At 41.9% G+C, this 270000-nt stretch overlaps 10 protein-coding genes, 1 long non-coding RNA gene and 2 pseudogenes across 28 annotated transcripts in view; 6 read left to right on the forward strand and 7 right to left on the reverse strand.

Annotated features, from left to right (window-relative positions):
* Positions 1–168, reverse strand: part of zmpste24 (zinc metallopeptidase, STE24 homolog) — an 8216-nt gene extending 8048 nt beyond the window's left edge. The window contains exon 1 of the mRNA XM_076978073.1: positions 1–168. This exon is cut by the window's left edge and continues 238 nt beyond it. The gene's annotated coding sequence lies outside the window, so the exon portion shown is untranslated.
* Positions 169–1714: 1546 nt separating this feature from the next.
* On the forward strand, positions 1715–15919 carry kif11 (kinesin family member 11). Its single transcript, XM_076978047.1, has 23 exons — positions 1715–1856; positions 3307–3433; positions 3520–3652; positions 3780–3877; positions 3989–4067; positions 4144–4329; positions 5206–5330; positions 8074–8164; positions 8388–8630; positions 8860–8955; positions 9052–9140; positions 9369–9456; positions 9587–9775; positions 9889–10096; positions 10423–10595; positions 12657–12782; positions 12890–13048; positions 13233–13372; positions 13463–13742; positions 14125–14347; positions 14461–14624; positions 14804–14914; positions 15628–15919. The coding sequence occupies exons 2-23, from the start codon at positions 3354–3356 to the stop codon at positions 15727–15729; spliced, it is 3183 nt and encodes a 1060-aa protein (XP_076834162.1). The 5' UTR covers positions 1715–1856; positions 3307–3353; the 3' UTR covers positions 15730–15919.
* A 6081-nt stretch (positions 15920–22000) lies between these two features.
* On the forward strand, positions 22001–25144 carry LOC143480288 (uncharacterized; annotated as a pseudogene).
* A 1080-nt stretch (positions 25145–26224) lies between these two features.
* On the reverse strand, positions 26225–50206 carry LOC143480393 (uncharacterized; annotated as a pseudogene).
* A 3878-nt stretch (positions 50207–54084) lies between these two features.
* LOC143480403 (uncharacterized) lies at positions 54085–58060 on the reverse strand. The gene is made up of 6 exons (XM_076978087.1): positions 57860–58060; positions 56601–56725; positions 55801–56022; positions 55500–55647; positions 55298–55404; positions 54085–54800 (listed from the first exon to the last, which is right to left on the reverse strand). The coding sequence occupies exons 1-6, from the start codon at positions 57897–57899 to the stop codon at positions 54492–54494; spliced, it is 951 nt and encodes a 316-aa protein (XP_076834202.1). The 5' UTR covers positions 57900–58060; the 3' UTR covers positions 54085–54491.
* A 9308-nt stretch (positions 58061–67368) lies between these two features.
* Positions 67369–72496, reverse strand: LOC143480397 (uncharacterized). Its single transcript, XM_076978074.1, has 3 exons — positions 72059–72496; positions 70560–70619; positions 67369–69648 (listed from the first exon to the last, which is right to left on the reverse strand). The coding sequence occupies exon 3, from the start codon at positions 69551–69553 to the stop codon at positions 68153–68155; it is 1401 nt and encodes a 466-aa protein (XP_076834189.1). The 5' UTR covers positions 69554–69648; positions 70560–70619; positions 72059–72496; the 3' UTR covers positions 67369–68152.
* A 2558-nt stretch (positions 72497–75054) lies between these two features.
* On the reverse strand, positions 75055–79152 carry LOC143480399 (uncharacterized). Its single transcript, XM_076978076.1, has 3 exons — positions 79004–79152; positions 78024–78083; positions 75055–77019 (listed from the first exon to the last, which is right to left on the reverse strand). The coding sequence occupies exon 3, from the start codon at positions 76951–76953 to the stop codon at positions 75769–75771; it is 1185 nt and encodes a 394-aa protein (XP_076834191.1). The 5' UTR covers positions 76954–77019; positions 78024–78083; positions 79004–79152; the 3' UTR covers positions 75055–75768.
* Positions 79153–85448: 6296 nt separating this feature from the next.
* Positions 85449–96701, forward strand: LOC143480388 (uncharacterized). Its single transcript, XM_076978055.1, is given in 3 exon segments — positions 85449–85629; positions 92026–92077; positions 92669–96701. A coding segment is annotated over 1 exon segment (2373 nt). The 5' UTR covers positions 85449–85629; positions 92026–92077; positions 92669–92734; the 3' UTR covers positions 95108–96701.
* A 12861-nt stretch (positions 96702–109562) lies between these two features.
* Positions 109563–194867, forward strand: LOC143480391 (cytidine monophosphate-N-acetylneuraminic acid hydroxylase-like). 14 transcript variants are annotated; one of them, XM_076978059.1, is made up of 20 exons: positions 109563–109813; positions 119307–119404; positions 121433–121508; positions 121882–121960; positions 124916–124975; positions 168863–169147; positions 170013–170235; positions 179045–179136; positions 179870–179979; positions 181076–181266; positions 181854–181934; positions 182223–182289; positions 183112–183193; positions 183457–183594; positions 188498–188633; positions 190070–190213; positions 190540–190714; positions 191943–192059; positions 192491–192606; positions 193961–194867. In XM_076978059.1, the coding sequence occupies exons 7-20, from the start codon at positions 170036–170038 to the stop codon at positions 194037–194039; spliced, it is 1728 nt and encodes a 575-aa protein (XP_076834174.1). In that variant the 5' UTR covers positions 109563–109813; positions 119307–119404; positions 121433–121508; positions 121882–121960; positions 124916–124975; positions 168863–169147; positions 170013–170035; the 3' UTR covers positions 194040–194867. The 14 variants fall into 14 exon arrangements, with proteins under 14 accessions (XP_076834174.1, XP_076834179.1, XP_076834175.1 ...); XM_076978064.1 differs by lacking the exons at positions 109563–109813; positions 119307–119404; positions 168863–169147 and adding an exon at positions 166658–166683 and having other exon boundaries at positions 121357–121508; XM_076978060.1 differs by lacking the exons at positions 109563–109813; positions 119307–119404; positions 168863–169147 and having other exon boundaries at positions 121357–121508.
* Positions 173837–175664, reverse strand: LOC143480408 (uncharacterized). Its single transcript, XR_013121825.1, has 2 exons — positions 174113–175664; positions 173837–173942 (listed from the first exon to the last, which is right to left on the reverse strand). It is a non-coding gene; the product is annotated as an uncharacterized LOC143480408 (long non-coding RNA).
* Positions 194868–199850: 4983 nt separating the features above from the next.
* LOC143480931 (cytidine monophosphate-N-acetylneuraminic acid hydroxylase-like) lies at positions 199851–237038 on the forward strand. Of its 4 annotated transcripts, none has more exons than XM_076978799.1 (15): positions 199851–199983; positions 220875–221098; positions 221773–221864; positions 222960–223069; positions 224375–224565; positions 225094–225174; positions 225463–225529; positions 225895–225976; positions 226257–226394; positions 227200–227335; positions 228910–229053; positions 229415–229589; positions 234232–234348; positions 235883–235998; positions 236542–237038. In XM_076978799.1, the coding sequence occupies exons 1-15, from the start codon at positions 199939–199941 to the stop codon at positions 236618–236620; spliced, it is 1797 nt and encodes a 598-aa protein (XP_076834914.1). In that variant the 5' UTR covers positions 199851–199938; the 3' UTR covers positions 236621–237038. The 4 variants fall into 4 exon arrangements, with proteins under 4 accessions (XP_076834914.1, XP_076834915.1, XP_076834917.1 ...); XM_076978800.1 differs by lacking the exon at positions 199851–199983 and adding an exon at positions 209207–209275; XM_076978801.1 differs by lacking the exons at positions 199851–199983; positions 220875–221098 and adding an exon at positions 222022–222677.
* Positions 237039–250634: 13596 nt separating this feature from the next.
* slc22a15 (solute carrier family 22 member 15) lies at positions 250635–261723 on the forward strand. Of its 2 annotated transcripts, none has more exons than XM_076978593.1 (12): positions 250635–250933; positions 251812–251955; positions 252586–252718; positions 253117–253281; positions 254727–254856; positions 256437–256658; positions 256967–257107; positions 259271–259356; positions 259452–259560; positions 259693–259822; positions 259919–260077; positions 260586–261723. In XM_076978593.1, the coding sequence occupies exons 1-12, from the start codon at positions 250850–250852 to the stop codon at positions 260640–260642; spliced, it is 1560 nt and encodes a 519-aa protein (XP_076834708.1). In that variant the 5' UTR covers positions 250635–250849; the 3' UTR covers positions 260643–261723. The 2 variants fall into 2 exon arrangements, with proteins under 2 accessions (XP_076834708.1, XP_076834709.1); XM_076978594.1 differs by having other exon boundaries at positions 250638–250933; positions 259750–259822; positions 260586–261722.
* Positions 261724–268833: 7110 nt separating this feature from the next.
* The window catches only part of cyp26c1 (cytochrome P450, family 26, subfamily C, polypeptide 1), a 5627-nt gene continuing 4460 nt past the window's right edge, over positions 268834–270000 (reverse strand). The window contains 1 exon segment of the mRNA XM_076978866.1: positions 268834–270000. This exon segment is cut by the window's right edge and continues 132 nt beyond it. Coding sequence (XP_076834981.1) covers positions 269758–270000 — 243 coding nt within the window. The 3' untranslated portion in view covers positions 268834–269757.

A 270000-nucleotide genomic window follows, 5' to 3' on the forward strand; every position in this document is an offset into this window, starting at 1 on the left:
GTCTTAAGAAATTATCAAATGGAAACGTCGACAGAATTTATCAAAAAACTAATTAGAGTTAATAAAAAAGGTGCTAATAATGTCAGGTCATCTTCTAGCAACATTAGCTAGCTACTTCTCATTCATGTGCAACTGAGTGCAACTGCAGACTGTCCTCGGGCGGAAACCAGAGCGAATTAAGGTCATATCCTAGCATACATGTCGGTGACGCACAAATTATGTAAAGATTGCTGATTAAATTATACAACAAATAAACACAGTTCGAGGAACAATACAAAAGACACTAGAGTAATGAATCATTTTATATAGGCAAAGAAGCACAGCATTGCACATACATGGACACATTACACTAGACAGTCCATGAAGTACATGAGAAAACAACGCTACTTGTAAACCGTTACACACAACTAATGCACTTATGAGAAACTAGCTTCTTTTATCTATTGAATTTACAAGTCCAGACGCAGACACAATAATTTGCGATGTGAAGAATTTTGTATTATTATGAGTAGTGTCCACAAAAATAAGGATAATCGTAACAGCCTGCCTGTTCCACACCATTTTCTGCCTGTAGACGAATGTCTTGTGTAATTCCCCCCTTTCTAGTAAGACTAATTGATTGATTCTACCTTCAATTACCTATTGGTTAAATAATACACATGGCTGATTAAAAATATAGCCACATTGTGTTCGTTAAGAAATAAATTTAACCAGCAGTATTCAGCTACTCAGTTAAAAAATAGTTACAAGCTATTTAATGTCCGAAGTTGTGACGTTAATCTGTCGTTATTGCAAAACAGGTTTATGGCTTTGCTACCCCTAAATACGCTACTACCCTTAACTCCTCTACTAACCAACTGCATGCAGGCTGTAATTCTTTGAGCTTGGAACAGATCTCAGTTTAAAATAATCTCATTTAAAATAAATGTATATAATTCAGGTATTAATAATTGTTCAGCACAGTCGTATTTGATCCATCATTATAGATGCAACATAGGAGAGAACATTAAAAAATATAAATGTTTGAGAGTTCATGGCAGTCTGCAAATAATTTCAGCAACTACTGATCAGAGTTTGAGGATTCTGAAATTTTTTTCTTTTAACTACTTTCCAGGATATCAGGCGTTTTTAATATTCCTCCAGATGGGTGTGGGAACATGCAGTGATATCAGAGAGAGAACTTCTGAGATTTGAATATATTATGCAAGCTGTTTTTTTTTTGGGATGACGATAAACACAGCCAAAATAATAACAAATAAAAATTATTACTACTAATAAATATCCAGAAGGCGTCTGTTTGGATTTTACGAACCGTCCGGGCTCTTTACTATACAGGCTATGACTGCAAGTTCCCCTCGGGGATCAATAAAGTATTCTGATCTGATTCTGATTGGTTTTTGAGTTCCGTTTATTCTAAGAAATTAAATTTTTGCACATCGGATCTGAAGGACGCTGCAATACAAAATAGGTTTAAAAGATAAATTTCTAACAAGATAAGCCTTTTAGTGACAATTAAAGATCAAATACTAAATACAATATAGCGAAAATTAACATGCACAAAATAACTACGAAACCCACGTACGAAAACACTACACACCAAATCAAACAAACATAAGCTCCCGTGATGCCACACTGCCCCTCCCTTTTCCGCCACGGCGACCAATGGAATTGCAGATGTAACAACGTCCCTCTGCCGATTGGCTACGTTGTGCTTGTGCGCAAAATTCATATTTCGCTAATCGGCGGCCGTTTCTCTCCAGTTCAATTTCGTTGAGTCTCCAGTTGTTCCGCTACAGTCTTTTTAAAAAAATTAAGCGCTTCTTTGGAGACCTCCGCTCTCGCTACTCGACCCGCAGGTAGACTATGATTTAATTGTGCTGCGATTGCTGTTTTTATTGCGATTGTGTTTGTTGAACAAGTAATGCGACGTCTAGTCAAGCTGAACAGAACTAGCCTAGTTAACGTTAACGGGGCGCGAGCGGTTAGCTAGCTGGCTAATTATTATATATTTAAAGTTTCACTTTGATTTGTGTGTGTGAACAATCTTATTAATCTATATTAACTATTTTTGAAGTGATTTTTACTATATATCTCTACGCTAAGCTACCAAGTTATCTCTCTTGAAGGATAACGGTATATTGTGATATTCCAGTGGAGGCATGGAAATGTTTATTTGGGAGAGACTTCAGTAGCCGCTTTAAGTCGTGCTGGTATTAAAAAATATTTTGTAGGAATTAAAAAGGTATTAAATTCAACTTAAGTATCTCTGTATATACCCTGGGTAGAGATCTGTGAGCAGCAGTATGGTTTCATGCAGATACTATGCTTTGAGTGTTAATGGAGAAGTATAGGGAAGGACAGAAGGAGTTACATTGTGTGTTTGTTGACTTAGAGAAAGCTTATGATAGAGTACCAAGACAGGAGCTGTGGTATTGTAGGAGGAAGTCAGGAGTAGCAGAAAAGTATGTGAGGGTGGTGCAGGATATGTATGAGAACAGTGTGACCACAGTGAGATGTGCGGTAGGAATGACAGATAGGTTTAAAGTGGGGGTAGGACTACATCAGGGATCAGCCCTGAGTCCCTTCCTGTTCGCAATTGTCATGGACAGACTGACGGACGAGGTTAGGCAGGAGTCCCCTTGGACTATGATGTTTGCTGATGACATTGTGATCTGTAGTGAGAGTAGGGAGCAGGTGGAGGTGAGCTTGAAAAGATGGAGATATGCTTTGGAGAGCAGGGGAATGAAAGTGAGCAGGAGTAAAACAGAGTACATGTGTGTGAATGAGAGGGCAGACAGTTGACAGGTCCAGTTACAAGGAGTTGATTTGGTGAAGGTTGACGAGTTTACCTACTTAGGGTTGAGGGTACAGAGTAATGGAGGAAGTGAAAGAGAGGTAAAGAGAAGAGTGCATGCAGGGTGGTGTGGATGGCATAAAGTGTCTGGGGTGATCTGTGATAGAAGGGTGTCGGCTAGAATGAAAGGAAAGATCTATAGGACGGTAGTGAGACCTGCTATGTTGTAAGGACTGGAGACAGTGACACTGACAAAGAGACAGGTGAGGGAGATGGAGGTGTCTGAGATGAAGATGTTGAGATTCTCATTTGGAGTGATGAGGAAGGATAGGATCAGAAATGAGTTTATTAGAGGATCAGCGCATGTAGCACTCAAGACAGGGCCAGATGGAGGAGTTTGATCCGCTGTGGCGTCCCCTAAACGGGAATTGCCGAAAGAAAAAGGATAACGGTATAGTTAGCAGCCTAACTTGAGTGGAAATTTAACTCGTGGCTCCTTTAAACTTTGACAGTCGGACGTTTGTCAGAGTTCTGCCAACTGGACCCGACTCAAAGGAAGATGTCTTCATCCAACTGCATCTTCCCGGCTGCCAAAAAGGAAGAGAAGGGGCGAAACATCCAGGTCGTCGTGCGCTGCAGGTATGTTTACTCTCCGCACAACACGCACCTAACGGGCTGGGTCATGACCCGTCCGTGTCAGATGAACCGTGTGAAATGTTTTGCAGACCTTTTAACTGCGTGGAGCGTAAATCCGGTTCGCACGGCGTCGTCGCGTGCGATCAGAGCAGAAAAGAGGTGGCCGTACGCACCGGAGGTGTCAATGACAAGACGGCCAGAAAAACGTACACCTTTGACATGGTGGGTGTTTTGGACTGTTATCTAGCGTGTGCAAGTTGTTACATACATGATGTCCTATTGTGAGTGATGTTTGATGAGCTAGCACGATTCAACCCAGCCACCCACACTTTTGAAATGAAATTTGTAGGTGTTCGGTCCGACTGCCAAGCAAATCGACGTGTACAGAAGCGTGGTGTGTCCCATTTTAGACGAGGTTATTATGGGATACAACTGCACAATTTTTGCGTGAGTGGGTTTTGAGCCATCATCTCAAGTCAAAAAACAATTATGTACCTTTCCCATATTTGTGCATTAACGGCTGTTTTTTTCTTTTCTTTTTTTTAACCCCATTTAAAGTTATGGGCAGACAGGAACAGGGAAGACCTTCACAATGGAGGGGGAACGGACCCCCAATGAAGGATTTACCTGGGAGGAGGTAAAATGGAAGTGCACACCTGGCAGTGGGAGGTGTTGTTGTGGGATTTTATACTGACTCATTCTCCCACCCACAGGATCCCCTGGCTGGAATCATCCCTCGTACACTCCACCAGATCTTCGAGAAGCTCACCAGTAATGGCACAGAGTTCTCGGTGAAGGTGTCCCTGCTGGAGATCTACAACGAAGAACTGTTTGACCTCCTCAGCCCCTCACCTGATGTCACAGAACGCCTGCAGCTGTTTGATGACCCCAGAAACAAGGTCTGTGATCTGTTAACCCGGTCCACTTGGTGGTCATTTGCATAAACGAGAAGTGAGATGAGTGAAAGTGTGTGATTGATTGGTCCTGGCTAGGGATGCATAAATAAGTAGTAGATGAATCGCACATCTGCACTGACGGTTGTATTTTGATTGACATTCACGGTAGCCAATCTGCAATCCACTCAACAAATTACGTTCGCCGCCACCCCGGTAGATCTTTCTGACTTGGTCACCTTATAAGTAGCTCGCAAGCTGAAAACTGTGGGCACCCCTGCTCTAACACATCAAGAAGGTGCCGAAATCCCTGATTCTCAATGACCGAAAATGGTTGATCATCAAGAACAATAAACTTGCTAAGAGCTTCTGTTATCTTCACAGATCTAGGGTGGTGTGTAGACATTTTCTCTCGTCTACTTAGCGTTTGCTGCAGTGTTGGTTGATGCAGTGGTTTGATAGCAGTGAACTCGTCGTGCTGAGTTTTGTGTTTCATTTTAAGATGTTTTATCAGGTTACTCGTGTTGTAGGAAGACGCAGAAGTACCTCCTCTTGATATTTTAATAGAACACAGTTTGCAGTCTGCTTTGCTTGGGTTGTCATCACTAATTGTGAAGTACTTCCAGATCGCCGACATGTTGAATTGTCTGCTCATTAGCATAATGTGGTTTACGTCCACTAGAAAAAAGGTATCGGATGTTGGTATCGGAGCCTCGTTTGCGAGTACGAGTACGGGTAAATGGACATGGTATCGGGCAAATACCCGATACCAGTATCGGTACTCATGCATCTCTAGTCCTGGCTTATTGAATTTTGCTACGAGTACTAAACTGTGTGTTTCAGACGCGAGACAATTTACTGTTCTTTTATTTTTGGGTCAAGAGGGCTGTAATCGTGAGGGGGCTGGAGGAGATCACCGTGCATAACAAGAACGAGGTGTACCAGATCCTGGAAAGAGGTGCTGCCAAGAGGAAGACCGCCTCCACGCTGATGAACGCCTACTCCAGGTAGGAACGCAAGTCCCGTGGACCTCGCTGCCATGTTACAGCACTGGTGTGGTAGTCTGTGGGTGCAACTCCTACTTGGGCCATGTGGATGAAGGAATAGATCAGAATCTGACTTTACTGGCCAAGTATGCTCACACATGCAAGGAATTTGTGTTTGGTTACAGTAGCTCCCAGTGCACAATAACAAACCGTAACATCACCGACGTAAATCATTTACTGACACATAAACACACACAAAACATACATTGTAAACCATGTGCAGAGTTGTATATCTACAGTAAAGTGCTGAGTGCAGCAGTAAAAAGTTAGAGTTAAATTAAACTTTTATTTAAAAAATAAAATAGATAAATTAAACTGAATTAAATGAGGCATATAAATAAGAGAACAGGAAATTGCTGGCAGAGACAATAGGTACAGTGGTTCTTGGGCACCATCACCAGATTAATAAAGTGCAGTACAGGAGGTGAACAGGATGAGAGGGACGAGCTGGATGGATTGTGAGTAACAGTCTTGTGTGTATGTGACTGACTGTATCCTGGATGTTGTGTTGTAGTGTTCAGCTGTTCATAAGAGTGATGGCATGTGGGAAGAAGCTTCCCTTTAGTCTGGTGGTCTTAATCTTCAGTTGTCTAAAACGCCGTCCTGAGGGAAGACGATGGAACAGGTGGTGTCCAGGGTGTGAAGCATCAGACACAATGTTCTCTGAACACTTCCTGGTTCTGGAGGTGTGTAGATCTGGCAGGGTGGGTAGTACCACACCGATGGTCCTCTCTGCAGACCTGATGATGCGCTGCAGTCGGTGGGTGTCATGTTTGGTAGCTGAGCTGCCCCACACTGTGATGGATGCAGTGAGGACAGACTCAATGGTGGCGGTGTAGAACTGCACCATCAGCTCCTGGGGCAGGTTGAACTTCCTCAGCTGACGCAGGAAGTACAGTCTCTGCTGAGCTTTCTTGATGATGGTGCTGATTAAGGCTGGACGATATGGAGCAAAAATAATATCTTGATATTTTTTAGCTGAATGGCGATATACGAGATATATATATATATATATATATATATATAATATTAGGGATGCACCGAAAATTCGGCCACCGAAAATACTTTCATCACCGAAACAACACGGCCGAAACAATGTGCTGTGATGACGCAAGCAAAAATCGCCACCTGCACGCGCTTATTTGGATAAAGCTAGCAAAACCGTTTTCCAGTGATGGCGCCGAGGCAAAGGACATTACACCAAAGATTATGGAACTCGTTGCCTTAGACGATCAGCCGTTCTCTGTCGTAGGGATTTCGTAGGCTAATAGAGCACATTGAGCCCCGCTATGTTTTGCCAAGCAGACGACATTTCTCAGAAGTGTGTTTACCTGAGCTGTTTAATGTTGTTGCAACTCACGTCACGTTTTTATGAGATAATTTATATTTATCTTTCAGGCCAGTCAGTTATAATTAAATTTAACTCGTATAAAATACATATATTTATCCTCTCAGATAAAAACGGTCTGCAAGCGAGTTAAATTTAATTAGTGGTCGTCCGTTGTCAGCGTTATCGCCGTTAACGGCCCACCACTAATTTTATTTTATAATATGCATTACTGTAATGTCAGTGCTAAATAAATATTTTCAAATCAAATTTTGTAGTTGATTTATTCTTTGAATAGCAATGCCTTGATTTTAGTGAGGTTAGCCATAAATCCAATGTTACTAATAATTGGCATATTGTATTTCGGTGTTTCGGTTTTCGGCTTTCGGCCTTGGCACTTATTTATTATTATTTATAACAAAACATGTAAACAGAACGATTTAAACCAATAAAGTGCAACTTTTGTGCAAATCTCAAATAACACAAAAGGTATAATGAGAATTGCGCGAGGAAGAGAGGTGGGGCAGGGCGGAAGTCCTCGTATACTCTTTAGCGTACTATTCAGTGTTGTGCGTTAACGAGTTCAAAAGAACACATTCACTGAACACGCTCATTTTTTCGTGAATGTTGAACTGAACGCAACAAATTTTTAAATAAAGAACTTGGACGTGAATTAGTTCACATATGTGTCATGAACGACAGGACATCATTGTAAATGAACGTTTGAATTTGTTTTCCATTGAAAACTGAGTGACATCTGTTTTCTTTTTTGAAACGCAACGATAAAGTTCCTCCCTCCTGTGTTCTCGCTGGTGCCGCTTAAATCATGTATCACCAGACGGAAATGGTTTTGACGTTGTGTGCGCAAAGCATTGCGGGCAACGTAGTGTCCGGCTGAGAATAGTTAACATACTGGCTTCCGCACAACGTTACCCGTGATGAATTGCAGCAGAGCGGGGTAGGCATAGCACGTATAAGAACGTATAGTGATTTCTAGTGATTTCTAGCTATTAGTTTGAACTAATTCAGAATTAAAATTGTGAACTTTGAACGTGAACTGTTCGCTTTGAGCATGTATGAACTGAACTTGAACTAGTTCAGAAAAGCTGTGAACTGGCACAACACTCACTATTCAGTATGGAAGTATGCGGTTTCGGACGCAACCCATAACATGTGTAACTAACGCGACATAGACTATCATCTTGGGAAAACAAATTCATCAGTATTATTGTGAATTACTGGTGTTTTTGTAAACCAAGAAATGAACTGGAGTGCTAAGAGACCAACAGTCTTGAGGACAGGGTTTGCAAGGCTTCAACACTTGTGGTGTAACTGTCGATCCGCTTGTGTTCTTCCTGAACCTCTGTCTGATTTTAGCCGCTCCCACTCGGTCTTCTCGGTCACCATTCACATGAAGGAGATCACAATGGACGGAGAAGAGCTGGTGAAGATTGGCAAACTTAACCTGGTGAGGTTTCCTGCTTTCCTCCAGTGGCATATTCACGTACATCACCATTACACATGCACAGGTGCTGGATACAGGTTTTGGTTTCAATAATAAATTTATACTGTGGAGCCATTTAGGAATATAGGATCACTCAGGTGATGTACGTGAACATTTTGGTCTCTGTAAGCGTGCATATCTTTCCTGGCTCCTTAATTGGTCTGTTGTCCCCGCCCCCTCTGTGCAGGTGGACCTGGCAGGCAGTGAGAACATTGGCCGTTCAGGAGCAGTGGATAAGCGTGCGCGTGAGGCTGGCAACATCAACCAGTCCCTGCTCACCCTGGGCCGGGTCATCAATGCGCTGGTGGAACGTCGACCCCATGTGCCCTACAGGGAGTCCAAGCTCACCCGCATCCTGCAGGACTCCCTGGGCGGACACACCAAGACCTCCATCATCGCCACCGTCTCCCCGGCCTCCATCAACATGGAGGTGTGTTCCAGCTGACTGGACTTCACTCTCACACACACTCAGCTTGTGAGCGGTTCTGAGGAATGGATGCCTCAAAGCTTGAGTTTACACATTTATCTTATCTCGTATGTATTTTTCAAGGAGGTGTTGTTCAAATTGTCTCTGAACTTTCTGTCTTGGGTGAGAAGGTTTATTAAAAATGACATCTGGTCTCGTCCCCATGCTGTGGCTAACTGTTGACCAACCGCAGGAGACCCTTAGCACGCTGGATTATGCGAACAGGGCAAAGAACATCATGAACAAGCCCGAGGTGAACCAGAAACTCACCAAGAGGACTCTGATCAAGGCAGGTTCCCCCTCCCCACACGCTCCTAGTGTGCTTGTGCAGATTTCACTAATTTAGATTCTTTTATAATGAACAATTTCTTCTTTTTTTGTCCAGGAATACACAGAGGAGATCGAACGTCTGAAGCGCGACTTGGCTGCCACTCGTGATAAACATGGCGTGTTTCTCTCTCCGGAGAACTACGAGTACGTTGAGACGGGAGGCCTTCAGAAGCCCCGTGTGCCTTTGTGATACTTTGAGAAGAGCACATGAACTGTGATGATGGTGTTTTTATGAGAGAAACGGCCTCCATCAGTTCTCCTAAAAATAGACGATTAGTCTGATTAAAGAATTTATTCTTTAAAATGGGGAAGTGTTTTATAGTCTTTAATGTCATCCTAAAACTCCTCAGTTGAAGGTTTGTGTTTGTGTAGGAGTATTAACACCAAGCTGGTGAGTCAGGAGGAGCAGATTGCACAGTACACAGAACGCATCACTGCCGTGGAGGAGGAGTTAAAACGGGTAAGCCACTCCCACTCACTCATCTGCTCATCGCGTGTGTGCATGCGTCATTGAGTTCACTGGTTTAATGTTTTGATTTAAAATGTACGTAAACTTCATTGGAACTTATTTCATTGTGTGTGTGTCCTAGATGTTGGAGTTGTTCTCGGACAGCAAGCAGAAGCTGGAACAGTGTAGTGAGGACCTGCAGGAGAAGAACCAGCTCCTGGAAGATGCTCACAAGGACCTGAAGGAGACCAGGCAGAGGCTGACCCAGGAGGAGTTCATCACCACTCAGCTGCAGACCACAGAGGGCAAACTGTACAGCACGGCTGACCAGGTCGGTCACTGTGGTTGCCAAACGTACACAAACTACTCCGTTTAGAAAGGAAGAGGCTTTGTGCTACGGGGCGTTTGGGTCGGGCTGATGACCCGTTTGCTGTCCCGTTGCAGCTGCTGAGCACGGCGGAGGCCAGCACCACCGACGTGGGCGGCCTGCACGCCAAACTGCAGCGTGTGCGGGTGGTGGAGGAGCACAACAGCGCCGCCCAGTGGAGCTTCGCCCGGCGCATGGAGCGGAACTGCAGCAGCATGCACACGGCACTGCAGGAGCAGAGCGCACGGCACGCCGCCATGATGGACCAGTACCGCCACAGCGTGGGTCAGTCGCACACCCGCACAGTGCCGTCGTAGGCGGGGCGTGGAGCCAACATGGCTGCTGAAAATGAAGCCTTGAGTTGACCGGGGGTCAGATTTACGACGATATGTAGCTGTAGGTCTGAGCTCCACGTTCTCACCGGCGACACCGCTGTTTTCAATGCAGCTGTTTGCCAGTTAAGAGCAGAGAGACCGTTTTGTTCAGGTTCTAATGTGCAAGTTGGTTATTGCTTCCACGCCTACTCTCAAAAGCAGGATGGTGCTACTGGTAGATGTTGGTCCTTTATGTGCCCGCTAACCCCCTCTCCCTCCCTCCCTCTCCCCCTCTAGCGGAGATGCTGGAGGGGACTGGCGGTGTGTGTGAGGAGGCCCTGGCCTCCATGCTGAGCTCCTGCGGTGCTCTCCGGGAGGTGGTTGGGGAAGGGCTGGATGGCTGTAAGAGCATGCTGCTGCAGCACGAGGCCCTCACGGAGGACAACCGGGACGCCATCTTCCATTTGCTGGTCAGTGGGTCCGCCCCTCCCTTCTCTGTTCTGGCCTGTGGGCCCGCCCCTCGTCTGTCTGATCCTAATTCAGTTGTGGGCAGTCAGGACTATTTACTCACCCCACAATGGATGAACAAGAAATAGATTTGGTGGCAAATTTTCAATTTAATTTTCAAGACAGACTTATCAAGAATAGCTAGACATTAAGAAAGCTAGTTGAACTCCAAAGGTAGCTAGCCTGTCACAACCAGGAAGAGGATTTTTCCGCTACGTTCAGGTTACAAACTAGTAGTAGTTAGTAGTTTTCTATCAGTAGCTTCGATGGCGGTAGAAGGACGACTTGGTGGAACTGAAATGAACGGATAATCTGTACGACGGAGTAATTGAACTGAGGAAGTAGAGGAGGGTGGATTTTGTTTTTGAAGAGTAAAATATTTGCTATTTCTAAATATTGCAAGTTTGAGGTTATTATTGGTGTGTTGCTGTGTCTGCAGTAGAAGGAGACTTGTTCACCCCTGGTTTGTTTATTCAGGAGTTGATTATCTGCGATGTAATGGCTCTCTTATACTGTATTTCTGCAGGGTCATTCCATGTCAAATCAACCAAAATTTAGATTGACCATCTCAGAATCCCTTCAAACTTTCCCCATTTGTAGGCAGATATGTTTCATGGAAAAATCCAAAGTATTTCTGTTCCATGTTCAATATTTCAAGAGTTACAGCCGTTTTTGTAACCCCACCCTCAGACGCATCTTTTACGAAAGTGGCTAATTAGCAATATTTGAATGTGAATATCTCAAATACTATTACAGCTAGAAGGCTGAAAATTTTTTGTATGTTTAGAAACTCGTATACTTGTAATTTATGTACTTTCTGGTGCTGTAAGTTGTGTTGTGTCAATAAAAAAAATTCCCCAAAGTTGGAAAAAAAATCAACTAAGTCATTTTCACCTGTCATTATCTCATGGATGGAGTAGAAGAAGGCTGATCTATGTTTTATGTTTCAAAGTACTTCCAGTGGCAATGTTGAAGTAATAATTAAGTTGCCTGTATGTGGTCCAGTTTTTGCGCAATTTGCTGTCAAATATCCGATTTCACACGTACGGTACCCTTGTTTGGACACTGATTCCCAAAATACCTATATTTATTTTTTCCATTTTTTTTGTTTTGTTATATACTTTGATATGTGCTGATTATATGGTAGAAAAATTGGAATGGCCTTTTTTGATATTGTAGTTTATTCACCACTGAAAATCACCAATATCATGGAAAAATAACATTTAAAAAAAGAGAAGCAAAACAAAATGTATGTTGTGCTAAAATGCAGTATTTACACACAACATTCATTTACACAACTTCTTGGTTGATTTGACATGGAATGACCCAATAAATATAAAACCTGACGCTGTTAGCGGATTCAAAAAAGAGAAGCTGAAAAACTGATTGCTCCACCAGATGGCGCCAGTTGACTATCAAGTACTTGAACATCTGCTAACTCAGCCTCAGGTTTTATATTTATTGGGTCAATTATTACTTCAACATTGCCACTGGAAGTACTTTGAAATATTCAAATATTGCTATTTAGCCACTTTCGCAAAAGATGCGTCTGAGGGGGGGGGGGGGGGGGTTTACAAAAATGGCTGTAACTCTTGAAATATTGAACATGGAACAGAAATACTTTGGATTTTTCCATGAAACATATCTGCCTACAAATGGGGAAAGTTTGAAGAGATGGTCAATCTAAATATTGGTTGATTTGACATGGAATGACCCTGCATATAAAGATGGTTTTTGTAACCATAAATTAGTTTGAGGGGTAGATTGTTTCAGACGTTACTGGAAGCCTAGGTGTGAAATGTACGGTCCACCACTGTCTAAATTAAACTTGTGACTTTTAGAAATGTGTCCAAATGTTGGTCAGGATGTGTGTCCTAGTCATAACTGACCTGTTGGACTGGTGTTCAGAGATGGTGCTGGACTGTAGCTGATCTGGTTTGGCCTGTGGGTTGTTACACATGTGGTGAGTTGTGTTGGGACCTCTGTGGTATTAAGCGTGTGTTACGTGCTTCTTTGCCCAACAGGACCAACATAAGCGTCAGCTGCAAGATGTTCTCCTGGCTCAGGCTCTTCCTGGCATGAGGGCGGTCATGGCCCTCAACGACACTCTGAAACAGACGCTCCTCAGATATGATGTTCTGGCCCAAAAGGTGCGTTGACGACCCATGTGTGTGTGAAGACCATCTAGGTGGTGATGGAACACTGTTATTGGTGAAAAGGTGAGTCACTCTTGTTTACTCTCTTCCCCGCTGTTTAGATGGAGGGTATGAAGGTGGAGATGGCAGAGTTCTTCACTGGCCACATGGAGGCGCTGGAGAGCATGAGGGAGACAGCTGTGCAGGGCTTCAGTGCCCTCCAAGCCCAACATGATGCCCTCAAACAGCAGATCGGACAGGCCAGCCACAAACACCAGACGGTGCGTCTCTTTCACTTACATATACTACAAATTTAAAATATCAGATTAAACTGGAACGGTCTCCCTCTACATAGATTAACAGAGTCTATTGGCATGGCCTGATGTGAGTTTGTTGGACTGTGCTTGTGTAATGCTGCTGTTTGCCACTAGAGGCAAAGTTAACGGTTATCGCCCTGTCTTGCAGCGGGTCGGTCACCTCCTCCAGTGCGTTCAGGACCAGATGAAGCTCCTGGCTCTCGACACCCAGACCGACTTTGAAGGACTTGGAGAGGCGTCAGAAGCACAGAGACCTGCGATGGAGGATCTAAAGAACACAATAGAGGGGTGAGGAGAGCTGGAGTATTGGTCTTCCATCCAACCATTCTCCCCCACCCCTTTCCCAAACATAACATTGTGTGTGTTGCTCCCTCTCAGTAAATGCGAGGCAGCTCAGACCAAGGTGTCGGTGGTCAGTGCCGGTCTGGGCTCAGGGGCGGACAGCGTGGCAGCGGAAATGGCGGCTGCCACTGCAGAGGGCCAGACTGCACTGGAGGGGTGTGGTCATTCCTGTAGCCTCCTGCACGCCTCTCTGGACTCGCTGGCTAACTCGGGCCTCCAGTGGTGCCACACGGCCAGGGACTCGACTGAGAAGCACTCCCAGGAACAGCTTGGCCTCGTCGGGGAGATCAAGACTGCCCAGCAAGCCTTACTGGAGGTAATTATGATGCAGGATGGTTTTAGTTCTACTCCTGGGAGCTCTTCAGAGAAACAAAACAACGCCTTTGTCCCACAGAGACCGTGTCTATTGAGTTGTACTAGTGTTGTATGTTTATCGCCGTGTTCTTGCTTTGGGTCTATAACTCGTAGTCTCAGAGGGTGGGCTTTGCGGACCCTGAGATGTACAACTTCACTAATCCCCACCCCCTTAGTTTAGGTGTTGCTTCTGTCAACCCCACAATCACCATGTTAACAACGTTTTCATTACTGTGAGAAGTATTCCATGTAGAATGCCCTATGTAGGTGTTTCTCTGCCTCATGTGGTACACATGTAGATGCATATCTAAGTATAATTAAATATTGTGTGTATGTGTGCTCAGCGTGTGAAGGAGCGCACACAGGCCGAAACGGAAGCCAGCCAAGCTCGCCTCGCTCCTCTGCGGCAGGACCTTGACAGGGTCCTGAAGGGTGTGGAATTACAGACGGGCAGGAACCGGGACACCCTGCAGCAGGACAGAGAGGAGATGTCCGCCCTCGCCACTCAGACGCTGGAAGCAGTCACAAGCTTCCTCAGCACTGAACTGCAGCAGGACCTGCCCACAGGTGAGGGGTGTGGCCATGCCTCAGAGGGCCAGCCTGCTGGGCAAGGGGTGTGGCTACATCTAATGGGTGTGGCCAATGGCCAAACTCACAATGCCAACAATGTCCGTGTTCAGGCACCACACCAAAGCGCAAGGAGTACGTGTTCCCGCGTGCACTGGACCCGCTACGGAGCAGGGCGGAGCTGGAGGCGGAGTTTAGAGTCCAGCAGGAGCAGCTAATGAGCGCGCTCAGTCAGTGCGAACCTGTCGCAGAGGAAGAAGAGAAACCCGTTGATCAGGTACAGCACAAGCTGGTCGCACACAATACGGGTGTCTCATCGTAATCTGGAGACATCTCCCACAATGCAGTATAACGGTTGTGCCCTGCCCTATGTTGCATACACAATGTATTTTACCGGGAGGCTATTTGCGGGGTATTTACCGGGTCATTGGTCATTTTCCTCCTTTGTATTTGTAGGACTCCCTGGAGGATGAGGGCAACGGCTCCAGCGACAGTAACTCCACACAACAGTCCATAACAGATGAGAACCTGACGTGCTACGAGGAAGGACGCATCCCCTTCTTTAAGGTACCCTCGTTACTGCTGCCTAGTGCGGCCGCTCCCTGGAGGGGAGGGGCCCTGGTGCTGCTGTGTGTTTGAATTGTGGGTTTTGTGAGGTTTGCCAGTGCCGCACCACCACTTTGCTGTCTGCTCATTGGACGATATAGTTCTACATTTTAATAAATGCCATCGCTGACCACAATACAAATTTTACTGAACGAGCTATGCGGAGCGACAAAATAGTTGATAAAGGGATAAAGACTCTGTGGTGTGGAAGTGGTTCAGATATTGAAGATATTAATACTGAGACAGCCCACGGGTTTGTTTATTTGATGGTCGTGTTTCATGTTCATGTATGAAGGCTGAATACAAATTGCAGGTTGACATTTTTACTATTTTTATTTCTAAAGTAAATAGTTTTATAGGAAGTTTCATATACTTAACATTTCATTTCATTCAGACATTTGTAGGTACACACATCTCTTGTGAGCATTCTTGGCAGATTTCTGTGGCTTTTATATTCATATCAATATCAGAATTATATTGACTGAAATGAATAATATCGTGATATAAATTTTGCCCATATTGTCCAGCCCTAGCATGGGTCTTATTTGTACTTCCTGTTTCTATTTCTACTAACCAGAGCATGCTTATTTGAAATCGGCCTGTGGTAAATTCAACTAACGGATGAAATCATTAATGGATGGCTCTTGTTCACTACAATCACCATCTCCTTGCAGAAAAAGACCAGGAAGGAGAACCTGAACCTTTCCAAGCTGGGGGAAAACGAGAGTGCGACACCCCCTCGATCCGGATTACCACTGCAAGCTCATAACCAATGAGCACTGCAAGACCACCTTTTGACTTTTTAATGAGTACAATTATTAATAAGAGTTTAAATATATTTGTATGTCACCATTTTATTGTTTTAGGTTTTATTTACTAGTTTTGTTTCCTCTTGTTGGGTTTAAGATTGATGAAATATCACTTACTCACTGTATTTCAAACTAATAAAGGCTTGATCTGAAACTGGTGATGCATCCTTTATTCTTGATCCCTTTTCTGACACCTGAACGGTCACTGGGCTGTGATTATAAACAGGGGCGGATCTAGAAATATATTTATGGGGTGGTGAGACGACAGGCAGGGATACTCTCTGTCTCTAAGAAGGAGTCTATCATATTGTCCTACAATCGCACAAGGGATTGCAATGATTTAACTATGACGCTGCATGTGAACAACTAGCAAAACTACAACAGGCCTACCCTGTTCAAAGTTATTGTACAGTGCGGAATCAGATAGCGTGCGTGCTATCTGTTTTGAGGTTGAAATATATGATCCTCTCACTGGATCATCAGTGCTGGATGGATGACGGTGGTGTCGTTTGATTGACTTGCGGGTCATCCCGCCTTCTGATTTTCGGACATTACGTAAAAAAAGCTACCTCCCTCCAGCATTAAGTCCAGTTTGTTTTGGTCAGTTTATGTTTTCAACTTGTTTGGTCATGCTGAAGACATTAATGCTCAGATTAAATCAACATAAACATCATACAGGCGGCCCCCGGGTTACGATGTTTCGTGGTTCAACACATCTCCCATTTACTGTATAATCCTTGTTTGGACCCAAGTGGTTCTGCATTGTAAACAAACTTTTAAACGGTGTTTGGTGTGCGCCGCAGAAGAGTACATGGTTACGCGGCTCGAGACCGAGGAGGAAGGCGTCAGGATAGGCCTTTATAGATATTTTATCTTTATTCTGATGAAGTTTAATTTTTATCAGAAATCTAAGAAATTGTTTTTTTTTTTTTTTTAAGACGATCTGGTTCATCATGGCCGCCTGTATCTTACGGCGTAAGTAAGGCATAATACATGAACAAAAGCACAAAATGTATGTCCTAATAAACCAACACAAAATATTTATTAAATATTTTATATATTAAAACTAACTATAATCATAATACTTGTAATTCTTTTTAACTTTATTTGAAAAGTTAAAAAAAAATTTTTTAGTTGTCTTGTATCCTATAATTTTAATAACAGTAATGAATAAATAATCATGCCTGTTTTTTTTACATATTGTGTCTAATTGTGTTAACAGAATCTTTAGGTTACAGCATTGTTCTGCTTATTGGATGATGTAATATGCAATATGATGTAAAATGTACTTGGGAAGAGCACATTACCACTAGGGATGCACCGAAATGAAAATTCTTAGCCGAAACCGAAAACCGAAAATGAGGAAACCAAGGCCGAAAGCCGAAAACCGAAACACCGAAATACATTATGCCAATTATTAGTAACATTGGATTTATGGCTAACCTCACTAAAATCAAGGCATTGCTATTCAAAGAATAAATCAACTACAAATTTTGATTTGAAAATATTTATTTAGCACTGACATTACAGTAATGCATATTATAAAATAAAATTAGTGGTGGGCCGTTAACGGCGATACCGCTGACAACGGACGACCACTAATTAAATTTAACTCGCTTGCAGACCGTTTTTATCTGAGAGGATAAATATATGTATTTTATACGAGTTAAATTTAATTATAACTGACTGGCCTGAAAGATAAATATAAATTATCTCATAAAAACGTGACGTGAGTTGCAACAACATTAAACAGCTCAGGTAAACACACTTCTGAGAAATGTCGTCTGCTCGGCAAAACATAACGGGGCTCAATGTGCTCTATTAGCCTACGAAATCCCTACAACAGAGAACGGCTGATCGTCTAAGGCAACGAGTTCCATAATTTTTGGTGTAATGTCCTTTGCCTCGGCGCCATCACTGGAAAACGTTTTTGCTAGCTTTATCCAAATAAACACGTGCAGGTGGCGATTTTTGCTTGCGTCATCACAGCACATTGTTTCGGCTGTGTTGTTTCGGTGATGAAAGTATTTCGGCCGAAAACCGAAAATGCAAATTTAAGCCATTTCGGCCGAAAATTTCCGGTGGCCGAATTTTCGGTGCATCCCTAATTACCACCCTTCGTAAAAGTGTTTGGCCAGCTCAAATAAGCTGGGCTTACTTTAATCTGGCCAAGTGTGTGTTTGCACACTTTCTTGTATGCAGGTAGGATATGGTCAATCATGATCTATTGCGGCAAATGTTACAGCTATGCTGAAGTTTCCAACTCCCAAAACATGGCACAGTTTATGAAGGTTTTTGAGTATGGTTGGGTATTATAGGCAGTGGCGGAGCTAGACTTTTTTTCAAGGGGTGACCAAAGCTTTATCCGAGGGGTCCACAGGGTTTGTCCACGGGGGTGGTGAGTGTAAGTTGTCGGGGGGGGGGGGGGGGGGGGGGGTTGCGAGTGTTAGTTGTCGACAGGGGTGGCGAGTGTAAAATGGACACAAATTAAATATAATGTCGCGATCGACCGGTCGCCAGTGGTTAAAGTTACCATTTCCAGTGGGGTGGCACTAGGGGTGGCACAGGCTCTGTTGGGGCCCCCTTTGGCTCCGCCACTGATTATAGGATATTTTGTTATAATTTCTCTGATGTGTTATCACCTCTAACTCAGATTTACTGCAATAGTCGCTGATTCGACTATAGTCGACTATACCCCCTAGTCGACTATGAACGTCATAGTCGAATGTACCATTCTAACTGCATGGAGGTGCCCAAGGATGCTGCTAAGCATTAGTTGTTACATGACATTTGTTTTCGTTATATATAGCCTTTTGTCAAATAAAATCATCCTAATTTCTGTTAATAAATATTTAAAAATTATGCTTGCGCATTAACAATAGGCATCTTCCTTACTACACATTAATAAATCACACCCTGCAGTTGCACAATCCAAATGAGCGGAGCTGAACACGCTACAGAATACACAGCATCTGCCGAGATTATAATGGCTACTAAAAAACTTCAAAAGTATTTTGAAAAAGACAAAGATGAATCAAACAAAGTAAAGTGCAAGTTATGTCATCAACGTCTTTCATCGCACGACAACAACCAACATGGCATACCATTTAAAACGCATAAGGCAACAAAAAACAGTTCAGTCGTTTCGGTCGTGTCGTGTCGTCTCGTCGCGGTACGTCTCGGCAAGTAGGCCTATAGACATTTTTTTGTTGTTTGCTTTTAAACCCCGTTACTTGAACATTTCCTTATATATTTTTGCTGTTGTGTGTCATTTTTTAATATTTTCAGGCAGGCATATTTTATTTAAAATATTTTTGACATTTTGCAGAGTGCCTGTCTGACAGTTCGATATGCGCAATGCGCATTGACGGTTAATGTTCTCTAACGTTTCATAAAAAATAATTAAGTAAATAAATAAAAGCTGAATAAAGCCAACCTACCGTGTTTATTTATTTATCTGAGTGTTTTAGGTTTTTACTTTGAAGAGGAAAAAAGTCCTGAATGAGAAGGGGATCCAGTTTAAGGTGCTCAAAAAAAAAAAAAAAAACCGATTCAACTATTAGTCGACTAAAGGGAAAAGCTGACGAATCAGATTCGACTATGAAAATCCTTAGTTGAATACACCCCTAGAACACACTGCTTGTAAACATGCTTTTTAAAAAAGGTATTACTGAAGCTCCTGTACTTGCTGCTCTATTTCATTTTTTAAATTCTATTTCCTATTGCATCAAGAGGGGAAGGGGGGTTGTAATCCAATTTTGTTGCGCAATGTACAAGTACAATGTGTAATGACAATAAAGGTTCATTTCATTAATCTTGCTCAGCCTGTTATAGTTGAAGTGCATGCTAGTGTTTCTGGTTCTGCTGTTCTTCAGAAAGACCAGGATCAAATCTATCATGCATTTTGTTATTATTCTCACAAGTTGAATAAATGTCATCAGAATTACTATAGAGAAGGAGGATTTGGCATTGTTATTAGCAGTTTAACACTTCAATGTCTTTGTTGGTTCCTCTCCCCATCCTTTTGTTGTGTATACTGATGTCATTTGCTCTGCACCAAGCCCCGAACCTTCAGAAAACACAGAAAAAACCTTCAGAAAAAAAGTTTAAAATGTTCTTGTAACGTGGGGCGCAAGGCGATGGATGAGACAGAATCCTTTGCACTTTCCAAATCGTTACGTTTATTACATTTACCGACAGCAGACAGCACACATAAAACACGTTTACATAGAACGTGTGACACAAACAATGACGAGCACAGGATGCTGCGCGAATGCACATTAAGTAGACAAACCACACAAACCCCGCGTGATGACGAGACGAGCCACAGGTGAGAAGGATCCGCACCCACGGAGATCCACAGACGCAGACGATTAGACGCAGACGATGTAAACACCCGCCCAAAAAGGAGGGGTCGAGACCGTAACGTGACAGTTCTGTTCTTATATTCGCATTTTAAAGAAAAATACACGTTCACATTTTATACTTTCTATTTATTAAGTGTGAGCAAAATAAAAATGTATTTGGTAGCAAGAGCTTTTGGGTGAATTCTTAATTATTTCAATCATAATAATAATGTACTGGTTAGTGTCCCAGTAGGAGTCCACTGTTGCAGATATAGACACCTCAAAATGCCCTCTGTTTATTGTCCTGGATTACCTTTCTTGAAGGTAGATTTATGTTTACCCTTTTTACCAGTCTTCCAGCTATCAGTAACTACCAACTACCAGTAACTATTTGCTGATTAATATCGATATAATACTAGTTTTAACATTTTACTTCTGTACACAGTCAGGAAACAGCTCAAATACATTTTTAATAACACTAAACCCTGAATTGGATCGAATCGATTAAATCGGATTAAATCGAAATAAATCGATTCTCAATCTTCAGAATCGGATCGATTCTTGGAATTTGAATCAATACCCAGCCCTATAGAGATGCCATGTGTAGAAAAGTTCTGCGAGCTTTTTACAAAATATGACCATTACACGGCAAAATGAAGCACCAAATAAAACAGTCGTACATTTAGGCTGTATCCGACACTAATTAAGTGCAGTTTAGCTGTAGGGTTACCACCTTGGTCTGACAAAATACAAGGACACTGTAGCGACTACCACTCTTCGCAACGAATTCCCTAACAGACAGGCACTTGGCCACTCAGGGAGTTTTAGCCCTTTAAGTGACACTGGGGGAGCGGCGCCTGCATGCGCCAGGGGAGGAGGAGAAAACAGTGCTATTGTTTGAGTTGCATGAAAAATAAAGTTTCCCTCCTCTGGATTTTCTGGATTAAGCGGTTTCTGCCTCGTTTCCCGAACTCGCTTCAGTGGTGACCCAGATGCCTATTCGGACGATTCCGAAGTATTAGCGTCATGTCGGCGAACGCAGTAGCGCTTAAATTACCAGAGTTTTGGGAGCAGCATGCCGCCGTTTGGTTTGCTCAAGCCGAGGCTCAGTTCGCCATCCGGAAAATCACGGAGGACGACACGATTGAAATGTGTTGAAATGTGCCATATTTTGTCAATTGTGATTTTTACACCCCAATCGAAATTTGTCCTCCGCTTTTAACCCATCTGTGCAGTCAGAACACACACACATTAGTGATTACTAGGGGGCTGTGGATCACACGTGCCCAGAGCGGTGGGCAGCCCTAGCCCGGCGCCCGGGGAGCAGTTGGGGTTAGGTGCCTTGCTCAAGGGCACCTCAGTCATGGCCTGTCTGGGAATCGAACCCACGACCCTCCGGTCACAAGACCAGTTCCCTAACCGCCAGGCCATGACTGCCCCATGTATTATTATGTCGTCGTGGCACTGAACAACGGCACCGCCTCCAGAGTGGTGAGATTTCTTTAAGACCCTCCGGAGGACGATAAGTATGAAGCCCTTAAGTCGCTGCTCCTACAAATTTTCGAGCTGTCGGAGTCGGAGCGTGCCCGCAGGCTTCTTTCGCTGTCTGGTTTAGGCGATTCCAAACCTTCGGAGCTGATGGATCACATGCTGTCCCTACTGGGCGACCACCCGCTGTGTTTTCTGTTCAGGGAGATTTTCCTTCAGCAGTTACCCAGTGACGTTCACGCAACCTTGGCGGGTTCTACCCTCAGGGATTATCGTGCGTTAGCTAGGGAGGCCGACAAGATTTTCTTGGCCAAGCAGTGTATTGCAGCCACGCAGGTCTGTACACCTCCGCTCACCTCTGGCGCTGCCGTCTACACGTCCATGCCTTCACCCTCCCCGGCTCTATGATTTTACCACGCGCGTTTCGGAGCCAAGGCCAGAAGCTGCCGGCCGCCATGCGGTTTCAGGAAGCTGGGAAAAGTGAGGGCCAATGCCTGCTAGCGGCTACAGGCGTCGGCCGTTCCAGTAGCCTGCTTTTCCTGATGGACGCAGTCTTGGGGCGTCGTTTCCTCTGTGACACAGGCGCTCAGTTGAGCGTTCTGCCCGCCTCCGAGATGAACATGAGGTCAGGCCACGCTGGCCCCGCCCTTGAGGCCGCCAACGGGAGCTCTATTCCCACGTACGGCCAACGGTCAATGCCACTGTGCTTCGGTGGGCAGCGGTTCACATGGCCTTTTGTGCTGGCGAAGGTTTCCACTCCCCTCTTAGGTGCCGATTTCCTGTGTGCCAACAGCTTGCTGGTTGATATTAGGAACAGACTCGCTCAGTCGTTTAAGCTCCTCCGACCTGTCGGGTGCGTTCTCTGTCTCGGATGATTTCTCATGTCTCCTCGCGGAGTTTCCTGGTCTGACAGAACCCACGTTTTCTTTGGACAGCAGCAGGCATGGGGTTGAGCGTCACATCGCGACCTCGGGCCCACCTGTTCACGCTCGCGCTAGACGTTTGGACCCCGCCAAGCTCGCAATAGCAAGAACTGAGTTTAGGACGATGGTGCGCCTGGATATTGTGCGTAGGTCCGACAGCCCCTGGGCCTCGCCGCTGCACATTGTCAAGAAACCAGGCGGCAGCTGGCGCCCTTGCGGTGACTATCGCCGGCTTAATGACGCCACCACTCCTGATCGCTATCCTGTTCCTCATGGGCAAGATTTTTCTACCTGTCTGGCCGGAAAAGTCATATTTTCAAAGGTGGACTTAGTCCGTGGCTACCACCAGGTCCCCATGCATCCCGCGGACATTCCGAAGACGGCAGTGATCACTCCTTTCGGCCTGTTCGAGTTCCTCCACATGCCTTTTGGCCTCAAAAATGCTGCTCAGACATTCCAGCGTCTCATGGACAGTTTCCTGCGTGATTTGCCTTACCTTTTTGTCTACCTGGATGACATTTTAGTGGCCAGCGCCTCAAGGTCGGAGCACCTGTGGCACTTTAGGATCCTGTTCGAGTATCTCAGCCAGCACGGCCTGATCATCAACCCGTCGAAGTGCCAGTTCGGACTTCACCTTATTGATTTTCTCGGCCACCGCATCTCCAGGTCCGGTGTTGTTCCACTCCCTACTAAGGTGGAAGCTATCCAGCATATCGCCCGTCCGCTTACAATTAAAGCCCTGCTGGATTCGTTTCCTGTGCCGGAGCGGCGTTTCGACCACGTGCATGTGGATTTAGTGGGGCCGCTGCCACCTTCCCGTGGTTTCTCTCACCTCCTTACCGTCGTCGACAGGACCACGAGGTGGCTGGAAGCCATACCGTTGTCCTCCACTACGGCCTTGGAAGTGGCCCGGGCGTTTATTGGCGTGTGGGTCGCATGGTTTGGCGTCCCGTCGGATATGTCCTCGGACCGCTGGCCTCAGTTCACTTCTGCCCTCTGGAACGGTGTGGCTGAGGGCCTCGGAGTACACTTGCACCGCACACGACGGGCTACCATCCCCAGGCCAACGGGCTTTGTGAGCGTTTCCATCGCTCTATGAAAGCTGCGCTCCGGGCCAGCCTCCGGGATGGCAACTGGGTGGATAGGCTCCCCTGGGTCATGCTGGGCCTCAGGTCGCCCCCCAAAGAGGATCTCCAGGCTTCGTCGGCCGAACTAGTCTATGGCCAGCCCTTGCGGGTCCCCGGGGATTTTCTCCCTTGTCCTACTGCTCCGTGGTCCGCCGGCCACCAGCGGCAGGCCCTTCATGAGTTCTCAGGTGCTTTTGTCCCCGTGCCCACCTCTCAGCATGGCCTACAGCGATCCCGTTTTCCACCTTCCTTGCGTGCTGTTAAGTTTGTGTTCATACGGCATGATGTGCACCGCAGTCCCCTCCACCCGGTCTACGATGGCCCTTTCCGAGTGCTGGAGCCAGGGGACAAGTTCTTCAAGGTGGACATCAGAGGCGTCCCCGAGAGCATTTCGGTGGACCGTCTGAAGCCGGCCCACTTGGATTTGGATGGTGCTGTGGTGACGGCACGTCCAGCGAGCCGTGGGCGGCCCCCGGTCATTGGTCCTGCCCGTCCTGCTGGTCAACCGGCCTGTGCATCTGCCCCACCGGCGGGTGGTGTGAGCCGGTCTGGCCGGTTGATTCGTCCCCCTCGCCGCATGAACATGTCTGTTTTTGTGAATTCTGGGGGGGCGTGTGTAGCGACTACCACTCCTCGCAGTGAATTCCCTAACAGACAGGCACTTGGCCACTCAGGGAGTTTTAGCCCTTTAAGTGACACTGGGGGAGCGGCACCTGCGCGCACCAGGGGAGGAGGAGAAAACAGTGCTATTGTTTGAGTTGCGTGGAAAATAAAGTTTCCCTCCTCGGGATTTTCTGGATTAAGCGGTTTCTGCCTCGTCTCCCGAACCTGCTTCAACACTGTCATATGCGAACGTAAATTGTTGATGGGGGGGGGGGGGGGGGGGGGGGAGAGAACGTAAATTGTTATGGGGGGGATGTAAAATGGACACAGCGAGAAAAAAAAGACGGATTTAAAGTGTGCAGAACTAACCTAGGGAAAACCGCGACATTAAATTAATTATTTTTTTTTGCTGGGACCGAATAATAAAAAGAAGGAAAACCGGGACAAACCAGGACAGCCCGGGAAAACCGGGACAGCGACATGAAAACCGGGACAGTCCCGGTAAAACCGGGACAGGTGGCAACCCTATTTAGCTGATATGTCTGTGCAAAAAGTGTTAGTTCCTAATCCCGAAGAAACACTGAGCGAATTCATTTCCGTATTAAGGGCCGTTTTATTCAAAATCCGCGGTACACCTAAAGGGGAAATGACTTACATTTTGAGGAAGTTTCTTATTTTTGGGAAGTCCCACACGCACAATCGTTTCAGACAATGTTAGCATCGTAATGCCCAGATGGTGTTTGGGCTTGAATGAGGGACCTCTATTAATGTTGGACTTAAAAGTGAATACAGTTAGGGTAATTGGGTTGAAGGACATTAGAGACATCTAGCATTTAACATCTCTTACGCAGGCCTCAATTTTTCCTAAACTGTGTTTGTCACCAGGTTTGGCTGATATATAAAGTTGAGTGTCATCTGCATAGCAGCAAAAGTTGACACCATGTTTTATAACTATGCCCAATGGTAGCATATATAATGTAAATAATAGTATTCCTAAGATGGAGCCTTGCGGGACCCCATATTTCACTTTTGTACGTTTGGAGGGAATATATTTGAGCTCTACAAACTGATAGTGATTAGTTAAGTAAGGGTAAAACCATGAAAGGGCTGTACCTGAGATTCCAACACAGCTTTCTAACCGTTCTAGCAGGATCCTGTGATCTATTGTGTTGAAAGCTGCACTAAGATCAAGAAGCACTAACAGAGATACATAGCCTTGATTTGAGGTAAGGAGGAGATAAATTGTTACTTTGACTAGGGCTGTTTCAGTACTGTGGTGTGGCCTAAATCCATATTGGAACTTTTCAAATGTGTGATTCCTATGCAGATATAGGCATAATCGCTGGGCTACAGCTTTTTCTATGATCTTGGATATAAATTATGTGTTTGAAATGGGTCTATATAAATAAATAGTACAGTCGGATCAAGATTTGGTTTTCTTGATCAGAGGTTTAATAATGTAAAATTAAAATCAATATCGACCAAACCAGATGACATACCAGTTGGATTACCAATAAAAGGTTTTATATTTTGTCTAATATTCTCTATTTTATTTTCAAAGAAATCAATAAATACATTACTAGTGAGGTTTACTGGAATCTGAGGTTCTGCGCCTGCTGTTGGAGTCCCTTAGGTGGTCGTGTTCTGGCAACTTCAGCTAACATTGGCAACATCAAGGGGATTTACGATGGCATCAAACAAACACACAGATGGAGAGACTTAAGAGGCAAGGCCCAATATCAGGGTGATCTACCAGACACTGACTACATCTGCTTGCAGTGTGGAAGAGATTATCATTCTAGGATTGGCCTGTTCAGTCATACTTGAAGCTGCACCAAACCATCTACCCAAAGTGTGACTCCATAGTGTCTCAAGACTGACGGATGCCAACAACAATCTGGACTGATTTTTTTATTCAAAATAACATTCAAGATGGTTACTTGGCATTTAATGATTACTAAAGGGATTACTAAAGACCTGTTGGTTTTTGGTCTGATTCATCCAAAGTATTTGGCAGATACCCATAATATACATAATACCCATAATATACAGTGTATATATATGAGGCATAGAACTTAGTATTAGTTTTCAGAATTTGTTTTTCAAATGCTTTTATTTATCACATAGAGAGAAGAGAGAACATATCATAGCTTATTCCAGTCTCATTATGGAATCATTTGGGATTACTCAAGGCTCACAATGATCACTAACAAATTAACATTCAACATAAAATATCCTAAAAGAACTTAAAAGCCCCAAGATCCTGTGGGTAGACTCCCACTCCATGACATTCCCCAAACACGGCAGTCCTTCGGTTTTAATCACCTACATACTGATGCACAACACCTGCACTCAATCAAGCCACTGCCCCACTTATAGACATCGTCGTTCAGTGTTGCACATACCTCACAGTCACCAGACCATAACTTTATATAATAAACATTTACATTGTGCGTTAACCTAATGTCCTGAGCTCATCTTTGTCAAGTCAACTCATGTTCTACAGTATGTGTTGCGTGTGTGCTCCAACCCGAATAAATGCAACTGTGTTCACGTTAAATTAATCTCGTCATCCTGCCTAACCTCGAACATCACAAATATTTCTTCATTTGTATTTTGCATTGATTTATCCATCTTTTTCAGAACCTTTTGATTCTAAATGTTTCTGAAATTAAAATCTTTCAAATATTGTGAAACTCTTCCCACACTGAGCAGTGATGGCTTCTCTCCTGTGTGAATGCGCTGGTGCAGTTGAAGATTTCCCTGTTGAGTAAAACTCTTCCCACACTCTGAGCAGTGATGTGGCTTCTCTCCTGTGTGAATGTGCTGGTGTTTGTTGAGAGAACTCTGTTGAGTAAAACTCTTCCCACACTGAGCAGTGATGGCTTCTCTCCTGTGTGAATGCGCTGGTGTATGTTGAGATGACTCCGTTTAATAAAACTCTTCCCACATTCTGAGCAGTGATATGGCTTCTCTCCTGTGTGAATGCGCTGATGTAGTTTAAGATTTCCCTGTTGAGTAAAACTCTTCCCACACTCTGAGCAGTAATATGGCTTCTCTCCTGTGTGAATGCGCTGGTGCAGTTGAAGACTACTCTGTTGAGTAAAATTCTTCCCACACTCTGAGCAGTGATATGGCTTCTCTCCTGTGTGAATGCGCTGGTGTCGTTGAAGATTACTCAGTGTAGTAAAACTCTTCACACACTCTGAGCAGTGATATAGCTTCTCTCCTGTGTGAATGTGCTGGTGTTCTTTGAGAGAAGTCTGTCTACTAAAACTCTTCCCACACTCTGAGCAGTGATATGGCTTCTCTCCTGTGTGAATGTGCTGGTGTCGTTGAAGATTACTCAGTGTAGTAAAACTCTTCCCACACTCTGAGCAGTGATATGGCTTCTCTCCTGTGTGAATGCGCTGGTGTTCGTTGAGAGAACTCTGTCTACTAAAACTCTTCCCACACTCTGAGCAGTGATATGGCTTCTCTCCTGTGTGAATGCGCTGGTGTCGTTGAAGATGACTCTGTGTAGTAAAACTCTTTCCACACTCTAAGCAGTTGTAGCTTTTCTCCTTTTCCATGTTTACTGGTTTTAGCAGTCTGGCATACTCCTCACAGATAAATGTGTTTATGTAGGTAAAGTGTACAGCATTCATTCCTAGAGAAAAAAAGACATTGCAAATTCATTGCGAGATGAAGATGAAACAATCATGACAAAGAAGCATTTGGGTTCTGCATAATGCTAAAGACATTCATTCTAAAGATATTCATGCTAAAGACCATCAGGAGACAGTGCTAGGCTTCCTTACTTCACTAAAATGAAAACATTTGTCTATGTTGTGATACGTGTCTCTCTCTGTTTGATTCAGTGCCACTCCATGTGCCAGTCTATAAGGACTTTTATTTTGTAGGATTCATCAACTTTATTTTCAAAGTTGTTCTTTTCCTTCCTTTCTCTCTCATGGTGCTGCAGAGCTGCTTTGGTCTGTTGAAGCTCCTTAAGACTTCCAGCAGTGTGATTTGATCTTTTAAATTATTGTGAATCAGAGAATTAATCTATAGGCAGCACCAACATATCACAGAAAATTCACCTGTGCACACGATTACTCAATGTGCCATGTTTCCAGGTAGATTGAAGGTAAAAATGATGTTGGCCTCTTTAGAAAGCGCTCCTGCTAAAAGTGTGCAAAAAGTCACACGATCCACAAAGGACATTTTTGTACTTACGTATTTGTACGTGTAGTGTGATGTATTAGAAAGTTGCTGTGCATTTGCTTGAAAGTCACATATGCCACATATGAATTTACAACTATCACATTTTGTATTTGTAAGTTGTGGTTTTGTTTGCTAGCAAATAGTATATTTGCGGAATATGTTCTGTTTGTTTACAATGTTTTGGCAGCATTATAACTACATAGCAGAGTTACTGTCCTGTTCAGAAGGGTCTATAACTCAGCCTGTGTGTGTATAATGAGATTGGGAGATACTGTGTTAATACTGTGTTAAAGGATGTATAATCCAGCCTGTGTGTGTAATGAGATTTGGAGATACTGTGTTAATTTATCTGGATTACACTGAGAAATGTATCAGTCACAGGTTTAAAATATAACTCACCTCTTCAGAAGATCTCAAATATCTCACTGTTAGGACAACTTCTTCAACATTTCTGTTGGACTGAAAATGATTAGAATAAAATAATTTTAAATTTCCACTTCACATTTATTAAAATTACATAAAAATTAAAATATGCACACATGGTGTAGATATAACACATCTACTTTATTCAATGTTTCTCAACATAGATTTCCGTGCCATTTCTTATTAAATGGCATGTCATTTTTACAGCGTATCTGTAAAAGCTGTTCGAGATCTACAGTATAGGCGAGATCTACTGCCATCTTCTGGTGAAATATAAAATTGGAAAAAGACTAAGGATCCTGCAGGGTGACAAGACTAGTTTCCTTTAGAGATATTTTTCTATCGTGCGATGGATATTTACAAATAGAGAAACCGATTAACAATGGGGAAATAATCAGAAGGGAGTAAATTACATTTCAATGCGGAGGTGGGGAGACAATACACAGTAAACATTTTCTAAAGGAGTTCCTGAGGGGGCGTCAAAGCTTCTCCCAAATGTTGTTATTGTGCTTGGGAAAAGTACACCCGTATATATCTATCTATATGATTTCACCTAAACGTAAAATTACTTCAATGAATAACCAAACTAAATCAAATGTATGTAACATTTCAATACATCCAATATAACAGCATAAAATCAATTAAATCGCACATTGAATCTACTGTAATAAAACCGTACAATATAACTAGCATATAAGCTTTTATCTTTGTAACAGGAACCACTGAGCTACTAAATTTTCCACCAACTTAGCCATGACACGAGATTCAACCGTGAGGTAACGGAGCGAACAAAATAGTATGGTTAAGATTTGTTTAAAAGGTGTTAGTGGTACGTATTACTAAGTTAAGTACTTACAGGTCAACCAGTAGTCCAACACTTCCAAACACCAACACGACAATAGGCGCAACTCCACTAAACGCCCGATGCTGATATTGAGAATAAGGAAACCTGTGGTCGATTAGCCTCTCGCTGCAGCCTGCAGGAAGGCGGAGTTGGACATCCAACCCCGCCCACATCCAACTCCACCCTCTTCTCAAGTCCGAAGCCACGCCCATGTTACGTTCGAAACTCGGACTGTTTTTGCTCCCAGTAAACAGAACTTCCAGATTTTAATTAGTTTAACAGATGCCAAGAAAAACTCACATGTTATTGACCAAAATGTATGTTTTTCTTTATTATCCCACATGAATAATTTAAGTCTTAGTACAATCTTTTTAGATTTTTCTTGAATAGTTTAATTGTCAGTTCTGAATATGTACAGGACATACAAATGATTTAAATTACATTACTCTCTTACCCAAAGGTACAGCAATAAAATAAATATTAATGTAGCAGCAGTGGTTGTAAAGTTCCTTTACAACTTTACTAAAACAAGGCACAGGGAAAGGTACATGATAAGACAGTGAGCCGTCGTCAGTGTCCCTGGGGTGCGTGGTGGCAACATCATAATGTGCTTAGCCATTAGTCAGAATAGTGTTCATCATGCCACTCTTGGTCTCTACAACACTGCCATATCACTAGAGTTGCTCAGGTGTTTCACCATTTGCGAAAGTGGGCTGGGCTGCTTGAGTACACTAAACACCAACATTACTATTACACCCAGTGCTTAATTTGTAAATCAAACGATGGCGGAACGCAAACAGCGGCATGAGACACAGGGTCACTGAGGCCAACAATGTCACCGGATCGCACACAAAACGCAAATATACTTTCGCGAGCGACCGTAGCGCGCGACTCCGCCCACCTCGCGCGACCCTGCGCGAGCGGTGTAGGCTGGTTTATTCACCGTATTTCGCCACGCCCACTTTCAAGTGTGCGTTTCTTCCGCCTTTGTGTTAGAACGTCCGGTCAGCTATTTCCGCATTAGTGTACACTACTACATTTTAATGATTTTTTTCATAAAATAGGCATTCTTGTCTATTTACTTCTTTACTTAATTACTTAAAATTACAAAATGAATGCAAGGAAAAGATGTGGCCACTGATAAAATAGTTACTTATCTGATAGCCTCACAAGCACCCAACGCGTTTGCTTCATCGGAGCTTCATAACCGAGCCATTTCTCGGGATAAGGATGATCTGGTGTTGGTTTCCCCTCCACAAAATGATAAGAGCAGACGTATGGACGTTTGGGTGGATGTTTTAAATTTAGCGCCTTCAGCCTTAGACGCAGGTCCTCTTCTTTGGAAGGCGGTGGATATAAGTTATAAGATGCCCCGCAACACTCAGATTTTTTCGAGTTGTGTTCGTAACACTGTTGGTCAAGCACTGCTACATCTTCGTGGTGCGCGGTTTGTTTACAAGCCCAGCGAGCCGCTAATACTTTTAAAACCGGCGTAGTGGAAAACTGGAGACTAGCGGTATGAAGTATCTGTGATATTGTGATTGTGATTTGAGTCTCGTTGGTGAGACGCGGTTTTTCTGTCACACGTTTGGAATAAACCACATACGAGGTTCAGCAAAGGCACCGCACACGACAGAGGGAGGTTTAAAAACTACTGACACTGTCTGTTATTTTCTTCCTAAAAGTGAGCGCAGGTCTGGCGTTGTAACGAGTGTTGATAACGGAGTTTATCCACTTTTTACCTAGAAAACAACAGTTGTGTACATAACAGAGCTCGTAGTGTGCTCCAAACGTGACTTCAGCGCTTCAGCGCGACCGACAAAGTCATGTTTGCAGGGTTCATACACCTAAACAAGGTGGAATTAAAGCACTTGTACGGCACTTTCAAGGTCCATTTAAATATTTTCCAGCACGATAAACATAATTAAACTAAATATTAATATATATACTCGAAATAATTCGAAATAATTCGCTTTTTATCACATTATTTAATGGTAGTTTATTTTCAAAACGCCTGCATGGGGATGCTCCAATCGATCAGAGAAAGGAGCAAAAATGTATGGTTTCCCCACTGAGAGGAGATACTGATACTGAGAGGAGAAAAAAATGGTTGTCTCAACTCAGCAGGAGCAATCTTACCCTCACTAAAGATTACAACAGCAAAAAATAAATGTGTGAGGTAATCATCAAACACTGCATTTGCACTTTTCACAAAAAGCACACTATTGGAAAGCTTAATGCCTGATTTATTAAAATACAGAATAGTGAACAAAAAAAATCAAAGACTCCAGACAGACTCGGGTGCAGGGTGAGGGTGCTATCTAGTTGCAGGCTCCATTGAATCCCCTATGGTTCTTTGGCTTAAAGAGAGAGAGGAGAAAAAGACAGTAGAAAATGATTATTATGAGTATTGATGTGATATGAATTTGAACTTGTTGCCCATCCTTGGTTGTTTTTTATACGTGTAGCCTAATGAGTGTATACGTATCCAGTAAGTGTTCTCTAATACTGTGTATTCACCCACTATGGGATATGTATATGGGTAGACAAAACTGAGTTGTCATGTGTGAGGAGTAAACTTATATCACTCTGCAGGCACATTTTGAGGCAGACCAGTTCATCAAAACCAAACAGGGCAAGACTAGGCTGAGAGCAGATGCTGTTCCCACCATTTTTGTGCATCGCCCCGCACTCAGAAAGAGGAAGCCCCCTGCACTACGATGCACCACTGGACCTGTAAAGACAGGGCCCATAGCTAAAGCAGCAGAAACGTGGTTGACTGACAAGTGTTGACCAAAAAGCTGTTTTAAGTTTAACTAGTAGGTAAAAGTGTGTCTGTGTGATTAAAAATGGCCAACACTGATGGTCACCTGTGTGATGAACTCCCTCTTTCACTGAAGTGAATATCTTATCACTGAAGTATGTAAAATAATTTTTTTAGCAATTGTTAGACTGTCTAGAACATGTAATTACAAAATTATTGTTGAATGCACCAACTTATATTTTCAGCTTGTTATGTCTTTGTTGTATTTTTACAACGTTGGGTAATGATGGTAGTCAAAATGGCATATGCACCTTGCACAATACACGGGACACAGCATTTCTGAAATGTTCACATATTGTGGAATAGTTACTTGTTACTACTTGAAATATGTATTTGATTAATTGCAATTTCTAAATGTTTCTAATTTCTAAATTTTAATCTGCTTTGATGTATGTGCCTATTGTTAAGAGCCAACCTGTGACCACGCGGACAGTGAGGAGATGGTCAGAGGAGACTCATGAGGTACTGCATGATTGCTTCAAGACTACAGACTGGCCGGCACTCTCTGAGCCGCATGGAGAGGACATCGACGGGCTTAGTGAGTGCATAACGGACTACATTAACTTCTGGGTGGACTCCATTGTCCCAACCAGGACTGTAAAGTGTTACCCAAACAATAAACCATGGGTAACCAAGGACATTAAGTCCCTCCTTAACGACAAGAAGAGGGCATTCAGAGCTGGAGTCAAAGAGGGGGTGAGGACGATCCAGGGGAAGATAAAGACCACAATCACAAGACAATTACAGGAGAAAGCTGGAGTGTGAACTCCAGCAGAACAACATGAGGGAGGTTTGGAGTGGAATGAGGACCATCACCGGCTTCAGGTCCAATGACAACAGAGTAGTGGAGGGCAGTGAAGACAGGGCCCATGAACTAAACCAGTTCTTTAACAGGTTTGACACTACAGGCTCTGCCCTCCCTCATCCTGACTACCCCTGTGTCCATCAGTGGGGTCACTGTGGACACTGTCGAGGACTACAAATACCTGGGAGTGTACATAGACAATAAACTGGACTGGGGTAAAAACACCAAAACTCTCTATAGGAAGGGCCACAGTCGTCTCTACTTTTTGAGCTGGACTCGCTGACCGCAGTGACTGAGAGGAGGATGTTGTCTAAACTAAAGTCCATCATTCTCTAACATGTGGTGTGTCAGGAACTGAGCTCCATCTCCTAGAGAGAGCTTGACAGATCCATCAAGGCCCTTCGACCTCCAGTGTTTGTTTCTGAAGTATAGCCAGTGCACAGGCTACATTGCCCTGGCACTGAAAGTTCACTCTATAAACATCAGTGTCTGTGTGTGTGACCATGGGAAAGTCTCCTTGCTGTTCCTCTACGTCTCTAAGGTCCTCCTTCTCAACTGTGTCCTTCAAGGTATCTGCTGTTTTGGGAGCGTGTACTGTACCGGGTGAGCGTTAATCTTTCTTGACAGCCACTGTGCTTGGAGTGCGGCCACGCCCCATCTGCACTCCTCTCACTTTAGCTGAGGCGCCCAGATCACCCTCCTTTTATGCTAATTTCAACCATGTTCGATTTGTAAATCTGAATGTTGTTGTGCATGATGCTGCACAGACACCCGTGTTCCCTAAACTCAGGTTAACAAAATCAGGTTCCCCTTTGTCTAAAAGCACTGATACATGTGCTATCATATACTGAGAAAAAAAATGTAAAAAAATATCTGTATATCTAACAGAGATAAACAGTAAAATTGTGACAGGAAATATCCCGAGTAAACTATAAAAAATTTTAACTGTTTATTTCTTGTGAATTTACCATAAATAAATAAATCTGTGAAAACAATAATTTGTAATTTTTTTTCTCAGAAATAAATACTTTCTGACACTACCGTAAAGCACTGTTTTTTATGAGAATTTTTTAACAGTCAAACACTATAATTTTTACATTAATTTGTTGAAAAAAAAAATTCTACAGGTTTTTAGGTTGTGCTGGTAATGAATCTATGCTGTAATATAAACATTGTGAGTTCTGAAATATTTTCTCAGAAAAACTATTTAAGAAACTGAAAGCACTTTACATTTAATCCATTCTTGATTCACAATTTTAAAATTTTCATGTCTCAGTTTCCTTTTGTTTTTTTATTTTTAATACAGCCTATTCTTCTTCTTTCTACTTGAAACTGTTTTGGATTAATTTTTTGTAAAGAACGCAACGCATATCTTTTAAATATTGTGACGTTTGGACAGAAGCAGCAGGAGACAGAGGCTGAGGGTGACCTGTTTTATTCTCCATAGAAACTTAGGAACTCAGGCACCAAGGCAGTAGAAACAGATAAGCAAAAGAAAAGTAGAATACAAGTGATAAACGAGGACTAAGGCACACAGGCGAGTAACACTCTTCTCTCCCACGGAGCGAGACGGGGTAGCCAGGTAATCTGTACCGCTGGCGTGTAGGAGCAAGGAGGAAACACAATGAGCGTCTTGTGTTGCACACAGAACATTTATTGATGACAAAAACGCAAAGCCCAGCACATACGGTGCAAGCACGCAAATGCGGAGGCTTACACAGGCATGAACTTTAGACAAAGACGAGCACAAGACACTGCGCGAACGCACATTAAATAGGTGAATTACACGGACCCACGTGACCTCGAGACAAGGCACAGGTGTAACAAACGAACACGCTCACAGACGACCCAAGCCCACGGAAGTACAAACATGGACATAACGACACGCAGACAACGTAGCGGCACGCCCACAGAGAAGGGTCCGGAGCTGTTCTGTGACAAATATACATTCAGTTTACCTCATAAATCCATTAGGTTTCAATTAACTTGATGCATCAACAGCTAATGAACGATTTTAAGTGTCTCATCTAAAAAACACTGTTTCCCCATCTGGAGAGAAGGGGTAGCAGCATTTTGTGGACTGGCATGTGACGTTTTTATGCCACTGGCATAAAAGGAAATGACGTTTCATGTGCCACTGGCACTTTCTGGTGTCCTGTGGTATATACCACTGTCTAAGAGGAATATACTCGAATTTTAGTGGACTTTCCCACTTTATAAAGTTTCCGAAAGAAAAAACATTAGGCTAAAAGGCTAAGCTAACGTTACCTGAGGTAGCAGTGTACCTTTAGAAAACGTACAGCTAACTGCGATATACCTGAGTGGAATATGCCACTACCGAGTGGAATATGACACTGCCGAGTGGGATATGACACTGTTAATAGGAATATGCCACTACTGAGCGCAATATGCCAAATTATTTTTATGTAATACCTGCTCCAAAATGCAACATTGGTCTCTTTGCATACACCTGCTCTTTAATAAAAAACACACTGTGCATGAATACATATTTTAATTTGCATTTCAGTGAAATAAAATCATATGAGTAAATTGTCAATAAAAAAATATAACCGCTGGAACGCAATCAGGACAATTTTTAATTTATTTATGTGACGGGCAGGGAGTGCGAAATACAATTGAAACGATCACGCCAAGTCTCAGGTAAAAGGAGGTTTTAATGTAGAAAGTGAGCAAACCAAAAACCCATGACAACTTCCAAATCAAGAATACAATGACCAGCAGTCAACTGGTACAAGATGGAGGACCAACTGCAGCAGAACAACGTCAGTGGAGTCTGGAATAGTCTCAACACTACTTCAGGTCACAAGAAGTCTGACTCACAGTGGAGTCTGGAATAGTCTCAACACTACTTCAGGTCACAAGAAGTCTGACTCACAGTGGAGTCTGGAATAGTCTCAACACTACTTCAGGTCACAAGAAGTCTGACTCACAGTGGAGTCTGGAATAGTCTCAACACTACTTCAGGTCACAAGAAGTCTGACTCACAGTGGAGTCTGGAATAGTCTCAACACTACTTCAGGTCACAAGAAGTCTGACTCACAGTGGAGTCTGGAATAGTCTCAACACTACTTCAGGTCACAAGAAGTCTGACTCACAGTGGAGTCTGGAATAGTCTCAACACTACTTCAGGTCACAAGAAGTCTGACTCACAGTGGAGTCTGGAATAGTCTCAACACTACTTCAGGTCACAAGAAGTCTGACTCACAGTGGGGGACCAGAAGTGGATGAATGATCTCAATCTCTTCTTCAATAGGTTTGGTCATTCTCCTGCTGCCCTCATTACACAAACACCACTGCTGGATTCTCCCTGTCTGGCAGTACCAGCACACTGCCCCCCCCCACTCCCACACCCACCCTGCTCTCTCCCAACTCCCACACCCACCCTGCCCCCCCCCACTCCCACACCCACCCTGCTCTCTCTCAACTCCCACACCCACCCTGCCCCCCCCCACTCCCACACCCACCCTGCTCTCTCCCCACTCCCACACCCACCCTGCTCTCTCCCCACTCCCACACCCACACTGCCCTCCCCCCCACTCCCACACCCACCCTGCTCTCCCCCCACTCCCACACCCACCCTGCTCTCTCCCCACTCCCACACCCACCCTGCCCTCTCCCCACTCCCACACCCACCCTGCTCTCTCCCCACTCCCACACCCACCCTGCTCTCTCCCCACTCCCACACCCACCCTGCCCTCTCCCCACTCCCACACCCACCCTGCTCTCTCCCCACTCCCACACCCACCCTGCTCTCTCCCCACTCCCACACCCACCCTGCCCTCTCCCCACTCCCACACCCACCCTGCTCTCTCCTAACTCCCACACCCACCCTGCCCTCCCCCCACTCCCACACCCACCCTGCTCTCTCCCAACTCCCACACCCACCCTGCCCTCTCCCCACTCCCACACCCACCCTGCTCTCTCCTAACTCCCACACCCACCCTGCCCTCCCCCCACTCCCACACCCACCCTGCTCTCTCCCCACTCCCACACCCACCCTGCTCTCTCCCCACTCCCACACCCACCCTGCTCTCTCCCCACTCCCACACCCACCCTGCCCTCCCCCCACACCCACACCCACCCTGCCCTCTCCCAACTCCCACACCCACCCTGCCCTCTCCCCACTCCCACCCTGCTCTCTCCCAACTCCCACACCCACCCTGCTCTCTCCCCACTCCCACACCCACCCTGCCCTCTCCCCACTCCCACACCCACCCTGCTCTCTCCCCACTCCCACACCCACCCTGCTCTCTCCCCACTCCCACACCCACCCTGCCCTCTCCCCACTCCCACACCCACCCTGCTCTCTCCCCACTCCATGGGTTAAAGCAAGAAATGTTCATTTGACTGAAAATTTTTTCTGACAAAATACAATGCCAGCAATTAATGCCAGCAGGCGGTTTTGGCGCATCAGAATCCTGAGTTCATTCTTAATACGAGCTAGTTTGGAGAATGAACACTCCCCTTCACAATGTGTGATAGTCAAAACAAAGTCTAAGTGCTATGTAGACATTTGGAAAAGTTGACATGTTACTTGCATTATCATATGACTGGCCCCTACAGTTGGATAAGTCTAGGCCCAGATTCTCCACCATAGCAATGACACACTCTGCCAAACTGTCCCCACTATGGTTTTCAATAGGCTCAAAAGCTAGAAAACGCTCAACTACATGTCCGTCATTATTAACAAACCTGAAAATAAAAGTAAGTTGGTCCACATGAGCAAGGTTTAGAGTGGAGTCAACTATAACAGAGAAGTATTTAGAATCTTTGATCTCATTAACAATTGCCTGCTTTGTTCTCTGTCCCATCAAATGAATCAATTCTTCACACACTGTTGATGATAAGTAGGACACAGAACCTTTTCCCTTACCTCCAAACCTTTGGAGGTGCTCAGCTAGGAATGGGTTAAATTTGGCTAAGAGTTCTATGATGCCCAAAAAATTACCATTTTGGGCTGATCATAATAGCTCATCATCTCCCCTGAAAGCAAGTCCCCTCTCCCCCAAAAACTGGATGACTGCAACAACTCTTTTCAAAACTTCCCGCCAGTATTGTCTTTCTGTGTCAATTTGTTTGACAATATCAGAATCAATTGTTGCTGTGCCTCTGGAGCGATTATATAATGCTACAATCACAAAATTGTAGAACCAGATACAATATGTAATAAAAAAAGGCTGACCTATAACTATTTAGCTATAAATTGTTGTTATTGTAAATGTATTGTATGTATGTACTATTATAAAGCTTACACTTCTACTATTATCAATAATGTAATATGCAAATAACAATAAGCTTTTAAAAAAGCTGTGAGTTGCTAGTTAGCAACGTTACACTAGCCTTGAAAAAGGCTGTGAACCTTTCAAAGTTTAATATAGTAAATATAGTAATGTAATATTATATCATGTAATATAATATAATATATAAGCCTTTAAAAAGACTATGAAAAGAATGTAACAGAATATATGCAATATAGTATAATATAATATACTATACTATTATAAAATAATATAATGCAGTATAAAGGGCAATGAGCCTTTAAAAAGGCTGTTGGTTGCTGATCTGGTAATAGCAAGAAATAGTTGTTTTCACATAAGTGAAATCACACCCTTGGCCAAATTCACTAAATGTAATCGGTGTCAAAGATAGCATTCATCAGACAAATTGCTTGTCTTAAATTTAAATAATTGCAAAATTGCTAAATTAATTTGTGTCTCTGCGCTTAAGAGAAATCGAACATAATAATTTTGAGACAATACAAATTCAGAAACATTAAGTAAGGGCCTGAATTTTAGGTCCCTAGAAAGTCAAGGAGCCATGGTAAACGACTTCTATGGAAGTCAAGGGCCCCATAGCAGGGGCCCTCATGATCAAGGGCCCTCTAATGGTATGCCCTGCTCTTTCCTAGGACCCCTAATAGCCAGAAGTCGAAGTCAGAGCAGTGCCACAACGCCTCATCCATTTTCCTAAGGGGCCCAAAAGCATGGCTAGGGCCCCAAAGCACGGCTAGGGCCCCCAAAAGCATGGCTAGGGCCCCCAAGAGGCCCTGGGGTCAAAGTCCCTAATAGTCAGAGGATCCTTAAAATGGAGGGGCCCTCGGAAATAAAAATATATTGTACCATAAATGTTGATAGGCATCGCAAAAAGTTTTCGGCCAGGGCCCCCCTGACCTCAAGGGCCCCTGGACGCTGGCCCCACTGGCCCGGTCAGTAATCCAGCCATGCTCATATGCGTGCTACCCAAGTAATGACTAAAAGTCAGTTTTTGAGATAGGGTTTCTTAATACAGAGGGTGCATTAGACCAGGGGCTCATCTCCTGTTTCCAAAATGCATCAATGACTGCTTGAGAAAGCTGTTCTACTTTGATACTTGAAGAAAAAAAACACACTAAATAAAATGTAGGCTACTCGTGTTCAACGGTTTATTCAGGTAAACATGAATTTGTAAGCCTACATACTGTACATAAAAAAATGTTGATTTAAAAATTACATTCAGCTAAACATGATATTTGATATGGAAGCCAACATTTAGTACATTTAACCTCACGGACGTAATTTGGGGGGGGGAAGTTTTTCAAAAGCCGGTTTTGGTCCTCTGCAGTTTTAACGGTTAAAAATAAATATTTAAATAGCGAGGAATCTAGCGCTAGGACCATGCAGAAAACGACCGCTCCGAGCTCCGGTAACACTAAGTTACTAAAAATGAATTTTCCATGAAGCAAACCTGGCGACTTCGTGGCTGCATCCATTTAAACACACGTACGATTTGTAATTCACAGGTTTGAAAACTCGTTCTCGCCCCTACTGTGCAATTTGGTTAGGAATACAGCCGAGCTAAACTATCAAGTTGAAAGTCATCATAGTTTGCTTACCCATTTTGACCCAGTTCCCAACCCAACTTTAAGAATAGATTAACGGCGAGAATTTTTATATCGCCCGATAAGAGTATCAAATTAACGAACGCCGTTAATGGCCCACCACTACAATAAACACATAAAAGTATATACTGTAGTATATTTATCTAAACTGCCTGTGTAAAGAGAGAATCTATGAAGTGACAAAATGCAACACCTGAGCAATAAATGTACATTAATGTTTATATAATGGAGTTATTTGGGGGTCCTCCAGAAAATTATTTAAACAAGTCAAATTTAGTGAATCCTGGTGAGTTTTAAAAGGTATGAAGCTCTCTTGTTTTTATCAGATTCACTATCGCAAAAACATAAGCAGTAAGATTACCTGCTTCAAGTAAGTCCAAAAATGGCAAATTAAATCATACCACTGGATACAGAATTTAAATACAAACAGAACAATGGAAGAAAAATGCCCCTTTTTTCTCCGACTGTATTAAAGCTAAATGAAGAAAAATCTGTTATCGGAGAGATTCTTCAATATAAATAACCATAACTTCTATATTTCACTACAAATTCAAATAAAATTTGAAATGTAGTCAGTTTATAGTATGGACATGACATTATAATATTGAAAATAAATGAACTAATTAATATTTAATGATTCATCTTTAAATTAATTAATAAATAAGTCAGGTAATCATTATGGTGAAATAAAAAAACAAAAAACTTAATATTCTGAGAAAATGCTGTAACCTAAAGATTCTGTTAACACAATTAGACACAATATGTTAAAAACAGGCATGTAGGCATGATTAATTCATTAATTACACAGAGGCGGGTCTACATGCTGTCCCAAACCACGTTCTCCAGAATCTCCACTTCCTGACAGCCCTCCTCCACCCAACAGACCTTCCTGCTCAGCGCTGAACGCTTTGAGCATTCATCACTCTTCCACAGTGCCTGCTGTCAGCTTGCAGATCAGAACCAACATGACCGAACCTTGACCCCTGACAACAACTGGGTCTGGGTTCACTTAATCACTCAATGCTTTTTAAAACTTCCAGGTGATGAACTGAAGCATTAAGCACATTTCTGTTGTGTTGATATTAGCAACAATATAAATGTACGATGGAAATTAAAAAATCCCCTTTCCCTACTACATTTCCCAGAATGCCCTACTCACCTCCTTGTGCTCTTTTCTGCACTTGAGTGCAGTGACAGTGTCCTGGTAAGGCTCTGTGGGGATGGTCACTGATTTGATGACTTTTGGTGGAGGAGGCGGGGCTTTAAACACACTTTCATCTCTACAGGAAGTTGCATCTTTGCCTCCACTAGGCTTCTAAGACAATATAGCACATAAACACCAAGACAAACCACCCGTTAAAATTCCAGACATCACTTTATAAATATGATGGTTTATCAGATTATAAATATTAAATCTAATATTTTGCTCCATTTATACATAAAGGACTAAAGGAGGCTGATTTAATGACATTAGACATTACTGACTGCCCCCCTTCGTGAGCCTCTAATCCTCAGCAAAGATTAGCAACATTTTCTGCAAACCAGACATACACACAAAGCACTATGACTCCAGAACTCATAGCAGAGGTGTCTATGGAGTCTCCTGTCTCCTGTCTATGGAGTCCTGGATGGTGACGTTACACTCTGCTGTGTAGTCCCTCACTCTGCTGCGACCCGCAGCCTTGACCTCCGACCCCCCAGTACCAGCGCCCTTCACGGGAGCCGTGGCCGGTTTACTCGTTTCAGCTCCCGGCGTCTCTCTGTCAGAGCTCTCTGCTTCCTGGGTGCGACCGGGCCGGAGGTACACCCTGTCCCTGGCAGGCTTGAGAAGTGGCAGTGGTTCAAAGTGGATGGGCTCCTCTGGGCGGGGGTCTCCCAGGGGCTGCTCGGAGGGTTTCAGCCCATCAAACAAGTGGCTAGCCTGGACTGGGGCACCACCCCCAGCAGCGAGTGTACAGTCCTGGCCCGCTGGGTCCCAGTCGTACAAGGAGTCTCCAGTGGGGGCTTTGGACGCGGAGGACTGTGATCCAGGTCTGCTCACGGTGCCGGCCGCCTTGTACCAGGCTGACCCAGAGCTAGCGGCTGATATGGTCTGCAACGGCTCGGCTGGGCAGACAGAGAAAAATTCCAAATACCTCAATTTCAGATTTTTTAAAAATTGTTATACTAGTCAAATACACACTGCACAATTCTTTACGACTAAACAGCTAACAGAGACTTTAAATGGAATTATTAAAGCCATCCATGATCTAAAACAGATGTCAAACTCATTTTCACCACGGGCCACATCAGCGTAATCGTTCCCCACACAGGGCCATAAGTAACTTATAAATGTAACTACTCCTTAATGTTAAATAACTCTTTATATATATTTGCATATGTTTGCTTGTTGCTCTTATTATAACATAAATCCTTTAAATTTTTTAGGTTATGAAACCCACATTACTCCATCAATCAATGATCAAACTATCCAAGTGAAAAAAGAAAAATAATATCAAAGATATCACATTTCAAAAATATCAAATAACTGAAAACAGCAATTGTGCTTCGTAAATGCTCCCTCTGAAAAAGACTGAAGCGCGGGCGATTTCTTCAGCCACAACAAAACCAGCTTTTACTGCCGCTTCGTTTGTGGTTGTGAACACATTCTGTAGTGATCACAGTTTAACTTTTAATTCTTTGGCAATTTGTTGTTTTCTTGATGCCTACTTTTGGCATACTTAGCTCCGTGTTTGGTCGCAAAATGTCGACGTAGACGGTACTTTTTGACATCCGCCACGGCATCATATTTCGGCCTCAAAACAGATTGCACGCACGCGTGTTGTTTATTATAATGATTTGACGAATCCCCCCCCCCCCCCAAAAAAAAAATCAAATGACAGAAATCCGTCATGGTGACGGAGAACTATAACCCATGCCTAACTCTCAGCCACCTCCTGCTGACACAGACACCAGCACTCAGTCCTCCCACTCCAGTCTGACGCTGACAACATCCCAGGTGAGATGTGCACTGAGGAAAATAAAGGTCAGGAAAGCTGCAGGTCCAGATGGCATCAGCTCAAGGCTCCTGAAGACCTGTGCAGATGAGCTGTGCGGTGTGACCCGATACATTTTTAATCTCAGCCTGAGGTTAGGGAGAGTCCCACAGCTGTGGAAAACATCCTGCGTGGTACCGGTGCCAAAGACTCCACACCCCAAAGACCTCAACAGCTACAAGCCAGTAGCACTAACATCTCACCTGATGAAGACCCTGGAGAGACTACTCCTTGTCCACCTCCGCCCACTTGTGAGTTCATCAATGGACCCACTTCAGTTTGCCTATCAACATGGCATAGGGGTGGAGGATGCCATCATTCACCTGCTAAACAGATCTCTGTCCCACCTGGAGACCACTGGGAGCACTGTGAGAATCATGTTCTTTGATTTCTCCAGTGCTTTCAATACCATCCAACCCATGCTCCTGAAGGACAAGCTGGAGCGCACTGGACTGGACTGCCACTTCACCACATGGATTCTGGACTACCTCACTAACCGACCGCAGTACGTGAGGACAAAGGGCTGTCAGTGTGACACTGTTGTCTGCAGCACGGGGGCTCCACAGGGAACAGTTCTTGCCAGAGGTGGGACCAAGTCAGTGTTTTGCAAGTCTCAAGTAAGTCCAAGTCTTTATCCTCAAGTCCCGAGTCAAGTCTCAAGCAAAGACAGTCAACTCAAGTCAAGTCTCGAGTCAAGACAAGCAACCGTCAAGTCAAGTCCCAAGTCCGAAACTTGGAATTTCAAGTCCTTTTGAGTCTTTTTTTTTTTTTACAGGCACCAACGCTTTACGAATGCTACGCTGATGCGTTTCTTTACTCGTTTTGTTGGTGTCCGCCAGCCAAAAGATGACAGATCATTTACATTTTATCTTCTCTTAATTACATAAATGTACTTAAACAAGAATGTTTCGTTACATAATTTTACACGAAAATAGCAAGCTTCATCGTAAGCAAGATGCTGTCATTATGAATGGTTATTCTAAACATTTGGATAAAATGTTTAAATATAGACTAATAAAAGGTTAGGGTTATTTTTTCATTGTTTTCTGTTATTGTGGGGTCACGGTGTAGGCTACTATTGTTACCTGGAGATTCAGTGGGGTCACATATTCTGATGGCTGCCGTCAGAATTGGTGACCCCAGTTAAAAAGGCTCACCTGTACATCCCATTCATGATTTCTTTGTTGGCTGCAATGGTGAGGGGATGGTAAATCTTGTTTAAGTACATTTATGTAATTAAGAGACGATAAATGTAAATATAAACATCTGTCATATTTTGGCTCGTGGACACCAAAAAAACGAGTAAAGAAAGTGCATCAGCGTAGTTTATGTAGCATTCGTAAAGCGTTTGTGCCTCTGAACAGAAACTGTGAAATGGCGCCCCCTGTGGTCACAAAACTCGACGGTCACAGAATCTAGTGTAACGCCGGTCTGCGTCAGAAGGACGGAAATGAAATTAATGGGCCGCATTTTATAAATATTAATATGCGATTTAAAATTTAGATTTGGGGTAAAAAAAAATCAAGTCTTGGCAAGTAAACAGGTTCAAGTCCAATTCAAGTCCCAAGTTATTGGTGTAAAAGTCCAAGTCAAGTCAAAAGTCTTAATATTAATGACTCGAGTCTGACTCGAGTCCAAGTCATGTGACTCGAGTCCCCACCTCTGGTTCTTGCTCCCTTCTTGTTCACCCTCTACACTGCAGATTTACAGTACAGTTCTGCCAGCTATGTGGTGGGAGACAGGAGAATGAGGACTAAGCTAAAACACATACTGAAGAACCTGTCTCACCCCATTCACCACTCTCTGACCGCACTGAGCAGATCCTTCAGTGTCCGGCTGCTGCACCCGCGGTGTGTGAAGGAGAGATACCGCAGGTCCTTCTTTCCACACGCTGTTCAACACGCTCTGCACTCAATAGACTGTAGTTCATGTTTAACATTGCTAGCACATGCCGGACAAATTGTGCAATTTTTTTCAATACGGCAAATGTGCAATATGTGCCGGATCCTGCCGGAACATAATATACAGTATATAATATACTTCAGAACTTTCAAATGCTTTTATTTATCACATAGAGAGAAGAGAGAACATATCATAGCTTATTCCAGTCTCATTATGGAATCATTTGGGATTACTCAATGCCATGGACGTAATTTTGATTTCAAAAGTGGGGGGGACATGGATTCGTCGCTATTTAAATATTTGGTTTTAACCGTAAAAACTGGGGGGGACCAAAGCCGGCTTTTGAAAAAGTGGGCCCCCCCCCCCCCCCCCCCCAAAATTACGTCCGTGCTCAATGCTCATAATGATCACTAACAAATTAACATTCAACATAAAAGATCCTAAAAGATCTTAAAAGCCCCAAGATCCTGTGGGTAGACTCCCACTCCACGACATTCCCCAAACACGACAGTCCTTCGGTTTTAATCACCTACATATTGATGCACAACACCTGCACTCAATCAAGCCACTGCCCCACTTATAGACATCGTCATTCAGTGTTACACATTCCTCACAGTCACCAGACCAGAACATACATAATAAACATAAACTTTATATAATAAAACAGCAACAAAAAAGTCCATATGTGTACGTTCTAGGGCAGGGGTAATTAATTAAATCTTTCCGCGGTCCAATTTTGGCAGATAGCTCAGACCTTGGGTCCGGGTCCGCGGTGGCGAACGAAAGTAGTTGAGCGGGGGGGGGGGGGGGGGTGTCGAACGAAAGTTGTTGGGGGGGGGGGGGGGTGGCAAATGTAACACTCAAATGGGTGGTGAACGTAACACTCGTCTGAAAATAAATTCTCCGGTTTAAAATATAGTCTCCCGTTAAAATTTTTTTGGCATTTGGGTCCGTAGTGTGTGTGTGTGTGTGTTCATCCGTTTCACCTGTGGGTCGTCCTGTCTTCACTTGGGTCTTGTTTCAGCCCGTATAATGTGCGTTAACCTAATGTCCTGAGCAGTAGCGAACCGTGACCATTAAACCTAGGCCCGCTACAACGCCCCCCCCCCCCGAAAAAAACTTTTTTTTCCTTTCCTAATAAACTGCAATAAAGAATGAAGAAAAACCGAGACGACCGTATAGCTTTAAAAACGCAATAAACAATAACATCTGTACTAGATAACTTGTTAAGCAAAATAAGTTTCCAAACAAAATAAAGTTCACAGCTCCGTGGTTCTCGGAAGCGGAATATGTAAATGAGGACGTCAAAGGGCCGAATCGAAACTAGCTAGCGGTGGCATGCTAACGACAGCTAGCGTCGCCACAGCGGGCGGAAATTATCATACAGTTAAGCCCGCCCACTAAGAGGGAAGATATGATTGGTCAATTTTGCTGTCATTTGAAACTGGCATTGCTGAATTATAACTGCCAGGCCCTCTGTAAACGAACAGCGGGGATCACAGTCCTGATAGGGGGAGACACAGGCTCACAGGCTTCCACTTAACCCCTCACCTTCCAACACAGATTGAATAGACACGGTTGAATAATTTATTTATATAATTTATATATATATATATATTATATATATGTTTTATATATATATAATAATTTATAAAACAACATTGCACAATTACAACAGTGAAGTGAAATCAGCAAGGAAAAACTATTTCTCTACCTTAATCAATTCATCACATAATAACTCGGTTGTCCTGTTCAGAAGTATTGATCAGCTAGTAAACCCCACCTCCTGTGCCTTCCCTGAGACTGTTTCAGTTGAAAAATGTGATGAGTTTGCAATATTTTTTAGGGACAAGATTACTAGTATAAGGCAGAACATAGCAACAAGCACTAATAGACTATCAAACCTTATATCAGTTACTCAGCCTAACTTTAATATGTCTTATTTCCAAGAAGTTGACATGGTAACTACTTGATGTGATTTCATCACTAAAATCCTCTACTTGTGAACTGGACACTTTACCTACATGCTTTTTCAAGCAGGTTCTGAGCTCATTAGCAAATGAAGTTCTAACGATTGTTAATCAGTCTCTGCAATTGGGTGAATTCCCTAACTTTTTTAAAACAGCAATGGTTAAACCACTATTAAAGAACAGAAATCTTGATCCCACAATTCTCAATAATTATCTACCTATATCTAACCTTTCCTTTCTTAGCAAAATCATTGAAAAAGTTGTGTCAATCCAGTTGAATGATTATGTAAAAGTAAATCAAATAAATGACACTTTTCAATCTGGTTTCAGAGCTCTCCACAGCACTGAAACAGCCCTAGTTAAGGTAGTAAATGACTTGAGATTGAATAAGGATGCAGGCAAACTCTCAGTCCTTTTTCTGCTGGATTTAAGCGCCGCTTTTGACACGGTTGATCATGAAATTCTTCTTGATCGACTACAGAGTTGGGTAGGCCTTAGTGGCTTAGTCTTAGACTGGTTTAGATTGTACCTAACTGGGCGTGATTACTATGTAGCATTAGGTACCTCTTCCTCCACACGTCAAAAAATAACTTGTGGCGTCCCCCAAGGATCAATTCTTGGGCCGTTACTATTCAACCTATATATGCTTCCGTTACCACATATCATTAATAAACATGGTATTAGTTATCATCAATATGCAGATGACACTCAACTTTGATTTTAGGGCCTTAGGTTCTAGAGAAATGTAATTTGCTCACTGTTTGACTGCATAGATGATATACAGACATAGATGTCTGACAATTTTCTGCAATTAAATAAACAGAAGACAGAGGTTCTTGTTCTTGGCAGTGATTCACAAAGGAATGATGTCCAGACCTATTTAAATCAAATGAATCTGAATGCCAGACAATGTGTTAAGAACCTGGGCGTCACCTTTGATAATGAGCTCAGCTTCAAATCACACATCATGACTACATGCAAGACAGCTTATTTTCACCTTCGAAACATTGCTAAGGTCCGAGATATGCTCACTCCTGCTGACAGTGAAAAAATGGAAAAAATGTCCATGCATTTATCACATCAAGGCTAGATTATTGTAACGCTGTTCTATCTGCTCTTCCAAAGAGCTCTATTTCGCACCTGCTGCAAGGGTTCTGACCCGCAGGAGAAAGAGATCATATTACACCTGCACTCCACTCACTGCACTGGTTACCTGTCAGCTTTAGGATAGATTTTAAGGTTCTAGTCATGGTTTTTAAATGTCTTCATGGTCTTGCCCCTCTTTACCTCAGTGAAATGATGGTTAGATATGTTCCAGTCAGGTCTCTGAGGTCTTCAAACAGTAATCTACTGGTGATTCCTAGATGCCGATTAAAGATTGGCGAGGGTGCTTTTAGCCACTATGGCCCAAAGCTCTGGAATTCTCTTCCTGAAGAGCTCAGAGGCATTTCATCCCTGAAAAGTTTCAAGAACAGTCTCAAAACTTTCCTGTTTAGATCTGCTTTTAGTTAAGAAACTCTAGTCTATTATTTTACAATTTGTCACTTTATTTAATTATTTCTTTTTATCTTAAATTTTAATATTTTATTTTTATCTTCTTATATTTACTTATCTTATTTAGTTTTACTTACTTTACTTTTTTATTATATTGTTTACTTTACTTTTTTACATTTTATGTTATTTTACTTTAATTTCTTCTAACATTTTCTTTTTGTCTTCTCCTTTTTATGTTTCTTTTATTTATACTGTAAAGCACTTTGAGTTGCATGTATGTATGAAAGTTGCTATACAAATAAAGATTATTATTATTATTATTAGCTTATATTTTTGTAATTGTTTAGATGTCGATTGTAAAACTGTAAGTAGATAAAATAAAATTGGATAATTATATATATAATGTTTTAAGAATATTTTAGGCCCTCTGAGAGGGCGTAGAGGGCCCTGACGGTTCCCCACTGGTCCTGAGCTCATCTTTGTCAAGTCAACTCGTGTTCTACAGTATGTGTTGAGTGTGTGTGCTCCAACCTGAATAAATGCATGTGTTCACGTTAAATTAATCTCGTCATCCTGCCTAACCTTGCACATCACATTTCTTCATTTGTATTTTCCATTGATTTATCCATCTTTTTCAGAACCTTTTGATTCTAAATGTTTCTGAAATTAAAATCTTTCAAATATTGTGAAACTCTTCCCACACTGAGCAGTGATATGGCTTCTCTCATGTGTGAATGCGCTGGTGTGTTTTGAGACTATTCTGTTGAGTAAAACTCTTCCCACACTCTGAGCAGTGATATGGCTTCTCTCCTGTGTGAATGCGCTGGTGTTCGTTGAGAGAACTCTGTCTACTAAAACTCTTCCCACACTCTGGGCAGTGATATGGCTTCTCTCCTGTGTGAATGCGCTGGTGCAGTTGAAGATTACTCTGTTGAGTAAAACTCTTCCCACACTCTGAGCAGTGATATGGCTTCTCTCCTGTGTGAATGCGCTGGTGCAGTTGAAGATTACTCGGTGTAGTAAAACTCTTCCCACACTCTGAGCAGTGATATGGCTTCTCTCCTGTGTGAATGCGCTGGTGTATGTTGAGAGAACTCTGTTGAGTAAAACTCTTCCCACACTCTGAGCAGTGACGTGGCTTCTCTCCTGTGTGAATGCGCTGGTGTATGTTGAGAGAACTCTGTTGAGTAAAACTCTTCCCACACTCTGAGCAGTGATATGGCTTCTCTCCTGTGTGAATGCGTTGGTGTTCGTTGAGAGAACTCTGTCTACTAAAACTCTTCCCACACTCTGAGCAGTGATATGGCTTCTCTCCTGTGTGAATGCGCTGGTGTCGTTGAAGATGACTCAGTGTAGTAAAACTCTTCCCACACTCTGAGCAGTGATATGGCTTCTCTCCTGTGTGAATGCGCTGGTGCAGTAGAAGATGTCACAGTGTAGTAAAACTCTTTCCACACTCTAAGCAGTTGTAGCTTTTCTCCTTTTCCATGTTTACTGATTTCAGCAGTCTGACATACTCCTCCCAGATAAATTTGTTTATGTAGGTAAAGTTTACATGTTGAGGAAAGTGGACAGCATTAATTCCTAGAGAAAAAAGACATTGCAAATTCATTGCAACTCATAGGGAGTTTTTCCTCGCCACTGTCGCCTTTGGCTTGCTCATTAGGGTTCTGGACCCATAGTATTGTTAACCTTTTAAATCCTGTAAAGCGCTTTGTGACAACATGTGTTGTGAAAAGCACTATACAAATAAACTTTGATTTGATTTGATTTGATTGCAAGATGAAGATGACAGAATCATGACAAAGAAGCATTTGGGCTCTGCATAATGCTAAAAACATTCATTCTAAAGATATGCTAAAGACCACCAGGAGACAGTGCTAGGCTTCCTTACTTCACTAAAATGAAAACATTTGTCTATGTTGTGATATGTGTCTCTCTCTGTTTGGTTCAGTGCCACTCTATGTGCCAGTCTATAGGGACTTTTATTTTGTAGGATTCATCAACTTTATTTTCAAAGTTGTTCTTTTCCTTCCTTTCTCTCTCATGGTGCTGCAGAGCTGCTTTGGTCTGTTGAAGCTCCTTGTGAGTTCCAGCAGTGTGATTTGATCTTTTAAATTATTGTGAATCAGAGAATTAATCTATAGGCAGCGCCAACATATCACAGAAAATTCACCTGTGCACACAATTACTCAATGTGCCATGTTTCCAGGTAGATTGAAGGTAAAAATGATGTTGGCCTCTTTAGAAAGCACTCCTGCTAAAAGTGTGCAAAAAGTCACACGATCCACAAAGGACATTTTTTTGTACTTACGTATTTGTACGTGTAGTGTGATGTATTAGAAAGTTGCTGTGCATTTGCTTGAAAGTCACATATGCCACATATGAATTTACAAATACAAAATGTGATAGTTGTAAGTCGTGGTTTTCATTTGAAAGTCACGTTTTGTTTGCTAGCAAATAGTATATTTGCGGAATATGTTCTGTTTGTTTACAATGTTTTGGCAGCATTATAACTCCATAGCAGAGTCACTGTCCTGTTCAGAAGGGTCTATAACTCAGCCTGTGTGTGTATAATGAGATTTGGAGATGCTGTGTTAATTTATCTGGATTATACTGAGAAATGTATCAGTCACAGGTTTAAAATATAACTCACCTCTTCAGAAGATCTCAAATCTCTCACTGTTAAGACAACTTCTTCAACATTTCTGTTGGACTGAAAATGATTAGAATAAAATAATTTTAAATTTCCACTTCACATTTATTAAAATGACATAAAAATTAAAACATGCACACATGGTGTAGATCAAACATATACTTTATTCACTGTTTCTCAACATAGATTTCCGTGCCATTTCTTATTAAATGGCATGTCATTTTTACAACGTATCTGTAAAAGCTGTTCGAGATCTACAGTATAGACGAGATCTACTGCCATATTCTGGCAAAATATAAAATAGTTTTTTTTTGTACAAGGGAATTTTATACTGTGCTGGCAGACCGCATATTGTCCCCCGGCATGGGCGTGGTAGTGGGGGAAAAAGTGGACCTGACTACCGAGGGCCAGAGTAGGAAGAGGGGCCCATTTTGCTCATGTGCCTCGTTTACTGGCATTTATAAGGGTCCACTGACATTGAGAGTGTAGAGGGCCCAGAATTTGCTGCAACGATCCTGTTCCCCGGTCCCAACTTTGGACAAGACTGCACTAAAGCATAACTTCCTATAAACACGAACATAACGTTTTAGTGAAATGTATATTTGATCTCATATTGTCTTTCACTAATAAATAACAATGTATAAACAACTGGAGAAGATGACAGATGGGTTGAAAACTCAAATGTCGATCCCACAGATCACGACGACCTTTACCAAGACTACATGCACTCAGGGTGACAACATTAACATGCAAGCTTCAAATATAATACATGTTATTCCAGTCATTTATTTTGTTTGCTCTGAAACAGATACTGATTTAAAAAAGACTAAGGATCTTGCAGGGTGACAAGACTAGTTTCCTTTAGAGATAATTTTCCATCGTGCGATGGATATTTACCAATAGAGAAACCGATTAACAATGGGGAAATAATCAGAAGGGAGTAAATTACATTTCAATGCGGGGGTGGGGAGACAATACACAGTAAAACACAGTAAACATTTTCTAAAGGAGTTCCTGAGGGGGCGTCAAAGCTTCTCCCAAATGTTGTTAGGAAAAGTACACCCGTATATATCTATCTATATGATTTCACCTAAACGTAAAATTACTTCAATTAATAACCAAACTAAATCAAATGTATGTAACATTACAATACATCCAGTATAACAGCATAAAATCAATTAAATCGCACATTAAACCTACTGTAATAAAACCGTACAATATAACCGTCATATAAGCTTTTATCTTTGTAACAGGAACCACTGAGCTACTAAACAAAAGAACCAAACAGAATTATATTTGTATAGTATCAAATAAGTAGCCACGTTATCTGGCTGGGTTAGTTAGCGCTACAACATCCGTTATAAAAACACTTTAACACATTGAATTTTCCACCAACTTAGCCAAGACACGAGATTCAACCATGAGGTAACGGAACGAACAAAATAGTGTGGTTAAGATGTGGTTAAAAGGTGTTAGTGGTACGTATTACTAAGTAATTACTAAGTAAGTACTTATGGGTCAACCAGTAGTCCAACACTTCTGTTGTATTTGTAGGTAAGGAATGTAATAAGAGACCAAATAAGCACGAAACACACTGTAATATCGTCGCGGTTCTTTTCTTTTACTTTTCTTCTTCTCTCTTGAACATTGGCTCTTTTTACTCACACAGCGACACCTGCAGGCAGGAGTATACTACACAACATATTTCCCCTTTTGTAGAAAAGCATATTGTTACCACACAAGAACTGTATGCTAGAAATTCCAATAACATGAATGTAAAGCATAAACAACATGTACAAACAGAATGAGCCATTTTTCTCAAACAAGCATTTTTTTCTTAAGGATTTTTTTTCTCTTTCATTCCTCACTATGAAGTAACATAGTCCTTAGCCCAGAATGGAGCACGACGAACCCTACGCCATTGGTTTGTGGCAGAATGTTCAGATGGCACCGCACAAGGTGTATGCACCCCATGTGGCACGTAGGTCCAGCTGCAGGTCCAGATGGCATCAGCTCAAGGCTCCTGAAGACCTGTGCAGATGAGCTGTGCGGTGTGACCCGGTACCTTTTTAATCTCAGCCTGAGGTTAGGGAGAGTCCCACAGCTGTGGAAAACATCCTGCGTGGTACCGGTGCCAAAGACCCCACACCCCAAAGACCTCAACAGCTACAAGCCAGTAGCACTAACATCTCACCTGATAAAGACCCTGGAGAGACTATGCTTTGTACACCTCCGCCCACTTGTGAGTTCATCAATGGACCCACTTCAGTTTGCCTATCAACCTGGCATCGGGGTGGAGGATGCCATCATTCACCTGCTAAACAGATCTCTGTCCCACCTGCACTGCAAAAACAGCACTACTTGAAATAAGCTAAATATTCCTAAATATGACAATTTATTCTTGTTTTGAGAAAAAAAATCTGCCAATGGGGTAAGCAAAAGTTGCTTGTCTAGAATTCTTAAAACTAGCAAATGAATCTAACTTGTGTATTTTTAAATTAAAGAAAATTGTGCTTCTTACAAGCAAAAATTGCTTTTCTTAAGAAATATTTTTTTAAAATGAGTGTGACAAAATCTTGATTAAGCTGATTTCAAGATTTTCTATGCTTAATTTAAGAAAATGTGACTCATAACAAGAGTTTTGTAGAAAATCTTTCCTGAAATAAATTATGCTTTCTTGATGTCTTGCTGATTTAAAGAATTATTTGCTTACTTTAGGATTTTACACCTTAATTTAAATTATTCATGTAACAAAAAAAGCTTACTACAGGACAAGTTTTCTTAAAACTAATTGTTTTTTTCAAGACAAACAAGACAATTTGTTTTATTTTAAAATCAAGGCACTAGAAGCATTCTTGATTTTTGCATTTTTATTAACACAGCAATAGGTCAGCAATTGTATTTTGACAGTCTTTATATGTCCATCCAAACAGCACGCCTAACATTACCTAAATTTTTAGCCGGGTACTGTGTAGCATTGCCACTAAGTGCTTAATCCAGATACTCAAATGGGGAATACTAACTACTAAGATCAAAAATACATTTCCCTGCAGCATAAAAACCAATATTCTAACATATGGTTTCCATTATCTCAGAAGAACATCTTTAAAGATCTCAGAAACAAACATGTGTTGAACCACTTTTCTGAAAAAAACAAACACAGGGAAGTAGACTCTAAGAGAGACTCACTCAATGAATGACTTCCACTCACCAAGCGCCTTCTTGTAAGAGGGGGTTGAATCACTGTCATGGATGGAATCTTTGAGTATTTCAGTTTGCAAGATAGACAGCAACGTGGAAATGTACTTTGGGTATGTGAGGTGTAGGGCATAGTAATATGCCATGAGGTAGAGCAGTCCCTCATAAAGATACTTTCGGTCAAAGGTGGTCACTGGTGTGGTTCCAACAGCAATCATGCAGTTGCCTTCAGAGACGAGCAGAACTGGGCAAGCCAGGGGTCGCCGACGAAGGTAGCCTTCATGGTCTTCTGAAGTCTACATGCCAGAAAAGAATGAGGATGATTAGAGCAGAACCTCAACAAACACACACCCAACTAAAACACCTAATAGTCAAATGATAATAGTAAAAACTGTAACTATATATTAAGCAGATTGTGTGAATGTACATTACAAGTACCAGACGTACTACAGCAATTTTAAATAAAAAGGTACAGAAACAAGCCCTTAATGATATGGGGGAAAATATCCTTGTGATTTTTCTGCATATTATGTGATTGTGATTTAATCTTAGGTGCCAAGAACTTCACGTACATCACAAAGACACAGCTGAATCTACCATCATTGGAGAACTTGGAGCCACATTACAGCCTAAAATTGACTCATTATTCTTTGTAGGTTTTATTAACCTCAGGATATCATAGACCTGAACCTTAAGAATATTTAGAGCATCTCCACTCAGTAAATTTCATAAAGTGAAAGCATGATTAAGTGCAAAGTAAACAATAATTGCACATATAATATTGCATTCTCACCTTTAGGACATAGAAAAAAGCCTCACAGATGCTCAGCTTCTTAGGTGGTAGTGTGCTGGAAGGGAAGAGCAGTGGAAGGGCTCTGAACACAGCTGTTGCATCTTCCACTGGTTTGACAAAAGACAAATAAAACGATCAATCACAGCGAATAATGCAATATACAAAACATAAACTTAGACAAATCAAGGTACTGTAGAATTACCTCCATCCAAAGTTTTTGGAGGCTTCATTACTTTCTTCATGACACCATAGAACTGCACCTTTGAGTAGAAGATTTCCCATCTATCCTTCATCTCAGATATGTATCTGGAATTGGATGGTTGAATAATCCTCTGCAGCTCATCCAGGACCTGAAAAATACAGACAGAAAAGACTGGCTCTATATCTGGTCTTGACAATAACCACTTAAACACGAGGGCTATAGTATTTAAAGAATTGGAAAATTATATAAAAGTTTCCCTAAAGGAATGCTGGGATGGCTAAAAGAAGTGAGTACTGCTTACATGGTCCAGTTCTCTGAAACAAGGGTATGCCTCTAGAACCCTCACTGGTCTGTCTTGCTCCTTTATTGCATCAGAGTTAATTAATTGTCTTCTACTCTCGTACTCCAGGTTAAGCAGTTGGGTTACAGCAGCTTTGTTTGGTTTCTTAGTCTTGTATATTTCTTGGAGTCTTGTAGTGTCTTTCCTGGGTTTTCGGACTGTCAAAGAAGTCAGCTGAACCAGCTAAGCACAGAGCAGATGTGTACAATTCATTTGCAGTGTCTATTAATAATATTCACCCCTTGGATGTTTTACCCATTTATTACTTTTCTAAATCAATCATGGTCAACAAAATTTGGCTTTTTGAAAGAGAAAAAGGTACAAAAAACCCTTTGTAAAGTGAAAACTAAATCCTACAAACCGATTAAATTAAAATATGTGATTGCATAATGTTGACAACCTTTAAAGTGGCTGACCAAATAACACACGTTACTACAGGGTAGAGTTGGACAGAAAGATTAAATACAGATATAGACAGTGTATTTACACAGGGCTAATTTCACATAAAATTGCATAAGCACTTTAGGTCTCTAGAGATGCAAGAATGTATAGCAAAAATATCAGTAAATTGTTGTAAAATTTAAAATGTGTGCATTTGATAAATTTGTAGGCCATTTGTTTAAAGCCAAAATGAAAGAAAACCACCAACAGCCCTTCTACTGGGTATCTGGTAAGTGTGTGTTGGTAAAATTAATTTTAACTGCATAAAAGAAACTGGTGTGTCCTCAGTTTTTTTCAATAAGCAATAAAGCAGAACTTACTTCTTCACATTTGTGCACTGCAAGCCATAGAGCTCGACGCCTCAGGAAATGTTCAGGACCAGGAAAGAGATCTTTGATGTCATCTCGGGACAGTGAAGACAGCAGGTCTTCTCCAACATTTGCTTCTGCAATAGAAGTTTCCAATTATCACTAGATTACATAATCCATAATTCGTGTTATAAATAGGTACAACATTGATGCATATCATTATCATTTTAAATTGTCTGGACACTGTAACGAACAATGTGCTCTCAGAGAACGCAGCTGACGTCACGCCTGAAAGACCGCCAACGAACCCTAGCCGAGTGGAAGCGGACGTGTGCGTGTATTGATGGGACTCCTTTAAAGCCATTTTTTAAAGTGCATTTTTCCTTTAAAATTGTTTAATTCAATCAAGTCTAACATAAAAAACAAGGTTATTTCTCAATTATTTGTCTATATGCTACTACTGCTTAATTTCTGTATGGTTTTTTTTATATGGAGTTATGAGAGTTATGAGTCTCTCTCTCGCTCACTCTATGTGTGTGAAAATACGGAGTTTTTGTTTTTATAATCTAATAACAGTCTCACACTATGACTGATTCCCTGTACTGATGCGAAGGTGAATGTGCAGATTAATATATAAAACGACTCCGATAGCCGCGTATCGATTAATTTAATTAATTTCACCGAGCTGTTCAAGAACCGGATCTTTTGGAAACGACTCATCACTATTATGTACTGGAAGAGGTTTTTCGGGCATAAAGCACGTTATACAACAGCCGTACACATTAACATTACCTAAAATTAACAGCCTCCAAACATTACCTTTCAGGGGTGGGTTTCCCGAAACGTTCGTAGCGCCAAGTACTTCGTAACCTCGTATGAAACGTATGAGGTTAAGAAGTACTTAGCACTACGAACGTTTCGGGAAACCCACCCCTGACCTGCTCTAAATAGAATTTCAACTAGATACACAACCGCTTAGCGCCATTAGATCACGACAGATATTGGATAGTCCTGCCCTGTCCGGGACCATGCTAATATGGCCAAACCTGGTGGAAACTTTTAAAGACGAATTTTGAAAATGCCACAATTTTAATTGCCATTAAATCATGACGTTTTGCACACTACTGTTGAAAGAATTCACAGAGACTGAAACTGAGAACGGCACAGGAATGCTTTAATAACTCCCTGCATCAAGATGTGCCTAGCCTAGCATGCTAGCGACATAACACAAAATAGATTAACACTAAACAAAGAAAAAAACTGTTACATACCTTTCAGAGTGGAAATTGTTATTTCGTCCAGTTTCTCCATAACTTGCCTTCAATTCTTCACTAGTTGTACCATGAAATCACATCCAAACTTGAACCTCAGTAGCACTAACCCTACAGTCTAACCGTCGTCTTTAACCGTCGGCGCGAAAGTTGTAACGATACCATCTCCAGGAGTGTGGGGGAGGGGATGGAGATAGTTTAGTTCACGTTTTATTTATAAGCATATATATATATATATATATATATATATATATATATATATATATATATATATATATATATATATATAAATATATATATATAATATAATTTTTTTTTTAAATAAACGAGTGAATGTGTACTATTATTTATTCCAGCTTTTGTAAGGCGACTTATGATAAACCGTATACCTCTTAATAGACTAATCCAGGTTTTCTTAGGTTCATGGGTAAATGAGTTCACAGACCAGCAAAGCAAAATGATTTGGCGCTGTGTTATATGCTTCGTTTTTGTGGGTCTGACCCTCAAATCCTACTCAGTCATATTAGTTCTGCACATAGCCATAGTCCAGATTTCCATGTAGTTTGTGGTATAGATGGATGTGTCAAAGAGTATCGTGTTTACAACATGAAGAATAACTCATTAATTGTGAGTGCTGTTAATTATAGTGGTTTTCCTGTATTTGGGCTTGTGTGAAATATTTATGTGATAAATTCATCATTACATTGTTTTGAATTACAACAGTATAATACCATTTGCTATGACAGATTACATGTCATGTAAAATTGAGATTCCAAACATGGCACAAGCAACAGAACTGATTATAGATTTGATATGACCTATGCTGTCATATCAATATATTATAAATATCTCATCTGATATATTATAAAAGGTACTCTGTTTTACATGGATGGATTGGATCATTAGATGGTGGTTTTGGACAGTTTTACAGCAATTTAAAAATTTTTTATTGTGGCCATTTGTAGCAAGAGACTGACATTCGAACGCTGTAGTTGGTACATGATTATTATGGTGAAGATTTGCTAAAGGTGTTCATCTGTTTGACCTGGCCTAAAGTGAACGCTATGAGTTGTGCTGTATGTTATGTCTTTCAAATGGGGCTTGCTTAACTGTGTTTTATGTTTACCAACTGCTTTGAGTCTTGCAGCTTTTGTTCATGTAAGACCACATGTTGTATGAAACATTATGACAGCCATTATTTCAAACTTGAGTCATTAAGTACATTTCTTAAATCGAGAATTTGTTTAAGTGGCCTTATTCTTTAAATAAGAAGAATAATCTTATTCTTATTCTAGAATTTCAACCAAACCATAGTCATACCCTGTAATTGGTAAATAAAGCTCAAGATGAGCTGAAATATCTTATTTAGAAAAAGTTAGACAAATGTTCTTAGAATGAGCTTAATTTTCTTGTACAAAACTTGCTTGTTAAGAATATTTTTTCTTTTTAGACAAAAATAAGAAATAAAGTCCATAAACAAGGGTTTTTTACTTTCTTAAAAATCGTTTTTTGCAGTGTGGAGACCACTGGGAGCACTGTGAGAATCATGTTCTTTGATTTCTCCAGTGCTTTCAATACCATCCAACCCATGATCCTGAAGGACAAGCTGGAGCGCACTGGACTGGACCGCCACTTCACCACATGGATTCTGGACTACCTCACTAACCGACCGTAGTATGTGAGGACAAAGGGCTGTCAGTGTGACACTGTTGTCTGCAGCACGGGGCTCCACAGGGAACAGTTCTTGCTCCCTTCTTGTTCACCCTCTACACTGCAGATTTACAGTACAGTTCTGCCAGCTGCCACCTGCAGAAGTTCTCTGATGACTCTGCTGTCGTCGGCCTCATCAGTGATGGTGATGACGGGGAGTACAGAGGACTGACTGCAGATCAATGCAGGCAAAACTAAAGAACTGGCGGTGGATTTCTGCAGGACTAAACAGCGGTCAAATCCTGTGCCTGTAAATGTTAGAAAGTGCAACGGGTAAAAAACCATCTCCTAGGCAACGGTGGTAATGCAGTCCGAACGGGTCGGGAAAATTGCTGTCACACACTGACAAGCAGCAGATCAACTAGTGAGTGAACCGAAGCTGCCTGGACTTTCCACCACACGTTACCACACGTTACCACACACACATTACTACACACACTAGATACTAGATACACGTTGTATGATTGAGCATGAAACTCAAGCCGACTTAGAGTGTGAAATGCTGGATGACCAAGCCAAGGAAGCACAGCGACTCCAAGATGACGCTATCAAAGCCAGAGAAGCACTCACCAAGTGACTAGAAAGAGAACGACGCCTGAAAAGAGCTGAACAGGACCTTGAGATTACTAAGCTTCGTTCTTCTATGCTTTCCAGTAACTGGGCACCTGCACATTCATCATCTGCCCACTCTGATGTGTCAGACCCTTTCCTGGGCTTACCAACGTCAGTGCCGGTAAGACAGGTCGACGAACGTCCAACCACCTCTCCGCTGCGGTCAACCCAGTTACTTCCACCACCTGGTCCTGTTGTGTGTCCAACCATTCCTTCCCCACAAGTGATGCCACAAGTCACTCCAATCTCCATGGCACGTCCTGCTGGACCACCGCAGCCGCAACCTGCGGCCACCATAACGAGACCAACTACTGTGACAAATTCAACAGCGCAGCCCCAGGGTCCAGTACCCATGGCAGCTATGTCAGTGAGATTACAGTCTGGTCCAGTGGTAACATCAGCTTCTACGGCAGAACCTGTGCTACACCCCTCAGTGCATGTCATCACTTCAGCACCTGTGACCCATCCTGCACCTCATGAGGTATCATCCTTTGAGTCAAAACGTCCTAGTCATCTAGCGCCGGCAACAAGTTTGCACTCCAACCTACAATTTCCCGCTAACCAAGTAGAGCGTCAGTTTTCAGCAACCAACCAGCCATGGCACCACTTAATGCTGCTCAACATACCAACCATGGAGCTCCACTGCCTCTCCCGACTCACCATGGGAACCAGCCTGTGCCAGTTCTCTCCGCTCCCTACCCTGGCTACACACCACTACCTGGAGCAGAGTTACTCATAGCCTCAGCTCTTGGAATCCCTCGGCCTTCCCTTCCAGTGTTCGAGAGTGGTCGGGAGAGTGATTTTGCATTGCTTAAGCTTGCACTAGCCAATGTACTGGGAGGCAGCCTTCACCTCAGTGAGCAATATAAATATCAAGTGTTGATAGGACACATCAAACTACCAAGCGCGCTGCAGCTGGCTAAGGCTTACACGTATGACCCGGCACCGTACACTAGTGCGCTACAGGCTCTGCAAGATAAATACGGGCAACCACGACAGTTGATCCAAAGTGAGCTAGGTGCCATCCTCAATGCGCCTGCTCTAAAGATTGGTGACGCTGAGGCCTTTGACTCATTCGCCTTATCAGTCCAGTCCTTGGTAGGCATGTTAAAGACACTTGAAGGACAGAATGGATATGAACTCCACTGTGGTTCCCACGTTGATCGTCTGCTCAGTAAGATGCCTCCTACTTACTGTGATGGCTTTGTTGAGCATTGCCTGCGATATGGTGTTCTGCAGACTAGTACCGACAGCACCTACACCCTTCTGGACTTAGCTACCTGGCTCCAGACAAAGTCACAAGCGAAGCGTATATCCAGTAGAGCGGCAGCACTGTATGAGACAAATACCCCCCGACCAGCTAGGAAGGATCAGCGGATTGCTCAACCTAAAGAGAAGTCAGGAACAGCGTGCTTCAATGTAACTGACAGGGCGCCAAGGGGTGTGACATCTTCGGCAGAGCTTACGCGGATGAAGGCCAAACCCAAGCTGAAACCTTTCTGTCCATACTGTGACAGTCAAGACCACTACCTTAATTCCTGTGAAGAATTCAAGAAGTTGACCACCGATCAAATCTTAAAGTGGCTCCTGGATGGTAAACGGTGTCGAAAATGCGGACGCAATCACCCAGAGGACCGGTGCACACTCAAGCGCCCCTGTAAAACCTGCAAGGAGACGCACCTCACTATCTTGCATGAGTCAGTCCAGGAAACCAAACGGAAGGTGTACACAGTCAGTCTACTTCCCACAAAGGTGTACCTTGATCGGCCCAACAGGTCTCAAAGAGTAATGCTGAAGGTGGTCAAGGTCCTCCTTCATAACGGTGACCAAAAGATGGAGACTTACGCAGTACTCGATGACGGGTCTGAAAGGAGTATCGTCCTTCCTCAGGTGGTGCAACAGCTCAACCTCGTCAGCCATCCAGAGACTCTACCTTTGCAGACTGTGCACCAGAGCATTAAGCAACTTAACGGCGCATCAGTCTCCTTGGAAGTGTCATCACCACTGCGACCATACGAGAAGCACCTGATATCCCACGCCTTCACTGCTGAAGGGTTGGCTCTTGCTGAACAAACTTATCCAGTCGGTGTGCTGCAGCAGAAATACAAACATCTCAGGGACCTTCCCTTATGCCCGGTGAACCGCGTACAACCACTGCTCCTAATTGGGTCTGATATGCCCCACCTGATCACTCCGGTCCAACCAGTGCATGCAGGACCACCAGGCGGACCTGTCGCTATTTGCATTAGACTGGGTTGGTCTCTTCAAGGGCCAGTTGATACTGTTCATCCCTCACCTGGGGTCCAACAAGGCCTGCACATCACCACAGCCTCAGCTTCCAGCTTCTTAGGAATGTGGAAAGCCTTTGGCAAATGGACACCTTGCCCTACAGTGAGAAAGTTGTCACTCGTTCAAAGGAAGACCAACGTGCTCTTACTCTGCTCAAGACAGCCACCACTAGAGTGATAGTAGCTGATTTTCCACGCTACGCCACTCCCCTTCTTCGCCGTATGACAGACATGGTTCTCTGGGCTCCTGCCGAAGCAGTACTTCCCAGGCTTCGCAGCATAGAGCGGAAGCTGGCTAAGAACCCTACACAAGCTAAGTCATACAGTACTGAAATCCAGAAACTGGAGGCATCAGGCTATGTGGCAAAGGTCTCACCAGAAGAAGCCAGTCAGTCACCAGAGCCGTGGTTTATACCACACCACATGGTCCATCACAATGGAAAGGACAGGGTCGTTTTCGACTGCTCCTTCCAATACCGGGGGCAGTCGCTGAATGAGCTCCTGTTGCCTGGACCAACCCTAGGGCCTTCACTACTAGGTGTCCTCCTGAGATTCCGTCAGTACTCAGTCGCTGTGAGCGGAGACATATAGGCGATGTTCCATCAGATCCATTTGGAGCCCTTTGACACACCAGTGCTGAGGTTCATCTGGAGGCACATGCAGAGGGAAGACGAGCCAACCATTTACGAATAGCAAGTGCTGCCGTTCGGCACTACATGTAGCCCTTGTTGTGCTGTATATGCTCTCCAACGCCACATTCGAGATAACTGTGGTGACAATTCCAACTTGATCGACGTTGTCGAGCAGTCCTTCTATGTGGACAATTGTCTTCAGAGCACCCAATCTGCTGCGGAAGCCAAAGCTCTCATTGACAACCTACGCAAGCTACTCATGGAAGGAGGATTTGATCTCCGGCAATGGGCGAGTAATGTACCAGCAGTAATCAGCCACCTTCCCCCAGAAGCTAAATCAGACAGCTGTGAGTGCTGGTTGTCTAAGGGTAGTAACGACCTGCAGGAGTCAACCTTGGGCCTCCAATGGAACTGCCTCACTGACTCGCTAGGCTTCAAGCACCGTCCACTGGACCACCTTGAGCCTACCCTGAGGAACATCCACAGAGCTCTAGCAAGTCAGTATGATCCACTGGGTTTTATTAATCCTTTCCTCACCAGGGCTAAGGTCATCATCCAGGACATCTGGAGGCAAAATGTCGGTTGGGATGATCTTATTGAACCTCAGTCTCTGAGAGAACAGTGGACAGATTGGGTGAAGGAGCTTCCCGATCTCATCCACCTCCAATTCCCACGGACCTATGCACGTGCCGACGAGCCAACTGCATCCAGGGAGCTTCACATCTTCTGCGATGCATGAGAGAGAGCATATGGTTCAGTGGCCTACCTACGCACCGTCGATGACCAAGGTTATGTCTACACCTCCTTTGTGCTAGCCAGATCAAGAGTGGCACCAAAGAAACGCATTAGTATGCCACGTCTGGAACTTGGCGCTGCACTAACTGGTGCCCAGCTTGCCAAGCTTATCCAGACAGAGCTGACCATACCCATTCAGCAGACATTCCTCTGGTCAGACTCCACTACGGTGCTCCAATGGCTGAGGTCAGAGTCGTGCCGTTACAAGGTCTTTGTTGGCACGCGTATAGCAGAGATTCAAACTCTAACTGAGGTAGACAGCTGGAGGTATGTGGACTCGGCAAGGAATCCAGCAGATGACATAACTCGAGGTTTGAAGCTCTCAGACATGGCGCATCCACACCGATGGATTAATGGTCCAGATTTCCTCCGTCAACCTCCAGATCAGTGGCCGGCTATGACCGCAACAGCGGATGACAAACCTGATTCTGTCAAACTCTGAAAGTCCACCTTTGTCAGTACAACATCTGAGGCTCGGAGCTCAGATTTACCTGATCCGGCACAGTTCCGCACATGGAAGGAGCTAGTCCAGACTATTGTCACATCCCTTCATGGGGCGGCCACCTCCGGTGATTGCCAGACTGCAAATGCTGCAACCTACATCCTGGCAGAGAAGTTAATCCTGGCCCAGGCCCAGCAGGACTCTTTCCCTGGGGAGTTAAAGGCGCTCAAGGCCAGTCGACCTGTTTCAGCTGACAGTCATCTAATCACACTCTTACCCGAATATGATGAAGCCACAGGATTACTTCACGTTGGGGGTTGGCTGCGGCGTGCGGAGGATCTGGAAGCAGATGCTATCCATCTGATCATTCTGGAGTCAGCTCTGGCGCGCCAAGCCAGATGTTCCCAAGATGGCGGATCTTCCACTCTGCAGGTTACGCATCTACAAACCGCCATTTTACTCCACGGGAGTGGACTGTTTTGGCCCATTCATTGTGAAGATCGGCCGCAGGACCGAAAAGCAATGGGGGATTGTGTACAAATGCTTAACTACTAGGTGCGTCCACCTCGACCTTCTGGAAAGTCTTGATGCGGATGCCTTCCTGCTGTCCATGCGCAGATTTATAGCCAGGCGCGGCACTCCGTTTGAATTCCTGTGTGATAACGGTACCAACTTCGTTGGGGGAGAACGGGAATTACGGGAGGCCTTTGATGCCATGGCTCCTGAGCTGTGAGATCAGATAGCGAAACAGAAGATCTCCTTCCAGTTCAACCCACCAAGTGCCCCGCAATTCGGTGAGGCTTGGGAGCGAGAAGTTCGGTCTGTCAAAACTGCGCTCAGAGTCATCCTCCGAGATCAATCAGTACCGGAGTCGGTCCTGTACACCGTTCTCGTTGAGGTGGAAGGAATTCTAAATGCTAAACCACTCGGTTATGTCTCAGCTGACGCTGCTGATCCTGACCCAGTTACACCGCATGTGCTACTTATGGGACGTCGTGATTTCTCATTGCCACAGGCCCTGTATGACTCAAGCAGAATTCTGGGGACACGACGATGGAAGCATAGTCAGGTGCTAGCAGACAAATTCTGGTCAACCTTCATCCAGCGATACCTGCCAAGCCTACAGGGACGATCTAAGTGGCAGACCGATGGAGGCCAGCTGGCCGTGGACCAGGTTGTTCTAATAGTTGATCCACAGCTCCCACGAGCTCTCTGGCCAGTAGGCAAGGTGGTCACAATCCATCCTGGGGCAGACGGGAACATCAGAACTGCCACTATCCGAGTTAAGGAGAGGACCTACGTCCGTCCTGTCGCCCGGCTCATCCAACTGCCCAGATTCAGTGACTCTGAGGATTGTCCTAACTGATGGGCTTTCTTTGGGAGTTCAAATGTCCTGGAGACAGACATTTGGGGGCGGCTGTGTTAGAAAGCGCAATGGGTAAAAAACCATCTCCTAGGCAACTGTGGTAATGCAGTCCGAACGGGTCGGGAAAATTGCTCACACACTGACAAGTGGCAGATCAACTAGTGAAGCTGCCTGGACTTTCCAACACACGTTACCACACGTCACACACGTTACCACACGTTACCACACACACGTTACTACACACACACACACTTCCACACACGTTATTGATGACGTCATTGATGTCAAGAGCAACATCTATTAAAGGAAAAAAGGGAGAGATCTCTGTCTCAGTGTGTTGATTCTTTAACGGGAATCAGAGTCCATGATTCACCGCCTCAGCCAGCAATCCTTCCCTTTGAGTTTTTGCCCCGCATTCTCAAACAGTAAACATCCAGGGCACAGACATTGAGAGTGTGAGGTCCTACAAATACCTTGGGGTCCACCTTAACAACAAGCTGGACTGGACTGACAACACAGCTGCTCTCTACAGAAAGGGCCGGAGCAGACTGTATCTCCTAAGGAGACTCAGATCCTTTGGTGTGCAGGGGACACTCCTGATGTCCTTCTTTGATGCTGTGGTGGCATCAGCCATATTCTACGGAGTGGTCTGCTGGGGTAGCAGCATCTCCACCGCTGACAGGAAGAGACTGGACAGGATCATCAGGAAGTCCAGCTCTGTCCTCGGGTGTCCTCTTGACCCAGTGGAGGTAGTGGGAGACAGGAGAATGAGGTCTAAGCTAAAACACATGCTGAAGAACCTGTCCCACCCCATGCATCACTCTCTGACCACACTGAGCAGCTCCTTCAGTGCCCGGCTGCTGCACCCGCGGTGCGTGAAGGAGAGATACCACAGGTCCTTCCTTCCACACGCCGTCAGACTGTTCAACACGCACTGCACTCAATAGACTGTAGTTCATGTTTAACATTGCTACTACATGCCGGACAAATTGTGCAATTTTTTTCAATACAGCAAATGTGCAATAGTTAGTACCAGGGCTCACTCATTTGAAGGGTGCGTTCCGGAAACTGTCTGCCTCGATCCGGTAACTTTCAAACCTACTAATAAGTTAGTAATTATAAGAGCTCTCCTTTTTAGCTATGCCTCTCCTATAGCTATGCGTCTCCCCTATAAAGCTAGTTATACTTTCGCGAGTGACCGTAAGCGTGCGACTCGGCACACCTCGCGCGAACGGCCTTTATAGGGGTTTATACCCCCCCGTCAACAATTCACACTCGTCGCTGTTTGCGTTCCGGCATCGTTTGATTTACAAATTAAGCAATGGGTTAGTACTTCTATGTGCAATATCACCATACATAAATTATATTTTTCAATATCATATATTTTTGTAACCAGTATACATACATTTTAGTTTTGTTTTTTAATTATTTACCTTATATATTGTTTTTATACTTCTTCTTCTTCTTTATACCTCTGTCTGTCCCTTCCTCTCTGCTGCTGTAATATTGCAAATTTCCCTGTTGTGGCATCAATAAAGGATTATCTTATCTTATTAATTACCAACTATTTTAATAGAAAGACCTGTTGGTTTTTGTTCTGATTTATCTAAAGTATTTGGCAGATACCCGTAATATACATAATACCCATAATATACAGTATATAATATACTTCAGAACTTAGTATTATAGTTTTCAGAATTTGTTTTTCAAATGCTTTTATTTATCACATAGAGAGAAGAGAGAACATATCATAGCTTATTCCAGTCTCATTATGGAATCATTTGGGATTACTCAAGGCTCATAATGATCACTAACAAATTAACATTCAACATAAAAGATCCTAAAAGATCTTAAAAGCCCCAAGATCCTCTGGGTAGACTCCCACTCCACGACATTCCCCAAACACGACAGTCCTTCGGTTTTAATCACCTACATATTGATGCACAACACCTGCACTCAATCAAGCCACTGCTCTACTTACAGACATCGTCATTCAGTGTTACACATTCCTCACCAGACCATAACTTTACATAATAAACATTAACTTTATATAATAAACATTAACTTTATATAATAAACATTAACTTTATATAATAAAACAGCAACAAAAAAGTCCATATGTGTACGTTCTTGGGTGTGATCCAATGTGTGTGTGTTCATCCGTCTCAGCTGTGGCTGATCCCGTCTTCACTTGGGTCTTAATTCATTCCGTATATTGTGCATTAGCCTAATGTCCTGAGCTCATCTTTGTCAAGTCAACTCGTGTTCTACAGTATGTGTTGAGTGTGTGCTCCAACCCGAATAAATGCATCTGTATTCACGTTAAATTCATCTAGTCATGCTGCCTAACCTCGCACATCACAAATATTTCTTCATTTGTATTTTGCATTGATTTATACATCTTTTTCAGAACCTTTTGATTCTAAATGTTTCTGAAATTAAAATCTTTCAAATATTGTGAAACTCTTTCGACACTGAGCAGGGATATGGCTTCTCTCCTGTGTGAATGCGCTGGTGCAGTTGAAGACGACTCTGTCTATTAAAACTCTTCCCACACTCTGAGCAGTGATATGGCTTCTCTCCTGTGTGAATGCGCTGGTGTTCATTGTGATAACTCTGTCTACTAAAACTCTTCCCACACTCTGAGCAGTGATATGGCTTCTCTCCTGTGTGAATGCGCTGGTGTGTTTTGAGACTACCCTGTTGAGTAAAACTCTTCCCACACTCTGAGCAATGATATGGCTTCTCTCCTGTGTGAATGCGCTGGTGTTGTTGAAGATGACTCAGTGTAGTAAAACTCTTCCCACACTCTGAGCAGTGATATGGCTTCTCTCCTGTGTGAATGTGCTGGTGTAATTTGAGATGACTCCGTATATTAAAACTCTTCCCACACATTGAGCAGTGATATGGCTTCTCTCCTGTGTGAATGCGCTGGTGCAGTTGAAGACTACTCTGTGTAGTAAAACTCTTCCCACACTCTGAGCAGTGATATGGCTTCTCTCCTGTGTGAATGCGCTGGTGTTTGTTGAGACTACTCTGTAGAGTAAAACTCTTCCCACACTCTGAGCAATGATATGGCCTCTCTCCTGTTTCAATACGCTGGTGCATTTGAAGACTACTCCGTGTAGTAAAACTCTTCCCACACTCTGAGCAGTGATATGGCTTCTCTCCTGTGTGAATGCGCTGGTGTTCATTGAGATAACTCTGTCTACTAAAACTCTTCCCACACTCTGAGCAGTGATATGGCTTCTCTCCTGTGTGAATGCGCTGGTGTTTGTTGAGACTACTCTGTAGAGTAAAACTCTTCCCACACTCTGAGCAATGATATGGCCTCTCTCCTGTTTCAATACGCTGGTGCATTTGAAGACTACTCCGTGTAGTAAAACTCTTCCCACACTCTGAGCAGAGATATGGCTTCTCTCCTGTGTGAATGCGCTGGTGTTCATTGAGATAACTCTGTCTACTAAAACTCTTCCCACACTCTGAGCAGTGATATGGCTTCTCTCCTGTGTGAATGCGCTGGTGCTGTTGAAGACTACCCTGTGTAGTAAAACTCTTTCCACACTGTGAGCAGTGATATGGCTTCTCTCCTGTGTGAATACGCTGGTGCCGTTGAAGATTACTCCGTGTAGTAAAACTCTTTCCACACTGAGAGCAGTGATATGGCTTCTCTCCTGTGTGAATACGCTGGTGCAGTTGAAGATGACTCCGTGTAGTAAAACTCTTTCCACACTGTGAGCAGTGATATGGCTTCTCTCCTGTGTGAATACGCTGGTGTATGTTGAGATGAATCTGTGTAGTAAAACTCTTCCCACACTCTAAGCAGTTGTAGCTTTTCTCCTTTTCCATGTTTACTGATTTCAGCAGTCTGACATACTCCTTACAGATAAATTTGTTTATGTAGGTAAAGTTTACGTGTTGAGGAAAGTGGACAGCATTAATTCCTAGAGGAAAAAGACATTGCAAATTCATTGCAAGATGAAGATGACAGAATCATGACAAAGAAGCATTTGGGCTCTGCATAATGCTAAAAACATTCATTCTAAAGATATTCATGCTAAAGACCATCAGGAGACAGTGCTAGGCTTCCTTACTTCACTAAAATGAAAACATTTGTCTATGTTGTGATACGTGTCTCTCTCTGTTTGGTTTAGTGCCACTCTATGTGCCAGTCTATAGGGACTTTTATTTTGTAGGATTCATCAACTTTATTTTCAAAGTTGTTCTTTTCCTTCCTTTCTCTCTCATGGTGCTACAGAGCTGCTTTGGTCTGTTGAAGCTCCTTATGAGTTCCAGCAGTGTGATTTGATCTTTTAAATTATTGTGAATCAGAGAATTAATCTATAGGCAGCACCAACATATCACAGAAAATTCACCTGTGCACACAATTACTCAATGTGCCATGTTTCCAGGTAGATTGAAGGTAAAAATGATGTTGGCCTCTTTAGAAAGCGCTCCTGCTAAAAGTGTGCAAAAAGTCACACGATCCACAAAGGACATTTTTTGTACTTACGTATTTCTACGTGTAGTGTGATGTATTAGAAAGTTGCTGTGCATTTGCTTGAAAGTCACATATGCCACATATGAATTTACAAATACAAAATGTGATAGTTGTAAGTCGTGGTTTTCGTTTGAAAATCATGTTTTGTTTGCTAGCAAATAGTATATTTGCGGAATATGTTCTGTTTGTTTACAATGTTTTGGCAGCATTATAACTCCATAGCAGAGTCACTGTCCTGTTCAGAAGGGTCTATAACTCAGCCTGTGTGTGTATAATGAGATTTGGAGATACTGTGTTAATTTATCTGGATTATACTGAGAAATGTATCAGTCACAGGTTTAAAATATAGCTCACCTCTTCAGAAGATCTCAAATCTCTCACTGTTAAGACAACTTCTTCAACATTTCTGTTGGACTGAAAATGATTAGAATAAAATATTTTTAAATTTCCACTTCACATTTATTAAAATGACATAAAAATTTAAACATGCACACATGGTGTAGATCTAACACATCTACTTTATTCAGTGTTTCTCAACATAGATCTCCGTGCCATTTCTTATTAAATGGCATGTCATTTTTACAACGTATCTGTAAAAGCTGTTCGAGATCTACAGTATAGACGAGACCTACTGCCATATTCTGGCAAAATATAAAATAGTTTTTTTTTGTACAAGGGAATTTTATACTGTGCTGGCAGACCGCATATTGTCCCCCGGCATGGGCGTGGTAGTGGGTGGAAAAGTGGACCTGACTACCGAGGGCCAGAGTAGGAAGAGGGGCCTATTTTGCTCATGTGCCTCGTTTACTGGCATTTATAAGGGTCCACTGACATTGAGAGTGTAGAGGGCCCAGAATTTGCTGCAACGATCCTGTTCCCCGGTCCCAACTTTGGACAAGACTGCACTAAAGCATAACTTCCTATAAACACGAACATAACGTTTTAGTGAAATGTATATTTGATCTCATATTGTCTTTCACTAATAAATAACAATGTATAAACAACTGGAGAAGATGACAGATGGGTTGAAAACTCAAATGTCGATCCCACAGATCACGACGACCTTTACCAAGACTACATGCACTCAGGGTGACAACATTAACATGCAAGCTTCAAATATAATACATGTTATTCCAGTCATTTATTTTGTTTGCTCTGAAACAGATACTGATTTGAAAAAGACTAAGGATCTTGCAGGGTGACAAGACTAGTTTCCTTTAGAGATAATTTTCTATCGTGCGATATTTACAAATAGAGAAACCGATTAACAATGGGAAAATAATCAGAAGGGAGTAAATTACATTTCAATGCGGGGGTGGGGAGACAATACACAGTAAACATTTTCTAAAGGAGTTCCTGAGGTGGCGTCAAAGCTTCTCCCAAATGTTATTGTGCTTAGGAAAAGTACACCCGTATATACCTATCTATATGATTTCACCTAAACGTAAAATTACTTCAATTAATAACCAAACTAAATCAAATGTATGTAACATGACAATACATCCAGTATAACAGCATAAAATCAATTAAATCGCACATTAAATCTACTGTAATAAAACCGTACAATATAACTAGCATATAAGCTTTTATCTTTGTAACAGGAACCACTGAGCTACTAAACAAAAGAACAAAACAGAATTATATTCGTATAGTATCAAATAAGTAGCTACGTTATCTGGCTGGGTTAGTTAGCGCTACAACATCCATTATAAAAACACTTTAACACATTGAATTTTCCACCAACTTAGTCAAGACACGAGATTCAACCGTGAGGTAACGGAACGAACAAAATAGTGTGGTTAAGATTTGGTTAAAAGGTGTTAGTGGTACGTATTACTAAGTTAAGTACTTACAGGTCAACCAGTAGTCCAACACTTCCAAACACCAACACGACAATAGGTGCAACTTCACTAAACGCCCGATGCTGATATTGAGAAAAAGGAAACCTGTGGTCTGTAATGTCCGATGGTGATGGTAGGCAGAGGTGGGCGGATCGATCCAAATATCGATAACAACGCTGGTATTGATTTTGAGCAATACTCGTGTAAAAAGGTTAATACTCAATCTTTTTAACTCTCCCGCACGCAACGACTGCTGCGTACGTGGATTCATCAAAGTCTCTTCTCTGTCTGTAAGAGCAGCGTTGCCGACTCCTCAGTAAGGAAAGTCGCTATTGGCTGTCCTAAAAGTCACTAAATGGCGTCATCGCCTAATTTGCATAAAATGTTTTTGTAGCTGTAAAATAATAACGTTGTGGGAGAGAAAATGAGTAAAAAATACCCTAAATATGTTAGAACTACAAATGAACTCTGAAAAAACTTCCGTTCCGTTGAAATAGGCAGTCACTTCCCAAAATAACTTAATGACTTTAATGCCTTGTATAAATTATTTTTACGTAAATTACATAAATCAGTTTTTTGCCGTGGTGTTAAATGTTAGCATAAGAGTAGCCGTTATCCATAACTGCTATTCTACGTTCAACCCTCCTCCTTATCCAGACTTGATGTTTATCTTTTCACAAAGAGGCGCACACTGTGGACGAGGTGAGTGACTGACTGAGAGTATGTGAGTTAAATTCAGTGATTTATTGTCTTTGGCAGGCCTCCCAACACAGGTCTCAGACCCCCAGAGCTGGAGAACCACCCGTTGAATGAACCACTAATTCAATACTGTTTGTCTTTGTACAAGTCTCTCTGTACTGTGTCTAAGCAGGTGAAAGCAGTGTTGCTAGAACCAGCAGATCATCTGCTCCACTCCTTCATTCCCGGCGACTGGGTTGCAGAACCAGATGATTCCTAAAGTTTCTGAAAGAATGACTACTGTTGCATGAAGATTATGTTGAATGATTAAGAGAATCAAAGGGGGAGAATGTGAAGGAAATATTGATTATATTCATGTGTGATTCATGTTAATCATGTCCATGCAGACACTATAGCACAGTCTGTGTGAAAAGTACTCCTTGCACTGCTTAGTAATTAACTGTAACCTTATTGAAGATGTTTTCTGTAAGACTGAAATCTTCTGTGCAGCAGCAGAGTTAGAGATAATATTGCTCATCCGTTTCTATGCACCCAAGGTTGAATCCCAGGGAAACTGATAACTGCTCCTGGGAAGCAGCATCCTTAGTTTTTTCTATGAAGGGCCGTTTTATTCAAACTCAGCGGTACACCTAAAGTGGAAATCACTTACATTTTGAGGAAGTTTCTTATTTTCGGGAAGTCCCACACACACAATCGTTTCAGACAATGTTAGCTTTGTAATGCCCAGATGGCGTTGAGCTTGAATGAGGGACCTTTATTAATGTTGGACTTAAAAGTGAATACAGTTAGGGTAATTAAGTTGAAGGACGTTTAGAGACATCCAGCATTTAACATCTCTTACGCAGGCCTCAATTTTTCCTAAACTGTGTTTGTCATCAGGTTTGGCTGATATATAAAGTTCAGTGTCATCTGCATAGCAGCAAAAGTTGACACCATGTTTTATAACTATGCCCGATGGTAGCATATATAATGTAAATAATAGTATTCCTAAGATGGAGCCTTGCGGGACCCCATATTTCACTTTTGTACGTTTGGAGTGAATATTTTTGAGCTCTACAAACTGATAGTGATTAGTTAAGTAAGAGTAAAACCATGAAAGGGCTGTACCTGAGATTCCAACACAGCTTTCTAACCATTCTAACAGGATCCTGTGATCTATTGCGTTGAAAGCTGCACTAAGATCAAGAAGCACTAACAGAGATACATAGCCTTGATCTGAGGTAAGGAGGAGATAAATTGTTACTTTGACTAGGGCTGTTTCAGTACTGTGGTGTGGCCTAAATCCATATTGGAACTTTTCAAATGTGTGATTCCTATGCAGATATAGGCATAATTGCTGGGCTACAGATTTTTCTATGATCTTGGATATAAATTATGTGTTTGAAATGGGTCTATAAATAAATAGTACAGTCGGATCAAGATTTGGTTTTCTTGATCAGAGGTTTAATAACCGCTAATTTACAGGATTTGGTCATGTGACCTATTGTAATGCATGAGTTAACTACAGTTAGAAGAGGTTCAGTCACAACTGGTAATACCTTTTTTAATAATTTTGAAGGAACTGAATCTACTGTGCAATTAGTACAATTTAATGATGAAATTATTTTCTCTAATTCTGATTGTGGGAGTGGATGAAAAGCATCAAGCGTTTCTCCCAATGTAAAATTAAAATCAATATCGACCAAACCAGATGACATACCAGTTGGATTCCCAATAAAAGGTTTTATATTTTGTCTAATATTCTCTATTTTATTTTTCAAAGAAATCAATAAATACATTACTAGTGAGGTTTACTGGAATCTGAGGTTCTGCGCCTGCTGTTGGAGTCCCTTAGGTGGTCGTGTTCTGGCAACTTCAGCTGACATTGGCAACATCAAGGGGATTTACGATGGCATCAAACAAACACACAGAGATGGAGAGACTTAGAGGCAAGGCCCAATATCAGGGTGATCTACCAGACACTGACTACATCTGCTTGCAGTGTGGAAGAGATTATCATTCTAGGATTGGCCTGTTCAGTCATACTTGAAGCTGCACCAAACAAAGTGCGACTCCATAGTGTCTCAAGACTGACGGATGCCAGCAACAATCTGGACTGATTTTATAATTCAAAATAACATTCAAGAGGCTTACTTGGCATTTAATGAGATGATTACTAAAGGGATTACTAAAGACCTGTTGGTTTTTGTTCTGATTCATCCAAAGTATTTGGCAGATACCCGTAATATACATAATATACAGTATATAATATACTTCAGAACTTAGTATTATAGTTTTCAGAATTTGTTTTTCAAATGCTTTTATTTATCACATAGAGAGAAGAGAGAATCATTTCATGGAATCATTTGGGATTACTCAAGGCTCATAATGATCACTAACAAATTAACATTCAACATAAAAGATCATAAAAGAACTTAAAAGCCCCAAGATCCTGTGGGTAGACTCCCACTCCACGACATTCCCCAAACACGGCAGTCCTTCGGTTTTAATCACCTACATACTGATGCACAACACCTGCACTCAATCAAGCCACTGCCCCACTTATAGACATCGTTCAGTGTTGCACATTCCTCAGTCACCACACCATAACTTTACATAATAAACATTAACTTTATATAATAAAACAGCAACAAAAAAGTCCATATGTGTACGTTCTTGGGTGTGGTCCAGTGTGTGTGTGTTCATCAGTTTCACCTGTGGCTCGTCCCGTCTTCACTTGGGTCTTGTTTCAGCCTGTATAATGTGCATTAACCTAATGTCCTGAGCTCATCTTTGTCAAATCAACTCGTGTTCTACAGTATATGTTGAGTGTGTGTGCTCCAACCCGAACAAATAATGTGCATCTGTGTTCACATTAAATTCAACTCGTCATCCTGCCTAACCTCGCACATCACAAATATTTCTTCATTTTTGCATTGATTTATCCATCTTTTTTAGAACCTTTTGATTCTAAATGTTTCTGAAATTAAAATCTTTCAAATATTGTGAAACTCTTCCCACGCTGAGCAGTGATATGGCTTCTCTCATGTGTGAATGCGCTGGTGTGTTTTGAGACTACTCTGTCTACTAAAACTCTTCCCACACTCTGAGCAGTGATATGGTTTCTCTCCTGTGTGAATGCGCTGGTGTCGTTGAAGAAGACTCCGTGTAGTAAAACTCTTCTCACACTCTGAGCAGTGATATGGCTTCTGTCCTGTGTGATTAAGCTGGTGCAGTTGAAGACTACTCTGTGTAGTAAAACTCTTCCCACACTCTGAGCAGTGATATGGCTTCTCTCCTGTGTGAATGCGCTGGTGTTTGTTGAGACCACTCTGTTGAGTAAAACTCTTCCCACACTCTGAGCAATGATATGGCTTCTCTCCTGTTTCAATACGCTGGTGCAATTGAAGACTACTCTGTCTACTAAAACTCTTCCCACACTCTGAACAGTGATATGGCTTCTCTCCTGTGTGAATGCGCTGGTGTTTATTGAGATTACTCCGTATACTAAAACTCTTCCCACACTCTGAGCAGTGATATGGCTTCTCTCCTGTGTGAATGCGCTGGTGCAGTTGAAAATTACTCAGTGTAGTAAAACTCTTCCCACACTCTGAGCAGTGATAAGGCTTCTCTCCTGTGTGAATGCGCTGGTGCAGTTGAAGACTACTCTGTGTAGTAAAACTCTTTCCACACTGTGAGCAGTGATATGGCTTCTCCCCTGTGTGAACACGCTGGTGCTGTTGAAGATTACTCCGTGTAGTAAAACTCTTCCCACACTGTGAGCAGTGATATGGCTTCTCTCCTGTGTGAATACGCTGGTGCATTTGAAGATTACTCCGTGTACTAAAACTCTTTCCACACTGTGAGCAGTGATATGGCTTCTCTCCTGTGTGAATGCGCTGGTGCAGTTGAAGACTTCCTTGTGTAGTAAAACTCTTCCTACACTCTGAGCAGTGATATGGCTTCTCTCCTGTGTGAATGTGCTGGTGTAATTTGAGATGACTCAGTATAGTAAAACTCTTCCCACACTCTGAGCAGTGATATGGCTTTTCTCCTGTGTGAATGCGCTGGTGCAGTTGAAGATGACTCCGTGTAGTAAAACTCTTCCCACACTCTGAGCAGTGATATGGCTTCTCTCCTGTGTGAATGCGCTGGTGTCGTTGAAGACTACTCTGTGTAGTAAAACTCTTTCCACACTCTAAGCAGTTGTAGCTTTTTTCCTTTTCCATGTTTACTGATTTCAGCAGTCTGACATACTCCTCACAGATAAATGTGTTTATGTAGGTAAAGTTTACCTGTTGAGGAAAGTGGACAGCATTAATTCCTAGAGAAAAAAGACATTGTTCATTCATTATGAGATGAAGATGAAACAATCATGACAAAGAAGCATTTGGGCTCTGCATAATGCTAAAAACATTCATTCTAAAGATATTCATGCTAAAGACCACCAGGAGACAGTGCTAGGCTTCCTTACTTCACTAAAATGAAAACATTTGTCTATGTTGTGATATGTGTCTCTCTCTGTTTGGTTCAGTGCCACTCTATGTGCCAGTCTATAGGGACTTTTATTTTGTAGGATTAACCAACTTTATTTTCAAAGTTGTTCTTTTCCTTCCTTTCTCTCTCATGGTGCTGCAGAGCTGCTTTGGTCTGTTGAAGCTCCTTATGAGTTCCAGCAGTGTGATTTGATCTTTTAAATTATTGTGAATCAGAGAATTAATCTATAGGCAGCACCAACATATCACAGAAAATTCACCTGTGCACACGATTACTCAATGTGCCATGTTTCCAGGTAGATTGAATGTAAAAATGATGTTGGCCTCTTTAGAAAGCACTCCTGCTAAAAGTGTGCAAAAAGTCACACGATCCACAAAGGACATTTTTGGTACGTACGTATTTGTACGTGTAGTGTGATGTATTAGAAAGTTGCTGTACATTTGCTTGAAAGTCACATATGCCACATATGAATTAACAAATACAAAATGTGATAGTTGTAAGTCGTGGTTTTCGTTTGAAAATCACGTTTTGTTTTCTAGCAAATAGTATATTTGCAGAATATGTTCTGTTTGTTTACAATGTTTTGGCAGCATTATAACTACATAGCAGAGTCACTGTCCTGTTCAGAAGGGTCTATAACTCAGCCTGTGTGAGTATAATGAGATTGGATGATACTGTGTTAATACTGTGTTAAAGGATGTATAACTCAGCCTGTGTGTATAATGAGTTTGGGAGATACTGTGTTAATTTATCTGGATTATACTGAGAAATGTATCAGTCACAGGTTTAAAATATAACTCACCTCTTCAGAAGATCTCAAATCTCTCACTGTTAAGACAACTTCTTCAACATTTCTGTTGGACTGAAAATGATTAGAATAAAATAATTTTAAATTTCCACTTCACATTTATTAAAATGACAAAAATTAAAACATGCACACATGGTGTAGATCAAACATATACTTTATTCAATGTTTCTCAACATAGATTTCCGTGCCATTTCTTATTAAATGGCATGTCATTTTTACAGCGTATCTGTAAAAGCTGTTCGAGATCTACAGTATAGGCGAGATCTACTGCCATCTTCTGGTGAAATATAAAATTTGAAAAAGACTAAGGATCTTGCAGGGTGACAAGACTAGTTTCCTTTAGAGATAATTTTCCATCGTGCGATGGATATTTACCAATAGAGAAACCGATTAACAATGGGGAAATAATCAGAAGGGAGTAAATTACATTTCAATGCGGGGGTGGGGAGACAATACACAGTAAACATTTTCTAAAGGAGTTCCTGAGGGGGCGTCAAAGCTTCTCCCAAATGTTGTTATTGTGCTTAGGAAAAGTACACCCGTATATATCTATCTATATGATTTCACCTAAACGTAAAAATACTTCAATGAATAACCAAACTAAATCAAATGTATGTAACATTACAATACATCCAATATAACAGCATAAAATCAATTAAATCGCACATTAAATCTACTGTAATAAAACCGTACAATATAACTAGCATATAAGCTTTTATCTTTGTAACAGGAACCACTGAGCTACTAAACAAAATAGAATTATATTCGTATGGTATCAAATAAGTAGCTACGTTATCTGGCTGGGTTAGTTAGCGCTACAACATCCATTATAAAAACACTTTAACACATTGAATTTTCCACCAACGTAGTCAAGACACGAGATTCAACCGTGAGGTAACGGAACGAACAAAATAGTGTGGTTAAGATGTGGTTAAAAGGTGTTAGTGGTACGTATTACTAAGTTAAGTACTTACAGGTCAACCAGTAGTCCAACACTTCTGTTGTATTTGTAGGTAAGTAATGTAATAAGAGACCAAATAAGTACTAAACACACTGTAATACCGTCGCGGTTCTTTTCTTTTACTTTTCTTCTTCTCTCTTGAACATTGGCTCTTTTTACTCACACAGCGACACCTGCAGGCAGGAGTATACTACACAACATATTTCCCCTTTTGTAGAAAAGCATATTGTTACCACACAAGAACTGTATGCTAGAAATTCCAATAACATGAATGTAAAGCATAAACAACATGTACAAACAGAATAAGCCATTTTTCTCAAACAAGCATTTTTTTCTTAAGGATTTTTTTCTCTTTCATTCCTCACTATGAAGTAACATAGTCCTTAGCCCAGAATGGAGCACGACGAACCCTACGCCATTGGTTTGTGGCAGAATGTTCAGATGGCACCGCACAAGGTGTATGCACCCCCTGTGGCACGTAGGTCCATCTGCAGGTCCAGATGGCATCAGCTCAAGGCTCCTGAAGACCTGTGCAGATGAGCTGTGCGGAGTGACCCGGTACCTTTTTAATCTCAGCCTGAGGTTAGGGAGAGTCCCACAGCTGTGGAAACCGGTGGTGGTACCGGTACAGCTGTGGTACCGGTGCCAAAGACTCCACACCCCAAAGACCTCAACAGCTACAGGCCAGTAGCACTAACATCTCACCTGATGAAGACCCTGGAGAGACTACTCCTTGTCCACCTCCGCCCACTTGTGAGTTCATCAATGGACCCACTTCAGTTTGCCTACCAACCTGGCATCAGGGTGGAGGATGCCGTCATTCACCTGCTAAACAGATCTCTGTCCCACCTGGAGATCACTAAGAGCACTGTGAGAATCATGTTCTTTGATTTCTCCAGTGCTTTCTGTGAAGGATTGGACGAGCACTTGCAAAAAAAAATGCAAAGTGGATCAGGCCAAGATAGCAGAGGGAGCACAAAGTCCAAGCAAAAATTCTCTTTTTCTCTTCTTTTTATTATTTTTCTTTAGAAAGTGAATATTTTTGCAAATAATTACTCAAAAATAATAATAACAATAATCAAGCATCAACATATCAAAAGAAACATACTATTCAAAACCTCAACTTGCTGAGTCTCTCTCCAAGAGTCAGAAACCACTATGGCAGCAGAATTCAAAGGGGGTCGCTCCCTATACAAGATCAAATGCTTGGTCTCCAACATAGGACTCAGACTACACATATAAAGAAGGTGGCCAGTACCATTCCTACACAATAGGGGAACACTTAACATCCACCAGACAAAACAAACATTAGACAAACTCTGATGTAGGGGTGGGCGATATGGGAAAAAAATAGTATCATGATTTTTTTCATAAAATCACGATTTTGATTTTTTATCACGATCTTCCATCCAAAAAAAATTGGGGCTACAAAGCTTTCTTTTTAAGCAGATTTAAATGAATGATATTGCAATTTTCCATGTGCAAACATTGTAAACACAAAATGTAAACAACACACGTGACACTGTGTCACGTAGGGCTACGCCCCCCTCTCCTAGCTGTCACTCCGGTTTCCCTGTTCCTCGTGTCTGTTGTTCCCTGCTCCTTGAGCCTGCCTTGTTGTGTGTTTCTATGGTTTCCCCACATCTGCCACGCCCATGTCGTTATTGTCTTCATCTGTTTCCATAGTTGCCAGGTTTGCGGTTTCACGCCAAATTGGGCTTGTTTGAAAATCCAGCCGCGGGTAAAAATTCTGGGGTCGCGGGGTGCGGTTCTTTGGGCTACTTTTGAGTTGGGCCACCACGGGGGTTACAAGTCAACACAAAGAATCGATTGCGATATAATACTTAATTTGTCTCCATTTTAAACACTCGCCACCCCCCATCCCCCCGTCAACGACTTTGGGCTTTGGGCTAGTTTAGGCTGCTGAAGGGTGGGTTTTACACTGACTTTTGCAGGATATTTTTGTAGGACCTGGCAACCCTGCCTGTTTCTAGTGTAGTTCAATGTATTTATAGTCCCCGTGTCTCCCATGTCGGTATCGGTTATTTTGTGCTACTTATCTGTTTATTCTCTTGCCTCGTTCGTGCTCTAGTGTATTTAACTATTTCTGTTTCGTCTTAAGTGCCGTTCAGCCTAGTTTTGTTTCCCCTGCCTTGTTTTGTTCTTTGTGCCACCATGCCCGTTTATATTTCATGTTCGGACTGCCTACCTGTTATGACCCCTGCCCGGTATTACGACTCTGTCCATTCATTAAATATCGCTCTCCTCAGCGTTTGTGTCCGCCTCCCTGCTCTGCGTCACGCAGTTCCTTACACTGTTAAAGCGCACTATTGCACTAAATATTTCCCAGCACTTTAAACTTAAAGTTAAATATTTATACATATAGTCGAAATGATTCGATATAATTCGCTTTTTATTCACATTATTTAATGGTTGTTTATTTTCAAAACGCCCAATCTTAACGTCTTCACGTTCTCTCATGTTTCGTCCTGGATTTACAAGAGGCTCGTATGTTAACGTAAAGAGAACTGTTCAGTCAGACAGCTATTTGTTGTGAAACGAAGTAGTTACAATTTCAACCATTTTCAAGTACTTTAGCCTAAATTCCAGCACTTTTCAAACCTGAAACACAAAGCAACTTTAAACTTCATCAAGTAAATGTTCCTTCCCCTGTTTTTGAGGGATGTTTCTTTATACTACCACATATCGTTCACGCGAGGTGTGGCGGAGTCGCGCGCTATGGTCAATTGTGAGGCGGCTGCCCGCATTGTTTCACTTTCGGCATATTACTTGGGATGTCTATGTCTCAAGTGATTGAATAAATTTGTTGTACTGGCATCGGACGTTTTCACGTGTTCTTTGCACACTTTACATATCGCTGTAGTTTGGTTTTGGTCAGTGGAAGAAAATCCGAATCAATTTCAGATTACAGAGGTGGATTTCCTCTTCTTTACCAGCTCCTCGGTTTGGCTTTCAGCCGTCGTTGTCCACGCAGTTTTTAGTTTTTACAAACACAACATGGAGGCGTGGAAGATGCACAGTTCACTGTGATTGGTCTGTCCTACGCCCTATGTCTGACGCATCGGGGGGAACCAGCATAAAAAAGTCATTGCGCTAATTGGCAAAGGCGATCTATACGATTTCTCTAATTTGGTAGATCGCCTGCGATTCTCCACTCGTTATCGCCATTCACGATTTTATATCGTCATATCGTGCACCCCTACTGTGGCCCTTCCTGTAGAGAGTTTTGGGGTTTTTACCCCACTCCAGTTTATTGTCTATGTACACTCCCATGTATTTGTAGTCCTCGACAGTGTCCACAGTGATCCCACTGATGGACACAGGGGTAGATAGTCTGTAATCCAGGACACGAAGGGGGTGTCTACTTGCATCACCATCAGCTTCTCACCCAGAAGAGCAGGCCGGATTAAATGCACTGCAGAAGTTAAAAAACTTGTTTCTGGTGAGCGTAGACTCGGTGGAGCAGATAGATGATGGCGTCCTCAACTCCCAGGCGGGGCATGTAGGAAAACTGGAGGGGGGGTCTAGGAGTGGTTGAACTATGGGACGGAGCTGATCCAGGATGAGCCTCTCCACGGTCTTCATGATGTGGGACGTCAGTGCCACCGGTCTGTAGTCCTTGATGTCACTAGGGCGCTGCATCTTCAGAAAAGGAACAATGCAGGACGTCTTCCACAACACAGGGACGCGCTGGAGACTCAGGCTCATGTTGAAGACATACTGCAGGACTCCACACAGCTGGGTGACGCAGGCTTTAAGCACCCTGGGGGGGGGGGGGGGACATGCCATCGGGCTCTGCAGCCTTATTTGTGTGGAGTCTATTGAGCTGCCTCCTCACCTAGTCAGCAGAGAGGGACACTGTGGGGATGGTTTGTGGTGGAGAGGTGGAGGTGTGAGCTGGGATATCACTGGGGGGGGGTGCAGGAAACAGACAGCGGTGGAGTCAGGATGAGGGAGGACAGAGCCTGTAGTGTCAAACCTGTTAAAGAACTGGTTTAGTTCATTGGCCCTGTCTTCACTGCCCTCCAATACTCTGTTGTCATTGGACCTGAAACTGGTGATGGTCCTCATTCCACTCCAAACCTCCCTCATGTTGTTCTGCTGGAGTTCACACTCCAGATTCTCCTGTAATTGTCTTGTGATTGTGGTCTTTATCTCCCCTGGATCGTTCTCATCTCCTCTTTGTCTCCAGCTCTGAATGCCCTCTTCTTGTCGTTAAGGACGGACTTAATGTCCTTTGTTACCCATGGTTTGTTGTTTGGGTAACACTTTACAGTCCTGGTTGGGACAATGGAGTCCACCCAGAAGTTAATGTAGTCCGTTATGCACTCACTAAGCCCCTTGATGTCCTCTCCGTGCGGCTCAAAGAGTGCTGGCCAGTCTGTAGTCTTGAAGCAATCATGCAGTACCTCATGAGTCTCCTCTGATCATCTCCTCACTGTCCGCGTGGTCACAGGTTGGCTCTTAACAATAGGCACATACATCAAAGCAGATTAAAATTTAGAAATTAGAAACATTTAGAAATTGCAATTAATCAAATACATAGTTCTAGTAGTAACAAGTAACTATTCCACAATATGTGAACATTTCAGAAATGCTGTGTCCCATGTATTGTGCAAGCTGCATATGCCATTTCGACTACCATCATTACCCAACGTTGTAAAAATACAATAAAGACATAACAAGCTGAAAATATAAGTTGTTGCATTCAACAATAAATTTGTAATTACATGTTCTAGTCTAACAATTGCTAAATAAAAGAATTTTACATACTTCAGTGATAAGATATTCACTTCAGTGAAAGAGGAAGTTCATCACACAGATGACCATTAATGTTGGCCATTTTTAATCACACACACACAGACACACTTTTTCCTACCAGTTAAACTTAAAACAGCTTTTTGGTCAACTCTTGTCGGTCAACCATGTTGTTTATGCTGCTTAAAACAGCATTAGAACTTGAACATGTGCGTAAATTCTGAACCTGATGACCGGCTCAATAACAAGGGCTGTTTTACAAACGCATCTTAGCAGAAAGATGTTTCATAAAGCATCATTGAAGACACATACATGTACATTTAACACCTCTCATGTATCTTAGCAGAAAGATGTTTCATAAAGCATCACATTGAAGACACATACATGTATATTTACCACCTCTCATGTTATTCTTGCAAACGCGTGTAATGGACAGTATGCGTGTAATAGACAGTAATTCGCAGCAGTAAAAAACCATTTTGACTAAAATCACCAATTTATTATCTAAATTTCCACCTTAAATGGTCCCACCATATTCATGAAGCTGTGAATAAGAAAGCTAGAGTTGACTTCACCTTACCATTATTGCATTAAATTCAAACTATAAACAGACATGTTTCGACATCCAGAGTTCTGACTATGAGATATCACTGGTGCTTTGACAAGACAGGGCCAAATTAACAACCCAAAAGAATCTTTAGATGCTCGTCATTGGAGGCCTGTGGCATTTCTGGACAGAAGATGCCACAGTTGTCAGTAGCACTGGACACGCTAAGTACCACAATTATGTGTCACCTGCCACAAGGTGCCATTTATAGGTGGCACAGAGGCCACTTTATGCTGCCACATGCCAAACAGGGACCAAATCATTACAGGACACTTGGCAGAAAGACACAGTTCCCAGTGACCTCAGAGATGTTTTATGATTGACCAGATGCAAGTTCGATTAGCCCTGTCCCACAACACTCACAATGCAGTCTGACAGTCAGAGCAGACCAGCACAGCTCCACGTCCACGCTGCAAATGAACTGCGCATGCCCAAACCCGCCGCTGATTGACCCCGCCCCGTATTTACAGAGCCGGATGTAAATATAAATGCGTCTTCAGTGTAATACAAAATAAATCACTGAATTTAACTCACACAGTCTCAGTCAGTCACTCACCTCGCAGTGTGCTCCTCTTTGTGAAAAGATAAACATCAAGTCCGGATAAAGGAGGAGGGTTGAACGTAGAATAGCAGTTACGGTAACGGCTACTCTTATGCTAACATTTAACATCACGGCAAAAAACTGATTTATGTCATTTACGTAAAAATAATTTATACAAGGCATTAAGGTCATTAAGTTATTTTGAGAAGTGACTGCCTATTTCAACGGCAACGGAAGTTTTTTCAAAGTTCATTTGCAGTTCTAACATATTTAGGGTATTTTTTACTCATTTTTCTCTCCCACAACGTTATTATTTTACAGCTTCAGAAACAAATATGCAAAGTTATGCAAATTAGGCGATGACGCCATTTAGCGACTTTTAGGACAGCCAATAGCGACTTTCCTTACTGAGGAGTCGGCAACGCTGCTCTTACAGACGGAGAAGAGACTTCGATGAATCCACGTACGCGGCTGTCGTTGCGTGCGGGAGAGTTAAAAAGATTGAGTATTAATCTTTTTACACGAGTATTGCTCAAAATCAATAGCAGCGTTGGTATCGATATTTGGATCGATCCGCCCACCTCTACCTACCATCACCATCGGACATTACAGACCACAGGTTTCCTTATTCTCAATATCAGCATCGGGCGTTTAGTGGAGTTGCGCCTATTGTCGTGTTGGTGTTTGGAAGTGTTGGACTACTGGTTGACCTGTAAGTACTTAACTTAGTAATACGTACCACTAACACCTTTTAACCACATCTTAACCACACTATTTTGTTCGTTCCGTTACCTCACGGTTGAATCTCGTGTCTTGACTAAGTTGGTGGAAAATTCAATGTGTTAAAGTGTTTTTATAATGGATGTTGTAGCGCTAACTAACCCAGCCAGATAACGTAGCTACTTATTTGATACTATACGAATATAATTCTGTTTGGTTCTTTTGTTTGGTAGCTCAGTGGTTCTTGTTACAAAGATAAAAGCTTATATGCTATATATTGTACGGTTTTATTACAGTAGATTTAATGTGCGATTTAATTGATTTTATGCTGTTATATTGGATGTATTGTAATGTTACATACATTTGATTTAGTTTGGTTATTCATTGAAGTATTTTTACGTTTAGGTGAAATCATATAGATAGATATATACGGGTGTACTTTTCCTAAGCACAATAACAACATTTGGGAGAAGCTTTGACGCCCCCTCAGGAACTCCTTTAGAAAATGTTCAAGTATGTCTCGCTGCAGCCTGCAGGAAGGCGGAGTTGGACATCCAACCCCACCCACAACCAACTCCACCCTCTAATGCGCTCTCGTGCGCCAACCCACTACTTCTTCATTCGAGAATAACTGTGGCACTTGAAAATATGCATAATAACTCACAAGTGTTCAAGAGACACGTCGTTGCGCTTAATTTACACATACCTCGTTTACTTTGTGTATTGTTCCACGTATGTTATTCATTATTTTTATTTATTGGGTGGCGAACGTAAAATGTTGACGGGGGGGATGTAAAATGGACACAAGTATTATATCGCGATCGATCGATTGCCGGTGGTTGGCGCCAGAGCGAACTAGTAACTCATTGAATCATATATGTGGATCAGAGGTAAATAAACTGGATTTTTTTGGCGTGAGTAATCGGATGTGTGGCGTGAAAGCGTGTGAAGACGGTCAAATGCGTGTGTCTCACGCTCAATGCGTGACAGTTGGCAACTCTGCTACTATAAGTACACAATTAAAATGGTAATGTTTACTGTTTACTGATAATGTTGGTGATAGAGAAGGGGTATGTTGGTAATGTTGGTAATGGAGAAGGGGTGTAATCAGGGCTTAATTTGAGCCGGATCCTGCCGGAACAGGATCGGGGAACTCTTTCATTTTGAAGGGTGCGTTCCGGGAACTGTCTGCCTCGATCCGGTAAATTTCAAGCCTACTAATTATAAGTTATGAAGAAATCTGTCTGCGTTGAACCAATTAATTGAACAAATAATTCTATAAAAGACATTTTTAAACACAAGATCCACATTCCTAAATCACATAAGAGCTCTCCCTTTTAGCGATGCCTTTCCGTGTCTCCCCTATAAAGCTAGTTATACTTTCGTGAGTGACCGTAGCGCGCGACTCCGCACACCTCGCGCGCGTCACATTCTGTGCAGTGTTCTCCGAAACGATATGTGGTAGCAGGGCCGGCCCTTCCATTAGACGATATAGGCAAATGCTAGGGGCGCCGGCTGTCCAGGGGGGCGCTCGCGTGCATGTGTTTTTTTTTTTTTTTTTTTTTAATGAACAATTAATAAATGTCAAAACAAGCAAAGTCCACATAATCATAATTTCATTGTTTAATAATATTAGTCAAATTAATAATTCTTATAATAACAACACACGACACCTATCACCCGCGCGCCAACCCGCCCTCCCCCGCGCGCTCTGCGCACCTCGTTACTGTTTCTCTGTACACCGCAGAGTGAGTGACATCTCACTGTAAAGACCTCAAAAAGGCAGAAAAACAGGTAATATAATGGTAATATGTGGTGAATTAACACTATACCATTGGCGAAGCGTCAGGGACTTCAACGCCTTCTCTGAAGGTTAATTGATCTTTAAAAGGATGCTTTATCTATTATATGTAATATATGTTAATAACGCTTCACCAATAATTAGTATTTTTCCTATAAATCGGCTTTCAAATCCACTTTTCGTACTTGTGCTTGAAAAAAACCTCAGCGGTGAAATAAAAAATCAACCAATCAGAATATTTCACACCGTTGTTTCTAGGTAAAAGAGAGAAAGGCCCTTTTACTTGGAGAGCTTTTATTATAGATTGGCAGTTTTATCAACCAATCATATTATCGAATTAGAATCGTGGGGGCGTGCTCCAATGATCTCTCATTTTTATTTGAAACAAATCCAAAATGTTGCCAATCTGTAGCTGTTGTGTTTTTCTTTGAAACCAGCTCGCTTGACTCACAACTAACACTCAATCGTCATTGTGGCTTTTTCCCCTCTGTATGATCTTAGTGAAAACCGCCACTGTCATCATACTGCCCAATCCTAGTAGGTGCTATGATTAGCTTAGCTTAAAATAAATATATACTACTCCTCTGTTCATTGCGGATGCACTTTTGAAATAATAATGTTGCAGTAGGCAAATTGCCCTGATTTGCACTGGTGGTAGTTGTTGTTTTTAATTTATTTTTTTAATTTATTATTAATATTTAAAAGTTGTTCTCTGCACTACGTTATGTAAAATAGTTTAAAAATATTTTTTGTGCAACACCTTTATATTTATTGCTTGTTATATGGTAATATTTAAGTCATTTGCTTTTTATTTGTTTCTTTAATAGTGACACAATCAACCCGATGATTGATGATACAGGGGGCACCAACCAAAATCTCGCCTAGGGCACCACATTGGTCAGGGCCGGCTCTGCGTGGTAGTATAAAGAAACACCCCTCAAAAACAGGGGAAGGAACATTTACCTGACCAATTTAATGTTGCATTGTGTTTCAGATTTGAAAAGTGCTGGAATTTAGGCTAAAGTACTGGAAAATGCACTTAAAATGCACTTCTGCACTTAAAACACTTATAAAACACACGTAAATAATTTAAAAGTAATTTATATATATACGAATTGACTTGTTATTTTGACATTTGTGCGTCTAAGCATTGGGTTTTGTGTGCGATTCGGTGACATTGTTGGCCTCAGTGACCCTGTGTCTCATGCCGCTGTTTGCGTTCCGGCATCGTTTGATTTACAAATTAAGCACTGGGTGTAATAGTAATGGCGCATTTCCACTAGGGCCTGCTTGGCGCGATACGGGTCGATTCGCAACGGAACGGTACGGTTACGTTGTGTTTCCATTACAATGGTGAACCACCCCAATGTGGGTGGTGTCGCTGTTGGCGCGCGGGTTGTAGTGTCGTGACATCATTTGTATGCGACCACAACACCGGTGGATGCCCCTTAACACATAGCATTATTGTATCTTATTTATCTTTATCTTCATTATTGTATGTGGTTGCTCTAATTATTGATAATTTGGTATTACTCAAACAGGCTGAACACACCCTGCATAAAAAAGCATCAGTCATACAATCAAATGAAATCAAACTTTATTATGAAATATAGATATTTAAAGTACAACATATGTAAATAATATAGTTATAGTTAAAAAAAGTGCAAAAAGCAAATATATACGTATAGCTTTATATGAAATAAATATTTATAGTACTACAAGCAACATTTTGTGTGCTTTTACTGGCGTCTGTCTCGCATGGTGTTCACAAGTTCGCCAAGCACCCCAAGGAAGGCCCGGTTGAAGGAAATATTTTCGGCCAACTCCGCTCGCCTCGTCAGTGGAAGGGGAATCTTGAACGTAAAAAATAACAAATATTAAACACAAGCATTCCCGTGAAAGCAACATCAATATAGCGTAACTGCACAAAATGTGTAGCACGTCATCGCTGCTCATGCTGTGTTTATGGCTACAGCTAACTAGCAACTAGCAAGGCTAAGAGCTAGCTATTGTACAGTAGTGACTGTGGTGGTAACATTAACTACAAACACAGCTCTAAATTCCTGCGTTTACAATAGATGCGTTCATATTACGTTCATATTACATCTTTTACGAGCCTAGTAGTAAAACTGTGAAATCACAATACACTCACCATTCTCCGTGGCCTCCAGCACCGACATTGTCCAGCACGTTTTCTCTTCCGTTACTGGCTGGCCGGTGACCGTATATGGCATCCATTTGCTGGAACCATTTCCAGTCTTTGCGGTTTTGCTCCGCTGCGTCCGTTATGGTCCTTCACTGCCCGGTAATCGCGTTAAGCTTTTTTAGCTTGGACCGACCGGCACTGCTGAACGGACCGCTGGTAGCCATGAGTGGTGTTGAGATTTACATTTTAATCCCTTCATATATTGTTTACATTACAGTATTGATCAAGCAGCTTATCATAATCCATATATAATTTGACCAGTCTTAAAGTATTAATCAAACTTCTAATATTAATCACTTTGTTTTGCTTACAGTATATTATTAATCAAATAGCTAATTATCAAGTGTGTCTGAGAAAAGGCCTGTATGCTCTGTCCCATATTCCAAGTGCCTGTCGTTTTCTAAAAGAACAGGATGCTTAAGAAGAAGAATAAGAATGTATTTCAGTTGGACAGGACCAGGAAGCGAAGACCTCGCTCCAACTCCTAGAGAGGAAACATCTGTATGTTAAACGTATAAAATGTACGTGCATCTCCTATGTATGGAGTCACTAGCACATCTGTGAAAATCATAATTGGTATAAAGTCTTTGTAAGATTTAGGAAAAAATAAGATGAGCTCAGCGGATTGTCAAAATCTTAGACAATCAGCTTTTGTCTAAAAGATTGATTTAGGTAAATTCCACCAGAGAGGGGGGCACATCTAGAATAGTATAAAATAAGGGCAGAGGCAGGTTGGGCTCAGAGCTACACACTGGGTGACACGGATAGGCCTAGGCTGTCATTGTCTGTGTGCTCTCAGAGATCTCTTTATTAATTTCTTGTTTGTATTAGCTTTAATAAATAATTAAAAGACACAAGACTGGTGACGTTCTTTTTTGCATCAAACGGACGCGCTGCGCTAGGAGAAGAGGAGAGAAAGCGCAACAGTGGCCATTAGCGCGGAAACCTCGCTAAAAACCTTCTAGTTTCTAATTTCTAGTGGCCCCGTCCAGTTCGCCCTGGATTTTTTGATCGCTGATTATTAACAGAAAGGTTTGTACCTCGGCGTTTGACCAGGGAACAGACTTCGCTCCTTGGGTTTTAAAAATGGCTGAGGAGTCCATAGCATAGCGGAGGAGTCGCTCTCTTGACGCAACCTGTGACGACACTCCCTGGCCAATCAGTGTCATGCTGTTCCTCCACGTCACAGAACTGTACCGCTTCGGAACGGTTAGAACCTCGAGCGAGTCGGTACGAAAATAGTACCCAAAGGGGCCGGCTAACTGGGGCCTGGTACTAATGGAAACACTCACAAACCGTCACGAATCGAACCGTACCGCGCCAAGCAGGCCCTAGTGGAAATGCGCCATAATGTTGGTGTTTAGTGTACTCAAGCAGCCCAGCCCACTTTCGCAAATGGCGACACACCTGAGCAACTCTAGTGATATGGCAGTGTTGTAGAGACCAAGAGTGGCAGGATGAACACTATTCTGACTAATGGCTAAGCACATTATGATGTTGCCACCACGCACCCCAGGGACACTGACGATGGCTCAGTGTCTTATCATGTGCCTTTCCCTGTGCCTTGTTTTAGTAAAGTTGTAAAGGAACTTTACAACCACTGCTGCTACATTAATATTTATTTTATTGCTGTACCTTTGGGTAAGAGAGTAATGTAATTTCAATCATTTGTATGTCCTGTACATATTCAGAACTGACAATTAAACAATTCAAGAAAAATCTAAAAAGATTGTTCTAAGACTGTGGGATAATAAAGAAAAACATACATTTTGGTCAATAACATGTGAGTTTTTCTTGGCATCTGTTAAATTAATTAAAATCTGGAAGTTCTGTTTACTGGGAGCAAAAACAGTCCGAGTTTCGAACGTAACATGGGCGTGGCTTCGGACTTGAGAAAAGGGTGGAGTTGGATGTGGGCGGGGTTGGATGTCCAACTCCGCCTTCCTGCAGGCTGCAGCGAGAGGCTTCTCAAAATGTTTACTGTGTATTGTCTCCCCACCCCGCATTGAAATGTAATTTACTCCCTTCTGATTATTTTCCCATTGTTAATCGGTTTCTCTATTTGTAATTGCACGATTATCTCTAAAGGAAACTAGTCTTGTCACCCTGCAAGATCCTTAGTCTTTTTCAAATTTTATATTTCACCAGAAGATGGCAGTAGATCTCGCCTATACTGTAGATCTCAAACAGCTTTTACAGATACGCTGTAAAAATGACATGCCATTTAATAAGAAATGGCACGGAGATCTATGTTGAGAAACATTGAACAAAGTAGATGTTTGATCTACACCATGTGTGCATGTTTTAATTTTTGTGTCATTTTAATAAATGTGAAGTGGAAATTTAACATTATTTTATTCTAATCATTTTCTGCCCAACAGAAATGTTGAAGAAGTTGTCTTAACAGTGAGAGATTTGAGATCTTCTGAAGAGGTGAGTTATATTTTAAACCTGTGACTGATACATTTCTCAGTATAATCCAGATAAATTAACACAGTATCTTCCAATCTCATTACACACACAGGCTGGGTTATACATCCTTTAACACAGTATCTCCCAATCTCATTATACACACACAGGCTGAGTTATATGATATGTTGGTGCTGCCTATAGATTAATTATCTGATTCACAATAATTTAAAAGATCAAATCACACTGCTGGAACTCTTAAGGAGCTTCAACAGACCAAAGCAGCTCTGCAGCACCATGAGAGAGAAAGGAAGGAAAAGAACAACTTTGAAAATAAAGTTGATGAATCCTACAAAATAAAAGTCCCTATAGACTGGCACATAGAGTGGCACTGAACCAAGCAGAGAGAGACACATATCACAACATAGACAAATGTTTTCATTTTAGTGAAGTAAGGAAGCCTAGCACTGTCTCCTGATGGTCTTTAGAATGAATGTTTTTAGCATTATGCAGAGCCCAAATGCTTCCTTGTCATGATTGTTTCATCTTCATCTCGCAATGAATTTCCAATGTCTTTTTTCTCTAGGAATTATTGCTATCCACTTTCCTCAACAGGTAAACGTTACCTACATAAACACATTTATCTGTGAGGAGTATGTCAGACTGCTGAAATCAGTAAACATGGAAAAGGAGAAAAGCTACAACTGCTTAGAGTGTGGAAAGAGTTTTACTCAACAAAGTAGTCTTCAACGACACCAGCGCATTCACACAGGAGAGAAGCCATATCACTGCTCAGAGTGTGGGAAGAGTTTTACTACACTGAGTAATCTTCAACTGCACCAGCGCATTCACACAGGAGAGAAGCCATATCACTGCTCAGAGTGTGGGAAGAGTTTTAGTAGACAGAGTTCTCTCAACGAACACCAGCGCATTCACACAGGAGAGAAGCCATATCACTGCTCAGAGTGTGGGAAGAGTTTTACTGAACAGAGTTCTCTCAACAAACACCAGCGCATTCACTCAGGAGAGAAGCCATATCACTGCTTAGAGTGTGGGAAGAGTTTTACTCAACAGAGTAGTCTTCAACTGCACCAGCGCATTCACACAGGAGAGAAGCCATATCACTGCTCAGAGTGTGGGAAGAGTTTTATTAAACGGAGTCATCTCAACATACACCAGCGCATTCACACAGGAGAGAAGCCATATCACTGCTCAGAGTGTGGGAAGAGTTTTACTGAACAGAGTTCTCTCAACAAACACCAGCGCATTCACACAGGAGAGAAGCCATATCACTGCTCAGAGTGTGGGAAGAGTTTTACTCAACAGAGTTCTCTCAACAAACACCAGCACATTCACACAGGAGAGAAGCCATATCACTGCTCAGAGTGTGGGAAGAGTTTTACTCAACAGAATTCTCTCAACAAACACCAGCGCATTCACACAGGAGAGAAGCCATATCACTGCTCAGAGTGTGGGAAGAGTTTTATTAATCGGAGTCATCTCAACATACACCAGCGCATTCACACAGGAGATAAGCCATATCACTGCTCAGAGTGTGGGAAGAGTTTTACTACACAGGGAAATCTTCAAATGCACCAGCGCATTCACACAGGAGAGAAGCCATATCACTGCTCAGAGTGTGGGAAGAGTTTTACTCAACAGAGTAGTCTCAAAACACACCAGCGCATTCACACAGGAGAGAAGCCATATCACTGCTCAGAGTGTGCGAAGAGTTTTACTACACTGAGTCATCTTCAACAACACCAGCGCATTCACACAGGAGAGAAGCCATATCACTGCTCAGAGTGTGGGAAGAGTTTTACTGAACAGAGTTCTCTCAACATACACCAGCGCATTCACTCAGGAGAGAAGCCATATCACTGCTCAGAGTGTGCGAAGAGTTTTACTACACTGAGTCATCTTCAACAACACCAGCGCATTCACACAGGAGAGAAGCTATATCACTGCTCAGAGTGTGGAAAGAGTTTTACTCAACAGTATAGTCTCAAAACACACCAGCGCATTCACACAGGAGAGAAGCCATATCACTGCTCAGAGTGTGGGAAGAGTTTTAGTAGACAGAGTTCTCTCAAAGAACACCAACACATTCACACAGGAGAGAAGCCATATCACTGCTCAGAGTGTGGGAAGAATTTTAGTAGACAGAGTTCTCTCAACGAACACCAACACATTCACACAGGAGAGAAGCCATATCACTGTTCAGAGTGTGGGAAGAGTTTTATTAATCAGAGACATCTCAACATACACCAGCACATTCACACAGGAGAGAAGCCATATCACTGCTCAGAGTGTGGGAAGAGTTTTACTCAACAGAGTAGTCTCAAAACACACCAGCGCATTCACACAGGAGAGAAGCCATATCACTGCTCAGAGTGTGGGAAGAGTTTTAGTAGACAGAGTTCTCTCAAAGAACACCAACACATTCACACAGGAGAGAAGCCATATCACTGCTCAGAGTGTGGGAAGAATTTTAGTAGACAGAGTTCTCTCAACGAACACCAACACATTCACACAGGAGAGAAGCCATATCACTGTTCAGAGTGTGGGAAGAGTTTTATTAATCAGAGACATCTCAACATACACCAGCACATTCACACAGGAGAGAAGCCATATCACTGCTCAGAGTGTGCGAAGAGTTTTACTCAACAAAATAGTCTCAAAATACACCAGCGCATTCACACAGGAGAGAAGCCATAGCACTGCTCACAGTGTGAAAAGAGTTTTACTACACAGAGTAGTCTTCAACTACACCAGCGCATTCACACAGGAGAGAAGCCATATCACTGCTCACAGTGTGAAAAGAGTTTTACTACACAGAGTAGTCTTCAACTGCACCAGCGCATTCACACAGGAGAGAAGCCATATCACTGCTCAGAGTGTGGGAAGAGTTTTACTACACTGAGTAATCTTCAACAGCACCAGCGCATTCACACAGGAATGAAGCCATATCACTGCTCAGAGTGTGGGAAGAGTTTTAATAATCAGAGAAATCTCCAGCAACATCAGCACAATCACACAGGAATGAAGCCATAGCACTGCTCAGTGTTGGGAAGTCAGATGCTTCTAGCTACAGTTCTAGCTAACTGTACATTTTCTGTATTGCACTAATACTGCCCTGTATTTGTACAGAATGAAGCATGTTGGACAGACTACATGTGATCTACAGTAAACAGTAGTGAGAGACTCTGAGCACAGACGTTTGAACATTTCCTCATCAGTCATGAATGATTTTAGTATACTTGTATTCATTCTCCATGGCCAGCAGGCTAACTGGAGTATTCACATGCATCAGTGTCCCTGCTTGGTTAAGAATGATGACAGTTTGTTGGTGTAAATGTGGATCGGTACATAAGAGATAGTAGTTGGTAATTGAACATGACAAACGTTACCGGATAACAATACAGAGGTGAATACTGTATATGAAAAACCATATGTGCAAATATGCTCTGTACCCCCCAGTACCTCTGGGGATTCTAGGGGTGCCACCAGGGGCACATGAGCCAGAACAGGTCCTATTGAGCACTGTATTGCTGTAGACACTTGTTAGCAGGTCAGGGCTGCATTGTACAACCACAGACACTCGTCAGCTCGAAGAGGGTAGCTCAATCGTTTCACCATCCTTAACCTGTTTAATCAAGTCCTCAGACAAGATACGCGTTGGAAGATAACCGTAATCCTCTTCCTGATAATGTCTCACCTCGTAAGACTCCCTCACTGTCCTTTAATGGTGGATTATTCTGTGACGTGGCAGTGTTGCGCAATCAGGAAGCAGACACAGTCTCTGGGGGGATTATTTTTTTAACAAATGGGTTTTACTTTGAACATTCGGGGTTGCACACAAATTGACAGTAGACACACGAACAGCACGAGCACAATGAGATTAGGTCAACGCACAATATACGGGCTGAAACAAGACCCAAATGAAGATGGGACGAGCCACAGCCGAGACGGATGAACACACACACACACATTGGACCACACCCAAGAATGTACACATATGGACTTTTTTGTTGCTGTTTTATTATATAAAGTTAATGTTTATTATGCAAAGTTATGGTCTGGTGACTGTGAGGAATGTGTAACATTGAACGACGATGTCTATAAGTGGGGCAGTGGCTTGATTGAGTGCAGGTGTTGTGCATCAGTATGTAGGTGAGTAAAACCGAAGGACTGTCGTGTTTGGGGAATGTCGTGGAGTGGGAGTCTACCCACAGGATCTTGGGGCTTTTAAGTTCTTTTATGATCTTTTATGTTGAATGTTAATTTGTTAGAGATCATTATGAGCCTTGAGTAATCCCAAATGATTCCATAATGAGACTGGAATAAGCTATGATATGTTCTCTCTTCTCTCTGTGATAAATAAAAGCATTTGAAAAACAAATTCTGAAAACTATAATATTAAGTTCTGAAGTATATTATCAGAAAACCCAGCTGATCATGCATCTAGGGGACTTCGCTCATCAGAGATTCTGTCATCTAACTGGCTATCAGGTCCGAAGTTCTTGTGGAGACAAGAAGTTCAAGCTGAACCTTTTCCATCAGATCTCTTGGTTGGCGACCCAGAGGTGAAGGTAGTTCAACTATTTCTATCAAGCACACGTGAGCGAATAGACATGCTTGAACGCTTGTCTAGATTTTCGTCCTGGGCAACACTCCTTAAGGTAGTGGCAAGAATTAAAAGACTGTGCTCTGGGCCAAAATGTTTCATGGAGGTTGTGACTGTAAAGGAACGTGAGAGTGCAGCCAAAGTGCTGATAAGCCTTGTTCAACAGCAGTCCTTTAGCCAAGAAATAAGGATGCTTGAAATGAGACGACGTCTTCCAAGCTCCAGTCCACTCTTCTGTCTCGATCCAATTTTGAGTGATGGCTTACTCCGCGTTGGTGGAAGATTGAAACATGCAGCTCTCAGTGAAGCATTTAGTCATCCGGTCATTTTACCCAGTGATGGTCACATCACTCAGCTCATTTTACTTCATTATCATTCTCAAGTGTGCCATCAGGGCAGAAGTCAAACTCAAATGGAACTTAGGGCAAATGGGTTTTGGATCCTTAGTTGCAGTAAGTTGGTTGCCAAGCTCATACACAAGTGTGTACAGTGCCGGAGATTGAGGCGTCCTGTGGAAGAGCAACGCATGGCTGAGCTCCCTAAAGAGCGTGTTGAGAGATCGGCTCCTTTCACAAACTGTGGAATGGATTGCTTTGGACCATTTCTTACTAAAAGATACCGTAAGGAGTACAAGATATATGGTTTGATATTTACTTGCCTTTACTCCCGAGCTGTGCATATAGAAATGCTAGAAGATCTATCTACAGATTCATTTATTAATGCTCTCCGGTGTTTCATCAGTTTAAGAGGAGCTGTGAGTTGGCTGTATTGTGATCAAGGGAGGAATTTCGTAGGAGCCAAGAATGAATTAAGAGAAGCTCTTAAACAATGTGATCACAAGGCCTTGGAAATTTTTCTTGCTGAAAGGCAGTGTGAATTTGTATTCAATGGTCCATCAGCAAGTCATGCTGGTGGTGTTTGGGAGCGTCAAATCCGTACTATTCGAAACGTCCTAAATGCTACCTTGGCTCAAGGTGTAGGCAGGCTTGATGATGCCTCTCTTAGAACACTCCTTTATGAGGCCATGGCCATTGTCAACAGCCGCCCATTGACTTTGGATGGAATAAATGACCCCAGTTCTCTTGAACCATTAACACCTAATCATCTAATTCTTATGAAATCAAAGCTTGCACTTCCGCCTCCTGGGAAATTCGTGAAAGAGGACATATATGGTACAAGGAGATGGCGTAGGATTCAATATTTGATTGAACAATTCTGGAGCCGATGGAAGAGGGAGTACTTGTCCAATATCTCGACACAGCAGAAGTGGCTTGTCCCCCGGCGAAACCTTAGGGTAAATGATGTGGTCATTATCAAGGAAGAAATTCTTCAGAAAAGTAAGTGGCAGTTGGGACGAGTGGTGGAAACAACAGTGGATGGTGATAGTTTGGTTCGAAGAGTTAAATTACAAGTAGGGGAACAGAGATCATCTAAACACAATTTTCCATCTAAATTCTTAATCATAGAAAGACCAATACAAAAGTTAGTTCTGCTACTTGAGAGTGAATAGTATCACACACAAATATGGGTACATGAATAAACATGAATATTTTATGCTCGTTTGCACATTTGACCTTGGGATATTAAATGATCCTTAGAATTGGGAATCATGTATGAATTGTATCATGACATGATTGGTGGGAGTGTAACTGACCAGGATCATTGGTTTAAATTCACTGGTTTCATTGATTTTGGTTTTGTGTGTTGATGTATTTGTGTTCTGTGCATGTTTGTGTGCGTTTTGTATTTGTGTGGTTTAATTTGTCCTGCTGGGGATGCCGTGGATTGCACGGGGTGGAATGCCTATAAAGGTAAAGGAGTCACAGGTGGGCGTAATGAGACGTCGCTGTTTGCAACAAGCCTAGATGCGGTGTATTGCGGGTTTGCATTGTCAAAGAAAATATTGACGCCTGTGTCTAACAGAGTAAGGCAATCCATGTTTTGCAGTCCTTGGTCAGCGCAGCGAGGTATGTTTTGTTTGTATGGCTTATATATGGTTGGTGTCATTTGTATGGAGTGACTGATGTCTTGTTTGTATTTTATTCAGTTTTCACGACACTATGAGGTGAAATAAATGAACGACGTTTATGCTGTGATTCAAGCAAAAATAAAGGAAACTTAAGCGCCTGTCGAGACTCTCTTTTTGGAATCCAAGGGTTGCTACATACTGTATATTATGGGTATTATGTATATTACGGGTATCTGCCAAATACTTCGGATAAATCAGAACAAAAACCAACAGGTCTTTCTATCAAAATAGTTGGTAATTAATAAGATAAGATAATCCTTTATTGATCCCACAATGGAGAAATTTGCAATATTACAGCAGCAGAGAGGAAGGGACAGAGAGAGGAAGTATAAAAACAATATATAAGGTAAATAATAATTAAAAAACAAAACAAAAATGTATGTAAACTGGTTACAAAAATATGATATTGAAAAATATAATAATCTTATGTATGGTGATAGATAAGCAGGGTGGGTGTGGGAGTTGGGAGAGAGCAGGGTGGGTGTGGGAGTTGGGGGAGGGCAGTGTGCTGGTAGTGCCAGACAGGGAGAATCCAGCAGCGGTGTTTGTTTAGTGAGGGGAGCAGGAGAATGATCAAACCTATTGAAGAAGAGATTGAGTTCATTCATCCACTTCTGGTCCCCCACTGCCTGTGAGTCAGACTTCTTTTCAAAATTCTTTTCCCGGTAATGTTGGTGATGGAGAAGGAGTATGTTGGTAATGTTGGTGATGGAGAAAGGGTGTAATGGTAATGTTGGTGATGGAGAAGGGGTATGTTGGTAATGTTGGTGATGGAGAAGGGGTGTAGTGGTAATGTTGATGATGAAGAAGGGGTATGTTGGTAATGTTGGTGATGGAGAAGGGGTGTAATGGTAATGTTGGTGATGGAGAAGGGGTGTAATGGTATTGTTGGTGATGGAGAAGGAGTATGTTGGTAATGTTGGTGATGGAGAAGGAGTATGTTGGTAATGTTGATGATGGAGAAGGGGTATGTTGGTAATGTTGATGATGGAGAAGGGGTATGTTGGTAATGTTGGTGATGGAGAAGGGGTATGTTGGTAATGTTGGTGATGGAGAAGGGGTGTAATGGTAATGTTGGTGATGGAGAAGGGGTATGTTGGTAATGTTGGTGATGAAGAAGGGGTGTAATGGTAATGATGATGGAGAAGGGGTGTAATGGTAATGTTGATGATGGAGAAGGGGTATGTTGGTAATGTTGGTGATGGAGAAGGAGTATGTTGGTAATGTTGATGATGGAGAAGGGGTATGTTGGTAATGTTGGTGATGGAGAAGGAGTATGTTGGTAATGTTGATGATGGAGAAGGGGTATGTTGGTAATGTTGGTGATGGAGAAGGAGTATGTTGGTAATGTTGGTGATGGAGAAGGGGTATGTTGGTAATGTTGGTGATGGAGAAGGGGTATGTTGGTAATGTTGGTGATGGAGAAGGGGTATGTTGGTAATGTTGGTGATGGAGAAGGGGTGTAGTGGTAATGTTGATGATGGAGAAGGGGTATGTTGGTAATGTTGGTGATGGAGAAGGGGTGTAATGGTAATGCTGGTGATGGAGAAGGGGTATGTTGGTAATGTTGATGATGGAGAAGGGGTATGTTGGTAATGTTGGTGATGGAGAAGGGGTATGTTGGTAATGTTGGTGATGGAGAAGGGGTGTAATGGTATTGTTGGTGATGGAGAAGGAGTATGTTGGTAATGTTGATGATGGAGAAGGGGTATGTTGGTAATGTTGACACACCTGGGCAACTCTAGGGATGTGGCAGTGTTGTAGAGACCAAGAGTGGCAGGATGAACACTATTCTGACTAATGGCTAAGCACATTATGATGTTGCCACCACGCACCCCAGGGACACTGACGATGGCTCAGTGTCTTATCATGTGCCTTTCCCTGTGCCTTGTTTTGGTAAAGTTGTAACCACTGCTGCTACATTAATATTTATTTTATTGCTGCAACTTTGGGTAAGAGAGTAATGTAATTTCAATCATTTGTATATCCTGTACATATTCAGAATTGACAATTAAACTATTCAAGAAACATCTAAAAAGATTGTACTAAAACTTAAATTATTCATGTGGGATAATAAAGAAAAACATACATTTTGTTCAATAACATGTGAATGTTTTTCTTGGCATCTGTTTAACTAATTAAAATAACCTGAATGTCTTTCACCAGTAGAACCACATTACACAGTCCACATTTTGTACAGCTGAGTGTAATCTGTGCTGCCAGCCACCTGCTCAGATAATGCAGCATCACAGGGGACTGTAATCAAGTTCTTCGTGTCTCCCACGCCCAACGTAGCCTGTAAGCAGCAAAATCAATCTCAGACAACACATTTCTGCTGATATTTTGTTTGCCATTACTGACCTCAAGAACAATTCTCAACATGTATATGCAAGAAACATACCTGGTATGCAGTCTTTATATGTTTCTTGGCAGTTCCGGCAGCACTCCAATTGGTACATTCTGCGAAACTCTTCTTTGAATGCAGCACTGTGATTTGTCCAAGGCACTACACCTGTATGTTTCAAATATAAGGAATATAATTACTACAACCAGTGAGAACACTCCCTTCTCTTAGGGTACAAAAACATCCTAACTGTACTGAAATATCATAATGCTTCTTATACTTACTGTCAAGCCACTGAAAATGTGCTGGGCCAGGAATGATTTTTGTCCCACAATGTCCCGGAAGAGGCCGCAAATCAGTGACGGCTTTAAAAAGGCTTGGTCACCCTCTTCCAGAACTACATCTAAGAGTATATCCTCAATGACAGCACGGGGCATCTGTGAAAGAAATCATAGAAGCATTTAGATATTGATTTACATAAAATTACTACATACATTTTAGTGCTGCAACAAATTACCATTTCGTATGCAACTAATCTGATTATGTTTTTGATTATTCACAGATTACTTGTGATGCCCCTTATCTCTGCTTCCTATACATGTGGCTGCGGTTTCAGTGCAGTTTTTGGCTCAACAGCTGAAGTCTGTACACCTGTCAGTATCACTCTGTTGACCCCTCTGTGCCTTAACATATAAGCTCTCTGCTTTCTCTATCGCTTCAGAACAATAGGAACAGCTACACTTGGGATTTAAATGCACTTTTACTCATCACTGACAAAGTCAAGTTGAAATTTCAGTTATGTCAACTAATCGTTGCAGCCCTGATGCATTCCAATTCAAACAAACCATAGTTATCTCATTTGTGAATGCCTCATCACAGTGAGTAAAACTCAAAAAGGGCCAGTTAAGGTGCAACTAAACTAAAAATACCTGGTCAATGGAGATGGTACCCAGTAGTGATGGGAATTTCGGCTCTTTTTAGGGAGCCGGATCTTTTGGCTCAGTTCCTCATAAAGAGTCGGCTCTTTCGGCTCCCAAATGGCTTCTTATGTGAGGGGGTGGCGAACGTACTTTGTTGACCGGGGGGGTCTTAGAGGGGAACCAGCTCTCGTCGTTCACTTAAAAGAGCCGGCTCTTTGAACCGGTTCGTTCGCGACCGACACATCACTAGTACCCAGTCTATCTCATTTATTGTTCACAGACTCAACCCGTTGAATTTTCCTGAGAGAAAACATTATTATTACTTTAGCTTTGTGTCATGTCTGTGATCTCCTTTTTCTACAAAATTAAACAACTGAATGAACGTCCTCTGAGGCTGATTATTCCATATTTTTTGCCAGGGGTTGTAGAGTAGGTAAGCTAGCGACATGGTTAGACAGTTAACTGGCTATCTAGGTACCTAGATAGTTAACTTCGTGGTTTGGCAGTTAACCCAATAAAACAGGCCAGATTAGTTATTTTTGATTCAGACATGACTGGGCGCGTTCCTGCTTCATTACAGGAGACGTAGCTGCTTCGGCGGTCTGCAAGTTCTGTTTCCTGGGAGCACAAACAGGCGTTTGATTTGTGCGTTTGAATTCTGTCGCCTTAATATGTAACGATGTTCCAGATGGGGAAACAGTGTTTTTAGATGAGACACTTAAAATTAGGGTGACCAGATTTGGGTTACTGAAAAGTTTGCCTGGGGGGGGGGGGGGGGGGGGGGGCGTCATCGGTGGTTGTATCTGTGTATGATATGACACAAATGACATGGTGTCTGTGTAAAAATTGCATTTATTGAACAGCACAAAACAACATAGTACCTGCCTTACACGTCAAGCACTTTGCCTCATACGGATCACGACCCTGGCGAAAGCACAGGTATTTTTTCTTTAACTCCTCCGTAAACGTACACTTTCGTTTCGGCATTGCCATAGAACCGGCAGACACACGTGTAAACACTCAGGGGTAGACTGGCAGGCCCACACACACACACACACACACACACACAATGTAAAGTAAATAGATTGAGTGATCCGATCAATCAGGTAGTCAAAACCAAATTCATGTCTTACCTGATGAATGGGATCACGTCGGGTCACCAGAACTGTAAGAGTTCTATCTCATCCTTCTTTGTTTCCAGGAATAATGATTGAGTGGGTTTTTCTTCCCCAATGGGCAGCCGCTTCCCCTCCTGGGACCTACATTCTTGCATGCGACTCAGAGGGCGCGCCAACAGAGGATGCGCCTATATTACCGTAGCTATTCCTGTCATTGCCATTGTATTGCAAAAACTCCCTTGTATTGGAGGAACTCCCTTTACTTCCAAAGTGACTCAGCTCTTAGCGAAGGAGCTCCAAATTAAATGGGCATTTCACATCCCATACCACCCTCAGTCGTCTGGAATGGTAGAGAGAACTAATCGAACCATAAAAAATAAATTAAGGAAGGCGATGCAAAACTGCAACACCCAGGACTGAGTGACACGAATTCGTGAGTGACACGAATATCTTAGGCTTTTCACTCTTGTGTACTCCCAGATATCTCTGTATTTTTACTTGCTTTTAATAAAAGTTTTAAGACAAGACTGGTGATGTGATGTTTTCTTTTGCATCAATGAACATGCTGCGCTAAGGTGAAAGAGGATCAAAGCACATCATACACTAACATAATCATGTGTAGCCTACACCAACCAAAACACCCTGGCGAAAGCACAGGTATTTTTTCTTTAACTCCTCCATAAACGTACACTTTCGTTTCAGCATTGCCATAGAACCGGCGGACACACGTGCTTTTGCTTGTAAATACTCGGGGGTAGACTGGCAGGCCCACGCTTTCTTCTTCGCACACACACACACACACACACACACACACACACACACACACACAATGTAAAGTAGATAGATTTGAGGAGAAGGGCGTGACTAATTTGCGATACACAGAAACCTGGAACGGAACGGAGTGGTAATTCTAATCACACTGTACATGTATTATGATTGAGGCAGTCGAACAAAATCCCGGACGATTTTGAAATTCCCCCCGGACATTTTTTTAGGTCTCAAAAGTAGGACATGTCCGGGAAAAAGAGGACATTTGGTCACCCAAGCTAAAAATCGTTCAGTTTTATTTTCCATGAAAAAAAAAAACAGATACAATATTATTCAAATACGAATAAATAGAACAGACAGTAGATTATTATTTTAATGCTTTTGAGAATATAACATGATTTCACTCAGTCTATCATTAGCTGTTGGTGCATCAATTTACTATTTGAAATTGAAATCTAATGGATTTATGAGGTAAACTGAATGTATATGTAGCCCAGGGTTAAACCAGGAACCCCAGTCTAACGTTTCTAGAGTAAACATTTATTGAAATATGTTTTGTTAAAATATGTTCTAATTTGTGAGACTTTTAAGCTGATAGGGTGTAGCTAACTAACTCAGTTATTATGCCAGTGTAGAGTGAAGTGTAGAGGAATCCCATTTGCTCGCAATACTAACTTTACTGCCAGAGCTATGAACAGTAATTGGGAAAGAGACCATGGCTGTGTTCGAAATAGATTACTACATACTGGATACTGCATACTGGACTCAGTATATACTGGATACTGCATACTGGTCCTCGTAGTAGTATGCAGTACAGTTTCCAGTATGCGACAAAAGCAAAGCACACTACGGGGTCACGTGAACGTAGCGTTGCATGATGGGATGCAGTACACCACGAAGATAGCTCTGTTCGCGTACTGGAATATTTTGCGGAAGTAGTAGGTCATCCGGGTATGTTTCGCGTACTGGAAATTTTCATTTTGGTCACATACTGCATACGACATACTGATTTGGGGCTCGATCAGTATGCCAGTAGTATGTAGTAGACTATTTCGAACACAGCCCATCTATCAACCCTTTTCTCTAATCAGAGTGGGGGAGGGGCCAACGCACTCACACTGAAGCGTGAGCGGAGTCCGTTAGTCGGAGTCAGAGTGAGATTGAGGGAAGAGAGACACACCGAGATTTTACATGGTTTGTTCGTGACCCAAATATCATTTTGTGTCCGAGTTTTAGTTATTTGTCTGTTTAAACGAGTTAACTGCTACCAGTTAGGTTTTGAGGAGCAGTAGAGTCACCCTGCCGTGTTTATACCGTTAATTGAAGTTTCAGCAATATTAGCATTCTGCTAACCGTTAGCGCTAGCTATTTCGCCGTTCATCGGCGAGTGTGTTGAACGGTAGACTGCACGTTTGTCAGCCGAGTGAGACGAGCCGCTAGCTGATAGCGCCCTGGTTTACCGGAACACCCAGAGTTCCTCAGTCTAGCCTCCGCGGGACGAAAACACCACCCGATAGCGCTTCGAGTTACCGGAATGCTCAGAGTTCCTCAGCCACCATTACAATCTCCACTGCATTCCAAGATGGCGGGAGCCCGAGTTTGTGAGCGCACTACACCTAAGCACTGATTCGGGTACCGTCCGAATATAAAGCCAAGGATTCGCTACATACTGCACTTCAACAGGCCTGCACCATTTTATTATTTTATTATTTTTGTCAGCTTTTACAAAAGCGTTAAGAGTTATTGAAGGGTGACCAGTCACACTAAATTTATAGATAAGTACTAGACTTAGATTCTGTTGTGTTGTATTTTCTATAGGCCTACACTGTTAAATTTAAGTGAAACCATCAATCTGGTTAGAGCTGGTTCTAGAACTCTTACAGATTTTAAACTGCATCGCAGTTATCTAACTATAGCAGAATATTTTGTTATTCACAGAATTTGAGTACTATAACAGATTCTAAAGCTAAATCATTTTGTTAATTTGATATCTACATTTGGGATTGTGTTTTGGTATTTATTTTCCTTTATAGCTAAAATATATTTATATAATTAATATTAATATATAATTAAAATACATTCTGCTAGTAAAACTGTCTGTGTCCACTCTATGGGTATATGGTTGGTATGAGTCATAGAGTTAGATCGGGTAAAGTTAAGTTAACTAGTAACAACTGGAGCTTAACAGGTGAGAACCACACCCACAAACTCAGTATAATCACAAACACCACCCCCTCTGCGGCAACAGAGGGCTACATATATTTAAAAGATATGCGTTGCGTTCTTTACAAAAATAAATCCAAAACAGTTTCAAGTACAAAAGAAGAATAAGCTGTATTAAAAATCACAAAACAAAAGGAAACTGACAAAGACATGAAAATTTAAATTTGTGAATCAAGAATGGATTAAATGTAATGTGCTTTCAGTTTCTTAAATAGTGCTCCTTAATCCATTTTTCTGAGAAAATATTTAAAAAATCACAATGTTTAGATTCATTACCAGCACAATCTAACTAGCATGCAGCAATTAAAACCTCTAGAAATTTGTTTTTTACAAATTAATGTAAAAATTATAGTAATTGACTGTTAAAAAATTTACATTAAAAAAACAGTGCTTTACGGTAGTGTTATTTCTGATGTGCAGATGGGGTGTGGCCGCACTCCAAGCACAGTGGCTGTCAAAAAAGATTAACGCTCACCCCGTACAGTACACACTCCCAAAACATCAGATACCCTGAAGGACACAGTTGAGAAGGAGGACCTTAGAGACGTAGAGGAACAGCAAGGAGACTTTCCCATGGTCACACACACAGACACTGATGTTCATAGAGTGAACTTTCAGTGCCAGGGCAATATAGCCTGTGCACTGGCAATATTTCAGAAACAAACACTGGAGGTCGAAGGGCCTTGTTGGATCTGTCAAGCTCTCTCTATGAGATGGAGCTCAATTCCACTAACACACCACATGTTTGAGAATGATGGACTTTAGCTTAGACAACATCCTCCTCTCAGTCACTGTGGTCAGCGAGTCCAGCTCAAAAAGTAGAGACGACTGTGGCCCTTCCTATAGAGAGTTTTGGTGTTTTTACCCCACTCCAGTTTATTGTCTATGTACACTCCCAGGTATTTGTAGTCCTCGACAGTGTCCACAGTGACCCCACTGATGGACACAGGGGTAGATAGTCTGTAATCCAGGACACGAAGGGGGTGTCTACTTGCATCACCATCAGCTTCTCACCCAGAAGAGCAGGCCGAATTAAATGCACTGCAGAAGTTAAAAAACTTGTTTCTGGTGAGCATAGACTCGGTGGAGCAGATAGATGATGGCGTCCTCAACTCCCAGGCGGGGCATGTAGGAAAACTGGAGGGGGGGTCTAGGAGTAGTTGAACTATGGGACGGAGCTGATCCAGGATGAGCCTCTCCACGGTCTTCATGATGTGGGACGTCAAAGTGTCAAACCTGTTAAAGAACTGGTTTAGTTCATTGGCCCTGTCTTCACTGCCCTCCACTACTCTGTTGTCATTGGACCTGAAACTGGTGATGGTCCTCATTCCACTCCAAACCTCCCTCATGTTGTTCTGCTGGAGTTTACACTCCAGATTCTCCTGTAATTGTCTTGTGATTGTGGTCTTTATCTTCCCCTGGATCGTTCTCATCTCCTCTTTGTCTCCAGCTCTGAATGCCCTCTTCTTGTCGTTAAGGAGGGACTAAGGCTGGAAACATACTTGCTGTTTGCCCATGCGTTCGCGTAGACAACGTTCGCGTACGCGTCGCGTTAACTATTGGAGGACGTGCAAGACCTACGCGCCAAACCGACGCAGGATACGCGAAGCAGCCATGATGCGTACGCGAACGCGTAGTTAACAGCAAGTATATCTTAGCCTTTAATGTCCTTTGTTACCCATGGTTTGCTGTTTGGGTTTACAATCCTGGTTGGGACAATGGAGTCCACACAGAAGTTAATGTAGTCCGTTATGCACTCACTAAGCCCACTAAGCTTCTCTCCGTGCAGCTCAATGAGTGCCGGCCAGTCTGTAGTCTTGAAGCAATCATGCAGTACCTCATGAGTCTCCTCTGATCATCTCCTCACTGTCCGCGTGGTCACAGGTTGGCTCTTAACAATAGGCACATACTATAGGCACATACATCAAAGAAGATTAAAATTTAGAAATTAGAAACATTTAGAAATTGCAATTAATCAAATACATATTTCTAGTAGTAACAAGTAACTATTCCACAATATGTGAACATTTCAGAAATGCTGTGTCCCGTGTATTGTGCAAGGTGCATATGCCATTTCGACTACCATCATTACCCAACGTTGTAAAAATACAATAAAGACATAACAAGCTGAAAATATAAGTTGGTGCATTCAACAATAATTTTGTAATTACATGTTCTAGACAGTCTAAAAAAAATTGCTAAAAAAAGAGTTTTACCTATTCAGTGATAAGATATTCACTTCAGTGAAAGAGGAAGCTCATCACACAGTTGACCATTAATGTTGGCCATTTATAATCACACACACAGACACACACTTACCTACCAGTTAAACTTAAAACAGCTTTTTGGTCAACTTTTGTCGGTCAACCATGTTGTTTATGCTGCTTAAAACAGCATTAGAACTTGAACATGTGCGTAAATTCTGAACCTGATGACCGGCTCAATAACAAGGGCTGTTTTACAAATGCATCTTAGCAGAAAGATGTTTCATAAAGCATCATTGAAGACACGTACATGTATATTTACCACCTCTCATGTTATTCTTGCAAACGAGTGTAATGGAAAGTATGCGTGTAATGGACAGTAATTCACAGCAGTAAAAAAACATTTTGACTAAAATCACCAATTTATTATCTAAATTTCCACCTTAAATGGTCCCACCATATTCATGAAGCTGTGAATAAGAAAGCTAGAGTTGACTTCACCTTACCATTATCGCATTAAATTCAAACTATAAACAGGCATGTTTCGACATCCAGAGTTCTGACTATGAGATATCACTGGTGCTTTGACAAGACAGGGCCAAATTAACAACCCAAAAGAGTCTTTAGATGCTCGTCATTGGAGGCCTGTGGCATTTCTGGACAGCAGATGCCACAGTTGTCAGTAGCACTGGACACGGTAAGTACCACAATTATGTGTCACCTGCCACAAGGTGCCATTTATAGGTGGCACAGAGGCGACTTTATGCTGCCACATGCCAAACAGGGACCAAATCATTACAGGACACTTGGCAGAAAGACGCAGTTCCCAGTGACCTCAGAGATGTTTTATGATTGACCCAGGGGCGCAGATGGCACTGGGGACGGGGGGGACATGTCCCCTCCAAATTTATATTGACCCCATCCGAAATCTAGCATCTACAAGCATAAACGTATATATTGTACAGCTTGGTCCACCTCACTTCAGAATTTCCATCTGCGCCCATGGATTGACCAGATGCAAGTTCGATTAGCCCTGTCCCACAACACTCACAATGTAGTCTGACAGTCAGAACAGACCAGCACAGCTCCACGTCCACGCTGCAAATGAACTGCGCATGCCCAAACCCGCCGCTGATTGACCCCGCCCCGTATTTACAGAGCCGGATGTAAATATAAATGCGTCTTCAGTGTAATACAAAATAAATCACTGAATTTAACTCACACAGTCTCAGTCAGTCACTCACCTCGTCCACAGTGTGCTCCTCTTTGTGAAAAGATAAACATCAAGTCCGAATAAAGGAGGAGGGTTGAAAAGATTGAGTATTAATCTTTTTACACGAGTATTGCTCCAAATCAATACCAGCGTTGTTAGCGATATTTGGATCGATCCGCCCACCTCTGCCTACCATCACCATCGGACATTACAGACCACAGGTTTCCTTATTCTCAATATCAGCATCGGGCGTTTAGTGAAGTTGCGCCTATTGTCGTGTTGGTGTTTGGAAGTGTTGGATTACTGGTTGACCTGTAAGTACTTAACTTAGTAATACGTACCACTAACACCTTTTAACCAAATCTTAACCACACTATTTTGTTCGTTCCGTTACCTCACGGTTGAATCTCGTGTCTTGACTAAGTTGGTGGAAAATTCAACGTGTTAAAGTGTTTTTATAATGGATGTTGTAGCGCTAACTAACCCAGCCAGATAACGTAGCTACTTATTTGATACTATACGAATATAATTCTGTTTGGTTCTTTTGTTTAGTAGCTCAGTGGTTCCTGTTACAAAGATAAAAGCTTCTATGCTAGTTATATTGTACGGTTTTATTACAGTAGAATTAATGTGCGATTTAATTGATTTTATGCTGTTATACTGGATGTATTGTCATGTTACATACATTTGATTTAGTTTGGTTATTAATTGAAGTAATTTTACGTTTAGGTGAAATCATATAGATAGATATATACGGGTGTACTTTTCCTAAGCACAATAACATTTGGGAGAAGCTTTGACGCCCCCTCAGGAACTCCTTTAGAAAATGTTTACTGTGTATTGTCTCCCCACCCCTGCATTGAAATGTACTCCCTTCTGATTATTTTCCCATTGTTAATCGGTTTCTCTATTTGTAAATATCCATCGCACGATAGAAAATTATCTCTAAAGGAAACTAGTCTTGTCACCCTGCAAGATCCTTAGTCTTTTTCAAATCAGTATCTGTTTCAGAGCAAACAAAATAAATGACTGGAATAACATGTATTATATTTGAAGCTTGCATGTTAATGTTGTCACCCTGAGTGCATGTAGTCTTGGTGAAGGTCGTCGTGATCTGTGGGATCGACATTTGAGTTTTCAACCCATCTGTCATCTTCTCCAGTTGTTTATACATTGTTATTTATTAGTGAAAGACAATATGAGATCAAATATACATTTCACTAAAAAATAGTGAATATGAGAAAACTGATATGAGAAAACATAAACACACATCTTGCCTGTGTTTGCCGGTGTTGTGCCGAATTCCGACTCAAACTAAGAATTACGAGAACAGTAACACACTTGATATACCGAAGTTCACCTCCGATTACGTGACCTCGCCATATTTGTTCCACGTCGTTACAGACAAACGTGCATCTTATATATCTTAATGACAACCTGACTTATTTAATTTTTAATAAAATAAAATGTAAAATAGACAATTATTACCTAAATATATCTTATTATGTAGCTAGGACAAACCTAGAGTGCTCAGTGAAATAAGTTATAATCACAGTACTCCCGTTAATCGGGGTGGGTTCGGGTACTGTGATTATAACTTATTTCACTGTCATTAAGATATATAAGATGCACGGTTGTCTGTAACGACGTGGAACAAATATGGCGAGGTCACGTAATCGGAGGTGAACTTCGGTATATCAAGTGTGTTACTGTTCTCGTAATTCTTAGTTTGAGTCGGAATTCGGCACAACACCGGCAAACACAGGCAAGATGTGTGTTTATGTTTTCTCATATCAGCTATTTTTAACGATTATCTATTTTAGTAACCCACAGTAGATAGACTGAAGTAGATTGTTGTGGAGTTACGACTACCCTGTTGTATATTGTAATCGTGTGTGTAGAATGGCATGGGTGGGCGGGGCTTAACTCCATCAGCCAATGACTGTGTAAATCCCGCCCACCCGTAAAAACAGGTCCAAAAGTCAAAAGCGAGAAACTTCTGGAGGCGAGAGCGAGACTGAGAGAAGCGTAAGCGAGAAAAGGCGCAACGAAAACGAAAATGGATTCTTCAAGAATATTAAACTCAAAATAGACTATTGAAAACATAAATATTGTGTTTACAAAACAGCTTTTTAAACTCTCAATATTAACGACAGTTTTCTCAATTACAAAACGTAATTTCTTGGTTATGGATTCTGTTTTTTGATTCTCAAAACATTAGGTCCTATTTTGACGCCATAATGTTCTCTCTTCTATCTATGTGATAAATAAAAGCATTTGAAAAACAAATTCTGAAAACTATAATATTAAGTTCTGAAGTATATTATATACTGTATATTATGGGTATTATGTATATTACGGGTGTCTGCCAAATACTTTGGATAAATCAGAACTAAAAACAAACAGGTCTTTCTATCAACAAAATTGGTAATTGATAAGATAAGATAATCCTTTATTGATCCCACAACGGGGGAAATTTGCAATATTACAGCGGCAGAGAGGAAGAGACAGACAGAGGAAGTATAAAACCAATATATAAGATAAATAATAATTAAAAAACAAAACAAAAATGTATATATACTGGTTACAAAAATATATGATATTGAAAAATATAATAATCTTATGTATGGTGATATTGCACATAGAAGTACTAACCAGTGCTTAATTTGTAAATCAAACGTTGCCGGAACGCAAACAGCGACGAGTGTGAATTGTTGACACGGGGGGGACCCTTATAAAGGCCATTCGCAAAGGTTCGCGCGAGGTGTGCAGAGTCGCACGCTACGGTCACTCGCGAAAGTATAACTAGCTTTATAGGGGAGACGCGGAGAGGCATAGCTAAAAAGGAGAGCTCTTATAATTACTAATTTATTAGTAGGTTTGAAAGTTACCGGATCGAGGCAGACAGTTACCGGAACGCACCCTTCAAAATGAAAGAGTTCCCGAATCCTGTACTGGCAGGATCCAGCTCAAATTAAGCCCTGGTACTAACTATTGCACATTTGCCGTATTGAAAAAAATTGCACAATTTGTCCGGCATGTGCTAGCAATGTTAAACATTAACTACAGATTATTGAGTGCAGCGCGTGTTGTACAGTCTGACGGCGTGTGGAAGGAAGGACCTGCGGTATCTCTCCTTCACGCACCGCGGGTGCAGCAGCCTGGCACTGAAGGAGCTGCTCAGTGCTGACAGGGAGTGGTGCATGGGGTGGGACAGGTTCTTCAGTATGTGTTTTAGCTTAGACCTCATTCTCCTGTCTCCCACCACCTCCACTGGGTGAAGAGGACACCCGAGGACAGAGCTGGACTTCCTGATGATCCTGTCCAGTCTCTTCCTGTCAGCGGTGGAGATGCTGCTACCCCAGCAGACCACTCCAAAGAATATGGCTGATGCCACATATGCCACAGCATCAAAGAAGGACATCAGGAGTAACCCCTGCACACCAAATGATCTGAGTCTCCTTAGGAGATACAGTCTGCTCTGGCCCTTCCTGTAGAGAGCAGCTGTGTTATCAGTCCAGTCCAGCTTGTTAAGGTGGACCCCAAGTTATTTGTAGGACCTCACAATCTCTATGTCTGTGCCCTGGATGTTTACAGGAACAGGATTTGAGTGTTTAGTCCTGCAGAAATCCACCACCAGTTCTTTAGTTTTGCCTGCATTGATCTGCAGAACTTTTGCAGGTGGCAGCTGGCAGAACTGTGCTTGAAATCTGCCGTGTAGAGGGTGAACAAGAATGGAGCAAGAACTGTTCCCTGTGGAGCCCGGGGCCGTGCTGCAGACAACAGTGTCAGACTGACAGCCCTTTGTCCAGTAGCGAACCGTGACCATTAAACCTGGGCCCGCTTCCTCTCCTAATAAACTGCACTAAAGAATAAAGAAAAAACCGAGACGACAGTATAGCTTTAGAAACGCATGTAGTGCGTTCAAATAACATTTGTACTAGATAACTTGTTAAGCAAAATAAGTTTCCAAACAAAATAAGGTTTCACAGCTCCGTGGTTCTCGCAACCGGAATATGTAAATGAGGACGTCAAAGGGCCGAATCTAAACTAGCTAGCGGCGGTAGGCTAACGACAGCTAGCGTCTTCACAGCGGGCGGAAATTATCATGCAGTTAAGCCCGCCCACTAAGACGGAAGATATGATTGGTCAATTTTGCTGTCATTTGAAACTGGTATTGCGCTGAATTATAGCTGCCAGGCCCTCTGTAAACGAACAGCGGGCATCACAGTCCTGATAGGGGGAGACACAGGCTCACAGGCTTCCACTTAACCCCTCACCTTCCAACACAGATTGAATAGACACGGGTGAATATTCAAATATATATAACATATATTTTATTTATATAGCGCTTTTTACAACAGTTGTTGTCACAAAGCAGCTTTACAAGTGCCGAGTCCTAGCCCCCAGTGAGCAAGCCAAAGGCGACAGTGGCAAGGAAAAACTCCCTAATTTTTGCATGAGGAAGAAACCTTGAGAGGAACCAAGACTCAGGGGGGGAACCCATCCTCCTCTGGCCGACACCGGTCACCATGACAACAACAACAATATAGACAGAATGTAAAAGATGCAATAATGTCCATTTAGACAGAATATAAAAGATGTAATAATGTCCATCATGGTGTAGGCATCCGGTTAGGCAGGAGGTGGCCAGCCCAGGATGGATCGCTTGTCTCTCCTCATCTCATTATTCCTCAAGCAGGCGGGCAGCCATGTGGAGAAATGAAACAGGGAAAATTAGCTCTGTATGAGGACATGTACAGGACAGGTAAAATTATAAACATTTCTGGAGTGTGGCAGCAACTCCGGCACTAAGTTAAATTATTACAGCCTAGCTAAAAAAGGCAGAACCAGAAGGTAACATAGGCTTGGGGGCATTCTGAAACAATGGCATCCGTCCACTGCACTGTCAACAAACTTGAGTGACCACGAGCAGTGACAGGATGACAGCACCAGCGCCCCAGTCTACCATAAAACCCTTCGTCTATGAACCCCTGGATCTGTACCTTTATCTGAGGGGGATATTAATTATCAAACACTAGACTAAATAAGTGGGGTTTCAACCTAGATTTAAAGATTGTGACTGTGTCAGAGTCCCGGACACATTTAGGAAGATTATTCCAAAGCTGGGGGGCCTTATAAGAAAAGGCTCTTCCCCCTGCTGTTACCTTGTTAATTTGTGGAACTAATAACAGACCAGCACCCTGTGATCTTAGTTGACGTGGGGGTTCATAGTAGGAAATAAGTTCCTGGAGGTATTCAGGAGCAAGCCCATGTAGTGCTTTATATGCTAATAATCGAATTTTAAAATCAATACGAAATTTAACTGGGAGCCAATGCAGGGCTGATAGGACTGGTCTAATATGCTGAAATTTTCTAGTTCTGGTCAGAACTCTAGCTGCGGCATTTTGAACTATTTGAAGTTTATTTAGATTCCTATTTGAACATCCTGACAGTAGTGAATTGCAGTAGTCTAGTCTAGAGCTAACAAAGGCGTGCACCAATTTTTCTGCATCATCCTGTGATAATGCATTTCTTAATTTGGCAATATTGCGGAGATGTAGAAAAGCTATCCTAGTAGTATTATCTATATATTTATCTCTACTTTTTGAGCTGGACTCGCTGACCACAGTGACTGAGAGGAGGATGTTGTCTAAGCTAAAGTCCATCATTCTCTAACATGTGGTGTGTTAGTGGAACTGAACTCCATCTCCTAGAGAGAGCTTGACAGATCCAACAAGGTCCGTCGACCTCCAGTGTTTGTTTCTGAAGTATAGCCAGTGCACAGGCTACATTGCCCTGGCACTGAAAGTTCACTCTATGAACATCAGTGTCTGTGTGTGTGACCATGGGAAAGTCTCCTTGCTGTTCCTCTACGTCTCTAAGGTCCTACTTCTCAACTGTGTCCTTCAGGGTTAGGGTGACCAGATTTGGGTTTCTGAAAAGGAGGACACTTTTTTTGCCAGGGGTGGGGGTCATTGGTGTATCGGTGTATGAAATGACACAAAATGACATGGTGTCTGTGTAAAAATATCATTTATTGAACAGCACAAAACAACATAGTACAAAACAGGATGCTTCAAAATATCATCCGTAGGTGCACTCGACATTTGCAAACCGAGAATGAAAACATTCACTTCTGTGAAAAACTGCTTTAGTATTTAGGAGAAATAGGATGAGCTCATCTATTGTCAAGAAACAGACAAACAGTTTCATTCACACTCAGGTTCATTATAAAATAGAGACAGATGCGGACTGGCTCAGAGTTACACACTTCCAGGCACAGGGTGGGCTCAATAAGGCTAGGCTAACATATGTAATATATTCTACCATATATGGTAACAAATTCATTCTTCTCAACCATGTATGGAATTATCTTCTCAATCAGCCTGTGTGGAGGCAGAGCATAATTCATACATGTACAGCATAGTAGACAGGAAAGGAAATGATAAGCCGTCTCTGGTACACACATCCATCTCCTTCCCCTGGGGAAGGTCAGACTCGCTCCCTTGTATTTGAGTGATCCGATCAATCAGGTAGTCAAAACCAAATTCATGTCTTACCTGATGAATGGGATCACGTCGGGTCACCAGAACTGTAAGAGTTCTATCTCATCCTTCTTTGTTTCCAGGAATAATGATTGAGTGGGTTTTTCTTCCCCAATGGGCAGCCGCTTCCCCTCCTGGGACCTACATTCTTGCATGCGACTCAGAGGGCGCGCCAACAGAGGATGCGCCTATATTACCGTAGCTATTCCTGTCATTGCCATTGTATTGCAAAAACTCCCTTGTATTGGAGGAACTCCCTTTACTTCCAAAGTGACTCAGCTCTTAGCGAAGGAGCTCCAAATTAAATGGGCATTTCACATCCCATACCACCCTCAGTCGTCTGGAATGGTAGAGAGAACTAATCGAACCATAAAAAATAAATTAAGGAAGGCGATGCAAAACTGCAACACCCAGGACTGAGTGACACGAATTCGTGAGTGACACGAATATCTTAGGCTTTTCACTCTTGTGTACTCCCAGATATCTCTGTATTTTTACTTGCTTTTAATAAAAGTTTTAAGACAAGACTGGTGATGTGATGTTTTCTTTTGCATCAATGAACATGCTGCGCTAAGGTGAAAGAGGATCAAAGCACATCATACACTAACATAATCATGTGTAGCCTACACCAACCAAAACACCCTGGCGAAAGCACAGGTATTTTTTCTTTAACTCCTCCATAAACGTACACTTTCGTTTCAGCATTGCCATAGAACCGGCGGACACACGTGCTTTTGCTTGTAAATACTCGGGGGTAGACTGGCAGGCCCACGCTTTCTTCTTCGCACACACACACACACACACACACACAATGTAAAGTAGATAGATTTGAGGAGAAGGGCGTGACTAATTTGCGATACACAGAAACCTGGAACGGAACGGAGTGGTAATTCTAATCACACTGTACATGTATTATGATTGAGGCAGTCGAACAAAATCCCGGACGATTTTGAAATTCCCCCCGGACATTTTTTTAGGTCTCAAAAGTAGGACATGTCCGGGAAAAAGAGGACGTCTGGTCACCCAACGTTTTTTTTAAAATTATTATTAGACCTTTATTTATACAGGTAGTCCCATTGAGACTTGGCGTCTCATTTACAAGAGAGACCTGTTTCCAATACAATATAAAACAACAATTAAGCTAAAAAATAGCAATTAAATAATATACATATTGTTCATACACATCATGAAACAATGTACAAGATATAGAAAAATTTACAGTAACTAAATAACTAATATTCATAAAACATAAAACATAGCATATTTATACAGATTAATAATTACATGTGCAGGTATCTATAAATCTCTTCTCTAGAACTTTCAGCAGAGCTTTAAAATCCCTAAGTGTGACCAGACTGGACAGCTTCAATTCCTTTTGAAGCAAGTTCCAGCTGGAGGGACCAAAAAAAGAAAACGCCTTTTTACCAAGCTTAGTCCGCACCGATGGAACACTAAAAGAGATAAAATCCTGAGAGCGAAGGCTGTAACGTTGCTCTTTACGAGAGGAAAATGTAAAGAGGTAAGACGGTGCCAGATTAAGAATAGACTTATAAATAAATAAGTAAAAATGTAAAAGCCCGCGGTTATATAAGGAGGGCCAGTTTACTAAGGGGTATAAGGTACAGTGAGTAAGGGATATCGCACCTGTAATAAATCTAATAGCCCCAGGGCCGGCCCTTCCATTAGGCGATATAGGCAAATGCTAGGGGCGCCGGCTGTCCAGGGGGTCGCTCGCGTGCATGCGGTTTTTTTTTTTTTTTTTTAACAAATGAACAATTAATAAATGTGAAAACAAGCAAAGTCCACATAATCATAATTTCATTGTTTAATAATATTAGTCAAATTAATAATTCTTATAATAACAACACACGACACCTATCACCAACCCGCCCTCCCCCGCGCGCTCTGCGCACCTCGTTACTGTTTCTCTGTACACCACAGAGTGAGTGACATCTCCCTGTAAAGACGTCAAAAAGGCTGAAGTCCTCTGGTGCCCAGGGTAGAAAAATGAGAAACGTGGAGGAGGAAAGGCGGCAAAAAACAGGTAATATAATGGTAATATGTGGTGAATTAACACTATACCATTGGCGAAGCGTCAGGGACTTCAACGCCTTCTCTGAAGGTTAATTGATCTTAAAAAGTATGCTTTATCTATTATATGTAATATGTTAATAACGCTTCACCAATAATTTGTATTTTTCCTATAAATCGGCTTTCAAATCCACTTTTCGTACTTGTGCTTGAAAAAAACCTCAGCGGTGAAATAAAAAAATCAACCAATCAGAATATTTCACACCGTTATTTCTAGGTAAAAGAGAAAGGCCCTTTTACATTGAGAGCTTTTATTATAGATTGGCAGTTTTATCAACCAATCATATTATCGAATTAGAATCGTGGGGGCGTGCTCCAATGGTCTCTCATTTTTATTTGAAACAAATCCAAAATGTTGCCAATCTGTAGCTGTTGTGTTTTTCTTTGAAACCAGCTCGCTTGACTCACAACTAACACTCAATCGTCATTGTGGCTTTTTCCCCTCTGTATGATCTTAGTGAAAACCGCCACTGTCATCATACTGCCCAATCCTAGTAGGTGCTATGATTAGCTTAGCTTAAAATAAATATTGTGGCGTGGTGTGGTAGAAAGAAGTTGCAGAGAAGTCCATTCTCCAAACAGAACAGAGGTTTTATTGTTCTTTGTAATAAAACTGGCACTCACAGGCACAATCAGTATAACTCGAGGCCTAAATGAGGTACCCCTTGCACATGAAACACGGGGAGGTCATGACGACGGCAACGTTACACATACATGGAGGGGAAACTAAGATAATGCACAGGTACACAAAAGGATGGACCGGGGTGACTTAACTAATAAAACACAATAATAATCATTAAAAACACTATACAAACATAAACATCGCATAATTAAACATAACAGGGCCGGGGCCGCAAGGGCTCATGGGTAATGGTGTCACCCTCTGGCACCCCCCCATTGGCCCGACGCTACACAATATACTAACTGTTCATTGCGGATGCACTTTTGAAATAATAATGTTGCAGTAGGCAAATTGCCCTGATTTGCACTGGTGGTAGTTGTTGTTTTTAATTTATTTATTTTTATTTATTATTAATATTTAAAAGTTGTTCTCTGCACTACGTTATGTAAAATAGTTTTAAAATATTTTTTGTGCAACACATTTATATTTATTGCTTGTTATATGGTAATATTTAAGTCATTTGCTTTTTATTTGTTTCTTTAATAGTGACACAATCAACCCGATGATTGATGATACAGGGGGCACCAACCAAAATCTTGCCTAGGGCACCACATTGGTCAGGGCCGGCTCTGAATAGCCCCATGGTAAGCAGCGTCCAACATACGTAGTGAGGAGGCAGAGGCATTCATATATTGTATATCAGGGGTGGCCAACCCGTCAGAGATCAAGAGCCACTTTTTTATTGTGTTACGGCAAAGAGCCACATCATACATGGGCACGCTTGAACATCACCAGGGTTGCCAACTTTTCAACTTTTCAAGATCACTTGGAGTGAGATGTAATTGTTGCCGGGGGGGGGGGCTTAAAGTGCTTTGAGTCTCGTTGGTGAGGCGGTTCTTCTGTCACACGTTTGGGATAAACCACATACGAGGTGCAGCAAAGGCACCGCACACGACTGAGGGAGCTTCAAAACTACTGGGTTTCCATCCAAACCTTTCGAAAAAATAATGCGCAATTTCCAAGTTTCGGCAGAAAAAAATGCGAATTAAGCCTTGTTTCCATTCATTACAGTTATGCGAATACGTTGAGGTGAAACGTATGAAACATTTATTTCTTTTTCTTTTCTATACATGGAGAAGTTAAATTAAATGTTTGCTCTCTCCAGAACTGTTTTCTATGCATTTGCCATCTTTACATCGCGATCATGTACAGAACCACATGACTTGAGGCACGATACGTCATCGTTTATGCGAAAAACCCTTTTCTATCCAGTTTTTCCGAATTTTGGCGATGCACTTTTCCACCTCTTCCTAGCGTAAAAATCTTTTTGCGATATTTGGGGCTTTTTTCGAATTTTGGACTTTTTCCATCCAGCTTTTTTCATGCGCATTTTCAAAATGCTCAAAAACTCGGTGAATGGAAAACCCTGTCTGTTCTCTTCTTCCTAAAGGTGACGAGTGTTGATAACGGAGTTTATCCACTTTTTACCTAGAAAACCACAGTTGCGTACATAACAGAGCTCGTAGTGTGCTCCAAACGTGACAAAGTCCTGAAGCACATCACGACTTATGTTTATATCGAAGTTTGTGTTTGTTTGTTTTTTAATTTAATTCGCTTAGCTTGTATTGTATTTTCGTCGAACGCGCAAGTGTATGAGATGAAAATACGGTTTCCCAGTCAGGACAAGTTTGTGACATTTGTACTAAATCTGAGCAGAGGTATCTGTGTGTGTGTATGTGTGTGTGTGTGTGTGTGTGTGTGTGTGTGTGTGTGTGTGTGTGTGTGTGTGTGTGTGTGTGTGAGAGTGAGAGTGAGAGTGAGAGAGAGAGAGAGAGAGAGAGAGAGAGAGAGGGAGGAAGGGATGAGTGATCTCTCACTAGGTAATGATATTGACTCCTGTAGTTTAGTAGTAGTCTGACTCAATGGTGTCTTGAATTCTGGCATATCCGTACTATTTCCTAGGATGTATTCTGTGATCAGAAGCAAAGCACTTTGTAAGTCGCTCTGGATAAGAGCGTCTGCTAAATGCCGTAAATGTAAATGTGATGCAGGGTTGCCAACCAACGCATTTGACCGTCTTCACACACTCACACGCCCCCCGGCAACAATTACATCTCACTCCAAGTGATCTTGAAAAGTTGGCAACCCTGGTGATGTTCAAGCGTGCCCATGTTTGATGTGGCTCTTTGCTGTAACACGGTAAAAAAAAAGTGGCTCTTGGTCTCTGACGGGTTGGCCACCCCTGCCCTAGGCAGTAGTTCAGTGGCGCGAGACAGTGGTCGAGTGTCGCGCGGCACTACCAGCAGGACAGCGGCAGTATGCAGCATATTGGACTAACGAGACGAGTGAACGCGCACTCAAACGGCCACACCCACGGAAGTCCATATAAGGACACGGACGACGTTAGCACACGCCCGAAGGGAGGAGTCCGGGGCTGTATCATAACATTAACTATATAGTTAATATAGTAACTTATTTTGCATTTTCTACAGATGGCAGCAAAACATTTGCATGTGTAGGAGATAAATGTTGCTCCACCCTTGTGTTCACATTCAGTCCGTTACTCGCAGCGTGACACCACAACACTGGGGGGACTGCACAGCAAGAGAAGGGGGGGGGGGGGTTGACGCCCAGCATTGATTAATCAGTTCAGCTAACCTACGTTTCTTCAGATGGTGATAATATAACCAGAGTCACTGCAGGAAACTCACAAAGACACACGGAGAACTCTTAATTCTGGATTTTAAGGTAAATGTACACTCTTGATTTAATTGTATGATTTCATCTTAATCAATAGATGAATAATTTTGTCAGAGAAAGGCAGATCTTCCAGACCAAAAGGGCTTGTTTGAACTGAACTAAACAGCAGGTGATCAGCAGACGTAGATCCAGGTTAACTCAATCTAGACATACACCATCTATCCTCCAGTCTATACTCCAGATAATTACAGAATATCTGCGTAGATAGTGGAACGGTCAATATATTAGTAGCAGGCTGGTTAGGTAACATGGTGCAAATGTCTAGTGTGACCACAGTTTAATGTAAAGAATTATTTATAACTGCCTCTGGATTTATCTAGTACATATATGTATAAATGTATGTCTATCACTCTGTTCATAGGCAGGAAGATACAGTTCCACCCAGACAGCTGTGACTTTAGATTCCTTTTGCTGCCCCCAACCAGTTCCTACCATATAAGGTAATATTGTCTGACCGAATAAATGTTCCATTCGCATCATAAAACCTCATCACTACTGTGGGGCAGTCATGGTCTGGTGGTTAGGGAACTGGTCTTGTGACCTGAGGGTCGTGGGTTCGATTCCCAGGCCTGGGGCCATGACTGAGGTGCCCTTGAGCAAGGCACCTAACCCCAACTGCTCCCCAGGCGCCGGGCTAAGGCTGCCCACCGCTTTGGGCGTGATCCACAGCCCCCTAGTAATCACTAGTGTGTGTGTGTGTGTGTGTGTGTGTGTGTGTGTGTGTTCTGACTGCACAGATGGGTAAAAAGTGGAGGACAAATTTCGAGTGCGGTGAAAAATCACAATTGGCAAATATGGCACCGTTTTTACCTGTGTCTGTGTGTACAATACAATAAATACAATAAAATACATAAATAAATAAATACAATAAATACATTTATACAGATAAAAACGGTCTGCAAGCGAGTTAAATTTAATTAGTGGTCGGCCGTTATCTGCGTTAACGCCATTAACGGCCCACCACTAAATATAATATAACCCATTGCTGCATTCAAAATTGCTCCCTATCACAGATATAGTGTACTATTTACCATTATATTTACAATATAGTGAACTATTTCTGTAGTAGGGGCGAATGCAGAGGAGTGATCTCGTGATCTGCCATGCTTAATTTCTTATGCAATCACGTGACAGCGAGTCGTCATCCAGGTCTCAGGGATGAGATCGGTCTCAGAGAGGAGATGGCCTGAGAGGAGAGATTCATGGCCAGACGTTGTTTGCAAAAAGCTGGAGATCTCAATTGCCTCACCGTTTATGTGACGAAAACCCGGGAAAGCTCCACTCCGGGTAGTGATGGGCTTCGGAGCGTGTCACTCTTCCTGAAGTGATTCTGAACGCTGTCTCAGACCTTGTACCGAATCACCAAGCTTCGAACGTTCTTGCCGTTTCGTTTTGTGCTTCATCGCTTCAAAATGTTTCGAAGCTTTTCATTAATTCATAGACTTTCAGTGGGTGGCATTGACTCACGGCGTTTCAATGTGTTCTAATCATCGACAGCTTGACAGGTTTGAGTGATTTGGTGCCGTACCAGCTATATAAGAGGTATCATTACACATCACCCTTAACCAATATTTAATATAATATAATTTGCATTTATTCAATGGGTTAATCTGGAATGTGTTAGAGCATGGGTGAGAGCCTTTAGTATATTTTATTATAATGACAATAAAATAATTATTTGGTATGAATGAACAAAACACTTTAATGACCACTCAGACTGAACTTTTCTGAACTTTTATTGCTGTCATTGCTTCAGTGATGCTCTTTAGAGGTTGTAATGGCTTCAGTTGTCCACCAGATGTCACTGGCACTGAGGCCTTGAAGCGTTAGGAAAAACTTGGTGCTTTAAGAAGCTTCACTTGTCCATCACAGGTGGTTCTTGCTGTCCATTCTAAAATGCTCCCATACTTTGAACATGTTCTGTCTTTTCCTATTGCCCTTTTCTTCTCGTACGTTGTTGCTCTTTTGCCCCGCCACTTCCGTATTGACGCTTTCGTATTCCCGCTTCTCAACTCAAATCCTCCTTCTTCCTGTGCGTGCGTGACGTAAGCGTGTTGTGCCACATCAAAAGTAGTCCGTGCGAAATACCGTGCTCTGATTTTTTAAATGAAATAAACGATTCCTCGTGTTCATTCGTGCCCTTGTGAGTTTTGTATTCCATCGTTCGGCGAGTCTGCCTTTAATAAATCTCGCTCTCCTCAGCGTTTGTGTCCGTCTCCTCGCTCCGCAGTGCGTGCTGCGTTACACCTGGTCTCTGTGTCTGAGTATTCATTTGTTTGACTCTACATGAATAAGGCCTACAAATATGTAGTTGAAATTTCTCTAATTACAATATTAATAGACTGCACTATTAACATTATATAATTTTTTTATTGCATTAGTAATACTATTATACAAACTGAAGTCTAGTTTATCCAATAGATAGGCACATGTTAAGTATGATGCATATCAGGCATATCAGGCCTGGCTTGAGACATTAGAGGCATATAGCAGTAAGCATCTGCAATTGAGCTGTTTCATTTCACTTGTGCAAAATTACACAATATGCCATATTGCCAGTTAGATCTGAGGGTTAAAGTGATGTCGGGCCATACTGTTATGTATGACGCATATGTTATTTGCCTGGCCCGGCACCTTAAAAGTATACAGGAAGCCTCTGAAATTGCCCCTCTGATCCATTTCACCTGTACGCACAACTGCATGTGTCATGTTTCCAGTTTTTTGTTCAATGGTGCCCGATCCAGACCTTAAGCGTCCTACCACTTCACATAAATTCCGACATACAACAGTATTAACCTGCATGTTGGTGAAAGCTTGGATATTGCCACGCCTGTCTAAGATTACAAGCCTGTCTAAGATTATATCTAAGCAAAATATTATATATCTTGTATAAATAATATATTATATATATATATAATATATAATCTTCGTCCTGGGAATTCGCCAACTTCATAATCTCATTTGCCGTTTCTAGTAAAATGTCAGCCATGTTGCTGTGTGCTGCCCTCTCTGGATTTCACAAGAGGTTCTTGTAGCTCCGCCTACTGTTAATTTACATGTATTTGCATGCTGGTGAAGTTGAAAAAGAAAAGTGGAAAATGAAAAAGAAAACCACCAGCAGGTAGCGCCAATCCTCCTTTTTTATTTTAATTTTATTTTTGTCACATATGACCCATGCTCGAGTGAAACATTAAATTGCAAATTAAGTGATTTCATTTTATTTTTAATTTTGTCATAATATTTTCACACATGTATGGAAAAAGAAATGGCAAAACGGTATTTTCATTTCCATTTTAGTGTTTTCATTTCAGTTTTAATATTGGCAGGATCTACCTTCCATACTACACGGTCTCTGCTCGGAACGGTATCTAACTTCTTCTATATCGTCTTTCTAGCCAGGAACTACGATCACCAGTGGCGACAGTGCCCTCTGGAGGATCAATACCGCAGCGCAGGTAAGTACATACATATTCACTTTACACTTACACAATACTATAATTACCGTATAATAAGAAATAAATATAAGGGCGATGCACAAAAATATTTTATAATTTTTACATAACGTAGTGCTGAGAACTATATTATTAATAATACATTTTTAAAATAAAAATCCAAATGCCACCAGTGCAAATCAGTGCAATTTGCCTACTGCAACATTGTTATTAGGGTTCACACACACATAGTGTGGGAACCCTATTGTAATTAGGGGTCCAAGCACCACCGGTGCTGGAACCCTATTGTTTTTGTTCCGATTTTTATTATTATTATTATTATTATTATTAGGGTTCACACACGTAGTGTGGGAAACCTATTGTAATTGTCGGGTTTTTTAGGGTTCACACACGTAGTGTGGGAAACCTATTGTTATTGTTAGGATTTTTCTTCTTTCTTTCTTTCTTATTATTATTATTATTTTTCTCCGCATAAAACGCATACTGCAGCCTAGACCGTAAGGCCCAGGGAGACCAAACTTGGCAGACTGGTGTAGTCTGTTTGCGGGACCGTGCTTAAGTACAGACACCCAAATTGGCCTGATGGTGGCGCTATAGCGCAGCATTTTGCGTTTGGGTTCATATCTCCCACCCCGTAGGTCCTAGAAACAAAATTCCACTTCAGGTGCATTCCTTGGCTCCAGACAAACAAAAAAGCCTCAAGAACCATTAAGCTCCGCCTACTTAGATTTTTTGCTAATTTGCATAATATGCAAAACCTACTTTTTCCTACTACTCCTTGGTTTTTCATCGGATCACCACAACCTTGGTGTCAAAATATTCAGGAGAATCTCATTATCAAAGTTGCTTAAAAACATTTTGAGATTTGCATACAGTCTGGTTGTCACATGTCAATCAATAGATCCAAGGCGTGGCCAAATTTACTTAAACAGCCATATCTCAGCAACGCTTTGACGGATCTTCATAAAATTTTAACAGTTGTTAGGGCACATGACTCCGAGGTCATAGGTCAAAGCTGGCCTCGATTGTCCAATAGGGGGCGCTATAACATGGGAAAAACTGTATCTCAGAAACCATTAGTCACATCAAGCCAAAACTTTACAGGCATCATCAGGGGCCCAAGTGATATCAAGACACACAATGATGACATCATCACTCAAAAAACATGGCCGCCATGAGCCAATTAATTTTTATTTGAAATAATTGGCCATTTGACAGACTTACCATTGGCCAAACAACATGAAACCTCACCACTGTGCATATCTCAGGACTATGTGTCATGCTGTGCAGTTTTAAAACATATGGCCACTAGGTGGCGCTATTTGTGAAAATCATGCATAACTCCTCCAAATTTTCACTTAGGAACATGCAGCTTGTTTCATTTTATTCCTTGCAGTAGACCTGACAAATTTGCAATTACAAGTCCTATTAAAAAATGCATACTTTTGTCACATTCATCTATTGTTTGAAAATAGCTTTTTACAAACTAGTCATAGGAATTTGATCCAATTATGGAAAAATTGCTATGAGCATAATCAGTAGACTCTGTAGGTAAAAACTGAGTAAAAAAATGTTGGATTTTTATTTTTCTGATTGGTCCATTTTCCCATTATATCATTGTGGCCATGCCATATATGACCTATATTGCTATAACTCATAAACCATGTATGCAATCAATTCCCAATTTGAAAGGCTTTTATATCCTGAAGTCCTTGTGAGGTACGCCAAGTTTGGTCCAAATTGGCCTGTCGGGGGCGCTACAGTACCCAAAAACCTAAGAAAACATAAAAACTCATGCTGCAATCTTGTTATGCAGAATACAGACAAGTAATTGGTCTTGTATTGTCCAGATCAATAAGTTCTATAACAGGGGTAATCAATTAAATCTTTCCGCGGTCCATTTTTGGCAGATAGCTCATACCTTAGGTCCGGGTCCGCGGTGGCGAACGTAAGTTGTTGAGCGGGGGGGGGGGGGGCGAACGTAACACTCAAATGGGTGGTGAACGTAACACTCGTCTGAAAATAAATTCTCCGGTTTAAAATATAGTCTCCCGTTAAATTTTTTTTGGCATTTGGGTCCGTATCCAGTTGTGATTGGGTCCGGACAGGACGGCGTTCGGGTCCGGATCCGGACCGCGGTCCGCCATTTGGTGATACCTGTTCTATAACATTGCAATTGCATCTTATAACAAAAAGTGCACTGCCTGACCAGAAATGAACCTTTTAATTCACCAAAATGTCATATTGCATTACTGAGATTAATGAGATATCAGTATGGTAGTACTTGGGCTCCATCTAGTGGCCAAACATCGGAACGGACTGAAAACTATTTCTCACATGAAATACCACACAAACACACACACAAAGCTGATCTCAGCATGTGATTTAGTTCTGTGATTTGAATCATTTTGCCAATACACATTATTTTGATCCTTTTGGGCCTTTAGTGCCCCAATTGAACATTTTTTTGCACATTGATTTATTTGTGCATTTTTTCCACTCAAACAGCTTCTTTTGGGTCTAAAGGACCTATTGGGTCTATTGCCTATTGAAGCCAAGTGGCCTATTCGTGTGTGAACCCGCCAATTGCCGCTTGCGGCTATATTTCTTCTTATTAGGGTTCACACACGTAGTGTGGGAAACCTATTGTAATTGTCGGGTTTTTTCTTTCTTCTTATTATTATTATTATTTTTCTACTGATAAAACGCATACTGCAGCCTAGACCGTAAGGCCCAGGGAGACCAAACTTGGCATGATGGTGTAGTCTCTTTGCGAGACCGTGCTAAAGCACAGAGACCCACATTGGCCTGATGGTGGCGCTATAGCGCACCTTTTTGCGTTTTGGTCCATATCTCCCAAACCGTAGGGCCTAGAAACAAAATTCCACTTCTGTTGGATTCCTTGGCTCAAGCCAAACAAAAAAGCCTCAAGAACCATTAAGCTCCGCCTACTTAGATTTTTTGCTAATTTGCATAATATGCAAAACCTACTTTTTCCTACTACTCCTTGGTTTTTCATCGGATCACCACAACCTTGGTGTCAAAATATTCAGGAGAATCTCATTATCAAAGTTGCTTAAAAACATTTTGAGATTTGCATACAGTCTGGTTGTCACATGTCAATCAATAGCTCCAAGGCGTGGCCAAATTTACTTAAACAGCCATATCTCAGCAACGCTTTGACGGATCTTCATAAAATTTTAACAGTTGTTAGGGCACATGACTCCGAGGTCATAGGTCAAAGCTGGCCTCGATTGTCCAATAGGGGGCGCTATAACATGGGAAAAACTGTATCTCAGAAACCATTAGTCACATCAAGCCAAAACTTTACAGGCATCATCAGGGGCCCAAGTGATATCAAGACACACAATGATGACATCATCACTCAAAAAACATGGCCGCCATGAGCCAATTAATTTTTATTTGAAATAATTTGCCATTTGACAGACTTACCATTGGCCAAACAACATGAAACCTCACCACTGTGCATATCTCAGGACTATGTGTCATGCTGTGCAGTTTTAAAACATATGGCCACTAGGTGGCGCTATTTGTGAAAATCATGCATAACTCCTCCAAATTTTCACTTACGAACATGCAGCTTGTTTCATTTTATTCCTTGCAGTAGACCTGACAACTTTGCAATTACAAGTCCTATTAAAAAATGCATACTTTTGTCACATTCATCTATTGTTTGAAAATAGCTATTTACAAACTAGTCATAGGAATTTGATCCAATTATGGAAAAATTGCTATGAGCATAATCAGTAGACTCTGTAGGTAAAAACTGAGTAAAAAAATGTTGGATTTTTATTTTTCTGATTGGTCCATTTTCCCATTATATCCTTCTGGCCATGCCATAAATGACCTTTATTGCTATAACTCATAAACCATGTAAGTGATCAACTCCCAATTTGAAAGGCTTTTATAGACTGAGGTCCCTGTGAGGTATGCCAAGTTTGGTTCAAATTGGCCTGTCGGGGGCGCTACAGTACCCAAAAACCTAAGAAAACATAAAAACTCATGCTGCAATCTTGTTATGCAGAATACAGACAAGTAATTGGTCTTGTATTGTCCAGATCAATAAGTTCTATAACATTGCAATTGCATCTTATAACAAAAAGTGCACTGCCTGACCAGAAATGAACCTTTTAATTCACCAAAATGTCATATTGCATTACTGAGATTAATGAGATATCAGTATGGTAGTACTTGGGCTCCATCTAGTGGCCAAACATCGGAACGGACTGAAAACTATTTCTCACATGAAATACCACACAAACACACACACAAAGCTAATCTCAGCATGTGATTTAGTTCTGTGATTTGAATCATTTTGCCAATACACATTATTTTGATCCTTTTGGGCCTTTAGTGCCCCAATTGAACATTTTTTTGCACATTGATTTATTTGTGCATTTTTTCCACTCAAACAGCTTCTTTTGGGTCTAAAGGACCTATTGGGTCTATTGCCTATTGAAGCCAAGTGGCCTATTCGTGTGTGAACCCGCCAATTGCCGCTTGCGGCTATATTTATTATTATTATTTTTCCCCCTGTAAAACGCATACTGCAGCCTAGACCGTAAGGCCCAGAAAGACCAAACTTGCCAGCAAGGTGCAGCAGGTGTGCAATGAGAGAAATAGAGACAGGGACCCACATTGGCCTGATGGTGGCGCTATAGCGCACCATTTTGCGTTTTGGTCCTTATCTCCCAAACCGTAGGGCCTAGAAACAAAATTCCACTTCTGATGGATTCCTTGGCTCAAGCCAAACAAAAAAGCCTCAAGAACCATTAAGCTCCGCCTACTTAGATTTTTTGCTAATTTGCATAATATGCAAAACCTACTTTTTTGTACTAGTCCCTGGTTTTTCATCGGATCACCACAACCTTGGTGTCAAAATATTCAGGAGAATCTCATTATCAAAGTTGCTTAAAAACATTTTGAGATTTGCATACAGTCTGGTTGTCACATGTCAATCAATAGCTCCGAGGCGTGGCCAAATTTACTTAAACAGCCATATCTCAGCAACGCTTTGACCGATCTTCATAAAATTTTAACAGTTGTTAGGGCACATGACTCCAAGGTCATAGGTCAAAGCTGGCCACGATTGTCCAATAGGGGGCGCTATAACATGGGAAAAACTGTATCTCAGAAACCATTAGTCACATCAAGCCAAAACTTTACAGGCATCATCAGGGGCCCAAGTGATATCAAGACACACAATGATGACATCATCACTCAAAAAACATGGCCGCCATGAGCCAATAAATTTTTATTTGAATTAATTGGCCATTTGACAGACTTACCATTGGCCAAACAACATGAAACCTCACCACTGTGCATATCTCAGGACTATGTGTCATGCTGTGCAGTTTTGAAACATTTGGCCACTAGGTGGCGCTATTTGTGAAAATCATGCATAACTCCTCCAAATTTTCACTTAGGAACATGCAACTTGTTTCTTTTTATTCCTTGCAGTAGACCTGACAACTTTGCAATTACAAGTCCTATTAAAAAATGCATACTTTTGTCACATTCATCTATTGTTTGAAAATAGCTATTTACAAACTAGTCATAGGAATTTGATCCAATTATGGAAAAATTGCTATGAGCATAATCAGTAGACTCTGTAGGTAAAAACTGAGTAAAAAAATGTTAGATTTTTATTTTTCTGATTGGTCCATTTTCCCATTATATCATTGTGGCCATGCCATATATGACCTATATTGCTATAACTCATAAACCATGTATGCAATCAATTCCCAATTTGAAAGGCTTTTATATCCTGAAGTCCTTGTGAGGTATGCCAAGTTTGGTTCAAATTGGCCTGTCGGGGGCGCTACAGTACCCAAAAACCTAAGAAAACATAAAAACTCATGCTGCAATCTTGTTATGCAGAATACAGACAAGTAATTGGTCTTGTATGATCCAGATCAATAAGTTCTATAACATTGCAATTGCATCTTATAACAAAAAGTGCACTGCCTGACCAGAAATGAACCTTTTAATTAACCAAAATGTCATATTGCATTACTGAGATTAATGAGATATCAGTATGGTAGTACTTGGGCTCCATCTAGTGGCCAAACATCGGAACGGACTGAAAACTATTTCTCACATGAAATACCACACAAACACACACACAAAGCTGATCTCAGCATGTGATTTAGTTCTGTGATTTGAATCATTTTGCCAATACACATTATTTTGATCCTTTTGGGCCTTTAGTGCCCCAATTGAACATTTTTTTGCACATTGATTTATTTGTGCATTTTTTCCACTCAAACAGCTTCTTTTGGGTCTAAAGAACCTATTGGGTCTATTGCCTATTGAAGCCAAGTGGCCTATTCGTGTGTGAACCCGCCAATTGCCGCTTGCGGCTATATTTATTATTATTTTTCTCCGCATAAAACGCATACTGCAGCCTAGACCGTAAGGCCCAGAGACACCAAACTTGGCAGAATGGTGTAGTCTCTTTGCGAGACCGTGCTAAAGTACAGAGACCCACATTGGCCTGATGGTGGCGCTATAGCGCACCATTTTGCGTTTTGGTCCATATCTCCCACCCCATAGGTCTTAGAAACAAAATTCCACTTCAGGTGCATTCCTTGGCTCCAGGCAAACAAAAAAGCCTCAAGAACCATTAAGCTCCGCCTACTTAGATTTTTTGCTAATTTGCATAATATGCAAAACCTACTTTTTTATACTAGTCCCTGGTTTTTCATCGGATCACCACAACCTTGGTGTCAAAATATTCAGGAGAATCTCATTATCAAAGTTGCTTAAAAACATTTTGAGATTTGCATACAGTCTGGTTGTCACATGTCAATCAATAGCTCCGAGGCGTGGCCAAATTTACTTAAACAGCCATATCTCAGCAACGCTTTGACGGATCTTCATAAAATTTTAACAGTTGTTAGGGCACATGACTCCGAGGTCATAGGTCAAAGCTGGCCTCGATTGTCCAATAGGGGGCGCTATAACATGGGAAAAACTGTATCTCAGAAACCATTAGTCACATCAAGCCAAAACTTTACAGGCATCATCAGGGGCCCAAGTGATATCAAGACACACAATGATGACATCATCACTCAAAAAACATGGCCGCCATGAGCCAATTAATTTTTATTTGAAATAATTGGCCATTTGACAGACTTACCATTGGCCAAACAACATGAAACCTCACCACTGTGCATATCTCAGGACTATGTGTCATGCTGTGCAGTTTTAAAACATATGGCCACTAGGTGGCGCTATTTGTGAAAATCATGCATAACTCCTCCAAATTTTCACTTACGAACATGCAGCTTGTTTCATTTTATTCCTTGCAGTAGACCTGACAACTTTGCAATTACAAGTCCTATTAAAAAATGCATACTTTTGTCACATTCATCTATTGTTTGAAAATAGCTATTTACAAACTAGTCATAGGAATTTGATCCAATTATGGAAAAATTGCTATGAGCATAATCAGTAGACTCTGTAGGTAAAAACTGAGTAAAAAAATGTTGGATTTTTATTTTTCTGATTGGTCCATTTTCCCATTATATCATTGTGGCCATGCCATATATGACCTATATTGCTATAACTCATAAACCATGTATGCAATCAATTCCCAATTTGAAAGCCTTTTATATCCTGAAGTCCTTGTGAGGTACGCCAAGTTTGGTTCAAATTGGCCTGTCGGGGGCGCTACAGTACCCAAAAACTTAAGAAAACATAAAAACTCATGCTGCAATCTTGTTATGCAGAATACAGACAAGTAATTGGTCTTGTATTGTCCAGATCAATAAGTTCTATAACATTGCAATTGCATCTTATAACAAAAAGTGCACTGCCTGACCAGAAATGAACCTTTTAATTCACCAAAATGTCATATTGCATTACTGAGATTAATGAGATATCAGTATGGTAGTACTTGGGCTCCATCTAGTGGCCAAACATCGGAACGGACTGAAAACTATTTCTCACATGAAATACCACACAAACACACACACAAAGCTGATCTCAGCATGTGATTTAGTTCTGTGATTTGAATCATTTTGCCAATACACATTATTTTGATCCTTTTGGGCCTTTAGTGCCCCAATTGAACATTTTTTTGCACATTGATTTATTTGTGCATTTTTTCCACTCAAACAGCTTCTTTTGGGTCTAAAGGACCTATTGGGTCTATTGCCTATTGAAGCCAAGTGGCCTATTCGTGTGTGAACCCGCCAATTGCCGCTTGCGGCTATATTTAGGGGTCCAAGCACCAGCGGTGCTGGAACCCTATTGTATTTGTTCTGATTATTATTAGGGTTCACACACGTAGTGTGGGAAACCTATTGTAATTGCTCGAATTTTTCTTTTTAGGGGTCCAAGCACCAGCGGTGCTGGAACCCTATTGTATTTGTTCTGATTATTATTATTATTATTCTTTTTCTCCGCTAAAACGCGTTGTGCAGCCTAAACCGTAGCACCTACAGACTTCTCCTTTGGCCAACTTGTAGTACTCCTCTCCGCTACTCAGGCGCAACACGCCGGCCCGATCCGACCATAGGTGGCGCTATAGAGCGCAAAAAATTGTCACGCCTACACCGTATGTCATAAACAAAAAATTCCAATTGCATCTGATCAGTCTTCTTCCATTCTACAAAAAATACATTTGAACCCATAAGCTCCGCCCCTTACATGTCGAGCTAATTTGCATAATATGCAAATTTGCACACATTTTTGAGCGCGTACTAGTCCCTGGATTTTTCACATACATGCACATATGTGGTATCAAAACGTTCAGAAGAGTCTGAACTTTAATTATTATGGAGCCAAAGTGCACATTTCTGCACATGGGCGTGGCCACATGCATCACAAGTCAAGCGTAGAAAATTCCTTCGCCAAAAATCCACATATTCTGCTATATCTCAGGCATTCTTTCACGTATTCATACCAAATTTCACATACATGTACCTATTGGGTGTCTAGACCTGCACATGCATTTTGGCAGACATGCACACCTAGGTGGCGCTATAACGGCCAAAAAACTCACCTGCCCACACCGATTGGCCAAATAACTCCAAACTTGGTACGCATCATCTATATGCACCTATGACACAGGTCCTTGATCTGCACCATCATATGTCCAATATGGCCGCCGCTATCGACCAATCAGCTTTCAGTACACCTTTCACAAGCTTATCATATGCCAATTTTTTTTCTGCCTTAAAACGCGTTGTGCAGCCTAAACCGTAAGACCTACAGACTTCTCCTTTGGCCAACTTGTAGTACTCCTCTCTGCTACTCAGGCGCAACACGCCAGCCCGATCCGACCATAGGTGGCGCTATAGCGCACAAAAACGCATGAAAAAGTTTAAACTGGTGTTTCTCCTAAACCGTATGTCCTAGAGACAAAACGTAAACTTCACCTGTTTAGGCATGTGCTCATCTAAAAAAAGTTCCATTGAAGCCATATGCTCCGCCCCTTACATGTCGAGCTAATTTGCATAATATGCAAATTTGCACAAATTTTTGAGCACGTACTAGTCCCTGGATTTTTCACATACATGCACATATGTGGTATCCAGGCGCTCACAAGAGTCTGAACTTTAATTGTTATGGAGCCAAAGTGCACATTTCTGCACATGGGCGTGGCCACATGCATCACAAGTCAAGCGTAGAAAATTCCTTCGCCAAAAATCCACATATTCTGCTGTATCTCAGGCATACTTTCATGTATTCACTCCAAATTTCACACACATGTACCTATTGGGTGTCTAGACCGGTACATACATTTTCGCAGACATGCACACCTAGGTGGCGCTATAACGGCCAAAAAACTCTCCTGCCCACACCGATTGGCCAAATAACTCCAAACTTGGTACGCATCATCTATATGCACCTATGACACAGGTCCTTGACCTGCACCATCATATGTCCAATATGGCCGCCACTATCGACCAATCAGCTTTCAGTTCACATTTCACAAGCTTATCATAAGCCAATCAACATGAAACTCACATATTATGTTCATCTACACACCCTCTAAGACATACTCAAGTATGACGGGAATTGCACCACTAGGTGGCGCTATACTAGAATTTCCTGAATTACCCCTACATCTTTCTTACACATGCACACACATGCAATGGCCTACCTATAGGTTTCATATACACATTGCTTCACCCATACCTACCCAGTGATTACACACACATGCTTACGCATCTCAGGCGTGCCAGATGGTGCCCATACCCTGTGCTTGGACCCCGTAATTGCCGCTTGCGGCTATATTTTCTTCTTATTATTATTATTTTTCTCCGCATAAAACGCATACTGCAGCCTAGACCGTAAGGCCCAGAGACACCAAACTTGGCAGAATGGTGTAGTCTCTTTGCGAGACCGTGCTAAAGTACAGAGACCCACATTGGCCTGATGGTGGCGCTATAGCGCACCATTTTGCGTTTTGGTCCATATCTCCCAAACCGTAGGGCCTAGAAACAAAATTCCACTTCTGATGGATTCCTTGGTTCAAGCCAAACAAAAAAGCCTCAAGAACCATTAAGCTCCGCCTACTTAGATTTTTTGCTAATTTGCATAATATGCAAAACCTACTTTTTTATACTAGTCCCTGGTTTTTCATCCGATCACCACAAGCTTGGTATCAAAATGTTCAGAAGAATCTCATTATCAATATTCCTGGAAAAAATTGTGACATTTGCATACAGTGTCGTTGTGACATGTCAATCAATAGCTCTGGGGCGTGGCCAAATTTACTTAAACAGCTATATCTCAGCAACGCTTTGACGGATCTTCATAAAATTTTAACAGTTGTTAGGGCACATGACTCCGAGGTCATAGGTCAAAGCTGGCCACGATTGTCCAATAGGGGGCGCTATAACATGGGAAAAACTGTTTCTCAGAAACCATTAGTCACATCAAGCCAAAACTTTACAGGCATCATCAGGGGCCCAAGTGATATCAAGACACACAATGATGACATCATCACTCAAAAAACATGGCCGCCATGAGCCAATTAATTTTTATTTGAATTAATTGGCCATTTGACAGACTTACCATTGGCCAATCAACATGAAACCTCACCACTGTGCATATCTCAGGACTATGTGTCATGCTGTGCAGTTTTAAAACATTTGGCCACTAGGTGGCGCTATTTGTGAAAATCATGCATAACTCCTCCAAATTTTCACTTAGGAACATGCAACTTGTTTCTTTTTATTCCTTGCAGTAGACCTGACAACTTTGCAATTACAAGTCCTATTAAAAAATGCATACTTTTGTCACATTCATCAATTGTTTGAAAATAGCTCTTTAAGAACTAGTCCTAGGAATTTGATCCAATGATGGCAAAAATGGCATAGGCATAATCTGTAGACACTGTAATTAACTAAATATGGAAAAAAAGTTGCATTTTTATTTGTCTGATTGGGCAATTTTTCCATTATATCCTTCTGGCCATGCCATAAATGACCTTTATTGCTATAACTCATAAACCATGTAAGTGATCAACTCCCAATTTAAAAGGCTTTTATACACTGAGGTCCCTGTGAGGTAGGCCAAGTTTGGTTCAAATTGGCCTGTCGGAGGCGCTACAGTACCCAAAAACCTGAGAAATCATAAAAACTCACGCAGCAATCTTGTTATGCAGAATACAGACAAGTAATGGGGCTTGTATGATTCAGATCAATGAGGTCTATAACATTGCAATTACATCTCATAACAAAAAGTGCACTGCCTGACCAGAAATGAACCTTTTAATTAACCAAAATGTCATTGCATTACTGAGATTAATGAGATATCAGTATGATAGTACTTGGGCTCCATCTAGTGGCCAAACACCGAAACTGACTGAAAACAATTGCTCACATGAAACACCACACAAACGCACACAAAGCTGATCTCAGCATGTGATTTAGTTCTGTGATCTGAATCATTTTGCCAATACACATTATTTTGATCCTTTTGGGCCTTTAGTGCCTCAGTTGAATTGAATGTTTTGTCACATTGATTTACTTATGCATTTTTTCCACTCAAACAGCTTCTATTCACATTTTGGGGTCTAAAGGACCTTTTGGGCCTCTGCCTATTGAGGCCAAGAAGCCTATTTGTGTGTGAACCCGCCAATTGCCGCTTGCGGCTATATTTAGGGGTCCAAGCACCACCGGTGCTGGAACCCTATTGTAATTGTTCCGATTTTTATTATTATTATTATTATTATTATTATTATTATTTTTTTTCTGCCTTAAAACGCATCGTGCAGCCTAAACCGTAAGACCTACAGACTTCTCCTTTGGCCAACTTGTAGTACTCCTCTCCGCTACTCAGGCGCAACACGCCAGCCCGATACGACCCTAGGTGGCGCTATAGCGCACACAAACGCATGAAAAAGTTTACACAGGTGTTTCTCCTACACCGTATGTCCTAGAGACAAAATGTAAACTGCATATGATCAGGCATGAGCTCATCTAAATAAAGTTCCATTGAAGCCATATGCTCCGCCCCTTACATGTCGAGCTAATTTGCATAATATGCAAATTTGCACACATTTTTGAGCGCGTACTAGTCCCTGGATTTTTCACATACATGCACATATGTGGTATCCAGGCGCTCACAAGAGTCTGAACTTTAATTGTTATGGAGCCAAAGTGCACATTTCTGCACATGGGCGTGGCCACATGCATCACAAGTCAAGCGTAGAAAATTCCTTCGCCAAAAATGCACATATTCTGCTGTATCTCAGGCATACTTTCATGTATTCACTCCAAATTTCACACACATGTACCTATTGGGTGTCTAGACCGGCACATACATTTTGGAAGACATGCACACCTAGGTGGCGCTATAACGGCCAAAAAACTCTCCTGCCCACACCGATTGGCCAAATAACTCCAAACTTGGTACGCATCATCTATATGCACCTATGACACAGGTCCTTGACCTGCACCATCATATGTCCAATATGGCCGCCGCTATCGACCAATCAGCTTTCAGTACACCTTTCACAAGCTTTTCATATGCCAATTTTTTTTCTGCCTTAAAACGCGTTGTGCAGCCCAAACCGTAAGACCTACAGACTTCTCCTTTGGCCAACTTGTAGTACTCCTCTCCGCTACTCAGGCGCAACACGCCAGCCCGATCCGACCATAGGTGGCGCAATAGCGCACAAAAACGCATGAAAAAGTTTAAACTGGTGTTTCTCCTAAACCGTATGTCCTAGAGACAAAATGTAAACTTCACCTGATCAGGCATGTGCTCATCTAAAAAAAGTTCCATTGAAGCTATATGCTCCGCCCCTTACATGTCGAGCTAATTTGCATAATGTGCAAATTTGCACACATTTTTGAGCGCGTACTAGTCCCTGGATTTTTCACATACATGCACATATGTGGTATCCAGGCGCTCACAAGAGTCTGAACTTTAATTGTTATGGAGCCAAAGTGCACATTTCTGCACATGGGCGTGGCCACATGCATCACAAGACAAGCGTAGAAAATTCCTTCGCCAAAAATCCACATATTCTGCTGTATCTCAGGCATACTTTCATGTATTCACTCCAAATTTCACACACATGTACCTATTGGGTGTCTAGACCGGTACATACATTTTGGCAGACATGCACACCTAGGTGGCGCTATAACGGCCAAAAAACTCTCCTGCCCACACCGATTGGCCAAATAACTCCAAACTTGGTACGCATCATCTATATGCACCTATGACACAGGTCCTTGACCTGCACCATCATATGTCCAATATGGCCGCCGCTATCGACCAATCAGCTTTCAGTTCACATTTCACAAGCTTATCATATGCCAATCAACATGAAACTCACATATTATGTTCATCTACACACCCTCTAAGACATACTCAAGTATGACGGGAATTGCACCACTAGGTGGCGCTATACTAGAATTTCCTGAATTACCCCTACATCTTTCTTATACATGCACACACATGCAATGGCCTACCTATAGGTTTCATATACAATTGCTTCACCCATACCTACCCAGTGATTACACACACATGCTTACGCATCTCAGGCGTGCCAGATGGTGCCCATACCCTGCGCTTGGACCCCGTAATTGCCGCTTGCGGCTATATTTATTATTATTATTCTTTTTCTCCGCTAAAACGCGTCGTGCAGCCTAAACCGTAAGTCCTACAGACTTCTCCTTTGGCCAACTTGTAGTACTCCTCTCCGCTACTCAGGCGCAACACGCCAGCCCGATCCGACTATAGGTGGCGCTATAGCGCACAAAATCGCATGAAAAAGTTTACACAGGTGTTTCTCCTACACCGTATGTCCTAGAGATAAAATTCAAACTGCATCTGATCAGGCATGAGCTCATCTAAAAAAAGTTCCATTGAAGCTATATGCTCCGCCCCTTACATGTCGAGCTAATTTGCATAATATGCAAATACCCACACATTTTTGAGCGCGTACTAGTCCCTGGATTTTTCACATACATGCACATATGTGGTATCCAGGCGCTCACAAGAGTCTGAACTTTAATTGTTATGGAGCCAAAGTGCACATTTCTGCACATGGGCGTGGCCACATGCATCAGAAGTCAAGCGTCGAAAATTCCTTCGCCAAAAGTCCACATATTCTGCTGTATCTCAGGCATACTTTCATGTATTCACTCCAAATTTCACACACATGTACCTATTGGGTGTCTAGACCGGCACATACATTTTGGCAGACATGCACACCTAGGTGGCGCTATAACGGCCAAAAAACTCTCCTGCCCACACCGATTGGCCAAATAACTCCAAACTTGGTACGCATCATCTATATGCACCTATGACACAGGTCCTTGACCTGCACCATCATATGTCCAATATGGCCGCCGCTATCGACCAATCAGCTTTCAGTACACCTTTCACAAGCTTATCATATGCCAATCAACATGAAACTCACATATTATGTTCATCTACACACCCTCTAATACATATCAAAGTATGACGGGAATTGCACCACTAGGTGGCGCTATACTAGAAATTCCTGAATTACTCCTACATGCTTTCATGTAGAAGGACAATCATGATCTCATATGATTCTATGCAAAATCACTAACAACTTTGTAATTGCAAGTGCTTTGCAAAAAAGTACAGATTTTTGTGTATAATCCAATACATATAATTTACACTTTTCATACTAGTCCTAGGATTTTCACTCCATCACCTCAAATCACATATTATAATATCCAGCAGCATGTGAAATACAAAACTGGTGGAACAAATTCTAAGATTCTTGCAATTTAATATTTTTCATATGCATCACAATGGTACCGTCATGACATATGAACTGCATATTTCAAAAACTCCCCTATATAATGTCTGATTGTTATGAAAATGGACAGACACATTCAGAAGACCACTGAGGTGATATCTGCCAAGTTTGTGCCAAATCCATCCACAAATGGTTGTACTGTGAATATTTTCATTTTCTATGCTGAACATGCATGCAGACCAAAGGTCATTCTTTTCCTCAAAAGAGTTAGAGTTGAGCCTGTAATCCAGTCAGACCCATTAGCTCAATGGCTAGAGCAATGTGCTCCCAGCCACAATGCACGTGGACAACGGGGGTTCGAATCCCACGTTGGGCAGTATTCCCCCATAAGTTTAAAAAGCTGCCATTTAGATTCTGTTTTTTGAGCAGGTACTTTATTCACGAACGTGCTTCATATACTTTCATATACATTTCAAATACCTTTACATGATGTACCAATGGGTGCGCAAATCTTGCCAAACCTCAGCTTGGACCCCGTAATTGCCGCTTGCGGCTATATTTAGGGGTCCAAGCACTGAAGGTGCTGGAACCCTATTGTTTTTGTTCCGATTATTATTATTATTATTATTATTATTATTATTATTATTATTATTATTCTTTTTCTCCGCTAAAACGCGTTGTGCAGCCTAAACCGTAAGACCTACAGACTTCTCCTTTGGCCAACTTGTAGTACTCCTCTCCGCTACTCAGGCGCAACACGCCAGCCCGATACGACCCTAGGTGGCGCTATAGCGCACACAAACGCATGAAAAAGTTTAAACTGGTGTTTCTCCTACACCGTATGTCCTAGAGACAAAATGTAAACTGCATATGATCAGGCATGAGCTCATCTAAATAAAGTTCCATTGAAGCCATATGCTCCGCCCCTTACATGTCGAGCTAATTTGCATAATATGCAAATTTGCACAAATTTTTGAGCGCGTACTAGTCCCTGGATTTTTCACATACATGCACATATGTGGTATCCAGGCGCTCACAAGAGTCTGAACTTTAATTGTTATGGAGCCAAAGTGCACATTTCTGCACATGGGCGTGGCCACATGCATCACAAGTCAAGCGTAGAAAATTCCTTCGCCAAAAATCCACATATTCTGCTATATCTCCGGCATTCTTTCACGTATTCATACCAAATTTCACACACATGTACCTACTGGGTGTCTAGACCTGCACATGCATTTTGGCAGACATGCACATCTAGGTGGCGCTATAACGGCCAAAAAACTCTCCTGCCCACACCGATTGGCCAAATAACTCCAAACTTGGTACGCATCATCTATATGCACCTATGACACAGGTCCTTGACCTGCACCATCATATGTCCAATATGGCCGCCGCTATCGACCAATAAGCTTTCAGTACACCTTTCACAAGCTTTTCATATGCCAATTTTTTTTCTGCCTTAAAACTCGTTGTGCAGCCTAAACCGTAAGACCTACAGACTTCTCCTTTGGCCAACTTGTAGTACTCCTCTCCGCTACTCAGGCGCAACACGCCAGCCCGGTCCGACCATAGGTGGCGCTATAGCGCACAAAAACGCATGAAAAAGTTTAAACTGGTGTTTCTCCTAAACCGTATGTCCTAGAGACAAAATGTAAACTTCACCTGATCAGGCATGTGCTCATCTAAAAAAAGTTCCATTGAAGCCATATGCTCCGCCCCTTACATGTCGAGCTAATTTGCATAATATGCAAATTTGCACACATTTTTGAGCGCGTACTAGTCCCTGGATTTTTCACATACATGCACATATGTGGTATCTAGGTGTTCAGAAGAGTCTGAACTTTAATTGTTATGGAGCCAAAGTGCACATTTCTGCACATGGGCGTGGCCACATGCATCAGAAGTCAAGCGTCGAAAATTCCTTCGCCAAAAATCCACATATTCTGCTGTATCTCAGGCATACTTTCATGTATTCACTCCAAATTTCACACACATGTACCTATTGGGTGTCTAGACCTACACATGCATTTTGGCAGACATGCACACCTAGGTGGCGCTATAACGGCCAAAAAACTCTCCTGCCCACACCGATTGGCCAAATAACTCCAAACTTGGTACGCATCATCTATATGCACCTATGACACAGGTCCTTGATCTGCACCATCATATGTCCAATATGGCCGCCGCTATCGACCAATCAGCTTTCAGTACACCTTTCACAAGCTTATCATATGCCAATCAACATGAAACTCACATATTATGTTCATCTACACACCCTCTAAGACATACTCAAGTATGATGGGAATTGCACCACTAGGTGGCGCTATACTAGAATTTCCTGAATTACCCCTACATATTTCTTATACATGCACACACATGCAATGGCCTACCTATAGGTTTCATATACAATTGCTTCACCCATACCTACCCAGTGATTACACACACATGCTTACGCATCTCAGGCGTGCCAGATGGTGCCCATACCCTGCGCTTGGACCCCGTAATTGCCGCTTGCGGCTATATTTAGGGGTCCAAGCACCACCGGTGCTGGAACCCTATTGTATTTGTTCCGATTATTATTATTATTATTATTATTATTATTATTATTCTTTTTCTCCGCTAAAACGCGTTGTGCAGCCTAAACCGTAAGACCTACAGACTTCTCCTTTGGCCAACTTGTAGTACTCCTCTCCGCTACTCAGGCGCAACACGCCAGCCCGATACGACCCTAGGTGGCGCTATAGCGCACACAAACGCATGAAAAAGTTTACACAGGTGTTTCTCCTACACCGTATGTCCTAGAGACAAAATGTAAACTGCATATGATCAGGCATGAGCTCCTCTAAAAAAAGTTCCATTGAAGCCATATGCTCCGCCCCTTACATGTCGAGCTAATTTGCATAATATGCAAATTTGCACAAATTTTTGAGCGCGTACTAGTCCCTGGATTTTTCACATACATGCACATATGTGATATCCAGGCGCTCAGAAGAGTCTGAACTTTAATTATTATGGAGCCAAAGTGCACATTTCTGCACATGGGCGTGGCCACCTGCATCACAAGTCAAGCGTAGAAAATTCCTTCGCCAAAAATCCACATATTCTGCTATATCTCAGGCATTCTTTCACGTATTCATACCAAATTTCACACACATGTACCTACTGGGTGTCTAGACCTGCACATGCATTTTGGCAGACATGCACATCTAGGTGGCGCTATAACGGCCAAAAAACTCTCCTGCCCACACCGATTGGCCAAATAACTCCAAACTTGGTACGCATCATCTATATGCACCTATGACACAGGTCCTTGACCTGCACCATCATATGTCCAATATGGCCGCCGCTATCGACCAATCAGCTTTCAGTACACCTTTCACAAGCTTTTCATATGCCAATTTTTTTTCTGCCTTAAAACTCGTTGTGCAGCCTAAACCGTAAGACCTACAGACTTCTCCTTTGGCCAACTTTTAGTACTCCTCTCCGCTACTCAGGCGCAACACGCCAGCCCGATCCGACCATAGGTGGCGCTATAGCGCACAAAAACGCATGAAAAAGTTTAAACTGGTGTTTCTCCTAAACCGTATGTCCTAGAGACAAAATGTAAACTTCACCTGATCAGGCATGTGCTCATCTAAAAAAAGTTCCATTGAAGCCATATGCTCCGCCCCTTACATGTCGAGCTAATTTGCATAATATGCAAATTTGCACACATTTTTGAGCGCGTACTAGTCCCTGGATTTTTCACATACATGCACATATGTGGTATCCAGGCGCTCACAAGAGTCTGAACTTTAATTGTTATGGAGCCAAAGTGCACATTTCTGCACATGGGCGTGGCCACATGCATCACAAGTCAAGCGTAGAAAATTTCTTCGCCAAAAATCCACATATTCTGCTGTATCTCAGGCATACTTTCATGTATTCACTCCAAATTTTACACACATGTACCTATTGGGTGTCTAGACCGGTACATACATTTTGGCAGACATGCACACCTAGGTGGCGCTATAACGGCCAAAAAACTCTCCTGCCCACACCGATTGGCCAAATAACTCCAAACTTGGTACGCATCATCTATATGCACCTATGACACAGGTCCTTGACCTGCACCATCATATGTCCAATATGGCCGCCGCTATCGACCAATCAGCTTTCAGTACACCTTTCACAAGCTTATCATATGCCAATCAACATGAAACTCACATATTATGTTCATCTACACACCCTCTAAGACATACTCAAGTATGACGGGAATTGCACCACTAGGTGGCGCTATACTAGAATTTCCTGAATTACCCCTACATCTTTCTTACACATGCACACACATGCAATGGCCTACCTATAGGTTTCATATACACATTGCTTCACCCATACCTACCCAGTGATTACACACACATGCTTACGCATCTCAGGCGTGCCAGATGGTGCCCATACCCTGTGCTTGGACCCCGTAATTGCCGCTTGCGGCTATATTTATTATTATTATTCTTTTTCTCCGCTAAAACGCGTTGTGCAGCCCAAACCGTAGCACCTACAGACTTCTCCTTTGGCCAACTTGTAGTACTCCTCTCCGCTACTCAGGCGCAACACGCCAGCCCGATCCGACCATAGGTGGCGCTATAGAGCGCAAAAAATTGTCACGCCTACACCGTATGTCATAAACAAAAAATTCCAATTGCATCTGATCAGTCTTCTTCCATTCTACAAAAAATACATTTGAACCCATAAGCTCCGCCCCTTACATGTCGAGCTAATTTGCATAATATGCAAATTTGCACACATTTTTGAGCGCGTACTAGTCCCTGGATTTTTCACATACATGCACATATGTGGTATCAAAACGTTCAGAAGAGTCTGAACTTTAATTATTATGGAGCCAAAGTGCACATTTCTGCACATGGGCGTGGCCACATGCATCACAAGTCAAGCGTAGAAAATTCCTTCGCCAAAAATGCACATATTCTGCTATATCTCAGGCATTCTTTCACGTATTCATACCAAATTTCACATACATGTACCTATTGGGTGTCTAGACCTGCACATGCATTTTGGCAGACATGCACACCTAGGTGGCGCTATAACGGCCAAAAAACTCTCCTGCCCACACCGATTGACCAAATAACTCCAAACTTGGTACGCATCATCTATATGCACCTATGACACAGGTCCTTGATCTGCACCATCATATGTCCAATATGGCCGCCGCTATCGACCAATCAGCTTTCAGTACACCTTTCACAAGCTTTGCATATGCCAATTTTTTTTCTGCCTTAAAACGCGTTGTGCAGCCTAAACCGTAAGACCTACAGACTTCTCCTTTGGCCAACTTGTAGTACTCCTCTCCGCTACTCAGGCGCAACACGCCAGCCCGATCCGACCATAGGTGGCGCTATAGTGCACAAAAACGCATGAAAAAGTTTAAACTGGTGTTTCTCCTAAACCGTATGTCCTAGAGACAAAATGTAAACTTCACCTGATCAGGCATGTGCTCATCTAAAAAAAGTTCCATTGAAGCCATATGCTCCGCCCCTTACATGTCGAGCTAATTTGCATAATATGCAAATTTGCACAAATTTTTGAGCGCGTACTAGTCCCTGGATTTTTCACATACATGCACATATGTGGTATCCAGGCGCTCACAAGAGTCTGAACTTTAATTGTTATGGAGCCAAAGTGCACATTTCTGCACATGGGTGTGGCCACATGCATCACAAGTCAAGCGTAGAAAATTCCTTCGCCAAAAATCCACATATTCTGCTGTATCTCAGGCATACTTTCATGTATTCACTCCAAATTTCACACACATGTATCTATTGGGTGTCTAGACCGGTACATACATTTTGGCAGACATGCACACCTAGGTGGCGCTATAACGGCCAAAAAACTCTCCTGCCCACACCGATTGGCCAAATAACTCCAAACTTGGTACGCATCATCTATATGCACCTATGACACAGGTCCTTGACCTGCACCATCATATGTACAATATGGCCGCCGCTATCGACCAATCAGCTTTCAGTTCACATTTCACAAGCTTATCATAAGCCAATCAACATGAAACTCACATATTATGTTCATCTACACACCCTCTAAGACATACTCAAGTATGACGGGAATTGCACCACTAGGTGGCGCTATACTAGAATTTCCTGAATTACCCCTACATCTTTCTTACACATGCACACATATGCAATGGCCTACCTATAGGTTTCATATACACATTGCTTCACCCATACCTACCCAGTGATTACACACACATGCTTACGCATCTCAGGCGTGCCAGATGGTGCCCATACCCTGTGCTTGGACCCCGTAATTGCCGCTTGCGGCTATATTTATTATTATTATTATTATTATTATTTTTTTTCTGCCTTAAAACGCATCGTGCAGCCTAAACCGTAAGACCTACAGACTTCTCCTTTGGCCAACTTGTAGTACTCCTCTCCGCTACTCAGGCGCAACACGCCAGCCCGATACGACCATAGGTGGCGCTATAGCGCACAAAAACGCATGAAAAAGTTTAAACTGGTGTTTCTCCTAAACCGTATGTCGTAGAGACAAAATGTAAACTTCATCTGATCAGGCATGTGCTCATCTAAAAAAAGTTCCATTGAAGCCATATGCTCCGCCCCTTACATGTCGAGCTAATTTGCATAATATGCAAATTTGCACAAATTTTTGAGCGCATACTAGTCCCTGGATTTTTCACATACATGCACATATGTGATATCCAGGCGCTCAGAAGAGTCTGAACTTTAATTATTATGGAGCCAAAGTGCACATTTCTGCACATGGGCGTGGCCACATGCATCACAAGTCAAGCGTAGAAAATTCCTTCGCCAAAAATCCACATATTCTGCTATATCTCAGGCATTCTTTCACGTATTCATACCAAATTTCACACACATGTACCTACTGGGTGTCTAGACCTGCACATGCATTTTGGCAGACATGCACATCTAGGTGGCGCTATAACGGCCAAAAAACTCTCCTGCCCACACCGATTGGCCAAATAACTCCAAACTTGGTACGCATCATCAATATGCACCTATGACACAGGTCCTTGACCTGCACCATCATATGTCCAATATGGCCGCCGCTATCGACCAATCAGCTTTCAGTACACCTTTCACAAGCTTTTCATATGCCAATTTTTTTTCTGCCTTAAAACGCGTTGTGCAGCCTAAACCGTAAGACCTACAGACTTCTCCTTTGGCCAACTTGTAGTACTCCTGTCCGCTACTCAGGTGCAACACGCCAGCACGATCCGCCCATAGGTGGCACTACAGCGCACACAAACGCATGAAAAAGTTTACACAGGTGTTTCTCCTAAACCGTATGTCCTAGAGACAAAATGTAAACTTCACCTGATCAGGCATGTGCTCATCTAAAAAAAGTTCCATTGAAGCCATATGCTCCGCCCCTTACATGTCGAGCTAATTTGCATAATATGCAAATTTGCACAAATTTTTGAGCACGTACTAGTCCCTGGATTTTTCACATACATGCACATATGTGGTATCCAGGCGCTCACAAGAGTCTGAACTTTAATTGTTATGGAGCCAAAGTGCACATTTCTGCACATGGGTGTGGCCACATGCATCACAAGTCAAGCGTAGAAAATTCCTTCGCCAAAAATCCACATATTCTGCTGTATCTCAGGCATACTTTCATGTATTCACTCCAAATTTCACACACATGTACCTATTGGGTGTCTAGACCGGTACATACATTTTGGCAGACATGCACACCTAGGTGGCGCTATAACGGCCAAAAAACTCTCCTGCCCACACCGATTGGCCAAATAACTCCAAACTTGGTACGCATCATCTATATGCACCTATGACACAGGTCCTTGACCTGCACCATCATATGTCCAATATGGCCGCCGCTATCGACCAATCAGCTTTCAGTTCACATTTCCCAAGCTTATCATAAGCCAATCAACATGAAACTCACATATTATGTTCATCTACACACCCTCTAAGACATACTCAAGTATGATGGGAATTGCACCACTAGGTGGCGCTATACTAGAATTTCCTGAATTACCCCTACATCTTTCTTACACATGCACACACATGCAATGGCCTACCTATAGGTTTCATATACACATTGCTTCAACCATACCTACCCAGTGATTACAAACACATGCTTACGCATCTCAGGCGTGCCAGATGGTGCCCATACCCTGTGCTTGGACCCCGTAATTGCCGCTTGCGGCTATATTTAGGGGTCCAAGCACTGAAGGTGCTGGAACCCTATTGTAATTGTTCCGATTATTAGGGGTCCAAGCACCAGCGGTGCTGGAACCCTATTGTAATTGTTCTGATTATTATTATTATTATTATTATTATTATTATTATTCTTTTTCTCCGCTAAAACGCGTTGTACAGCCTAAACCGTAAGACCTACAGACTTCTCCTTTGGCCAACTTGTAGTACTCCTCTCCGCTACTCAGGCGCAACACGCCAGCCCAATCCGACCATAGGTGGCGCTATAGCGCACACAAACGCATGAAAAAGTTTAAACAGGTGTTTCTCCTAAACCGTATGTCCTAGAGATAAAATTCAAACTGCATCTGATCAGGCATGTGCTCATCTAAAAAAAGTTCCATTGAAGCCATATGCTCCGCCCCTTACATGTCGAGCTAATTTGCATAATATGCAAATACGCACACATTTTTGAGCGCGTACTAGTCCCTGGATTTTTCACATACATGCACATATGTGGTATCCATGCGTTCAGAAGAGTCTGAACTTTAATTGTTATGGAGCCAAAGTGCACATTTCTGCACATGGGCGTGGCCACATGCATCAGAAGTCAAGCGTAGAAAATTCCTTCGCCAAAAATCCACATATTCTGCTGTATCTCAGGCATACTTTCATGTATTCACTCCAAATTTCACACACATGTACCTATTGGGTGTCTAGACCTGCACATGCATTTTGGCAGACATGCACACCTAGGTGGCGCTATAACGGCCAAAAAACTCTCCTGCCCACACCGATTGGCCAAATAACTCCAAACTTGGTACGCATCATCTATATGCACCTATGACACAGGTCCTTGACCTGCACCATCATATGTCCAATATGGCCGCCGCTATCGACCAATCAGCTTTCAGTACACCTTTCACAAGCTTATCATATGCCAATTAACATGAAACTCACATATTATGTTCATCTACACACCCTCTAATACATATCAAAGTATGACGGGAATTGCACCACTAGGTGGCGCTATACTAGAAATTCCTGAATTACTCCTACATGCTTTCATGTAGAAGGACAATCATGATCTCATATGATTCTATGCAAAATCACTAACAACTTTGTAATTGCAAGTGCTTTGCAAAAAAGTACAGATTTTTGTGTATAATCCAATACATATAATTTACACTTTTCATACTAGTCCTAGGATTTTCACTCCATCACCTCAAATCACATATTATAATATCCAGCAGCATGTGAAATACAAAACTGGTGGAACAAATTCTAAGATTCTTGCAATTTAATATTTTTCATATGCATCACAATGGTACCGTCATGACATATGAACTGCATATTTCAAAAACTCCCCTATATAATGTCTGATTGTTATGAAAATGGACAGACACATTCAGAAGACCACTGAGGTGATATCTGCCAAGTTTGTGCCAAATCCATCCACAAATGGTTGTACTGTGAATATTTTCATTTTCTATGCTGAACATGCATGCAGACCAAAGGTCATTCTTTTCCTCAAAAGAGTTAGAGTTGAGCCTGTAATCCAGTCAGACCCATTAGCTCAATGGGTAGAGCAATGTGCTCCCAGCCACAATGCACGTGGACAACGGGGGTTCGAATCCCACGTTGGGCAGTATTCCACCATAAGTTTAAAAAGCTGCAATTTAGATTCTGTTTTTTGAGCAGGTACTTCATTCACGAACGTGCTTCATATACTTTCATGTACATTTCATAAAGCTTTACATAATGTTGTGCCAGTGCGTGCAAAATCTTGCCAAACCTCAGCTTGGACCCCGTAATTGCCGCTTGCGGCTATATTTATTATTATTCTTCTTTTTCTGCCCTAAAACGCGTTGTGCAGACCAAACCGTAACACCTACAGACTTCTCCTTTGGCCAACTTGTAGTACTCCTCTCCGCTACTCAGGCGCAACACGCCAGCCCGATCCGACCATAGGTGGCGCTATAGAGCGCAAAAAATTGTCACGCCTACACCGTATGTCATAAACAAAAAATTCCAATTGCATCTGATCAGTCATCTTCCATTCTACAAAAAATACATTTGAACCCATAAGCTCCGCCCCTTACATGTCGAGCTAATTTGCATAATATGCAAATTTGCACACATTTTTGAGCGCGTACTAGTCCCTGGATTTTTCACATACATGCACATATGTGGTATCAAAACGTTCAGAAGAGTCTGAACTTTAAAAGTTATGGAGCCAAAGTGCACATTTCTGCACATGGGCGTGGCCACATGCATCACAAGTCAAGCGTCGAAAATTCCTTCGCCAAAAATCCACATATTCTGCTGTATCTCAGGCATACTTTCATGTATTCACTCCAAATTTCACACACATGTACCTATTGGGTGTCTAGACCTGCACATGCATTTTGGCAGACATGCACACCTAGGTGGCGCTATAACGGCCAAAAAACTCTCCTGCCCACACCGATTGGCCAAATAACTCCAAACTTGGTACGCATCATCTATATGCACCTATGACACAGGTCCTTGATCTGCATCATCATATGTCCAATATGGCCGCCGCTATCGACCAATCAGCTTTCAGTACACCTTTCACAAGCTTTTCATATGCCAATTTTTTTTCTGCCTTAAAACGCGTTGTGCAGCCTAAACCGTAAGACCTACAGACTTCTCCTTTGGCCAACTTGTAGTACTCCTCTCCGCTACTCAGGCGCAACGCGCCAGCCCGATCCGACCATAGGTGGCGCTATAGCGCACAAAAACGCATGAAAAAGTTTAAACTGGTGTTTCTCCTAAACCGTATGTCCTAGAGACAAAATGTAAACTTCACCTGATCAGGCATGTGCTCATCTAAAAAAAGTTCCATTGAAGCCATATGCTCCGCCCCTTACATGTCGAGCTAATTTGCATAATATGCAAATTTGCACAAATTTTTGAGCGTGTACTAGTCCCTGGATTTTTCACATACATGCACATATGTGGTATCCAGGCGCTCACAAGAGTCTGAACTTTAATTGTTATGGAGCCAAAGTGCACATTTCTGCACATGGGCGTGGCCACATGCATCACAAGTCAAGCGTAGAAAATTCCTTCGCCAAAAATCCACATATTCTGCTGTATCTCAGGCATACTTTCATGTATTCACTCCAAATTTCACACACATGTACCTATTGGGTGTCTAGACCGGTACATACATTTTGGCAGACATGCACACCTAGGTGGCGCTATAACGGCCAAAAAACTCTCCTGCCCACACCGATTGGCCAAATAACTCCAAACTTGGTACGCATCATCTATATGCACCTATGACACAGGTCCTTGACCTGCACCATCATATGTCCAATATGGCCGCCGCTATCGACCAATCAGCTTTCAGTTCACATTTCACAAGCTTATCATAAGCCAATCAACATGAAACTCACATATTATGTTCATCTACACACCCTCTAAGACATACTCAAGTATGACGGGAATTGCACCACTAGGTGGCGCTATACTAGAATTTCCTGAATTACCCCTACATCTTTCTTACACATGCACACACATGCAATGGCCTACCTATAGGTTTCATATACACATTGCTTCACCCATACCTACCCAGTGATTACACACACATGCTTACGCATCTCAGGCGTGCCAGATGGTGCCCATACCCTGTGCTTGGACCCCGTAATTGCCGCTTGCGGCTATATTTAGGGGTCCAAGCACTGAAGGTGCTGGAACCCTATTGTAATTGTTCCGATTATTATTATTATTCTTCTTTTTCTGCCCTAAAACGCGTTGTGCAGACCAAACCGTAACACCTACAGACTTCTCCTTTGGCCAACTTGTAGTACTCCTCTCCGCTACTCAGGCGCAACACGCCAGCCCGATCCGACCATAGGTGGCGCTATAGAGCGCAAAAAATTGTCACGCCTACACCGTATGTCATAAACAAAAAATTCCAATTGCATCTGATCTGTCATCTTCCATTCTACAAAAAATACATTTGAACCCATAAGCTCCGCCCCTTACATGTCGAGCTAATTTGCATAATATGCAAATTTGCACACATTTTTGAGCGCGTACTAGTCCCTGGATTTTTCACATACATGCACATATGTGGTATCCAGGTGTTCAGAAGAGTCTGAACTTTAATAGTTATGGAGCCAAAGTGCACATTTCTGCACATGGGCGTGGCCACATGCATCACAAGTCAAGCGTAGAAAATTCCTTCGCCAAAAATCCACATATTCTGCTGTATCTCAGGCATACTTTCATGTATTCACTCCAAATTTCACACACATGTACCTATTGGGTGTCTAGACCGGTACATACATTTTGGCAGACATGCACACCTAGGTGGCGCTATAACGGCCAAAAAACTCTCCTGCCCACACCGATTGGCCAAATAACTCCAAACTTGGTATGCATCATCTATATGCACCTATGACACAGGTCGTTGACCTGCACCATCATATGTCCAATATGGCCGCCGCTATCGACCAATCAGCTTTCAGTTCACATTTCACAAGCTTATCATATGCCAATCAACATGAAACTCACATATTATGTTCATCTACACACCCTCTAAGACATACTCAAGTATGACGGGAATTGCACCACTAGGTGGCGCTATACTAGAATTTCCTGAATTACCCCTACATATTTCTTACACATGCACACACATGCAATGGCCTACCTATAGGTTTCATATACACATTGCTTCACCCATACCTACACAGTGATTACACACACATGCTTACGCATCTCAGGCATGCCAAATGGTGCCCATACCCTGTGCTTGGACCCCGTAATTGCCGCTTGCGGCTATATTTATTATTATTTTTCTACTGATAAAACGCATACTGCAGCCTAGACCGTAAGGCCCAGGGAGACCAAACTTGGCAGGATGGTGTAGTCTCTTTGCGAGACCGTGCTAAAGCACAGAGACCCACATTGGCCTGATGGTGGCGCTATAGCGCACCATTTTGCGTTTTGGTCCATATCTCCCAAACCGTAGGGCCTAGAAACAAAATTCCACTTCTGATGGATTCCTTGGCTCAAGCCAAACAAAAAAGCCTCAAGAACCATTAAGCTCCGCCTACTTAGATTTTTTGCTAATTTGCATAATATGCAAAACCTACTTTTTTATACTAGTCCCTGGTTTTTTATCGGATCACCACAACCTTGGTGTCAAAATATTCAGGAGAATCTCATTATCAAAGTTGCTTAAAAACATTTTGAGATTTGCATATAGTCTGGCTGTCACATGTCAATCAATAGCTCCGAGGCGTGGCCAAATTTACTTAAACAGCCATATCTCAGCAACGCTTTGACCGATCTTCATAAAATTTTAACAGTTGTTAGGGCATATGACTCCGAGGTCACAGGTCAAAGCTGGCCACGATTGTCCAATAGGGGGCGCTATAACATGGGAAAAACTGTTTCTCAGAAACCATTAGTCACATCAAGCCAAAACTTTACAGGCATCATCAGGGGCCCAAGTGATATCAAGACACACAATGATGACATCATCACTCAAAAAACATGGCCGCCATGAGCCAATTAATTTTTATTTGAATTAATTGGCCATTTGACAGACTTACCATTGGCCAAACAACATGAAACCTCACCACTGTGCATATCTCAGGACTATGTGTCATGCTGTGCAGTTTTGAAACATTTGGCCACTAGGTGGCGCTATTTGTGAAAATCATGCATAACTCCTCCAAATTTTCACTTAGGAACATGCAACTTGTTTCTTTTTATTCCTTGCAGTAGACCTGACAACTTTGCAATTACAAGTCCTATTAAAAAATGCATACTTTTGTCACATTCATCTATTGTTTGAAAATAGCTATTTACAAACTAGTCATAGGAATTTGATCCAATTATGGAAAAATTGCTATGAGCATAATCAGAAGACTCTGTAGGTAAAAACTGATTAAAAAAATGTTGGATTTTTATTTATCTGATTGGTCCATTTTCCCATTATATCATTGTGGCCATGCCATATATGACCTATATTGCTATAACTCATAAACCATGTATGCAATCAATTCCCAATTTGAAAGGCTTTTATATCCTGAAGTCCTTGTGAGGTACGCCAAGTTTGGTTCAAATTGGCCTGTCGGGGGCGCTACAGTACCCAAAAACCTAAGAAAACATAAAAACTCGTGCTGCAATCTTGTTATGCAGAATACAGACAAGTAATTGGTCTTGTATTGTCCAGATCAATAAGTTCTATAACATTGCAATTGCATCTTATAACAAAAAGTGCACTGCCTGACCAGAAATGAACCTTTTAATTCACCAAAATGTCATATTGCATTACTGAGATTATTGAGATATCAGTATGGTAGTACTTGGGCTCCATCTAGTGGCCAAACATCGAAACGGACTGAAAACTATTTCTCACATGAAATACCACACAAACACACACACAAAGCTGATCTCAGCATGTGATTTAGTTCTGTGATTTGAATCATTTTGCCAATACACATTATTTTGATCCTTTTGGGCCTTTAGTGCCCCAATTGAACATTTTTTTGCACATTGATTTATTTGTGCATTTTTTCCACTCAAACAGCTTCTTTTGGGTCTAAAGGACCTATTGGGTCTATTGCCTATTGAAGCCAAGTGGCCTATTCGTGTGTGAACCCGCCAATTGCCGCTTGCGGCTATATTTATTATTATTATTATTCTTTTTCTCCGCTAAAACGCGTCGTGCAGCCTAAACCGTAAGTCCTACAGACTTCTCCTTTGGCCAACTTGTAGTACTCCTCTCCGCTACTCAGGCGCAACACGCCAGCCCGATCCGACCATAGGTGGCGCTATAGCGCACAAAATCGCATGAAAAAGTTTACACAGGTGTTTCTCCTACACCGTATGTCCTAGAGATAAAATTCAAACTGCGTCTGATCAGACATGAGCTCATCTAAAAAAAGTTCCATTGAAGCTATATGCTCCGCCCCTTACATGTCGAGCTAATTTGCATAATATGCAAATACGCACACATTTTTGAGCGCGTACTAGTCCCTGGATTTTTCACATACATGCACATATGTGGTATCTAGGTGTTCAGAAGAGTCTGAACTTTAATAGTTATGGAGCCAAAGTGCACATTTCTGCACATGGGCGTGGCCACATGCATCAGAAGTCAAGCGTCGAAAATTCCTTCGCCAAAAATCCACATATTCTGCTGTATCTCAGGCATACTTTCATGTATTCACTCCAAATTTCACACGCATGTACCTATTGGGTGTCTAGACCGGCACATACATTTTGGCAGACATGCACACCTAGGTGGCGCTATAACGGCCAAAAAACTCTCCTGCCCACACCGATTGGCCAAATAACTCCAAACTTGGTACGCATCATCTATATGCACCTATGACACAGGTCCTTGACCTGCACCATCATATGTCCAATATGGCCGCCGCTATCGACCAATCAGCTTTCAGTACACCTTTCACAAGCTTATCATATGCCAATCAACATGAAACTCACATATTATGTTCATCTACACACCCTCTAATACATATCAAAGTATGACGGGAATTGCACCACTAGGTGGCGCTATACTAGAAATTCCTGAATTACTCCTACATGCTTTCATGTAGAAGGACAATCATGATCTCATATGATTCTATGCAAAATCATTAACAACTTTGTAATTGCAAGTGCTTTGCAAAAAAGTACAGATTTTTGTGTATAATCCAATACATATAATTTACACTTTTCATACTAGTCCTAGGATTTTCACTCCATCACCTCAAATCACATATTATAATATCCAGCAGCATGTGAAATACAAAACTGGTGGAACAAATTCTAAGATTCTTGCAATTTAATATTTTTCATATGCATCACAATGGTACCGTCATGACATATGAACTGCATATTTCAAAAACTCCCCTATATAATGTCTGATTTGTTATGAAAATGGACAGACACATTCAGAAGACCACTGAGGTGATATCTGCCAAGTTTGTGCCAAATCCATCCACAAATGGTTGTACTGTGAATATTTTCATTTTCTATGCCGAACATGCATGCAGATCAAAGGTCATTCTTTTCCTCAAAAGAGTTAGAGTTGAGCCTGTAATCCAGTCAGACCCATTAGCTCAATGGGTAGAGCAATGTGCTCCCAGCCACAATGCACGTGGACAACGGGGGTTCGAATCCCACGTTGGGCAGTATTCCACCATAAGTTTAAAAAGCTGCAATTTAGATTCTGTTTTTTGAGCAGGTACTTCATTCACGAACGTGCTTCATATACTTTCATGTACATTTCATATACCTTTACATGATGTACCAGTGGGTGCAAAATCTTGCCAAACCTCAGCTTGGACCCCGTAATTGCCGCTTGCGGCTATATTTATTATTATTCTTCTTTTTCTGCCTTAAAACGCGTCGTGCAGCCTAAACCGTAAGTCCTACAGACTTCTCCTTTGGCCAACTTGTAGTACTCCTCTCCGCTACTCAGGCGCAACACGCCAGCCCGATCCGACCATAGGTGGCGCTATAGCGCACAAAATCGCATGAAAAAGTTTAAACTGGTGTTTCTCCTAAACCGTATGTCCTAGAGACAAAATGTAAACTTCACCTGATCAGGCATGTGCTCATCTAAAAAAAGTTCCATTGAAGCCATATGCTCCGCCCCTTACATGTCGAGCTAATTTGCATAATATGCAAATTTGCACAAATTTTTGAGCGCGTACTAGTCCCTGGATTTTTCACATACATGCACATATGTGGTATCCAGGCGCTCACAAGAGTCTGAACTTTAAATGTTATGGAGCCAAAGTGCACATTTCTGCACATGGGTGTGGCCACATGCATCACAAGTCAAGCGTAGAAAATTCCTTCGCCAAAAATCCACATATTCTGCTGTATCTCAGGCATACTTTCATGTATTCACTCCAAATTTCACACACATGTACCTATTGGGTGTCTAGACCGGTACATACATTTTGGCAGACATGCACACCTAGGTGGCGCTATAACGGCCAAAAAACTCTCCTGCCCATACCGATTGGCCAAATAACTCCAAACTTGGTACGCATCATCTATATGCACCTATGACACAGGTCCTTGACCTGCACCATCATATGTACAATATGGCCGCCGCTATCGACCAATCAGCTTTCAGTTCACATTTCACAAGCTTATCATAAGCCAATCAACATGAAACTCACATATTATGTTCATCTACACACCCTCTAAGACATACTCAAGTATGACGGGAATTGCACCACTAGGTGGCGCTATACTAGAATTTCCTGAATTACCCCTACATCTTTCTTACACATGCACACACATGCAATGGCCTACCTATAGGTTTCATATACACATTGCTTCACCCATACCTACCCAGTGATTACACACACATGCTTACGCATCTCAGGCGTGCCAGATGGTGCCCATACCCTGTGCTTGGACCCCGTAATTGCCGCTTGCGGCTATATTTGTTAGGATTTTTTCTTTCTTATTCTTTGTCCCATTTTTTGACCTAAAACGTATTGTGCAGCCTAGACCGTAATGCCTAGAAACCCCAAACTTGGCAAAAAGGTTCAGTTACCCCCAAGGACCAGATTCCCATACAGGGACCCAAATTGGCCTGATGGTGGCGCTATAGCAGACCATATTGACTTTTTGTCCATATCTCCTACACCGTAGGTCCTAGAACCAAAATTCCAGTTCCTATACATTCCTTGACTAAATTCAATAGGACAATTAATATACAACCATTAAGCTCCGCCCACTTAGATTTCGAGTTAATTTGCATAATGTGCAAAATCACACACATTTTTGAGCACGAACTAGTCCCTGGATTTTTCACATACATGCACATATGTGGTATCAAAACGTTCAGAAGAGTCTGAACTTTAAAACGTATCCAACAAAAATGCTAATTTCTTCACTACCTAGTCAGTATAAGCCAATCAAATGAGGGGGCGTAAATTCAATAGTAAATTTTGCGCATATGGGGCTCTAACTTAAGAAAACTTGCATGTAATGAGATGGCACTTCACAAACAGCTTCCCTGTGAGGGTCTGGGGCAGCTCGCAGAGGTTGCCATACCTCACCTGCTAGGGGGCGCTATAACATGCAAAAATTTGCCCCATGCACTCAGATTGGCCGATCCACATGAAACTTGACAGACATCATCTATGGGCCTCTGGGAACCAGGTCCCAAAGCAGACATGCCATACTTCCAAAATGGCTGACGTAATCGGCCAATCCGTGATCGGCACGCGTTTGACAGGCTTACCATTGGTCGATCTGCACGAAACCTCTTGGGTGTGGACAAGTGCACGCCCCCTATGACATAATCCAGCCGGGTGTCGATTGGCCACTGGGGGGCGCTATTGCAAAAAAAGCAAGTGTATCCCCTACATAATTCCACTTGGGAACATGCAATTGGACTCTTTTGATTCCTTGCAGTAGTGCGAACAACTTTCCCATTACATGTCCTATTAAAAAATGCACAATTAATTTACAGTTAATAATAGTTTGAAATCATCACTTTTCATACTCCTCCTAGGATTTTCATACTATCATGTCAAGCAAAGTCTTATAATACTCTACAGAGTGTGAAATCAAAAAACAATCCAAAGATTTTGGATTTGAGGACACTTATACCTGCTAAATATTTTTTTAATGGACAGCATCGATACATATAATATTCATATTCTTAAAGCTCTTTCATATTTTACCCAATTCTGACCAAAATGCACAAGCCCATTCAGAATCCCATCCTGAACAAATTTGTCAAGTTTAATCTAAATCGGTTATCGTATGGCTCTACAGTGCAGTATTATATACAATGCATAAGAATGCATGTAAAGTCCCTCTGTCACCTTCTCCTTCTCACACGCACGCAAGCTGAAACTCACACTCTCACCCACATTCCCCCTCCCATCTCTGTGCCCTAAGTAAACATTGCTCTGGCTACCTAGATCTCTGTGTCTCTTAACCAGGCACACACACATACAGGCGCAAGCAGGCCTTCCTATAGCATTCACAATGACACTTCCCTAGCCATACCCACCCATATCTCAGTGACTAACACATGCTCATACAAACTGATATTTGGCTTCTTTTTTGTCTCTCTCTCTCTCACACAAACACACAGACACACACACCTTTATACCTATATGTATGTATAGTTTCTATGTATACTTATGTATGTATGTATTAGTATATGTTGTCATAGTTTGAGTACATACACTACCACACACACACACACTTCTACCTAAATGTATGTATAGTTTGTATGCATATCTGTCCAGTCATAACAGTCATGTCAGTCCAGTCATGTCAGTCATTTCAGTCCAGTCATATCAGTCATGTCAGTCCAGTCATGTCAGACATAAGTCATGTCAGTCATATCAGTCATGTCATTACAGTCATGCCAGTCATGTCACTCATTCCAGTTATGTCAGTCATATCAGTCATATTACTTTTGTTCATCATGCCAGTGATGTCTTTTCAGTCATGCCAGTCATATCAGTTATGTCAGTCATGCCAGTCATGTCAGTCATGTAATGCCAGGCTTTGCAGACTACATTCATACTTTGAATACACGGGCAGTCATGTTAGGCGTGCAAGGTGTGCAAGGAGTGAATTAACAAAGCATAGTCTCTGGCACCCTCAATCTCTCTCTGTCTGTAATATACAGGCCCAATCATGTATAGACACATGCAGGCCTTCCTATATTGTTCACATAGATGCAGCCCTAGCCAGATGTGCTATTTCTGTGTCTCCCTTTCTGACACACGCAGATGTCATCACACACTATCTGTAGAGCACACACTGGCCAAACCCAAACAGCTTCTTTTCACTTTTAGGTCTAAAGGACCTTTTGGGCTTCCTTTTGCCTATTGAGGCCAAAATATGCCTATTTGTGTGTGAACCCGCCAATCGCCGCTTGCGGCTATATTTATTTCAAAAGTGCATCTGAAATGAACAGTTTAATATATATTTATTTTAAAACTTGCTGAGCTAAGCTAATAATAGCACCTACTAGGATTGGGCAGTATGAGGACAGTATTGTAAAATTGTGGGAGTTTATTAACCACGTGACGTGACGTGCCAAATATGTACTTTGAAAAATGGGGCATTTAAGACATTTTGCGCCGCCATTAAAAAGATCTGTGGGCGGGGTCAGCAGTTGGAGCTCACTGACTGGTTATGCAGTGGTGGTGTTCACTAAGATCATACAGAGGGGAAAAAGCCACAGTGACGAAGAGTGCTAGTTGTGAGTCAAGCAAGCTGGTTTCAAAGAAAAACACCACTGCTACAGATTGGCAACATTAAAAAGGAGAGCCAGCAAACCGATATGAGTCAGTGTGTAAGATCTGCTTATAAAAATTCTCCACCAAAGATGGAAACACATTAAACATGCATTCTCATATTAAAACTAAGTAAATGAAATGTGCCATATTTTGTCAATTGTGATTTTTACACCCCAATCGAAAAATGTCCTCCTCTTTTAACCCATCTGTGCAGTTAGAACACACACACACACTAGTGATTACTAGGGGGCTGTGGATCACACGTGCCCAGAGCGGTGGGCAGCCCTAGCCCGGCGCCCGGGGAGCAGTTGGGGCTCCCTTCATTGGTGTTTCGATGAATTGAGCTCCCAACACCTCCAGAAGGCTCATCAGTAGAGTCTGGCGTCCCAGACCCACCCCCCTCCAAGCTCACAATGTAGCCCATCACAAAATTTACCAACAACCCTGCTACCCGACGGCTATCGGAAAAGCCAAGTGACAATCCTACCCATATCTCATCACACACACCAATTTATCTCTTCAAGTACTATCCTTACCCCACCTAACCTCAGCCCTTCTTAGCCACACCCACTGACTAGATCTCTCAGCTACCGCTGACAACTCCTTTACCACTGCTCTCATCACACAGCCTCTAAATCCAAACTCAGCCAGTAGTCTTGTGGCAGACTTCGCCACAAAGCCCCTAGCCCCTACCTCTACAGGTCTAATATATGCTTGCCAGCCCCGCTCTCTTACCTCAGCCACCAAATCTGCACACTTCAACCTTTTCCTTTCATATGCTGCATCAACTTCGTCCTCAAATGGAACAGTTAGCTCTATGAAATACACTATCCGCTTACTTTCAGAATACAACACAACATCTGGCCTCAAGTTTGTGACTACAATACACTCTGGAACCTGCAATTTACAGCCTACATCAACCAACAGTTTCCAATCTCTTGTATCAGCCCACTTACCAACAACTTTTGAAAACTGTGCTGGCTCCTTGCTATGCTGCCCCTCACACACAAACCTATATATATTTATATACAGTGGCGGACTTAGCAATTTGGGGGCTCAAGGTGAATTTAGCTAGGGGGCCCATCAACATTAATATGCGAGAAATAATTTAGCTAATCAGGGGGCCCCTACAGTGGGCTGCAGTAGGAGGGGCCCAAGGCAGTTGCCTAGCCACGCCTCTATGCAAAGACTGCCTCTGGCAAAGGATAAGAGCACTCTGTTAACTGGTAGTCACTAGGCTACTATACTTGGGTCATTTAGCTTTCTCTGTGTTCAACTGATACATCAGTTTCTTCCGCTAACTCTAGGGAAGTCCATATTAGGAGATACACACGTGAGACAAAGTAGCCTGCTGGGCGCCTATGTTTTGGAACATGCTGTGCTTAAGATAACCTGCTTGTTAGAACTGCTGAATTGTGTTTAAGATTGTATATAAGCAGGGGGAATGCCCCCCTTGCCTTCAGAGGTGTCATGCTTGAATGAGACTCTCATGTCTGCGTGATTGTTGTCTTTTTAATATCTTTATATCTTGTAATCAATCAGTCATTTAACCACGTCTGGGTCCTCATCCATTTTCAGAAAATTTTCACAACAATTAATGAAATTTCACTGCTTTTAATGAAAACTATGATGATGATTCTCTATTACTTGTTGCTTAGCTAATAAGGACTTAAACATTAATTAAGGAACCGAAAGTAAGTAGTTACGAAAATAGATGAAGACTACTTATTAATTACTTACATGTGACCTAACATAGTTTATTATAGTGAAGAGTAATTAAGGTAAAACTATGATGATAATTCTCCATTACCTATTGCTTAGTTAATAAGTACTTAAACATTAATTAAGGAACCATATTGTAAAGTGTTACAGTTTAACTATATATACATACAGATGGCAGCAAAACATTTGCATGTGTAGGAGAGAAATGTTGCTCCACCCTTGTGTTCACGTCCAGTCCGTTACTCGCAGCGTGACACCACAACACTGGGGGGACTGCACAGGAAGAGAAGGGCGTGCTGCCCAGCACTGATTAACCAGTTCAGCTACGTTTCTTTAGATGGTGATAATATAACCAGAGTCACTGAAGGAAACTCACAAAGACACACGGAGAACTCTTAATTCTGGATTTTAAGGTAAATTTACACTGTTGGTTTAATTGTATATTATTTGATCATAATCAATAGATCATTTTGTCAGAGAGAGGCAGGTCTTCTTTCAAATCCTGAGTGGATTGCATTGTTCTCACAAAACTGCTATCGCAATATTTTCATCCCTCAGTCCATGAGAGGATATCAGTGTTTACACAAGTGTACAATAACATTTTTCAACAAGATAATGCCAGACCACATTCTGCAGCAATCGCAACATGGCTACGTACACTGTAAAAAAAAGCAACTACGTTTCGTTCATCTGGTGTGAGATTTTGAGTTACTGAAACAAAGAAATGTGGATTACTTAGTATGAATAAGCATGAATGAATAAGCAAAAACATGTCAGGCCAACAATTTGCTGTTACACAATTTGAGTTCATTAGGCTTGTGCTCATGCACACAAAGGCACAAGGAGGAATGCGGGGTTTCTCAGTCTGCACACCAGGGGCTTTGCACAGTACTCCACATGCGGTTTCAGAAAGGTGGCCTTCTCCACTGGAATTTGTTTTGAGAATTTAGCATCCGAAGGTCTTTTGTTTTGGATTAGTGAGATTTGAGAGTATTCATTAAGGATTTTATTACATTTACATACTGAATGTGTAATGTGGAGTGATATTCAGGATATGTGTTGTAGCGTCTGTCCACTGGGGGACGGCGCTACCTCCCATGAGTCCCTGCGACTCCAGTATTGTTCTCTGTTAATGTTGTTGTGCATGTGTTGATTGATTGTGTGCGTTACCTGGTTTAGGTCTCCCTTCATCAGTTTATGTAGTTGTACTGTGTGAATTATTTCATGCCATGTTTGTGTAGTGTTGTCATGTTATTGCCGTTCCCTCATGTTTCGTGTCTAAATTAAGTCTGTTTTGCGTGATCACGGCTTCATGTGTGATTACACTGCTGAGGCAATTTAAATAAAAGAGCCTTGTTGCCTTGAAATGGATTTGCTGGTTTGCTGCCTTTCCTTCCTACACCACGCCACAGTATGTTGGTTCTATGTCAGTTACTGCATGGAATAAATTATTGCAAGTTTGTATACCATGTGCTTAATGTCTTACTGAGGCATATGTCGTACAGTATGTGAAGTGGTAATAAAAAACAGAACTTAAAATTGCTCGCCTTACAATGATTTTTAGTTTAGCTGAGCCAAAAATAATTAATTGCACCATAAACGATAACAAATTAATTGGATCAGCTTACTTTATTGAGTTTCTTGTTAAAAGTTGATCTGACCTTACAACCTGCATTGTCAAAATATACAAATTGTAGTTGAACCCTAGTTAAGGCCAGGCCAAATCCTCTGCGCATGCTCAATTTGACTCCTTGTTGAGAACGGGGCGGGGTTTGCGATTGGACTCCGGACATCTTGAAATGGATTTCACCTGCGGCAAGCAGCGACCTACGCTACACTGTAAAAACGAAAAAGTTGAGAAAACTCAATTTCAAGGCAACTTACTGCACTCGATTTTTGAGTTTTGATCCCAACTCAAACTCTAAAGTTTTTAAGAAATTCACTCACACTTATTATTTCTTGTTCCAAATGTCCAAATGTGAGTATTTTGGTTGAAATACTACCTTTGTAGTTGGTATAATAAACGTGTTAATTAAATTTTGTCATTTGTCTTATATGACTCAACTTCAGTTTGCTATTCTTAGTATTGAATTTAGAGATTTATGTACATGTGAAATATACATTATCTGAACAAGATATTGTAGCGTTGGGCCAATGGGGGGGGGGGGTGCCAGAGGGTGACGTCATTACCCATGAGCCCTTGCGGCTCCGGCCCTGTTATGCGTATTATGTGGTGTTTATGTCTATATAGTGTTATTAATGATTATTAATTGTGTGTTATTAGTTAAGTCACCCTGGTCCATTTTTTATGTACATGTGCATTATCCAAGTTCCCCCTCCATGTATGTGTAACGTTGCCCTCTTCATGACCTCCCCCTGTGTTTCATGTGCAAGCCCAAGCTATTTAAGGCCGTGAGTTTGTGCCTGAGTGCCAATTTTCTTGCAAGGTGAGAATAAAACCTTTGTTCTTGATAAGAATGGACTTGTCTGCAGCTTCTTTCTCCTACGCCATAATATAATAAGTTGGCACAACTTTTTAAAAATTGGAACTCTTGGTATGTAACTTACATTTTGAGGTTCATATACATGGGCAAGATAAATTATCTGAACAAGATATGTTAGTTAGTATAACTTGAATCATCTGGAATTATTTGTAGGCAATACTTAAAATCTGAAGTTTATATACCTGTGAAAAATAAATAATTGGAACAAGAAATAATAAGTTGGCTCAACTGAGTGAATTTCTTAAAAACTTTAGAGTTTGAGTTGGGATCAAAACTCAAAAATCGAGTGCAATAAGTTGCCTTGAAATTTTGAGTTTTCTCAACTTTTTCGTTTTTACAGTGTAGTGGTAAGTCTTCTGTGTCTGTTAGCTTCTTCGTTTCTCTGTTAGAACTTAGTGTTCTTCTGTTACTTGTGTGGTTAATGCTCTAGTTCCTGTCCTGGTAGTGCTTTGTGTCTCCTCATTGTTTTCAAAACGCCCAATCTTAACGTCTTCACGTTCTCTCATGTTTCGTCCTGGAATTACAAGAGGCTCGTATTTGTTAACGTATCGTTTCGGACAACACTGCAAAGCCATATTTACACTGCAGTGACGCTCGCGACGCTCGCGAAAGTATAAACGCCTACACCGCTCGCGCAGGGTCGCGCGCTACGGTCGCTCGCGAGATTTTAGCTCACGCACGGGCCTCCTCATTGCCTCCTTGCGGTGGGGCCCCAGAATTTTGCGCTACGCCTCTGCATCCAGTGTGGGGGTAATGTTAGGACAGAGGGGTTCTTTAAGTATGTTCCTTTAAGAAAGATGCAGGCGCAAGCCTCGGGTGTGTTTTTGTCAAGTCAAGTCAGTTTATTTGTATAGCACATTTAAAGGCATCAGGTGCCGGCCAAAGTGCTGAACAATTTTGCAGTATGAAACACATAAAAGTATAAAACATTTAAATACAAAATATAGAACTAAGCATAAAAAGTAAATAGATGAAAATAAGAAAACCCATAAGAACATTTATAATAAAATATACATAAAGGACATGTTAATGCCACATTAAAATAGTTATCTGCTATGTCTGTAGGTGACAGACTGCTCAGGACTTCTCCTTCTTGTTCCCCATAGATATAAAGAGACAGGTGGGCAGAAATAGGGAGATCTAGAAGGTACTAATGTACCTTTATGTCTCTGCATTGTTGCCTAGTTAGTCCACGGCTCTACATTTTTTAATTTACTCCTGAGTGCAGTGAGTGTGTCAAAGCGTTGAATTCATGCTGCTGTGTCTACAGTGAACTGGCTACAGTTATCGTCAGATCCATAGGAAAGTGGTTATTACCCTAGGGCACTAGCCTCCAGCTCGAGGGCCTTCAAGGGATAGTTCCATTGATCACCATTTAAGTCCGGGGTACACGATCAGGAAATGGTAACAACAACATGGCCTGAATTACCCTTTACATTTAGCAGCAGATGTTACGCATAGTTTAAGCATGAATGTTGTTTAATTGTTTAAAACCATTATTCTTTTAAAAATTGCTTCTATATGCATGTATAATTGTTTCAAACCAGCTTGCTTGTTTAAATTGCTCGTATGTGTATGTATAATTGTTTAAAACCGGTATGCCTACCTTTGTCAATGTCAATTATGGCCTGGTGTACAACTAATGTAATGTTGCTGTTAACTAAAACAGGTTGTCAGATTGGTAGTTCATACTAGAATAAAAACATGACGTCTTTTTTTTTTTTTTTCAGAAACATTTTATTACGAGAAAGTCAAAGTAAGCACAATACAACATCACATTTATAAACAGAATACCTCCACAACTTTCTCCATTTTTCCACCACACATCCACCAGGTTTTATAATAGAACACACACAAAAACAAAAATGTCCCCCCCCCACGTCCCATCATAGCACACCACAATCAACACGCACACTGCCAATAGCAATAGCTACAGAAAGGCCACAACACTCGTATGGAAGCACACATTCAACCAGGTAATACCTTTAAGTTGGAAAAATAGGATATAAAGGGCTGCCATTTCTGGAAAAATTTATCTGTACATCCTCTTTGTGTGTACCTTATTTTTTCTAATTTTAAAAAAGACATGACATCCCTCAGCCAATAAGAAATAGAAGGGGGCTTGGTAGATTTACAAAGTAACAATAAGCAGCGTCTTGCTAATAAGGAAGTAAAAGCTATAATGCCTCTTTGCATAGTGCCAAGTGCGATAGAGCGGTCTGAAACCCCAAATATAGCAATTAGAGCACAAGGTTGTACCTGAACTCCAAGAACAGTGGACAGTATAGTAAAATAACCCGTCCAAAAACATTTTAGTGCAGGACAAAGAAAAAACATGTGGCCAAGGTCACAGGGGGAACCATGGCATTTATCACACACATCTTCCACTTCTGGATACAATTTAGAAAGCCTAGATTTAGAGAAGTGTGCCCTGTATAAAACCTTAAACTGAATTAATCCAAGAAACATGACGTCTTTTAAAACATTTTGAACCTCTACACTCTAGTTTCTCATTTTCATTATTTCAGATTTCATTTTGATATTATATATAATAATAATATACACTACCGTTCAAAAGTTTGGGGTCACTTAGAAATGTTCTTATTTTTGAAAGAAAAGCAGTTTTTTTTCAATGTAGCTAACATTAAATCAATCAAAAATACACTCTATACATTATTATTGTGGTAAATGACTATTCTAGCTGTAAACGTCTGGTTTTTAATGCAATATCTACATAGATGTATGGAGACCCATTTCCAACAACCATCACTCCAGTGTTCTAATGGTACATTGTGTTTGCTAACTGTGTAAGAAGGCTATTGGATATTTAGAAAACCCTTGAAAACCCTTGTGCACAACCTTGTGCACAGGTTAGCACAGCTGAAAACAGTTTTGCTGATTAGAGAAGCTATAAAACTGACCTTCCTTTGAGCTAGTTGAGAATCTGGAGCATTACAATTGTTGGTTTGATTAAACTCACAAAATAGCCAGAAAAAAACAACTTTCAATTGAAACTCGATAGTCTATTCTTGTTCTGAGAAATGAAATCTATTCCATGCGAGACATTGCCAAGAAACTGAAGATTTCCTACAATGGTGTGTACTACTCCCTTCAGAGGAGAGCACAGACAGGCTCTAACCAGAGTAGAAAGAGAAGTGGAAGGCCCCGCTGCACAACTGAGCAAGAAGACAAGTACATTAGAGTCTCCAGTTTGAGAAATCGATGCCTCACAGGTCCTCAACTGGCAGCTTCATTAAATAGTACCCGCAAAACGCCAGTGTCAACGTCTACAGTGAAGAGGCGACAACGGGATGCTAGCCTTCAGGGCAGAGTGGCAAAGAAAAAGCCATATCTGGCTAATAAAAGAAAAAGATTAATATGGGCAAAAGAACACAGACATTGGACAGAGGAAGATTGGGAAAAAAGCTGAGCCACAGGCCCCGCCCTTCTCTGGCTGAATCTAGGCCTGGGTGTGTCTCCCAGCCAGGAAGCAACAGACTGTCCTGTCCCAGGTGACAATGATTTAATGATTAGCCTGAAGGTTTCACTCACAGTTTCACTCACAGGGCAACAAGCAATGTTTGTGGGGAAATGCTGGGGAAATGGACACTGTGGGATTAAGAGACTTGGTTCAAAAGGAAGAAGGAGCCGGTGAGCTAGGAATTGGTTTAAAAGCCTTTTGATTAATTTTGCTGTTTCAATTAGACTAAATGTCTACGACTAAAATCATGATATTTAAAATAATGTATGGTGTAATTGAGATATTTATTGATTGATGAGTAATGTGTGTTTTAATTTGCTAAATGGGAATCTATAAAATGTTAGAAATGTAAGGTTAAAAATTAATGTTGGACAGCATTATAAATATTTTTGATTTGGGTATTTAATTTTGGTCATAGTTAATTTCGGTTTGTGCTTTCTTGTTTGTGTTTAAGGTTTTTCACTGCTACTATTGTGACTCAACAACTTTCAAATAAAAGAGGAAAAGAAAGAGTTGATTCTTGGTCATTGAGTGAAGTCCAGTTTAAATTCTTCTGAAGCAAGCCACCCTTTCAAGTGAGGGAAACCTGCAGTTTAAACCTAAAAAGGAGGAAGCACTTGACAGACAGACGAATCAAAGTTTGAGGTGTTTGGATCACACAGACGAACATCTGTGAGACGCAGAACAACTGAAAAGATGCTGGAAGAGTGCCTGACACCATCTGTCAAACATGGTGGAGGTAATGTGATGGTCTGGGGTTGCTTTGGTGCTGGTAAAGTGGGAGATTTGAACAAGGTAAAAGGGATTTTGAATAAGGAAGGCTATCACTCCATTTTGCAACACCATGCCATACCCTGTGGACAGTGCTTGATTGGAGCCAATTTCATCCTGCAACAGGACAATGACCCAAAGCACACCTCCAAATTATGCACAAACTATTTAGAGGAGAAGCAGGCAGCTGGTGTTTTATCGGTAATGAAGTGGCCAGCGCAGTCACCAGATCTCAACCCCATTGAGCTGTTGTGGGAGCAGCTTGACCGTATGGTACGAAAAAAGTGCCCATCAACCCAATCAAACTTGTGGGAGCGGCTTCTGGAAGCATGGGGTGAAATTTCTCCAGATTACCTCAGCAAATTAACAGCTAGAATGCCAAAGGTCTGCAATGCTGTAATTGCTGCTAAGGGAGCATTCTTTGACGAAAGCAAAGTTTAAAGTAGAAAATTATTTCAAATAAAAAAAAAACATTATTTCTACCTTGTCAATGTCTGGACTATATTTCTATTCATTTTGCAACTCATTTGATAAATAAAAGTATGAGATTTCAGGGAAAACACAAAATTGTCTAGGTGACCCTAAACTTTTGAACGGTAGTGTATATGATTAGTGGATGTTATGTACTTTACTAATTTGGCAAATCTTAATGAAATTAAATCTAAACAAAAAGATAGTATTATCTACAAATGGATAATCTACCTGTAATGGCCAAGATTTGTGCACTGAGAATTAACAGGCCATATTGATGCATTACCAATTAATTTGCTGGGTCTGCAGATTTGACTGGTTAGACAGGTTTAGCCAGTGAGACAATTTTGGTGTCTTTTCAGCTATTGTTTGCTGATCAGCTGGGATGTCTCAGAGTTCCCACACTGTACTGAAGCTGGATTCCACAGCAGTCCTCGGCCTGCAAGAAGGAATCAACTTTAAGAGGGGTCCTGAAGGCAACTGCTTCATAATGTACAAAAATGAGAAGATCCTGAGAGCATGCAGGAACCAGTGCAAACACCAAGGAGGACTATTCATAAAAGACATTGAAGACATAGATGGCAGGTATGTGGGTATTTTTTTGGATGTGGTGTAAGGCAGGGCGGACTGGCATACATTACTACCGGGGATTTCCCCGGTGGGCCGATGGGTTAGTGGGCCGTCGGGCCGCCGGTGGTTTAACTCGGCCCGTGGAGGAGCCATTGCCGTGCACTGTGGCCCCGGCCCGTAGTCACGCTGCTGTTTAACGGTGTTATTACCTCCCCCGCTCCAGTCACACTAACCTGCTCAGCGCGGCCGCAGTCTGAGCCTGTAAACACATGAACGAGTTGGACCGTCGCCGCGGACTGGGCCAGCTGATGCGGGCTGACGGTATGCAGCGGAGATCAGAAAAAAAACTTGTCCCAGAAAATCCGGGCCGAACTATGAAAACATACAGCAGTTTAAATTGTAGATAACATGTTATTTTAAATGTAATGCTGTGGCCTCTGCAACGTCTAATGTACCATCTACAAATTACCTTAACACGGTTAACATGGACACAAGTGGCGGTCTTAAAGGTTCCAGAGCACTGCACACTGTTTTTTTTTTATTAAATCTATTGAAATTATTTGATTAAAACTCACCACCACAAATAGGTAAGAGGAAGAAATACCCACGTTAGAGTTGTAGGTCGTTATTTAGGATGCACTTTTAAGCTGGGTAAAGCAACTTGTTTGGTGGTCTTATGATGGACTATTTAAAAGCTATTGAAATAAGACAACAATGGATTACAACAAATAGATAACTATAAATACCCATATCTGATGTGTAGATTGTTATTTAGGATGCACTTTGTGTAATACAACTTGTTTGGTGGTCTTATGATGGACCATTGAAAAGCTATTGATATGACTGCAAAAAACCAGTGCACAGTGCTCTGGGGCCTTTACTACCACCACTTGTATCCGCGTTAACCGTCATTTGTAGCGGTCACAATAGTACATTTTAAATAAAATATTGTCTACAACTTAAAATATGTCTATTTCTGGTGGTGCTGAAAAGCTGAGAGAGAGAAAAAGAAAGCTGCAGAGGTTTTACTCACTGAGTGAACAATGTAGGTTTCAGTAGCTTTCCAGTTGTTTTTCCCCTGTATTTTGTCAGGGTCTAGTTGTTAATTTTGTTAGTTATTTTGTTATACCAATATGTGGCTTTGTAATCATATTATTGCTGGAAGTAATATTGTCCATATTACAATAAAAACTGTCATATACACTACGTGCCATGTATAGATTCATATACAGTATATATAAACACATACAGATCAGAGGTGTATAATCCAGGTTCAGAAAGTAAAAGTCCTCACCAGGATTGCACCAATTAGAAAATCTAGCAAGCTTGAGCAAAATCCTTTATTATGATTACACACATCTGATACAGGAAACCGGAGATCCCGGAGGAAACCCACACAGACACGGGGAGAACATGGAAACTCCACTCAGATAGGGACTTGAACCCAAGACCCCAGCGCTGAGAGGCAAACGTGCTAACCACCAAGCCACCGTGTTGCCCAACTGGCCCACTATATATATAGTATATCCTATATCCCCACTATATCCCTTCCTGCACCCTATTCAGTCCCCCAGGGGGCTGTGGATCCCGGTTGAGAGTACGCTGTGCACAATTGGCTGCCGCTTCTAGCCGGTGTGTGATTGGTTGTGTACGAGTTGTATCCGTGTTAAAATTGTAAAGCGTCCTTGGGTATATAGAAAGGCGCTATATAAGTTGAACATTCATTCATTCATTCATTCAGTCTGTCAGGAACTCCCGGGCCACTTTTTATACCAAGTCCGTCCCTGGTGTAAGGACTTCACTGCATATGTGTGTATGCATGTATATCTGTGAGGTGTACACAGTGTACTTTACTACAATTTCTCTCTCTCTCTCTCATATATATATATATATATATATATATAGGGGGTTCTCGACATACGACCTTGATCCGTTCATTGCATCGTAAAACGATTCTCGGTGTAAGTCGGAACATATGTATATACTGTATGTAAATAACATACTGTGAGCACTTATCCTACACTAACACCGAACACAGTAATTATCAACCATGTAAACGTGTAACCATGAAACATCGTAACTTGGGACTGACGTAACCCGAGGACCTCATATGTATAATGTATGTGTGTGTGTACACACACACACACACACACACACATGATATATACACTACCTACCACTCAAAGGCTTAGGATCACTTGCTAATTTCCCTCTGCAATTCAAACAATATTGTCCTTTTCACAATTAATTTAAGTGTATCAGATGATTTTTAAAGAATACAAAGGTTTGTATTAAAGCCTGGTATGGCCGCCAAACCAAGGATGTTATTGGGCTAATTTGTTGTTAGGACACGCTTGATCAATTGTTATGCACAGCTGAAAAACGTTAGCAACGTCAACAAATCACGATCGCCAACCCCCCCCCCCCCTCCCCCCAACTACAAATTACGATCGCCATCCCCCATTTGTATTTTATTACCGTCTTGTTTGGGTGATATGGGACAGGTGGGGCATGGAATTTCCCCTTCTTCTGAGGTGGGGAATGATAGAAAAAGTTTGAGAACCACTGATTTAGTATAAGCAGTGCCAGCAGTTGTTGGCCTGCTTACAGGCTCAAAATGGCCAGAAGGAAACCACTTTCTTTAGAGACCCGCCAATCCATTGTTGTGTTAAGGAAGGAAGGCTGGTATTGCCAAGAAACTGAAAATATTTGACCATGCTGTGTTGTGGGCTGTAAACTTCTACCTACCACCTTAGCCCAGCGTGTTCGTTTGATGGGAAGGAGATAGCAGGAACCACCATACCAAAATTATAGCAATACCAAAAAGGCCTTTATTAAAACAGAGATATCTCTGGGGATCTCACATTCTAACATTTACATCAGAGACCCAACAAGTGTTTGAGCATGCCGTCTTTATATATGATTTCTCCGCCCCCAAACGCTTAGATCTTCTTCTATACCTTACATGGTGTTGTTCTTCAAGCATACAATACTTCTCTTTCTTCTCTGCAATCCCAACATGGACATATGGTTCCTGTGTATGGACTGATAGGCCGGCAAGAGGCCACCATTCATGAAGATGCTGTAAATTCATATTTCCCCAACGTCGGCACAATCAGGCCTACGCCTTCTGCTTTTTAGGTCTCACTCTACAGCAGGGGCGTTGCCTGGGTATGTAAAGATCCGGGGCTCAGCCCAATTTTATATATATATATATATATAGTAATATATATATATTACAATGCGTACCCTGATATATAATGTTTAACACTATAATATGGAGTTTTTTTTTTTTAACAAAGGGTGCACAAAATCTGCAGAATGACTGTTGGTGACCTAAAGATAGTGAGCTTGTACTAAAGGACATGGACCAGGTATATTCCATTAGTAAATCCATTCCTCAATAAAGTATGCAAATCAGTATGTCAACAATGGATTTCATGCAACTGTGTAATAATGTAAACAATTCACTTGTTTCTAAATTGTTCTTTTACCTTTTATGACACACAAACAAATTATTGAAAGAAACATTAATAATTATTAGTGCTAAGGGGTCTACACAATTAATACTCTTTAAGAATTACTTATTATCTATCCTGTATGTTTTTGCACAGTCTTTCTTCTCCTAACCTGTTCTTTCTTTAGATCAGTCCAGTCCTGATCAGTTCATTTCAGGTCTCTCCACATTTCATATTTCCTCTCTCTCCACCCTCTCTTCTACCCTGTTAAATAGTAATTCAAGAAAGTATGCTTAAAATAAAGCTGGAAACAATATTTTAAATACAAAAGACTGTGCTAAAACAAACTACATCTGGCATTATTTTGCTAGTCTTCATACTAAAAACATGTGTATTTTATTAATAATGTGTTTATTAGACATTGTTTTCCATACCACTTGTATTGTCTTCTCCCATCTCCCATCTCCTCTCCAGTTCTCTCCTCTTTCCTCTCTTGTTGTCTGTTCTCCTCTCCTGTTGTCTGCTCTCCTGTTGTCTGTTCTCCTCTCCTGTTGTCTGTTCTCCTCTCCTGTTGTCTGTTCTCCTCTCTAGTCCTCTCTAACACTTCAAATTCCTCAGGTTGTTCTAAGTCACTTTGCTTTTCTCCCTCTTCTGTACTCCCTTTCTTGTCTGTGGTATTAGGAAATAAATTACACCACAATACTTGAGATTTGAACAAACTCTAACAAACCCTAACCCTCAACTATTAAAAGTAAATTATTTTTTGTGATATGCTGTGCTGTGTAAACTCAATAAAGGATTGTTTATTAGCTGATCAGCTGGCTCCAGTGGAAAACACACAATTTTAGGGCAGTGACCAGGGTTAAGAAACTGCTTTAAACTACCATCATAAAGTATTGTACTAAATTCTGGCTATCCACAACGTCTACCTTCTAGCTAACTAGTTAGCTAAATTGAATTTCATTCATTATAGCTTACAGTCCTACAATCCTAAATTATTAAACACAATTTGAAAATGAAATAGTTATTAGCTTATCAGGTACATCAGGGCACGTTGAACATACTAACTATAACTATAACTAGCTATAACATAACTAGCTATATAAGTTTTTTTTTTCCACAAACCTTCACTACCTAAGCTACCTAGGTTAACTATCTATGTCGGTTAACTAACTAGGTTAGCTAACTAATTCCGAAGCTGACTAGTGACAAGCTGCATTTTATTAAGCACACAGTGGGTTTGATCTGTGTTTTGATTCGGAGACGTGTGTTTTTAACCAGCTATCAGATAGCTCCACAAACAATGTCATCACAGTTTACATAGTTCACTACCGTTACCTTTCTCCAAAATGTCATCACAGTTTACATAGTTACCTTTCTCCACAATGTCATCACAGCTTACATAGTTCACTACCGTTACCTTTCTCCACAATGTCATCACAGTTTACATAGTTCACTACCGTTACCTTTCTCCACAATGCCATCACAGTTTACATAGTTCACTACCGTTACCTTTCTCCTTGAAAAAACGCCGTATATCCATTTTCATTCACCCTCAGCTACCTGCAACCTGCTGCCAAAAATGGCTAGAGCGCATGTGCGCTCCCCCACGGGGGTGGGGGTGGGCTCTCCTCCGCGCCCGCAAAACCAGCAAGCTGATTGGCTGTTTCTCCTGAAAGGCGGAACTTTATCCTTGAAGCGGCACTGTGATTGGCGTTAAGAGATTTCCTATTCTCACAGCAGCACTGGCCTCCTCATTAATAATACAGCTGAGCGAAAAGGTTCGGGGCTACGGGATAATCATTCGGGGCTGAAGCCCCGGAAGCCCACCCCAGGCGACGCCCCTGCTCTACAGTGTGGTTTGCTCAACATCCTCTCCCTAGGGTTCACAGCTCGGACACATCTTAGACAGTGGTTACATTTTACTTCTACATTAAACAGTGGTTACATTTTACTTCTACCTTAAACAATGATTACACTTCACTCCTTTTAAACAGTGATTACATTTCGCTTCTATATTATGTTAAAAGAACAAAGCATGTGTTAATTGCTACGCAAAAAACCCAAAATCACAACAGCTGTTAACTACTCCCTTCAAAGAGTGACACAAACTGGCTCTAACAAGGACAGAAAAGGAGTGGGAGGCTCCGATGCACAACTGTGCAAAAAGATAAATATCTTAGTGTGCAGTTTGATAGAAAGATGCAGGCGAGTGACAGCTGCACTAAAGGAACCCATCAGAAACACCAGTGTCGGCATGAACGGTTAAGAAGTGACTTCAGGATGCTGGATTTCATGCAGAATTGGCAAGAAAAAGCCGTACCTCACACTGGCCAGTGAAAGAAGCCGTACCTCACACTGGCCAATGAAAGAAGCCGTACCTCCCACTGGCCAATAAAAAGAAAAGAGTATGATGGGCCAAACAGAAAAGACATTGGACACTGGAAGATTGGAAGAAGGTGTTGTGGACAGATGAGTCCAAGCTTCAGGTTTCTGAATCAAACAGAGGAACATTTGTGAGGCGCAGGACCAATGAGAAGATGGATGACCAATGATTAATGGCATCTGTCACGCATGTTGTAGGTATGCTGACGAACCAACGTTCGATGCGAAAAATTCTGGCTCAGTAATGTGTTGCAAACTACGTTGTACTTTTGTAAGGGTGTCATATAACATCACTCCTCACTGCCTAGCAGGTGTATGTTTTTTCCTGAATAATACTGTTACTTCGTCAAGCACAACCCAGCCAATCATCAGGCACTATTTATAGTCAACTCTGAGGCGATTTCAGGTCGGGAGACCAGCGAGAAGATACTTTGTTGTTTTCAAGCGGTCTGTTTTCTTCATCAACGCTCCGGACACCATCGAAATATATGTGGACCTAAAAATACAGCTTTTATCTCAATACTGACCAAATTTAATCGAAATCCGTGCAGGCGAAAGTATTTTACTAGACCGCGGAAAATAAGTAGTCATGATTGACATTGGTGTATCGAACGTCACGGTAGCTAGCAACTTTAGGCTAAAAGCGGAGTCTCGGTTTAACTCGTTCCCACAGTGTTTTCTTGAAATCGGTACTGATACCAGTGTTGTGTAGTTTAATCTCATTGTTTTCTGATATAACTTGTTGTTAAATGGTAATATAGTTAACATCACTTCGAATTAGATTATGATTGATTAATTATTAATTATGATTAATTAGAATTGGATTATGTGAATTTCAGTCACACGACTTCTATTGTAATTAATGTATTATATTTTAATGTGATACATGATATTATAAATATCATAACTTTATCAATTCTCAACCAATTTTCAAAATCCAGGTATCATTTTAAAGGTCTATTTCAGCCCTGTCTAGATATGTGATTCTTTCCAAGCTTGGGGCTGTTTGAAAATTTTGTCATCATACCTACATGTTGGAGGCAGCGTGATGGTCTGGGGATGCTGTGGTGGTGGTAAAATAGGAGATATATACAGAGTGGAAGGGATCTTGAATGGAGGCTACCCAAAGATTTTGCAACACCATGCCATACCCGGTAGCCAATTTCATCCTACAACAGTATAATGACCCCAAGCACACCTCGAAACTGTTTCAGCAATATTTAAGAATGAAGGGATCAGCCGTGATTCTGACTGTAATGGTGTGGCCAGCACAGTCTCTGGATCTGAACCCTATTGAGCTGTTGTGAGAGCAGCTTGACCATACGGAACAGAGGAAGACTGCATCAGGCCAATCCATGTTGTGGGACACGTTAAAGCAGGCGTACTCAACTAACTTTGTCCGCGGTCCAATTTTGGCAGATACCTGTGCCCTGAGGTCCGGTGCGGCGGGGGTGGCGAACGTAAGTTGTTTGGGGGGGGGGGGGGGGGGGGGGGACGGTGCGCGAACGGTGGAGGCGTTTATACTTTCGCGAGCGTCACTGCAGTGTTCTCCGAAACGATAGGCGTTTTGTCCGAAACATATGTGGTAGAAACACCCCTCAAAACAGGGGAATGAACATTTACCTGACCAATTTTAATGTTGCTATATGTTTCAAGTTTGAAAAGTGCTGGAATTTAGGTTAAAGTACTTTAAAATGCTTGAAATTGTAACTACTTCGTTTCACAACAAATATCTGTCTGACTGAATAGTTATCTTGTATTAGGTTAACAAATACGAGCCTCTTGTAATTCCAGGACGAAACATGAGAGAACGTGAAGACGTGAAGATTGGGCGTTTTTTAAATAAACAACCATTAAATAATGTGATAAAAAGCGAATTATTTCGAGTATATGTATAAATATTTAACTTAATTATGTTTAACATGCTGGGAAATATTGAAATGGACCTTGAAAGTGACGTACAAGTGCTTTAATTCCACCTTATAAAGGTGTATGAACCCTGAAAACGTGACTTTGTTCATTGCGCTGAAGCGCGGCGCGAAGTTACAAAATTCGAGAGGTGCACGACCTCTCGAACCGACAGCGCGCGAGGCACTCGCGCACACGCGGAGCCACAGCGATTACGTCATTTTCGCCGCGCGGACCCTCGCGCCGCTCGCGAAGCGTCAACCAGGCATTCTTGTTGTTGAGGGTTGGTGGCGAACGTAAGTTGTTGAGCGGGGGGTGGCAAACGTAACACTCGTGACGGAGTGTTTTTTCAATAGCCCTGAAATAAATGCTACGGTTTTGTTTTGGTCCGTATCCAGTTAATCAGGAATGAGATTGGGTCCGGACAGGACTGCGTTTGGGTCCGGATCCGGACCGCGGTCCGCCAGTTGAGTACCCCTGCGTTAAAGGAAGCATGGGGTGAAATCACATCAGATTACCTCGAAAAGTTGACAGCTAGAATGCCAAGAGTAAGGCTGTAATTGCTGCAAAAGGTGGCTTCTTTGATGAAGGTACAAAATTTGAAGTACACAGTCATTTCATACTCAATGTCTGCATGCCCCGTTTAGTTGCTTTATTTCATAATCTTAAGTGGGTTTCCATTGAAAACAAGAAAATTTCACTGTACACACAAAAGTGCACAAACCTTTATCCAAATGACAAAGGGGCATGTTCATGGGGGCATGTTAACTCCTGATATTAACATCCTTTTGAAGTGATACCATTACAGCTGAGATTGATTGTTTACATTTTCCATTTTGCAAGTGTGTGAAGCAAATGGCTTCATCTCTCTACCTGGCAATTTTACCATGAAACCTGCGATGTGTGGAGTCAGACATTATATCCTCTGGCAGTCCAGTCCAATAAATGGTGGGAAAGTGTTTGTTTTTTTTCTGAGGACTGTGGGAAATCCAAATAAGAGCAGAAAACCACAGGTTTCACCAGCCCTATCCTCACCCAGCATGTAATAGTTTTTGTTCTTGTGTTTTCACCAGGACAGTGCGTTGCACCAAACACAACTGGAAACTTAATGTTTCCACCATGCAGTATGTGAACCCACCAGACAGTTTCCTACAGGACGAACTGGGTATGAAGATCCTCTTTTATGTGAGAGTGTGCCAGCAACGTCTGTGGCTGCTGCTCCTCGCTGGATTATGTTGTTTGAGTCCTTCCGCTTTGTCTCTTATGAATGTTCCCGCTCTTCCTTGTGTCTTACATAGCTCTGAGCTGTGTGACTTCACCAAACTTCTTGCCGCTAAACTGCCCTTTCTTTGACGTTGTGGTTTTTTGCTTCACCTTTTCTGCTTTGGGTTTATCATGGATGTCCTACCTACCTGCCTACTTCAGGTTTATCATGGATGTTTTATCTACTTTATGCTGGACTATGGAATTTTGCTCTATAGCCTTTGCTGCCATTCCATTTATGAGAATGCTCTGGATGTTACACAAGGGTCAATCCTCGGTCCTCTCCTATTACGGACAGATCGTTAGCTGCCGTGGATTTTGTTTACACTATTAATGCTGTTGATCACATTTCTGTAAGAACCAAAACTACCCACTCCTTTACTGTTCCTTTACACTCTTTTCACCTCTAATTTTGTTCCCTCCTATAAAGCTCAATACTTCTCTCAATACTATAATTAATTTTCCAATTCGAATGAATATTTTTTACTCTTTGATGGCTTTTAAGTTAAATACTAGTACTAGTGTTACACCTTCCACTACTCTGGAATGGACTTTGGAGAAATATGAACATATGAGAACATGAAGAGACTGAAATTTTAACACTGATTAATGTTTTTGGGTGGGTGCGTATGCAGAGGTTGTATGGTCTGAAGATGGAGGTTTGGAGCTGGTGGAGCTGCACCCCCCTGAACCCTGGACTGTAGATCCCAGACCAGCAGAAGAACTACAACCAGGAGAGGTCACGGTATGAGACACTCATCACAAACACGCAGGACCTCATAAGAGCTCATAAGGAGAATGTCTGAAGTAGCACAGAGAAAATGAACTCACAGTGAGAGTGTTGTGTTTCACAATGGGATCTGGATACCCAAACTGCAATCAGGACGATGATAATCTAACTTAACCTCGGTGGGAATAGTGGGAACTTTAATGTGTGTTTTATGATATGCTTGTTTCTGATAGGAAGATGGGTGAGATGTCTGTGGATGATTCTTGTTTCTCATTGGGTTTAATAATCAAGTGCTAATCAATGGAACTGCCTCCGTGTTGTGGAAAGGCCACACCCTCATTTGATGGTGAAGTAATTGTGCTCCAAGTTATGTAGTCAGAAACTGACTGCTATGTTATCAAGCTAGTCAGGCATAATTATACTATTTCATAAAAACCTACTTTATAGCTTGGCACTCTACTCAGAAAATTAATTAATCACTCCTTTTATTTCTATGCCAGTGGCTCCATATTAGACTTACTAAGATTAGATGTGATCATGGCACGGTCCACTTGTCATGGTCTAAATAAGACCTCAGTGAGACTAACCTTCAGCCTAAGCTTCGTCTGATTAAAACACATCATCCTCGTCCATTTTAGTGGGTCTGACAGAGAAAGATGATTGGCTCATTCAACATGTAAAGCAGCAAGGTTTGTCTCATGTGAGTGTGTGTATTATAAGAAACGTAAAGGCAATATCAAATCACTTATATGTATTTTTGGTGTTAAACATCACTTGCTGAAATTATAATGTCATAATAATCAAATAAGCAAGATGAATAATGAAATAAATAGATTAACTTAAATTCATTTAAATTCTACTGGGTATTCACAGGAAAAAGACACAATGTGGTCACATATTAAAGGAGAATATAAGGTGTTCACATATTAAATGAAAATATAAGGTCTGATATTCACATAATCTGATATTAGAACCAAAATGTTTTCAGTTTATTTTCAGTTTGCTCCAGAAGCTAGACACAACTGAAAAACCTTCTGCCATGTTTTGGCTACAATTAAGAAAACGTGCCATGTGTGTGTGTGTGTGTGTGTGTGTGCGTGTGTGTGTCCAGCTCACCTACATAACCCATGCATGCATGGAACTAAAGGCTGGAGATAAGAGGATGATGTTTGACCCGTGGCTGACTGGCCCCGCCTTCTCTAGAGGGTGGTGGCTCCTTCACGAGCCCCCTGCCGATGCCATGGACCGGCTGTGCCGAGCAGACCTCGTTTACATCAGCCACATGCACTCGGACCACCTGAGGTGGGTCTTCCACACCGCTCCCCAAAACATGAAAGCTGAGAATATCAAGGACATTTTCAGTGTAGTAACAAAGCAAAGGGAGGACTGTGGTGGTCAAGTGAATGTAGAGTTGTACAAGAGTTGTAGCACAATTCTGAACTTGTAAAATCACTGAATTTAAAAATAATTCTGAAATACATTTAAAAGAAGCCTTTTTTGGTATTTCTTTTCAAGTAATTTCATGTAACTATTTTCAACATTTTAGCTTACCCAATGGCCAAAATTGAACAAGCAAATAATTTAACATACTAGTGGACTTATGATACAAAAAGGAGAAATCTATGTGCAATTACACTGGTACTGGAATAGTACAAGAACAGTACAAGAATGCAAACAAGACTTTTAAAAATGTAAATAATATCAGTACTGCTGAGCATGTTATTATTCATTCATAATTATCATACAACCTTACTAAATACATTCTTATACATTTCACCATAAAATATTTTGAAAGAAAACTGTTAGGAAGTCCACATGCTGGTGGATTCTGCTGTGAATCCCTGCTGGTTTTGCTTAAATGTTTTTACACAACCTCCATTATCTCACAGTTATCCAACCTTGAAGCTCCTTGCCCAGAAGCGAGCAGACATCCCCATATATGTGGGCGACACTTCACGGCCTGTGTTCTGGTAACGCTTGATTCTCACCACTCTGTTCTGATCACAGTAAAAAGATTTGTTTTTATGGAAATACAGACCCATTCTGTATTCCTGAATTCCTATTTTTGTGGGTTTTAAGAGCTGGAAGCCCAAATTATGTAAAAATAAACAAATAAATACTTGACATGATTTAAATTGTGGGCCCTGAACCTATAATCTATGAAAGTTTAAGTTTTGAATGGAATTATGGAAATTAATCAACTTTCCCATGATATTCTCATTTTGTGGAATTGGTCTGTATTTGTGTTGGTCCCACAGGTATCTGGACAGAAGTGGAGTGACCCTAACCAACATCTCTGTGGTGTCATTTGGAATCTGGCAGAAGGTGAGAATTCTCATCTGTTCTCATCTGTTACTATAGAGCAGTAGCGAACCGTGACCATTAAACCTGCCACCCCCCCCCCCCCCCCCAATATTGTTAGAAATGCAATAAACAATAATATCTGTACTAGATAACTTCTTAAGCAAAATATGGTTCCAACAAAATAAGGTTCACAGCTCCGTGTTCCTCGGAACCGGAATATATAAACAACGCGCACGAGGATGCCCTCGTGCGCGTTGTTTATATATTCCGGTTCCGAAATATAGGACTGAACCGAAACTAGCTAGCGGTGGTACGCTAACGCCAGCTAGCGTTGCCACAGTGGGCAGAAATTATCATACAGTTAAGAGGGAAGATATGATTGGTCAATTTTACTGTCATTTGAAACTGGTATTGCGCTGAATTATAACTGCCAGGCCCTCTGTAAATGAACAGCGGGCATCACAGTCCTGATAGGGGGAGACACAGGCTCACAGGCTTCCACTTAACCCCTCACCTTCCAACACAGGTTGAATAGACATGGTTGAATAATTTATTTGCTTATATTTCTGTAATTGTTTAGATGTCGATTGTCAAACTGTAAGTAAATTTAAAAATTGGATAAATTATATATATTTATGTTTTAAGAATATTTTAGGCCCTCTGAGAGGGCGTAGAGGGCCCTGACGGTTCCCCACTGCTATAGAGAGCCTCTCTTAATCACCTCCAGTGTCTAGCCGTCTGGAGAGGGCAGGTGCTCCCGTCCTGTCTGGGACATCAGGCTTCGCTTTTCACATTCAACAATTATTTCAAATGTGTGTTCTGTCCCTCGTATGTGTCCTTAAGGTTGATGAAAACTTGAGGTTCATGATTTTGATGGATGGAGTTCACCCAGAGATGGACACCTGCTTAATAGTGGATTATAAAGGTAGTGTTGGTACTTCACTCTAGCCTACAGTTTGGTTGATTTACACTTTACACAAATGCTCATTTCACATGCTAATATAATGTGATATATGCCCACATATGCATGTTTGGAGACTTGGTTAAGTGATTCACTACAGGAGTCCCAGCTGTGCATAAATAGATGTGGAAGAATTGTTAACCTAATTCAAAGCTATAGAGCTGGAATATTTGTTGTCATTCTATGTTTACACGTTAACAAGTGATAATGTTAGCAAATGCCCCCAGGACACTTGATCCTGAACACGGTGGACTGCACGCGTCCGAATAACAACCGTCTTCCCCACGGCGTGGACGTCATGATGAGTGACTTTGCTGGAGGAGCCTCTGGATTTCCCATGACTTTCCACCAAGGCAAATACACTGGTGAGTTCTGATCCAGCAGTCGTCAGACCTCCGCTCATATCAATCTCTCCTTTCAAAGTTCTTACTGGAAGTCACATCAGCAAAGTCAGCCTACTACAGAAAGGAATTCAAATCATCTGCATCCAACCCACGCAAGCTATTCAGTATTTTTCTTCTCTCCTTAACCCTCCCTCACCCCCTCCTCCATCCTCTCTCACTCCTTAACCCTCCCTCACCCCCTCCTCCATCCTCTCTCACTCCTTAACCCTCCCTCACCCCCTCCTCCATCCTCTCTCATTCCTGATGATTTTGTCATCTTCTTTGAAGAGAAGATTGCAGCAGTCCGTCAGTCCTTCTCCCCAGCTCCCAACCTTCCTACTAGTACCCCTAACCCAACACTCAACTCCTTGGCTTCTTTCTCCCCTTCTCCTCAGACAAGATACATCAACTTCTGACTTCTAGCAATCCTACTACATGCCCACTGGATCCAATTCCTTCCGCTCTTTTCCAGAATATGTCAAGAGAACTCCTTCCGTTCATCTCAGCAATCATCAACAACTCCTTGTTGGGAGTACACGGGTCATGTACCTACTGTGTTCAAGATGGCAAGGGTGGTACCAATCCTGAAAAAAGCAACACTTGACACCTCTGACATGAACAACTACAGACCGGTATCACTTATTTCTTTTCTATCAAAAACTCTGGAGTGAGCAGTCTATGACCAATTATCTCGCTTCCTCACCCAGAACCAACTCCATGATCCTAATCAGTCTGGCTTCAAACTGGCACACTCAACAGAAACTGCCCTCAAAGCAGTGACCGAGACGCTCCATGCTGCCAAGGCTAACAAGCTATCATCAGTTTTAATTCTTCTAGATCTTTCTGCAGCCTTTGACATGGTCAACCACAACATCCTCCTCTCTGTTCTTTCTAGCCTCGGTGTGATTGGCTCTGCTTGGAAATGGTTCCAGTCATATCTTGAAGACCGTTCTTATCAGGTAACATGGAGAGGATCTACATCCAATCTATGTAAACTTTCCACTGGTGTCCCCCAAGGCTCGGTCCTAGGCCCTCTTCTCTTCTCTTTATATACTCGTTCCCTTGGTGACATTATTTTGTCTCATGGTTTCTCTTATCATTGCTATGCTGATGACACCCAGCTAATTCTTTCCTTCTCTCATTCTGACATCCAGGTTTGTAGGCGTATCTCGGCATGCTTGGCAGATATTGCTTCATGGATGACTGCTCACCACTTGAAGCTCAACCCTAGCAAAACTGAGCTTCTGTACATTCCAGGAACCCCAACCTCACACAAGAACCTCACAGTTTCCTTTGAGAACACCTTATTAACACCATCAGAAACTGCACGAAGCCTGGGTTTAACGTTGGACAACGAGTTGTCCTTCTCAACACATATTTAAAAATTGACCAGATCCTGCAGATTTCTTCTCTGCAACATATGGAAAATACGACCCTTCCTTACACAGGAAGCTACTGAAGTGCTTGTGCGTTCTTTAAGCTGGACTACTCCAATTCCCTACTTGTAAGTCTTCCTCTATGGGTAATCAGACCTCTACAACTAATTCAGAATGCTGCAGCACGACTGGTCTTCAATCTACCCAAGTTCTCACATGTGACTCCTCTGCTACGCTCTCTTCACTGGCTTCCAGTAGCGGCACGCATCAGATATAAAACATTGATGCTTGCTTACAAAGCCAAAAATGGAGTGCCCCCCCCCCCCTTCCATGATGTCCATGGTCAAAAGCCGGTCCGTACAGCGAACACTCAGAACCTCAAGCTTGGCTCGACTCGAAGCTCCATGCTTAAAGTCTCATAGAAGACAAAGCTCCAGACTATTCTCCGTCCTGGCTCCAAGATGGTGGAACGATCTTCTTAGCTGCTAGGACTGCAGAGTCTATTGCTATCTTCAAGCGTAGACTGAAGACCCACCTGTTTGTTGAGTTCTTACCAGAGCAAGAACTCTTGAGTTCTTACTTGGCTGATACCACTTGGCATTGTTCTTTAAATTGTATGTCTGTCAATGGTTATTTGTGTTTCTTGGCAAATGTCTAACTTGCAAAACACTAGGTAATGACATTGACTCCTGTAGTTTTGTAGTAGTCTGACTCAATGTTATCTTGAATTCTGGCCTATCCGTACTATTACCTAGGATGAATTCTGTGGTCAGATGCAAAGCACTTTGTAAGTTACTCTGGATAAGCCATAAATGTAAATGTAAATGTCATAGTTGTTCTGTAAACCCAGTTGTTAGTTAAGGCAGCGTTTCTCTCAAGTTTTTTCAGGCGGGGGGGATTACAATCTGTCGCGATGGTTAGTGTAGCGGCTGTGTGTGTGTGTGTGTGTGTGTGGTTGGGGAGCGGGCTGGCTAAAGTCTACCAAGAAACAGCGCAATCTATATTCTGATTGGTTCAACCTGTTATAATATACAACCGATGGATTGGCTGAATATGCTGCGGCGATTAGATTATTAAAAAAATAAATTAATAATAATAATTAGGGATGTCCCGATCCAGCTTTTTGAACTTCCGATCCGATACCGATATTTATTTGCACTTCCGATCCGATACCGATATCGGCCGATACCGACACCGGCCTCTCCGAGCATGTATTAAAGTTTAAAGTTATTTAGCCAACTTACTTTGTTGTCAAACTCATGTTGAAAAGTGTTTTACTCTTGATAACAAGTAGCCAGCTGAATTAGGTGTGTTTGAATAATACACAATGGTTGGTAAGGAGAAACTGACCTGTTTATTTAGCAATTAATAAACTCAAAATAGACTAAATATTAAGTAACAAACAGAAATAGCATCAGTAAACCAAGGATTAAAAAGCCACAAGTGCAAATAATATTGTAAATTATATTAAAAAAGCAAAACACACAAAAAAGTGGAAAATAGTCTATTAACATCCATTAGTGCTCTTGAACAAGTGTAAACCAAAGCTTAAAAAAAATCCGTGCAGATATCGTAAACTAATTAAAAGCAAAATGCCTTCTACTTCACACTTTGCTGCTCCATCCCCATCTATACCCTCCCTTCAATTCAAACGTTTCTGCCAGTGTTAATTGTGTAGGACCTTTCTTTTTGTCTTCGGTTTTCTTTAGAAACTCGTCATGTTGTTTATGGTGGTATTTCGCTAAATGCTTGATTAGATTGGTTGTATTAAAAGTTCTTACAGCTTTACCACCATGCTTGACTTTACTGTGGCATATGTTGCACTCTACCTCTTCATTTTCTCATCCTTTAAGGTAAAATAATCCCACACAACTGACATTTTTACCGATAGCTTCAAATTTACACGGCGGTCCTAATGGTTAGGAGATGCCGCGGAGCTAAATTGGGGCAGACGCTATGCTCGTGTGCTGAAAGTGTGCTGGAAAATGCAGACCGGATTTTACTCTCACCGGCAAAACCACAGCAAAAACTGGAATGGATTATCTAAATGGGTGCGCTGGAAAACCCGGATCGGACTTTCAAAAAAACTGGATCGGGAGTCTGGATCGGCATTTTCTCGTGCCTGCCGATCCGATACCGATACGCATTTTTTTCTAATATCGGCGGCCGATCCGATCCAAATATCGGATCGGGACATCCCTAATAATAATATTCAAGCGTGAGAAATTCCATGTGTGGCGTGAGAGCGTGTGAAATTGCTAAATATGCGTGCGTCTCACGCTCAAAGCGTGTATATGACCTGCATATGACCAAGGTCAGCACGTGATTACGCAGGTTTCCCACTGACTGTCACATTTATCTGCTCTCTGTCTAAATAATCACTTTTTTTGTGTTATGTTGGCCGGGAGATGGTTGCAGAGAGTATGTTTTCAGGTTTGCCAACGCTCACGCATTGAGCATGAGACACACGCATTTGACCGTTTTCACACGCTCTCACGGCACACTTCCGATATCTCACATCCGAAAAAAAAATCTTGTTTATTTATCTGATCCATATCTATGATTCAATGAGTTACTAGTTCGCTCTGGCGCCAACCACCCGCGATCGATAGATTGCGATATAATACTTAATTTGTGTCCATTTTACGTTCACACCCCCCCCCCCCCCGGTCAACAACTTACGTCTCCACCCCCCCCTCCCCCCCAAAGCCTGTGCTTTTAACGCATTGTAAACTGGGGTGCCTTAAAATTTTGCATGCATATAAAGGGTGCCACAACTGAAAAAAGGTTGAGAAACACTGAGTTAAGGACTCTTGATGCTATGTTATCTGACTTCCACATAAGCACGTTATCATCTTTTGTATGGTTTTCAGGGGGTTAATCCTCCCTCACCTGTGACTAACACGATAGATCTAGAGAATGTGTAATGTCACACAAGAAAGCAGACTTGAGAATATATTGCCTGGGGCTTATTAACAGAACCTCTTACTGGTGAAGGAAAAATATATGTTTATTTGTTTGTTTGTAATATGTTCTTTGCTGCCCTTTTGTCTTCAACTGGTTCTGAGCTCGGCAGGAATAGCAGGTTCATTTATTTTGTCTGCCCAAGTTCCACACTGATCATTAATTTTGCTATTAAAGCCCTTAATACGTCAGCATCACTTGCTGGTCTCATTCAGTGTTATAACCTGCCCCAGCCCCTTAGCTGAGATATAGCTGAGATATAGCTGAGATATAGCATCCCTCAATTTCATTGACTTGCAGCTCACTTGGAAAATATTCATATAGTGTTCATAGACTCTGGGATAGTGTTCCACAGAGTATGAGGACATGAATGTTGACCTGTGAGACTGATAAGAAAGCTTAAGTCCTGAAGGTTTCTGCAGGAGTGGTAAACCAGGAAATGTTTGCATAACCTAGTGGCAGACTACAGGGGCATAAAGACAAGAATAAAATTAAGGGAAAATAAGAACAAAAAAATAGCTAAATTCCACACACACTTCCTGCAGAGACCTGGAAGGTTGATTTCATCAGCAGAGAGAGGAAGAAGTTGCTGAACTACAAGGCCGACCTGGTGAAGTCGCTGCAGCCCAAAGTCTACTGTCCATTCGCAGGATACTTCACCGAGGCTCACCCATCAGACAGGTAACACAGTAGGACATGACCAGTGTTATCTTCACCGAGGCTCACCCATCAGACAGGTAACACAGTAGGACATGACCAGTGTTATCTTCACCGAGGCTCACCCATCAGACAGGTAACACAGTAGGACATGACCAGTGTTATCTTCACCGAGGCTCACCTGTTTTGCATTTACATGTTCCATCACTTTGAGCTCCAAATTCAAATTCAAATGCAAAATTTGAATTATCAAGTTTCATAGGATCATGGAAAGGGTGTATCAACATGATAATTAAAATGTTATCGTAATGGTCATGAAAGGGGAAGGTATCCGAGGTATCCGACTGTTCAGAATGACGTTTAGTAACATACACCAGCTAGAAAGGTAGCAGACACGTAACAAGCATGACTGTAGTGTAACGCTGGGTGCGGGCGGAAGGACGAGGCACGAAGTCCGACGCAAACACAGACGTTAATTTTATTTTTAGTGATATTGCGCAGACAGCGCACATAAAACAGCAAAACACACTAACGTGAGTGACTCAGACAGAGACGAGCACAAGACACGTGAATGCACATTAAATAGACAAACCACATAAGCCCCGAGTGATCACGAGACAAGCCACAGGTGAGACCGATGAACACACACACACACAACCACACCCACGGAACAACATAAATGGACATAACCAGATGTAGACAACATGAACACACGCCCCCGGGGGGAGGGGTCTGGGGCTATAGCGAGACATGTAGACTCAGAAAGACTAGCATGGGACAAGACTAATCCGTGAACATGCGATTCAAATGCAATTTTCACCCAACACCATGCTAATCAAATCAAATGTTAATGGAGAAATTAATAACATTACGATATTACGATACCAACATCGCTCAATCTGTGACAAAATGCATTTTGAAAATGCAATCCAAGCAGAAATGCTTTTTCATTTTCATGGCCTTACACTACAGTCAGCCAATCAGATTCCACAGCTTTCCACCTCAAGCAGCCAATCAAGATGGGACTTTTTTTAAATATGGCAGCAGAAGCGCTCATTAGATTAATTTACCTTTAGCAGACGAGTCCTTATGGTGAATTTACACTCGATTAGTGTGAAAGGTTAATCGAGCAAGTGGCAGAATTCGCTGCTTTATCTGGCGCTGATGTGACTGTTATTATTGCCCAATTGAGAGCTGTGGCAGAGCAACAAAGTTCCTCGAACTACGGCAGTAGGACGATCTTCCTCCGATTTTATTTAAGAGGTGCCACTCGCTCACATTGGTTTAAAGTACACAGATGTCATGGATAACATGATCATACACTCAAACAAATGCAATAAAAAGTGTAAGTTATATTAAATTTTAACTTATTACCTAATTATACATAGCTGATAGACTACATCAGGCAGAATCGGTACCCAGTATATTAAATATCCAACAGAGCGCTTTATATCCAACAGGTACATTAAACACATTAATATTAAGAACAACCCAGAAGATCTGAATATGAAGATCAAGAAAATGTGTCCCAATATCATTACATGGACACCTCTGTCTGGATCAGTGATGGACCTGGCACTTGCACTGACAAACCAAGATGACAGGTGCGTCAAAAGTGGAAAATCTTTACTATTTCATCTTTACTGTACATTTGTAATATTCATAATCACTGACCATGCAATTCGCAAAGATTAAACTATAAACAAAATTGCTATTTGAAGAATGCAAATATTTACATTGTAGTCAATTGTTCAATAACCTAACATTATTTATTTAGTGTGATTCTATACTGATGTTTTTGTGAATATGGATGGAAATTAACATATTTTATGAAAGAAGATACAATTATGCAAATTTTACACAATACTTATTTCAGATAAAAAAATATATTTTTTAGTATTTTACTCTAATCCTGGAAATACATTTGTAGAGACTGCATTACTCAGCCACCAAGTGGTACAAAGATCTTCAAAGACAACTGGGACTTCGACTTGTATCTGGATGAGTTAAATGCTGCCATCTCATCTGAAATCTTTGAACACAAAAGCTGGATCCAGTTTTATTATAACTGGGCAGGATTTCAAAACTACAACCTGGTCATTCGGGTAAATAATATTTCCAGTACTTTTAAAATCTTGTTTCAGTACACTTGTATCTACACAGGTGGCCTTGCTAACCCATACCGCTGAATGATAAATTAGTACTTGTATAAGGAGGTTTCCATCCACCAGGCCTTTGTGGATAAAAATATATATATATATCTGAATAAAAAAACCCCCAACCAGGTCCACTAAATCCTAGTCTCCCTAAAAATGTTGTCTCCTTTAATACATGTTAGTACGTGATAATGTCTTTTTATAACCTTTAAAATAACAGGACAAAGTAAAATGCATCCCGGGCTCTAACGGCCTCTACCCTGAGTAAACCTTAATGGACCATCCCATTTCATCTGCATGACATTAAGTGTTAAGCTGTTTTTGCTTGAGGGTTTGTGTGCAGGTGTGCACAGAGGAAGGTGCCTTCACAGGAATCTTAACAGTCAGAATGACTCAGTAACTGCCATGCACTCAAACCTACCCAGAATCCCTCTGTCCACCTGGCCCAATCTTCCTCCCCTCATTAATAATCCTATATAATAGTTCCTAATTTTCACACACCCATATATACCTGGACTCATTCAGTTGGTGTTTGCCAAAATCAGTAAACATACAGAGTGATTCTCTATAGTGATTGTCTGGATATTTGACCTGGTTTGTTGTTTGTTCTCTGGTCTTGGATTACTTCTGTACTTTGTTTGCCTTTCTGGAATGATCCTTCATGTTTTTGACCTGCTTTTGGACTGTTGTGTTGTGGATTGTGTTTATGCTGGCTTGTTCTCCCTCTGCCTTCTACACATATCCGTCCGAGTACGATTCTGATTAAAACCCCTCCTTTTATTCTGAAGTTTTTAACACGTCATAACCGTCACAATGATGGTTTATATAAGCACAATACATTCAGCACAAGCATTTTGTCAAACAAAACTCAAAAACGGGTTTTTGTCAACTTCAGATTCAGTCAATATTGTATTTTGTCCAGATATATCTAAACATTTTCCTCAAAGCGTCTTCTAAACGTACTGTGGATTATCTTTAATTCTGTGTCTCTATGGTCAGTTGCAGTGATCATTTGCTGACCAAACTAAGCCCATATCATTCTATACTGATGAGGTCACTGCAGGTTTTAAACATTAAATCACTCTTACTCTGGATCGCTGGGCCCAACTTCAAACAGCTTTGACTATGTAGATTTCCCTGTAATATTTAATTAGATTTAATTAGACCTTCTCTTCAGGTCATAGAGACGGATGATGACTTCCTGCCACTGGACGGTGGCTATGACTACCTGGTGGACTTCCTGGACAACACCTTCCCCTCCACAAGGCCACAGAGACTGCACTCCTATGTGGAGGTAACCATGGAAACATCACAGCGTTAATCTCACATGGCAGCACTCACATTTGGGCCATGCAAACTACAAATAATCAGGCCAACACTGGCTATGAATAATCAGGCCAACACTGGCTATGAATAATCAGGCCAACACTGGCTATGAATAATCAGGATAATACTGACACATGGTTAGAACATTTGTGATAAATATTTTCACTATGCTTATTCATATTGATAATGTTTCCAACTCTGTGAGTGAGTAATAAGTTGCGTGGTTAGAACATTTGTGATGAATATTTGTACTATCCTAATTCATACAATAATGTCTCTATCACTGTGTGTATATATGGTCTTGCATTTATGTGTGTGTGTGTGTGTCTGTGCATGTATGTATGTGTATTCTTGCATGCGTGTGTGTGTGCCCATGCGTGTGTGTGTGTGTGTATTTAGATTCAGAACAGAGTGGGAGTGATGAGGCATGTGGTTTTGAATGGTTTGCTATGGGACGACCTGTACATCGGCTTCAATAACAGGATCAGTCGTGAGCCGGACATCTACCATCACAAGTAAGACATCTAGACACAAACACATCACAAACACACAAACACGTATTCTTCCCCAACCCGGCCCATTGCCCCAACCAGCCACACAAACATGTATACTTCCCCAACCTGGCCCATTCCCCCAAAAAGCTACCCAAATGCAAACCAGCCTTAGTGCTTTACTGAAAAGCAGACACACGTTGTCACGTGAAACATGTTTGTGTCTATATCCAGGTTTTTAGTGTATGAGTCTCAGTGTCTCTGTCAGAGAGAAACAGGAAAGAGGAAAGGCTAACAGCACTTTGCAAATTTAAACATGGTATCCAGAATTGTGTTGTGTTAACATACTGTGGTCCAGTCTGAAGAGATCACACGTGGTCTCAGTGTAAAAACACTCCTCTATGGCAGTTGTGTAGATTATGGCAACACAAGCTGCCACCTTAACTCCAATTGATCTACATCTGATACACAAAAACGGCAGTAAAATCTAAATAAACAGGTGATGGTATTGAAACAAAATCATACCCACTGAAAATCTGCACACAGCAGTGGCTCTCAGGCCCTGCAAGGTCTTCTTTACCTCTCTTCTCTAGCAGCATATGGCAACGTCACCATATTCAGACCCATTGATTGGACAGTCTAGATCGGTACAATCTAGGTATTTTATCACCCCACAATGGCTGAAGGAGAAGCAGAAATAGATTTGGTGGCAGATTTTTTTCATTTTCAAGACAGACTTTTCAAGAAAAGCTAGGCATTGTTCAGAATGGTCGACTAACTCTGTAGGTAGCTAGCCTGTCACAACCAGGAAGAGGGTTTGTCCACCACTTTCAGGTTACCAAATAGTAGTTGGTAGTTTTCTATCATCAGTAGCTTCGATGATGGTAGAAGGACTTGTTGGTGGAACAGAACCGCACGGATTATCTTTACGACAGAGTAATTGAACTATTTTTGAGGAAGGAGAGGAGGATGGATTTAGTTTTTTGCGAGTAAATGTTGCTATTTTCCTAAATAAAATTGCAAGTTTGAGGTTATTATTGAGGTTTTCTGTGTGTTGCTTTATCTGCAGTAGAAGGAGACTACTCTGGTTTGTTTATTCAGTTTAGACACTTATTAAGGCTACAGGCGTTGTCTATCTGCAATGCAATGGCTCCTTATACTGTATTTCTGCATATTAAGATGGTTTGTATAACCATAAATTAGTTTCTGTGGGGTAGATTGATTCAGACGGAGCATTACTGAAGGCCTAGGTGTGAAATTCACGGCCCACCACTGGTACACACTAACTGTATTTGCACCTGCTTGACTTGCCAGCTCCAGAACATTAGGCTGTAATATTAAATAATAATCTGTAATATGATGTGCCTGTGATCGCCAGGTTCTGGAGACATTTCCAGTCTGAGCTGCCCCTGTCAGCCCCTGACTGGGACACCTTCCTGAAGACCTGCCTTCCATAGGAACCAGTGTCCTGCTGTGTACTGAGTAACACAGGCACACACCCACAGGACAAGAAATATGCAGAACACACTCCTTGTACAATAAATAAATAAACAGACCTGTCATCTTTCCTGTTAGACCCCCTCTTAGATTCCCTGTTAGATTCCCTGTGTTTTCTGTGTCCTTTCTCCGTTCAGGCCGGATGGCTTCTCTACTGTAATTCCATCTTTTGGCATAAATAGACTCTACTACCGTGACGTGCGGTGCGGCGAGAAAGACGAGGCACGAGTCCACTTTAGCAGACACTGACGTTACTTTTATTTTTTAATACAAATAAGCGCGGAAAGCGCATGTATAACAATCACACACATGTACGTATATGACTCTGACAAAGACGAGCACGGGACACTGTGCGAACGCACATTAAATAGACAAACCGTATAAGCCCCGAGTGTTCACGAGATGTGCCACAGGCGAGACCGATGAACACACTCAGACACAACCACACCCACGGAGATCCACAGACGACTAGACATACACGACTAGACATAGACAACGTAAACACACCCAAAAGGGAGGGGTCAGGGGCTGTAACGTGACAGACCCCCCCACCAAGGGCACTACCCGTCCCGGGGTGCCAACAGAACTGAATGCCCCGAACCCACACCGATGGGCGGATCCGGAGCCCTCAGTCCTGCGTCTGCCACCCCCTCCAGGTTCAAATTTCACTCCAAGTGATCTTCAAAAGTTGGCAACCCTGCAAATATATATATATTTTTATGTTGGCTGGGTCAACTCGGGAACAGTCTATTGGGCTCCAACATAAACACACGCCCAAAGGGGAGGGGTCAGGGGCTCCAACATAAACACACGCCCAAAGGGGAGGGGTCAGGGGCTCCAACATAAACACACGCCCAAAGGGGAGGGGTCAGGGGCTCCAACATAAACACACGCCCAAAGGGACGGGATCAGGGGCTGTAACGTGACACTAACCTTGTTGATCCCCTGGTCATGCTACCCTGGTGGAGTGCTAACTACTTTTAAAGAGCTTTACTGCATAAGTCCAACATAATGAGAAACTGTACAACACAACTGTTGTTTATGGCTAAAATAACTACATATAAAATTCTTGTATAAAAGAATTGGTCAAGAAACACTTCCGTTGTGTCGTTGTGTGTGTGGTGGCTGAATTTGCAGCATTTCTGAATCTGCAGCATGTTTACCAAATGTACCGCACGCATTGTCATTTTGATGAATTTGCTTTGACTATTTGCAGAACATTTTGTTTTGCTGTGTGATGGCTTTTCTCCGCCTCTGTATATAAACAGTATAAGTATAAACCTGTGGTTCGTGTTAATCACGTCTCTTTGAAAATTTGCAAAAAAAAATTAATAAACACACAAAACAATAATAACCTGCTATTTCCAAACTGCATGTAAGTCATCTTGTTACAGAGGAGGAACTGCAAGGGGGCAGCTGTCAGGACTCAGGTGGTCAATCCCCCACCTCACCACCAGAGGTCCTCATCTCTGGATCAACATGATCTGAATTACCTTCCTTATTGCTAAAACAACAGTTTGTTATTCAAACTTCTGCCACACTTCCCCTACTGTGCACACACTGAGTCATGACATGGGCAAACACCTGTCACACAGTTTTATAATGATAATTATGGACGTAGGTTTCCACGGGGCTGCTGTGGTCTGTAGCTGGTTCTCTTCACACCCAAACTTTTCATCTTCCTCCATATTCTCCTTTCCTCATTCCTGCTGGAGATGGAAAGAGAATGACCAAAATTCACAAACGCTTGAACCTGTAACGTTTGGAGCAATTTGGGTTGGACACACATGCAGGAAAACCAGATTTTAATAAGATACACTAATAGTAATACAAGGAAGACACGGATATCACATAAAACGATACAAAACAACACAACAAGGCAAATACACAGACACTACTACACAGCAATGCTAGGGCTAAGGATAAGGAAACACAAGGAGTTTTAGACATGACTTAAACAAATGACAGCGCTCAGCAAATGAACCAATGGACAGGGCAAACACGGACCAGCATAGCTAGGACTAGACACACAGACTAACAGAGCTGGGACTAGACACACAGACTAACAGAGCTAGGACTACACATGGGAGATACAGGAAAATGAACAGCTAAAGGACTAGACACAGACGTCAGGCAGAAACCAAATGCAAGGCTAAGGATATCCAGCCAGAGCATACAAAATACACTATATTGCCACAAGTATTCGCTCACCTTCCTTGACTCACATATGAGCTTAAGTGACATCCCATTCCTAATACATAAGGTTCAATGTGAGCTGTTTTGTCCTGGTGGCTGATTTGGGTTGAGATCAAACAGTCTCCCATTTTGGTTTGTGTAGGTTACTAAGCCTCCTTAATCAACGCTGAACTGAAGAACTGTGTTTAGCTAGTAAAAGTCTCAGCCCACACGTGGCACAAACAAACACTATGAAGATGCTGAAAAATGAGACAGCTAAAATTAGCACTGTGAGGGCCTATTAGAGTCTGAGTTTAACGAGACAGGGAATGTTTACTGTGATGAGTGTGGAGAAGGTGAGGAGAGAATAGAGCAGTGTTTTACTCTCCTTACGGGGCTGCCAGCAACATCTGTGCAACATCATTTCTCTGACTGGTCCAGATACACACTGCTGTGGACACACCCTGCTGTGGACACACCCTGCTCCGGATACACACTGCTGTGGACACACCCTGCTCCGGATACACACTGCTGTGGACACACACTGCTGCAGACACACACTGCTGTGGACACACACTGCTGCAGACACACACTGCCCCGGAAACACACTACTGCGGACACACACTGCTGTGGACACGCGCTTCTGCGGACACACAGTGTGCCGGACACACACTTCTGTGGACACACACTGCCCCGGACACACTGCATTCCAAAATAAGATCAATCCAGCATCCCAAAACCAAAGGAAAGAACAAAGAGCATGGGGCAGAGAGAGAAAAGAGAGAGAGAGAAAGAAATAATTGAGAAGAGAATAAGAGATGGAGATAGAGAAAAAGACTGACAGAGGGTGAGGGATGGACATAGTGAGAGATACAAAGAAACAGAAATAGGGAGAGAAAAAATTGGGAAAAATTAAAAAAAAACACAGAGGAGGAGAAGAGACAAACTGAAGGACCATTGAATACCACATGCAATTATACTGTGTGTGTGTGTTTGTGTGTTTGTGTGTGTATGTGTGTGTGTGTGTTTGTGTGTGTGTATGTGTGTGTGTGTTTGTGTGCGCGTATGTGTGTATGTGTGTGTGTGTGTGTGTGTGTGTGTGTGTGTGTGTGTGTGTGTGTGTGTGTGTGTGTGTGTGTGTCAGTGGGGAACCGTCAGGGCCCTCTACGCCCTCTCAGAGGGCCTAAAATATTCTTAAAGCATTATATATATAATTATCCAATTTTATTTTATCTACTTACAGTTTGACATTCGACATCTAAACAATTACAAAAATATAAGCAAATAAAATATTCACCCGTGTCTATTCAATCTGTGTTGGAAGGTGAGGGGTTGAGTGGAAGCCTGTGAGCCTGTGTCTCCCCCTATCAGGACTGTGATGCCCGCTGTTCGTTTACAGAGGGCCTGGCAGTTATAATTCAGCGCAATACCAGTTTCAAATGACAGCAAAATTGACCAATCATATCTTCTCTCTTAGTGGGCGGGCTTAACTGTATGATCATTTCCGCCCGCTGTGGCGACGCTAGCTGTCGTTAGCACCATCGCTAGCTAGTTTCGATTCATCCCTTTGACGTCCTTATGCGCGTTGTTTACATATTCCGCTTCCGAGAACCACGGAGCTGTGAACCTTATTTTGTTTGGAAACTTATTTTGCTTAAGATGTTATCTAGTACAGATATTATTGTTTATTGCGTTTTTAAAGCTGTACTGTCGTCTCAGTTTTTCTTTATTTAGTTTATTAAGAAAGGAAAAAAAAAATTTCGGGGGGGAGGGGGGGGGGGGTAGCGGGCCCAGGTTTAAAGGTCACGGTTCGCTACTGGTGTGTGTGTGTGGCGTTTGCACTGAACATTTACAGTTGTGATCAAATTTATTCAACCCCCAATGCTGCGAAGGGTTTTATGGAATTCAGTGCACATTTGTAATTGTGTTCATAATGAAATCTTACAAGGACTTGTTAAAGAACTAAATGCAACTAAGATAGCATCAATTTTTTTTGTCATAAAGTATTAAATGGCCTTTTTGTGATTTCTTCATTGACACAATTATTCAACCCCTTTACGACTACCACTCCTAAGAACAGAGGTTCATTCCAGTGTTTTCCATCAGGTATTGAAAACATCTGTGGATGTCAACGAGCAGCAATCAAGCATGATAAGCACCAATTAGGCAGATTTAAAAGGACTGTGATACTCAGCTCCTTCTAGACATCTACTGGTGTGTTTCCAAGCATGGTGAAGGCAAGAGAATGGTCCCAGAAAACAAGAGAAGAGGTTATTGCTCTTCACAAGAATGGCAATGGATATAAAAAGATTGCGAAGTTGTTAAATATTCCAAGAGACACTATCGGAAGTATCATTCGCAAGTTCAAGTTAAAGGGCACAGTGGAAACGTTACCTGGTCGTGGCAGAAAGAAGATCCTGACCGCGACTGCTGTGCGCTACCTGAAGCGTAATGTGGAGAAAAATCCGTGACTGCTAAGGAACTGAAAAAAGACCTGTCAGATGTGGGCACTGAAGTTTCAGCTCAGACAATAAGGCGCGCACTGCATAACGAAGACCTCCATGCCAGAACGCCCAGACGCACCCCCTTGCTGACTCCAAAGAACAAGAAAAGTCGACTGCAGTATGCCAAAAGTCATGTGGACAAGCCACAAAGGTTTTGGAACAGTGTACTGTGGTCAGATGAAACTAAATTAGAACTGTTTGGGACAATGGACCAGCGCTATGTTTGGAGAAGGAAGAACCAGGCTTATGAACAAAAGAACACCTTGCCTACTGTGAAGCATGGCGGGGGGTCAATTATGCTTTGGGGCTGTTTTGCTTCTAATGGTACAGGAAAGCTTCAACGTGTGCAGGGTACCATGAATTCCCTTCAGTACCAGGAGATCTTGGAGGAAAATGTGATGGAGTCAGTCACAAACCTGCGGCTTGGGAGACGTTGGACCTTCCAACAGGACAATGATCCGAAGCACACATCCAAGTCCACTAGAGCATGGTTGAACATGAAAGGCTGGAACATTCTAGAGTGGCCATCGCAATCACCAGACTTAAATCCAATTGAGAACCTCTGGTGGGACCTAAAGAAGGCAGTTGCAGTGCGCAAGCCTAAGAATGTGACTGAACTGGAGGCTTTTGCCCATGAAGAATGGGCTAAGATACCCATAGGTCGCTGCAAGACACTTGTGTCAAGCTATGCTTCACGCTTGAAAGCTGTCATAACTGGAAAAGGATGTTGTACTAAGTACTAAAAAATAATGTCACTAGGGGGTTGAATAAAACTGATAATGATGTGAGCACAGTAAAGACATTTGTGGTTATTCCATCATAAATATTATGTTATGTTTGTCTAATTTATAAGTGCCTCTTTGATATAATTGTAAATAAGATGACTGAAATGATCAAAATCAATGTCAAACTGGCCAAAACACTTTATTTCAGTGGGGGTTGAATAAATTTGATCACAACTGTAGACTTCTACTTCCTGTTTTACTCTTCAATGAGAAAGTATGAGCTGCACAACCACATACACCACGCTCATTCTTCAAACCTTTTTTTGCTCTCTCTTTCTTTCTCTTTATCTATTTATCTGTTTTCCTTTCTCTCTCTCTCTATCTCTGTCTCTCTCTCTCTCTCTCTCTCTCTATCTATCTCTCGCCCCTCCTCCCTGTCTTCTGCTGGAACTCAGATGCATCTCGGTGAGTTCCAGTGTCAGTTGGACTGTCCTCCACAGGTGAGATGAGCTATGCATCTGTGTCTCTGTCTGTCTCTCCATCTCTCTGTCTCTCATTCTGCATATCCGTCTTTTGCTATCACTTACAGTTTTTCTCAAACATACATTTCTCACATCATGGTTTACATTGGCATCACAACAAGTGCATTTCTTAAAACAGTTAGTGCAAACAGCAAAACTAAATGAAATATCTGCAAAAGCATATACTTCACTCAAAATTCTTTGTTTTTGCCGGAGCACACCTTTTGTGTGTAGTGTAGAGGCCAGGAAAGAAACAGAAAATTTGCTCTCAATTCTTTAAACTTAATAGGGGGTTTATGGGGAGTATGAAAAATGTTAGACACAATTAGACTAAAATCGCAAAGTTGCCAATACTGCCGCTTTATCGCCATTCTCAAAATGATGTGTCTCACACAGCGCCTCATTTAGGGGGTTATCTCCCTTTCGCAGCAAACATAAGTAATGTATCTAAGGTAAAATAGCTCTAGTTTTGTCTCATCTGACAAAAAAGGACATGCTTCCAGTATGTTTAATGTTTCTCTAGCATACTTCAGTCTGGCTTGAAGGTATCCTTCCTGCATAAAGTGTTTTTGTAACCTCGTGGAGGTCTGCAACCTCGCAATTAATTCTTGTGCAGGGCTCAAACCTCCCACACTTCCACGAACCCGAGGTTTCACAAATTGTGATATGGCTTGTTTTTTTGTTAAGGGTACATCTAAGCCGATGTATTGTCTTTGTTGTCTTTGACCTCCTTAACAGGAAATACTAGATGTGTTAGATATTTCGCCTCGATTGTACCACAGTTTGAGCATCTTTAGTATTTTTTTTTTTTTGACACACTAATGCTGAAAAAAATCTTGGGAGGTCACATCCACACTGAGCGACACACCCACCACACAGAGTTCAGTCTAGCCTGTCTTGTGTTGTTCTCTGTGTTGTCATGACTCTGAGTTAGCGAGTTGGCGAAGCAACCTTGGACTCTTTATTGTTCCCTGTGTTTTGCCTTCTGTTTCGCTGATCATTGTCTCACTATGGCCTGTTTGTGTTTTCTTGTATTTTCTAAGCCTGGTCCTGTTCCATCGTTATGTAAGTGTCTGTCCTCTGGTTTAGGTTTTCCTTATTCAGTCTAGCCTGTCTTGTGTTGTTCTCTGTATTGTCATGACTCCGAGTTGGCTTTGCAACCTTGGACTGTGTCACTTACTATTTTATTGGATTATCATTAATAAATGTTGCTCCTCTCAGCACTTATATCTGCCTACTTGTTGCGCAATGCGGGTTACACAGGAAGGATGGTGAGATCATTGCACAAGCATCTGTTTGTTAATGTCATTTGATGTAACATACATTTTCTTTCAGTTTAAGGTGATGCACACCTCAAAGACTTTAATACCTAAAGTCAGGAAGGATGCTGGGGTCAAAACAAAAACATTTGGTACTATATATATATATATATATATATATATATATATATATATATATATATATATATATAACAAATCATGCTATATCTAATCAAGCTATTTCTAGGTGTTTGTAGAAATGGCTTCATTTGGCACACAGAATTTTCATTGTGTCAAAGTGTCATTTCGTCAGTGTTGTCTCATGAAAAGGTATACTCTCAGTGTGGTGCTCCCTGTTGTGTATGTTCTTGTCCTACAATAACCCCTCCAACATTTGCATCAAACTATCTGTCTGCACAGATAGTGCAGCATAGTGCAAGTAGTGCAATAGTAAAAAGTACAAGTAATAAATATAGCCGCAAGCGGCGATTGGCGGGTTCACACAAAAAAAGGCAAAAAAGCCCAAAGGGTCTTTTAGACCAACAAATTGGCCTCTTGGCCTCAATAGGCAAAAAGAAGCCCAATAGGTCCTTTAGACCCAAAAGTGAATAGAAGCTGTTTGAGTGGAAAAAATGCATAAGTAAATCAATGTGACAAAACATTCAATTCAACTGAGGCACTAAAGGCCCAAAAGGATCAAAATAATGTGTATTGGCAAAATGATTCAGATCACAGAACTAAATCACATGCTGAGATCAGCTTTGTGTGCGTTTGTGTGGTGTTTCATGTGAGCAATTGTTTTCAGTCAGTTTCGGTGTTTGGCCACTAGATGGAGCCCAAGTACTATCATACTGATATCTCATTAATCTCAGTAATGCAATGACATTTTGGTGAATTAAAAGGTTCATTTCTGGTCAGGCAGTGCACTTTTTGTTATGAGATGTAATTGCAATGTTATAGACCTCATTGATCTGAATCATACAAGCCCCATTACTTGTCTGTATTCTGCATAACAAGATTGCTGCGTGAGTTTTTATGATTTCTCAGGTTTTTGGGTACTGTAGCGCCTCCGACAGGCCAATTTGAACCACACTTGGCCTACCTCACAAGGACCTCAGTCTATAAAAGCCTTTCAAATTGGGAGTTGATCACTTACATGGTTTATGAGTTATAGCAATAAAGGTCATTTATGGCATGGCCAGAAGGATATAATGGAAAAATTGACCAATCAGACAAATAAAAATGCAACATTTTTTCCTTATTTAGTTAACTACAGTGTCTACAGATTATGCCTATGCCATTTTTGCCATCATTGGATCAAATTCCTAGGACTAGTTCTTAAAGAGCTATTTTCAAACAATTGATGAATGTGACAATAGTATGCATTTTTTAATAGGACTTGTAATTGCAAAGTTGTCAGGTCTACTGCAAGGTATAAAAAGAAACAAGTTGCATGTTCCTAAGTGAAAATTTGGAGGAGTTATGCATGATTTTCATAAATAGCGCCACCTAGTGGCCAAATGTTTCAACACTGCACAGTATGACACATAGTCCTGGGATATGCACAGTGATGAGGTTTCATGTTGATTGGCCAATGGTAAGTCTGTCAAATGGCCAATTAATTCAAATAAAAATTAATTGGCTCATGGCGGCCATGTTTTTTGAGTGATGAGGTCATCATTGTGTGCCTTGATACTACTTGGGCCCCTGATGATGCCTGTAAAGTTTGGGCTTGATGTGACTAATGGTTTCTGAGAAACAAATTTCCCCATGTTATAGCGCCCCCTATTGGACAATCGTGGCCAGCTTTGACCTGTGACCTCTGAGTCATGTGCCCTAACAACTGATAAATTTTCATAAAGATAGGTCAAAGCATTGCTGAGATATAGCTGCTGAAGTGAATTTGGCCACGCCTCAGAGCTATTGATTGACATGTCACAACGACACTGTATGCAAATGTAACAATTTTGTTCAAATTTATTGATAATGAGATTCTTCTGAATATTTTGACACCAAGATTGAACAAATCCGATGAAAAACCAGGGACTAGTATAAAAAAGTAGGTTTTGCATATTATGCAAATTAGCAAAAAATCTAAGTAGGCGGAGCTTAATGGTTCTTGAGGCTTTTTTGTTTGTCTGGAGCCAAGGAATGCACCTGAAGTGGAATTTTGTTTCTAGGACCTACGGGGTGGGAGATATGGACCAAAACGCAAAATGCTGCGCTATAGCGCCACCATCAGGCCAATGTGGGTCTCTGTACTTTAGCACGGTCCCGCAAACAGACTACACCAGTCTGCCAAGTTTGGTCTCCCTGGGCCTTACGGTCTAGGCTGCAGTATGCGTTTTATGCGGAGAAAAATAATAATAATAATAATAAGAAAGAAAAATCCGAGCAATAACAATAGGTTTCCCACACTATGTGTGTGAACCCTAATAATAAAAATAATGAGAGTAGAGGTATGGTACCAGGAGGGTGTTACATCAGATATGGGGACATGTCCATTAGAGTGAGGGGTGGAGGTGTCACATAGTTCGTAGGCTGCTGTGCTGCGAGGAGTTGAACAGTCTTATGGCCTGGGGGACAAAAGACTTCCTGAGCCTGTCGGTGGAGAAGGTCTGGAACAGCAGGTTGCCGCTGAATTGTTAACCATGTAAATCCTGTAAAGCTGCTTTGTGACAACATGTGTTGTGAAAAGCGCTATATAAATAAATTTGACTTTGACTGAACTCCTCTGTCTGGTGATCGTGCTGTGCAGAGGATGGTGAACATTGTCCATGATGTTCAGCAGCTTGTTGAGGGCTCTCCTCTCTGCCAGTGGTGTTAGGGGCTCCAGCACTAAACCCAGCACAGAACCAGCTTTCCTCACCAGCCTGTCAATACGTCCAGCGTCCCTCTTGCTGATGCTGCCTCCCCAGCACACTACAGCATAGAAGAGGATGCTGGCTACCACAGTCTGGTAGAACACCAGTAGGAGCTTCTGGCAGATCCTGAAGGACACAAGCCTCCTGAGGAAGTAAAGTCTGCTCTGGGCTTTCTTGTAGAGGAGGTCTGTGTTCACTGACCAGTCCAGCCTTTCATCCAGGTGCACACCAAGGAACTTGTAGGACTTCACCATCTCCACATCGACCCCATCGATGGAGACTGGCTGCTGAGATGGCCTGGACCTTCTAAAGTCTATGCGCATCTTCTTGGTTTTGGTGATGTTCAGCTGCAGATGGTTTGCTTTGTACCACACAACAAAGTCCTCAATCAGGCTTGTGTACTCTATCTCCTGTCCATCACCCCTCCCACATCTGTATCAAACTATCCATCTCCTTGGACGAGTGTGGAGTAAAAACATTACAGCAGGTGTTGTTTGTGTTCCTGTTACTGATTTTAGAGAAGTGTATCTTTGCAGCTCCACCTCCCTCAGTTACAACTGGTGTAGTTTTACTCCACCCACGTTCAGCTCTCCTAGATTGTCTTTAGCACCATCATTGTGTTAGTTCCATCATTAGGGGAATTAGATCTAATGAACTTGGCTCGAGGATCGTGGGAGTTGGAGTCCACGATGGAAATGGCACATGTGAAGGATCTGTGAGACATAGGCCTACTGTATTTTTAATTTAAGAACTTAAAACGATTTGTGGGAAAATGTCCAGAGACAGTGTACATGTTCCCATAGTAAACACAACGCTTACATCCGGTTATATTTGTGTTATTTTTCTTATTTCTCATGGCAGATAAGTAGATATTGTAGGAAAAAAGAAATGTAATGTTCTCTTGGAAGACTGTGGGAAAACAGAGGTGAGGAGGCCACAGTGGCCTTGAGAAGAACAGGATGAGCTCACTCAGTGTAAGATGAAAGGTAAGCAGTTGTTAGATAACCAGGCAGACAATTAGAGAGGAGCAGGTGGGTTTCATGGAGAGCAGCCAATGTTGGGGCGTTACCGAAACTTGGAGAGAAATCGAAACTTAGAGAGAAGGAGTATGAAAGGGGGGACATCGCCCAGCACGGGAGGCTTCTTCGCTTGGACGCTGCTGAGATCCATTTGGGTTAGGTAGATTCCTAGGCAACTAGCACCAGTGCACTGAAGAGTTTGTACCACATATATTTTGACTACTTTATACTCATTTATATTCCATAAATTGATCTAAAAGAACTTTTGGTGTCAAGACTTTTCTTGGGTCACTCAGTCAAAACCAATCGGTTCATCGGGGTGGTGTTGGGGTCCATCTGGGTCCTGAGAAGAAATCCCAACAATATACTTATCTTATCTAATCAAAGTAGATATACATATCTTATCTAGTCAAAGTAGATATACATATCTTATCTAATCAAAGTAGATATACATATCTTATCTAATCAAAGTAGATATACATATCTTATCTAATCAAAGTAGATATACATATCTTATCTAGTCAAAGTAGATATACATATCTTATCTAGTCAAAGTAGATATACATATCTTATCTAATCAAAGTAGATATACATATCTTATCTAATCAAAGTAGATATACATATCTTATCTAGTCAAAGTAGATATACATATCTTATCTAATCAAAGTAGATATACATATCTTATCTAATAAAGTAGATATACATATCTTATCTAGTCAAAGTAGATATACATATCTTATCTAATCAAAGTAGATATACATATCTTATCTAGTCAAAGTAGATATACATATCTTATCTAATCAAAGTAGATATACATATCTTATCTAATAAAGTAGATATACATATCTTCAGTGTTGGGGTAATTACTCTAAAAAAGTAATCCATTACTCATTACTTATTACTTATTAAAAATTGAAATGGGATTACTTTACTCATTACTTGCTGGAATATGTAATCTAATACCTCATTACTTTTAAGTTACATCCTGAAATCCATACAAATACACTCAAATTTACAAACATCTACAAACATATCTGGAAAGTACAAATCAACTAATCTTTCAATAGTTTATTTAGGAACAGATCGTACCAGTAATAGCAACACTTAACGTGTATAAAATGGATTTCACTTTACTTGATGTTACTTATTTTCCATGAACAAGTCCATGTATTTTAGCAATAGAAAAATGTCCAATAAAACCTTCTTTACTGGTACAACAAAACAAAACCAAGCATTTCACAACAGTATAAGAACTGAATTCACAAAAATAAAATCTTCATAAATTAAATAAGTTCTCTTCAAGGGGCTCCTTTTAAACTCACATGAAACTGGCTGAAACATTCTGAATGCTCAGAAAACAAATGCCACAGATTTTTTTTTCACTCATCATTGAAATAGTGGTTAAATCTCAGTAACAAAAGTCTCTCAAATCGCCTAGAAGAAAGCTTGTTTCTCCTTGGAGTGAGGACAAGACTGCCTAGACTGAAAAGCCTTTCTACGGGTGCGCTTGATGGTGTTGCAGTGTTGTATTTCAATGAGATTTTCTTTATTCTGGGGAAGTGGTTCAGAATATCCATCTCTGATCCAGCTGATTTCAAGTACTCCATTACTTCACTCTCTGCATTGTAAGATGTATCTTCCTCTTCAAATGAAAAAAAGTCATCCTGACTTGAGATGGAAGGTGTTTTCTCTGCAGGCCTCATCATGGGCTCATGAGAGGACTCCTCACAACACTCTGTGGTCAGCAGTAACCTAACCCTGACTCGCCTCTCATCATCTTTAAGCCAGCGCAGCTTGAACTTGGGCAAAGAGACAGCTGCCAAAAGGGCATCCTTACTGTCCAATACAGTGGAAAAACGCACTTTGATAGCCTGTCAAAACAAAATACAAAAACATGCTTAACAAGCCTCTTTATTATAAAGATTTATTTGCTTCACACCATATCCTTACCTGTACAATTGCATCAGGTAGTCCCACTGTCATCCTGGAAAGCTCATTCTGCAATGCTAGTGTTTTAGACATTAGAATCTCCAGTGTTGGTAAAAGTGTGCCATAGTAGCAGTTATCTTCTCCTTGCAATATATCCAGTGCAGCAGTGAGTGGCTTCAGTACTGTGCAGTATTCCTTCAAGAACTGATATTCCTTTTCTGTGATACATTTTAGCCCCAGTCGAGAGAAAATGGTGTTCAGCTCTGTGATTGGGATCTCAGTAATGCGGTACAGGGCATCATAGAATGAGTTCCATCTTGTTGCAGTGGGTACAATGAGCTTTCTTTTAGTCACGTCTTCAACTAGCTCAGAGGCTATAGATGAGCGGCTTGTTTTTGTCCAAAGAGCTGAGGACTTCGCAGTGACACTTCTGTAGACTACTCTGGACTCACTGTTGGTTGTTAGCCATTTCTCCACATCATTACTTGAGATCAAGTTAAGTGTATGTGAAGCACATTTCATGTGAGGAGGGAGAGTAAACTGCCCTTCTGAATCAGAGGAGAGAGCCTGGCCAACATCTGTAAAGCTCACCTCTTCATCCCTGGGCTCCTCATCAGAATCTGAAACTGCATCTGGAGCAAATTCATGCATTCTAAAGGCTTTGATAAAATTAGATCCATTGTCAGTCACAGTAGCAGTGACTTTATGTGACAGCTTGTATGCTGAATGAACCTGTTCAATTTCACTGGCAATGACATCATATGTATGCCTCCCCTTAATTCTTTTACACGCCAGGGCAGCTTTTTCACGACAAAAACTAGTGGGGTTTATCCAGTGAGCCGTCATCCCGAGGAAGCTTTTATTGTGACATGTCCATATATCTGCGGTGGTAGAGACATACTCTAAGCCCTCAAATGTTTTTTTGAGCTCACACTCCATGTTATCATAACATGTGTCCAAATAGTTTGCAAATGTTTTTCGGTCTGATGGCGGTACACTTTTGCCTGTGACGGGAATCTTGTTCAGTATGTGTCTAAAAGACGGCGACTCGACAGTAGACAGTGGTAGCATTTCCTCGACTATGTATCTTCCAACAAGTCTTTTCATTTCACCGTTTGTTACCTTCCTTCCTGCTGGTGGATGAAAATCCAGTTTAGCTTGTTTGGGTGCTATTGGGGCACTCTCTTCTTCGACACAGGGGTCTTTAGCGACAAGTTTTGTTTTACCGTGCACCCTGATTAAGTGCTTCGACAAATTGCTTGTCGAGTTTGCTGCAGTTGAAAGGTGCTTTCGGTTTGGACATAACTCACACTTTACTGTAATGTTTTTATCTTTGCGTGAAACAAATTCAAAATAATGAGAGTATCTCCATCTGTGAAAACATCCACTCTCCTCCTCTGCCATTGTTGCCAAAGGGCGCTGCGCTTATTGCGCTCCTCACGTTCAGTCACGTGACATGCCCGGTAGTCAGTTACAGCAAGGCGCCAGTGCAGAAATTACGCAGAAAACAGCTTCGGGAAATCTTTTACATTTCGGCCATTTAAGATAATATTTCTATATAAAAATCGGAACAACGCAAGTAACAGTTTTTTATTAAGATAGTAACTGTAATGTGATTACAAAATATTTAGCTGTAATGCGTTACATTACTTCGTTACAGAAAAAGTACTCATATTACTGTAATGCGTTACTTTGTACCGCGTTACCCCCAACACTGCATATCTTATCTAGTCAAAGTAGATATACATATCTTATCTAATCAAAGTAGATATACATATCTTATCTAATCAAAGTAGATATACATATCTTATCTAGTCAAAGTAGATATACATATCTTATCTAATCAAAGTAGATATACATATCTTATCTAGTCAAACTACCACATCCTTCTCATTTACAGCCAAGGACACGCAAGTCTGGGTGAAAGTTTAACAGGAGCCTGTAAGGAACCACACTGCTACGGCAGGGAGAAGCACATCAAATGTAGAATAATAACTTATAATTGCTGAGGCTGTGTCCTGCTGCCCATCCCTCCTGTCTGTTCCACCTCTGCTTGTGACAAAGAAAAGTAAACAAAGAGGCAGAGCAAGTTAGTGCAGAACTAGACCAACTTCCGTGTGGCCGTTCAGATGTGACAAGAGCTACAGTTCCACGAAGGATTCAAAGCCGATGCTGAGTTAGTCACATTTCTACTTGACAGGTAGCTAATTACCTTACTTGCTTTACCTTTTTATTATTTGATTAAAAATAAACACAAAGCCGAGATGACTGTGCTTACAGGTCTGTGTTGATACCGTTAATTGATTTCCGTTCCTACATCCTATTTACCTATTTTTTATTATAGAAATATTATTGAATTAAGGAAAGCAAGCTACAATGTAATTAAACTACAACGTGAGTAAACTACAGTGTGATTAAACTACAACATGCATAAACTAAAAACAACTAAATGCAAAAAATTTATATGAACGAATATACATTAAGATAATAAGCTTTTTCATTCCTGTGTTTAATTATGGGCAGGTCATTTGTTTTTAACACCAAACTGTACATTTTGAAATGGATTAAATTATTCTGCTGGTAGATCTATTTAGCGTATGCATATGATTTATTGATCTATTTAGCATATAGATCAATGCAACATGGTGGCTTGGTGGTTAGCACGTTTGCCTCTCAGCACTGGGGTCTTGGGTTCAAGTCCCTATCTGAGTGGAGTTTCCATGTTCTCCCTGTGTTTGCGTGGGTTTCCTCCGGGATCTCCGGTTTCCTCCCACAGTCCAAAAACATGGAGGTTAGGTAAATTCGCAGTCCCTGACAAATTATCCCTGTGTGTGCCCGTCCACCTGCCCAGTGGTTGATTTAGTGGTATGATTTAGCCAAAAAGCAATTTGAATAATTATAATAGATTGTATGCAATGCTAAAGTCTACATAAATGTTTTATTTCTTACATTTTCATATAAAATTCAATAGATTGTAAAGGATACAGTCAGGCAGAAAAGCCTGAACCAGGCAGGTTAAAAAAAAAAAAAAAAAAAAGCTGGACCACATTTGGATTTTGGATGTAACACCAATTTTGAATATCACTAGCATTTGACAATTAGCATGTAAATGTCATCTTTATAGTATGTCCCGATAAGGCCATGTACTGTAGTGCTGAGGTACATATGTACAGTATGTACAAATGAGAGAATTGAGCTGTGATGTAAATATAATGTAAACAGAACAAAAAGTAAAAGGAAGAAGGTTCTTGTTCTGAATGATTATCACGCTTCATGCAGTGATTATGTACATTACAGTGTATGTGTGCAGAGCAGCTGTTTAAGACAGAGGAATGTGAGAGTGATTGTTTGGGAGGTAGATGCCCTGGAGAAAAGCTGCTTCACACACGTAGGCATCATGGTCACCACTCGTGTATGCTGCCCGTAGATGGTCTTTCATTGGTCACCACTCGTGTATGCTGCCCGTAGATGGTCTTTCATTGGTCACTACTCGTGTATGCTGCCCGTAGATGGTCTTTCATTGGTCACCACTCGTGTATGCTGCCCATAGATCGTCTTTCATTGCATACATGTAGATGGTCTTTGATCGCATTCAAGTCACCTCACAGAAGTTTATGTAAGAGTTGACTGAAGCGTAGTCAATCAGCGTGTTATTTGCAGATAAAAGAGGTCCCAAGGGCATGGGAGTTAGTCTGGTATGTGTCCTTGATGGCACTCCACCAGTGATACGGCACGCAAAAACATTGTTTTATCATGCACTGGTCAATTTCAAGGTTTTAGGCTATTTTGATTTGTTTGATTTGGAGTCTTCTTTCAGGCTGTTGGAAAAAAATTTTCCAAATTAAACCTTTTAGGTGTTTATTTCTCTACACTTTGTCTGTTTGCGACTGTAAATTGGTGCCAAATTCACAAAAAGTATGAACTGTTATCTGTTATCTGTACCATGTCACCACTGGTACCATTATAAGCTCTCCTCCTGCATAAGGCTATCGGATTCAAATATGTTCATTTGCTTTCTATCAGCAACCAATGGGTAGTTAAACGCTTGAGATCTCATTGGCTGTTGTTGATTTCTTAGAACGTGATTTGTTCAGATGTGTCACGTGGTCACATGCGCTTAAGACTCTTGATTTAGCTTTGGCAGTATATAAAATCTAACAATAATTGTCACTTGCGAGAAGATGCAAGGGAAAACTTTCAAAATCTGCATCTTGAAAAATGAATTAGATAATGAAACTAATTAGATAATGAAATGCCTACACAAAGGACATCATTGTGTAAAGGAGACTTGACCAATGTGCTGATTTAAATGAATTAATCAGTGGAGCAATTTGTGTTTATTGTATAGGTACAGGGATTATAATTAAAATAGATCCGCAGAATTACGGGTTCTGCAGCAGTTTGAGTTTAGAATGCAGTATGTGCAAAAGAGATGTGTACGTCAAAACTGTCAACGTATCTTCAAGATGCAATGAGTAATGATTTGATGTGAATGTGCGAATGGTGCTCTTAGCACATGAGTTAGGGTTGGGATATGCAGATCTAAAAAAAATCAGCATGATGTTGGGGATCCCTGGCCTTCATCTTAAAATGTATCAGAGACATGTAGCGCCCTCACTCTCACCAACGCTTAACGAGTTATACACGTGAGGGGCTCCGGGCTCTTCAACTTAATTAATTTTTGCCATGAGCTCAATCAGCATCAACTCAGATGTTAATACACAAGCATCACACAACAAATTTTCATTTCAAAATGCCAATCACCCAGTATAATCTCCTAAATGAAATGAACAGTAACAACTCAAAATATCTTCATTATGCTTGCACTCTGTGCCAAATGAGAGAAAAGAAATAACAGAAAAAGACTTTGACAGCTAGAGAGACAAACACAATAACTGGACTAAAACCTTCACAGGATTGAGGAAGGCGAGAGAGAGAACAGAGCCCTGTCTTTGAATCACCAACAGCTGTGGTACATAGAGATGTTGTCACATGGGGACAGTGCAGCATTTAGAGAGCTGGTTGCTCTGAATCCAAACCCTGGGCACGATATTGTAAAATTGGATATCAACCATGATTTTAGACTCCCTATAGCCAAAGGATACGATACTCCAGTCGAAGCCAAGCCACCTTCATTTGTTTACATTTGACGCTTCTCTTTGATTTCCCACAAACAACTTTTTTGTGACATGTCTCAAGAAAAGTAAAGAATAATGGCATCATAAACACACAAACAAAGTTTTTTTTTTCTATAACTTTTGTACACAGTGACTGGATATCGGACTGACTGTTATTGTTCACATTGTTTAGAGTTATTCCGGACAAGATATGTCTGTTCGTCTGTCTGTCCTCACCAGCCATCTGATCTCACCAGTAGGTGCAAATCAGTTGACAGCTCGACTCTTTTGTCGAGTGTCTGAGACACATAGACACAAGTCAGATGACATGACTATACAATTGATCATCGAACTGTGGCCTAAGGTGTCCTCGTGCTATTTGCACTTATGGACGCCTTTATGCTTGAACATGGTGTTTGTTATGGACAAACAGTGAAGAGCACAGAAATCCAATAACACCACTCAGGTTCAGATCAGGGGTGCCGCTCATCCCAATCACCCCATTCCAGATCCTACTGTCATTGCCCACATGAGCATTAAATGCCCCCAGCAGAACAATGGACTTCTTAGAAAGGGCACCTTCCAGTATCCCCTCCAAGGACCCCCAGACGGCCTGGTACTCCAAACTGCAGTTTGGTATATAATCACAAACAACAGTCAGAGCCTGTTCCCCAACCCAAAGGCATAGGGAAGCAACCCTGTTGGGAAAACCCTACCTGAGGCATCGAGCCAAGGAGTCACTAGTCACTGAGTTGCAAGTAACAAGTCAAGTCCCAAGTCAATACAAGCGAGTCTCGAGTCAAGTCCCAAGTCTTAAACTTCAAGTCCTAGTCAAGTCACCAGATGTAATTTCAATATTTAACACAACTGATGCAGTTGATTAGTAGTATATTAAGTTAGTCAGACTAACTAATGTTAGGCGTTCGCTTGAGTGAGATGTCGTCGCAATTGTCGTCGTCACCTACCACCCCCCCCTCGCCTCAGTGACTTTCATTCGTCCGTCTGTCTGTCCGTCCGCCGCCCCCCGGGTCCCCGCTTTCGAATTATCGTTGGTGCGGACCGCTGACACAAGTCAAGTTGCTCATGTGGACCCTTGTAAAAGTTAATTTTCGACCCCTGAGTTATCACATCCCAGCTAGCTAGCTAACAGTTATAGCATTATGTTAAATATACATAGCAGAGATTTACTTTTGTTTGTGCAGCCTCAAACGTCGAACAAAGTTTAAAGTGGTTGCATCTCCATTTCTTATCCTGACTCCACATGTCTTGCATGTCGCAGTTCTTCTTTTATTCACAACAGCATAATCATTATAAGTGAACAGGATAATTTTTGGGAGCATGTTGTGTAACGCGGGGTGTACAGACCGGTACACACTGCGTAAGAAAATGAAGGGAGTATTGAACCCAAATGCCGTTAGGAACCAATTGGGATAAATGCTTATAATTAGGACTGTGTGTATGAAATAAGCAAACGCGAACAAAACTAAAGTCACTCAGCATACACACACCGTAGCAAAACAAAACTAAAAATGACGTGGAAGACTTCAACGCGTGAAAATGGAACTAAGGACGCCAGGGGAAGACTGGCAGCAGGGGAATGCCGCAACAAAACAAAACCCTTCCCAAAATAAAAGAGTAACCAATAGGAAGAGAGATCGCTGGGGGAAAACTTGAGATGGGCCAGTAAGAGGCGCAGGAGGTAGACACTCGAATAAATAATAGGTAAGTGAGAGAGATTAAGGTGGCGAGACACCTTACAACGAAATGCAACACCAGAGAAAGCGGAGAAGGGCTGACAATGTACCGGCATGACCAAAACGAATCAGCAGTGATCCGTTTCAACAAGCTTCCTTAAGAAGCCCTAGAAACGGCTGAAACGGATCACAGCTGATTGCGCCCAGCGAGTCTAGGACTGACTCGGGTGCCTCTTGTGGAGGTAGAAGGCGTGGCATCCGAGCCAGCCCTGACATGTTGCTTGTCCTCTCAGCACAATTTCAATGCTGCTGCCCCCTCTCCCCCGATCGGCTGCAGAACTTCACCTGTAGCTAGGTTACGAATAAACTGAGCTGAGCAGTTCACATTTTACAGCACCATTTAATACAAAATAATCTCTATTATCTCTATATTCTATATATAATTCTATATTACTTATTTATTATGTTAAAATAAGGATTTCAAGTCTTAAAGCTCAAGTCTGATTCCAAGTCCAAGTCAGTAAAGGTAAAGTCTAAGTCAAGTTGCAAGTCTTCAGTGATGTTGTCGAGTCAAGTCACAAGTCATCAGTTTAGTGACTCGAGTCGGACTCGAGTCCAAGTCATGTGGCTCGAGTCGGACTCGAGTCCAAGTCATGTGACTCGAGTCCACACGTCTGCAAGGAGCTATGATTAAGCCCACTCCTGCCCTCCACCTTTCACCTTGGGCCAATCCAGAAAGGAACAAAGTCCACCCTCTCTCGAAAGGGTTGGTTCCACAACCAACATTGTGAGCTGAGGTGAGCCCAGCTATATCTAGTTGGTATCTCTTGGCCTCACGCACCAGCTCAGGCTTCTTTCCAACCACAGAGATCACATTCCATGTCCCATGAGCCAGTAACAGAATCAGACCGCCAAAGCCCCCGCCTTTGGCCACCGTCCTATCCATATTGCACTGGACTCCTACTACCACCTCTCCCACAGGTGGTGGACCGGTGAGAGAGGGGAACTATGTAGCATCTTCTGGATGAGCCTGTCTGGGCCAGACAAAGACTGGGGCCAAGTAGCACCTCCCACCGGCCTGGCCCCAGTTTGTGCCCTCACAGACTCTTTTGAGTTTTGAGACAAGATGGCGCCTGTTTATTGTTTTATCCTCAGTTTTGTTTTTTTATGCTTATGATGCATCGGCAGCTCTAGTCTATGACCGGCAAATGTTGCTGCAAATTAAACACTCTACGGAAAACTTGTCGGTCACTAAAAACTTTTTATTTACTGGACCGGCTCTCTGCTCACCTGCTCGCTGACTTCTGCTACTGAGTGTCTGGGGGAGAAGATCAAAAACTTCACGGGAAAAGGAGGGGAACGAGGGCAAGTTCGGGCTACTCCGTTGTTTTCCTGGGTGGCACTGGGTCCTTCCGTGGGAGTGCTGGACGCCGTGGGGCGTGTGAGCGGCTGCGGTAGAGCATCCTATTTACGGTTGGTGTGTCCCACGATGGGTAATGTTCCAGTTGTCCTACAAAGATCTCTTTTGTGCATCCAGCGTGATCGTGAACGGGATGGACAGCGTGTGATACATGAGATTGTATGTGTCTCCAATGTCTTCCCAAACAGTACTTCAGACTTTTCTTTTTAAATGTGCCTGGTCAACGCATGTTCGATGACAAATAAAACTCATATCTTAAATGACTTATTTACAGGGAACAATTTAACTTTTCTGTTTTTAACTGAAACTTGGCAACGGGATGCGGACTTTTCTCTTTTAAACGAACTGTGTCCTTCAGACAGCTCTGTGATTGGGACTCCACGTTTATCCGGACGTGGTGGAGGTCTTGCAGTAGTTTGGAAGAAGCATTTTGTTTGCCAGTTAGTGAACACGGAGCTTTATTCAACTTTTGAACTGCAAATAACAAAAGTTGGTAAGACAAAGCCTTATGTGAATAAAACTTTATTCAACTATTGTGTTTTAATATATGGACCCCCGGGTCCAGCTGATCAGTTTTTAACTGAGTTTACTGATCTTCTGACGTCAATTATAAAACTGGATAGAGTTTTATTGCTTGGAGATTTTAATTTACATATTGATGACATCTTGGACAGTGTAGCCACTGAGTTTCTCTGTATGACTGAATCTTTTAACTTTAAACAATGTGTCTCAGGTCCCACTCATGCGGGTGGTAATACACTAGACCAGGGGTACTCAACTGGCGGACCGCGGTCCGGATCCGGACCAGAACGCAGTCCTGTCCGGACCCAATCTCATTCCTGATTAACTGGATACGGACCAAAACAAAACCGTAGCATTTATTTCAGGGCTATTGAAAAAACACTCCGTCACGAGTGTTACGTTTGCCACCCCCCGCTCAACAACACGTTCGCCACCCCCCCCCCCCCCCCCCCCAAACAATAAAAATAAATAAAAATGTTTGAATCTTGCTCTTTGTATATTTCATATACTATACTATATAATATTTGTTGTAATCAAACACTTTCTGTTTCCGCGTTTGAATTCGCGTTTGAAAAGCTAAGAAATTATATGGCGCAATTAGCTTGATGCTAATGTTATATAGGAAATCCCATGTCATTGCTAGCGAAAATTAGCATGGTCGCGTTGCATCACTGCATCACTGATAAATGTTGTGATCTAAACAGCAGGCTGGAAAAGGAGAGGAAAAGACAGGAAAACAAATTCATGTGCTCTCTATCTATCTATCTATCTATCTATCTATCTATATTTGTGTTAGAAGCATTTGATAGAAGCATTTGTGTTTCTGCTTGTTTGTGATCTAAATAGCAGGCTTGAATCTTGCTCTTTGTACATTTCTTATACTACTGAATCTTTTAACTTTAAACAATGTGTCTCAGGTCCCACTCATGCGGGTGGTAATACACTAGACCTTGTAGGATTAGACATTGATCAGATCTGTTGAGAGGATCTTCAAATTAGTGATCATAAATGTATTTTCTTTAGTCTAGTTGTCAATGGAGATCCTCTCTGTCCTAAACGTATATTACCCTCCCGTATTATAAACCAAAACACAGCTGACCAGTTTTCAACACTCTATGACAGGGGTACTCAAATAGAAATGATGAGGGGCAACAATTTTTTTTCAATGACTCAAGGGGCCATTTATTGGGACCGTGTATGATAACGTATCATAACAATATAACATGTAACATTTATAACATTTCCTTTTTATTCAAAACAAAATATTACCTAAAATAAAAATATAATTTGCATTTGGGCATAAATTAAAATTAATGGCTATTCGTTATCTCTGAATCCGTGAATGGCTTCATGTGCTTCGTCAAAACCCACGCTACTCTAAGGGAGCATTGATTGCGTTGCCTTTTGTTGTTTTGTCAAAGAAGTGTGTTGGATTCGGTTGGATGTTTCATATGATGCTTTAAGAGCCTTTAATGTTGTTTTTCTGATCTCGGAGTTTTGCGGAAATTGATTCTTAGTGTCGTTTCACATTGCACATTTTTATTGCCGCGACAGTTTCTTGACATATTAAGCACATAGGGCGAGTACTGGATGGTGGTAGAAAGAGCGCAAACCTTTCTGTCCATTCTGGCTGAACTGGCGGTTTTCGCTGTCCAGTTTTTTTAGGGGGGCAAATTTCGTGCATGTCATTATTGCTCCGGTCGGTAAACGTGTTGCCGCTGCTATCTGTTTATTGTTGCCATGGAGGCAATCCTCAGCCGAGATCACGGTGCGCGATTTCAAAATAAAAGCGGATAGCGCGATTGAAAAAGCTTGCGGGCCAGAAATAGATGCCCAATGGGCCTAAAAAGGCCCGCGGGCCGCTATTTGAGTATGGTGGCCCCTGGCCACTATCTTGCAAGAAGAATGGCTTAAAATCCCTCTGACCACTGTGCAGGACTTGTAGGCTATATGTCATTCCCAAGATGAATTGACACTGTTTTGGCCACAAAAGGAGGCCCTACACGATGCTAATAAATTATTGTGGTCTAAAACCAGGGGCCTCATGTACAAAGACTTGCGTGGATTTCTTACTAAAGATTGGCATACGTACAAACCCAGAAAATGGCGTACGCATAAACAAATCCGGATGTATCAAACTGTGCGTACGCCGGAATCCACGCACATTTCTTTTGTACATCCCAATCAAAGTGGAATTGGGCGCACAAAGTGACACGCCCCCCTATAAATATGCAAATTAATTTAAATTTGCCCTGCACCGGAGAAGTTTGCTCTCTGATCTATCACAAACCATTTCTAAAGGGGAAAGAAGAGGAACTTCACCGAATGTGAAAGTGGAGACGCTCCTGAATGAGGTAGAGGCGCGGAAAAAATGTTTGTTTGGCACGTTGTGGCATTACGGAAAAGCGCAAAAGGTCTGAGTGGGACAGCGTGTGTGAAGCTTTAAATGTTGTGGGGTCAGAATAATGCACACTGGCAGAATAATATAATGTACCTAAAAATAACAGTGATGCGCTCACTAGCATCAGCGACTTAATAAAAGAATTGGTTAAGATTTGCGCAGCGCATTAATTTGTCCTGGCTCTGGGTTCGCTGGGTGCTCCATCACCTCTGGGACCATCCAGGATTTTGGTACATTTCAGGGGTGGTCACTTCTGAAAATTTGATCTTCAATTTGATCATTTTTAGTCACATATTTATTAGCTACAGGTTATAGACTATCAAAAAGTTTGATTCGTCAATCTCAGATATGGAAGAAGTTTTGTCTTTATTAGATTGGTGTGCAGTAAATTGGTTTGCAGTAACAGGGTTGCGACTAACAGGGTTGCAAATTTAGGCCAAGTTGTGGTCTACCCCAGGAACAGATGCTCACTGTAAAATTTAGCTATGTATACAAGATCAAGGACAAATATGGTTATATAAGTATATAAAGTAAATTTTGACTACTCAATATTAGTCTTACAATATGAGGAACAGAGTTGCATTCACTGAGTGACACACACAACTTGGACAAACATATTTGGAAAAAACCTTGAAAATTGTTAGAGCACTTACCATTGGTCTTGCCATGTGGGCAGGAAATGTCCTTGTGATGTAACTTCCTTTGTGCCAGTACACAAATATTTTTAACCCTTTCTCTGCCAGATAAAATTCCTTATGGTAACAGGGCTGCGCGCATGTTGTGGAACACAACTTAATAGTGTAAAAACTGTGACATGCAATACAATGTAAACCAAAGAAGTTGTTTGTAAAGGAGATGCATTTCAACAATATACAAGAGGAAGTAATTTATTTAGAGCTCATTTTAATTGTTAAATTTGGCAAAGGAATTGGTCACCCAATGTGTGGGACAAGAAAAAACGGCCATTTTTTTAGGTGGTCCAAAGGTCTTTTGAATAATATCTAAGGAGCTTATTTTTCCACCAAATTTTACAGTTTGTCTTATAACAAGTACATTGTTAAAAAATAGTAATTTAGATATTTTGGATATGTACATCTGAAATTTAAGTGGTGGGACAGGAAATGTACCAAAATCCTGGAATGACCCCTCTAACAATGGCACGGCATACCTGTGCGCAACATTGTGCAAGACCCCACATGCCCTCACAATACGACACACCTTCTCTGGCCGATACACGAGCATCCCCCGGTCCTGTCCAGCCAGCGCCACCGGCTTTTCAGCTGCCCAATCGCCCTCTCCACGACTGACCGGGTGGAGAATGGAGAGAATCTCCGCTCCCGGTCAGTCTGTGGATTACATCAGCCACGTCTTGAGCACGTAGCTGCTGTTTCCTAAGTAATTTAACAGTTACCCATGTTTAAAATGAATTATTCTAAGCTGGAAATGTCAAATGCTTTTATTTAAATGCTTAAATTTTGTTGCTTACCACCAAGAAGCCACCCGTCATGCACTCTGCCTGCTTGTAATCTTATCCCAACCATGCAGTTTGTACGGATGTACGAATCATTGGGTTGATCCAGGCCAACGTGCCACTACATTAGTAAGGCACATTTTGGCATCACAGATTATTTGCACGTTTATGGAATTAAAGTGCTTTCTATTCACATAAGCAAATTCCTCCTCAGATGGTGCCTTTATAGAAATGTGTGTGCAGTCGATCGCTCCGATTACATTAGGGAAACCGGCTATCGCTGCAAATTGCGCTTTAATAATTGCCTGGTCAACCGCTTCATATGGGAACTTTATATAACTAGCTGACATGCAGATGATCCCATCCAAAACAGCTGGCATGGCCCGGCTCAAAGATGACTGGGATATACCCGACCGGTCTGCCAGTTCTCTTTGAAACGAGCTAGTCGCCAGGAAGCCGAGCGTTGTCAGCACCTGCGCAACTCCTCGCGTTTCTCTCTCTAAAACTGGACCCAACTCAACACAAGAGGACAGCTCTTGGAAAACTGAAACGGCTTATAAGCCACTCATCATCATGGGCCATAAATCATAATGGTCACGGAAAACGCGCTCTCGGCGAATTCGGCCATTAGCGATATCTTCCAGTAGTGGCAACGCTGCCATCTCCCAAGAACTCCAGCGCAACATTTAATAGTTTTATATTAATATATGTTTATATAATCTAGGCTAAGTGGAAACACGTTGAATCATTATTTCAGTAAGGCAGTGAAATTGTCTGATTAATTTACTGTTTAATTTTCTCATTAATTTACTTATTTTACCAAATAAGCGCTTACTACAATGTGTGCGTGATATCTTAATAGTTGTAATTTAAATGCATCGAAAACACATTAGAAACATGCGTACGCCTGAGGTGAAGGTGTCGTGGATGTACGCACTTTCTCACGTTCAAATCACATTTCGTACATCTGACCCAGTCAATGATCTGACCGTTTGCGTGAAACATAGCGTACGCAATGTTTTTGTGCGTACGCACCGTTCGTACAAGAGGCCCCAGGAGTTTCAGTTTCATTGTCCAACCCCTGTATGTGCACTGCAGCTTTTCCTGATCATGCAGGTTTGGCTAGTTAGGTAGGTTCAGCTGGTGAGATGGTGTCATTTTGATTTCTTTCCAGCTATTGTCTCCTAATCAAGCCAAAATGTCTCAGAGTTCCCACAATGTACTGAAGCTGGATTCCACAGCAGTCCTTGGCCTGCAAGAAGGAATCAACTTTAAGAGGGGTCCTGAAGGCAAGTGCTTCATAATCTACAAAAATGAGAAGATCCTGAGAGCATGCAGGAACCAGTGCAAACACCAAGGAGGACTATTCATAAAAGACATTGAAGACATAGATGGCAGGTATGTGGGTAGAACATGGGAGGTGGTGTAAGGAGTTGATTGCACATGGGTGTGTGTATATTTATTAAACGAGAAATGGCCTGCACAACCAAATCATATCAGAAATCAGCTGTGCAACCAAAGTGCAAAGTATATATAAGGCAATGGCTTCATCTCTCTACCTGCCAATTTTACCATGAAAGTGTTTCAGTTTTTTTTTCTGAGGACTGTGGAAAGTCCTAACAAGAGCAGAAAACCGCAAGGTTCACCAGTCCTAGCCTCACCCAGCAGTGTGGCCACGTTGGTGTTGGTGTTTTAGAGGTTGGGCACTAGAGTTATAACTCACTCTGGTGACGCATATCCCGTGACAGCTGAACATTCATACAGAGAATGACGCATCATACACAGACATGCACTTTCTCTAGCATCTGGTCTTTAGAGATTTTCTTTAGTGTTCTTTAGAGTTAGGATCAGGGTTATGGGTAATTTTTTTCACCACTGTTATTTAATGAAATGTAGTGAAACTACAGTGAATAATGTGCAAAAAAAAAATTTCTTGCACCAAGTAACAAACATTGTTTAAAAAAAGACTTTTTTTTTTAAACTTTTTTTTTTCAGTCCAGCTGCAACAGCAGAGACTTCATAGGAGTTTAATAGTTGGTATGTGCGTGTTTTTGTGCTTGTGTTTTCACCAGGACAGTGCGTTGCACCAAACACAACTGGAAACTTAATGTTTCCACCATGCAGTATGTGAACCCACCAGACAGTTTCCTACAGGACGAATTGGGTATGAAGATCCTCTCTTATGTGAGAGTGTGCCAGCAACGTCTGTGGCTGCTGCTCCTCGCTGGATTATGTTGTTTGAGTCCTTCCTCTTTATTTACATTTTTATATTTATTCTTTTGACTCTCATCCAAGTTTTCCCGCTTTTCCTTGTGTCTTAGAAAGCTCTGAGCTGTGTGACTTCACCAAACTTCCTGCCCCTAAACTGCCCTTTCTTTGGTGTTGTGGTTTTTTGCTTCACCGTTTCTGCTTCGGGTTTATCATGGATATCCTACCTACCTGCCTACTTTGGGTTTATCATGGATGTTTTATCTACTTTATGCTGGACTATGGAATTTTGCTTCATAGCCTTTGCTGCCCTACCATTTATGAGAATAATGGATGTTAGTCAAGGGTCAATCCTCGGTCCTCTCCTATTACGGACAGATCGTTAGCTGCCGTGGACTTTGTTTACACTGTTAATGCTGTTGAAACTCACATTTCTGTAAGAACCAAAGCTACAAACCAAATAAACCAACTGACACTAAAAGGCAAACAAACATTGAACCGGGATGACATGAATGCTGGAAACAAAGACATGAAACAGCAAGATCACAAACAGCATTTTTTTTTGCAAATCAAAAAGGCAACAGGACTAAAACAAGCAAAGAACAATCCCTGTTAAGCAAGACTAAACAGAACAGAACCAAACCAAACCAAGACACAAACCAATCCAAAACAAGAGGGGTTGCCCAGGGGACTGTGACAACACCGCTTGTCAAAAATACATTATTCACCTGCATAATGCTGGTTACCTTCACCCAATGCACCAATGGAGGTTGTGAAAACAGACCATAATAATGTCATCCAGATCACCATCATCTCTAATTCTCTTCCCTCCTGTAAAGCTCAATACTTCTCTCAATACTGTCATTAATTCCCCATTCACATTAATATTTTTACTCTTTGATGTAAACAAGTTAAATACTAGTACTAGTGTTACACTCGCCACTACACATAAATGGACTCTGGAGAAACGTGAACACATGAGAACATGACTGAAATTTTAACACTGATTCATTTCAGTCTACATCATGTTTTTGGGTGGGTGCGTATGCAGAGGTTGTATGGTCTGAAGATGGAGGTTTGGAGCTGGTGGAGCTGCACCCCCCTGAACCCTGGACTGTAGATCCCAGACCAGCAGAAGAGCTACAACCAGGAGAGGTCACGGTATGAGACACTCATCACAAACACGCAGGACCTCATAAGAGCTCATAAGAGTGTCTGAAGTAGCACAGAGAAAATTAACTCACAGCGAGAGTGTTGTGTTTCACAATGGGATCTGGATACCCAAACTGCAATCAGGACGATGATAATCTACTTAACCTCGGTGGGAATAGTGGGAACTTTAATGTGCGTTTTATGATTTTTTCTAGATTTTTTTTTATTAGAACCAATAAAGATTATCATAGTATTTTATGAATTATAACCATCAGACATTCAAGCCATATACAAGTGGAGAGTAAAATCCATAAGGAGGGATTTTGGTTTGGTCAGATAATTACAACATGGTGGGAAACGTAGGTAAACATTGCTTTTTGGAAGAGCTTAGGGACTCCTGGGAAATATGCTTGTTTCTGACTGGAAGAATGGTGAGATGTCTGTGGAAGATTATTGTTTCTCATTGGCTTTAATAATCAAGTGCTAATCAATGGAACTGCCTTGGTGTTGTGGAAAGGCCACACCCTCATTTGATGGTGAAATAATTGGTGAAAAAAGTTATGTTTTACAGTAATATATTAATCTCTCCATTTATCTCCATGCCAATGGCTCCATATTAGACTTACTAAGATAAGCTGTGATCATGGCGCGGTCCACTTGTCATGGTCCAAATAAGACCTCAGTGAGACTAACCTTCAGCCTAAGCTTCGTCTGATTAAAACACATCATCCTCATCCATTTTAGTGGGTCTGACAGAGAAAGATGATTGGCTTATTCAACATGTAAAGCAGCAAGGTTTGTCTCATGTGAGTGTGTGTATTATAAGAAACGTAAAGGCAATATCAAATCACTTATATGTATTTTTGGTGTGTAACATCACTTGCTGAAATTATAGTCATAATCATCAAATAAGCAAGATGAAAAATGAAATAAATAGATTAATTTAAATTCTACTACGTATTCACAGGGAAAAGACACTGTGTTCACATATTAAATGAAAATAGAAGGTCTTCACATATTAAATGAGAATATAAGGTGTTCACATCATCTGATATTAGAAGCAAAATGTTTTCAGTTTATTTTCAGTTTGCTCCAGAAGCTAGACACAACTGAAAAACACTTCCACCATACCACACTTCAACAAGCAAAACCTTCTGCCACAATTGGCTACAATTAAGACAACATGCAGTGTGTGTGTGTGTGTGTGTGTGTGTGTGTGTGCGTGCGTGTGCGTGCGTGTGTGCGTGCGTGCGTGCGTGCGTGCGTGCGTGCGTGCGTGCGTGTGTGTGTGCGTGTGTGTGTGTGTGTGTCCAGCTCACCTACATAACCCATGCATGCATGGAACTAAAGGCTGGAGATAAGAGGATGATGTTTGACCCGTGGCTGACTGGCCCCGCCTTCTCCAGAGGGTGGTGGCTCCTTCACGAGCCCCCTGCCGATGCCATGGACCGGCTGTGCCGAGCAGACCTCGTTTACATCAGCCACATGCACTCGGACCACCTGAGGTGGGTCTTCCACACCGCTCCCCAAAACATGAAAGCTGAGAATATCAAGGACATTTTCAGTGTAGTAACACAGCAAAGGGAGGACTGTGGTGGTCAAGGGAATGTAGAGTTGTACAAGAGTTGTAGCACAATTCTGAACTTGTAAAATCACTGAATTTAAAAATAATTCTGAAATACATTTAAAAAAAGCCTTTTTTTGGTATTTCTTTTCAAGTAATTTCATGTAACTATTTTCAACATTTTAGCTCACTGGCCAAAATTGAACAAGCAAATAAATCATTTATCATACTAGAGTTATGATACAAAAAGGAGAAATCCATGTGTAATTACACTGGTACTGGAATAGTACAAGAATGCAAACAAGACTATTTTAAAAGTAAATAATATCAGTAAATACATTCGTATACATTTCACATCATAAAATAATTTGAAAGAAAACTGTTAGGAAGTCCACATGCCGGTAGATTCTGCTGTGAATCCCTGCTCATTTTGCTTAAATGTTTTTACACAACCTCCATTATCTCACAGTTATCCAACCTTGAAGCTCCTTGCCCAGAAGCGACCAGACATCCCCATATATGTGGGCGACACTTCACGGCCTGTGTTCTGGTAACGCTTGATTCTCACCCCTCTGTTCTGATCACAGTAAAAAGATTTGTTTTTATGGAAATACAGACCCATTCTGTATTCCTGAATTCCTTTTTTTGTGGGTTTTAAGAGCTGGAAGCCCAAATTATGTAAAAATAAACAAATAAATACTTGACATGATTTAAATTGTGGGCCCTGAACCTATAATCTATGAAAGTTTAAGTTTTGAATGGAATTATGGAAATTAATCAACTTTCCCATGATATTCTCATTTTGTGGAATTGGTCTGTATTTGTGTTGGTCCCACAGGTATCTGGACAGAAGTGGAGTGACCCTAACCAACATCTCTGTGGTGTCATTTGGAATCTGGCAGAAGGTGAGAATCCTCATCTGTTCTCCACTGTCACTCGTTCTGATAACTGCAATTACTGAAGTGTATGGGAGTTATGAGATGGTTTCAGATCATACTGCTACAGACCTGATACACACAATGAATAAATAAACATCAAAAACATTACAAACACTTTTCATTCATCGGCAACAGTGTGATCTTTGTTGCTAATCTGAAGAGATGTGATTGCCATGGTTTCTGTTACTATAGAGAGCCTCTATTAATCACATTCAGCGTCTAGCCGTCTGGAGAGGACAGGTGTTCCCGTCCTGTCTGGGACATCAAGCTTCACTTTTCACATTCAACAATTATTTCAAATGTGTGTTCTGTCCCTCGTATGTGTCCTTAAGGTTGATGAAAACTTGAGGTTTATGATTTTGATGGATGGAGTTCACCCAGAGATGGACACCTGCTTAATAGTGGATTATAAAGGTAGTGTTGGTACTTCACTCTAGCCTACAGTTTGGTTGATTTACACTTTACACAAATGCTCATTTCACATGCTAATATAATGTGATATATGCCCACATATGCATGTTTGGAGACTTGGTTAAGTGATTCACTACAGGAGTCCCAGCTGTGCATAAACAGATGTGGAAAAATTGTTAAATACCAGTTCAGTTCAACCTAATTCAAAGTTATAGAGTTGGAATATTTGTTGTCATTCTATGTTTACACGTTAACAAGTGATAATGTTAGCAAACGCCCCCAGGACACTTGATCCTGAACACGGTGGACTGCACGCGTCCGAATAACAACCGTCTTCCCCACGGCGTGGACGTCATGATGAGTGACTTTGCTGGAGGAGCCTCTGGATTCCCCATGACTTTCCACCAAGGCAAATACACTGGTGAGTTCTGATCCAGCAGTCGTCAGCAGTTGTTCTGTAAACCCAGTTGTTAGTTAAGGACTCTTGATGCTATGTTATCTGACTACCACATAAGCACCATCTCTACGGCTGCACGTTATCATCTTTTGTATGGTTTTCAGGGAGTTAATCCTCCCTCACCTGTGACTAACACGATAGATCTAGATAATGTGTAATGTCACACAAGAATGCAGACTTGAAAATACATTGCCTGGGGCTTATTAACAGAACCTCTTACTGGTGAAGGAAAAATATACGTTTGTTTGTTTGTAATATGTTCTTTGCAGCCCTGTTGTCTTCAGCTGGTTCTGAGCTCGGCAGCCATAGCAGGAATAGCAGGTTCATTTATTTTGTCTGCCCAAGTTCCACACTGATCATTAATTTTGCTATTAAAGCCCTTAATATGTCAGCATCACTTGCTGGTCTCATTCAGTGTTATAACCTGCCCCAGCCCCTTAGCTGAGATATAGCTGAGATATAGCTGAGATATAACTGAGATATAGCTGAGATATAGCTGAGATATAGCATCCCTCAATTTCATTGACTTGCAGCTCACTTGGAAAATTATTCATATAGTGTTCATAGACTCTGGGATAGTGTTCCACAGAGTATGAGGACATGGATGTTGACCTGTGAGACTGATAAGAAAGCCTAAGTCCTGAAGGTTTCTGCAGGAGTGGTAAACCAGGAAATGTTTGCATAACCTAGTGGCAGACTACAGGGGCATAAAGACAAGAATAAAATTAAGAACAAAAAAATAGCTAAATTCCACACACACTTCCTGCAGAGACCTGGAAGGTTGATTTCATCAGCACAGAGAGGAAGAAGTTGCTGAACTACAAGGCCGACCTGGTGAAGTCGCTGCAGCCCAAAGTCTACTGTCCATTCGCAGGATACTTCACCGAGGCTCACCCATCAGACAGGTAACACAGTAGGACATGACCAGTGTTATCTTCACCGAGGCTCACCCATCAGACAGGTAACACAGTAGGACATGACCAGTGTTATCTTCACCTAGGCTCACCCATCAGACAGGTAGCACAGTAGGACATGACCAGTGTTATCTTCACAGAGGCTCACCCATCAGACAGGTAACTCAGTAGGACATGACCAGTGTTATCTTCACCGAGGCTCACCCATCAGACAGGTAACACAGAAGGACATGACCAGTGTTATCTTCACAGAGGCTCACACATTAGACAGGTAACACAGTAGGACATGACCAGTGTTATCTTCACCAAGGTTCACCCATCAGACAGGTAATACAGTAGGACATGACCAGTGTTATCTTCACCAAGGCTCACCCATCAGACAGGTAACACAGTAGGACATGACCAGTGTTATCTTCACCGAGGCTCACCCATCAGACAGGTAACACAGTAGGACATGACCAGTGTTATCTTCACAGAGGCTCACCCATCAGACAGGTAACTCAGTAGGACATGACCAGTGTTATCTTCACCGAGGCTCACCCATCAGACAGGTAACACAGAAGGACATGACCAGTGTTATCTTCACAGAGGCTCACACATTAGACAGGTAACACAGTAGGACATGACCAGTGTTATCTTCACCAAGGCTCACCCATCAGACAGGTAACACAGTAGGACATGACCAGTGTTATCTTCACCGAGGCTCACCCATCAGACAGGTAATACAGTAGGACATGACCAGTCTTATCTTCACTGAGGCTCACCCATCACAGGTAACACAGTAGGACATGACCAGTGTTATCAGACAGGTAACACAGTAGGACATGACCAGAATGATCTTTGTGGTGTATTGCATCCTGTCATGCAACGGCATTCATTAATAGGCAAATGAGATGGACTTGGGTAATGGATAATTCTAGCATTATTTTTGTGTCAGAACCATACGTGTCAGAACCATACCATTGTGTCAGACCTATATGTGACTCAAAACTAGTTTTTCTCTTTAACTGTGTTGGTTTGTGGGTTTGTGTGTGTGTGTGTGTGTGTGTGTGTGTGTGTGTGTGTGTGTGTAGAGAGAGTGCTCTTTGAGCACTTTCGATTTCCTGTGCTGGATGCGCTGCACATTACGCTACTGTAGTCTTTCCATCTCTCTCATGTCAGTTTGACTAATGAGGCTGAGCAACACTCTCATCTCAGTCTAACCATACGTTATTTGTGTGTGTGTGTGTGTGTGTGTGTGTGTGTGTGTGTGTGTGTGTGTGTGTGTCTGTCTGTCTGTCTGTCTTGGTAATACATGCAACATTATGCAACATTTTATGTAAATGTAAATGCGTTACTTTCCCCCAAAACGTTTCCAATAAATTTTTTGCAAAATGACGTGCACCGACATGTACTGCCACATTTGTAAAATTATACCAGCTAATTCCGTTTCCAGTGCCTATGGCAACATTATTAAGCACTAAGAACTTTTCGGTCTTAGCTAATATACATACCTGATAGTCTATATCAGGCAGAATCGGTACCCAGTATATTAAATATCCAACAGAGTGCTTTATATCCAACAGGTACATTAAACACATTAATATTAAGAACAACCCAGAAGATCTGAATATGAAGATCAAGAAAATGTGTCCCAATATCATTACATGGACACCTCTGTCTGGATCAGTGATGGACCTGGCACTTGCACTGACAAACCAAGATGACAGGTGCGTCAAAAGTGAAAAATCTTTACTATTTCATCTTTACTGTACATTTGTAATATTCATGAAATGTATGATATGAATGTGCTGTTGACTTGTTGACAATGACATGTATCTGATCCCTGACCATGCAAATTGCACAGATTAAATTGTAAACAAAATTGTCAATTGTTCAATAACCTAACATTATTTAATTAGTGTGATTCTATACTGATGTTTTTTGTGAATATGGATGGAAATTAACATATTTTATGAAAGGAGATACAATTATGAAATTCTACACAATACTCATTTCAGATATGATACCTGTTGAGATGAAAATGACATTTTTCAATATTTTACTCTAATCCTGGAAATACATCTGTAGAAACTGCATTACTCAGCCACCAAGTGGTACAAAGATCTTCAAAGACAACTGGGACTTCGACTTGTATCTGGATGAGTTAAATGCTGCCATCTCATCTGAAATCTTTGAACACAAAAGCTGGATCCAGTTTTATTATAACTGGGCAGGATTTCAAAACTACAACCTGGTCATTCGGGTAAATAATATTTCCAGTACTTTTAAAATCTTGTTTCAGTACACTTGTATCTACACAGGTGGCCTTGCTAACCCATACCGCTGAATGATAAATTAGTACTTGTATAAGGAGGTTTCCATCCACCAGGCCTTTGTGGATTTAGAAAAAAACATCTGAATAAAAAAAGCAAACAAGAAAACCCCCAGTCAAGTCCACTAAAACCAACATCAAAGTCAAAGTCAAATTTATTTATATAGTGCTTTTTACAACACATGTTGTCACAAAGCAGCTTTACAATCGTATGGGTCCAGATCCCTAATGAGCAAGCCAAAGGCGACAGTGGCAAGGAAAAACTCCCTATGATGGTGGGCATGGCCGGAGTGAAACACTTTTTCAGCCTGGGAGTTTCATGCGCAAATCCGGCCCAAAATTATTTTTCCATCCCATCTCCCGATTAGCCACTCTGGCTCTGATGGTGGGGATTAGGAAGAAACCTCGGGAGGACCAAGACTCAAAAGGGAACCCATCCTCCATTGGGCGGCCCGTTAGCACAAGTTTGTATTTGTGAACAAAAGGTGGTTCTACAGTTATAGTTAAGGTTCTTGTTCCCCGGCCAAGTAATCACAGTCCCTTCGGTGTAGATGGTGAGCCTCAGGTAGGAGCTAGCATCAGCACGTCCTCTTGCTGCAATGGCAGATCCAACCCCAGCATCAGTACATCCACCGGCAAGCCAGACCATCTCCTAGGTGCTTGTAGGTGCTTGCATGCAATCATCTTAGGTAGAAGCATGCAAAAAGATAGATAATACAGGTTGAGTGTGTGGACATCAATTTAAACCATCATTTATTTAAATATTCATAGCTCACGTGTCAGTGATTAGCATGTGGCTCCGGCAGGCTAATCTATAGCAGCATAACTAAAGAGAGGGGTTCAGAGGTGACCACAGTCATGGGGGCTCACGGACAGAGGTGTATAATCCAGGTTCAGAAAGTAAAAGTCCTCACCAGGATTTTGCTCAGGCTTCCTTACTTTCTGAACCTGGATTATACACCTCTGCTCACTGAGACATTGCTTTCCAGTCAAGTCATTGTCACAACTAGAGTGATGCCATGACACAGCTGGATGACAGCATCAACATCGCAGATTATCAGAAATCTCAATGTCTGAGAGCCCCCGAGCCCCACACCTTACAAGGGGAATATTAGCTGAAGGCTTGATTAAATAGGTGAGTCTTAAGTCTAGATTTAAAGATCGGAACTGTGTCAGAATCTCAGATTTAAATCAAAAGCCAGTGTAATGCCACGAGAGTGGGACTAATATGATCTAATTTCCTAGCCTTAGTTATTGATTGATTGATTGATTGATAAAACTTTATTGTCCATTAAAATTACATAAAATGGAAAATTATCTTTGGCAGTCTGGCAGACATATACATACAGTTACACAAGTACACACAAAAATATTTACGTAAATACAATTCCCACTATGTACGAGCTTTATGTGTAATTCCATTGTTCAAAATAGTTACAGCAGAAGGAACAAATGATTTTTTGTACCCATTCTTCTTAGCTAATGGAACCTTAAGTCTCCTGCCTGAAGGCAGTAACTGAAATGATGAGTTAAGGGGATGGGTGTGATCATTGTAGACCCGATTTGCCCTGTTTGATAAAGATCGACTGTATAAGTTCTCTAATGGACTCTAATGGAATTAGGACTCTAGCTGCAGCATTATGTACCAGTTGTAGCTTCTTTATGGACAGTTTAGATCAACCAATTAGAAGACCATTACAGTTGTCCAATCTTGACGAGACAAAAGCATGGACCAGCTACTCTGTATCAGCTAATGAAAGTAAGTGTCTCAACTTATTTTCGAAATTACATAAATGAAAAAAGGCAGCCTTAGTGACAAAGTATCTATGTGTGTCAAATGAAAGATCCGAATTAATAGTGATACCTATTGTGGTAGATTTAGGTGTTACTGAAAAACCATCTAGGGTAAGGGGAATATCAGCCCAATTGATTCTAGCAGGTTTGGGCCCAAGATTCAGCGCCTCAATCTTTTTTCGAAATTTAGTTGAAGAAAATTAGACGCCATCCAGTTTTTAATGTCCTGGACGCAGTTCTCAATCTTGAAAGTAGTAGTGATATCATCCAGATCGGAAGATATATAACTGAGTATCATCTGCATAACAATGGAAGCTAATACCATGTCTACGAATGATAGTGCCCAGTGGTAGCATACTGTATATAATGAGAATAATATGGAGCCCAGTACAGATCCTTGTGGGATGCCATATTTTACCGCAATACGCTCTGAGCATTCGTTATTTACTAGTACAAATTAGATCAAAAACGATCTGTCAGGTAGGACCTGAACCAGGAGAGTGCTTGACCTCTTATGCCAATGAGTGTCTCCAGCCTATTAAGTAGAATATTATAATCAATAGTGTCAAAAGTAGCACTGAGGTCTAGCAGTATGAGAAAAGAAACGTGACCTTAATCAGAGGAAAATGTGTGATGGAAAGAGGTTTTCTGTTTTCAAGGAGATTCTGTATTTAAAATCTAGTCTCCTTTAATACAGGTTAATACACGATAATGTCCTTTTATATCATTTAATATAACAGGACAAAGTAAAATGCATCCTGGTACCTAACAGCCTCTACCCTATGGAAGTTATTCTGTGTCAATATTCAAATGAAAATGTAATACGCATTTGTATTTACATGTAGCACTCTTACAAGCAACTTTGAGCTCAAAATTCAAATTCAAATGCAATAATTCCATTTATATTTGCAACGTGATAGACGTCTATTCATATTTCATTTACACATATATTTTGGTGCTTTATTTGTGTCTTTATTGAAATGAAAATGTATTTCCTGATTTGAATTATCAAGTTCATGTGATCATGCAAAGGTTGTATCAAAATTATAATTAAAATGCTATTCGAATAATATGCTTTGCATTTTGTGATAACACATTTGAAACGTAATTTCAAAGATAAGATAAAATTAAATCAAGCAAGTCAGACACACCGAGCACGCAAAATCAAGAAAACGGAGCGCTGTTAAGTGCGCTCACTTCCTTGTTTTCAGCGTGCGTTTCAGTTTTTTGCTCGCTTCTAAAATTTCTGCTCGGGTCATGATTACAAGTACGTTACAGATCAAGGCCTGATTGGCTGCCCGAAGTGAAAAGCTGTGGAACCCGATTGGCTGAATAAAGTGAAGCTGTGGAATCTAATTTGACTATAATTTGACTATAGTGGAAGACCATGGAAATGAAAATGCAATCTGCTCGAATTGCACTTTCAAAATGCATTTTGACACAGTTTGAGCGCTGTTGGTATCGTGATGTTATTGCAAACAGGAGAGGCGCTATTTCTCTATTAACATTTGAATAGTGACATCTTTTTAGCATGGTGGTGAGGTTGAAAATTACATTTCAAACGCGTTATCACGAAATGCAAAGCATATTAAGTGAATAGCATTTTATTTACAATTTTGATACAACCTTTGCATGATCACATGAACTTGATCATTCAAATCGGGAAATACATTTTCATTTCAATAAAGACACAAATAAAGCATCAAAATGTATGTGTAAATGAAATATGAATAGACGTCTATCACATTGCAAATGTAAATGGAATTATTGCATTTGAATTTGAATTTTGAGCTCAAAGTTGCTTGTATGAGTGGAACATGTAAATGCAAATGCGTATTACATTTTCATTTGAATATTGATACAGAAAAACTTCCATACTACCCTGAGTAAACCTTAATGTATCATCTCATTTTAGTTGCATGAGATTAAGCGTTAAGCTGTTTGCGCTCGAGGGTTTGTGTGCACAGAGGAAGGTGCCTTCACAGGGCTTCTAACAGACAGAATAACTCAGTAACTGTCGTGCACTCAAACCTACCCAGAATCCCTCTGTCCACCTGGCCCAATCTTCCTCCCCTCATTATTAATCATCACCTGTTCCTCATTTTCACACACCCATATATACCTGGACTCATTCAGTTGGTGTTTGCCAAAATCAGTAAACATACCAAACGATTCTCTATAGTGATTGTCTGGATATTTTACCTGTTTTGTTGTTTGTTCTCTGGTCTTGGATTACTTCTGTACTTTGTTTGCCTTTCTGGAATGATCCTTCATGTTTTTGACCTGCTTTTGGATTGTTGTGGATTGTGTTTATGCTGGCTTGTTCTCCCTCTGCCTTCTACACATATCCGTCCGAGTACGATTCTGATTAAAACCCCTCCTTTTATTCTGAGGTTTTTAACACGTCATAACCGTCACAATGTTTATATAAGCACAATACATTCAGCATAAGCATTTTGTCAAACAAAACTCAAAAACGGGTTTTTGTCAACTTCAAATTCAGTCAATATTGTATTTTGTCCAGATATATCTAAACATTTTACTCAAAGCGTCTTATAAACGTACTGTGGATTATCTTAAATTCTGTGTCTCTATGGTCAGTTGCAGTGATCATTTGCTGACCAAACTAAGCCCATATCATTCTATAATGATGAGGTCACTGCAGGTTTTAAACATTAAATCACTCTTCCTCTGGATCACTGGGCCCAACTTCAAACAGCTTTGACTATGTAGATTTCCCTGTAATATTTAATTAGATTTAATTAGACCTTCTCTTCAGGTCATAGAGACGGATGATGACTTCCTGCCACTGGACGGTGGCTATGACTACCTGGTGGACTTCCTGGACAACACCTTCCCCTCCACAAGGCCACAGAGACAGCACTCCTATGTGGAGGTAACCATGGAAACATCAGAGCGTTAATCTCACATGGCAGCACTCATATTTGGGCCATGCAAACTACAAATAATCAGGCTAACACTGGCTATGAATAATCAGGCCAACACTGGCTATGAATAATCAGGCTAACACTGGCTATGAATAATCAGGCTAACACTGGCTATGAATAATCAGGCCAACACTGGCTATGAATAATCAGGCTAACATTGGCTATGAATAATCAGGCTAACATTGTCTATGAATAATCAGGCTAACACTGGCTATGAATAATCAGGCCAACACTGGCTATGAATAATCAGGCTAACACTGGCTATGAATAATCAGGCTAACACTGGCTATGAATAATCAGGCCAACACTGGCTATGAATAATCAGGCCAACATTGGCTATGAATAATCAGGCTAACATTGTCTATGAATAATCAGGCTAACACTGGCTATGAATAATCAGGCTAACACTGGCTATGAATAATCAGGCTAACACTGGCTATGAATAATCAGGCCAACACTGGCTATGAATAATCAGGCCAACACTGGCTATGAATAATCAGGCTAACACTGGCTATGAATAATCAGGCTAACACTGGCTATGAATAATCAGGCCAACACTGGCTATGAATAATCAGGCCAACACTATGAATAATCAGGCTAACATTGTCTATGAATAATCAGGCTAACACTGGCTATGAATAATCAGGCTAACATTGGCTATAAATAATCAGGCTAACATTGGATAGACAGACAGACAAACAGACAGACAGACTTTCTTTCTTTCTTTATCCCAAAGGGAAATTCCTGAATGAATGGCTATGAATAATATGAATAATATTGTTAACACTGCCACTTACATGAACATTTGTGATAAATATTTGTACTATGCTCATTCATATTGATAATGTTATTCCAGTGTAATAAGGCTAACACTGGCTATGTTACGTGGTTAGAATATTTGTGATACATTTTTTTACTATCCTAATTCATACGATGATGTCTCTAACACTGTGTGTATGTATGATCTTGCATGTATGTGTGTGTGTGTCCATTGTGGTGGAATTGATGGCACAGAATTCGAGGTCTTATAATATATTAAGCAGTATTTATTTGATAGCAAGAGAGTTACAAAATATAAAAGTATAAAAGTATGATGTGAAGCTTACGCTTCATGCAGTAACTCTGAACTGTCTCTCTCAGTCCAGATTCTTATAGTCAAAGTGTGTGTGTAGAAAAAACTAAGGATGCCTGCTTCCCAGGAGCAGTTATCAGTTTCCCTGGGATTCAACCTTGGGTGCTTAGAAACGGATGAGCAATATTATCACCAACTCTGCTGCTACACAGAAAACTTCAGTCTTACAGAAAAACATCTTCAATATGGTTACAGTTAATTACTAAGCAGTACTTTTCACACAGACCGTGCTATAGTGTCTGCATGGACATGATTAACATGAATCACACATGAATATAATCAATATTTCCTTCACACCATGCATGCGTGTGTGTGTGTGTGTGTGTGCCCATGCGTGTGTGTGTATTTAGATTCAGAACAGAGTGGGAGTGATGAGGCATGTGGTTTTGAATGGTTTGCTATGGGACGACCTGTACATCGGCTTCAATAACAGGATCAGTCGTGAGCCGGACATCTACCATCACAAGTAAGACATCTAGACACAAACACATCACAAACACACAAACACGTATTCTTCCCCAACCCGGCCCAACCAGCCTCAGTGTTTTACTGAAAAGCAGATACACGTTTACACGTGAAACAAGTTTGTGTCTATTTCCAGGTTTTTAGTGAATGAGTCTCAGTGTCTCTGTCAGAGAGAAACAGGAAAGAAGAGAAAAGACTAACAGCACTTTGCAAATTTAAATGTGGTATCTAGAATTGTGTTGTGTTAGCATATACTGTGGTCCAGTCTGAAGAGATCACATGTGGTCTCAGTGTAAAAACACTCCTCTATGGCAGTTGTGTAGATTATGGCAACACAAGCTGCCACCTTAACTCCAATTGATCTACATCTGACACACAAAAACTGCAGTAAGCAGGTGATGAGTCCTTAATATTGAAATAATTCATACCCACTGAAATCCTGTACACACTAACTGTATTTGCACCCGCTTGGCTCTCCAGCTTCAGAGCATTAGGCTGTAATATTAAATAATAATCTGTAATATGATGTGCCTGTGATCGCCAGGTTCTGGAGACATTTCCAGTCTGAGCTGCCCCTGTCAGCCCCTGACTGGGACACCTTCCTGAAGACCTGCCTTCCATAGGAACCAGTGTCCTGCTGTGTACTGAGTAACACAGGCACACACCCACAGGACAAGAAATATGCAGAACACACTCCTTGTACAATAAATAAATTCTGATTCTGTGTTTTCTCTGTCCTGTTTCCCTTCACGTAGGATGGCTTCTTCACTGTAATTCTACCTTTTGGCATACATAGACTCTACTACCTTGTTTCTAATGAATCAAAATGAACATCTAGACCACATTGGGCCCCATTTCTAATCTACCCATAACACCTCCATTTAGACTGTTAGAGCATATTTCAGCTTTATTTAATAATCAATCAATATGTAGCCAGTGTTTATTGTGAAGATCCTGAGGAAAACAATCCAGCAAGAATGTATACATTTGTTGATCTAATTCATATTCCCAATGACAAAAAGGTGTACTTCCTAAAGCTGATTTATGTAACTATTTTATTAAAATGAAAAGGGGCACAATCGCATTAAAGGAATTTTTATTTAGCTTTTAAATTCAGTCTCAACTAAAAGCTGCAGGTTGCATTGCATGTCATTGATCTGACAAATGTCAACACCACCCACAATCTTTCTATTAACATCTATCGATAGATTGTAATGCTGTGAGGGAAACCGGATACCACGATGCTAAAGTTACTTATTCACAGCTTTTGATTCGGCTGAAGCTGGTTCCTTATTTGTTCACGACGCACGTTTGTTCGTGACAGAGGTGGGGGACTCCAGTCACGTGACTTGATCTTCACACGATCAGGCGATTTTACAGTGCGACGCACACAACCCGCTGCATGGACTCACAGCGGTCAGCAGCTCAACACAGAAGCAGCAGAGCAGAGGCATAAATCAGCAATAAGAGACAATAACTAAAAGACAATTAAACAACTAAGGGAATAATAATATTTAATATTTAATAATAATTAATTAAACAACTTAGGGAATAACGTGAGGATCATGGGTGTCCAACTAAAACAAAGCTATTGCAAAAAAAAAAATAACCAAAAGACTCGCAGACGCTAGAAAAGAGGCAGAAGGAGGATTTCTCAGATGAATCTTCAGTTGAATTACACCACAGCTGCTGCAAATACTGCAGGAGACCTACTGAAGCCTGTATGGATCCAAGATTCACCCAGAAAACAGTCAAGTTTGGTGGTGGAAAGATCATGGTCTGGGGTTACATTCAGTATGGGGGTGTGCAAAACATTTGCAAGGTGGAAGGCAATATCAATAGCCTAAAATATTATAAAATAAAGTATTAGCTACATCTTACATTCCCAATCGTTAAAGGGGTCCAATTTTGCAGCAGGATGGTGCTCCATCTCATACATCCATCTCTATGTGGCGAGCAGGACTAACAAAAACCCAAAAAAAGGAAAAATGCACGACTACGCCACCTAGGGGAATTTCACCCCAAGGAATTACACTGGGGCAAATGAAAGCCTCAGCACAAAATAAGACCATTAAAGAAAAAGGACAAGACCACTGGACCAGAGAAGTAGTTCCAATTATTTATTTAATATAAAAATATAATTTTGATCAACTCTCTATTAAAAATATAATTTCCACAGACTCACAATAACAAGTAAAACAAGGAACAGGGCTGCGGCCTTGGTAATTAAGAGGGGAGCTAGGGGATCACCTCCTACGCTCACCGTGACCACACCACACTTCACACTCAATACTCTCCCTACCAAACCCGTGCACGAGATTCCACCACCTGGGACATCTGCCTCTGTCCGGCCTGCAGCTCCTGCCCTGCACAAAACAATCACATAATTAAACAAAACCAAGACAATGAGAGGACCAATAACTGTGAACACACAAACGGACACTTCCTCACGCACACCAACACAACACTCTTCTCAAACACTACACAAACGCTTTGCAGCGCAATTTGGCACCAACACTATTTAAAGAAATCACGAAAGAAATCACACCGCAAATCACTGCAACTGAATAAAGAAATAAAACCCACTCACTCAACCAAATCAAACATGTAAAACTACGAAAAAGGTCGCCGCCAAACCAAGCCTAAAAACGTATCCAGAAAACAAATAGAAAACACAGGACACACGATCACTCGGACAACGTGAATCACGAACGCCCCCCAAACAAAACAGCAGCACTGCCGGCTACTGGAACCACGCAGCAAACTTTATTTTTGGGCAAAAATTGCTGTTGTCTTCTCTCCCCCTTATGACTGGAATCCGCTCATTGCTCCAACAGCCACTGCGAATTCTTCAGAACAGCGTGATGACTAACCAGGTTGTTCTCAAAGGGCAAATAGCAACTGCCCACCCGTGGTAGATCGATATCAGCACAGTAATTCTCATGACGCGCCCACCGAATTTGACGGTATTAAGCTGGTCCACCAAAGGAAGCCAGGCCCAACGACAATAACTTGGCACCATTAAAGGTGCTGGAGAAGTGGGATGACAGAAGGGAATCTGCCCCAGTAACCACACCCCCGCTATTTATAACGCCAGGATAAACCTGCCCCGCGACTCGCACGGCTCCACCGCAATTTACAATTAGGGAGGGAATTAGTGGGATTGCCCCAAAAATCTCACTCTGCCACATCTACATCAAAGTTCCTCAAGGTGAAGAAGATCAAGGTGCTCCAGGACTGGCCAGCCCAGTCACCAGACATGAACATCATTGAGCATGTTTGGGGTAGGATGAAAGAGGAAGCTTGGAAGACAAAACCAAAGAATTTTGATGAACTCTGGGAGGCATGTAAGACTGCATTCTTTTCTATTCCTGATGACTTCATCAATAAATTGTATGAATCATTGTCGAACCGCATGGATGCGGTCCTTCAAGCTCGTAGAAGTTACACAAAATATTAAATATGGCTCTAATAGCACCACAATGTCATTCACCAGTGTTATGAAGCATAAATTTGTATATGGAGTTAATTGTTTGATTTTCACCTTACTTTCTGTGGGCGACAAAACTTTTGTCTTGCCAAAATCTGACCTTTCTGTGTTCATTAAATGATCAATATTTCTACAGTGAAGCAAATTTATTTTCATAAATTAAATCTAATTTGGGAGGGTTTCAGCTTTCATATGAGTCATTTCTAAAACCAATCGATGAATTTAAAGTCAGGTTATAAGCCTTTGTTTCCACAACGTGGATAAGCGACAGAAATTATGTCAGGGACTGTATAACTATTATGAAAAGATCCTGCATGCTTCCATCAAGGCTCACAACTCAGGTGCTTGTGCAGAAACGTGTGTGTCCAAAAGCCCTGATTTACAGAACTCATAGTCCATGGCTGTGTTCGAAATAGTCTACTACATACTACTGGCGTACTGATTGAGCCCCAAATCAGTATGCCGTACGCAGTATGTGACCAAAATGAAATTTTCCAGTACGCGAAACATACCCGGATGACCTACTACTTCCGCAAAATATTCCAGTATGCGAACAGAGCTATCTTCGTGGTGTACTGCATCCCATCATGCAACGCTACGATCACGTGACCCCGTAGTGTGCTTTGCTTTTGTCGCATACTGGAAACTGTACTGCATACTACTACGAGGACCAGTATGCAGTATCCAGTATATACTGAGTCCAGTATGCAGTATCCAGTATGTAGTAGTCTATTTCGAACACAGCCATTGACTATCGTGTTGCCAATACAATTGCTCCCAAGCATCTGCACTGCAAGATGCATTAATCCATATTAAAAATCCAATCACAGTTTGATAGTGGAGTCTCCTTCAGGTCTGGACAAACCTCCAGACCACAGTCATGTAGTTCTCCATCGTCAGCTGTAGAGAGGACGTTACATCACCTCACTGACATTTGCCAATTTTAGAAACGTATGATTATATCATAGCCACCTTTGTGCAGACAAACGTCTTGTCCTTGTTTCTACATGAAGTAGTGTTCGGGTTCTAAGGGTGAGACTACTGACCTGCGTTTACCCTCAATAAATGCCCTTACCCTATAAAAACACTACACTATAAAAATGGACACATGATTAGTCAGCATGAAAAGAGACACGGCTTACTGTTGCTAAAAACACAATTCAGCGTGACATCGCCTTTATGATTGCCAGCTAATGTTAGGTGAATACTGCAGCACGTCATGAACATAATTAGGTTAGTTAGCTAGCTAAGATATCTAACCTAACTAGCACTTACTGATGGCTCAAGCTGGTGTGTCTTCTGTGCATTATATTTGTAACTTACCTTGAAGTGTTTGAAGTTTTAAAGTGAATTTATGAAGGCCAAAATTTCACCCTCTTTAGGGAGGCAGAGATGGCACTTCATCCTATAAGAATTTTCTTTCACTCTGGCAAACGCAAACATTGTCTCTAGGTAGGGCCAGATTTGGTCTCCTTCCTCACCCTCACCGCCACGACCACTCGATGTTGAAGGTGTGGAAGGTGCCAATATATGTACATTAATACGCCAACAAGCTTATGTAATACACTTATTCTTCTGCTGTTACCAAACACAGTACCATGTCTTTTAATATGATAAGAAGCAAATAATTTCATTTATTTAGAGTATATATGTACCGTATTTGTATAAATATGTAAATTAAGCTGAAGGTGCTGGAAAATATTGAAAATGGATCTTGAAAGTGCCGTGAATTGCACATTGTAACTTCGCACGCACAAAAATTGTGACCGCGTGCGGGGCCGACGCGAATGGGCGGAGCCACCGTAATTGCGTCATTTTTTCTTTTTTTTTTTGAAGCTCAAGTTTTCAGTGAAGACCAGTGACTACGGTCTCTGGTGAAGACAAGCAGCAGAGGATAAAGGCGGGACGCGACCTGAGAATTCGCAGTTTTCTCATGAAACAGCCTGATCGCTTGACCTGGTGACAGCGCCATCTACCGCTCCGGCAGTGACGATAATATGGGTTTGATTGCAAGCTTTATAATTGTAACGAGTAACTATACAGCACGTAAAAAATGCATCGGAGTAAAAGTGTTTAATAAAATATGTATTGATGTAAAAGTGGAAGTAGAATAAAAAATAATACTCCATTAAAGTACAGATACAGCTTTTTAGTACTTAAGTACAGTAGTGAAGTAGTTCTACTTAGTTACTATACATCTCTGAGCGTGAGGGATGTTCTGCATGACCCACAACATCCCGCAGAGCTAAAACTGCCTTTACTACTGTTGCTACAGCTCACAGGCAAACAGGCGGGGCAGCTGCCAGGGGCTCTAATTTAGTTGAAAAATATCCCTGTTGTCTGAGGCGATCGCCATGCACACACACACACACACACACACACACACACACACACACACACACACACGCTTCTGTAATAAAACACAACTACACAACTTGCTCATCTCCAACTTGAACAGGCTGTGTGTATCTTCAGTTATCTGGCTCAGTCTTCAGTCTCAAGACCAGTGACGCTCACACGCCATACATCCGATTTCTCACGCTGAAAAAAATCGAGTTTATTTATCTCTGATCCACATCTATGATTCAATGAGCTACTAGTTCACTCTGGCGCCAACCACTGATGATAGATCGCTTAGGCGCAGCAGAGAGGAGTTTCCTTTTCATTTCACACACTGGATATATGGGTCATTTCACACACTGGATATATGGTCCATTTCACACACTGGATATATGGGTCATTTCACACACTGGGTATATTGGTTTTCTGTTCTTTCCTGACAACCTCTCTGTCCCTGAGGTTTGTTTTTCTTCCATTTGTTAGTCCTTTTCTCTCTTTTACCTTCCACATGTGAAATATTATCTAGTCTGCTATAAGGTTAAATAGTACACAGACTACTACAAGGTAATCATTCTTACTTCTCTGTTGAAAACTGGAATAGGCTAAAACTTCCTCTTACAGGAAACCCACGCTCATTCACACTGACAGATGCCTCCCATAATTAGTTCTTGTGAAATTAATATTAGAACTGGTATGTTCTCTATTAGGACTGGTATAAGTGTGATCTTTAGTAGCACTGGTATAAGTGTGATCTTTATTAGCACTGGTATAAGTGTGATCTTTATTAGCACTGGTATAAGTGTGATCTTTAGTAGCACTGGTATAAGTGTGATCTTTAGTAGCACTGGTATAAATGTGATCTTTATTAGCACTGGTATAAGTGTGATTTCTCCCAGAAGGTCATCGTCTTGGTTACCTGCTCCTACCCCCACACAGAGACTGTCAGAGATGGCTCTCGCCCTCTCGACTCAAAAACTCTGTGCCAGGCCTCTGACTCCCCCTCCCTCTCTGAATGGATCATGCCTCTCACTGCTTACTGTCTGTGTTATCAATGAATCACACCTCTCACTGCTTACTGTCTGTGTTATCAATGAATCACACCTCTCACTGCTTACTGTCTGTGTTATCAATGAATCACGCCTCTCACTGCTTACTGTCTGTGTTATCAATGAATCACACCTCTCACTGCTTACTGTCTGTGTTATCAATGAATCACGCCTCTCACTGCTTACTGTCTGTGTTATCAATGAATCACACCTCTCACTGCTTACTGTCTGTGTTATCAATGAATCACGCCTCTCACTGCTTACTGTCTGTGTTATCAATGCTGTATGTGCTATGGGGATTTTTTACATGCACACAGACTGTTGTCCTGTTCGCGAGAATAATCTGTGGTCATATTTTTTTGTCTCCTCCCAATGTTATCTCTATGTTTCTCTTTGCCTGTGAAGGTGGCACGTCTGCGTTTGTACGCTGCGTTACGCCGCCGCTCTGGTTTTCTGGTGCTTTAACACTGGGCCCTGGGCAAGAAAGCATTTCATCTTGTACTTGTACAATGTATGACCAATAAACCTTCTTGAACTTGATCTTTAGTAGCACTGGTATAAATGTGATTTTTAGTAGCACTGGTATAAGTGTGATCTTTATTAGCACTGGTATAAATGTGATCTTTATTAGCACTGGTGTAAGTGTGATCTTTAGTAGCACTGGTATAAATGTGATCTTTATTAGCACTGGTATAAGTGTGATCTTTATTAGCACTGGTATAAGTGTGATCTTTAGTAGCACTGGTATAAATGTGATCTTTATTAGCACTGGTATAAGTGTGATCTTTATTAGCACTGGTATAAGTGTGATCTGTAGTAGCACTGGTATAAGTGTGATCTTTAGTAGCACTGGTATAAATGTAATCTTTATTAGCACTGGTATAAATGTGATCTTTATTAGCACTGGTATAAGTGTGATCTTTATTAGCACTGGTATAAGTGTCATCTTTAGTAGCACTGGTATAAATGTGATCTTTATTAGCACTGGTGTGTGTCCTTTTTTAAATTCTGTGACTGCCCCATACTTCTCAATTTTATTTTGATTTTTTTAACAGAAAATGTTATAAGGGCTCAGATTTGAATGTGCTCTCTCTATAATACACCACTGACTTTGTCAGCCTGTTTATTCATGTCCCCAATATTATAATGATTTTACGACTAGCCCCTCCTCCTGTCATTCAGTCCTGTTTTGTTTGTTAGTGTGTCCCTAGTCCTTCCTTGTATTTTATAACCCTGCCCTCTCGTTAGAGTTTCATGTGTTCCTCATTAACCCTGGTCTATTTAATCCTGGTGTTTGGCCTTGTGCGTTGCCGTTCATAGTTGTTGGATTTACTCGCCTTACTAATACTATGCCTAATACTAAATATTTTTAAGTCCTTCATCATATCTTTGATTGCGAAGGTTTTGGGGAAACACTCAAGAATACCATATGTTCTTCTTTCATGTCATTTGTTAAGTTTGTTCGTCGTTCTAAGATTGAACATTATCGGGAAACACACCCCTGCTGATTAAAAAGTAGGCATATTTGATTTCACATTTTGATGTGAGAGAATTTGTGGTTTACTGTCTGTGACCCTCAGTCAGAACACTCTGACATTTAGTTCCTTCCCTTATCTGTGTGTGTGCTCCTCAAGCTAGAAACCCCCTCTCTCTCTTTCCCACCCTCTCTTTCTCATCTCTCCCTGTATTCTTCCACTCCTCCTAGATCCAATCTACTGTGCCTCCTCTCCTGTCCTGATAAGGAGAACACCAATCATACATATGTTTTTATTATTCTTACCCAATTGTGTTAAGACACCTCTTCTTCATTCTGTATTTAACTATATGTATTACAACCCCTGGCAAAAAGTATGGAATCACCAGTCTGGGATGAGCACTCATTCAGACATTTTATTATGTAATACAAACTCAGATAAAAAACATGATGCGATAAGGTCATTCCAAAGTGCAATTTGTTGGCTTTCAGAAACACTAAAATAAATTAAAAATTATTTTGCCAGGGGTTGTAATGTTAAACTCTAGATCTCTTTCCTGACACACGTGTGTTGTGAATCTTGTTTTTCTGGTACCGGCTACAGAACTCTGAGATCTGAACACATTTGTAATCCAAATTATGAACCCTGAAGGCTGATCTACGTCTAGAGACGCTTTCAGAAACCTTAACAATTTGGAGGCTCGTCACCGGGATCTTTCTAGATAATCTTAACAATAGAGTTGATTATAAGTACGTGAGAAATTGATAAAATGTGTGCATATGTATGCATTCGAGATGATATGTAAAAAAATATGTAAAAAAAAGTAAATGTGCCATATTTAGTCAATTGTGATTTTTTACACCACAATCGAAATTTGTCCTCCTTTTAACCCATCTGTGCAGTTAGAACACACACACACTAGTGATTACTAGGGGGCTGTGGATCACACGTGCCCAGAGCGGTGGGCAGCCCTAGCCCGGCACCCGGGGAGCAGTTGGGCTTAGGTGCCTTGCTCAAGGGCACTTCAGTCATGGCCTGTCTGGGAATCGAACCCACGACCCTCCGGTCACAAGGCCAGTTCCCTACCACTAGGCCATGATATGCCTGTACATGAAATTTATTTCTGATTTACCTAATTATTTATGTTTGAAATAGCCTACAGTTGCCGATAAACTGTATACTGCATACTTGTCGCTGTAGTAGTATGCGTTATAGAATCCAGTATGAAGAGACGCCTACTGGGAACTAGCTGTAGTCCCAGTGACACCTACTGGCAGCTAGCTGTAATCGCAGCTTGATAATGCTTAATCAGTACATCACCACACTATAAACAAAATTGTGTAAGGAGGTTTTGCTAATACTTTCAGAAAACAGTTAAAGCAGTCTTCAACAACAGTAATTCATTATGAATGTATTATAGACGTGGTGGAGAAACAAGACGTTTCTTGCTCCAACAGCTCTATTTGTGAACAGAACAGCCTTTAACAGGTCGTACATGACTGTTTACATACAGCAAGTAAGCAGAGTGTGCACTAACAAACACGGAAATTGGGAGAGGATGGTGAAATAGCTCATAGTACACTCAACAAGACATGATTAAATCAACGAGACACATCACAGCATGTCACAGCAGGGAAACAACACATAACACGTAAAGTAAATGACAGGCTAAGGATAGCTTATACACCCTTCCTGCTTTTCTCACTGGCTAACTGTCAAGATATATAAATAGAAATCTATTACAAAAATGATAATAAAAGGGATATGGCACAATTTTGAAGATACCGAAAACTTTAGTGTACCCCTCACAATCAGTTTTCTCTTGTCAAGTCACGGCATTGTATCATTGTATCAAATATTGTATCATCAACAATATTTTCAGTGTGTTTATGTGCAATTTTTAAATTGCGATCAAGCTAAAGTGATTTTACTATCATTTGACAGTTCTTACTAGCAATGAAAATCTAATTACACCTGCTCTTCTCTCTCTTTCTCTCATTCTCTATCTCTTTCTCTCTCACTCTCCAGCCACAAACTTATTCACCTTCTGTTTGCAATTCTATAAATGCAGAATATCCAGCAACACAATGACACACACAAAGACAGATATCTATCTATCTACCCCCTCTCTCTCATATATGTATATATATGTGGTGGTCATTTGAGCTGTGTTTTTTTTCTGCCCTTCCCTTTTTATAATAAATAATAATAATAATAGTCTTTATTTGTATAGCACCTTTCATACATACATGCAACTCAAAGTGCTAAAAACTACTGAAAATAATGTTTGTGGGTGTATGTGTGTGAGGCTGAATATGTGTTTGGGTGAATATGTATGAAAAGAGAGGTCACATGGAGACACACGAGCAGCTGATCTCTTCTGGTAAGATTTACTAAATGTCCTTTTTTGTTTACTGATTATGGCTGTTGTGTTTTTGGAAGAGACACACTGTAAAAAGTACCATCTCGATAAGTTAAAATTGCTCAAGATTATTATTCTATTTCAAGAAGCTAAGGGTTTTTTATATCTTGACCTAGTGGCAGTTTTTCAAAAGACGAAAACTATTTAAAAAAAGGTAAAACAAATCAGAGCTATTTTGACTAATAAAAATGCTACTTTTTGCAGTGTGAGAACAATCCTACAAAAGTGGCTTACTTGAGATGTTTTGGAATTATAATTCAAGTATTATGTTTGTGTCAATTTCACATTATTTCAACCTTTCACTAATCAAATCTCAAACCTATGTTCCTGTGGATCACGAGACTTCATCACCTCCAGAAAAGAGAGGTCACATGGAGTCACACGAGCAGCTGACAGAGATGGCAAAAGACGGCACAGTGTGGCGTGAGGAAGAGATTGGTAGACATCATGGAAGGCATCACAGCCCAATTGAATGCCATCCCATGAATGGAGAGCCAACTGCTTTTGCCAGAAGTGAAGTGTCTAGTCGCTTACAGAGTTTCCTCTGTTTCATCTCTCTGGAAATGCTTCGGACCATACAGGAGTGGACTGTTCAGCATGCACACCAGACGACACAGCATGAAAACTGGTTCATGGCCCTCCCTGAACTAATGGCTTTCATTGGCATCCTCATCCAGCAATGCAGCAGCCCTCCATCATGAAGATTATGCAGCGATACCGGTTCCAGGACACACGCATGTGTGTACAGCATGGACACACGCAGTGAACGAGCTGCAACTGACCCGTTTGCTGCAGTCTCTAATGTTTGGGGGTCTTTCGTTGCCAACTGCATCAATGCTTACAACCCAGGAAGGCACATCACCATAGATGCGCAACAACATGCACAGGTGTAAAAGAGAGACGGGCAGACTTCTTGGTGAAGCTTGCAGGAGAGCTTGGACAGGCTTATATGGCAGCCAAGGAGGTGGCCAAGGAAAAGGTTCAGCAGCAACCACCCACACCTGACACAGGGAAAAGGGCATTGTGCCGAGTCAAGTGTGGCTGCAAGAATAATCATGCCACTAAGCGTTGTATTTCTTGTACTTAGTTCACATGTGGCAAGTGCAGAAAAGAGATGATGTGGCAGTGCCAGGTGTGTGCAGAGTAACACGTTTCGTTACTGTGCAAATATCAATAAAGCTAACTTGAATCAAAATTTCTGGCAATGTTGACTTTTTGGGGGGGGGGGGGTGTTGGCTGAACAGGCTACTCTCTGCAGTGGGGGTGGTGGGACACCACATTTTAGGCTGTTATAGTCGGTGATTGTGTAAGTCACCTCTTCCTGTACTCTTTACTGTATTTTAGACATTGAGGGCTTTTGAGGGGACGTTGTGGATGAACACTGACCAGTGGCTGACCATGAACACTGACCCTCTTTTCTCTCCTTCTCTTTTCTCTGTATGGACCACCTAACCCCAATTATTTTTTTTACTATTGTACTGTATTTTACAGAATTGTTTTCTTTTGATTCTTACATAAAAATAAAGTTGTCCTCCAAAGATGGGGGGGGCAAAAAAAAGAGTAGTGACTCTGAAATCTCTTCTGGTAAGATTGTTGTGTTTTTGGAAGAGACACACTAAAAAGTACAATCTTGATAAGTTAAATTGCTCAAGATTATTATTCTATTTCAAGTAGCTAAGGGTTTTTTGTATAAATGTATGTAAAAATATCTTTACCTATTGGCAGTTTTTCAAAATACTAAATACTGAAAATAAGTTAAAAAAATCAGTGCAATTTTGAATAATCAATATGCCACTTACATGTCACTATAATTCAAATATTATGTTTGTGACTTCTGACTTCTTCTCACTTTGTGACTTCTTGCAAGAGAGCTGGCAGTCTCTTGTGGCAGACAGCCAAAGGTGTGTAATGAAGCAGCCACCACCCAAACCAGAGACACGCCTAATTTACATAACACTGGAGGTAAGAAGGGCTTATCACACCTCCCAACCCTAGCCTTCTGGCTAAGCTCTGGTACGTGGCAGGGATGATAGCCTTTTGGCTAAGGTATGGCCACCCCAGTGTTAACTCATGGAATCTGCTGCACGGATTAATAACCACTCTCAACGCTAAGTACACGCACCCAAAACCACCAACATTTAACTCTCAATACTAAAATACATTTTACAGAACTTAGTCAGTGCATTATAAGTGCTTAAACAACTTTTAAAACAATATTTTATGAAGAGCACAGAAATCACCCACCTCTCCTCAGTGAAATTTACCGCGAACTGAGGAGAGAGAAGAACCGCGGGGATAATGGGAAAACAGCGCGACTTCAAAATAAGTGTCCTCCCCCCAGATCGCCTAATACTCAGAATAGTAACACAAAATTGTCCAAAAAAAATCTGTATGTAAAATAAATACAAGAAACACTTACTAAAATAACAAAGATGAATGAGGAAGGATTTTATGTGAAATAAGAAACAGAAAAATAATTCTTTTATTCTTATCTGCTACACGTGCTACCCAAGTAATGACTAAAAGTCAGTTTTTGAGATAGGGTTTCTTAATACAGAGGGTGCATTAGACCAGGGGCTCATCTCCTGTTTCCAAAATGCATCAATGACTGCTTGAGGAAGCTGTTCTACTTTGATACTTGAAGAAAAAAAAAACATGCTCAATAAAATGTAGGCTACTCGTGTTCAACGGTTTATTCAGTTAAACATGAATTTGTAAGCCTACATACTGTACATTAAATAACATGTTTATTCAGCTAAACATGATATTTGAAATGTAAGCCAACATTTAGTACATTTAACCTCACGGACGTAATTTTCAAAAGTCAGTTTTGGTCCTCTGTAGTTTTAACGGTTAAAAAGAAATATTTAATTAGCGACAAATCTAGCGCTAGGACCATGCAGAAAACGACCGCTCCGAGCTCCGCTCCGGTAACACTTTACGTTCCTAAAAATGAATTTTCCATGAAGCAAACCTGGCGATTTCGTGGCTGCATCCATGTAAACACACGTACGATTTGTAATTCACAGGTTTGAAAACTCGTTCTCGCCCCTACTGTGCAATTTGGTTAGGAATACAGCCGAGCTAAACTATCAAGTTGAAAGTCATCATAGTTTGCTTACCCATTTTGACCCAGTTGCCAACCCAACTTTAAGAATAGATTAACGGCGATAATTTTTATATTGCCCGATAAGAGTATCAAATTAACGACCGCCGTTAACGGCCCACCACTAATATATATATATATATATATATATATATATATATATATATATATATATATATATATATATATATATATATATATAGAGAGAGAGAGAGAGAATATATATATATATATATACACATATACACACACACTGTATACACACAACATAAACGCAGGAATCTTAGGATCTTTGCTGCTAAATAACCCTCTCTCTCCTCATGACTCACACAATACAAAAGTAATACTACAATAAACCACTCCACGTCCGCCTCAGGGCCTTAGTCACTGCTTTCAGATACAGAACCCATTAATTATTTTAAAACGTAAAATAATCCCGATGTAGTCATTAAAACAAGGATCTGGCGAACAAGTCATTTAATTATTGTTGGTAATGTTTTATGTACTTCAGTCAGTCTCACCATGACGTTTTATATCTATCCAATTCACAATGTGTTGTATGTCTATTTTCAAAGTAAGAGTATACCAAATCTGCACATGCGCACACAAACGTGAGTTATGTAGCGCATTCAGCTGTTGAAGTATAACAATATAAAGTATTGACAAAATATGGCACATTTTACATTTTTATAACGCGTATAACCCGTATAACGGGACTCTTCTTCCTGTGTTTGCACGTCCCGCTACGTTGTTTGTGGTAGCAGAAGCAGAATCAGGTTGAGTCCGCACACTTCCTGACGTCTGGTGCGCAGAACTGACGCTTCTCCAGTGGAACCGGAGCTGTGCACCACGTGGCGTGGGTCCACACCTACGTGTCGGGCGGGGGGTTGTGAGACACGGAAAACAGATCCCGACCGAGAAGATGTCATTTGGTGAAGCCATGTGAGATGCTCTGGGGTTACTTCTCTGCACAATGGATTTGGAAGAGGCTTTTCAAGTGGTGGGGGAGTTCGGGCGACACCAAAAGATGATGATGTCGGTGTTGGTGCTGCTGCAGGTAATGGTCGCTGGCCGCCTGGCTAAGATAACTACACGGGTGTAATGTTCGGGTCCCAGTCCAACACGTCCGTGTTCAGACTTCTGCGGTTAGGCACACGGTGACCGCGATTTGATCCGTTCGCCGTGTTGCTGCTGCGTGGACGGTGATGGTTCTGTACAGGTACGCCGCCAGGTTCAGGTGCACGGAACCGCCATCGCGCACCGGGTGCCCGGGTCGTTTAAACACTGCTGATGTTCAGGGTTACTGGAGCTCCTGAATACTGTATGTTATTAGACAGGCAGCCAAATAGCTAACGCAGTCACCCTCTTTAACGTCCACCGAGATGTCCTTGGGTGGTTTGGACACTGGGCTCGGTGATTGCACGGGGGACTCCGGACTCAGTCTGCCCGTCCGGTTGGTTCGTTACCCAGACGGCTATAATAACTCAACACCGTCCACAGCAGCCGAAGTGTATGTGCTTTATTAGACGTCCTAGCCACGGGTCTTATTTTACAAACTTTGACTTTGCCCTGTTTATTTCCTGTTAAACCATAGTCTCGACATTAACTAAAGAACAACGTTGTCTCACGATTGGCGGCCACCAGATGAGTGAATGCACATAACTCTGTAATCACGCAGTAAATGGAGGAGGTGGTTCGCGAGATGAGCAGCAGGTTCCCGGACACAGCGCTGCGGTCCTAGCGCCCGCTCATCTATCTAACGGCGAGGCCTTCATAATAAGAGCCTTCAGATGCTCTAAGAAATTAAAGAATTACTATCCGTTGTGTCGGGAGAGGCAAAAGGGAAAATATTCTTGTTAAAAATTCTTTAAAGAAAAATGTTCGCTGCATCATAAATATTAAGTGTAACTGATGTGCGTCTTATCTGTTGTGTAGATCTACATGGCGTGCCAGTCCATGCTGATAGTTCTCGTGGGCGCCGTTCCTGAGTTCCACGCCGAGCCGGTGACGGAGAGCGGGGGCGGAGATCTAACACAGTCCGTCACGTTTATGGACGACGTTAGTTCTATCGTCACGGAGGTGAGTCATTTCAGCAATACCAGCGAAGCCTGAAATGATAAACGCTGACGAGGCTTTGCGAGGAAACGCAGCGTTAAATGTGGGGCATTTTTTAAACGTTGAGCTTTTAAGAGACGCTGCAGTATTTCTCAAACCAGACCTGGGAGCTCGTGATCTGCATTCGTCTTTAATTCCTGCTCACATAAGCCAGGCCACAGTTAAGAAATACTTAGTTAAGTACACTGAATACCTGATACAGGTTTGTCGAGAAAAAAATGTGGACCGGCCAGTCACTCTGTAGGACCGGGCTATTCCAAACTGTTCCATAGATCTTTGGTTTCCAGCTTTCTGACTTTACAAGAGCCAGTTCACATTTAGGTAGTCCAGTCTAACTTTTTTAATATGTACTGTTATCATTAATAAATGACACCTTTCAGGGAATAATAAATCATTTTGAGTGAGTGTATGTAGTGTGTGTAGTGTGTAGTGTGTAGTGTGTGTGTGTGTGTGTGTGTGTGTGTGTGTGTGTGTATTTTGATTCTTTTCCATGGTCCTGATGATCAACAAACTTCAGTAATACCTAATTCAGAGTTCTTTTGAACCTGTATGAGTGTTTGTGTTTGATGGTGTGTGTCCCGCACTGTCCCGCAGTGGTATCTGGTGAACCAGCAGGCCTACAAGGTGAGCCTGGCGGGATCTCTGTTCTTCGCCGGCGTGCTCGTTGGGAATGTGCTCTTTGGGCCACTTTCTGACAAGATCGGGAGGAAACCCGTATTTCTTACAGGTATCCAGGCTGCATCTACATGTATCGACATGAAGAGGTTTACCAGGGAAGTGTAGTTTAAACCCCAGAGAGTGTTAGGCTACTTCAGTACATTAACATGAGTACAGAACTACACTGTGTCAATGGTGACGTCAGAGTTCCTGTCTGAATGCTTTCAGTGATGTGTGATGATGTTTGTGAAGCGTGACTTACAAGGCATAAAAATCAGCAGTTCTTTGAAATATCTCTCACACATTCTCTCTCTCTCTCATATTTTCACTTCCTCTTCCCCCTCTCTCTGTCTCTCTCTCTCTCTCTCTCTCTCTCTCTCTCTCTCTCTCTCTCTTTCTCTCTCTCTTTATCTCTCTCACGTATTCACTTTCCACCCCCTATCTCGTCTGCCCCCCCGTCTGCCCCAGGCCTGTTCTTCGAGCTGCTCTTTGCCTATGGCAGTGCCCTGGCGCCCAACTACGAGCTCTTCGCTCTGTCCCGTCTGTTGGTGGGCATGATGAACGGAGGCATGGCTCTGGTCTGCTTCATCCTCTCCCAGGAGTACGTGGGGAAGTCCTACTGGGCCCTGACAGGTAGCGCCCCCTGTAGGCTGGCCAGGTTCACACAGGTAGTGCAGCATGGACATGAGAAACGCACTGTGACATGCCACAACAAACAAGCTTTGTAACCCAGTGTAGTGAAGGCAGCAGTGTGAGTGTCTTCTAAAGCCCAGCATGATAAGGTCCCTCCCATTTGGACACTCAGAACACGTCTTCTTCTAGTTTATGGGGACATTAATAATAATAATAATATAGCCAGATGCATGTGTAAGCTGACTCACTAGAGACATAATAATCATGTTTGCTTACATTGGGGTGTGTGTGTGTGTGTGTGTGTGTGTGTGTGTGTGTGTGTGTGTATGCGTGGATGGGTGTGGCTTTGTGTGTGTGTGTGTGTGTTATGTGTATATTTATTTTGTGTGTGTGTGTGTTATGTGTATATTTATTTTGTGTGTGTGTGTGTGTGTGTGTGTGTTATGTGTATATTTATTGTGTGTGTGTGTGTGTTATGTGTATATTTATTGTGTGTGTGTGTGTGTGTGTGTTATGTGTATATTTATTGTGTGTGTGTGTGTGTGTGTGTGTGTTATGTGTATATTTATTGTGTGTGTGTGTGTTATGTGTATATTTATTTTGTGTGTGTGTGTTATGTGTATATTTATTGTGTGTGTGTGTGTGTGTGTTATGTGTATATTTATTGTGTGTGTGTGTGTTATGTGTATATTTATTGTGTGTGTGTGTGTTATGTGTATATTTATTGTGTGTGTGTGTGTGTGTTATGTGTATTTATTGTGTGTGTGTGTGTGTGTGTGTGTGTGTTATGTGTATATTTATTGTGTGTGTGTGTGTGTGTGTGTTATGTGTATATTTATTGTGTGTGTGTGTGTGTGTGTGTTATGTGTATATTTATTGTGTGTGTGTGTGTGTGTGTGTGTGTGTTATGTGTATATTTATTGTGTGTGTGTGTGTGTGTGTGTGTTATGTGTATATTTATTGTGTGTGTGTGTGTGTGTGTGTGTGTGTGTGTGTGTGTGTGTGTGTGTGTTATGTGTATATTTATTTTGTGTGTGTGTGTGTGTTATGTGTATATTTATTTTGTGTGTGTGTGTGTTATGTGTATATTTATTGTGTGTGTGTGTGTGTTATGTGTATATTTATTGTGTGTGTGTGTGTGTGTGTGTGTATATTTATTGTGTGTGTGTGTGTGTGTGTGTGTGTGTGTTATGTGTATATTTATTGTGTGTGTGTGTGTGTGTTATGTGTATATTTATTGTGTGTGTGTGTGTGTGTTATGTGTATATTTATTGTGTGTGTGTGTGTGTGTTATGTGTATATTTATTGTGTGTGTGTGTGTGTTATGTGTATATTTATTGTGTGTGTGTGTGTGTGTGTATATTTATTGTGTGTGTGTGTGTGTGTGTGTGTGTGTGTGTGTGTTATGTGTATATTGTGTGTGTGTGTGTGTGTGTGTGTATCAGGAACGCTGACTAACATGACTTTTGCCGTGGGAATTGCGTTGTTCGCACTTCTTGGTTACTGCATCAGGTCGTGGCGTAACCTAGCAACAGCAGCCAACTGCCCCGGTGTCCTGCTGTTCCTGTTTTGCATGTAGGTGTACAGTTAAACCACCTCACGACCTTTGACCCTCAGCAGGGTTGAAAACTTCAATCGGTAAATCAGTATGAAGTGTTGGCCTATGTTCTTAATCTCTGATATTTTCCACTTGTGTGTGTATGTGTGTGTGTGTGCATATCTGTGTGTGCGTATCTGTGTGTGCGTATCTGTGTGTGCGTATCTGTGTGTGTGGATCTCTGTGTGTGGATCTCTGTGTGCATGCGTGTGTGCGTGCATGCGTATGCGTGTGTGCGTGCATGCATGTGTGTGCGTGCGTGTGCATGCGTGTATGCGTATACGTGTGTGTGCATGTGCGTATGTGTGTGTGTGTGTGTGCGCGTGTGCATTCGTATGTGTGTGTGTGGATCTATGTGTGTGCGTGTGTGTGTGTGGATCTATGTGTGCGTATGTGTGTGTGTGTGTGGATCTGTGTGTGTGTGCGTGTGTGTGTGTGTGTGGATCTATGTGTGTGTATGCGTGTGTGTGTGCGTATGCGTGTGCATTCATATGCGTGTGTGTGTGTGTGTGTGTGTGTATATGTGTGTGCATGTGTGTGTGTGTTATGTGTATATTTATTGTGTGTGTGTGTGTGTGTGTTATGTGTATATTTATTGTGTGTGTGTGTGTTATGTGTATATTTATTGTGTGTGTGTGTGTTATGTGTATATTTATTGTGTGTGTGTGTGTGTGTTATGTGTATTTATTGTGTGTGTGTGTGTGTGTGTGTGTGTGTTATGTGTATATTTATTGTGTGTGTGTGTGTGTGTGTGTTATGTGTATATTTATTGTGTGTGTGTGTGTGTGTGTGTGTTATGTGTATATTTATTGTGTGTGTGTGTGTGTGTGTGTGTGTGTTATGTGTATATTTATTGTGTGTGTGTGTGTGTGTGTGTGTTATGTGTATATTTATTGTGTGTGTGTGTGTGTGTGTGTGTGTGTGTGTGTGTGTGTGTGTGTGTGTTATGTGTATATTTATTTTGTGTGTGTGTGTGTGTTATGTGTATATTTATTTTGTGTGTGTGTGTGTGTGCATATCTGTGTGTGCGTATCTGTGTGTGCGTATCTGTGTGTGCGTATCTGTGTGTGTGGATCTCTGTGTGTGGATCTCTGTGTGCATGCGTGTGTGCGTGCATGCGTATGCGTGTGTGCGTGCATGCATGTGTGTGCGTGCGTGTGCATGCGTGTATGCGTATACGTGTGTGTGCATGTGCGTATGTGTGTGTGTGTGTGTGCGCGTGTGCATTCGTATGTGTGTGTGTGGATCTATGTGTGTGCGTGTGTGTGTGTGGATCTATGTGTGCGTATGTGTGTGTGTGTGTGGATCTGTGTGTGTGTGCGTGTGTGTGTGTGTGTGGATCTATGTGTGTGTATGCGTGTGTGTGTGCGTATGCGTGTGCATTCATATGCGTGTGTGTGTGTGTGTGTGTGTGTATATGTGTGTGCATGTGTGTGTGTGTGTGTGTGTGCGCGTGTATGCGTGCGTGTGTGTGTGCGCGTATGCGTGTGTGTGTGTGTGTGTGTGTATATGTGTGTGCGTGTATGTGTGTGTGCGCGTATGTGTGTGTGTGCTCCAGCATCCTCCCCGAGTCTCCGCGCTGGCTGTACTCCAGGGGGCGCTCTGCCCAGGCGGAGCGTGTGCTGCAGAATTTCGCGGTGCGGAACGGTAGGGGTCGTGTGGCCCTGAAGCTGCGGCGTCTGCCCAGCTCGACGGGGCCCGATGGCCCCAGCCCGGGGCTCCTGCAGCTGGCCACACACCCCGTGCTGCGTGGCAGGACGCTGGTCCTCATGTTCGTCTGGTGAGTGAACAATTCGGGGTTTCCTGCTCCCCACGCCAGGGGTGCCGGTGTTGCCCAGCCTGCTGTCTGCCTGCTGTAACACCTGCCTGTAGAGCTGAGAAGGGGGAGGGGTGGGGTTTTCAGAAGGGGGCGTGTTCAGGTCACCGGTGTTACCCATCTACACCCGTCTCTTTTAACAAGTAACACGTCTAATAATGTACTTACTTGACCCAGCTTGCTATAATTGAGTCCACTTGTTAGAACCTTTAAAAAGAGCACAAATCTCCTGGGTTCATAAAAGTGTGTGTGTCTGTGCGTGTGTGTTACAGGTACGCCTGCAGTCTCGTGTACTATGGCCTGACGATGAATGCCAGTGAAGAGAAGGGGAATCTGTATCTCAGCGTAGCCATGTACGGCCTGGTGGAGCTTCCTGCCTACCCACTGTGCATCTACGTCATCAACAAGCCCTGGTACACACACACACACACATATACGCATGTGTATTCATGTGCGCATTCATACAGCAATGCACTTTCTGCAGCTGATATGTCGGCGAGGTATGGTATACACAACCACACCTGCACACAGCACAGCTCATTCAGGTACTGCATATACTTTGTCACTAAGGTCAGGTGTACACGCATGCACACACACACAAACACACACTCTCACCGACTCACTCGCTCACACACTCTCACCATCACTCTTGTGTGAACCCATAGAACATAGGTAAGGATGTAGAACACACATGACGTCATGTAAGCCTGGGCGATATGGAGCAAAAATAATATCTCGATATTTTTTAGCTGAATGGCGATATACGATATATATCTCGATTATTTTTTCTTCCCAAAAAGTAATAACAAAGAGGCAGTAATAAGTCAAATCTACATCCCAAATGTCACAAGCACTTTAATTTATTATTATTATTATTTATTTAAAAGAAAACATGTAAACAGAATGAATGAAACTAAAAAAGTGCAACTTTTGCGCAAATATCAAATAACACTACAGGTATAACAACAACAGGCCTGGCCAACTACTATACTACTTATAGATTTTGTGGAAGGAAAACTAGCCTGTCAACAGTGTCAGGCTTCAAGGATGCCCTGTGGCAGGTTACAATGTTCCCACTGCAACTGAAAATCCTTTCAGAAGGGGAGCTGGTGGCTGAGAAGGCTTCACGGTCGGGGCTACAGCACGTAATAATGGAAAAGATTAGTAGTGCTCGAACCTTTTGTCGGGACTTGTTTTCGGCATTTCGGCAACCGTTGTTCTGCTGCTCATCTGACACTCTGAATCCGAACCATCTCCAAATAATTGAGCCATTGTTTTTCGTTTTGATAACCAGTACTTCTTCATTAGCAACTTTCGTGTCTTTATCCGTCTCCATGCTGTGTGTGTGTGTGTGTGTGTGTGTGTGTGTGTGTGTGTGTGTGTGTGTGTGTGTGTGTGTGTGTGTGTGTCGGGGGGAGGGGGGGCCAGCGTCATTTGCGCAAAGAAGAGAGGAGATTTTTTCGTGAATGTTGAACTGAATGATGAAGAACTTGAACATGAATTAGTTCACATTATGTGTCATGAACGGCAGACAACACTGTAAATGAACGTTGGAATTTGTTTTCCATTGAAAACTGAGTGACATCTGTTTTCTCTTTTGAAACGCAACATGAGAAAGTTCCTTCCCCCTAGTGTTCTCGCTGGTGCCGCTTAAATCATGTATCACCCACCAGACAGAAATGGTTTTGACATTGTGTGCGCAATGCATTGCGGGCAACATAGTGTCCGGCTGAGAATAGTTAACATACTGGCTAGTTAATAACATACTGGCTTCCGCACAACGTTACCCGTGATGAATTGCAGCAGAGCGGGGTAGGCATAGCACGTATAAGAACGTATAGTGATTTCTAGCTTGTAGTGTGAAAAGAAGTATTAATTTTAATATCTCATGAAAAAAGTAAAATGAACTGAACTTTGAACTAGTTTAGAATTAAAATTGTGAACTTTGAACGTGAACTGTTCACTTTGAGCATGTATGAACTGAACTTGAACTAGTTTAGAAAAGCTCTGAACTGGCACAACACTATTCAGTATAGAAGTATGCGGTTTCGTTCACAACCCATAACACATGTAACTAACGCGACATAGACTATATCGATATAAACGATATTGTCTCATCTTATATTTCCTATGAAAATATATAGATATTTCTCAAAATATCGATATATCGCCCAGTTCTAACGTCATGGAACATGGGAAAGATGTAGAATATGCATGATGTCAGAATATGGTTAAGGAGGTAGAACACGCATCGCATGACGTCATAGAACATGGGTAAGGATGTAGAACACGCATGATGTCATAGAATATAGGTAAGGATGTAGAACACGTATGATGTCATAGAACATAGGTAAGGAGGTAGAACACGCATGACGTCATAGAACATGGTTAAGGATGTAGAACACGCATGATGTCATAGAACATGGTTAAGGATGATGACGACGTCATAGAACATGGTTAAGGATGTAGAACACGCATGACATCATAGAACATAGGTAAGGATGTAGAACATGCATGACGTCATAGAAGATCATTTTAGAACATAAAACTAAATGTTTGTGTTTTTTCTCTCTCAGGTGTGGGAGGCGGAGATCTTTGTCTGGGTTTCTCATCCTCGCAGGGCTGTTCTGTCTCTTCTCCATGGCTGTTCCAATTCATACTGGTCAGAGGATGTTGGATTTTCTTGATTATATCAGACATCGAAGTATGTTGGAAAAAAGCATGTTTCAGCCTGATGCTCTTTGTCTCCCCCTGCAGGCTCTGTGGGAGGTGGCAGTGTTCTTGCTCTTTTGGGGAAGCTGATGGTTAGTGCTGCCTTCAACATCGTCTATGTGTACACCTCAGAGCTCTACCCTACCATCATAAGGTACGTGTGTATGGTATATCGGAACTGGTCCTGTAACATGAGAATGAATGAATGAATTGTTCAGCTTGTATAGCGGCTTTCTAGGACCCTGCTTGTGAAATGACTATTTTGAAGTAAGATTGTGGACTGTAGTGTAGTGTGTGTGTGTGTGTGTGTGTGTGTGTGTGTGTGTGTGTGTGTTTGTTTCAGGAACGCAGGTCTGGGTGTGTGCTCCATGTCCTGTAGGGTTGGGGGTATTTTGGCGCCGTTCGTGCCCAGCATGGTAAGCAGGCTGTCTCCACAGTGCATGCTCAGTGTGTAACAATGTGTCTTCTACAGTCCTGTGCAGTAATTGATCGTCTTATTGTCTTCTGATCAGAGAGTGGTGCACGTGTCGCTGCCGTTCATGGTGTTCTGCCTGATCGGGGTGTCAGCCGGGACCCTCGGCCTCCTCCTCCCCGAGACGCTCAACAAACCTGTTGCCGAGACGCTCGAGGAACTCTCCGCCCCTGCCTACCAGCGTGTCCTAGAGACACAGGTAACCATGGTCACGGCTGTGGACCACCACCCTGGCTGGGATCACCCTCCGTGGAATCATGGCTTCTCGTGTAGCACAGGCACTCGTGTAGCACAGGCACTCGTGTAGCGGAGGCACTCTTGTAGTCCAGGCATTCGTGTAACACAGACACTTGTGTAATGGAGGCACTCGTGTAATGGAGGCACTCGTGTAGCACAGGCACTCGTGTAGCACAGGCACTCGTGTAACACAGGCACTCGTGTAACACAGGCACTCGTGTAGCACAGGCACTCGTGTAACACAGGCACTCGTGTAGCACAGGCACTCGTGTAGCACAGGCGCTCGTGTAGCACAGGCGCTCGTGTAGCACAGGCGCTCGTGTAGCACCTGGCACTCGTGTAGCACAGGCACTCGTGTAGCACAGGCGCTCGTGTAGCACCTGGCACACGTGTAGCACAGGCGCTCGTGTAGCACAGGCGCTCGTGTAGCACAGGCACTCTGTAAACAGCATCACTTTGTGTTTTTACAGGTCCGATTACTGGAGGACGAACACGTGTCCAAACACAGAGGATCTGAATGTAAATGATACACGTGTGTGTGCTGAAAGATCCAGGAGGAGGATCTAAGATGAACTGGCCACGCCCACGCCTGAGATACCTACATGCTTGAGACCACACCTCTTCCATGCTAAGGGACCTGGTGGCTAAAGAGCACACCCCCATGCCAATGGAACCGGTTGCTAGAGACCACGCCCCTCCCACATTAAGGGACTGACTGGCTAGAGACTGCAGGCGGACCAGGATGCTAGAGACCACACCCCTTTCACATTTGAAGGACTTGCTGGATAGAGACCACACCCCCATGCTTACGGACCAGGATACTAGAGACCACACCCCCATGCTAATTTACCAGGATGCTAGAGACCACACCCCCATGCTTACGGACCAGGATGCTGGAGACCACACCCCATGCTAATTTACCAGGATGCTAGAGACCACACCCCCATGCTTATGGACCAGGATGCTAGAGACCACACCCCTTCCACATTTGAAGGACTTGCTGGATAGAGACCACACCCCCATGCTTACTGACCAGGATACTAGAGACCACACCCCCATGCTTATAGTCCAAGATGCTAGAGACCACACCCCCATGCTAATTTCCCAGGATGCTAGAGACCACACCCCCATGCTAATTTACCAGGATGCTAAAGACCACACCCCATGCTGATGGACCTAGTAACTAGAGACTGTTAAATAAAACTTGCCAAACAATACATAAAGTATGTATGTATGTATGTGTGTGTGTGTCCGATGCTGCTAATCCTCCTGCTTTCTCCCTCCACGTGTTCAGACTAGTAGCAGTGTCGGGTTCCTCCATGGCCTCGTGCTCCGTGTCACTTACATGGCAACATTCACATGCTGTCACTCTAGCGGGCCGTGTGAGGGGGACACCGTGCGGTTATATTTCCAGAAATGGCTCTATTGTCATTTGTTACGGAAGTAGAATTATGTAAATGTATAACTCTGTATATTGTTGCTTATAGCATTAATGTTTCCTCAGGTTGGGGAAAATTATTACAAGATGTAAAATAAAATAACAATGGAACACTAAAATGTTAAACAATACAAAAAGATTTTAAAAGATTAAAAAAAATAACCAAGATTTTTGGGATGTAGATTTGTGGAGTAAAACTAAACTTTATCCCAGACGGTTCCATTCCAAAAGACACAGTGTTAAAGGTAAAGCCAGCACACGTGGATCTGATACCTGGATCTGATACCTGGATCTGATGTTCAGGCATCAAAGGCATTTGGTCTCGATGAACAGCACTGGGCGTGGCAAATTAGGGTGGAAGTAAACCCTCCTCACCCCTGTAGTAGGCCACGCCCACGACACACCCACCCACCTTCACCAGACAGTGGGACCCAGGTGCTGGACCCCGCCCTGCAGACGCAGCCCCTGCTCCTCCTGCTGAACGTCCCGCTGCAGGAGGGTCTGGAAGGTGAGCACCAGCGTGTAGTTCCCCCTGTGACCACCAGAGGGGGCTGAATCTTCATGACCCGGGCGGTCGCTCTTGAACTTAGTTCACCTCCTGCCCTGCACTCCTCTCTGTGCTGATGATGTCAGCATTGACGCAGGTGAGCAGCACTCAGGTGAACTCCGGCAGGCATGCGGTGAATTGACATCTCAACCGCAAACCCCCCCGATCTAGTTCGTAGCCCCGCAGGGCGAACTGAGGCTGGAACTATAATCAGTGTTTTCACCCGGCCCTCTTCCTGCCTCCTCATCACCTCTGGCTGCTCCAACTTTACCTGCACAGGTACATAAACAACAGCAAGTGCAACTTCTCTGCTCAGATCTTCCTGGACTTTCACTTATATTGAACATTATTGATACATCAATACATGATTATCGAGCATGTATTGGCATTTCCTTTCCAGTTGTGCATGTGCAGAAAGGACTGGTAAATGTTCACAAGTGTGGACATTATAAATCAGGCCCAAGGTCTTCGCCCTCTGGCCTCTGAGACAGCTGGTTGCCTGTAGAGCTCAGAACACTTTTGGAATTTGGATTTGGACGTAAACTGCAGAATTTGGGTTTTCCACAAGCAGGCTCGGTGACTATGGCAACCCTACATGAATAGGGGTGATGGGGACCCTCTTTTGCATTAACTCAAAAAACTTGTTTTGGCGACAACAATTGTCTTCTTTAAAAGTCAGAGCTTTATTGATAAATAATTGTTTGATAAATGCCAGAGCACTGCTGTGAGAATAAGGCTGGATATTTGCATTGAAAATACTTGAGGCTATTTATTTGAGTTGAGTACACTTGATGCTGTAGATGCGAGTTGAGCCCCTGGGCCTTTCCTTGGATCCCGCAATCGCCGCTTGCGGCTATATTTAGAGTTGAGTTTACTTTAAGGCTGATTACTTGAGTTGAGTACATTTGATGTAGATGCGAGATGAGCAAAACTTGAGGTTGGATATGTGAGCATAGTATATTTTGAAGCTGGATATTTGAGTTGACTATATCCTGAAATTGGACATTGGAGTTGACAATATCTTGAGGCTGGATATTTGAGTTGCCCCTCTGAGCTGTCTTGGAGTTTACAGTAGTTTTCTTGCAGTAAAAAGCCTAAACTTCTCCCATACGTTTTGTAAGGATCTGTTTCACTAGCCGTGATCAGAGTGATAGCTGTTTGTTTAAATATATGTTAAAGTGCCAAAGTCAACATCGTGTGCACACATGCATGGGGGAATGTTTGTTTGTGTACTTTTGTTAGCAAGAGAGGATATGAGGTGATTGTGTAAGTGTGTAAGGCTGGTAGTTAGTCATGAATGCTGGTATGTTACCCTGAGGAGTCAGAGTTGAATTGCTGGCTTAGAACAATTTGACCCCTCTCTGAACTATCAAGGAAATCTTCAAGAACATACAGTGCTGTCTGCAGCAGCACACACACACACACACACACGTTTATACTCATGCTAACTTCGAGTTTAGTTTTGCACTTTTTGAACTATAAATGTCAGTTATGAAGATTATGATTGGATGATTGCACACTGTGTGGGTTTATGGAGGTGAAGGTAATTAAGGCCAGTAAAAATGATCAGAGTGCCTTTGCTTTATTAAAGAGTGCCAGTCACATCCCCCTGAACCCTGAAAGCCTCCCAGTGTGTTCTGGATCACTGTCAGATCTGACGCAAACAAGGCTTTAAAATATGCACCTCCAACTGCTTCAACACACCTGGGGCGACGCAAATACACACTCTCTCTCTCTCTCTCTCTCTCTCTCTCTCTCTCCCTCTCTCCCCCTACTGCTTGTGAATTACATTGTACTTTCTTCAAGGAATAAGTTTACCATCAAACTGTGTTATTTTCCCCACACTGCTGCACAGGTTTTATGAACCCATCCATTCCCCAACTCAAACCATCATTCCCAACTCAAACCATCTTCCCAACACCTCCCACCCCACTTCAACTCAAAGCTTTACCTTAGAGACTTTGAGCTTGTAATAGTTTTGAACTGCACCTCGAAGTCTGAATCTCTTGTATCACCTCCTGTAGCGTACCTGGTAGAGCAGGTAGCAGAGCTAGCAACACCAAGGTCATGGGTTTCACTTTCAGGGCATGTGTGTATTGTCATCCTGATAAATGTGCAAGTTTGCCAAGTGCCGTAAATTAAGTCACCCTGCAAACTCCTTAACATTACACAGCCGGTTACATCTGGCTGAGACGATGTTTCTTTGATTGGCTCATTCCAGAGAACCTGTTCCTATAGAAATCACAGGCCTGAAGTGCTCTGTGCCCACCTGTTTCCTGCTCATAGCTATGAAGGTGTTGAGGGGACCCACATAAGTTAACTTTGATGGTCTTTAGCAGTATTTGTCCACCAAGTCCTCAGAGGGTTCATATCTTAGTTCAAGCCAAGTGCCTAACAAGCCTGCATTGGGGAGGGGGGACGCTCTGGGGGAGGGGGGACACTCTGGCGTGGTTTGGCTCAGGTGTGTATTCGGCTGGGATACAGCAAAGGTGTGGACTGTCTGGGGTCCAGTCAACCTCCGTGAGGAGGCAATGTGTGTGTGTGTGTGTGTTGATGTACGTGATCTCCCACTCTGGGACTGATGGGGACATGAGCGAATGGAACCTCGACTGTGAGCCCAGCCCAGCTGATATTGAGGCTGTACTCAAACTCCACACTGACCCTGAGAAGCATGCATGAGTCTAAAGGACATTGAGTTACGGAGTGACCATTAATGGAACATACAGCAAATGTAGACGTGCACAGCCACGCAGACACACACAGCCACGCAGACACACACACCCATGCACAGCCACGCACAGACACACACAGCCATGCACAGACACACACAGCCATGCACAGACACACGCACAGCCATGCACAGACACACGCACAGCCATGCACAGACACACGCACAGCCACGCACAGATACACACAGACACACACACAGCAACGCACAGATACACACAGCCGTGCACAGACGTGCACAGCCATGCACAACTGCACACACATCTGCAAACTGTATAGTGGACTGCATAAACTTGAATAAAAGGATAAAGATTTGTCAAATATGCATTAAAAAATATCATACCATCTGATTTAAAGGGGATTAATCGTTTGGAAGACAAACTGAACCAGGGCATGAGAACAAGAAAACGGCTTCTGACCTCAACTTTGCCCTCGTTTGTTGAACCATAGGGGTGTTTGTGTGTTTGTGTGTGTGTGTGTGTGTGTGTGTGTGTTTTTTGAACAGGAAGCCTTGGTGCTTGGGGGTAATTACAGTGCAGACACCAGCTGCTGTTTCTGCATTCTTACACAAACACACACTCACACAGACAGGAAAGGTCAGGGCTCTTATGCACATGTGTACACGGGTCCGTCACACTCTCTAAGATGTTGCAATGTGTTTGATTGTAACCCCACCCACATATTTACTGTTTGATTATTGTCAGAGTCTAAGGTAATGATATGAGCAGAAACCATTCTCAATACACATGCCAGCAGTTGGATCTGACTTTGACTTTGAAACAGTGATGGTCTGGTACAGTCACATACTTATGTTGACTGCACTCTTGATTACAGTCCGCCAAACACCTGTATGGATCCCACCTGAGAGGAATGGAATCTGATTGGTTGAATGGCTCTTTAGGGCGGAGCATTAAGAAGCTGCTGGTGGACAGCACTTACGTCCCGTGTCCTACTAATTACTGAACACAAAACAATATCACATACAATAATAAAGAAATATTCAAAGCAAGAAAGAAATGTCCCTGTGGGCTCTGTGCTGGGGGGTATTCTCTGTGCTGGGTGGTATTCTCTGTGCTGGGTGGTATTATCTGTGGTGGGTGGTATTCAGTGTGCTGGCTGGTATTCCCTGTGCTGGATGGTATTCCCTGTGCTGGGTGGTATTCTCTGTGCTGGGTGGTATTCTCTGTGCTGGGTGGTATTCCCTGTGCAGGGTGGTATTCTCTGTGCTGGGTGGTATTCCCTGTGCTGGGTGGTATTCTCTGTGCTGGGGGGTATTCTCTGTGCTGGGTGGTATTCCCTGTGCTGGGTGGTATTCTCTGTGCTGGGTGGTATTCCCTGTGCTGGGTGGTATTCCCTGTGCTGGGTGGTATTATCTGTGCTGGGTGGTATTCTCTGTGCTGGGGGGTATTATCTGTGCTGGGTGGTATTCTCTGTGCTGGGGGGTATTCTCTGTGCTGGGTGGTATTCCCTGTGCTGGGTGGTATTCTCTGCGCTGGGTGGTATTCTCTGCGCTGGGTGGTATTCTCTGTGCTGGGTGGTATTCTCTGTGCTGGGTGGTATTCCCTGTGCTGGGTGGTATTCCCTGTGCTAGGTGGTATTGATAAAGATGGAAGGGGGAGTGGTGTGTGGTAGACGTCACTCCTCGTCATGGAAACTGGGAGTAATGAGTATGTACATGAATGTGATCGGAGGAGGGACACAAATATTTGTGATACTTCTCCTGAACTTCAGTTATTACATTATTAAATTTAATCAAGACCTAAGGCAAAGCCTGGCAGCCGTGTGTGTGTGTGTGTGTGTGTGTGTGTGTGTGTGTGTGTGTGTGTGTGTGTGTGTGTGTGTGTGTGTGAGACTACATAAATCACTCTTACTTGTAAATCATGTTGGCATGTTGTTTATCCCGCTAGCAATCTATGATAGTAAATTTGATTTGAGCAGTTGTGGGTTATCTACACAACTCATGCACACGCAACCCCACTGGTTCAGAAGTTCAACTGAACCTTGCCTCACATCTTCTTCATGTTGTCTTTCTGTTAACTTCATCCCTCTCTCTCTCTCTCTCTCTCTCTCTCTCTCTCTCTCTCTCTCTTTCTCTCCATCTGCTTCCTGCTTTATTTCTAAAGGTTCTGGGTAGGAGGTGGGAGGAGGCTGTGTCAGAAGAACACACACAGCTCTCTGTCATGAAGAACAAACTCAAAACTCAGGACCAGTTTGTCTCCTGCTTTCCTCTGTTCACCTTCCAGCAGCGGTGGTGTGTGTGCATGGACCTGGCCCACCACTTCATTCTCAGCTGTCTCACTCTCTCACCTGGGCTGTCTCTCTGTACTGTCTCACTCTCTCACCTGGGCTGTCTCTCTGTACTGTCTCACTCTCTCACCTGGGCTGTCTCTCTGTACTGTCTCACTCTCTCACCTGCCTCACCTGGGCTGTCTCTCTGTACTGTCTCACTGATCTGCTTCACCTGGGATGTCTCTCTGTCCTATTTCTCTGTCCTGCTTCACCTGTCCTGTGTCCCTGTCCTGTCTCTTTGTCCAGGCTGTCTCTGCCCCCCTCTGTGCTCCACCCCTTCATTCCTCTTCTGCATGCTACACTTCTTCCTTTAAAAACCCACTCAAGCCTTTATCTTTCTTTTGCTTTTCCATGTGGAACATCCTTCTCTCTCCTCCTCTTCTCTCTTCCCTCCTTTCAGTCTTCTCTGCCTTGTTTCCCTCCCTCTGATCCCCCTCCCCTGTCACCTGCATCTCTCCCCTCTCCTCCTCTCTTAACCGTCTCCTCCGTTACCTCTATCTCCTCCTCCTCTCTCACCCCTGTCTCCTCCCCTCTCCTCCTCCGTTACCTCTATCTCCTCCTCCTCTCTCACCCCGTCTCCTCCCTGTTACCTCTATCTCCTCCTCCTCTCTCACCTCGTCTCCTCCCCTCTCCTCCTCCGTTACCTCTATCTCCTCCTCCTCTCACCTCGTCTCCTCCCCTCTCCTCCTCCGTTACCTCTATCTCCTCCTCCTCTCACCCCTGTCTCCTCCCCTCTCCTCCCTGTTACCTCTATCTCCTCCTCCTCTCTCACCCCGTCTCCTCCCCTCTCCTCCCTGTTACCTCTATCTCCTCCTCCTCTCTCACCCCGTCTCCTCCCCTCTCCTCCCTGTTACCTCTACCTCCTCCTCCTCTCTTACCCCTGTCTTCTCCTCTGTTTCCACTCCTTCTCACTCTCTCTGTTCTCACTGTACATTTACACTGTTACTCAGACATGAATGTGGGTGGATCACTACATGGTGATGATGTCTAATGTCGTCTTTTCTTTGCATGTTTGTATGTTTATTTTGGTGTCATTTTTTAAATTTGTTTTGCTTTCTCACCTTTGACCTTGTGTGCTACAGGTGATGGCATAGAACTGCAGTCTTACAAGACTCAACATTTCACATTCTATATTAAAAGGGATGACAATAATGTTGTTGTTGGCAATAATATATATATATATAGAATTATTTATATAAGCCTATATAATTACAATTAATTCATTATTAATTATTATTAATAATTATCATTATTATTGTTTTTATAAGCAATAATAACAACAGTATTTACGATAGTTTATAACAGCACCAATATTTATTATTGCTTTCACTATTGTTAGTTTTGTTGTTTGTCGGTATTTATTACTGATATTATTTTGTTGTTTGTCGGTATTTATTATTGATATTATTTTGTTGTTTGTCGGTATTTATTATTGATATTATTTTGTTGTTTAAGTCGGTATTGTGTATTATTGTTATTATTTTTTATTGTTTGTTTAAGTCGGTATTGTGTATTTATTATTGTCATTATTATTTTGTTGTTTAAGTCGTTATTGTGTATTTATTATTGTCATTATTATTTTGTTGTTTGTTTAAGTCGATATTGTTATGATTGTGGAAAATCAAGACCAATGTCAATTCACCGACGCTCACATTTAGCATCTCAATACATTGAACAGGAAACACGGAAGATCTTAAAACGTTACTTAAACCCGAAGCATTTCTTTATTGATGGGGTGTTCACGTGAATGGACAACAACGAAGGAATAGTCAGGAGTTTACTGATAAAGCAGATTACACAGAAAAAAAAATAATCCGCCAACGGACAAACACGTGATCCTGTAAAACGTCATCATACAGTCATTATCAAGACAATCTAAAACAAACAAACAAACAAACAAACAAACATAAACTCAGTCAGAGAGCGAAAGTGCTGTTGGTTTCTCCTTCCCTGTTTCAGTTTGACCCTTCTCCGAGGATCTTTATTCACAGTTTGCGTTTTATTTACTTATTAACGCGTATTCACGCGGTATGAAGCGATATCACATTACTACATACTATATAATACACATCGGTAAGCATACAATAATAACCCTAATAACTACTGCTATTTGTTGATTTTTTTTTCATTTCTTTGCCTAGTGGACTATCCATATGTGGCTATTACATGAAATATAAATAGAGCTTATTTAAAAATGCTACTTCATTTGACAAACAAATGCTTATATAACGACACAGATCGAAACATTAATTAGAATAAACATTGGTTAAAATGGTAAACATCTCTCTAACTAGATAACACTGTGTTCACATGTTCTGACGTTAGCGCGTGCCCAAACGAGAGTGCAGAGCAGGTGCACGCGCGCGCGCGCATCGCTAACCCAACCAGAAACGGTTCAGAAGTCTTTAATACGGCTTATTCGGGCTAATGAGCATGCGTAACTTACAGGCAGGGACTGAACCCGACGTGCCAGAGGGGAACTGGGTTACACAGGTTAAATAAGACCAAAACCCCCGCGGACGTCCATGGTTTAAAACACGATGCCCCCCCCTCATGTCTCTCACCTGGTCCATTTCGACGAAGGTGGAATAATTTCAAATGCAGGGTTGTTTGTATTGTGCTCGTGTGGCGGTACCGGTTACTATATATGCGTGGACTCCCTGCGGTTTCTCCCGCCTCCGTGATTTCGGTAGTTGAAATTCACGTGGAGCCCGTTGACTGGGTGAACGATCGGCACCGTTTGCATCCTCGGGTACGTTTTTGTGGCCAGGGCCCATTCCACCGTGGCGAGCTCCACGCACAGCGTCTTCAGCACAATCACGGCAAATTCTCGCCCAATGCACCTGCGCACGCCACCGCCGAACGGCACGTAGCTGAACCTATT

This window comes from Brachyhypopomus gauderio, chromosome 17 (genome assembly GCF_052324685.1).
Source record: "Brachyhypopomus gauderio isolate BG-103 chromosome 17, BGAUD_0.2, whole genome shotgun sequence".
NCBI lineage: Eukaryota > Metazoa > Chordata > Actinopteri > Gymnotiformes > Hypopomidae > Brachyhypopomus > Brachyhypopomus gauderio.

Coding starts and splice junctions, on each gene's coding strand:
- kif11 (XM_076978047.1), top strand. CDS start 3,354: ATGTCTTCATCCAACTGCATCTTCCCGGCTGCCAAAAAGGAAGAGAAG. Junction 5,331..8,073: donor CTGATGAACGCCTACTCCAG/GTAGGAACGCAA, acceptor GTCTGATTTTAG/CCGCTCCCACTCGGTCTTCT. Junction 8,956..9,051: donor CCAAGAGGACTCTGATCAAG/GCAGGTTCCCCC, acceptor TTTTTTGTCCAG/GAATACACAGAGGAGATCGA.
- LOC143480403 (XM_076978087.1), bottom strand. CDS start 57,899: ATGGAGAAACTGGACGAAATAACAATTTCCACTCTGAAAG. Junction 55,405..55,499: donor TCCAAAAACTTTGGATGGAG/GTAATTCTACAG, acceptor TTGTCAAACCAG/TGGAAGATGCAACAGCTGTG. Junction 54,801..55,297: donor CTTTTTTCTATGTCCTAAAG/GTGAGAATGCAA, acceptor TCTGGCATGTAG/ACTTCAGAAGACCATGAAGG.
- LOC143480397 (XM_076978074.1), bottom strand. CDS start 69,553: ATGGAAAAGGAGAAAAGCTACAACTGCTTAGAGTGTGGGAAGAGTTTT.
- LOC143480399 (XM_076978076.1), bottom strand. CDS start 76,953: ATGGAAAAGGAAAAAAGCTACAACTGCTTAGAGTGTGGAAAGAGTTTT.
- LOC143480391 (XM_076978059.1), top strand. CDS start 170,036: ATGTCTCAGAGTTCCCACACTGTACTGAAGCTGGATTCCACAGCAGTC. Junction 183,194..183,456: donor CTTAATAGTGGATTATAAAG/GTAGTGTTGGTA, acceptor AAATGCCCCCAG/GACACTTGATCCTGAACACG. Junction 192,607..193,960: donor CCGGACATCTACCATCACAA/GTAAGACATCTA, acceptor TGTGATCGCCAG/GTTCTGGAGACATTTCCAGT.
- LOC143480931 (XM_076978799.1), top strand. CDS start 199,939: ATGCATCTCGGTGAGTTCCAGTGTCAGTTGGACTGTCCTCCACAG. Junction 227,336..228,909: donor GAGGCTCACCCATCAGACAG/GTAACACAGTAG, acceptor TATATCCAACAG/GTACATTAAACACATTAATA. Junction 234,349..235,882: donor GACAGCACTCCTATGTGGAG/GTAACCATGGAA, acceptor GTGTGTATTTAG/ATTCAGAACAGAGTGGGAGT.
- slc22a15 (XM_076978593.1), top strand. CDS start 250,850: ATGGATTTGGAAGAGGCTTTTCAAGTGGTGGGGGAGTTCGGGCGACAC. Junction 250,934..251,811: donor CGGTGTTGGTGCTGCTGCAG/GTAATGGTCGCT, acceptor TCTGTTGTGTAG/ATCTACATGGCGTGCCAGTC. Junction 251,956..252,585: donor TTAGTTCTATCGTCACGGAG/GTGAGTCATTTC, acceptor ACTGTCCCGCAG/TGGTATCTGGTGAACCAGCA.